The sequence below is a fragment of the Prorops nasuta genome, unplaced genomic scaffold (genome assembly GCF_024137725.1).
Source record: "Prorops nasuta isolate Cenicafe-Biocafe unplaced genomic scaffold, Cenicafe_Pnas_1.2 PNAS00032, whole genome shotgun sequence".
Lineage (NCBI taxonomy): Eukaryota > Metazoa > Arthropoda > Insecta > Hymenoptera > Bethylidae > Prorops > Prorops nasuta.
In genome coordinates, this window is record NW_027116829.1 from 1,881,101 (window position 1) to 2,088,600 (window position 207,500).

At 40.3% G+C, this 207,500-nt stretch overlaps 8 protein-coding genes and 1 long non-coding RNA gene across 10 annotated transcripts; 6 read left to right on the forward strand and 3 right to left on the reverse strand.

Moving 5' to 3' along the window:
• The first annotated feature begins 1,066 nt into the window (after window positions 1–1,066).
• PPP1R15 (Protein phosphatase 1 regulatory subunit 15) lies at window positions 1,067–5,303 on the forward strand. Its single transcript, XM_066743120.1, has 3 exons — window positions 1,067–1,313; window positions 3,425–3,769; window positions 4,426–5,303. Exons 1-3 carry the CDS (start codon window positions 1,305–1,307, stop codon window positions 4,633–4,635), a joined length of 564 nt encoding a protein of 187 aa, XP_066599217.1. The 5' UTR covers window positions 1,067–1,304; the 3' UTR covers window positions 4,636–5,303.
• Window positions 5,304–5,735: 432 nt separating this feature from the next.
• Window positions 5,736–14,894, reverse strand: foi (fear-of-intimacy). Its single transcript, XM_066743119.1, has 12 exons — window positions 14,732–14,894; window positions 13,311–14,029; window positions 11,849–11,916; window positions 11,519–11,759; window positions 10,637–10,806; window positions 10,024–10,209; window positions 9,787–9,916; window positions 8,370–8,639; window positions 7,037–7,213; window positions 6,729–6,916; window positions 6,330–6,517; window positions 5,736–6,252 (listed from the first exon to the last, which is right to left on the reverse strand). Coding segments are annotated over exons 1-11 (2,304 nt in total). The 5' UTR covers window positions 14,734–14,894; the 3' UTR covers window positions 5,736–6,252; window positions 6,330–6,364.
• Window positions 14,895–18,749: 3,855 nt separating this feature from the next.
• On the forward strand, window positions 18,750–21,600 carry LOC136783193 (uncharacterized). 2 transcript variants are annotated; one of them, XM_066743121.1, is made up of 3 exons: window positions 18,750–18,893; window positions 19,952–20,077; window positions 20,270–21,600. In XM_066743121.1, the coding sequence occupies exons 1-3, from the start codon at window positions 18,879–18,881 to the stop codon at window positions 20,450–20,452; spliced, it is 324 nt and encodes a 107-aa protein (XP_066599218.1). In that variant the 5' UTR covers window positions 18,750–18,878; the 3' UTR covers window positions 20,453–21,600. The 2 variants fall into 2 exon arrangements, with proteins under 2 accessions (XP_066599218.1, XP_066599219.1); XM_066743122.1 differs by lacking the exon at window positions 18,750–18,893 and adding an exon at window positions 18,912–19,685.
• Window positions 21,601–22,047: 447 nt separating this feature from the next.
• LOC136783106 (peptidyl-alpha-hydroxyglycine alpha-amidating lyase 2-like) lies at window positions 22,048–31,303 on the forward strand. The gene is made up of 8 exons (XM_066742964.1): window positions 22,048–22,234; window positions 22,339–22,804; window positions 23,382–23,539; window positions 23,775–23,973; window positions 24,247–24,439; window positions 25,132–25,317; window positions 25,467–25,576; window positions 25,660–31,303. Exons 2-8 carry the CDS (start codon window positions 22,709–22,711, stop codon window positions 25,798–25,800), a joined length of 1,083 nt encoding a protein of 360 aa, XP_066599061.1. The 5' UTR covers window positions 22,048–22,234; window positions 22,339–22,708; the 3' UTR covers window positions 25,801–31,303.
• Window positions 31,304–50,692: 19,389 nt separating this feature from the next.
• Window positions 50,693–59,604, forward strand: LOC136783102 (growth arrest-specific protein 1-like). Its single transcript, XM_066742962.1, has 5 exons — window positions 50,693–51,064; window positions 57,141–57,393; window positions 57,504–57,715; window positions 57,806–58,101; window positions 58,685–59,604. The coding sequence occupies exons 2-5, from the start codon at window positions 57,145–57,147 to the stop codon at window positions 58,687–58,689; spliced, it is 762 nt and encodes a 253-aa protein (XP_066599059.1). The 5' UTR covers window positions 50,693–51,064; window positions 57,141–57,144; the 3' UTR covers window positions 58,690–59,604.
• Window positions 59,605–63,007: 3,403 nt separating this feature from the next.
• On the reverse strand, window positions 63,008–65,557 carry morgue (modifier of rpr and grim, ubiquitously expressed). The gene is made up of 5 exons (XM_066742902.1): window positions 65,388–65,557; window positions 65,070–65,195; window positions 63,992–64,998; window positions 63,757–63,928; window positions 63,008–63,682 (listed from the first exon to the last, which is right to left on the reverse strand). Exons 1-5 carry the CDS (start codon window positions 65,532–65,534, stop codon window positions 63,566–63,568), a joined length of 1,569 nt encoding a protein of 522 aa, XP_066598999.1. The 5' UTR covers window positions 65,535–65,557; the 3' UTR covers window positions 63,008–63,565.
• A 642-nt stretch (window positions 65,558–66,199) lies between these two features.
• On the forward strand, window positions 66,200–68,336 carry LOC136783074 (unconventional prefoldin RPB5 interactor-like protein). Its single transcript, XM_066742903.1, has 6 exons — window positions 66,200–66,465; window positions 66,638–66,887; window positions 66,953–67,102; window positions 67,171–67,318; window positions 67,385–68,078; window positions 68,158–68,336. The coding sequence occupies exons 1-6, from the start codon at window positions 66,406–66,408 to the stop codon at window positions 68,272–68,274; spliced, it is 1,419 nt and encodes a 472-aa protein (XP_066599000.1). The 5' UTR covers window positions 66,200–66,405; the 3' UTR covers window positions 68,275–68,336.
• A 1,025-nt stretch (window positions 68,337–69,361) lies between these two features.
• LOC136783190 (metabotropic glycine receptor-like) lies at window positions 69,362–185,562 on the forward strand. The gene is made up of 13 exons (XM_066743117.1): window positions 69,362–71,675; window positions 121,398–121,581; window positions 143,071–143,194; window positions 143,726–143,869; window positions 150,343–150,543; window positions 170,621–170,689; window positions 170,861–170,970; window positions 174,483–174,697; window positions 175,954–176,092; window positions 177,297–177,402; window positions 178,945–179,112; window positions 180,731–180,971; window positions 181,752–185,562. Exons 1-13 carry the CDS (start codon window positions 70,316–70,318, stop codon window positions 182,099–182,101), a joined length of 3,411 nt encoding a protein of 1,136 aa, XP_066599214.1. The 5' UTR covers window positions 69,362–70,315; the 3' UTR covers window positions 182,102–185,562.
• On the reverse strand, window positions 174,731–179,089 carry LOC136783194 (uncharacterized). The gene is made up of 3 exons (XR_010824229.1): window positions 178,951–179,089; window positions 175,024–175,223; window positions 174,731–174,959 (listed from the first exon to the last, which is right to left on the reverse strand). It is a non-coding gene; the product is annotated as an uncharacterized lncRNA (long non-coding RNA).
• Window positions 185,563–207,500: the final 21,938 nt, after the last annotated feature.

Below are 207,500 nucleotides of genomic sequence, written 5' to 3' on the forward strand. Positions count from 1 at the left end.
GGATCCACGAATCGCCACGCGGTTACCTTACCGCCTAGACCACAAAGCTTCTTCGGTGCACCGTAGGCAGAAAGTCTTCTTAAGGACTTGAAATCTTCTTTTGCACCGTATAAATAAACGAGCAACCGACAGCTTTATTCATTATTATTCTGTCATAATGGTACAAAAATTAAAGAATAATTATATATTGAATAGTTTTCAAAAGCTGTTCCAATAACCAAGAACGAAGATAAATATAATCAACGCTCGTAGTTTCCGTCCTTGGCTATTGGAACAGCTTTTGAAAACTATTCAATATTTAATTATTCTTTAATTTTTGTACCATTATGACAGAATAATAATGAATAAAGCTGTCGGTTGCTCGTTTATTTATACGGTGCAAAAGAAGATTTCAAGTCCTTAAGAAGACTTTCTGCCTACGGTGCACCGAAGAAGCTTTGTGGTCTAGGCGGTAAGGTAACCGCGTGGCGATTCGTGGATCCCGGTTCGATTCCTGCCGATTACTTTTTTTTTTTTAAATTAAATTTTTTTTTAATGACCATTGACTTACGAAAATCAATAATAAATTAATGAAATGCAGCTTTTACGGAAATAAGCGAAATATAACGATGAAATTGTAGTTAAAATAATTATTATATATCAAATACGCATTTCCTTAATTTATTATTGATTTAAATAAGTCAATGCTTATATAAAATGCTGAAAAACATGTATAAAGGCATTAGGCTGCAAATGTAAATAACAAAATATTCGTAGATTTTCGGCAAAGCGAAGCGGAAAGATTTTGCCTCGAACTTCTGCTAGACGCTAACAGCGAGAAAGACAGAGAGGTCCGAGAAAGTATCTCCGCTCTCTCTTTAATCCGAGGATAGGCGAGAGCGAGCGAAGCCAGTCGACACATGTACGGACGCTTCTACTTGTGTTCGTGACCATCGAGCAGCGGTAGAAGCGGGGATGGCTCACGCAAGCGAGCCTGCATCTGTGGTGGTAAGTGGAGGGGGAAATTCTGTAGACCGACGGTCTACTTTCTGGCAACACTGCGTTGGACATATACAGAATTACAGAACAAACTTTAAATGGCCGTCTGCTAAAAACCTCTTGTAACGTGAGTGAAAGTGTTTTATTATGATGGCATTTATAAGAATTTTTTCAAAGGCTGTACCAGAATTAACTGTGGTTAAAAATAACACAATAGAATTCGTAAAATCTTGTATAAGGAAAAGTTTTTGTATTTTACCAAAAGATTCAAAGCTATGTTTAGCAAAGGCTACCGTGGTTAATAATTGTTACGCCAGTACAGAGTAATGTATATAGTAAGTAAAATATGCAGTTTTAAACATGGTTTATCTCTACTTTTTCTATTGATTATAAAGAATTTTAATCCAAAAAAGTAAATTCGTGATCTTTAAAATATTGTCTTAAGAGATGGCCTTAATATAGAGATCTAATTTTGGTTATAATAGACATTTTCGTTCAGAGATTAGATTCAGATCAAGTAACGCGGCCTAGTCACAGTAATGCGACTGACGGGTTGATAATGAAAAAAATATATCATGAGTTATCCAAATCTAGTTATTAAGCTTCCGTGAATAAAGAGTCGTATTTTATTAGAAGAGAAAATTTCATATGAGTCAGACGAATCCACAAACGGGTTAGCTACATACGAGTTTTAAATTTGAATAATTTAGTAATAGGCAAGATTTGTAATATATGTTAAGAATATATGTTAAGTCGTGGTTCTATTTCTCTACAATTATATAAAGAATAGGTGAAACATTGAACGACGAATAAATCAAAGCTTTGTAATGGTTGATGAGAAAGGTTCAACTACAGCTATTTAAATCAGTATTTTTCTCTATATGTATATAAAATGCAAGGAAATAAAATTTGTTGTAGTTTACTTTCTACTACAGGTACTAATTTTTAAGGTGTTACAGATGTTCTATATCTAAAAATGTGCATAATGTAAAATATTAAAAATGCTTGGCATTTTCCAAATATTGAACTTTGAACTTTCTATTAAAAACAATTGGATAAAATGTACAGTGTCAAGGTAACAAATCAGTCTCAGATAAGGTGAATAATCTTGTAATTTTCACATCATGTTCGATGATTGAAGATCTCATGATTTAGAAATTCTTGGCAAAAATAATTATAAAGAAAAAAAATACCTTATAGATGTGTGCCACCGAAAGTTCATATTTTTGCTTATTTTTCTATTATTATAATTACATTAATTATAAAATTATTACCTACCAAATCAGTGGTTATCGTCTTCAAAATGGCAATTTTCTCTTCTTTTTAAAATGAATAATCCAATATTCAATGTTCGATAACTGTTAATCTGTCATTTTTCCCTTTTGTTATGGATTTTAAATATAGGAAAAGGACATCTTTAAAACCTTAGAAATTAGTTTCTGTAATTAAATTACCAAGAGTCATGCTTTCTTCCAATTAATAAATGTATTATAAATAATACTAATCTAAATAGCTAAGGTTGAACCTATCTCTTCTCCTAGTATAAGACTCTGATCTATTTATTTTAGCTATAAAGAGACAGAACTTGTATAATTGGTCATTGACTTGCTAAAACTTCCTTTTTAATTTCTATTTAAATTTGGAGATTACATGCAACTGTCACGTTCATCGATTTCTTGTTTGAATCAAATTCAATTTATTTCTCTAACCTTATCCCTTTTTTCACTTGCGAAAGCCACTTCACTAAATCCTGAGTACAGTGATTCTTTTTTGATAAAACTAACAGATTAAGAAGCTCCTCGTCGATTTGTGTTTTTTCTTACAAAATGGCGTATTTCGGGTATCTTAATAACGAGTCCGCAGTGAAAAAATTTGCTTGCAATTAATTTTTAACTTCTTTGAGAAGGAAAGACGGTGGTATACTAGTATGAACCAACGATTCCACTGGTTCACAATGCAAATGATGAATAAAGAGATTAATTTATCTTTCATCTAAACTAAGAAAGTTTTTAATATTTAATTTTACTTTAAGTCAATAAATAAAATCTTCTGCAAGTGAAATGTGCCGAGCAAACTCAGACTTTAAGAAAAAGACTTTAAAGTTTAAAGTAAGGAAAATACCAACATATTTTTTCTTACTTTAGCTGGTAATGTTTTACTAAGAGTTATATGAATATAATATATTTATAAAAAAAAGGCTCTTTATACTCTTGATTTCTAGTTTTCTTGTATTATCAGTAACTGCTCGGCAGTTGCTTCACTGTGATTAAACTGATTCTTGATCTGAATCTAATCTCAGAAGTAAAAGAGAGATCGAAAATCTTACGAGAAATAAAGCTCTTTAGTTAATTTTAAGATAATTATAAATCATGTATATATATTCTGATGTACATTAAAGAAATAAATGAGAGATAATTTAGTAACTCTTTTAAATTGATTAAAATAGGATCAAACAGAGTCGCAATTATTAAAAACTATAATGGATGGGGCTATTCGGCCTTTTGCTAATACATTTACCGCTATACAATGCAAAACGGAAATGTTACGAGCACCCAAAATTCATATACAAACACATAAGATTTTAGATAGTAAAGAGGATATTATTGGCAAAGATAGTCAAAATGAAAGCTTATGTCGTCAACGTCCTCTTTCTGAAAGCTCGATGGATTCTGAAGAAAGTTATTCCATTGTATTTGAGGACGAATCGGACACTGATTATGCCAGCGATACAGATTGTAGTGAAAGTAATAGCGGAGAAGCCGAGAGTGGACTCAAAAATATTGCTTCTAAAGTAAGTAATACGTAAACAATTTACGACAAAAACATAATAGCTTAAAAGTACATAGAATATTATACAGTTCATTTATTTATGTATATAATCAATTAGAATAATCAATAGCAACATTTGCCATTTAATATTTGCAAAAGTAATTAAGTGTTAACTGAGTCTACAATAGATTTGCATAAATTATATTGTTCTTAATATTTTGGTAACAAGACACAAATCTTTTGCTTGATAGAAAGGGAATGATAGAAATATTATTGAAAAGCAAATCATCAAGGTCATTATGTCCATCAATTCAAGTTGATGCTACGTACGTATTTTTGAAAAGATAATAGGATGCTAATCCATGTTTTGCAAATTAGAACATATATTTCGTTTACTATTTGAGTTTTACAATTTCGTTGGGTCATGTGACCTTACGGGTTTTAAGATCTTGAGGCTTGACCTCTCCAATATTATGCTTCTATATCCCTATTCCATTTTCGCAGTGTTTTTTCGCCAGTAAAATTTGTGCTTTATTTATCTTTAGACCAAATAATTACTTTAGGACATGTGGGCGATGGAAGAGCTTGATATGGATGACTTTTTCCATAACAGAACCTTCATGCCCAGGCCACACTTTAATGTTAACATTTACAGAAATAATGTATTATTTTTTACAGGTGAAATTCAATCTGAAACCAGTAGTACACATGATGATTTATTGGGACTATGCTTACCGAGCAGCTCGAAAAGGTCCTTGGGAAGAAGTAGCCAGGGATAGAGTCCGATTTCGGGGTCGCGTCAAACGCATTGAAAATATTCTACAACCAATTTTAACAAATCAACATCGGAGTTACATCTGGAAAGAGAGATTTTCAAAGGATGATTAATCCAGATTTTTATGCAGATGATAGTTTATTATTTTTAAGATTAAAATAATACGCTTAATAAAAATCTTCTGATAGATTTAAAGGCTGTGATTGCATAGTATGCGAAAACTATTATGTGCTACATCTTAAAATTCAGTTCTGTATATCAGTGACAAAAGGTTTTCTTGTTTACAAAAAATCTCATATTATTCAAGTGGATGTAAATACTAGTATTGAGTGTAGTCTTATTTGTATATTTTAAGTTATTACTGATTTGGAAAAAACGTGTATGTGGTAACTACATTGATGTTTTCTCGTTGAATTAATCAACAAAACAAAGTAGCCTTACATTTAAGGTAAATTCATAATAATTGCAGCAAAAATATAGGAGAATGTATAATATGTATTTTAAATAGATTTTATATTGATAGTTATAATTAAAAACCCCTGTGTATACAGGCTACTAGATAACTAAGTGTTCTATTCATGAAAGGTACTTGTGCAATTGTTTTATGAATATCATCGTTTTAACATTTTGCAGCGAAATGCATGATTTTTTACTTATGAAGGATTTTAATTTGCTAAGCGTTTGACGTAAATTGACGTGGCCTACGTCATGTTTAACGGATGACGTAACAATGCATTTGTCGTTGCAATCAAAATATAAGTAACAAGTACTCAAATAATAATTTTATTTGATCAATACCTTTCCAAATACTTCTTCAAAGTTAATCATGTAGATCCTCCTTGATGCCTTGATGCTTTAGACATTAATGTTCTGGGTTACATTTTTATCTCGGGGACTGTATCATTTTCTTAGCTCGCAACTAATTGTACAGCATAATCAATTTTAATTTCACTAGGCTGGTAATATTTCCTTAAATAAGGATATTAACGCACCTGAATTTCGCAAAATTCTTTCCTGAAATCCTAAAGATCACTTAAGTTTGATTACCGTTAAAACAAATCATTACCGTATATTGCATCAATGACAATATATGGCGCTTCAATCATTTCAAGCCCTTCGTCGCCATTTCATGAGTTGGGAAATATTTCATGCACTTACAATCCTATTTACATACTTCCCAGCAATGTATAACACAATAGAATGTTGGAAAATATAATTTCAAAATTAATTTATGGTTTATTATTTTAGCAGTAAAAAATACATTTATTATAAAGATCAATTATTTAGTTGCATTCAAATATATTGTAGCAGAAACAAAATTCATCTAAAAGCAAACAACTACAATGGCTAATAATTGTATTTCATCAAATTCTCTACTATTCCTTTTTGTAAATGCTGACATCAGTTTTTTAATTGTGTATTATTACTGCCAGTGAAGCACAAATCAGTTTTTATTTAAAACTTATGGCAATTTAAATAAGTACAGAGAACAATTATTTAATGAAGGAGCTTAAATTTCTATCAGAAATGAATAGCACTTGACTATTCAATTAATTTCTATATAGCTTATCAGTTTTTATCATTTTTTTATAAAATGTAAAAATAATGATTGTACTGAATACATATTTTTCAATATTTACTTTCACACTTCATAGTACTAAAAGTGATGTACTATTCAGATTCAATCAAATTCCTCAATACTCCTAATTAAGGTATTATTTCAAATTCAACTAGAACACAAAAAGTAACCTATTAAATTATGAGTATAGTATTAGAGCTATACATTAATATGGAAATAAGATAATACCAAATAATCATCAATGTTCGACAAAAGCTGATGATTTAGGTTGTCTCATTAAATATATGCTTGAGATCATGTTCATATAATGCAATAATCAGCATTATTCCAAGGCCAAGAGATATACCTAATCCTTGTAAAATACATGACCATCTAGAGCCCCTCTCTGCTTGGTGACTTGATGATAATTCTGGTATCTTTAACAAAAATTAATGTTGCAGAAATTACTTGGTTTTTGGAAATAATGTTATTTAAATTGGTTCACGGGAATATTTCATTTCTACTTGCTAATCTTACATCATATTTGTCTCTTCATTACTTAACGATCTACAGTCACTATCTTTCTTTAACTTTTCGATTTACTGTTTTTTTTTTCTAGAACTACCTATACTCTTATAAAAAACTCACCATATCCACCAAAGCGATATATATAAACATTCCAGCAGCAGCTGCAAACATCCAGCTGGATGCTGTTGGGGTACTGCCAAGAAGTACTCCAAATATCATACCAAATAAACAAAGCACCGACGACAATACATTGTAAAATACTGCCTGTTTAGCACTCATTCCCGCTTTAAGTAGTACTGCGAAATCACCTAAAATAAAATTGTAAAAATCCATAAGGCTTCATATTATGACAAAATAACTCTTTGATACTGAACAAGAATTTAGAAATTACTTAAGTAATTTAAAATTATGACAAGCTATCTGTTTACCTAATTCATGTGGTAATTCATGACAAAAAACGGCAATAGCTGTTGAAAATCCTCCGGCAATATTAGCCGAAAACGCTGCACCTATGGCCATACCATCTGCAAAATTGTGCAAACCATCTCCCATAACAACCATCCACGCTACACTAGACATAGATTCAGGAGCAGAATGCACATGACCTATAAGAATAAAAAACTAAGCTTTACGGAGTGCTAAAATGTGCCAGAAAAATTGATAGCATCATTTTAGAATGAATGCAAAAATGATATAATATTATAAATTACAAATGAAAAAATCATAATTCATATGTTTACAGTTTAAATATTTTTAACGAATTAATAATTTTCCTAAAAAACATTAAATAGAACAAAAAATAGTGTTATTACTTTTAGAAATAAAAATCAATAAACAGAGGTAAAATAAAAATGAATAATTTCTTCGTTTCTTTTTTTTTTACTCTGCTACACTAACATTATGCAATTACCGTACGCTCACTGGAAAAAAGCCAAACTATTTTCTTGTTAATATTGACAGTTGGCGTAATTTTTTTAATTTATTACAGATCCGAAATACACTTATATTTTATATTTTCTAGCCTCACGTTTAATTCTTTATAAATTTAGCTATAACACCGAAAAGGCCAATTTGTCGACCTAAACATTGTTCTTATAACATTTTATAAGATATTAATCTATTTTGAAATAATGATTTTTTCTTTTGCGTTTAGGCAATTTGTAATGTTAGTATGCATAGCCCAGAAGTAGAATTGAATTGCAAAGAATTCTACTATATTAAGCTACAAATTAAAGGACCCCTCACAAACCTTAAAGAAAATGATTTTCTGTGGATTCAGATAAAATCTTGGGAAAAGGTCCAGTTTACCTTCTTGCGTACGGCTTCTCATGAATCTATCTTCATTTAAAGTAGCTTTTACATTCGGGATAGCCTTAAATTAGAAATAACAAAAAATTCACGGTAAAGTAGATTTTTACTAAATCCGTTAAAGTAATTTGAAATATGTACCTACTAACATAAAATTTTCCCATCTTTCATAACTTATTATTAAATCTTACTGAAATTACGATGCATAAAATATATTTTAATTTATTTACAATAGAAACGAAAACTTTCATTTAGCTATTGTTTTATAACGATATTTACGCATCAATATCAAATAAACATTTTTAGAAAGCAAAAATCTGACGTTATAAACTCTTAGCTATAAAATGCATAGATTATGCATAGCTAATCTATTTGGTGCGTGATAAATTAGACCTTTTCTGAAAATTTCTAAAAGGTTTATACAGGGCTTTTTATACTGTTAAAAATTGATACCATGAGAATGTGTATGTCCATGATGCTTAGTTTCATGCTCGCGTATAATGACTGTATAACTCTCAGCTTCGTCTCCTGGTATATCAGCATTATTAATATTTTTTTGGGTACTAGCATTTATGTTATCTAGCCGCCACTCTTCGGTAGTCTTCTTGTCTGAATCATTTATACCGATTTTTGAAGATGCTTTAAAATTTGCAGTCAATGGTTTTTCTTCTTCTATAACGGAGGGCTTCTCGTGATGATTATGCTGAAGATTGTAGCGATTATCTGAGAAATATAATTTTGTTTTAATGCTGAAACAAATTTTGCTCAGACGTTATTTATCGTTACAAAGTACAACGGGTGCATTATAGTGAAGCTAAATTCGACTCGGTGGAATAGAAATAGTTTTTACTATTTTAGTATAAGCGAAATTCACTTAAAGTAAACTAATCATTGCTCTATCGTGAAAATACGATAGATATATTCTAGCAAACCATATAATATAAATTGTACAATTTAATTATTACCCAAATGGAGCAAATTAATCGACTTTACATTAACTTATTTTATAGAGTATAAATAAAACTATATATTCTATGTAGCCTAAATCGTAATGTATCTGACGTCTCATTTTGAAACTTTCACGCAAATATCTTGAAAACTGATGTGAGTCCCGTAAGAAAATATATTTTCAACAAATATTGTTTGCTTAAGAAGAAGACCATATAATAGATCTGTTGCTTTAATCCTGAAAGTTCGTTTAAAGGCCATCCAAAGGTAATTTTAAATTTCCTAAATGAAGCCTATATATTTTATTGTAGAATTAATATCTGCACACAAAAATATGCAAGTTTTCTGTGCAGATACTCATTCTTCAATACAAAATATGGGTTTCATTTTGAAAACTTAAAATTATCTTTGAGTGACCTCCAGATAATCCTTCAGGATCAAACAATAGCGTTATTATATGCCCTCCTTCAAGCCAAACAATTTGTTTTGGAAATATTTTCTGCTACAGGGCTCAGCAGTTTTCAAGATATTCGTGTAGAAACTATAAAATCGGATACCCGAAATATGGGAATGTTGTTTAAAAGCAATTAGTAAAATAGAAAAAGAGATCTTTTTGTTTCTTAAATATATAAGTCAGTGTGCTCAATAATTATAATACTTTAAAAAAATAAGTATTTTATGTACTCTTTACAATCGATAAATAAAAACCTCTAATATATTTAGTCCTAAAAAGCTTTAGAATCTAATAGAAGAAGTAATATACAAATAAAATGTTTTAACTAGACTTTTTGGAAAATCTAAGTAGAGAATAGATCATTAACAGCTTTTAATTAAATTCAATGTTTTAGTCAGTGCAAAAGTGAAACTTTAAAATTACTCGTATTACTAAGAAAAATTGACTAATCATTTGTTTGAATCTCACCATGTGCATCAGCTGTAATTTCTCCATAACAATACGGAAACGATGAATACTTGTGTTTACAAAGTTTTTCACCTACAACATTACTATTAGGACCATCTGTTTCTCTCATTACTCGTACACGTGGAGGAAGCTGAAAAAGAAAAACAATTATTATCACGCTCGCCTTTGAAATTACAAAAAATCCTAAACTTTAAAGAATTTTAAGATTTTCATAATCGAAAAGCTATAATTTTATACCTTGTTTCGTCTCTGACGACGCTTTCTCCATTCAGCTAGAAACATTAAGGCTTTTTCAGTAAAGAAAAATAAAACCAAGCCAATCATTGCTACAAATCCTTTTAACATATTTAAATTATGCTGTTCTTCATGTGATTCCATTGGTGAAGAAATTTTATGATCATGATTATGCGGGGTCATCATAGCCTACAATATTATTTTATAATAAAACATTACATGAAATATGATTTAAATTCGGTTAAAAATGTTATAATTCGATGTAATTGATTTAAAGAGAACCTACGTTGAAGGGCATGTATAATAGTAAATATTTAAATTTTATTCATATTTTTATAGTAATAAAATTATTATGCTTCTAAATACACATTAATAGAGTGCATCTACACTTGCAACTCGAACACATTCCGAATTTCACCTGAAATAATAGCGACAAGCTGAGAAAGGCTGTTTGAGGGTCGACTATATGTTACGTCATCTCAGGTTTGCCCTAGTGTCCATACTAATATACGATGAAGTTCAGTTGCAAGTATATATACAACGTTAAAAACACACTATTATATTATTTAATTAAATTGAATCAATAATTATCAAATAGAGAAAGCTGTCAACTTACATGGGGTAAGAGATGTATAAGAGCATCTCCGCATAACGTCCCTACAGCAAGAGCGACTAGAAACTGTAAAAGCTGATGGTAGTAGCTTTTGCCCATTACTGGAATTACTGCTACACCAAGTAATCCACAAAGGCTTATTATCACAATACTAATGGTAGAATATAGCCAAACTAGAAATACAGAAATATAAATAATTTATCTATTAAATCATTTATTATATTTTTCAGGTATGATAAATAATTCAGGAGCAATTAAAGTAAACTTGATAATTCGGATTTTTAGATGTTTTGTGCCATGGGGTATAGTTAGACATTGTAAGAAGGAACAACTACTGACGTTATTTGTTTATTCAATGCGGATGAAATGGAGTTATCATTTAAATCAGAAACACTTCTTTGTTGATAAATGAAACAACAGTTTACTTTTCTACCTTTAAGATGCTTAGTAGCACAAAATATCTTACTGTGCACAATTTTCCTTCTTAATAAAGTTAAGAGCACAAATTTTCATGATAAAAAATTTAATTCAACAAAAATTTATTAAATGTTGTTTAATTTAACTTAATCCTCCATTCCTATTTTAGATATTATATTTCATATTTTGTAAGAAATAAGTATCACCGATAAAGTTACATTTATCCAAAATAGGATAACTCGCATTAAACCAATTATTCACTTACAGAAGCAAATTAATTACTTTATTTCTTACTGCAATCTAATTAATGGTGTTAATAAATGCGTAATTTTTAAATCAAAACTCTACTTATATATTTAAATATAGAAATTACCAAAAGCTTTATAAGAATATTTTTTGAAAAAGTGCGCATAGACTTTTTATGGTTTGCCAAAATACTTAGTTACAAATATAAAAACTAATAACTACCTTGAATTGAATTTCTTGAATCTTCTATTGTCAAATAATTATTAGCAGAATTTAATTTATAATTTTCTGGTAGATGTATACATCCATTTCTTTCAGAAATTGATTCTGCACTTAATTGATATAATAAGACTGGACAAATAGTTTCAAAAAGCCAATTAGGTATTACTGTCTTATTTTTGGTCACAGAACTATATGGTATGTCATTTGCCATTACAGTCAATAATTCGTTACCACCTAAGCACTGAGGGAAAAAAATCAATTAAACATTATAGTTTCATGAAGGTACACTAATTTTTTTTGGAATAAAGCAATGTATCCATTTTTAATTACCCGTTCTTCATTATTACTATTATTAATACTATGCACCCCGTCATTAGATTGCTTGCTTTTTGTGCCATCTTCAATATATACATATAAAAAAAAGCATTAATTTTATAATTGTTGAAAAGTTCATTTACATTGCCTACACTTTTTATATTCTATCTTCATGTATCAAGCTTTATTCTTCAAATATGAATAAAAATAATTGATTGAATTTCTTAAATTGAAAATCCTATACAATTTTACATATTATTATCACTGTTTTATAATGATTTTGGAAAGACTTACATTAATGTACAATCTTATCCAAACATATAGCCATAAAAAATTTTAAAACCATATATTTTATAAAAGGCTGGGTTAAGCAATAAATTGATATCAAGAAATACAACAGTATTTCAATGACAAGTATATACATAAAAAAATACACACATAAACATCCTTACACTCATCTGGCATTAAATTAAAAAAATAAAAATAGGCTCTGAAAAAATGTTTCAAATATAAGTTTTTCATGAGTTGAAGAAGAAACACAGCTGTGATGCCACTGATTCAACTTTGATTGGTCAATTCCAGGTCATGGTACTTTCCCTATTTGCTGCATACTCTCATAACTTATCTCAAGAGCTTTCCATTAAACTATATATTTATATATCATTTAGTCCAGGCCTTTATATAATATTTGATTTTTAAATTACAAGTAGGTATATAAATTTGTGTTTATATGTAAAGCGGCCGCGTACACCACTTCAGACAAAACTTATCAGTTAATCTTGTTTTACTAAGATTTAATTTTTTTATAACACGATTAGTAATAATTCAGTATGAATTTTTAGAAATTGTTCCTCTTTTTAAATTGCTTTAATTTCATCTATAAAGTAGCATTTTTTTTAACAGACAAGATAAATTACTGTGATACTTATTAAATTGTAAGTATTTTATCCAAAATTAATCAATTTTAATTTCTTCATTATACGTCATTGATTTCAAAAACCGATAAAACGTTTTATTTTATATTTTCCTTATCGTTTTAAAGCGGAAAAAATAAACTATAGATACTAGCCATAAAAACATGAGGTAAATAGATAACAGGATTCACTACAAAAAAAGTTACTAAATAAAAAAATAGTTACTTTAAATTAAGTAAGAGCAAATTTTGATGAATAAATTGGTATGATAATTCATTATTTTCTCTAGTCTCTTTAGATAAAGCACTACCTTCAGAAGTCATTCACAACAATTAAACTTCATTACTATTTGCTATACCTATGATTAATTTATAAAGATGTCTGGTCTAAGTCTGACAGACCTATAACTATAGAAAGGAAAAGATGAAAACTTTTACAAAATAGCTTTGATTTAACCAATCTGTTTTCTAATTTGAATGGCTTAGATCAGACATCTTGTATACTAGGATATTCTAGCTTCTACAACTGAATTATAAATTAAATTATATAACAATATAAATTACCTTGCGAGTTCTCTTTGTCACTATTATCATAATAATTATCTTTTAATATAGATGTTTCTGCCAAGAGTTTTAATAATCCTAAGTTTTTCAAAAGCTTCTCAAATCCTTCCATTGTTATACTATTGCCATTACCATAAGTATTAAAAATTTTGTTCATAAAGTATTTTTCATTTATTTCTATCTCTCTTTTCCTTCTTCCTATATAAAAGTTATTGTAGTTGTTGTTTACTTTCTTGCTTTCTCTTGTAAATTGTGCTAATTCATTCTGCCCTAATCTTTCCATAATTTTTGAATTATGCATCTTTTCAGATTCCATATTTATAACAAACAATAAATCATTTTTTATATGATCTTCATTTGATGTTACTGAATCTGTAGTCAAATCATTATTTATTCCTACGGATTGTTTATAAACTTGTTTCTTCTTACTTGCTTCACCAGACGAAGTTAAGCTTTTCTCATTAACATGTATGGCAGTGTTTAGTTTCTTATTGCTTAATCTCTCAGAATCCTTCAATAGAGATAAGTTTTGTAACAGTACCAATCTATCAGATGATTGTAATAGGTTCTTTATAGTATATAAATTTTTTAAGTTGTCAGAAACAGAAGACTCTTGTTTCACTGATGAAACTATTGTATGGGCCGAACAAGGCGTATGTGCTGCACACAATACACAGACAACACACACAGTAACAAAATGCTGCGTCATTTTGAACGTCCTAAAAAATTATAATAATATTAACTATAGATTCACAATATTTGTTTGTGTCTGTTAGACGACAATCTGATGCTGTAAAATTAAATTGAAAATTTTAAAAAGAAATTATGGTTTCTGTATTTAACGCTTGGGAGAAAAATATATTTTTAGAGAAAAATAAAGTATTGAGTTTTAACTACAAGCTTCAAATCTATTTCAAATACCAGGGAAGATACCTATCTTTATTTCTATTAAGGTATAAATATTTTGTAATCTTATAAATTGGTATCTATAGTATTTTCTATAAGTTGACATTGACTCGTGAAAAGAAATAGAAAAAGAGTCACACATAGAAGGGCTAGAACCCACGGAACTGTTTTGCTGTCGAAATAAATTAGATTTTAGATGGTAAATAAAATTTGAAACTTTTTTATGGCCAAAAGTATTAAAAGAACATCAAATAACATAGAAAATTTTAAACAGTTTGGAAAAACATATTTTTTATAAAAATATGTGCAATAGTTATTTACACATTCCAAGATTTATATATTTATTCCAAATTTTGTAAAAAAAAAGGCAATTCAATTATCCTACAAACTAAAAAAAAATTGTTCAGCCTAATGTTAGATATTGAAAAGAAAAAGAAAACGGTTGAGTTTTATATTTTAGTAATGTAAACTTTAATATATGCTCAATTTAATCAGTTAATTATAATAAAACTCACATATATAACTTGGGTTTCCTGAAATAATAATTTCTTGAGTAAGTTGTTTACACATTATCTTTTGACATAATAATCTAACCAAAAGACATATTTGTATAAAACCACTGTTACATAGAAAAAAAAAACATTAAAATAACCTTAAAATTAAAACTGGTCGAAATCAAATTCTTAAACCAAAATCTAAAAACACTTTAGGTAAAAACAATAAATTTACCATGTTTGGAAATTTTTTGATTTAAATAAAACACAACTGTTTGTACTAAAATTTGGAATAAATCATAAATATAGGAGTGTTTTCTTTTTCCATCTTAAAAACTATTGAAGGGCTCGTGACAGAATATCGTGGTAAGGTTAGGCTCAACACAACTGCTTCTGTAATTTTGTTCTTAAGCTGACTTAAGCAAACTAAAAACTAAGTAACACAATGAATAGGCAGGTAAGACAAAAAGAAAAAAATGTTTTTTTAAGATTGAATACAAGTTATTTAACTATCTACACTCGGAAGATTCCATAGAAGAAATGCAAGATTAGCGGTCGATGTTCTGTCAATAAATTGAACTACTACTTTGAATAGATTCAAACAACTTACCTCTCAGACTCTAGGTCTAAGACGAAATTCCCGCTTGTGGAAATGGCATATGTTTTGTTACTTGATTGGGACGCACTCTTGAAATTGCGGGAACCTCGTGAGACGTGAAGTACGACGTGCGACTAACTAGACTGTAAGTGAATGAGGCACATATTACTGAATGGATGAGTATTAGCTTTATTAGGTATAACGAATAATGTAACGTCAGCTGTCAAATTGTATCATGGCTAGATAAGCATGTTTTAGAAACGGTATATTAAATCAACACAAATTGATCAAACTAATCTAAGTTAAGTTAAAGAATTAAACGTTCTAGATATTTTAGTAGCATTAGCGACTAGTAAGAACCACTGTAAACTTAAGAGATGCTTAGCCTTAAAAGTTTTAAAATTGATTAAGTGTGTAGGAAGCACTACTAGAAATTACGTCAAATATTAACTGTTAGAGGACGAAAGCACCTAAAAGTTTCGACTTTCTTTTTGCATGAAAATCCTACATAGCATTAGTAAAAGTTACAGTTCTTTGAACGGATTATGCGCGTCTACTACTGCACATACACCCAACACGTGTTACCTACACTTCTGCAGAAACAAGTATTATATAGTCACTACAGTGCATTATATACAAACGTAAGACGCGTAAGTCAAGTAATTACATACTAAAATATTATTTTTCAGTTAAACTTGAGCTGGATAGCAGGACTATAATAGACCTATGTTAGCATCATTAAGAGAGACTTTATGTAGGACACTCAAAGTAATATATATATATATATATATATATCAATTACTTCGAGTGTCCTACATTTGATTCCTAATTTGAATTCGTAATTTTTAATTACTTTGTCAAGGGTAATTTTTACTACAAGCACTTTTTCGATCTTCAAGGTTTTCTTGAACCTCAATATGCTTTATGACCATTTTTATACAGTTTGTGCATGTACATGCTGTTTGGTTAGAAGAAGTAAAAAACTAAGAGTGACAAAAAATTGTTTACTTTAAATAGTTGCAGTTGCACCATTTAAAAGTTTTAATAACATTTAAAGAGGTATATATTTATATAAAACTTTATTCACATACCCACCAGTTTAAGGAAAGTACTTAATAAATTAAACACATTTGGTATGAAGATGCATCAATTTTACCAAATTAGATAAATTTACTTTGGTTCATATGTTATAAATTAATAAGAAATGTGAAGAAGCTTCAATTTTTATCAAAAAAATTGTACAAAATATTGTACAAATATTATGACAAAATCATGTACGCAATGTTTTTGCATACAAAGAAAACTATCTCAAGGCAAATTAAAATGTATTGTGCTTATAAAAAGCTTGAACATATACTGTAAAGAGTAAAATTAAGTATGTTTTAAAAAGTGACATAATTTTTTAAGCAATGACTAACCATGGTCACTGGATTCATAATCATTCCTTGATTCAAGGCTCTATCAAAATCTATGTAAGTATCATATATGAACTGTTTTTACACATTAAAATTTAGTTACTGATTGCCCTACTCCCTTTTTTCCATCTAAGGATTAAAAATTATTAATTGATAGGAAAATAACTTTTATCATTTTCAATAACTTTTACAACAATTATTGTTCCACTTCATTATAAATACAATAATTATTATTTCAACAATAAATTCAGACTCCACTAAGTTCTATTTGGAAAGTTCAGCTATCTTCTCTCTCTCTCTCTCTCTCTCTCTACTATATTCAGTACAGTTGTGAGTATATTAGAGAGTTAAAAATGACTGAAAACAAAAGCATATTATTATCGGGATTCTTTAGCCTTTAGCAGCTATTAGAGACGGTTGTTCCATCTATTTGTAAAAACAGTGTAAAATTAATTTGCTCGATAAAACTGGCAAAGTGCAGTGAATTGTGTTCAATTTCAAGCTTTATTATACAGGTAAATTGAACAAGCCATTTACATCATAAAGACAGCGTGCCGGATTTGGAATGGTTGGGAGGTGATTGTTGATTGGCTATCTGCATTGTTATAACCAATCAGCAGTCAGCATTCCAAATCCAGTAAGCAATCCAGGACAGATTTAAGCATCGTGTGCCGCTGAGTTAAATAGAGAAACCGACCTAAACAAATAAAGATAAAATCGCATCACCAAAGATTCGATATACAACTCATAAAATAACTACAGTGAGAGATTAGTGGTCGTATTTTTAAACGTCCCTCAAAGTTAAGGAAGCCTCGAAATCTATAGTTTACGTGACATATACTATAGATTTCGAGCAAGTTAATTGGAGGGACGTTTTGTTTATAGGATTAAGCTTACCTTGAAACATATAAGATATGTCACACAGAGTGTAGATTTTACTGCTCCTCGGCGCACCAATGCAGGTCTCTGAATCCACGGTAAGCTTGAACTTAAGTTAGTTTCAACTCGAGTGCGTTCACAGAGAAGCTATTTATTACTGCTATTTTAGTGCCATTGCGCATAGAAATTACCTGAAATATGTGCGCACTGCGCAGTAGCGTTGATTGTGCGGTAGGTGGCACTGCAAACTCAAGCCAGTAGCACATGTTGCTGGATTCGTGCTGAATATTTGCTGGATTTGGAATGGTGATTGTTAATTGGCTGTCTGCATTGTTATAGCCAATCAACAGTCGGCATTTCAACCAGCACTTATTTAGCATCGTGTGCCATCGACTCAATCTCTGGCCTATTCTATTAAAGATGAGGACTGTTGAGGGAGGACCACCATTCCGACTTGAAGCTAGCCTAGCCCGAATAAAATTATACAATTCATGTGACGGAAACTATACCATTTTAGCCCGGCTAGTCCTTTAACACAGTCCTCAAGTCAGACACCTTCGTGAAGTTGGCCGACGGATTCTCGATTTTTTAATTTTCAATAACTGATATCGTTTGATTATCTTTTGATAAAGATTGATAGTTCGAATAGAACATTTAATAGTTAATAGTTTTTGCAAATTCTTTCTATTAAATGATTCTCTCTATCGAGTAAAGACTAGAAAAATTAATTTTTAGCAAAAATAAAAAAGTTCCGGCTAGCTGTACTATCAATCTTATCTTTTAGATATTGCAAAAACTATTAACTATCAATTGTTATCAAACGATATCTCAGTTATTGAAAATTAAAAAATGGAGGGTCCTTTGGCCAATTTCACGGAGGAAAGTTGGGCTTCGCAGTCCTCACCCTAGAGCCAGCGCTACTTTTTAGCCAGCTAAAAATGGTATAATTCTTGTCACGTGAACTGTACTACTTTTAACTGGCTAATCCGTAAGCCAGGTTTGATGGCGTTGGCCTTAAGGGTCAATTCGACCAAGTAGGCTAGAGCCCAAGTCTGACTTAAGTTGGTATAGTCCCCGTCACATTAACTATACCAACTTAAGTCTGACTTGGGCTCTAGCCGACTCTAGCCTACTTGGTCGAATTGACCCTAAATGTGGAGCTAAGCTCTACCTTCAGCTGAGCACTTATTTAAGATGAACATCGAGTTAAAGCATTGTAGTGAATGTTAAAGTTAAAGTGAGACAATTTGTTATTAGCGAAAACAGCACTAAGTTTATGTTCCGTTTAATGGTACGGACTTTGTTTAACTAGCTGTGCTCAACGCATGCACAACTGTCGGCGTGTACATACCACCATTACCACCTACAACTATGTAGCTTATCGTAACGCCATTTTCGCACATGCGTCGAACCCAGTCGAACCCTTAATAACACTTGTCGATGCTGGAGCGCGAATTTTAGAAAATTTGTAAAAAATTTACTGCCGTATTTTGTTGTTTTGATGCTTATAAGGTATACGCGTATTCCAATAAACATTTTATCAGCACATTCTTATGTAGGAATAGTGTTAAGAAATAGTTCAAAAACCTATCAATTTAAAAAAAAATAGATTTTATGTTTCTTCCCTATTATAATAAGTTTTCGTAACAGTATAATATTATTAGCAAATATAAGAGATTGGTATAAAAAAAATTAAAAGACTGTATCGCGTTTTCAAATTCCTAAAAATTATTACCTACAATTTGTGCTTTTGATGTCTGTTGCTTACAAAAAGTGGTTCACGGTTGACTTTGCTTAAACTAATGTTTTGGTAGCTGTGACCCAGCTGACCTACCTTTAGAAATGCAATAACAAGGCTTCGCTCTAGCTTGCGCTTGCGCACTATATAATTGCTCAGCAACTACCAGTAAATTTTGTCTATCTTCGTGGAATCAAGCAATGGTGCTTCCTGCATCGTAAAGTAAATTCTGCCTTAATTTTTTCTTTACTCGTTACTACCTTGACAAGAACTCCTCTCAAATGTGAATAGAAGAAGCGAGTCAGAGAACATTTATACTTCTGAACTTTCGAGATGAGCGAAAACGTGAGTCTTCTTCCTGGTTTTCCGTCTATCAATTTCTGACTGCAGTTGAAGATTCTTCCGTAATCGCTACCTCACCTTATCATCGATCGCTTTGAGCTGTTGCTAACAGCTGTTGCGCTTCCCCCAAACCTAAAAATATTTCTCTCTCTCTCTCTCTCTCTCTCTCTCTCTCTCTCTCTCTTATCCCAGTTAACAATTATTGTAACCCTTCCTGTTTACTATCACTCATAAAACTTGTTCTTTTAATTAAAAGTTCTCTATCGTAGATTCGAACGGCTGTCTGCGTACTTGTGATCTTAGCACTGTGCGCCAAAGAATATTCTGCTAATGCTAGACATATTATAATGAAGAGAAATTATAGCGACCAAAGCGTAAGGCATTACGTAGCTGAGGTAATAATTTGCAATACAATAAACCCTAATTAATTAGTACACAGTAGCAATTTTACACAATTTCATGTGAAATTATAGGCTTATAAGCTTATTTTAAACTTTCTGCGTTTGACAAATTTGCTTCCTTCCTACAAAAAAAGAGCAGAGCTACACAGTTTTGATTTGCTTGACGATAAAAATATAATTCCATAGAGAACGTGCTGGTGGAATGAAGTGTGCAAAGAAGAATTTCACAGTAAATTCCGCTGTCGGTGTCCAAGGTGGTCTTACTGCCGAGCTCCAGGAAGATATTACGATGCCCATTGCAGTATGACTCGTACAGGTTACATTTGGACCCAGCCAGAAACCTCTTTAACCCTTGAAATTGCTAAATAAACGTGTACAGTCATCAGCTAGCTCACTTAAACGATCTTTTCCAAAGTTTTCAAATTTTCTCCACGCTTAACAGTATCGATAACGTAAAATTAATTCGATGCGGATTCTGACTCTTTCATTTAGAGAAACAGGGGACAATAATTCCCACCATGTATTTTAGCCCGTAATTTTAATCGTAGCAAAAACAATCTCAAGATAATTATTATCTGATAGATATTTTACCAGTTTTGCGTGTTCATAAATGATTATAATGAACAATAATTATTGCGATGATAAATAATTGACTCGTAGCTATTATTGTTGGATTAGCAAATAAGACTCTCAATTCTCTTTTATGAAAACTAAACTTCTCCAATATTTCAGATGTTACTGAATGAAAGAACGCGAAACACTTATTATCTCTATATACAGTATTTTGAAGTTATCTTTGCAAAGTGGCATTTCACGCACTTTTAATCTTTACTAATAAAATAAATGACAATAGTTTAAGAGATAAAAAAAGAAAATACGACGGGATCTACGAGAAAATTCTTAAATAAGAAATGTTTCAAAGTGACAAATTAATTTACTCTTGTAAATTGATTACTTTTGAGGTTGGAATTTTTTCTGTGAGAGAGATATCATAAGCTCCTTACAAAAGAGTAAAAAAGTGCTGCGAGCACTAAGAATCAAGATTATTTACATAAATGAGAACCACTGCCCCTTTTAAAATTTATTTAAGGTATTAGCCAAAAGATTACGAGAAAAGACCTTTGACTCAACTAATGAAAGTCCATGGAAACAATCTTAATGGAAAACGAAAGATCTCACGGTTAAATGCGTATCATTATAGACAAGAATAATACTAATTTTATTATAAATATTACGTGCACGTTGAGAGGAGCATAAGGCTAATCAAAACGTTGAAAAAATCAAATTTTGTGATACTATTCGATAAAGTTATATAAGTTATTCAATAATCTATCTAAATATATAAGCACACTTTAACTTTTTGATCGTAGTTAAATACTTTACGCATCTATCAAATGTACCTAAATGTAAACCATGTATATATAGCTTACATTTCATATAATTTACCAATCATGTTCGCTTATGGCAAAAAATTATATTTCTGTATGAAACTTTTAACGATCCAATAAAGAAAAGAAATAAAAATGCTTAAAATGTAATACCGATTATGCCTATTTCATTCACATCCAGCTGTATCAAAGTCCGAATGGTCGAATGAGAATAGAACGCAACAGGTATATCGTGCACGTGTTTGTATAGTGAAGAAAGATAGTTTATGTTATTTAAAATATACTTGACAATTTATTTATTATTTTTATAGTTAATTTTTTGATATTAAAATGCGCTGTGTCAAGATTGTTAGTGCGACAAGGACATAAACATTTGGGCGAAATTTCTGGATAAGGGGAAAGATGAAAATTCATAAAATACGCATGTCAGCAAGAGAGAAATAATTGACATTTATACGACCCCGATGCGCGCGTGGAAAACTCCCAGTGTCTATTTTGGGTTTACGCGGACAATCACGCCTGCGTGAATTTATTGATTCGATCCATTTGACTATATCAGCCAAATCCTTGCTGCAGGTCCTAAAACAGGTGCAGTTGGTTTTGAACACTTCATGGCGCAGTACGTTCACCAGCTGTCACCAGTTAGTTTAAAAGTACTTAGGATTTTTATTTTTATCTCTAATACTGTGTTAAACTCTCTCCATATTTTAAACTACGTTGTCCAAATCCACTGCAGTTAATATTTCCGTAACTTGTACCTCACGTATGTTATCGGACTAATTTACTAAAAATCTCGTTCTTACTCGTCACTTTTCGCGATTAAAGATTTTGGTACTCGTTAAAGCTAATGTAACGCATTATTTACAGGCTTTCGATAATTTTTACTTTCGTTCCTAACGTTGGCCACTTCTACGCAGCGATTTCCGGTATTTAGCACCGCTATCGCTCAAGCCAATATCGAAAAGAAGCAACGGATCTAAAAATTCTCATCATCGGAACCCGAATCATTGATCCTGAGAAGACGCGTAAATCGACTTTTCAGGATCAAGGTCTGCGCCAATCAGAATTCGTTTATTCCTGGACTATCTTCATCGAAAGTTATAACACAAGGATTGGCTGATACTTCTTCAGGCTTGCGCATCTTACCCCTAGCTACCACTTTCCTTATTAAACGTGCCACGTCAGCAAGCTCCAATTAAAATTTCATCTATCCAGATTCACCGAGACCTTCTCAAATATGGCAGAATCTGCAATTAACCTATTCAAACTGTTTCTACTGATTTTTATCACTTCTTTTAACAATGTTACACCGACTATCAATCCTGTACAAACGGTAAGTCGATATAAAAAGTAATTGAAATATATATTTAGTGTTCTCTCTCGATAGGGGGGGGGGGGGGGGGCTTTGAAAAAATAACTAATGTATATACCTACATTATTATACATACCGACCATTGATTTAAAAGAATATCAATGAGCTTTAAAACTCGGTAATACTGGCAAAGAATAGTCGAAAATTAAAAAATCGTATTTTCCTGCTACTATTCGAAAGAAATTGTCTGGTAAATAGAGACAGTCTTTCCGGTGTGTAAAATTTCAGTTTTAATCATCCACCGATCAGCCTAGAATAAAGTTTAAAAATCATTATACCATTACTTTATCGACGAATCAATTATCGGACTGCTATTAAAAAAAAAATGAAACCTACTATTTGTTACAAGTTATTATTTGCAGATGAGATTCGTTTAACGAGATCGATAAGAAATAATTGCCAGTTGCAATATACTATATCAGTATATACTCCCGATAATTGAAATTTAATTTCTACTGGAAACTTTACGCGAGGTCTGATAATAAATGTGATTTATTACTGCTCTTAATGACGATCGATTCTCATTGTTTTTTATCAGCTCTGGGAATCTCCCGAAGACCATAAATTATTACCAGTCGTTGATTTCGAGGAGTATTGGAAGGGACCGGAAAATCTTGGTCAGATTGCAGGGGTTGCTGTGGACTTATCGGGGAAGCCCGTAGTTTTTCACCGAGCTAGTCGCATATGGAGTTATAAGTACGTCACTCTTATCTTTTTCTCTTTACCAAACAATTCAACTCACATTCAACATAGTAGTAAACATTTATTACGCAAGCCTCCATAAATTTCAACTCGCAGTATAAATATGAGCTATTATTACCAAAGTATCGCACACCATGTCAATTCAATAGAATAACAGTACAATAAAAAAGCTAATATTCAGCCATATGCGAGATGATGTTATTTGGTGATTTAAATTTTTTATCAACAGCACTTTCGATGATCGCAATGTTTATCAGCAACAATATATGGGACCTATTATGGAGAATACAGTGATAACTTTAGATCCAATATTTGGCAAAGTATTACATGGATGGGGAAATCAAACCTTCTACTTGCCACACGGAATTCACATAGATTTATTTGGAAATGTTTGGCTCACTGACGTGGCTCTTCATCAAGTTTTTAAGGTAAGAAAGCCAACGAATGAAACAATTTCGCTAAAGGAAGATTATTTTCAAGAAGGATGAATTTTTCATCGAAATTCGCGCAGAAGCTGCAAATGTGTGATAGCTTTGAGAGTATTATTGTAATAAATATTTGTGGCATTGGGACGGTTTAATTGTCCGTTTATTTGAAAGCAACGTATAGTTTGCTAAACATGATTCGTGAATGTTTGTCGATATTTGGTAAATGAAGGCGGCGGTCGGATGACGTGTTTTGCTTTTATTGGTTTAAACTAGTACTCCAGCTCTGGAGTTCTTCAGCTGGTGCTCGGCCGGCAGTTCGAGCCAGGGAACGACCTGGATCATTTTTGCCAGCCGACTTCTGTGGCAGTGGCGTCCACGGGACAAATCGTCGTCGCGGACGGATACTGTAACAATAGGATAGTCCTATTCGACTCGCAGGGAAATCCCAAATTCACCGTAGGAGAGCGTACGTGGCCCCTTACGTTTTCGCTGTTTTCTCAATCCTTCATTCCACCATTTAACAATTTCTATTCCACTGATCAGTCAAGAAATATTATTAAACGATCTGTGCTACATGATACGATATCATTTAAACATATGCATTCTTTACATATCACAAGAATCCCATTTTCCCATATTAAAGTTTAATCAGATTTGCAGCTAACTTTTCCAAATGTTGAAGTATGTTGTTTCAAAAAATATTATCACGGTACGCGATATGCAAGGGTATACGTTTTTTTTTAAATCTTTTATGTTTATAATATCAATATTATAAACATAAGACCAGTATTCTGTTCATACGCATATATCTGAACAATTGCTCTTGTAAATTTACGTAGTTTAAATTAATATTTTGCTAAATGAAATATAAATATATCTCTAACTTTTGCCTGAATTTAAATAATGATCAAAATTAGAGGAAAATTTGGCTCTATAATTAGTACACTCGTTTCGTACGATGTTTTGATCCATTGAATAAAAAAAAATTGCAAAATTGCACGCACGTGTAAGAAATAAGGTTGTAACCGAATTGTTGCAGATAACGTTAGGTTGAACTCTTATGTTTTAGGATGTATAATTGAAACATATTCTACACATATGACTATAGATATAAAACCGATTCTATAATAACGTGATTTTTTTTTCTAACACTTGCAGAACTAAATTTAGTGGTCCCGCATGCCGTGACCATTTTGCTCGATCAGGAGGTCTGCGTGGCAGATCGGGAAAATTCTAGGATAGTTTGTATGAACGTGGGCCTGCCGGGCTCAGAATTTAGCTCCGAATATCCTTATGCTATCGAGGACCCGCTCTTTGGACGAATGTTTGGTATCGCCTCTTACGGTGAGTATATGTACACCCACACTCATCCAAACTGGAGTGAGCGAAGGATTTACAATTGCTCGAATGAAAAAAGTTCAAGAAACAATTAACTAATATCTTTCGGCGGATCTTTTAAAACAAACAAACAAACAAGTTTCCATTGATTTTAGGAGACATAATTTACGCTGTAACCGGAAAAACTCCTTACAAAATAAATGCAGGCTTCACCATAAATTCAAAAACACGAAAAATAATCAGTTCCTGGGGACCAGTATTAGACGTAAGTTAAAAGCTCAATACAAAGTAAGAGGAAAGATGTTTAACTCTTATTTTGCTCACGTGATTTATTTGTCAAATTTTTAGACGCCATTCTCAAACCCGCACGCAATTGCCGTGAGCCCGGATGGTAACACAGTCTATGTATCGGAAATAGGCCCTAACAAACTATGGAAGTTCGCCCGGATACAAAAACTGTCCAAGGGCAGCGAGAATAGTATTTATTGAGCATAACAAAGATATGAAAAAATTCTAAAAAAAAAAAAAAAAAAAAAAAAAAAAAAGTAACAATAACCATTTGAAACAGTATTAATTTCTGCCAAAATTATGTTAAATGTTTATCCATGAAAATTCTAATTTACTACAAGCAGTCTATGGACTATTTTAACGATCAATCGAATGGACATCCTAAATTACAAATATTTCTGTAAGGCAAACAGGCAAACTATAAATGGGCTTTTAGTGTATAATTATTATATTTAACCTGGTCAGAGTACGAAACTAATCACCGATATTTGCCCACTTCGATGAGAAAAAAAAATCTTTTCACTGGGATCTCAATATTTTACTCGTATGCATGTTATATTCGTTATCGTTAAGTGGATAATTAAGCGATTAGCAATTAAGGCCTGGCCACGAAGAACGCGATCTGTATTTACTGCCGAAACTTTCTGTCTTGCAGTCAGTTTGGGCAGTTGGGGAATGGCGTTTCGCGTGAACGGACCTTGAGCGATTAACTGTCTCGCGTATAAATCTTTTAAGGACGAGAATGATCTAGTCAGCTGACGGTGTAATGCCAATTGACTTTACTCCGAAAGCACGAAACTCTCTTACAATTAGCTAAGAATAATAATAAATTTTCTATTCCTCGATAAATTGTTTGTCTTAAGCGAATAAAATATTAACTTGTATTATAACAAAGCACAAATGAAAACAGAATCACCTGTGTACGACGAAGGGCATTGTGCAATATAGAGATTTATCAGTATACGAATGAACAAAAAGAAGACAGAATACAGAAGCATAAAAGACACTAAGACAAACGAAAAATAAAGTAACCGTTGTAAAATGGAAAGCTATAGCTTATCTAGGTTTTAGGTTTGACTTCTCCGCTGCTAAAACCAAAGAAAACAAGATAAAATGAAGCAAACAAAAACAGGTATTTAGGTTCCTAAGGGAAAGCCGAACGCTCGAAATACAGGGATATTGGCTCGAGAGACAATTCTAAGCACAAAAACGAAAGCGCAACAAACTTTATGTTACGATGTAAGATGTCTAATCTAATTAAGCTATAACCGTGCTAATATCGACAGCTCACCATTAATATTACCCGAGGCTGTGAATGTCGCTGAAAATACCAATATCGACTCGAATGCCAGTTTTCTCTCAAATTCGCTTAAAACCTATTAAAAATCGATCGAAAGATTGAATTTTCCAGCTAAAAGCAAAATTTCAAGGTTAATGGATCCGTTACATGCACAATAATTCTCTAAGCTGGCATGCACGTCTCTTATTGGATAAATTATCTTTCGTTCGAACAAAAGCCTCATAGTAGACTGGACTGCGGTAGCTTGTCTCTAGAATTCTCAAGGATTCTCCGAGAAGAAGCTACAATGATGCGAAGCACGTCTCTCTGTTACAGACTAGCGACTAGATTTGTGTGTATATGTTTAGTCATAGATCTATTACGTGGAGCTTTCGATTATGCTGAAAGGAGACACCCCCCATTCCATTGTTCTCGCGAACATATTCGGACAATAGAGACGGTCGACTCCTCGACATCCTTATTCGACTAACTGTAAATATCACTGGAACATTTATATATTGACATTTTCCATGCATCCACGTGCATACAGTGTTACGATGCTGATGAATGGAACGCATGTTACCACTCCATGCTGATAACTGATACTACTACTATTACTACAACTACTATAATATACTATAGAGAAAGAGGCATCCGCGTGAAAAGAGTTATACATCCGACTTTCCTTGAGCGCTCGCGCAACGGAGTGGGGGTAAGGCCACTGAGGCCATGCTCCTTCCATTATGATCCCGAGTTCAACGACCCCTAACCTCACTACGATATTTAGGAATTAACAAGGCTATAAAATTAGGTCCATACCGCATTACGCGAAACCGCGATCAGAATATCCCATTTGATTATTCCATCTGATTAAATTCACATTCCTGGAGATATATAATTACGTCTAGATATCGTTATAATAATTGCAAAACGTACAAAAGTATATGATAAAAAGTATATCGCAGTAGTTGCGAATTCTCGAGAAACACGAGTGCATCGCTATAAAATTTCGCGTATTAACTATATAAGTGAAAGGATTAAAAAAGCGCCATTGTTTTTCGTGAATTCTCAGCGGCCTAATATATCGCTATCGCCGAAAATAACTCGTGTGTAGCGTACAAATAGTTGCTTCCATGAAAATGAAGAAACCTTTTGGAGAGCAAAATTGACGAGGTAGGAGCAAGGTTTGATCGTAAAAAGAGAAAAAGATGAAGAAATTGGGTAATGCGGAAGACGAGATGTATAATTTTTTCGTGAAACCAATTAAGTTTATCGTTTTGAAACAGTGCAGCGTTTATTATTGAGAATGTGGCTGTAGATTAAAACTGAGTGTGAATTAGCGCAAAGTTCTGACGTACCTGTTCGAGCTTTGAAATACCCATGCAGCAAAGATAGATGTTGTCCTAAAGAATAACCGGATGTTCTAAATTTAAATATCACAATAAGAAACACGTGGTATATAGATTATAGGAAGAAAGGTGGTAGGAGGAAAAGATTTAAAGTTATAATCGCGTCGCGCGCTCAAACCTCACGTATTAAAATACCTAATTGAAAGTAAGTTTTAAAAATAGCAGCAAATTCAAAGGGATGAAAGACTTCAGCGCAAGATAAGAATAACGAGTAATTCATGTCACTCAAGATTTCAGTCAATAATTCTCGCGATTAACATAATAGTACTACACGCAGTGAACTAATTTTTCTTCGACAAATGTATAGACGGTATAATGCAGAGCATTCGAGGCTAGCAGTGGCTTAGCTGTAATTGTGCCGAAATTCAAGGAAAAAGTAGAAAACGTCCTTTTATGCGTAAGCATACTTAATTAAAGAACACGTAAGGCAAATAAACTATTATATAAAATACCAATGATCACGTTAATGTAATATTGCGAAACTTAACGGCAACCCAATTTACGCGTCGAGAGATCCCATGCGCAGCAGATCGAGTGAACCATAAATAGTATTAATATATATATATATCTAGCAATTGAAATTTCAACGATAAATTATTCATAATAGCCCCCACATTCGGTTAAATTATATTTACAAGGTACGCAAGACAAATTCTAAATAACTCGGACTCTATTAAAAGTTACACTCAAGCAAATTTCATTTTGGATTAAAAGAAGCAGGTGAGATCGTTCGATGAATTACAAAGGGAGCTAATTACCAAGCGTGCGTTCGATAAAATTGTCAAAAAAGGTTATCGAACGTGCGATTTGTAAAAATCGTATTAAGACACACGCACAAGAATGATCGTTGCTTCTGTTAATTCCAAGAGAGAGTTCATCGATAGATAATATGCCAAGTTAAATTAAGTCCACACTGATGAAATAATTGTTTTGTGATCTCGGATAAAAAAATCAATATGGAAACCAAGCACAAGCACTTGCACGATTTTCGATTCATAAATAAATCTAACGTCACTTACCGTTTTTATTGTAAAAGTACGTATGTCGTCTCGTAAATTACAAATTGAAAGTACAAAGATATTTTTAACCGTAGTTATAATTTAAGAGGTATAATTAACTATAGTCACGCTATATTACGTCGCTCTAACACGTCTCTCGGTATTAGTAAACTTTAAGCTAACATTTTCACGGTGATGAAAAGGTCTCGGATCAATAACCTCGATCCACACAAGCAATTCACAAACTACCCAACAAAACTTTGAAAACAACAAAAAAATAATAATAATCTCTTTCATTAATCCTCCGAATGTGATACCGTCGCCAAGTACCGAGTTCTGAAAGTAAAGTGAATTCAATTTGCTAAAGAAAAAGAAACAGAAAAATTTCGTAAACTGAGCTGTCATCTCGTTCCACTCGAAAAAGGAGAAATTTTGCAAGAAACAAAAGTCAATCCCTAAACAGAAAGAATCTTTCCTATAAATAAAAGTATATAGATACTCGAGGTATTCCTGCTCGGTGTGTACGCCGGTCCCAAACAAGTCATATACTACATGTATAGTACATAATTAAGTATTACTACATCGAACGAACACAAGAAAACTAACTAAACAAATAACGAAGACAATATAAATACATATCTTCGGACGAAATAATTGTAAAAAAAATTAACATAAGAAATAACTGAGAAAGGAGTCACTTAAGAGTCACTCTGATAAATACCTAAATGAAAATATGTTGGTCAAACGTTCTCCATTAATTTCGCCATTGTGTATATCTCTTGCAATGCTTCATACAAGACAACAGCTACTTTTGATAATATTATAATAAATAGAAATATAAAATCGACGAGAGACCAATATAGGATAGTTCTAAATTTTTTCTGTGACAGACTATCATATAGTAGATACAAATTATTTTTCTTAAAACAAAATGAGTCATCTTCCATATACGATCCGGAAAAATTAACGTTTGTATAATACTCCCATATGTAACTGTCGGTGCTCAAAAATGTTACATTAACGTGGTAAAACTATATACGAGTGTGCAGCAATTTTGAGAAAAATGTCAGAATTATACCAAGTAACGATCAATTGTATACCTCAGGTAAAACTAAATAGCATGGATGTAAAGGAAAAACCAATAGATAATCTTGACAGGCGAAATTAGGTTCAAATACTTATATAAAGTTGTGTCGGGGCCAACTCTCTAATACATGTTAATTATCATTGGTAGCTATTGTCGATATTATTGAGTTTAATCATTTTCAAGTTTTCGCGAAATTTCTTCTGTCAAAAACAGTATTGGTCACACGATTACAATCGCTTTCGAAAGTTGGGCGCGTTAAATAAGAGACATTGATAAGTTTTTGCTGAAAAAATACTCTTTTAAAGCTGAAAATCTACTGGCCAACGTAAAATTATGTGACTTCTTTTATATAAAATCTGTATCAAATTTATGGTTCTTAACGCTATTCGTCATGCTTCCTGATAGCTTACTTCATAAATAAAAGATACAAATGGTAATAATATTTTTTAATAGACAATAAAGTAATTGACTATATTGATTTTAAGGTGCTGGATCTCAGTGAAAATTCGAATAGGGCAAATATATGTGCGAATAAACAGTAAGGTGCTATGCATTGTTGTATATGTTTCCACTGTTTTAACGTGCAGCTTCGGAACTGCAAAATTTTCGTCAACAAAAAAATCGTAAATGTCTAAAAACCACAAACAAGGTTTAAATACATTATGAATATGCAGTGTTAAATAACTATCTGGATAAAATATTTTATGAGATAAGTTTCTAGGTAATAATATACACATTGTTAATTATCTTGGCTGACACGTAAGGTAAACTCAGTTACAACTACAATATTTCATTGCTATTACAAATATTAAGTTTTAAAGTGAATTTAAGTATTCCAAACTTTTACGAACAAATATTTGTTTGTATATAAAAACTTATGTACCTTGTATATTCTGTTTATCTCGTTAATAAATCCATTTTATTTAACCTTGTCGAAATGTCTAAAAAAACAAAACACGAACCTCCTTGCTGTACTAGATTTATACAGTGAGTGATTATGACGTGGCTGCATGGCCCCTTAGATTATACGTATTTGTCATGCAACACCAGATGAAAGATGATGAACTGTAGTGAAATGTGATCGAATTGTAACCCGATATACAAACGACAACATTCGATTTCTCAGCTAAAGATAAATGCCAAACGCATTTACTAGAGAACAATTATTTTGCTTGCTTATTCTTTTAATCACTCCGACTACAGTCATGATAAAACAATGACTAATTACTTTACAGAAAATTAAGCGAAAGGCACGATGAGACGTTTCTACAATTGGCTAAATAAGCATGTACAACTTAGACAACTCTACAAAACTAATCAAGGAATCTTTTAATGAAACGAGAGGAAAAATACGGATAACGATTGATGTGCAATAAGAAAGGAGTGAAACCAGATTTGCTTCATTCTCCAATGGCGTCAGATCAATCAAACGATGTCGATGATAAAAAATATAATTATCGTAGAATCACAGCTGGGCATATATCGAGGACGGTCGTCAATTAGAGGCTTGTGACAAGCTGGCGATGAAAAAAAGTCACTGTGTTCTCTATAAGAGAGCACACTATAGCTGCCCACGCCATTGACATGTGTGTGTGTGTGTGTGTGTGAGCAGGATGCTGGGCTAATGAAGACGTGCTGAACCGGTTGCATCCCCCCCCCCCCCTCCTCTCTCCACCCTCTCCTTCTCTCTTTCTCCCTTTTTCCCTTCTTTAACACTTTCTCGTTGTTTCTTTATTACACTACACTCCTCCATTTACCTCATTTCTTCTTCACTCAATTTCCTCTTTCCAATAATCTATACGATCCCCTTAATTTTACTTTTTTGCTCAAGAGCCAAATTGTCCACCTCCGCCTCTCTCTTTCTCTTCTTCATTGCTCGTCCACAACTTGCATTATTCTCGCTATATATGTATGGATGGAGTATCTATACGCTCCTATACCTCCTAATCATCCAATCCCTTTTGGTCGCATCAACGCAACTTCAGCTTTTCTCGGATGCATCCATTCGACGTTCGTGGCTCATCCTATCCTCTTTCGTATAATCTCTTTAGCCCTTTCTCAGCTTCTTGCCTACCAGAAAAATACGTATCTCCTCTACAGTCAAACACAGCGCCAGAAACTGGTTTTCTTCCGACTTAAGACAGCGGTGTCTCGAATTGCCCGGGATCTGCCCCCCTCCATTTTACAGGCTGCGGAGGAAACCAGAGAGAGAGAGAGAGGCTCGCAGAGGGATACGCTGGTAAGAAGTGAAAAAGAGCGAGCAACTCGGTGACGAAAAGAACAGAACTGGATCTAATTCGCGGTTAAGCTTTTTTTACACAAGATACTCACCGCAGTTAAACGGTTCATTCATTTTCAGGGATTAAGTCTGATCCTCCAGCGTTACGCGTCCACAAATATTTATAAAAATAGCGAGTCTCGCCGGGCAGGAAAATGTGCAGAAAAGTCTCGTCTCCGAGCGTATAGTTCGTACCGCGAATAAAATATAAATAATACATTCTCGCGTGTCGAGGCGATGAAAATCTCGAAAGACTCTTCATGCGAGATGTAGATTAATTTCTCGGATAATTTGAATTTCTCTAAAGGAAGAGAAGGGGGAGGGGGGGTAGTAGAAAAATAACCAACACGTTGGAAGGGGCTCACTCACGGCTCGACTCATAAACGCCCGGAGATAGCCGAGTCCCTTGTTTTCCTCGCGAAGCCAGATGCTCGAGAATACGGTCGAACTGTGGCATGAGTTTTTTCGTAGTTGGAGGGAGGGGGGGGGGGGGTTCGGGGCGGAGTACACGCGGTGAGTATACATCCTCGTGTAAACCGTGTCGGTGTGGTTGGAGCGTGGAGTGTACGTGCGCGAGCCGGCTATAAGCACGAACACAGGGAAGGAAAGAAGCCAAATATGAACCGACCACGAGCCGCCATTACTTTCACGATCTTCTCTTTGGCCTGGCTACACCCGAGGCAGCATCTTAACAACTTAATTTCTGGCGATAGAGAGAGAGCCGCTCTCGTGCTCGTTTTTTTCCACTCCTTCCCCCTGCGGCTTCTCCCGTCTTTATCCCTTCCCCGCAATCTCCGCTTCCTGTGCAATGCGCTGCACCATCGAGATTCGCAGCTCTTTCTATTCCTCGTGTCCAGTGGCAATTTACTCCGGAGAGCTGCATGAAATCTTGTACGTACCAAAAATACTCGTTGCCAGGAATTATTTCAGACTATTCGACATTCTTGTCTCTGGTACCATCCAGCATTGATCCACTTACATATATATATATATATGTATATGTAAAACAAAAAGAGAAGGATGTTAAACATCCGACGTGCGATATAATTCTTCGCTTGGATTTTTGTGCAGTCGTAGATTGTAGCGAGTGGCGTTGCAAAAATTTATAATGAAAAGAGAAAAGGGAGAATAATAAGGAGAGAGAGAGAGGAAAACGGGGCCTGATGGATGACTGAGAAAAGGCCATGCAGAGAGAAGACCTCCTAGTGTACAGGAAGTGCTCGAGATGAGGTCGTTACAAATCGCTCAGGGCTAACGCAGCGAGCTGCTTGCGGTCCAAGGAACTCTGTCGCGTCCTCGGCAATTTCAGTAAACGCTTCTTCGAAATGGAACGCTTCTCGGAAAGTTTTCGCTACAAATGGATAATTAGCGGGATGGCGACGCGGAGGCTGCGGAGGAAATTTCTCTCGTTTTCCGCGCTTCTTCGCCAGCAATTTTTTACTCTCGCTCGATGCCTTCTCTCCTGGACGACCGAGCAGTAACTTTGATTTGTTATTCCGACTGGTCAGCGGTGACATTCCGGGCGGTACAAATGATTCTCGAGCGTGTTCGCGACGAATAAACAAGTTCCTTGACATGGAGGAACGATCTCGGGGCAAGGACACCGAGGACTGTCCCTTCTCTGATGTACCGACGCGAGTAAACCGAGCTTCGGTAAAATTACTCGTGCCAACTAGAGAAAGCACGCACTGTAGAAGCTCTCTGTACACACACACACATATATATATATAAGAAAATATAATATCCAGGGATCTCGAGAGAAGCGAGTTTTAAAGGCAAAGTAAGCCGGTAGCCGTAGCGTCGTGCTGCTTCAAATTGCTCGCCGTAAATCCTAATTATCGCGGAATTATACTGCGCGGAGAAAAAAAAGCGTATACACGCGTACGGAGGGGGAAAGATGGAAAAAGAGAATCTCGAAAGGATTACGCGCGCACACGGATGTACAAACACAGGGGGAGAAGCCAACGTGCTTGTACGCATCTCGCGTGAGATGCGAGCGGTCCAACAGGTGCATCCCCCCCCCCCCCACCCTCCCCCCTTACTCAATTCTCTTTGCTCTCATCTACCTCACACTACCACACGCATCGGTATATTCGTAAAATCGCAAGACAGAATCATTCGTTACATTAATATAGCCGTATATCGTATCTTTGCGGAGCGTATAAGTGCCTTATAAATTCAGAGTCGGCCGCATTTAAATCTAAATCATAAAGCTGCGTTATTCTCCCCCAACGTTGAAAACGATTCGTGGTAGTTGGGCTTTTTCCACTTTCGCGAGCTGCGCTTCGTGATTAACGGCCCATTGAAAAGAGGGGTGGAGGGGGGGGGGGGGAGTGGAATAGAGAGGAGAGAGATGGAGTGGGTGCGAGAGACGAGAAAAGAAAAGGCTAAAAGCAATATAGTATTTCAATCGTGTTTATCGCCTCAAACGAGCCGCTAATTGAGCATCGTCTCTGAAAAAGACAAAAGCATCTACGAACGAGCGAGCCAAGTGTTTAATGATTCACGATTGAGCGCAAAGGATTTGATACTCGCCGAGCAATCAAGCAGCCTCGTCGTTCGACGCAAATTGCGCGCGTACGATGATCCAACCTATATTGAATAATCGAGGCTGTGATGTGGTAATCGGGATCGGTCGTTCTCGTGCAAAATTGGCGCGTTTCGAGCGTTTAAACATTTTTTCTCTCGTTTTGAGAACCGAGTCATCGAAGGGGGGTGGTTGGTCAGTGTCACTTTTGAAGAAGAGACGCGTCGAAGACGCGCGTATGGGGTTGCGTCTCGCGTCATCGACGGTTGAACGTGAGTTAAGTGAGCCGTTGAGTAGGGCCATCTGGTGATAGGAGGATAACGTTCGCGTGTGGATAGGGAGAGATAGTGGAATGGAGGGGGTGAGCATATGTAAAGGAGCGCGACAGAAAGAGTTCGGTGGGAGTGTGTGCAGAGCTAAAAATGCGCGTGGAAGGGATTGGGTGGCTGCATGGGGATTCGAGGTAACCTTGAGAGAACGTCTGGAAGCGAGAAGAGAGATTATTGCAGATAAGGAAGGGGAAGATGCTGCAGCAACGGGTACCACACTGACAGATACATCTTTATTGTGCCGAGAGTCTGACTTGCGCGACCGAAATCCAGAGCTTCGGATAAGGTTGCTCCGTTAGAAGGAAGATTGCTGCAGGCTGTATTCTTTTCTCAAATGTATTTAAATCTCCTATTTAAATGCGATAAAAGAATCTCACTGCGCTATGCATAAATCGACTAAAATTTGCTCTGTACCTTAATTATATTTACAATATGAAACACAGTCAAGCTTTTCTTTCTACAATTTCGTGACTCTGTTGAAGATTTAAATCTGTGATTTAAATATTAATGCATTTTGCTTGGAGATAAACTGATGCCTTGGCGTTTGTGTATACAAATTACTCGAGAGACCCGACCAATTTATAAGAGCAGTTTTCTGGCTTTGCAACATGTTTTAGGGTGGTTTTTTATGGAAGAGAAAAAGGAAGAAAGAGAGCTGGAAGGGAGAGGAGGAGAAGGGGGGGGGGGGGGAGGGAGGTCTCAATCGTATCGTGTCGAATGTTGCGAGTGGCGAGCAGAAAGAGGAGATTATTCGCGGAGAGGCAATGGTGCAGGAAGGCAAAAGGCGAGCACCTGCAGCGAAACGGCTGGTTAGCCAGGGATTATAAATTATAGGATTTGTCCCTTATCTTCTTTCGACACGTCAAGCACGCCGGCGAGCGAGGTGGTAAAACCTGAATTTTGAGAAGTAGTTGTACAAAAATTTGCAATTGCAACTGTGGCATAAAAACTTCCTTCGGATTTTGCTCCTCGCCTTTCCCTCTCGAATACTGCATAAGTATTATTTGCGATATAATATTATCCTCCTTAAGTTTGCAGACACCGAACATTAATCCCTTCGAGTAAAATCCACCGGGAAAACACTCGACGATTTTTCTCACATCATCGTATATATATATATATATATATAATTGTATTTCAAAATAAAACTCCCTGCAGTGTATCTATAAAAATCGATAGTCGATAAAGCAACTATTTCACCTGGATTAATTTCAATCGCATTTGAAGATCCGGTTCTCCAACGAGATTATTCCTCGCTAAAAATCGAGGAAGATCGACGGATCATACTCGAGTATAATTTCAACTTTTAATCTATATCCATTAAAACTTTTTCATCGCGAGAGGTTTATCGCTGACAAAATAATCCAGCGTTTGTATATATCGCGGAGTGGTTTTATTGAATGAAATGCGAGTTTTATCTGGTGAGTACCAATGAAATCATTTCCTGGTATAACGATCGGAGCATCAAACGGTGAAAAGATTTCATCGATGAGGAGAGGGACGGAGTGTGGGGTAGCTTTGCAAGTGATAAGGCAAATACAAACAAATTTGGTCGTACGTACGTACAAGATTAATCTTAACGATGATATAGAGAGCCATGGCAGCAAGTGGAAAGCGCCATAAATTCATTAAACGCCCGCATGAGAGTATATGGGCGAGGGTTAATTCTGTTTGTCGAACGAGACAAAGCTCGCGGAGAAACTGGCCGAGTGGTCGATTTGCTGACGCGATCGCGTTATAATTTATTGTGTCGCCGGAAGACTCGGTTGGCCTGGATCCTCTCTCGCGCCAAGGAATATCCCTAATTGCACTCGTTATTCCCAATAAGGATTATTCCAAAACTCGCGCGCGTCCTATTCTCTCCTCTCGATCCTAAAAAACTTTGTCCAATCACCAACAATTTTACGTCTACTCCGGAGAGTCGAGAAAATTACACGTGTATATAGCTATATATACCGCAGAAACTGTTGAACCATGTAAAAAGTTAGAGTCCGAGACCTCGAAGCAATATTTTCAAGGGAATATACAAGGCAGTCGTTGAGTCGTTGATAAATAGATTTTTCTTCAATGTGTATAGAGCTTTAAATGGGACGAAACGAGTGTCCAGATATGAGATGGAGAAAAACTCGGCGCAGCTCTCTGCTTTATTCTCGGGATATCCCTTGGAGGAATAGAAAGCCAGTTTACAGGTTATTCGAGCGTGCTAAAGTTCCATTAATTTACCGCGGATTTCCTCGCCATAAATTTGCCAGGCAGCGAGGCTGCAGGAGGACGCGGAGGCATTCCGAGATGCGAGAAAAGAAGGAGGAAGGTGCATCGCGTGCTACGCCGAGCACCGAGCCAATGTAGCTCGATCGGACGATAAAAATGAGAGAATCTTTGCTAGAGTATATACATGGGAATGCGAATGCGTAGGAATATTTGAGGCGAGAGAGAATTAAGCTTGTAACGACAGGAATAAGAAACGTTGGAAGCTCGTCGAATTTGCATTTAAGGTACGCGCGAGAATTTCATCGGAGCGAGGTCGAGGATAGGGGAAGGCACGATTTTCAATCGACGCTTTGAATAAATAAATCAGAAGAAGCAGCTCTCTGCCTCGTGTACGAGTGTTTCGCGCGATGCGCCGAACGGAGGAGGAAAGAAAAGGCGAGGTGCATGGCTCGTAGTGCGAAACTGTGTGTGTGTGTCTCTATCCTTGTTACGCGTGGATATGGAAGTGGAAGTCGCGTCGCGCGCGAGAGTGGAGCCAGAGGAGCCAGCCCCCTCCTATATGTGGCTCTTCTGGCTGTCGACTAAAAAAATGCAGATTCTGCCGATAGACCGGCGAGGGATGGCCAAGTACACGGGTAGCGGCGCCGATATCTCGATTCGAGGATCTCTCTTTGCCGACGATAGGGAAAGAGGGGAGGGGGGAGGGAGGCCGAGCGCGCACCACTGCTAAGGGGAGAAAGCAGGGGGGGGGGGGAGGATGAAGGAGGCAAAGAGAGAAACGCGAAAACTGCCCGTTCTCACCGCATGTGTTAAGCAGCGGTGTCGGCGCGGCCAGATTGGACACACATCCTGTTTAGTCGAGGGCCTCTTCTTCTTGTTTACGATCCTAATTACAAGTTGGCTCGATTGACCACTGCGAAACTCCGACAAAAACTCCAAGTCCGTTACGTTAGCGCACTTTAAAAACGAACAACCGTCTTTTGTTTATATCGTACGAAACGGAACGGAGGATCTTGGCTTCTATTTGGTACAATTAAATGTATATGTTTGAAATGGTGTGGGGATAAACAGAGTAGGATTATATTAATTATAACGCGATAAGACGTAAACTGTGTGGATGCTGGTGGATAATAAAGCAATTTTTGCAGTGGAATCTTCTGAAAATTCGCCAAAGGACAGTTTCTTGGTTTCGATGACAGGGAATAGGCGGTGGAGAAAATATTGCGTTTGGCTTAAGCGGCGGGTTAATAGGCTGGAGAAAAAATGGTGTTTTTCGAATAAACGCGGAGGGCCAATTAAAATTCCCGAAGATGGCCGCGCGTCGATTTTATATTCCTCGGGGCCCGAGCGAGTGGAGAGATAGCAGAGTTGCTCCGGAAGGATCTTTTCGCCCACTCGAGACGCATGCCAGGGCTTTTCAGGGGCCCTCGCTTTGGGACTTGTCACGGAGTTAAGTGAGTTAGCTTTGGGGAGGGAGTAGAAAGCTGGGCCGACAAAGCGACGTGGTGAGAGAGAGAGAGAGAAAGAGAGCGAAATAAACGCGTCCGAATTGGAGATTCAAGATGGCCGACGCGTTGGCCGTGGGTGTTGAAAAATACTGAGTGGTTGGAATCGGCACCAGAGTTAGCGTCGCTATCGTTCTTATACGTTACAGCGCTAAATCTCGCGTGAGTGTTGGCCGTTGGTCCCCGGCCTCCTCTCGGTCCCCGGGCGGCTTGGGCCAGCTAGCCGTGCAGGGGTAGCGGGAGTGGGGGATCTCAGGGCCCAATCCCCACCCGTTCTCCCTCCACATTTCGACTTGCGGGATGCTGGCGGCTGGTAGACCTCCCCCCTTCCTCCTCCTCCTCTTCGGGCCCGATAGAGATGTCAAAATCGCTCGTTTCTTCGCACCGAGGGGTCCGCTGACCTTTTCGGCCGGCGCTAGAAACCTTTGATGCTATCCAAACGCGCCAGCGACAATCGTTGCCATGTGGTAGTAGTTGTGCTGCTGCGGTGGGGGAGGGACCCAAGACGCGCGTATTCCATCGAAAAGAAGCATCCTTCGGATGCTCTCTGTCCCGCTGCTCCTCTCCTACCGCGCTATACTTGCACCGAGAGGAGAAAACAAAACCCTCTTAACCGACGTGAAATATTACGTGCGTGTACGTGTTCTGTGTCACGATTGGCTCTCGCGTGTTTACTCGCTCGTTGCTCGCTGCATTTACAGGGAACAAAGATCATGAGGAAAATCTTCCAACGTATAAGTATATGCGATAACTTATTTTTCGCCGATCGAGATCTACTTTAATTGACGTATTAATGTACGCTGAGATATAGTTTTGTTCGTTCGATACGCAAGATAATTGCGTGTTTGGAAAAAATGTTAAAAATTAGATCCGACTTAATGGGATAGGATGATAAATTGTACACACCATTTCGTCGGAATTTAAAGTTGAATACGGGGCCTGGAAAATTGGAACGAGTGGTGTAGAAAGTAGGTATGGGAGACGAGAGTGAGAGAGAGAGAGAGAGAGAGAGGAGATAAATCATTGTAGAAAAGGGGATATTATTATTATTGGGCCCGTCGAATGGTAGAATATCGAACGCTTTCGTCACGTTACGCACCGGTGGCCACTCGCTGAAATGTTTCTTGTGTTCGTGATCATGCGTGAAGAAACTCTCTAGGGCCAATGGAAGAAGTTTTTCGACGCAGTTTCGGCCTCGAAATGTCTGAAAAGCTTTTTGAGTCGGGTTCCCGCGCGCCGGGCCCATTTAGTCCCGAATTACAAGTTTGCGGGGAAAGGTGCAGCTCTCTCCTCTTCCCGAAAGGAAAAATGGAAAATCCCTGGGTCTATTCGGCATGAGAAAAAACCAGGGAGAATACTGACAAACGTGAATTACGCCTTCGTGGAAGAAGGATATACAACTGCTTTTGGTTTTCGTCCCTTCGGACCCTCGTTGATCTTACATTAGTCCCATTTTCCGTAAATCAAACCGATCCCATACACATGTTCCCGCTTTACAATGGTGAGTCGAATGAAATGTTTCGCACATATCCGTATACACATGTCGTATCCCACGCACAGGATACACTCTGTACGAATATTTGGAAAAACGGCAAGTGCAACGAACCGTATTAAAAAAAAAAAAAAAAAAAAAAAAAAAAAAAGAGGAAAAATCAAATTCTGGGGCCTGTATAAAGAGAAGGTAAATGGAAGAGTTTGAATGGTCATTTCTGCTTAAAAAGTACAAAAGGGGCAAAAAGAGATTGCGTCAACAATGATGACGGAAGCTTTTATGCCATGCTTTATAGTATATTTCTCGTTGGATTCTGCCAATCGTAGGAGGGATGAAAATGGTTCTTGGGAAGAAAACTTGAGTGAACCGTCAAGGCTGATGGGTGAAGAAGAGAGAATTGTGGCAGCTCGAACGTTATGGTACTCGTGGTGGACGGCTGGACGCGCGATTCATCTTTCTTTCGCTCGTTTGAAAGGCGAGGAGGTTCGGTAGTGCGACGCCTATACGTATACTTGATTGTCTTTTGCACGAAGAAATGGCAAAGCTTCAAGGTCCGCTGGCTTTGTGCGCTACAAAGAAGTTTCAGCTTTTGTATATACGAGAGAAATAAATGTGGATAATGAGCGTCGGTCGAATGTGCCACGTGCGAGACAAAAGCCGTTCTCGCGGGGGAACAGTGTAAAACGTGTGAAACGGCATGAAAGGACCGTGTCATTTCTCGCATTGAGACAACCGAACCCTTCTCTGCTCTCTTGGCCCTACCAAAAATACTCCAACCTCATTTTTAATACGAGCCTCCTACTGGCCAAGCGTATATATATATATATATATTTACCCAACACGATTCGTACCAGAGAGAGAGAGAGAGAGAGGAAAAATGAAAGAAAGAGCAAAATAATATTCGTTTGAAATATTGGCCGAAGGCTCGAATCTGAAATATTCGGAAGGAACGAGACCTTTGCTATTTTGCAACGAATAATAAGGATGTTGATGCGAAGCGCTGTGGTTGGCTTTCGTAATGCTGTGTATAGTTGACTGCTTATGCCACGTTCCATTCGACGAATTACAATACAATGGGCGAGGAGTAATTATTCGCACAAATTGGTACACGAGCACTTTGGACGATTGTTCGCTATTAGGGTTTCGCTGCACACGCATGGAATAGAAGGACTCGTTCGAGCGATTGATCGAATATGAGTTAAGCGCGTGACGCGCGAGGCGCCAGTGTTCAATTCTCCAGTCGAAACACGTGGCAAATGCGAGAAGAGCGAGCGATGAGGGAGGAAGAGGAGGAGAATCGCTGGATTCCCTGTAACGCGATAGGCTTAATATTTTTAACGCCTGCACCGGGGCTGCGCGGATGAGGAAAGAACGGAAGCCCGTGACGATTTCCGGCCCTATTGGACACTCGGCCCCTTCCTACGCGAATCTCCAAGGGAAAAAGCGACTATAGCGATAAATTTACAGGGATCCGAGCTTGCCAATGTGCCTTCAGCCTCGCAATTTCGTAAAAGCGGCCGCGCGCCACTCTTTTCGACAAAAAAGCTGCAACGGTAAAAATCTCCAACGGCGGATGTACGAGCAATTTATTAAGAATAACTTGCTGAAAGGATCGCCAAGCTTATTTATTAGAATGACTTGCAGCCTTCGTCAAAGCTGTGCGTTAAAATACTGCCGCTTGCTTCTTCTTCCTCGCTTTTTGAACGAATCCCAAATGGAAAATAATATCGTAAAATTGTCGGCTCGACTCCCTCGCAGACGGATCAATCGGGGCCTATTGGCCGTGAATTTGCATAGGTAGAAATGACGGATTCCAGGAAGAGGCTGAGAGCATATATACACGTATACAGTGATATATAGTCATTAATCGACGTTCCGAAAGGATTTCGGAGCGCTTAAAAGTGTCAGGGTCACCGCGTGATTTCTTTATAAAACTGTCAGCAAGAAATAGCGGTTGGTTCCGTTGGTATAGTATAGAGAGAGAGGGGGTTGCTGGGGGTTCGATAGGAATAAGATGACTCGGCCGTTTTATACGCTCGAAAAGTCACAAGCTGCGCGGAGGATCCTTTTTCTACAGTTCCTCCGCACCTCCTTTCTTCTCCCTTCAGCTCGCACGTCAGAGATTAAGAAGATTATTTTGTCACGTAATACCGCTTGTTTTCTTAAGCCCCGAGCAGCAGCGCCATAGCAAGGATAATATTGTGCCGAGCGCTTACGGAATATAAAAAGTCGCTCTTTAATTTCCTCCAGCAGCGGATCCGCTTTCCGATCGACTCGTACCTTCGTAATAAATTGCTCTTCATTTTCACGTCCCACGCGCAGTGTTAGAAACTCGTATACACTTATCACGCTGGCTAATCATCGGAGTTTATTCGCTCGGAGCAAATTAAGAGGATGCTGGATTGGAGCGACTATAATTGCGAAACGAAGTTTTCCCGAAGAATTATTATTGGAAGGGATAAGAGAAAAATGCGATAAATCGGCGCTAATAAAAGTTGAACGGCGGAAAGTTGCGAGATGCTTCCGGGAAGGAGAGGGACAGGGGTGGGAGGAGGGGTGATTCGGCGTTTCATGTTTGCCGAACAATTTCCCTTGATTGAAGGTGTTATGACTTAACGACTTAATGGACGCCCCCTGTGGGTAATCGACGCATTCTTTTTTGCAAACGGCAAATAAGGAGCCTTCGTGGAAGGCACGGTCGTATTCGGCCTTCGTCTCTCTTTCTCCGCACTTTTCCATCTCTTCCCATAAATTTTCACGGGAATCAACATTACTCCCCGTAAATAATGGAGCGATTGCGCTCGGTCAGGTGTCGGTGTTAAAGATTTCACGAAGCAAAAAGCGTTCTCCAGAACAAATAAAACAGCGAGAAAAGATGTACAGAAAAATACGATAAGTAAAAAAAAAAAAATCGATTTACAATTCTCGGTAGGCAGCAGGAGGAATAGGAAGACTCTTAATTGAGTCATAAAGGAATATAATTGGAATTCACAGTCACGCCGAGTATTGCGGGAAGCCATATTGGAGACGGTGGCCGGATTTATAATTCGCGCGAGTGTACAACGATCGTCGAGCGATCATATCCTACCTTGGGATCCATAATCGCTCGTCCCGATGGCAAAGTCCAGAGGCTCGCAGGTGCACACACATATGTATATATGTCGGCCGTTGGCTGCATTTGCACTTTATTACAAACCGAGCGAATGCTCCAACGTGCCGAAAAGTTTTTGACCTCTCGTTAATTCCTTCGAATCGCAAGGAAGAAAAGCACGGTTCGAGTGTTCCGTATATAAAACATATCTCTGTCCTCAAAGCGAATACACTGTGTGCGAGAGAGAGAGAGAGAGAGAGAGAGAGAGAGAGAGAGAGAGAGAGAGAGAGAGAGAGAGAGAGAATTGGAATGCGCGATTGAGTTTTTGCGTTTGAATTGCGCTGATCGGAGGGAACGACGAGCAAAGGGCAACTGCAGGGAGAAGCCGAGGAAGAGCGAGAGGGAGAGAGTCATTTGGCGTGACGCTGCGGCAATGACGACGAGGCATTAGAGCCGCGTCCGTTGACATCTTAATGAAGCAATTATCGAGGCTCCTCCGAAAGGGTTGCGCCTCGTGCTTCGGCTTAACCATCGGTAAGAACGCTCGGGATTTTCCACGGAAAACTATATGCCATTGGAGACGCGAAGGAAGAATCTAACGTTACTCCACTAAAAATTTCGGCTGTTGCTATATATACGCGCGATGACGAGGAGAAAGATGCACAACGAATCACCCGAAAAATCAGAAATGACCCGAAGAAATTTTGCATCTGTATAATTTGCCAGCGAATCGATTGTATCGAATTTTGTTTGATCGGTGCGCGAACGATGTTACTCGACGGTCAATCGGGCAGGATATTTATTTCGCGTGAAACGCGCGAATAAAGGAACAAAGGAGACGTGAAAGGACGTGAGCTTACAAGGTCCAATTTCAGCTTGGTATCGAGTTATCTCTCTCGCTCTCTCTCTCTCTCCCTGCTCCCTCCACCACCACCGCTAATGATAGCCTGGCAAAATATTGGCGGTTACTGCTGAAAATGTCTGTATTAGCAGCGCCTTCGCTCGGCTCGAAGATGCTGCAGACCGTTCGATGTTATATCAAGCGTTTACACCAGGATGGAAGTTTATAGAGGAGAGTTTGATGTCTCAATCTAGCTGTATCCCGGAGAAACGCGTAAAAGCACTAATCGCGTCGAGAGAAATTAGCATAAAAACTACTAGGATTGTGCCTCGCTTGTAACATAAATCTATCGGACGGTAGCCATCTGGAAATATATTTTAACGCTCGAGACAGCAGTCGGGATCGAGCACATTCCACGTTGGGGAAGGAAGATTAATAAGCGCGCTAATGAGGAGTGGTATAGTGGAGGGGAGGGGGGTAGTTAAGGGACTCCAATGGCAAATTTCTGTCATGGACATTGGGTGCTTGGCTGCACGGGGCAGCTATAGCGTAATTTCGCCGCGTGTTCTTCTTCGGCGAGGAATCGCGAGTGTACAAAGGAGGAGGATAAATATGGCGTCGGTTGTGTGGTGGGAATCGTGAGTCGATCGAGTAAAGTTACCCGAACGAATATAAGGATGGTAAGCAGGGAGCTTGGCAGGCGTGAGTGGACGTCCTAATGAAGCAATCAGAGTAGCTGTGAAAGGAGGAAGAAGAAGAAGGTAGAGGATGAGGCGATGTGCAGGATCCGCCACGTATAAAGCGAGTTTCTTCACGGGATCTGGCCCTAACCGACCGAGGCTGTTCAAGAGAGAGAGAGAGAGAGAGAGAGAGAGAGAGAGGGAAGAAGCGATGAACGCACTAGACATGCCCGAAGATTGGTACCCACTGCGAGGCGTCGATGGGGCGTGTCCCGCTCTCGGGCCTCAATCTTCACCGCGGGATACCTTTTTCGTCTTCGTCTTCGTCTTCCTCTTCCTCTTCGTCCATATACCCTCGCGCGTCCTTTATTGCTCCTCCGACGCGACGCGACGCCTCGACAAAGAGAGTCGAACCTCTGGCCGATCTTTCCTGGCGCCGGCTCGCACACGTCACACATGAAAATTCGAGAAAGCGCGAGCGTCGCTTTCCGGCTGCGGAGGAAAATAATTGGAGGGTGAGCGTCGTTACGCGTCAACGAAAACTCACCGATGCCGAAGAATAAAGCGTTCTCCTCTGATACCGAACCTCGAAGAAATCTCTACGGAACTTTCAGCTTCCTACGCTACCGAGTGACTTTTTACCAATTTCGAGGAGAAGAAAACGCGGGAACTGTGAGGTAATTGGCGCACCGCGTTGAAAATCTGACGGTTCTACGGTGATACTTTGCGAGAGGGACAAGAATGCCGAGATAAAAGAAGAGTCGAGCTACGTGGATGCAAGAAATATACCGGGGGAATCTGTTTATGTATATATATGTATAAAGATTTCGATGGGCCTGGGATATAGCGACGTTGGTTAAAAAAAGCCTCTACCTGTATTTTTCCCCGAAATTATCGATGATAATTAATCATTGGATTTTATTGCCCGCTCGGCGCTCTTTTTCTCCGCAGGGACTTTCGCGAAACTATTTTATAGGCTTTTTCTCTTTGACGATGAAAAACGTCAAACATATATATATATATATATAGCATAAAGAAAGATCGAAACAGGTTTAATTTTATCGCAGCTCGTAATAAATATTTAGCCTCGCTTCGAAGCGACTGCACGAATTACGTCGAACGTACAAAAATGCTATGTGATTTTGGAGATTAAGAGGTACTATACAGTCATGGTATGGCCGCGTTTATTTAAATACCACTTGTTTCGTATATAAGTTAGGTTGATTATTGTGCGCGGCACATGTTGCTTGCCCACACCTGTGCTCTCTCCTCGTGGCTCGGAGACGCGCAATAATGACTATAATGACCTATAATAGCGTGGTATTCGTATAATTCGCACGCTTGCTCCAAACGAATCCAGTCCAAATGAAACTGCGCTTTATTGCCGCGATGCCAAAGCCATTCAGTTTTATTATAGCTCGCCACACGAGAGCTAATTTTTAAACATCATTCTTTGTCCTTAACGGGAAAACTCGAGCTCGCAATGACGCGTAATACACGTTGCTTTTCCATTGGACAAATTAAATTAATACAGTGTACGTGATTGTTCCGGTGTACGGAGGGACCAGGGATAATTTGGACGAGAACCAAGAGTGACCTTGAAGACCGAAAGGAGCAAAGACACTTGTGATTTAATAGGGAATGTAAAATCCTCGTTGCACGAATAAAAACAGTAAGCTAGCTTTTTACGACAGCAAATTACTGGCAATAATTATAATATATATATATATATATATATATAGGAGAGCAGTAACCATTAATTCGATCTTGGCGAACGTTCGTCTAATTAGTGCTAAAAATTGTGTTTCGTACCTTCGTGACTAGCTGGGACATCCGATGCACCGAACGTAATTACGTTGTCACGAGAGTTCTCCAATTATATGTTAATTTCGAGTCTCTCGCGTTTCGGAGCTCGCCACGCATTCGTATAGAGTAGCTACCGAAAGCAAAGATCCTATACACGCACGATATATCGGTTGTTTCTTTCCAAGGTGGAGCATGGAGGAAATGGAAGAACGACGAAGAATTTTCCAAGAGGAGATATTGGATCAATTGGATATAAGAGAGATTTTAGGATGTTGGGAGAATGACTGGACAAGGGCGCTAATTACTTATCACCATGGCGAGACTCGGGTACCAGATTCTTCTTTATAAACCTTCCTGGAATGGTCCTATCGTGATTTCGTAAAGTTCGACTCCCTGCCGGACATTCCATTTAACGGTGGATAGCCAGGGACCCCTGTTGCGTTACGGCGTTCGTTAAAATGTGCCAGAGACATTGGTTACTATCCTCGATCTACCCCCACTCGCCAAAAATCGGCCAACCTTCGTGGAAATGGCGTTATCACCCATGCTCGATCCTTTTAAAAATTCAAGCTGAACAAAAATTAACTCGCGAGTCTTCCGTGGATCACTTTGATCCTCGATCTCGATCAAACGGAAGGAGGAGACTAATTCGTTTTCTCAGTGGAAAAACTCGAAACGTATCGCGCGAATGATTTATTCCAGGTAAATAAAGGTGGAGGGAAAAGGTGGGGTTTTTTTCCCCCGAGGTGAGAGACAATTGGAAAAGGGGATAATACATTTGAAGAAAAAACTTGACGCAGATAGCATCTGAAAAGTGCTGTGGAGTGTTCGGACCGTTCAGAAATCGTGATAGCAAAGGGTTTCGTTTTACGACAGGACCTGTTAAACGATACGCATCTTGAATAAATTCATCGTTCTCTCTTTCCAGCCGGACTCAGCTGTTCTTCCTGTTTTCGAGCACGCGAGAAATTTTAATGTCGTTTCCTTAATAAATGACGCAATCACCAATCTGCAACTTCAATTACCGGAGACATTTGCGACAAGATCTTAACAGACTTGGAACGATAAAGTTGTACTCGATAATACTGGATAAACTTTCCACTGAATTCGATTACACGCTGACGCTCGTCCGCGCGAGTTTACATTCCTGAAATTGGGCAAGATGGCGTCAATTGGTGGTAGGAATAACAACGTCGATATTGAAAGACAGTCTTCAAAGTTTGAAGAGATATAAATAGCTTGCTTGCACGAGAGTGTGTATACAAATAGAAAATGGACAATATTTCAGAAGGATTACTCCGTGAATTATTTTCAAGAAGCATTATATAAGACCTTGAAGAGTAAGAAAATACTATGTCTGACTGAATCCAAAGGGATAAAGACAGCATTCGTTAAAGTTATAATAACAAACAACTGAAATGTGAGAAGCGTAAAGGAAAGGTGCGTAACAGTAGTGCATTCTGATATGCAATGCATTCGAGCAAGTGATAAACACGATTGGAATTCTAATTGAGAAAAAGTTATTTGATGGGATGCTTAATGGAGTCATTATATCCCACTATACTAATATCGTAAATAAATTTTCTCAATGAAGAGATACGGTTCTGTCGACGAAACAACCTACACACACAATGGAATAATCGATAAAATAGCTAGATTACACATTTTGAAATAACAAACGAAAGCACGAGGAAAATGAAGGAGTAAAATATTACGGGTTTGCAATAAATGATTAATTATTAATAACATTAATTAACACGCTCGGAGGTAGATTAGGCCCTGCACTTACACGTAGAGCCAGAGGAACAAAAAGGGTGCGGAAATAAGATTATCGAGATATATCGATGTAGATAGAGACTCGGCTGATTTCCCTGTACGAGATACGTGATAGATAATAAATTGGAAGATTAGATTACAAGTTTGAAGCTGTGCTTGATTCGATTCGATGATAGATCGAGATTACCTACCAGAGCGCATAGATTGCTCCATGATAAATCACGACAGGACTCTCGTTATCGCTTTTAGTTGAACTCGGAATGGATGGAAAAATTTATCAAAGGGAAAAAATGGGAGGCAGGCCCCTAACGAGCGATCCTATGATTATATATTAGCTGTTTAAATCTTTATTACCATCCGTATTTATATCGTACGCTAAATGTATACTCCTGGCGAGACTCGAGAAGGTTCCCAAAAGCAAACAGATTGGTCGAGTTGTGAAAACATTTGAAAAGTCACTCATTTATTGACTGATCAAACTTAGCAGTGATAAGCAAATTTGGTTGACGTTGAGATTATTTGATTTTCGGATTTGGGATACGCGTGCCAGGAGTTTACTTAGGTTTCCTGAACAAACACCTTCTAGTCTTTGGGCCTTCTTCCGCTCGGTTCTTAAGGTTTACTTTGCTTTGCCTCAGCTGGGACCATTGTCCTGCCGAAGGCCCTACATCCTACCAAAAAGAGATAGAAGGACCCCGACGGTTCTCAAACCAGTCACCACGCTCGGCCAAGCGTGAACTGCAAAACAAGACACTAATCCATCACGTTCATCCGTTACCAATCATCTCGACTAATCTCGAGGAACTCCACTTGCTTCCATTTGCTCTTTCCTCCTGAGAACTTTTCATTCGATCGACTATCGATGTTTTTTTCAAGAAAACTTCGTTGATAATAAAGTGAAAAATATACGAATCTATATGTTTTGTTTCTAGTCAGATGGATTCTTAAGAGATTTAGAGGGAGAGGGATGGGTTGGAGGAGAAGGTGCAAAATGTTTCTTGAAAAGGGTTGGAGGCTGAAGAAAGCTGGCGGGATTTCGAATGGAGAATAAGAGGTTGAGAGTCGCATGGGCCTCTCGGGGCCCAGGGTAAAGAGAGGGGGGTGGGGGGAGGTAAGGAAAGTAAAGGTAGAAGCAGAGGAGAGGGGTGAGCGGTGGGGCTGGAGAAAGAGAGAGTTGGCTAGTGGGAAGGCGGAGGAAGCCAGGAGGGGTAGGAGCGTATCTAAAGGCCGGTCTGCCACGTTGGTGAGGGGAGGAGAGGGGAGGAGTGCTGGGACCAAGCTGGTATCTCAATCAGGCAAGAATCGCAGGTTAGGGTACAGTGCTGCGCAAAAACACTCTGCTTTCTTCATGTTCAAGCCAGAAACTATAGAATATTAATTTTAAAAATTGCAAAATCCTGAAAAAAAAACAAACTGTTCAAAATTGAACCTAGCTCGAGGGATAAAGAACGAAGTTTTTTTCGTAGAGTAGATTTAGTGGAATGTTACATATACATATAAGTGTGAATCAAAAAATTTATTTCTCGAGAGTTTGACACGTTTTTATTTATTTAATATTTTTTGTAATTTTTACAAGGATCTGTGCAAGGACGAGGAGTTTTCTGGAATATCTCTGTGTAAGAATATAATTGATGTTGGAGAGTGTACGATGGACCCCTGTGGGTGGAGGACACTGTGGAGGGGACTGGAGAGGGGGCAGAAGAGCGGGTAGGAGAGCGGGTACGAGACCTTCGGCTCCGGAGCCGTCACAACTCAATCTAGTACCACAGAGGCTGCGGCTACGCGCTCATGTCTCCTCGCTGCACAAAATCCCTGATTCTACAGTCGAATCGTTCAAAAGCGTTAAAAATCCTTCGTACGGATCCCTCAAAGTTTCTCCTTTCGGTACCGAGTCCACGCTTTTGGCAATCGTCGCTTTAACTTTCGCGAGTTTCAAGTTTGTGCACCGAAGATTTTAAAACGTTAAGAAATCGCAAAAAAATAGAGTTTAGCGAGAGATTTTTCGAGGAAAAGTGTAGGACACTGGACGAACGAAGTTGGAAACATTCGAAGGACATAGGGAAGAGTGTGAATGGCCGTTTGAAAGACTGAAGAGTTAAATGCATCCTGGAGAACAATGTGAGAACGTGCAGGATTTCCAGAAATAACAACTAAAGGTATATATAAATAAAGCTTACTGCATAATATCCGATCACTGATTATCATTAAGAAAATATCGTCCTACTCGTAATAATTATTCTGCTCCAACAGGGGAATCTCAGTGTTTCCCCGCAGGAAGTTGATCGAAATGTGGCTGGTATATCGCGTACGCCGTCCTCGTATAAACAACTGTTGTATAGTGCCGTTGGCGCGCGATCGTCAGGGACTAAGTGTATAATCGAGCGAAGAAATTCTTTGACCCTCCCTCGCCTCGCGGAATAAAGCAATTTTCACCGCGAGTTAACCAAGGACGAACATAAACTTTGGTATAAAATAACAATTAGAATAATGAAGAATTAAATACACATACATGAATGACCCGAAGAGAATCAGAGATTCAACGAGGCAAAACTTGCAAAGATATAGCAGTGCGGTTAATTGAAGAAACTCGTAATAAAAATATAAAATGTAGACGTTTGCCCCCGGAAGATCGTAAGTGATATGGTCCGCCCACCGAATGCTTCGGAGCGTGCAGGATGTTGCCCCGGTAAATTACTGGATATTGCTACGGGGCAAAATCATCGTGAAAATGCGGGAAAAGGTAAAGGGGATGAATATATATATATATATATATAGGGAAAGAATCGGTCTTGTTTCCTATTCTAACGGCAAGATGCAGCAGTGTTCCGGTTACAGGGTCATAGACATACCTGCCCACGTAAAATGAAAGTTATGTCGTTGGAGGATCAGTGGGGCCGGAAGATAAAATCGAGATTCTGGAGTAAGAGCAGAGCTTGCCTGGCCATAACATAAAAGTATAAATTGCGTCATAACTTTGGAACCCTGTCGTCTCGGTTCTTCTCTTCCACCTACGCGTCCTTATTGCTAGTTCGACTCCCACTTTTCCACTGGCTACAGATGTGTATATATATATATATATATATAAATGTAAAACCGAAGCATTTCCCTCTGCCCCCGTCCCGAAAACCTCTCTGAGGAAAGATTTCCCTCCTGGTACCTGTGCGAGCCTCATACACACACTTTCATGGTTTCTAAGCGAGCAAGGAAGCCTGTAAAACGTCCGAATAATTTGTATCACCGATGCAAAGAGGCTTTTTGCGTTTTATAAAGTTCCTTTTGATCGAATTACACTGCAGGCGTGACTCGCGAGTTTTCCAATGAGCCGAATGAAAGGCGTCGGGCGGTTATATATGCACACGTGTGCATATATACATACGTGCAGTGATTTTGTTGACCGTCAGATCTCCACGGCGAACTGATAAACCGAACCGGATACAGCAATGCACCCAGACTACTTTCAACTCGAATTTATCGCGGCAGCGCGCAATTTAGCCCGTACCTACGCGCCGTGTTGTGTCCTGCCTTTACGAGCTTGCGTTCGATACTTTCGAGAAGTGAACTGAATCGATTACCATCACTGATCACTCGCTTCGCCAATGATCCTTCTTCTCTCCTTATAAACGCGGAAATATTTAACTCTGGCAGAGAGTGTATTTTATTCTATCTCGCATGCAAAAGTTTTCAAGAAATATTTTAATGTTACGCAGGAGAATTAAATAGATTCGAGCTTCGCGAATAAATCGCAAAGTTGCGTTACTCTAGATTCGCGCGTGTAGAAAATAAACTGCAAGGATCACCTGTCGAGGATACTCGCATCGATTCGGTGTTTGACCGCGCGTGTGGAGCGCGCGAAAGCGGCAAGATAAAATTGGCAGCGGACGCTCGTTAGCGCGAAGACAGTTCGTGCCACGGATTTATGTGTCCTCGTGCTAATGAACTCGTGGCGTTCCTTGCTCGTGACTCCTACCCGCCTCGTGACAACCTCGAAGAAAGCCTATCAACTCCGATGTATCGCAAAATTATTCATCCCGCGCTTCTTCGTCATTTTCAGCAATCGTAACTCTGTAAACGAACGATCTAAGAGTTTTCAATAGAAATTCGAGACTCGATTTTGTCAAATATTCCTATATATATATATATATATATATAGAAGTATGTGTTTTCGGTAATTTCGAGCAAACGAAGCTACGAATCGAGTTGATTTAAAAGTTTCCAAGGAGGGGGGATGTAAGATTTGGTTTATCACCGGGTGTATTCTTAGAAGGAATTATTTCGCGACGTTGTAGGAGAGATAAAAAGGTATAGCTGCGAGGAGCCGAAGGAGTGTGCAGTGTGTGTTTATTGAAGCAAAAGACGGGGTGAGTGAGGAGGACGGGGGGGGGGGGGGATATCGGCGGCAAACTCATTAAGGAGAACGGGATGAGGCGTAAAGAGGTCCGGTGATGGCCGACGTATCTCTACGGAGCTCTAAGCAGCTCGTCTCGCGAGGGCAGTCTACTCTTTACGCTTTTACCAGGAGCCCCCGCTTCCAGAGGTATCTTTGCTTGTACGCGTACACACGCATACATATATGCAACATGCAACGCGCTTGGCTGCCCAATGCCACGATAAATCGGATGCCGATCGAAAAACGTCTAGCTATATATGTATGTATACGTAGTTGCAGCAAGGAACTCTTTCTATTTTGTTCTCCAATCAAAATCCGTAACGAAATGCTTGAGGAATAAAATTGTCACGCGTGGCGAGGAAATTTGAGTAAGGGAGGGAGAAGTTTCGATCTGCGAGCTATATACGAGGCAGCCGAGTAAATTGAGCTAGTATTGACGCTTCGTAATTCGTTTGTATGGAACAGGGACATTGGGATACAAAGGAAAAAGTGTGGTAAGAGGCGCGTCGTGACTGTTGAAACCAGTGTTGCATTCGATGCTCACGTTCTCGCCACCCGGAAGCGACACAGCATCACGACTTGCTCTCATTTTGCAAACTAAATCGCCTGATTTTTGTCTATAAAATAATCCCCCCACCTTCTAAAATTCAAAGTCGAACAGTGGTATGCGAAGCTGTGGGTGAAAGATAAAATCTCGAGTTGAACAAAATAGCTACTTTGCGCGTTTATATTAAAAATATTGATAAAGTTGCTTTGGCAATTTGGAGCATGCCCCGATATATGGCACTTGTCCAAAGAGAGCAACGCTTTGTTCGGAGGTTATAGAAAAGAGAGAGAGAGAGAGAGAGAGAGAGAGACTGAAAGGGGAGGAGTGAACGCTCGTAGCACCTGCTCGAATTTCTCATGATTAATGACCCTCTTGGTTCGGATCGGAGGAGGCAAAAAAGATTCGAACGAGACGAAGGCGATCGAAGCAACTAGAAATGCGTAAAATGCCAAATTCGTGTTTACCGACTGCAAAAAGTTGAAATTATACATTCCTCTTCCCGTAAAGTGTATGATTATCAGCGGGACGTGTTTGTTCAGCGGAGGGCAAGGTGATATTACCGTAGCTGAGGATGGATGGATAATTGTCACGTGGCGAGGATCAGTATAATTGAGGGAAATAGCAGCTGAAACGATGATGTTTGTGTCTCGAGGAGAGGAGAGAGCATCATCGGAGAGGCGCGCGCGATTGATTGTTTTTCAGCGGGAGAGAGAGAGAGAGAGACGAGCAGCGGGTTTCTTCTTCGGATTCCTTTCGAGGAAGTCGAGAGAAAGAGGCTGGGATCCCTGTAGGATCCGGAGAGCTGTCTAACGGTCGACACTCATCACGGCCTTCGTTCCGTTTACGTCCCTGCCACGATACTCCTTCTAAGAACGGCAAAATGGCGCTGTTTACTGTTAATTGCCAACTTCTTAGGGAAACCATCTATTCTTGGACAAGTAGCAATTATCCAGGGATGTATGTAAATTACACGCCGGACTAGCTGAAACTCTCGAGAAAGATTGTAAAGCGACTTTCTAATAGGAGCGGATTAAACAAAACTGTGCGGCGTTACAAAAGCTTGGAGCGATTATTTCTGTAGATTTTATATATATAGAAAGAGACAGAGTGTCGAGGGTGCAGAATACGAGGCATCGGGAGTGAAACGGAAAGTTGAGGAATCGTGGAGTAGCGAGAGGAGCACGTGGCTTGTCACTGGGAGAGTTTGGTTGGCGGTTGGCCAAAAGACGATCGCGTCGCGGGAACCAAAAGTGGCGAGTGTCTCGAGTACGAATAACGTGTGGAAGGAAGGGACGAGTGGAGAAAGCGGTAGAATGAGCAGGAGGGGGGGGGGGGGGGGGGAAGGTCGTATTGAGGCGACAGGATTTGTTTGCGATTCAATCAGGTGCATATAACCACTCGACGAGTCAAGCAGATAATTTACTCGGGTGTCGTTTACACAGCAGGCTAATATTTACTATGAAGCACCTTGGCTCAAACTTGTAATATATACACACAAACCAATATGCAAAACTCTGTCTTCGAGCCTATCTTGGTCGCAGCGAAAGCTTCGACGGGTAAAAGGGACGCTTTGGAGAACAATTTTGTAGCGAGGATTTCGTGGTTGAGATTCGTCGTACGAGCGCGCGGGAAATTTCAAATAAAATTTGTGATACGCGCGAGCCAATGGGCAAACTCGGATTGAACGAGGCACTTTGGGTAATAATTCGATTGTTAATTTATTCGTGCATGGAGATGCTTTTACGGTTGCGCGGGAAGTTTGGCTGCGAACGTGAGAAGAGGCACCTTTTCGACTCGGCCAATGTTGGCAATCGCGCTCGCGCTTATACTACGGAACCCCAAAATGGACCACCAAGACGTTACAGACGTGGCAACGATGGACAGATGGCGAAGAAACTACGCCGGCGAGGGTTCTCCGACTTAACTTTGCGTAGGAACGCTTTCCTTCCTCTCGTTCTTTCCACCTTCCCTTTACAGAGGTGCACTTGTGCCCTCCTTATTATCTCAGTGATCGTCAATCGGCGCTTAGATACCTGGCTAAAACGACCCATTGCCAAAACTTTTGCAACAACGAGTTTTAGAGCAAAGGTTCAACGACCCCCGGGAACTCGAGTGATTTTTTCAGAGAAAAGAGAAAAGGTTCTTGTAAAAATTATAGAGAAATGGAATTCCGTAGCCACACACGAAAATCTTGGCAATTTTACCCACTAGCTCATTTTTTGCTTCTTTCGCTGCTCCAAAATTATTGACAAAAATTCATCTCAAATTTAAGCTCTTTATCGCGCAGTGTATACTTGTGGAACGAATTTTTATTCCACCATGAATCTACGCCAATTAGCTTTGGCGGGAGTGGAAAGAAGTCTGAAAGCTTCGGCGTGTTTGCATGGTTTTGATGAACTGTGTAGTTACCGAGGAGTAAATGAAGAGTTTAGGTAAAACCCTTCGAGCCTCGCTGATCTCTATTTTTAGCAGCGATTATTTTAAGAAACTATATAGCGTCGAATGCACTTTGAGAGTATCTTCTTAAAAATCTCGCGGGATAATTTAAAAGCTAAAGAGCCGTACATACACACATATATATATATCCTAAAATTAATTACCCACCACTCGAGGGAAATGAAACGATCAGCGTGGAAGGAGGAGGAAGGGGCTTTTAGCTGCGCGGAGCAAAAGGTACATAAAGCGAAATTTCCGGTAAATGATTCGCGCACTGGCAATAAAGTTTTATGCACTGGGGATGAGCGCTTTTCGAGTGCATCAGTCATAAAGTGGGATGCAGGATGGTTTTGTCGCGAGTCGATGTGGGTATAAATGGGCGTGGGCTCATTGTTAGCCGCGTAAAATTGGCGAAGCGCCGTTTCGACCATCGCGCGAGTCCAACTCCCACGCGCGTGAAAAAGCTGCCCTATCGCTCCGCAACTTTTCCCACTATCGCAAGGTCGTCGCCGAGGGTCCAGCTGCACCTTCGTAAATCAGTTTCATTGCGCCCCATAAAACTGTAAATATCCTCCAAACAACTCCACGTTTCTCGTTACGAGGCTTTTTCCTCCCGTTACTTCGGCTCGAAGCAATTTTTGGATCTGGAATTGGCCGGGCCTCGCGTTTCGCTCGTAATCTGTCGCAAACTGTGTAATTCGTGTGTGGGAAAAATAATAATTTTAAAGCGCAATAAACATCAGGGTATATAATTGAACGATTTAGGGCAATTTATAGCTGGCGAGATGTATAGTACACACACACATATATATCTACATGTTTTATATAGAATATCCTGTGGAATAAAGCATTTGATTTTCAGGAGAATGTTCGGTGGCGCGGGATCGCTGGACGTCCTTCTGTTCTCGATACTCGTGACGATGATGTCGAGCACGTTGTCCAATGCGATACCCTGCGAGGACGCGAGGCTCAAGTGCGCTTACAGGTCCGGCTGCGGCTTGGCGTTGCAGCATTACCTGACCGGCTGCACGTTGCAAGGGGACAACTGCACCGAGACTTGTCAACACGCGCTAATTGCGGTGACCAGCACGGATCAGGGCAAAGAACTCATGACGGTAAGAACCAAAAGAGAGAGGGAGCTTCTACATCCTCTTAAATAACATAAGCATCGACCTCTAAATACACCCCGAAACACGCATGACTGAGAAACTTTTGAACATTACAGTGCGAGTGCGCGCACGACGACGAAATGTGCAAGCGATCCAAGTCGAAGGTGGAGATCTGCAGGGCCAGCGTGACCACGGTGATGAACAAGACCAGGGTGTCCTGCAAGATGGCCACGTGGATCTGTAATTTCGATCCGCTCTGTCAAATGGCACTGGCCTACTACAATGGCTACTGCAAGAGTATGTTCAAGGGCAAAAAATGCACTCATCGGTTAGTAAGGAATTTCCCACTTTGTTCCATTTATCTTGCGAAAGATGTCGATTGATTTTTGTAACGATGATTTTAATGGTGATCCAACAGGTGCAGGAACTCCATAAGCATACTTCAGAAACAAGAGAAGGCCGCGAAATTGAACAATTGCATATGCGACGGTACGGAGGATTACGACTGCAGGGGGATTCACAGGAACATGAACGTGCTGTGTTTCGGAAAATTGCACCACGACTACCACGAAGTGCAGAAGCCCGTGGAGGATGGCAATAACAGACAGAACGAAATTTTACCGGACGGTGTACCTGGGGACGCCGTCAGGCTCAGAGTCGACGATACGACGCTGGCGTCGTTGTTACTGGCGCTTTTCTTTTTAATTAGACGAGGTAATTGATTGGTGCAAATATTCGTGCTCGGTTAAAGTGGAAAGATGGTGGAAACGCGCGAGGAATCGGCCTCGAGTTCGCTGCTTCTCATTATTATTCGTCACGAATTTCTCTCTGCGATTAGTTTTCGAGGGGGAGGGGTACGGTTTATCGTTGGGAATCACGAGAGGTGCAGAACGAGAGACCGGTACTTCGATGTGATGGTGGAAGTCGGTGTGGCCGAGGCAGGTGTTCTACCGGAAGGGACGAATTAAGGGACAAAAACGAGCGGTGACTCGAAATGAAAGCAGACCATCCACCGACGACTGGCTAGATAGAGAGAGAGAGAGAGAGAGAGAGAGAGAGAGAGGGAGAGTCGCGGTACAAATTTTTGCACGGATTATAATTCCCCGCGTCCTCGTGGCCCGGTCTCCTAATTAGCCTCGATCGCTCAATCGTGTATAATATAATTAAAAGTTGGCTTGATCGAGAGGCGCTGCGATTGCGAGGAGAGGCCTGAAAATCAATCCACGCCGAGATGTTCGTTAATTAAGAGTTTATTCTATATATACATATATATAACGATATTGTGTATCTTTTGCAGACTGACGTGGGGACGAAGAGACGAGATGGCCAAAAAAGACAACAGTATTCCGCGAGTGGACGACCAAAGACCCTGTAAATGTTTACCAGTAAACTACGGATAAAAGACTGTTTTGCGAGGACCAAAAAGCGAAATCTGCTCAACTTTATACGCCAGCCTCTAAGCTGATTTTCGAAATCCGATGGGCCGAAAGATCCGAGACGAGAAAAAACGGGAGAGATGAAACACACGTGGGCACCGAATTTTTCCTGGTGCTCCACGCTACCTATTTTGTACATGATTGTATCATACTTAATTCTTATCGTATTATTGTTATATCTCGTACACAAGTATTATTCCGAATTGTAATATTATTAATTTATATAAAGGCGCGCGCAATCGCGAGTGTAAATAAAATTGGACACTGAAAATTTAATGTAGCGAAGAGACGCGTGTCGGCGCTCTCGAGAAGCGAGATTCCTATACAAATTACGAGTTTGTTCGGTGTGGACTAGCGTCGTCAGTTACCGGGTGCAACGAGCCTAATTCTATTGTAAATTTTCTGCGAGCCAGATTCCGACTCTCGCGCGAAGAGTCGATATATTGAAGAAGAAGAAACATTTCGCGCAGCCGTGTGGCTGCGTTAATTTTCTATTTAAATTTCTACGAACCTTGGAGAAACATCAGGACGAAGCAAAGAACCTGCGAAAGATATTAAAGAAGCGCAATACTGTATTTCTATATATGTATATATACAAACCGCAGTTTGCCTAACGAAGATCTCACCGGAGCAAGAATATAGAGAGGACGAGCGTTGGAAAAAGTAAATTATTTTATTAAACGACTAACATATAGTATATACACGTTACTGTACATTTAGTTATCGCTATTTTCTACCAATGGACATCGAGAGTATTTAATTTAATAAAAGTACGTACTACTTGCCGAACAAATGAACGCATTCTCGTTGCATTCTTTAACCCGAAAAAACAATAACGCAATTTAGTGCCTTATAAATGCCGATAACACAGTCGTACTCCAGTATCTCTTTGAATGGAAAGTGCACACAAGGTATAGTTTACGTGCAGTTAGGACGAAGAAAATATGGGAAAAGGATAACGAGATCGGAGCACGCGAAAAGCTGCGTGCTTATCGGAGTTGGAGTAGCAGGAAATTAGCGGAATGTATATATATATAAGAGATTGCTAAAAACGGGGTGAATAAAAGAGCGAGCGTGGTGAGGGAGAGAGAGAGAGAGAGAGAGAGAGAGAGAGAGAGAGAGAGAGAGGAGGGGAGGGGGGGGGAGTGGGGTCGACTGCGTAGAAACTGGCTCTCCGGTGGGCACGAGAGGGTGTGTAGGAAAATAAGAGGCGCACGAGTGTGAAGAGGAGAGTCAGGGCTTAAGGGGGCCCGAGGTGGAGGGCTTCTATTGAGCATCAGCTGTTATTGTGGACCAACTATACGGATCCAGCGTGCTCCGGCCACACACGTCGGTCTTTCGTACCGGAGCTGGATATCGTATAGCTAGTAGCATACCGAAACACGCCGTCCGCAGCTTCCCGAAACGAGCCACGAGCCTATCTAAACACTATTTTTCGCTAATCTGCTCCAGTTCCATTTCGCTAGGCTTGCGGATATCGAGTTACGATGGTGTATTATGGTATATATATATATGTAGCTAATAGTCCTGTGTAGGTTATACCTTGGCGGACAGTCTCCTTCGGGAGATATCGTATATATATATATATATATATATAGGTACTGCGCGCGCTCGAATCACTGTCAGACTCCTAAAACGAGATCCGTATCGTTCAATCATTCCTATAACGACCAGGCTTGGCCAAGCGCACGCGAACGCGCCCGGGATCTCATTAGATCCAGTGTCTCGGAACCGTTACGGTGATTTGTGAATCCAAGAGAGACCTTCGCGAGTTCGAGACACCTTTCCAATCGGTCATTCTTCGGTGGGAAGAAGATTGTTTTTTTCTTGCATCTTACGTATCGCGTAAAAACTGTTGGTTCTCGAATTTTATGTCGACGAGCTATATCGAAACGGTATGATTTGAAATTGGTGCGAGTCTCGTTGACGAAAATCGAGTGCGCGTTTGGGTTAAAATTAAGATCGGGCCAGATATACGTGTGAGATGGAAGAAGTGGGAGCAATGAATATATAGAGTAAAGTGTAGAAGGGAAGAGGGACAGTGACGAAAGAGAGAGAGAGAGAGAGAGAGAGAGAGAGGGTGCAGGGAGTTTGTGGTGGGAGAGAGAAAGCAATGCTGTGGTGTTGGCCACACACGTAGCCCGGCAACGAGAGAGATGCGTGCGAGTGGTTGTGCTTGGTGCGACGAGGAAGCAGGGATCGTGGCTGCGAGGGGAGGGGAGAGAGATGTAGAAGAGAGAAGTGGGATAGAACAGGATGAACATGGAGAAAAGGGGATGCGACGAGCTCGTGTATTTAGAATGATGAAGCTGAAGGGAACGAGAGGAAGATGAGGACTGGCGAAGGAAGGAAGAATGGAAGGGACGGAGATAAAGTCTGAGGAATAAGCTGGTGCGCGAGAGAGAGAGATGGGAGGGGGGAGATGACGAATTGGTTGGAGAAAGTAGGAGAGAAGGAGAGCAGAGGACGGAGAAGGAAAAAGGAGAGAGAAGACGAGGAGGAGGAAAAGGAAAAGTGGAAGAAGGAGGAGAGGAGTGGAAAAGAGAGGATGTCGGAGCCCGCAGGCCCTGCGCCAGGACCACCCAGCTCGAGAGTCGAGCTGGAGCTCCGCCGCGCACGGACCGCACGCCACTGCGTCCAGGCGTCCTCGTCGGGACGAGGATGTCCCTCCTCGGTGCTCCGGACGACTCGGCCTCGCGGACTCCGTTGCGAGCGAGAGACCGACCAGCGAGTTTCAACCTCGGCTGGGAAAAAATACAACGACTAGCCGGCATCGAGTCCCCGAGCAACTGCTGCGCTAATTACTCCGGTGCGATCGAGCAGCCGACATGAAAGATCCTTCCGTGGCGCCCTGTACCCTGTATATCTATACCGGGCCTGCTATACGTCACGATCTATTTAATCCGTTACTCGGTCGCGCTCTTCTGAATTGAAAAATCCCAATAGTTAGGTCCCCCCCCCCCTCCCTCCGACTGAGCGAGCAATTTTCTACCTTACATCGAATCTCGCGGAAGAAACGGAGAGGATCGAATTGGCAGGATTCGCCTCGGCGTGGATAGATTATACGTGGACGAAACGATCTATCCAGGCTCGACTGCAACTTGTGTTACGCGCAGGTAAACAGCGTGTGGAACGCTTCGGCTTCCGTCTTCTTAAAATGTCAGTGGAGAAGGCGTAGAAGCAAGAAAGTGGAAGATTACAGGAAAATGACGTTACCGGCCCCCCATGTCGACCACCACCGGTCAACACCGATGGAGGGATAGTGATTTCAGGCCTCCTTAGTCCTCTGGCCCTTTTGCCCGTACAGAAACGCCTACGAGTCTTGCTACGTTTCGTTCCAATCATTCCGCGCGTATTATTCTGTTTTCCTCCCCTCGTTTTTTTTTTTTTTTTAACTTTTTCTTTCGATCGAGTCGAGGCAGAAACTGTTCGTCGCTAATTAGGAACACTAATTGCTCTGTACTTTCAATTTTTATTTCTCATTTTCCTAACCGCTGTGTATGGAAGCACCGTTATGGTATTCCGCACAAAAGACGATGCTCTGTTATGGTTACAGGTAGTATACGTATGATATATATACCACCACAAAGAGGTTGAAGAACACTCGTATAAGTGATCGATACAACGGATCTTACGTTACATCCTGGCGATGCAGACTACGATATATGATATGCCACTTATTTTATTTTCATTCGTGAACCATTAATTCGATCTAAATTGATTATACTTTTAAGAAAGTATGGGTAATTGTAGCTCGCGATAAGAACGAAAATGCAATTTTGATAAAATTGCATTTTAATTGCAAATTGATAGTTTATTAACTGTCGATCGTGAGATTGAATATATTTTCAACGCATTCGTAAATACATGACGATTGATAAAATCGATTGCCTACAAATGCTTTGGATAAAATAATAAATAAAGGGTTGACAACACTTTAGCTGGCTCGTAAAAGTTATTGTTTTTCATCCGCCAACACTGATCCTCAACGCCGTGAAAACACTGTCATTACAGACAGTAAAAGGATTGGTTGATGATTTTTAATAGGCTGGATTGCAGTAAAGACATAAATAAGCTATAATTGGTGGAATTACACGATGGGATAACAAAAACATAAATATAGGAAAAAAAAAAAGGTATTTTGATAATTGGCTGAGAAATGAAAAATCAATGAGCTCATTGTAATAAAATTTTTTTATTCAAATATGAATTAATATACTCTCATATTAGTATTTGTAACATTTAATAAAAATAGCTTATATATGAGATTGAAGGTACTTAAAAATATTACAGTACTAGCTTCGTTCATAACCTTGTAGCAAACTATACATTCTGTTCCTTGATTAATCTCTACTGTAAATGTCAAATTGAATACAACTCTTTTAATTGGATAAACTTACGGACTAAATAATATACATAGCTATGCATTATCATCACATGGCACCACAATAGATTTCAAAAATATAACATAACTATGAGAAATATAAAAAAATAAATACATTTGAAATATACAAAATGAAACTTTGGCTTTTTTTACAAGCAAATGCTAACTAAAGCCAATTCATTTGCCTGTAAAATGTAGGTTTATTAAAGAATGCAGTAATTTATATTTAGATAAACTTGCATCGAACAAGTTATAAACTTAATCGAATAATCTGATGAACTATTCAATTTACTACTAAACTTATAAAGTCTTGATTGTTATTACAAACTATATGCCAACTGAATATTTTGCAAGAATACTAAGATGGTGTAACAACGTCATGCATAGCATACTTCCAAGTCCAGGCTCTAGCAATTTCCTCAAATTTCTCTCTATTAGTCATATACATCTCCCCTAATTCTGGCTCCATACAGACCTAAAAATTGTACATTATTAGAATCTTCATCCAAGCATTATACACAACTTTTACCAATCCTACAGTACACTTACCTGACAATATGGATCAGTGAGTAAACTTTGTACACTTATAAGTACCTTTGATATTGTAAGTGCTAAAGACCAATTATGATGAATAGAATCTATTCCTACATCCCCGTGCCTGGACACATTAGGATGTAAAATTTTTGTAAGAAATCTTACTACAGGAGGGTACATTGGATAGCTAAAAATATTTTTTTTTTTCATTAATAAACAAAATTTTAATCAAGTTTAATATTTTGCTTACCTGTATGGAACTTGAAGGTACAGATAGAAGAGACCTCCCTCGTACGGACTGCCGACTGGACCAGTTATCGTAGCCTGCCAGTGAAAACACATTTGATCCAATGGTGTCGCTTCGATCCCTTCCGGTGGATCGCTTCTCAGACTCTTCAGCTCTGTCCTAAGCCTATTTCTCCTCCAAGAATTTTCTTCCATTCTTGGAGGCCTGGATTGCAAACACATTTGCGCTAGGCATGTTCTACATGGTGCAGATGAGGCCAATTGATCGTATATATTATACCAATCCTTAACATGTCCTATTGGACGATATAACGGCCAACGTAGTTTTACACGTTGCTTCCATTGCTGGGATGTAATGTGAGTTGACAATAATCCACACCATCTGCGGCAAACATTTGCAGCTGACCAAAGACTGACATCATCAAGATGGGAAAAAACAGCGAGCAAAACTTCTGCTGGAAGTCTTTCGACTAGTTCTGGCTCATTAATAGCTTCATGCTCAATGTGCTTATGATTTATTAAAATTTCTAGCCTTTCTTGTAAATTATTTGATCTTGAAGATTCGCCAACATTCTCGTATAATCTGCAATTCAGTTGTTGCTGCTCGTTGTTTTCACTGTTAACACTATCAGCAGGTTGTAACTCTTCAAGATTTTGCACGTCTTCTCTCACAAATTCATCCAAATTGTAAGGTAAGTTTTGAGCATCGCCATTGTGCTGATTCTCTCTTTGATTATCATCTAAAGCACGTTGTACTTGTACGTCAAATAGATCATTCATATTTACATTGTTTTGTGCACCTGGAATATAGTCTCGTGCTTCAGGAACATTTGGGAGTTGTACACAAGGGGGTTGACATATATATATATTAGGAATTCGTATATTTGGAGGATTTTGGATATTAGGAATATTGTTTTGTGGAGAATTTTGCTGTTGCTGGCTAGTTCGCCTTTCATGATTATAAAAGAGATCATTAGGCTCATCATTTCCAGAATCTTCATCATCAGTTTTCTACAAAGAGTTTAGTTTTAAATATTTTATCGGATAACTTTATAAACAAAGATCATATTTTGTCTACTTACTTCACTAAAAATTGGAACTTGCACTACACCAATATCATCAGGAAATAAAAATGCATGACAGGTTGCACAAACTGGCTCTTCGAAACAGGGACCATAGTATCCATTGCAAAAATAACATGACATTGCCTACAACAGTAATCACCACATAGGTTATTGTCAACTGCCTTATAGTTTTAAAAACTAATTTTAAAACTAAAATATTTCCTTATAAAATTACCTTTGTTTATTAATAAAGTAACATATACACAGAACTAGTGTTTGATTAACATTATTGGTATACTGTCATACAAAGAATAAATAAATAACAAAAGTACTTACCGAAAATTGAAATTCCGGACACTCAACAAATTGAGCCGGATCATCATATTCGTCGTCAAGATTTAAGTTAAAATTACAGTCACTAATGTCATTCATTTTATCAGCATTCTCAAATTGCGTACCACTAACAATTCTATCACCGGCCATTTTGATTCCCGTGGCAGAAAAGCTGTATAGAAGAGCCAATGCGGCTGCGATTGGTTGGAACGAAGATAAAGATAATCTTCCCAGTTACGCGGGCTAAATAAACCTAATAAACCTGTCATAACAGCGTTGCAATTGTTACAAACAGTTTATAATTCGTATTATATTTTTCTTAAAATAAATAACCTTAAAAGTATAAATTTAAGAATCACTTGAATATTATATATACATATATATATATATATATAAGGCAATACATTGATCAAAACATCATTTTTAGTATATAAATACTAATGAAGCTTATCTAGATATATGTAACTTATACCTAAAAGTTAAAAATTCTACAATTAATTTTATTTACCTGTACAAATAAAATTATAACTTCATCAGTTTTTGTTAGGATTGGTAATCTTTTCTTTGCAGCATTACCTCAATTAATTTGATTACGATTATGCTTTTCTTATTATCGAGTTAACACATTACTGAATGAATCTACGATATGTATCATAAATACATTTACTCCTTTAAAAAATAATTAAATCGCGATTAGAACTTTTAAAATTGCGCTATAGGTACTGTACGTTTAACTTCAAATTCGAAAAAAAAGATCGACTACTGTGTTCAAAATACAGTTGTATAAGAAACGTGGTCAATGGAAGAACTGTAATTACTCTAATGTATATGTAAAATTAATAGAAATTAATAATTCTATTGAGAACTGTACAAAATGCTTTATTGGCAAAAAATTATTATGTATTGTTATGAATAAAAAATGATTCGACAAATTAAAAAATCTCTTAACAGTCATATCATCGTACGTGGATTTGTTTCAATTTATAAGTAGCGCTCTAAGTGAGACGTACATATATTAAATATGATAAACCCAGAAGTTTTTAAGTATCAACAAGCAATTTTAGACCAAGCTTTAGCACAGGTAATATAAGCAATTTGAAACAAATATTATATTTACATAATAATAAAATCGAATGCATGTGTATTTACATAAAATAACATAACCTCAAAAACTAGGTATTTAAATATACTGAGCAGCACCTTCTTGAATAATTTTCATAGTTAGGTGATATTTTCACAATATTATTTTATAGGGAATCAAAAAAAATGAGGAGCAAGAAAAAATATGGAGAAACTATAAAAAGCGTCACCAAAAGGTGATCGAAGCCCTAAAAATTCTTCCATTGGATGTTTCTACTAATTGTATGGTTCCTATTGGGAAGCGAGCATTCATGGAAGGGAAATTAACCCATACAAATGAAATCTTGGTTTATCTGGGTGATAACTACTTTGCAAAATATAGTGCACATAAAGCAATAGAACTTTGCAATAGGAGAATAAAAAGTAAGAGTTAGTTACTTTACTATATTTTGACAGTATTTTGATTTTGTATTCTTGTGTATTTTTAGATGTCGATGAGCAACTACAAAATTTAGAAAAAGAAAGAAATTTGTATGAAACAAGACAAATGATTCCTTTTGGATTTGATGCTTTTGGTAACGAAGAGAGAAAAGATTTAACTGAACACTGGGATGATGAAAAATTAGATGACTGGAGAGGTATGGTTATTTCTAATATGTATTTTTTGTATGAAAACTGTGTCTATAATCTGTTATATTTTTTTTAGCTAAACATAGAGAGCGAGAAAAAGCATACCATCAGAAGTTAGCAAAATTAAGGTGTCAAGAAAAACCAGAGATCCGAACAGAAGAAGATGTTTTGAATCGCTTAGATCAGCTAGAATTGGAAGAAGAATTAAAAGACGAATATGACAGGTTTGGTGTTTTTTCAAGCAATGTTACAATAAGTCCTATAACGAGTTGTTTTTTGATCTTTTACAGAATTGAGGATGAGCAAAACAAATTTTACGGAGAAGAGTTAGAAGAAGGTGAAGTTTATTATGAGTCAGATGAAGAAGATAGTATTTCTGAAGATGAAATGAATGAAGCCATTCAAGAAGAGTTGGAGAAATTGAAAGAGCTTCAGTTACAGAAAGAAAATATGGAAAAGTCAAAAGAGATTAGTAGTAATTTAAGAGAGCCATCTGTAAATGTTACAGAGAATGTAAATAAAAATGTTACTACTGAAAAACAAGAACTTTTTGAAGCTAATTTTAATAATTCCTTACATGAAAACATATTACAAACGAAAGAAATCTCTGAAGTTGAAAATCAAAGTAGTACTAAAATTGAAGAGAAGCCTAAAATTGTTAGGAGAGTGTCTTTTGTAGAAAAAACTGTAGAAAAAAATAATTCAAAGTCGCCAAAACGTGTTTCTGATGAGTTAACTGATTCTGAGGACGAGGATACAATTAAGATAGAATTTGAGCACTCTGACAATAATCCTATCGTAGAGGAAGCTCCTGGAGATTCAATAGAAACTCCAAAGGATTTTTATAAAGTATTTTTGAAACCTAAATCTATATTAAAGAGATTTTCCCAGGATATGCTTTATGTTAAAGATACAATCACAACTAGTTATTCTAGTGAGGAAGAGAGTGAGGGTGAACATGTTTCTGTATCAGCATACAGAACAGTAAGTAATGTTTAATTTATAAAAGCAATGTGCATTTTCTTCTCGGTTATTCCTTACAATACAATATATAACTGTTTAGGTGGTAAAGGATATTCAGGAAAGGGTTGTAGCAACATCGGTAAAAGAGGAACAAACAACAGAAGCCAGTGCAAGCCGTCCTGTTAGCCGATTCAAGATGCAACGATCAAAGAAATAAATATTGTTAAGAAAATACTTTGTACATAATCGAATCTACCATTTCAATAAAAAATTATTTTTATATCAAAATAACTGGGATTGCATTTAAGCGTTAAAATTTTATTAAGCGAAATCCATGACACCAAAACCCTGAATCATTAATCACAGTTTCTTGACAATGCGAGCATGAAAGTTGTATTCATATTCTAGTTATACTGATCGTTATGTTAATCTCTCATTCCGCGTACTCTACATACTCCAACGTGGTTCGTACTATACTAATGGAACGTCAGGCACAACGTGCTTGACGACGTTCCGTCGAAGGAGACATGTACATCCGTTATTCTGCCCATTTCACAGTTCAGGAATTGTTCCTATTAGCATTAAGGGCTGCAATCATTTGTCTGTACATGGCAGACAATCGTACGTCACGAGATATATACGTGTGTGCATTTGCAGTGAATTCCGTGAAATACCTAATATTTCTAACAATTCTACTAGTAACAGACAATGCTCTGCTAATTGCGACATAATATCGATCCGTAACTTTTGCATTGCAACTAAAGTTAAGCTTGTTTTTAGTTACATCCGTAAAAGATAAATCTATTCTACGTTACAAAACTGCAAGAATATTCTCAAGTAGTATAAGAGGATGATGACGCTTATATAAATGCTATTTTAAATCGAAATGTTTTCAAAAAGGATCCGAGTAAAAAGTATTGTAATCACAGTAACCAAAACGGAATAAGGATTTGCATTATGGAGCAAATGTAATATTAGGGAGAAATTGAAACATCGGACAGTGCTTTGACACAAGTTCGTCCGACTGTTTGTGGATTTGCGATATTTAACAAATAAGCACTGTTCTACGTTGATGAAATCAGGAACGGATGCTTTTTGCATATGTTTGACAGTTTTAAGTAGGTACAATATGCTTTGTTTTAATGAAATCAACCAGTTAAGCATGCGCCTTGCTGCGTTTACCGCCGAATACTCTAGAGGGAGGCGAATTTCATCCCTCAGTCTGTCGCCGCGTGCGAGCGTGAAACGAGCTCGTGGTGCTGTTAGTCGAGAGCCCGGACGAACGATCACGTTTTCTTCGGTCCTTTCGAATTAGGACACGTGAAATCTAATAAATTTTCAAATGATTCCCTCTGATCTTAGAACAGACCTCGAATCCTTTCTGCGTATGAAACCGCAGAATCAAAAAATATTTCAGTCGTAAAAATATAGTTTTCCTGTAAAGTATCGACAAGCAAAACTCGCATTCTTTTTCCGAGCACCGTTCGAGAGAAGAATTGACAAATAACTGTCCATGTGTTCGTATATATACATATAACAAAAGAAACCAGAAATTGTGAAAATTTACAGGAAGGAAGATCTCTCTCGGTACCGCGTGAAAATGATCTTATTAACAATGTTCTCGTATCGAGAGAGCGAGTGGATCTTGGTGCAGCTTTCGAGCAACTAGCTATTTTTCCATACTACCCGAGCGTCAATTGTTGAACGAGCCTGGTAGATCAGCTGTTCGAAGGCTTTAAAGTTGCACCAATCGTAGGATTTCAGGGTGGCCGGAAAATCGATCAGTTGCAAAGTAATGGAAAACCAACAAGTACATGAAAACAATTTCGCAATATGCAGAAATATTTGAAGAAGCTTTATCGGTGAAGAAGGGAAACATATTAATCCGAACGAGAAGATAAAAAAATAGCCTCTAGCTACAAGAGAGAGAGAAAGAATCCATAACTGAAACTTTCTATACGCGAGCAATATATTAATAGGCAGTGCGGGGGGCATCGAGCAACCGTGTACAGACAATTTCGTTTAATCTCGCGCTCGCAACGAGCGAGAGGAGTCGCGAGGATGACGACGATGATGCGGCGGAAGGATTGAGGAGATAGCGAGGAGTTTTACGAAGAATGGAGGAGCCAGCGCGGTTCTCCATTTGAAGGATCCAGCCATGTGAAATTAAGATGAGAGTGAGGATCATGAGGTGATATCGCTGGTTAGTCATCGGCCAGCAGGCTTGTGATCATTTTAATGGTGTGGACCGTTCGAAGATGAGAGTCTCTGCAGGCTGGTGGTACGCCGTGATTTTGCTGACGGTCAGCATCGGCATGAGCAGCCTCGGCAAGGAAGAGGAGGAAGGGGAAGAAGAGGCGCAGATCGAGAGGCCCAAGGAACTGATGCGCCATCAGCAGAGTCACAGGCCCTCGTTCATCGACCGTCGATTGGACCTGAAGATGGAGCGCCACGCGAGCGTCGACCACGACTTTTCGCATCAGCGGGTCTCGGAGGGCGTAGCGAGTTCGGAATCGAGCGGGAACGACCGGACCCACCGTCGGGACGACCTGCAAAACCAGCAAACCAGTGACGTTGACAACACCAGCCGCACCAAACTAGCCACGCAGATCAGACACAGCCGATCCCGCAACCACTTCTCCAGACAGTTCAAAAACTCCAAGGAGAGAGGCGCCGTGGACGAAATACCGAGAACCGCCGAGAACCTAACCTTCCCCGACAGCTTCGAGCAAGCGGACGCATCGGTGCAGACTAATTGGAGCGACGCTAACGCGAAGGATCGGTGGAACGCGGCGCGGAGCGGAATTTGGAAAAATCCCTCCGCCTACTCGGCTCATCGCTACCGGAACGATTCCTTCGGGAGGTTGAGGGAGGCTCTCGCCAGGGAGAGGGGAGGAGGAATGGAGGATAACGCTTATGATAATTCGACCGATGTCTTTGGTCACGTGGTCGTTGGACCGGTCGATGGGAGCGATCCGTTCAGCGTGGAGACCGCCGTTCTATCGGAATACGACTTTTACGGCGAGAATGGATCCTTGAACATCTCGAGTGGTCAGATGAACGACTACGAGGAGGAGTACGGCTCGGGAGGCCCCGGTAATTCTCGAGGCAGCAGCCGGCGTATCGAGCCGAAGGAACCAGTTCAGGTGGACATTGTCACTCGGTTCCTGAGAATAATAGAGAACCAGCATCTGCTGGGCGACAACTGCACCGCTGGAACCGATCTGAATCTGGGCGAGGGTGTGGTCGACCAGTATGCCCAGGAGAGATTCCGGCTGGAGGCTAATTTAGCCGTGAATCACGCGAATATGTTGACGAGACTCTGGAAGTACGCCCCTGACGTGATGCTGTCTTCCGAGTACCTTTTGCGCGCCTTGCTTCTTTCGATGATGGAGTTCGACGAGGACATATTTGCAGCCGGAAACTGCTACGACAAGTTACAGTACAAGGACCGCTGGCTCTACTGTCCGTTCGCTCATCGACTTCAGGGCCAGGACGGGGTCAAGGTGAAAAATCTAGCCGAGGAGTACAAGTACCTTAGCAATAGCAGCGAGTGGTTCTACATTGCGAGGAAGAACGCCGAGAGAGTGATAGCGAGCAATAGTCAATTTAGCTACGGTGAGTACGCGACACACACACACACACACGCGCGCGCGCGCGAACAGTTAGCATGGAAATCATTCGGCAACGATTAAACTCTTCGTTCATTTCTGCCTTTGAAAGGTGCATTTCGGCGGATCGCTGATATATTGATTATTTCTCCATGCGGCGATAATTAACGGCCGCGTCCCCCCTCGTTGATTCATAATAAATTAAAACTACGCGTACAATCAGATCATATTTTAATCCAGGCTGATTTCATTGGCCGTATAAAGTACAAGGTTTTAATAGAAAATAAATGACGCTGATGAGCGAACTGTTGTTTCGACAATAATTACAATATTCATCAGCGACTCATTAGGAATATTATTATGCAGTGAGAAATATTATAACTCTGGCGTTAATCGAATATATATATATATATATATATATATGTATTACTAGCGTGCGAATGGTGCGTTTGAAAATGTATTTATCACCCCGTGTTCTCTGGTCCGAAAGGAAAAAGGTAAGGAAAGCTCGTTAACCCCTTTGCGGAGGGTCGAGAATCAAAGTGTTATCGGTTTTCTAATATCGCCGCGTATTTAAATGTCAGCTGCTATTCCCGGAGCACGCGCTTGCGGTTTATTTAGGTTGCTCGACGTCTTATCGCGGGCGAGCGCGTCGCGAGAGAGAGAGAGAGAGAGAGAGAAGAAAGAATGGAGGAAATAGGGATAGTTGGCGGAGATTAGCAGGAAATCAAGGTAAAAGGAGAGGGGGGGGGGGGGGAGGACAGAAATCGTGGTTTGGATTGAGATTGCGATTGACTACGGTGGAAGGAAGAATTACGTGAAAATCGGTGAGCACGGCGTGGCGTGGTTTGTTCGCCGCGTCGACTGGAACGATTAGACGAGAGAGGGATCGTTCGAGAGTAAAAGAGGAAGTTAAAAGGCGAGGTAAGAACAGCTGGTGGCGAATTAGCCGAGGGTATTTCCTATCGAGGCGCGCGTACTGCTCTTATTTTTGCGCTTGCAGAATTGTACCCGTTTGCAGGGGAATCGATTTAAACGAGCAAATGCCATTAAAAATAACCCTGTCCTTTTGACCCTCTCTGCTCTCTGACTCGTCTCCCCTTTGTTTCCTCCAATTCCCCCTTTCTCTCTCTCTCTCTCTCTCTCTCTCTCCCTCTCTTGGTCGTCGCGACGAAGAAAGCCAATCCGCGCGCATAAACTTGAGCATAACCACTGTTAGAAACTCGACTGTCCACTATTCTTAACTCGATAATTGACCATGTCAGCTTGAAAAATCAGCGGACCAATTATTTTTACCGAGAGAGCGGGAGAGAGAGGTTTAGGCTGCAGGAATAAACGTGTACAGCGAGTCAGCCAATAATACCAAATTGACAGACGGCTTCTCCAGGAAGATTCTAATAAAATATTTAAGCTCGGCATAACATGGCCAAGCTTTTACTTACGACGTGGCTGCTATATATTTCTCTGCCCTTTGGTGCGCTGCTCATTATAATGAATCTCGGGCTCGGATTAAAAAAGTTACGATTCTTCCTCGGAGTGGGATAGTAGCGCGTTTGACAGCTGCGTAAATCATTTGCGAGAGTCCCGTGTGGTTTTTGAGAGCGCGATCCCTCGGTGGTCGATGCACGCGCGCTCTCGTTCGAGGAATCCGCCGATAATCGCGCAATAGGATGCCGCGAGTGGCCATATAGAGAAACGAGTCGAAGAGACAAATGCTTTATTGTCTTGCAGCGATTTTCACGGACGAGGAAACCTGTGGATCTCTGCTTTATACGTTACGCACGCCCGAGGAGAGCCACGCGCAAAAGTGCAAAAGCGGTGCATGTGATTCGACCAATATTCGCAATTATGGCATCGAAAGAAAAAGGTAAAAGTATATGCGAAAGAGCTGAAGCTGCAGGCGTTTGTTTTCTAAATTACTCAAATATAAACTTTCCTCCGCGGAGAGAGCCTTTATAAGCGTTAAATACCGTGGAAAAAAAATTATTGCCCGGAGAAATGGCAAGAGGCCATAATTTCGCGAAGAGTCAAACTTCTCGTTGAAAAAACAATAAAACGTGTCAAAAGCAGAAAATAAGTTTGACGTTGTTCTTTTATTATTTGTTCGATCGTCCGGTATGGAGCGATTTCGTCGTAATTCCGATGCCGTGGTGTACACATAGTATGTACCTATACACCGCGTAAAGCGATAGTAATTTTGCCTATAAGAGCGATTAATTTGCAAAAGTCAAAGGGTTCGCCTCGCGATAGGTAGGTTTCCTCTTTTTTTTTTTTGTTCTTTTTCACATACGGTGATTCCCCAAGCTCCATTATGTTCCATTTTGGAAATAAGGTATCGAGCACGTATTGACTTTGACAATTATGCGTTAATTCGTAACGAGCAATAAACGATCCTTCGTTTGATCGATATTAATATTCTCGTGTATTCGGGTGACAGTATTAATTTGCATGAAACATTTGCAATCGCGGCGTTAATAATTCAATCTCGACGGGATCAAGTGCGTGTGACGAGTGGCCAATTGACACGTTCCGACGCGATATGTATTTGCTTTGTTATATATATATATATATATAATAATAACACATTTTTCACGTTAGACCGAACTCATTGGAATCGTTAAAAGTTGCACGAGTATCGCGACGTAGTATTCGAGCCCGTGCAGATTCGAGGTATTAGCATTCATAAATCCGTTAATAGAGAGGAAACAGGAAACTGCGCGAAGGGGAGGATACGAGATTTACCGGAAACTCTCCACGGCGATTTCATTCAATTCAGCACGAAGGCGGATATTAAAAACAAGTAATAGCAAATATTCGCCGAGGAGAACTATAGCGATGAATTGCGCGAATCCAACTGTTTTCCGAAGAAACACCGCGAACGACCAAAGAAAACTAAATGTATATATATAGTTGCAGCTTCGTTCCAACACGTGTCGTATTACGACGAGACAGGAATTTCTCAGCTGGTATTTATCGGCTATGACAAAAGAATTAAAGCGAGAAACGACGATAAAGTTATAATTTTCTCACGGTGCAAATGATTTTTTCCTCGAGAGACTGATCGATCGTATTTGTAACTGGTCGCGCTACGCGTGTAATCGAGATGTGGAATATTTGATGAAAAATTTGGAATCAATTATTCGTGCATGTATAATTTAAGAAATTAGCGGTAGTATCCGAGTGACCGTCTAATAATAGAGGGAGGAAGGCGCGAATCATTAGTAAGGGAATTGGATCTAAAATTTGGTTGCCGTGTTTCCGTCAATGGAAATGGAAAAGCTGGTTTCGTCAGGAGTCACAAAGAAATCGACCTAGATTTTAATAGTAGCACACAGTCATGAGATTAACTTCGGTTCCTACTGCACCAGGCTTCTGCATTGTCCCGACAAAATTGAATAGTAGAAAAAAAAAACACGTAATCCAATCAGTTCATCAGGCAAAATTCGTTTGTCCCTGAATGATGCATTCCCATTCGAAGCATACGATATAAAACGTTATTTCGATATTTCAAAAATAGCTATATATATATATATATCAATTTCTCTCTCTCTCTCTCTCTCTTTTTAATTATAAGCGTTTGTAAAAGTTTATTTACCATAATTTATTTATCAGAAAACTATAAAAATGAAACAACGAGCTCGAGGATCAGCGAGATTTCAGTGTAGAGTATACCGGAAGCACGAAGGAAAGAGAGTTTAATCTGGTAGCTTACAATCATAGGAGGAAAAACAATTTAAAACTCTGTGGGTTTTTTTCTTCGACAAATAAAAATTGATCCAATCGTAGGTTAGAGGGTCGAGGCTTGTGGAAATATTTGTCACGTACCGATGAGTAATTGACCCGTCAAAAGCTAACTGGACCACACTTAAGAATCCTCGGCTCTCATACGTGGTCAGATATTTTTCTACGCCGTCGGAAAAGGGGAGAGGTCGCACGGAGAGAAATTTCAGTGTATTAGTCTTGATCCACTAATTCCTCGGCTAAATACGAGGCTTTGGTAAAAATAAGTCTTTGGAAAGAAATTGATTAATTATAACGATATAATGTATATAAGAGAGAGAGAGAGAGAGAGAGAGAGAGAGAGAGAAAAAAGAATAATAATTATGCGGGGCGAGTTGGTTGATAGTTGCGCAGGGAGGTAAATTAGAGGAAGAGCTTGCGATATTCGCAGAGTTGGTAGACAGATGTACGCAGATACTAACCGAACCACAAACTAGAACTGGATACATAGTGTGGCGCACAGAATTGTCGAGAGTCGGGAAGTTCCGGTGGAAAGTTGCGAAGTGGACGTTCCGGCCTGCGATGTCTTAAACTCCGAAATGCAACGCGGACAGTGGTGCGCAATCGGGATTCGTGCGGTGAGTGGCCCGGGATAATGGCGTAGAAACTACTTTCCTTAAAACTTGCTCGAAAATCGTATACACTCGATGAAAGCTCCAGTCAAAGATTAACCAACGGAACCAAAAACACTCGAGTAAATGCTGGATAAACTACCAGCGCCCCCCACTGCATTTATATATTTCTTCTTTTTTTAAATGCATTAACGCCATTACGAATCTATTTCAATCGAATCTCGCAGAGAGAAAGGCTGTAAGTGCATTTACGCTTGCTAATTAAATATAAAGGAAAGAAAAAGTTGTTTTCTCCGAATAAAGTTGAGGAAAATCTGTTAGAGTCGTAGGAAAAAAACCCGTAGTAAATTTCACCAACGTTTTTCGTCGCTGGGGAGGGGAGGGGAGGGGAGGGGAAAAAAGGGAGAGTGAGAAAAGGAGAAAAAATACAAAGCGCGCTGCACGAGAGACGATGGAGACACGAGGCTGTACACAGTCATGAAGGAACTGTACCATGCAAAATATAATACTAATGGATTATTCTATTTTTCCCTCTTGAGTAGAAGCCTCTGGCCTTTAAATTCACCCTCGCTCCGCGGGGGAAAAATAAAATATCCTTATATAGGTAACGCGACAAAACGACGAGGAAACGAGTTAAATGGAAAGAATTGAAAGATCGAACACCGCGAAACGTGTCCTTTTATCAATACACTTTTTATGCTATTTTTTATGACGAGCCAATGACAAAGTACACTCGAAATTGTTTCGGGTTGTTTTGAATTTGATGGAAAACCAATGCAATTTTCCACGGCTAAATCATCCTTTAATTTCCAGTCACGAACTCGAACAAATAGGATTTCCAAAGTGAAGAGTGCTCGTTACCCCGCTAAGAATTATCTTTAATTTTCGAGCGAGGGAAATTCGTCGATTTGCATTCTTCGGGGCTCCGCTCTTTGATTCTTTCGTGCACAGTATTAGGGTTCATTCCGTAGAATTGAAATGAGAATAGTCCAAGCACACTGTTACAGCGGTTACATTGACCTATAATAACGTTCAGCATCGGTGCTATCGAATGGAATGGGTTCTTAGATTATCGATCCCCTGATATTCGATAGTCGCGTCTCACAAGCCCAGCTACGGATGACAAATTTCCCTTCAGACTTTTTATCTTCATCGGGGAGGGCAAAAAATACCATGAAATATGAAGACCCAGTAGTAATATTTGAATAAAGTCAGTCATACGTTGTCCGCTTTGTACCTGGGCTAATCCTTGCATTTTTACAGTGTCTGAAAAATGCAAAAGCTCGTTAAATTTATCGATTAATTATATCAATGGATATATATACCTCTCGTCCAAGAATTATTATGCCCTCTCTCTCTCTCTCTGATGTGAAAATTAAACAAAAAATTAGAAGGTCCATACGTTTTGTCCTCCACGTACCCCAGGTGTACAAACAATTCCTCCGATTTTTAATAATAGGAATAAACCATTGTACCGAAAAGCTATAAATTTATCATAAAGCCATGCACGAATGTGAGGCACAAGTGGCAGCAAATGTGCTAAAACTAGAACTACGAGAGCCTATAGTGATAATAATGGTCAAGCTTGACAGCACCGGTCCAATTATCGATCGAATAGTAATTTGCAGATTGGGGTGCAGCGAGAACCAACCTGCGAATTTAGATTCTGCCTCTGTCATACATTTTTCTTACTCTCTCTCTCTCTCTCTCTCTCTCTTGCACATGGACGATTCTACCACCACCAAGGAATTGCGGGCAAATAAACACAATTTTCTCATTATTAGAGCTGCTCCACCTCTTCCACCAACCCCCTTTCATATCGCATTTGCAGTAACGCAGCTTATTACTTGGAAACTACACTACTAATAACAAGAATACGATTAAAATTATGCCCTTGTGTGTGTGTGTGTGTGTTTAATCGAACTCTACTGCAATTATCGTTTTCATTAGGAATTTCTGTAAATATATCTATATATATGGAAGTACACACACACACATGTGGTATCGCTGGAGGGAAGGAGCAACTGGCGATCGAGTATTTTCGTTAAAACTTCATTTCGATTTCAATCTGCCACGCCAAATCGCTTTCCGTCCATTTCCTTCTCGCGCTGCTTCGAAAATTCGTTCTAGGCTTTGTCTTGGTCTTGTTGCTTCTCGTGGTGAATAGAGAATTAAAGAATCCCTGTATTAATATATATATCAGAGAGAGAGAGAGAGAGAGAGAGAGAGAGAGAGAGAGAGAGAGAGAGAATTAAAGGACTATACTTTCTCGCGAGCTCAATTTTAATTACAAGTGCGCACAGAGGTAAGGAGAGCTAGAAGATACGCATCTCGAACTAGCGAATAAACAAAACGATCTCCCATTGTTTTCGTTATCAGAGAGCGAAGGAGACGCGTACTAATACCAGGGAAAACAATTGTGAAGAAGTTGAAGCTATATATAGGAGCGAGAGGGTTGGATCGAAGCTCTCGGACCACGGCAAATTTACATTGAATGGCTGAATCGCGAGGAGTTAATTGGAAAATTGGCAAAGTTGTGTTTGAAACTGAAAAGTGAAGCACGACGACGACGACGAAGACAAAGAAGATAATGCTGTGGATGGAGGATGAAAAAATTAAATTGCGCGGATCAGATGGGTTTGCGGAGGATTGTCAAGGTATACCGGATTTAAGTGCAGTTGCTTTTAGAGCTCTCCATCATCCCATCAGGCGCGACGCATGTGTTCGAAATTTTATGCGCGCGTTAGAACCAGCATTTATTATGAACAAGAGAGAGAAATAAGCCACGAATCTTGGGACAAGAAAGCAATTTCATTCCCGATTCATAACGATCAAATACATTATGAATTATAGCGGCCACTTTAATCGTTCGATGTGCAATTTAAAAGTTAAATACGTTTTTATCATGCGTCTCGAAAATTTACGATTATATGTAATCTATATACTCTAGGTAAAATAAGCCAATTTAATGTTTCATAAAAGTTGGACAATTATTTATAGCTTTATTATGCTTTAAACGAGCTATAGATGCTTACATTGTGTAACTCAAGTAAAAGAACAGTAAACTTTTTATGTTCGTCGATTGAATCAGCCACGTTGCTCTTTCCGTACGTTAAGAGAGAGAGAGAGAGAGAGAGAGAGAAAAGGCAGAATTACTATTAAGTGGAAAATGAGCCATCGGCAATTTTCTGGTTCTGGTAATTTGCGGAGCTTTAGGCTTTTGTATGGGGAAAGTATTTATAAGAAAAGTGTGTGTGCTCTGTATTATATATACATATAACCGATTCGTTAGATGCAGCCCTTTAACATACGCGATACGTTATAGTGGATTGTGCCAAGTTTATCGAAGCATTCGATTCCTTCGTCGAGCGTGTGCTCTACAAATCTAATCTAGAGAAACGTGCGAATTCCCAGCTGATGCTGCCTCGTCCTTCCTCCTTTCCATATCCTTCTTATTCTCCGAGCTGTCCGGCAAAAACTTATCCACGCCGTTTTCACCTAGAAGCCCTGCGTAATTTCGGTCTATTCCCACGGGACGCCGAGGAGAAGCAGCAAGCAAGTTTCGAGCAGGAAATAGAAACGCGTTTTGCAAGAAAACAGAAAACAAAAAAAAAGAATTCTGCAGAAATATAGAGCTGTACAAACTCTTTAAACGTTAAACTATGCTTTAAACATTAATGTTAAGTCCGACGTTGTTAGCCGGCTAGACTAAACAAAACGTCATTCAACATTTATCACCAAAGTAAACCACCGCACTTTGGTGTCATTTGTCTTTCGGAAATATGGAGCAATAAGTAAGAGGTATACGTATATAGCAGTGAGGCTGTGTGAAATTTGTACCCAAGACTCAAACTGATTGATGTTTGCAAAAAGGCTAAGTAATTAAACAAGTAGGTAAACTGTGTACGGTAAATCATGCGTTTAAGGCAGAATTATTAGAGGAAAATCATCCAGACACGTGTAAGTAAGCGTGAGTTATATTTCGAGAAAGTTTATATAACGCGATTGAATCAATCCGAATATATTTCGCTGCTACTTTGCAAAGAATAAATCTTTTGGGCCGCGGGATGTTTCGGGAGAGGAGATATATATATATATATGTATTCCAGCCTCCACAACTTTTCATTCGGCAACAAAGCAAAGCGTCCCGTGATAAACGTCGTAAACAATGAAAATCGCGCGCGAGTTCTCGCACGATTACGCGGGGATAAAAGAGTTGACGCGGCGGGCTTTGCTTCTCATCCCTCCCCCCCCCCCCCCCCCCCTCCTTCCCATTCCAATACTACACGCTACGCTCAATTTTCTACTTCATACGCGAAAAAATATATCCTCGCTGTACATAGTATATTTACAAGCATCGGGACGCGACAGGTATACGTTTCTTTTACGTCGGCTAACCGCGCTATTGATTGGCACTTTTCGTCCGTCAACATTGTAACTTTAACCTCGTGCGAGTCCATTAAAAAGAAAAGCTTAACACATTAGACTTATAAAAATGACAACTTTTATAGTATTACATGTCGTTAGGATGCAAGTGTTTGCTCGCGACAAAGTACACGCTATATATATAGAGAGAGATAGATATAGGGTTAATTGCTACTACTACATCAGGAGAATGTCATAAATGAAACTGCTCGTAGAATTTACGCGAAACTATATGATATAACCCGAAGAAGAATTTTCTGAAATGTATGCCTTCAATTTAAAATTTCCTCAATTTTGATAAAAAATTAATTAGCAGTAAAACCACGGTGAAAAAACTTTTAATTATTTTAACGAGGTTCAAATCTATTCGTTTTTTGAACGTGTAATTAATAAGTAAAAGGTTGGAAATGAAAAAAGCTTATGTATCGTATTTCTGGCGAAGCGTCCGTGCGAGTACGCGTTAATAACAGGTTTTGCGTTATTTTTCCAATTAAATCGAGTTGTAAAAATAGATTTACAGGTGCGAGCGAAAACAATATTGCGAGAAGTAATCGAGTGATAAAGAGTGCGGAGAAACGAATGGAGGATATTCGGCGAGGAAATTTGTCAATCGCGCGTACGATAATCATTCGGGCAGAGTACCTATACGCTGGAGGAATCTGTGATTTCATCTACAGGTAATGCGATAAGTGGTTCGTGCGAATAGAAACGAAATAAAAGAGATAAAAAGGGAGTGGGGCTTTTGGGTTGGTAGTTGCGGGGAAAATGCAGCTCGAAAGGGGCGCATTCAAACTTTTTGCGCGGAATTTTAGAGGAAGCTCGTAAAAGAGACTGAAAGAGAATGAGAATTGCAGAAAATGAGAAGAAACGTAAGAATACGTATATAAAAAGGGAAGACGTGACTAGTCGCTATAAGATTTCCAAGAGATCGCGCGCAGTTGAGCACTTAGCCCCTGCAGACCTGCAGTATAGTAGTAGTAGCTGCTGCTGCACCGTTCGATGACGAGCAGCTGGCTGAAGCGCTGACAAAATTTGCCACTTTCCGCCTTGCCAGCTTTCACGACAAAATAGCCGAAGGAGGAACGGGCCTTACGAGCCCTTCGAGCAATGATTATGGCTTAATCAAAAAAAAAAAAAAAAAAAGGAAAAAGAGAGAGAGAGAGGGAAAGATGGATATGGCATAGAAAATTCACTCTTGTAAATAAAAAATTTATCATCGCACGGTCCAGAGCTCTGGCGCAAGGATCGCGAATCCAATATAGAGATACTAAAATCCGATAGAGGGACATTCGCGAAATAATATAAATAAAGATAACAGGCCGAAAAGAGTGGAAAATAAAAGAGCCGGTTGAAAAGGGATAAAGATTTATACCGCCCGATATAATACTTCTGAAATTTTACGTTGTACACGCTCCCTGGTAGTAAAAGTGTTGAATTTCAAAGGGAAAAGGGAAAACGAGGGGTTCGACCGTAAAGACCGGAGAGGAGCCCTGACCAAATATATTCGCTTGTCTCGAGAAATAAATAGAGATCTCCCTGGAGAAGTTGCCAAGTGTTTTGAAAGAGCACCGATTCGCCTATACTTTATTCCGAGCGACACGAAGCCCTCCCGACCTACCCTAATAATTTAGATTTCGCGTGTTCGGACAATGTAAAACACGTGTGCTGGGCACACACAATGCACACTTTTCGCTCTTTCAAGCGGCTGAGAGCTGCAGAGAGGCCATGCCTCGTACGATCGAAAATTCGCCTACGAGCCAGGCCTAATGTATATTTAATTACTTTTTACGTATAAGGGTAAATAGACCATTCCATTCTCACCAACGAGCCTTACTTAATCAGCAGCCCTTTTCTTCCAGAACCCTCCTCCTTCTCCTCTTCTTCTGCCTCTTCCTAATTTCTCAACCCTCCTCCAATTAACCCACTGACGATCCACTATATTTGACTTTTATTTAAATATTTAACTCTTGGCCTCTCCAGAGAGAGGGAGAGAGCTCGCGGTGCGAGTCGGAACACGTTTTTTCTCGTATGAAAAGTGAACCAGGAAGAAACGTTGATTCCGCAGAATACGCTTCTCTGTGTGTGGCTAGTCTATACCTATACATGTATAATAGAGAGAGAGAGAGAGAGAGAGAGAGAGAGAGAGATTTCCAGGAGATCGGAGAATCATTCTACTTCTCATTGAGCCTCTGCGGGTAGACACAATGAGGTTAAGGAAGTTTCGAAAATTCTCGCCAGGAATCGTGCAATTTTCCAGAGGGAATGCTCGCTGCGAATGCCTCGAAGAGTGACGATACTTCCAGAATGGAAAATCGGATTTCCTCGCTCGGATGCCTCAATATCCTCGATCACATATCCTAAAATGGAATCGAGTCGCCGCGGCGTACGAAGCAATGTCATTTGTTTATCCGACGACCGGGGCGAGAAAGTCCTCGAATGTCTGGGAAAATCGCGCCAAAAGCCAAGGCCATTTGTTCTCCTCTATGTAGAAACCTGCAGGGGTCGAGGTAAATATCAACCGCGGAACATGCAGGGATCGTCGCAGCTTCGAATCATTAATTTTTATGTCAAGCACGTGGACGTAAAGAAGGAATGATCCGCGCGCGAAATGATTGCACGAAATTAAACACGGTTCTATTAAAGATCTACGAGATTCCAAGTGGTACGTATCGAGGAATGGTCGGACACGAGCGAGGTTTATTCGCACCGCGCTACCGCGAGACTCGCAGTAGTGCGTATCGAGGAATGGTCAGACGTGGGTGAAATTTATTCGTACCGCGCTATCGAGTCGCGTGTCCTTGAAGACGAGGGACGCTCCGGGAGAAATATTGACGGGAGGAGAGAGAGAGAGAGAGAGAGAGAGAGAGCAAACCCGCAGCTCGTAAACACCGTTTACGTCGACAATTTCCCAACGCGTTGTCTTATTAAAAACAATTTCCAGCAGTATCCTGGCGTTTTTCTGCCAGGGCCTCGAGGGTCGGAGGATATCTTCAATTTAAGAAGGTTTGTATATTTAGTACCGACGAAACGCGAAGCACGAGAAGGATCGAGGTTCTTCCATATATATACGAAAGCATTTCGGAAGGACGATATTTCATATATAGAGGAACTCTGACCGAGCGAGGGAATTTACTATACGGATCATTCGGAAATGATATAACGAAGCAATTATATATATTTCGGGAGAAATTACGTTATATATTAACAATGACCGAGTTTGTAACGAGAGACAGATGCAACGATTAATATATGTATATATAATCGCGTCCACTCGACTACTCCGCACCGTTACAATTTATCTCAACGATGCAATAATACTAATTCGCGTGGGAGATAAAAATACCGATTGGAAAACGAAGAGTTAATTGGCGCTGGAAGGATCGATCGTAGGGTGACTAATAAGAATGAACTTTACGAGGATCGGAGAGCTTTCGGTGGTGCGCGCGCGATCGAAAACGCTTTGGAGCTGCTGGAATGGCTGGAGGAGCAATCGTGTTAAGATAAGGGTCGCCTAATAAGACGAGGAACGTCTGCGGAAGGCAGCTTGTAGCCGCTCGAGTTCCCATCGAGCTCCCTGCAACTTTCCCATGCTCCTCCGGCTAAAAGAATGCAGCGCAGGAATTTAGATATCACGAAGAAACCATTGAAATCTCACTTCCTACTTACTCGAGAACTACCCCAAAGTCCGCACCAAGAATTCTTACCGTGAAATCCAGCTTTTCTCCCGATCATTGCTCGTCGCTTAACTCGACTTATTAGGATGATTGCATCGATTTCGCCTAATCGCCTGAAATTTTATTATCCCCACATCGACCATACTCCGCACACGGCGTGTTCGCGTTCAACGTCGTCGTGTTTCTTTAAACCGCTGGCGTGATTTTTACTCTGGAGACACACACACACACACACATATATATATATATATATATAGCTGCTATAGTTTTAAACTGACATTACCGGAGCTATAGTAGGAAATCTGAAATATGTAAAAAGTATGCTAAGTAGAATGAAGCGTGATAAAGGGGTATTCATAACGGGGCATCAAACCAAAAGAAAATAAGCGACGAAAGTTTAGCAAGCTGTTGAGTGCGGAGATGTTGAAGAAACATTCGGTGTTTTACTCGATTGTCGATGTTAAAGAAATTACATTGAAAATTCTCTGCTGCTCTCTGTTCTCTCGTGCTTTTTGTCGTTTTATTAAGCTCCTAAAATTAATTGACTGTTGAGAATTTAACGAGACTGCTCTTCGTGTCTTTGAACCAACGAGCACTCTGCGATAATTCTTCTTTTGCGAGTTACGGTTTGATATTCGAAGGTACAATGGTATATGGCTCGTAATATTTTTGTTTGATTAGGGAGGGGGGGGGGGGAATAGGAGTATTTTTCAAGGAATCTCTCGATTACCCCCCGCGTTAAAGCATCCTTATTGAAAATCTCTCTTTAACTACCTTTCGGGTCTTGCCTGGAATGGTCCAAGTATTCGGTATAGCATCGATGAAAGATAGCTTGATGTTACTTTGTTATTTTGAAGGGTACTCCTGAAGCTTCTTGGATGAAAGTAGGGTAAGTCGACTTATAGCTGCGGTGCACATGGGTAACGACACACTACAGTATAAACGTAGGATGATAACGTTTTACTGTGTGTGTGTGGGGGTGTGTGGGCTAGCTAGCTCGAAATGTGGGAAGCCAGCTAATTACTACTGCTGCGCCAGGACGATGAGATTCGGATGATCATTAAATTTCTTTGCTATATATAGAAGACAGGCATTTTCATCAAGAGGGAAGAGAGAGAGAGAGAGCCCGTCGTTTTTCGTCCAGTCCGAACAAAACTGAATAACTGCTAACAGGGCGATGACGAAGAGCGCCATGTAAATTGGATTTATATCACCGTCAGAATTAATTAGGTGTCCAATTATCGCTCGTTGGAATAAAAGGCGAGGAGAAAGCATAAGATTAAACGCTGTACACACGCGTGATGTGCATACAGCTAACGATGGGCGCGATATTGTAGTGTTTTTCTTTTTCGACCAATGAGACTGTGTGTATATATATATATAGTGATAAAATGGGGAAAAAATGTGCGGGAGAGGCGAGAGAGGATCGCGTGGCCGAGCGACGTTGGTGTATTATTATTATGATTGGTGGATTCCATAGGAGAAAGCGCGTGTGCCAGCATTTCCGCTGGATCAATGGACCGGGCGATATATAATATTTTATTTAGCGATTGATGCCGGCAAAACTGTAGAATTTATCAATGTCAGCAAACACCTAGTTTTCAATTGTGTTTCTCTTCTTTTGTTGCGTATCTCCGGAATTATGCATTTGCGCGATATATTTGTATTTAGGCTTGTCAAACGCTTGATATTTACTGCAATCATTAATTTTGCATTTAAAAGGAAAATAACAATGACCCATTAATCTCAGTTGGGTTTTAGACAATTTCTTCCATTGATTCTCGCGCAGAGGCCACGTACGTACCGCAGCACGAGTCGGGCCGGTACTCGCTTCGCGCAGTTACTCCACTCCACGCGCAAAGCTGCAGCAGCGAGTTGAATGAAAATTCTCATGGCGTATAATTAATAAGGTTACATTTCGTAACTCGCGGAATAATCGCTCGCGCGAGTCTTACTGGCCCATTCGCGAAATATTATCGTTTGAGAATTTCAGCAATAAACTTGTGTTAACGCGGTGCATCGTAATTATGGAGTCTGTCGTTCTTGAGTCTAATTGGATTCAGTTAGAAAATTACAAGCGGATACCACGGCTGCAGCGCTCCGAGTAAAATATTGTCGAGCAAATGGAATTAAACTCGAGTATTTAATGTCTTCAGTCCGATACCAATTAAACCCAGGCACCTTGAATGCTCGAAAATTACGTATAAAGGAGGATCCTAAATTAGAGAATGAAGTTGAGCAATCATAAGCTAATTTCATTATTGGAACGGCGTTTCTTGAAACGGATCTATCAAGAGCCGCTCGTTTAATATTTATTTCCGCCACTTGTTTCGTTCGACATGATTTAAGGGGATCGTTTGTATTCTTGGCCGGTGATCGAGCGTTAACTCGACCGTTCTTCGAGGCAGCGAGACTCGTAAGTTCGCCAGATATGGGCGAGGATGTGTGTATGATAAATATAAGAATCGACCATGTACAAAGAAAATTGAAGCGTGCTCCGATGCATTTTTGCTTTGCCTCGGGGGGGGGGGGGGGGGGGTAAACCTGGGGGAGGGTGGGGGAGTGGATAAGAAAAGTCGAAGAGGCTGGCAAGGAAAAAGCGTCGAAGCATAACGCTAGTTTCTGACTAGTTACAGCGCTCCGCGAAATCCTGGCATTTCTCCAACTTGGCTTCTTCCCTTCTTCTTCTTCTTCTTCATCTTCCCATTTCCTTCCTTTTTCCATCAACTTAACGAAACTATAGTGAGTTTCTTATTCCGATAGGGGTATAGTTCACGCGAATGTTCGAGCGCGTTGTACTTTTCGAATCCGAGCAAATATACTATCGTATCGGAATATAATAAGACGCGGAATCGCGTTCGGTGCAACGGTATACGAGTGCGGCGGAGAACCCAAAGGCACGTGCGCGAGAGCGAATAATGAATGTGAACAAACGTTTATACAGCGGTGGCGAGTAAATGCGGTAGATCCTATACAGCTCCCCCCCCCCCCCTGTTCGAGGGGAATACTTCACGAGATATCCACTTTTTTCCTCTTATTCCTTCGATCCTAAGCTCCTACACGGCTTTCCGCGACACAACCAATCCCAAACGAAATATCTTAAAACCTCGAAATCTAATCTCGAAGGAACTTTGCGATGTACCGCACGTTTGTATCCTCTTATGAAAACTTTTATAAAATTGAGGCGGTAGCTAAAGATTTTCAAAGCTCATCCTCTGCTATACCTATATATATATATATATATGTATGTATAAACAAACTATTTTTCTTTTTGCTTAAATTATCATTATGCAGTTTTGAAGTTGGGTGTATATATATATATATATATATCTGCAGCCAATTTCCTTTGAAATTAATTTCATCACAACAACGACCATACATGTACACTTATTGATACAAGGAGCGTAGCTCGATAGAGAGGTTATCTCACAGAGAGAACGATATTCTATAAAGATAAAGAAGAAACGTTCAATAGACACTTGACGGTATTTCCTAAATACAAATATTTGAAGAACAAACATTTTCCAAGAAAGTTTTGGATCGTGCTACGTGCGACAATTTCCGAATAGAATTCTGCCCGGTAAAATAGATGGTTGTTTATCGATATTGGAGTCTGTGTATTGCTGAAAACTTATCTACTGCACACCGGGTGGCTGCTCAATTATCGCGAACCGTAACGGTTCGAGCAGCGTGCTTCGCGTATTCCGAGGAAAACAAAGGTCCTCGGCGTATATCATTTTGAGATCCACGCTCCCTGCACCCTCCTCCTCCTTTCCCCTAAATTATACAACAGTTATCACAGCTGCATATACTATTTAACACACATTCCACCGGCGAGAATCTCAAAGGAGCACGCGACATCGAAGCGCAGCCACCCGTTACATGGCGACTCGTACATCGAGGTAAAAATGACCAGTCGTTTGAAATCTTGGGGATTTTGAGGCGCGCTCATGCTGGAAAAGTCATTTCATTTCGCGGAAAATACAGTTGGCTCGCGCAAGTTGAGAAGTGGTTCAGCAAGAGCGAACTCTGGTCGGTAGAATAGCGGGTGAAATTAGTCGTGTCGGTGGTTGAGATCGATACTCTATAAAGGGGGGTGCCCGAGACACGGTGCGGAAGACAAAAAGGGCGCAGCTTAAAACTTGTCCCGCGGTTGGTGGATTAATATCTATATAAGAATTGCCAGAGAGAGAGAGAGAGAGAGAGAGAGAGAGAGAGAAATGTTCAAGTTGGACGCTGAAGAATGGAGGGCGAGTTGCACGCAGCGGTTGAGAAAGTTTTTGCCGAGAGCGCAATGACCTTGCGTTGTCATTGATGCCGCGAACAATTAGTAGATGTTTGTCCGATTGGTGCTCTTATATATATACATACATATATATATATAGATATAAGTAGAGGCTCGAGCAATAAGTGCAGGTGGTGGTAGTAGATTAATGCTTGTTAGAAAAAAGCGGGAGCACGGAATGCAAGCTTATACTTGTCACTCCGAATGATATATAGCGAGTAATTCGCTGCGTAGGTCGATGTTAACGCGAGACCGGAAGTACACACTAGCAGCCGTTTATTCACTGGTCGATTTAGCCAGTAACGTGTTTTTTCCCGATGCATCACTCGTAGAAAAGCTCGCGTGACACTCCGGTGGATTATTAACGTGTGCTAACCGGAAATGCGGTGGAATATGAGTTGGAAGCTGGCTCGGATAGGGCCTCGCGTAGGTCGCGTTGCACGGAATCCACGTAGAATTATATAGCGTTTAAAATTCGAGTGCGAGCTTCGTAGGGGATGCATTAAAGTGACCCTAAAATGTTAAAATGGCCCATTCGAGACTGTGTCTCGACATAAGCGGTCTGTATCACTTAACGCGCGTGCGCGCGCGCGCGCAACAACGCGGACGATGGTGTGCGAGGCCCGGTGTCTCGGTGCTGAGTAGACGACGAGCGCTCGCAGCTAGGCCGCTCCGTTTTCACGACTCTTTAAAATTTCTGCGATTAGTCGACTCTGGCCCATTATTTCCCAAGGCTTGTTAGATAATTCAACAGTCAGTGCTCCTAGGCTCATCGTAACCACTTTACGAGCTTCGTGTCCCACATTAGAATTATAAAATTGATTTAACGCGCTCCTATTAAACCGAGCACTAAAATTACACGTCGTACAGATTTTAGTATTCATCGAGCCTCATCCGACGTTCTAATTAATCAATCTAATTAATTACCGCCTCGTCGCGCTCCTAACGCTTCGCACCGCTAATTATCCGGCTACGTATAGGATGCGTGGATGCATGGCTGGAAAAGTCATCGGTGCTTTCTTTCCCGCGGGAATGGAGACATTTTTCATAGGAGCAGCTCGCTGGATGTTTCCCACGAGATTACGCGCAGAGTCTCGATCGTTTGTCCCAATCGATGCATAAATAACAGGATATAGTTTGCAGCAGCTTTACGATGTTATCGCTGCTTTCTCCAGAGCCTAGTTACCGCCACATTTCCATATCTTATCTCAATTATTGCCACAGCAACATTCGGTTATTACCCGCGTGCGAATCTCATCTTTCCCTCTCCGTTCCGTGCATTCTTGCGCCAACGACAAAGATACGGTACATGCCAATAACTCGTCGCATTGTTCGCGTGGTTCTATATATATATATATATATATTTGAAACGATTATCTCGCGTGACGCTAATAAGGATAATATGTCCGGAATTTATTCGGTTGGAAGAGTCACGTCCGCTGGATAATTCCTACGAGTCGTCCGATTCCACAAATTTAGCAATTCGGCAAGAATGCGAACGGGATTGAGAATGGCCGAGGGTTTCGAAAAATCTCCTTTGTATGGATTTCCTAAAAAGCGTGGATTCTCGTGTTGCAGCGTATATACACACGTGTATCGGCTAAAGCCCGAGAAATTACATTAATTTTTTGTATTTTACAGCTCCGTTGGACAAAGGAGAAACGGGAAAAATTGATTCCAGAGAGAAATTCGTGACGGAAGTACGTGAAGTGGTACACGAATTGGAGTATCCTCTTTTACCGGAGGGCACGTATTTTTGTCACAGTTGCACCTTTTCGCTTTATACGTGTAACCCAGCGCGATTGAAACGACTAGTGTGGAGAGTATAGAGAGGGGAACTCTTTTTTTCCCCCCCTTTTACACTCAGAGTTACATACAGTGGTGTTTAGCTACCGGGAACTTCTTCGACGAGTCAATTTACATGTCTGAGAAAAAACAGGCAAATACACGTATCGATCAATTGGAAGAGCAAACTGAGTCTAGTTGAATTGATAATGCAACACCGAAATGGAGCAACTTTATAGATTCCCCAGAGAGTGAAACGTGTGGGACAAGAGCTCTAGTACAAGAGAAGAAGAAGAAGTGGAAGAAAAAGAGAAATTTGTCTCAGAGAGAAAGAGAGTTTAGACACACACCAATTTGTATGTAAACTTTTTAAGCAGAAATCACGTTTGTCAACGCGAACGAAAAAAGGGGGAGTTGGTATCGATGAATCGAAAGCCATAAAGCGAAGACGAATTGATGATGCGTGTATATATATATATATATATATATAGTATGATGGTGTAAGGCAGAGCAGAATGGCTAAATAAATTTTTCAGCAAAAATGGAGGGACGGATGGGCAAAAAATATTCTAGGAAGCAAATACAATTCCTTTTAGCAATGCTATTCTACAGACATTATTTTTTATCAACTCAAACAAAACTCGACAGTTCAATGCCAAGAGGAAATAGATGGCTAGTGAAAATATATACATATATATATAGGTATAGAGAAGCGGTGAAAAACTATTGTTGGCTATATATCTATAGTTTATAAATAGATATATACACCTGTCTACTGTGCACCGAACATTGTCGAATATGTCACGCGTTAAGTACGTAGATATGTTAATATTTGATAAGCACAGAGAATTACTCGATTGTCCAAAAATCTGACGAGTAATGCTGAAGCGGCAAATAATAGCGTAAACAAAGTGTAATTCGCTTCTATCTTTTCTTTGTATGCCATTCTATTGCTCGTACTATCTCACCTTCCTTTCGAGCTTGATTCTCGCTTCGACTTTGTTTTTTCAGCAGTCATTATTCGATCGTTAAAATATACTCTACAAATTCACTAAATTGAATTCTTCGAGCGATGGTTAATGGACTTGAAAATCTTTTTTTTTTTTTTTTATAATAGAATGGTGATTAGTTAAATGGGGGAACAATGTATTTGGTTGATTCGTAGAGTACATTTTAACGACCGAAATGACTGGTGGAAAAATGGCGAGTTTTTGTAGGAAAAATGGAGGAAATAAAACGTCATTGAAAGGCAAGATAGACGTGATATTAATTTTGGCATTGAGTTTACAGGATTATTTGGTGTTTCAGTGTTATATTCGTTGAAACATATACGTCGAACCTTTGTTTATTTTTATATTTAAAGAATATCTGGCTAGTGGAGCAGCAGATACGGGAGGGCGAGGCCACCTTAATGCCCGATAGCAGTGTTTTATCGCAAAAATCGTCCGACTTTCCTCAGTCATTACGCAAAGTTTGCTGGTTGGAAAAAGTTTTTATATTTTTTACCGAAGAATAGCCATGTTCCCTTTTTACGAAACGCATGCTAGCTACTAAGCCGAAAGCAAGTAAATCGGGATGCGTAAAAAGAAATGGCTCCACTGTCTCCCTGGAAGATAAACTTGGTATAAGGCGTGTTTAATTTAAGACGAGAGAGTTCTGAGGAAAATACCATGGTATCTGATATTGCCACTTAAATGTTTATCGCCACATTTTTTTAACGCTAAAGACTTATTAAAATAGTTTACGGGCAAGCTTTAAATAATACTTTGCAATAGTGTCTATGCAAAATAGTAGTCTATTCGTCGTTCTCGCTAATACTCTTTCAATTTGTCCCTTGTTTCCTTCGGCTTAAATTTTATCGCGCAACTTTTAAATTAAGCAGCGGCAATGACGCACAACGTCATTCTTATAATTATTAATTGTGCGCATTAAAAAGGTACAAGAAGTGGTTGAAATTTTCGCGATAAATGCAAATACGGAGCGACGAAAACAATATTTCCATCGGTGAATTTAATATCGCAGCGCGAGCGAGAAAATTAACGAAACAACATTGCAAGGTTAAAACAGATATTGACGCATGAAATAAGGCCATTCGGTCGAGTGTTTGCAATTTATATTAACCGTTTTAATTTAGTGTTTGCGGATTGGGTATAACGACGTTAGAGGAAATAATTGATGAGTAGGGAATTTTCGGAGGGGGGGGGGGGATAAAAAGTGGGGATGTTTTTGCTGGGATTCCAGGGACGGGGGTAGAGGAGAGCGAGGGTGAGGAGGGAGGGAGGAGGGATGGGGGGGGGGGGTAGAAGACAAAGAGCCTAATGGTGAAATCAGCGGTCCATTTGGCGAGGTGGACCGCGCCGCAGAGTTGATCGCTCGGTCGATTAAAATGGCTGAGTTGCTCGGACAAACAATTAAGAGCATCCAGTAGGATTGTTAAATCGCGTAATAATCTTGGACCCGGAACTTTTCTTGTGCCGCGCGAAACTCTGTTGGAAATTCAATTAAAGCAGCCACGGCTCTTCTGCTTTTTCTTACTTTAATTCACCGCGCACGCGCGCGAGAGAGAGAGAGGGTCCATCTAGCTCTTTTAACGTCACGCGTTTCTTCTTCTTCTTTTCCAACTGCAGCGTTACCATATCCCAGCTATATTAATAAGAAAAATCGCGCTAATGTCCTCCCCCCCTCCCATCCTCATTCATTTGCCTCGCGTATATTTGCACGACCGAATGCAAAATGTACGTTTGTCATCTGGCTGAACGGATAAGCCAAACGACTCGAATAAAGCGCGCGCGCGCGCGTTTATACGCCCGATTCCAATTGTCGTCCAATCGGCAACTCGAAAAGCATGCTCTGCTTAACGACTGTTTATTGGATTAATTATTTCACTGGACGAACGTGTGTTGCGAAACTGCTGGAGCGTCGTCAATCGAATCGAGGTATATATATATATATATATATATATATATATATATATATAGTGGCGAATAGGAAAGAAATGGTGCTATATATATATATATATATATGGTGTGAGTGAGATGAATTAGTGGAAAAAGAGGTATGAAAAATTTCACTCCTTGAACGCTAAGAGAAGAATCCCTCTCGGTACGTTTAATTGCCATTTAAGAATGGAAGTGAATACTAGAGTGACGTAGGATCAAGCTGCTCGAGAATGATGAAATTATTCTTTCTTAGAGCAGTGGCTCGAGAGAACGGGTCAAGTTAAATTTCGAGATGTCACGGCCAGCCCTTTTATAATCGTCCTTTATATATATATACATATATAGTGTAGGCTCTAGGGTGCTATGGTTATATATATGTAGAGAGAGATGGTTTTGCAAGATTTTCCTCCTCAGCTTTTCTCCCAACTTTTTCCTCGTCGTCCCTTCCAGCACGGCCCTCCGAAGCAGATAAAATACCTTGATTCGCAGATGGGCCTACGAAATTCGACTAAACGATTTATAAAAAGTAACGAGACTGCTTATCGTTATTCTTCCACGTGGACTATCAAGAGCAAAGGATTCCTTGTGACATTTTATTATTATTTTTCAAAACTCCCTCTCCGACGATAATGGAGTAACTTTGCGAGAATCGTCGACCTTGGCCAGTTTGGATTTAAACAAACCGTGTAAAAGTATATTATTTTGGAAAAACTGCAGTGTACGAACTGGATCATTTGAAATTGTAGAATCGAGGCGAAAAAAGAAAGGGGGGAAAAGAACGAAAAGAGTGAGTTTAAAGAAAAACATGGGTAAATCATTGGAGGTATCGGATGTGCACGCGGTGAAATATCGATAGAACGAGTAGGTAACGCGCGCGCTGCGGAACTTGGCTCGAACGAATCATTTTTTCTCTACACGCGGTCGGTGCAATTATAGAATCGCGCGGGAGGGAACGGCTTAGTTTAGTTGGGAAAAAATAGAATTAAAGAAGGAAGTATTGCTGTCAATTGTTAAGTTTTCCAGAGGGAGAATAAAAAAATGTAGAATCGTGAGAGGAACATGTATTGTTTTACCAGCGGCAATTGAAATTGCTTTAAAAACTCGTTCAAAGTTTTTCCTCGAAGAATTCGAGGTAAAGAAAGCTGGCCGCGAACGGCCAAACTTTTATTTCCGTCGCTATAACTACATTCGCCGCACGTACGACCGGCTGAAACTTGAATTACAGGGGCAGACCTCTAATCTAAATCCGATAAATTTACATTAAACGGTAAAGAACGGTTTGACGAGCTCAACATTTTTCAAAGCTCCAAACGCGATGCCGTTTTTCGAGGGACGCGGACGATTCGAGATGGAGACGCGGCGAGAACGAAGCGATCGTTGCACGCGCCTGTAAGACAAATTTAATTATCATCGCGAGTGTGACAAAAGAACAATGAATTTACCGATCGCACTTTACGGGAGAGAAGCTTTTGTTGCTTCGAAAGAGCGGGAGAAGGTGCATCGTAGGTCCGTGCGTGGTGGAAATCGATTTGAAATGGAAAAACGTGAATGTGCGATTGGAGCGGAGGTATATAACCTTTGAAATTTATAAACTGCAGAGATTTTTGCGAGTAGGATTTTCAGTCTGTAGCACTATACGGCACGGGGAGCATCGAAAATGCATTTATATTAATCTCCTTAACCACGCTGGAACTTGGTGCATTTTGCTAACGGAATTATTACAGGTCTATATAGTGGATCAACGCGAGTTAAGGGTTAAATGTTTGATTGCACCTTCCGGCAGTTCGGTATAAATTCATCCCTCCCGCAATCACATTACGTGTTCACGCGTATAGTTTGGCCAAAACGAAACTTTCACTCTCGAAAATGTACATTCGATTATAAATCCAGCGGGCGCGAAACGAAAACTTGTGCCGAATGTGCATTTTTGCAACCGAGCGTTTTATTTGTCGCGCATGTCGAAATTGATCGAAGCGCCGGAAACATGAATATTTTATTAAATCGCGTCGATTTCAATTCTCCCTTTGCGCATTACACGAGTGCGTTATGCAATTTTAACTAGCGCGGATGAGCATCGCGAGAGAAAAATCGCTATTTTCCATAATACTCGTCTATACGCGAGTGTACATATATATATATATATACATGCATACATAATTTTAAAGCGCCCAACGCGAAATTCTATTATTCTATACGTATAACAGTTTGAGGCTAACTGACAGTAATATCGCGAGAGAAATGTTTGTTTCGGCAGTTGTTTGTGCTGTACGGGCCACAGCTGTCCGGAATCCCTTTCTTTTTTAAACGTTCTCGAATCTCCTTTTTATCCTGTCCCTGTTTCAGCTTACACCACTTTCGCGATTGCAAAAAAAAAAGGAAGATTAACTCGGAAAACTCTGTTTATATTACAACTTATTTTATTCCACGCTGTGCATCGCGCGAAACTCTTTCGATGGGATATACGAATTGGAGGGAAGGAAAATATGGTGTAGAGTCGGCAAATGTGGAGTGTATTATCGATAGAAGAGCGGGATTAAACAGTCTATATATTCTTTGAAAGTTCATTGAGAAAAGAAATTATTGAATAGGCGCGCGATGGTGATGGTGGTGGTGGGTGAAGCTCCGCTACTGCGAGGCTTTACTTTAACGCTTTTTTCCCCCCGATGTTGCTTTTTCAAGGACAGAATGAAAGCAGCGATATCGCATGGGGATCCTTTTCACTCGGGCTGATTGTGAGCGGTGGAATTTACGGGAGAGGCCAACCGCGCGGAAAGGATCGTCAATCACACGAATACCACCAAGGATGGGCAAGATAGCCAAAATATACTCCATTGAAATTCCAGGGACTACAAGCAGTCGGCTGGTCAGCTATTTTTTTACCTCCATTTCCGTCCACCGAAACAACTGTCCGGGATGAAAAATAACTTTATTCATTGGGGAATCCCTCGCTAATACTTTATAATAACCCCATTAATCTTGAACACGTCACGCGGCCGCATCGCGAGCGTGGATGAAACACGATAGTTGCTGAGAAATTAATACGCTTCTATACCGATTCTCACCTGGCTTTCGAATGTTCTCGATCGCGCGCGAGCACGGTAAGATTTATCAAAGACTTTTCTCGCTTTCGTTTCCGACCACCAAAACTGTATACAGCATTGCGGGGAAGATGGAAAGTATCGGAGTCTAAGAGGAACTTGAAAATATGCTCTCATACTCACCCACCCTGATCCGCATCGGTATAATCGTAGCAAGGAGCTAAGACGGATCATTGAAAAATACTTTCGAGTCGATTTAACTCGCGGCCTGTTTTTGCGGCAGCCCCTTTAAATTCGCTCCACTCTCGTTGGCACTGTTCGTAAGTTTGCACGATTGGACGATCGAGGTATAAACGCGAATACTTATGTATATTTTCGTTTTCGTTCGATTAGAACCTCATCATTATTAATTGCCGAGAGTCCAAGTGATAGTAGAAAAGAAAGTTGCTCTACCCCACGAGAAAGAGTAAGCAGAGATAAATAATTGAAAACAGGAAAGAAAAGTTCGCGAAGCAATTGTTTCCATTAGGTTTCTCGAGACTGAGCTGTTCTGCTCTTATCGTTGCTCGTTGAAAATAGCACTTAAATTGTATCTGACTCGACAAAAGCTATGACTGATTCAACGCACTATCGTAAAAGCTCTCGTTGATTGCTGCAAACGAGCTTTCTCCAGAAATGCAGAACCAATGAAAAAAGGTGTACAGTGGGAAGATTAATCGCATTCTCGCCAATTCCACAATGCGTGCCAAGCAAATTGCGCATTTATATATATATATACAGAGAGCACGACTTGTTTCTCGATCCACACAGGGCCTTAGCCTCGACACATTCGTGTCCATAATGCTACCTTTTACGAGTCACATAAAAAGCACCACTTTTTTTTAACTATCCGGAAGCGTTTCTTACGTCTTCGCGTCAAACGTCGTCCATTCGCCATATATATATATATATATATATATATAATCAACAACATGTCCCTCCAAGAGAGATACAGTTCGTTTTTACTGATTATGTCTCACGAGAATGATCGTGTCGAGCGAGGTGACGTCTCTTTGGGGTTGGAAGGGGGTAAACGAAGAGTATATTTATAGCTGTTCTAACAGCCGCCGTTCGCCATATAAAAGGTAAGAAGAGCTTTTCGTCTCGGGGACAGCGGTCGAGTGCAAGAACAAGAGCCAAAAGAAAAAGAAAGAAAGAAAAAAAAAAAAAAGAGTGGAGCGCGTGCGTGTGGTGTACCGCCGCAGCACTTTGTCTCCGATTGGCCGCAATGATTTATTAAATGGAGCCCCGCTCGAGTTTTCCGGGAGATCGTTCTTGTCGGATTCGAGCGACGGGGTCGCGTCGACAAATAGAGTAGAGAGAATTTTAGGGCCAAAGGATATATCGGTTACGCCACAGTGTATCGGCGTGAAATTGCTGCGGAAAGGGTTCAAAGCTTTCCACGGGTAAGAACGAGCCTGACGAATCCCATAACGAACTTTTCAATGGTTCTCCGGTAATTAAACTCATTTAAACTCACGGCCGAATACATTGGAAACTGTACCCTGCTGCTGTTACTTCCGGAAGACGTGGAAGCACAAAATTGATTCAACTACTAGTTCCTTTACATGCCATTGGCATGATAGATACATGGCAATCATTTCAATAATTCAAAAGGAAAGTTAAATTAATGAATTTCATTAAGAGGGTAAACTAATTTAAACGAGAAGAGCCGGATCTATGAGTGGAGCTGTGATATGGTTCCTTATTAGAGAATAACTTTGAGTTGCAGGGAATGTATTTATAGCGAGAAGAGAGGGCTGTCTAAATCGAGAGAGACCTCTCTCTCTCTCTCTCTCTCTCTCTCTCTCTCTCTCTCTCTCTCTCTCTCTCTCTCGGATTGATATTTACACAATGGACTAATAAGCCTGTATCGCCTATATAGGAACGCGTGCTAGTTCACAAGTGTTTATACGCCTAAGCGATTAAGTGAAATTTCTATTCGACTAGGATAAGGGTACCCTTTGATTTAGATCCATTCGGCAAACTCCTATTGATGTACAGTCGAATACACACGTACCGCGTGCGGCGCTATACGACACGTACATCTCTCTCTCTCTCTCGCACGCTCTCGACGGATTCGCTCGTTAAACCAACTGGCAGCCCCACTCGGTTTCCGATGAAAATTGATAAATTACCGAGGTAAGCTCTTCCTATCTCTCGTGGAAATTTCATTATGAATTAATGAGAGCATTAAAGTCAGATTCAATTAAGCTTGACGGGTTCTCTAGAAATTCTGGACACATGCGTGAGATGTTGCAGAGTTGAGTTAATTATAATTGAAACAAATATGCCCACCTCTGTTATCTATACACACACACACATACACGTTGGATATACGATCTTGACGCAGCGAGTAGTTGGAAGGATCAACGTCTAATTTGTTATTCGTCTACTTGTCACTTTGTTTCGATGTACGTGTACCGAGCAATAAAATGGAAAGCGCGAAAATTCAAGGGTATACGCGCATATATACATGTTACGGAGAATATAACGTTGTAAATTGCTATCTAAAAAGATTAACTGCCACGACATGATACTATTTATATACCGGGTGGAACTTATCGAAGAGGATAGAATTTATCGACAATCGTAAATTACCGGTAGAACGGGATCATAAATTAAAGAGGCGCACTCTGGCTATATTCTTGGCGAACAAAAAAAATCTCTCCAAGATTTCCCGCAGTTCGTTTGAAAATCGAAATATCAGATTTCTCCTTGGTTATTTCCAAGTTGAGTGAGAAGGAATATTATGTGTAGGGGCTGAATTGAAATATAGAAAGAGCTGTGGAGGTGGGGGGGGGGGGGGGGGGATTCGGGGTGTCGCAGAATTATGCTTAATGTAGGTTATCGGGAAAAAAGAGGGGAGCGAGGTTGGAAGAAAGCTATGGGAGCTATATAGGCTTCGGGACTGATTTATGAAGGGCATTTTTGCGCAAAGCGTTGATAAGCCGTACGCGTGTCGCTCAAGTCGTCGCTTCGTCGTCGAAAGAATCGCTCGGTATGATAAATCGCGGCTCGTTTGGCAAAACGCGTCCAGCTTTCTTCGCGCGGAAGAAACTTCCAATCCTGGGATACGCGTGACAAATATGAAAATGAGCAGATTTCGGCCAATACGTTATTTCCCTCTCTCTCTCTCTCTCTCTGGTGCATATACGCGCGCGGGGAACACCGTGAGAGAGCAGCTGATAGAATTTATACGGATACAAACAGCAGAGAGACGGGCGAAATATTGCATATGAAAACGAGAGCACGTAGTTTTGATAAAATTTATGTCATATTGACTAGAAGAAGTTTGTCGTCTGGCGAAAATATTTCTTTGCAGGAGAGAACGATGATAAATTGCATATCCTTTCGTCGCCCGAAATATACTCTATATATGCAGATTGTTAATATTTAAATGCAATATTCAAGCTCGATTATTTTCGGAAAAAATCGGCGAGCGTGCGTGCGCGAGCTCCTTGAGAATAAAATATCGACGAAGGTCGTTTGAACGTATACGAGTGGAAGGTGCACGTGTTGCGCAACGAAGAGCGACGCGCGGTTTATCGATACAGCGAAGCATAATCATCGTGACGCGAACAATTACGCGCGGCTGCAATGAGTATAGAAGGACGTTTCGTTGAATTTCGCCAACTACGCTCTGGTACAGTACGGGAGCTGGAACAACACGTACGGGAAGAAGCGAGGATCGTTAGTTTGGGGAAGAAAGTATCGAGGGAAAAGTGGATTTTATCCACGGCGAAGAAAGTTTAACTATAGATTCGTCTTGAGATAAAAATAGGAAAGAGGGATATTTCGCGCGAGTGAAAGGGTGGATATAAAAGGGTATATATGGTGTGTGTGTGTGTGTGTGTGTGTGTGTGTAGGATAGGTCTTCACGGCGGAAGGTCGGGTCCGCTAGGAAATGCAAGCTTTAGGTGGGGGAGTTCTTCGGGTTCGAAGGTGGACTCTTCGTTCTCGGGGCAGAACGCGAGAGTTTGGAGAAACAATTGGGCGGACCAGAGTATTAGCCGACAAAGAGAAATTGGCCGGTGGACGGTTAATCCGTGTGATTCTGAAGGGAAATTTATTAGGTAGCCGGTGCCGAAGTAGTTTTCAGGAGAATCGGGGATTTGGCAGGGGGATTCGAGCTAAGTGGTCCTGCGAACAAACTTTTCGAATCACGCGAGAGTTTCGCTGGCGCAGGCGCGTTGCCACGCGAACGGAGTGTGCGGCGCACGTGACACACGCACACACACACTCTGTGCGGATCGGCTCTGCTATTCTATAATACTAATTACATCGCCAGTGGGTCGTCATCGCTGCTCAAATGATTCCCATTAGCATCCAGCGCAAACGTTGAAACGCGTTATCACGCGTCCCGTACGGCCGTCATTCCCTCGCAAAGTGCCTATCAATTTCAGGATTCCGCGCTGGCTGCTGCCGTCCACTCGCCTCCATGCAGCTCCTCGAATCAACACGCGCGACCGACCGACCGACCACTCTTCGATCGATCTTCGACTTTACAACTTTTCTCCGCTGCTCTCCTCCGCACTTTTACATTTTTACTCATCACACTTTTCACCCCACTTGTCTTGTAATTCTATTACCATAACTACAATCCCAACTTTTAATTAAATTTCTTTCAAAGATCGCGCACCTCTTTATCAATACACAATTTCTACTTTAATCAACCTTTCAACTTTGCTAATTTTCATCTTCATTATTTTTCCCCCACCTTTTTTTTTTTGGAACGGATATAGTCTCGTTTAATTTCAACTCGTATGTACGCGTGGTCGAAAATTTTAAGGATGCGTCTTTGCAGGTATATCGACCGTGGGATCCGCGTTGGGACGAAAATAAGTCTCGAGTTGTGTTTTTTCTTAGGATCTCGACTATAGTTTTATCTCGCGTTAGACAAGGGCGTAGCCTTCGACAGAAGTTTCGGTGTATTTCATAGAGACGCGCGCGGGGCGAGCCGAGTCAAGTTCGAAGGTAAAATTTGTTGGGCTCGTTAGCGCGTCAAGGTAATCGATCGCTCGATTGGATCGACGGTGCTATATTTAAAGCTGGAATTAAGGGAACGACGATGATTCTCCGGAAAAATCCGTTTGCAAAAAGGAAGATGATAATTATGTATATAGTGGAAATTAAGTTGGGGAATTGAGGGAGAGAGGGGGAGGGGGGTGGGGGTGAATAATATAATTGTTTGCCAGTGCTTCCTGCGTCATTCCGAGCTTTCGGCGCAGTTAATTAGTAAGAAGAAGCGGGTAAACAAAGCAAGATTCTGGCAGTCTTAATGTTTGAAAGGGCCTATAGTTTGAAGCGGAGCAATGTGCATAACAAAGCTAATATTATAAGTGGTACGACGTGGAATTGCGTTTGCGTAAAGTAAATACGTTATTATACAGGATAAAATCTTAATTGATTACTATAGTGAAAAGTGGCTAATTTAAAGAGTTTCCAATTACCTTAACGAGTTCCAAAAAACTTTCTTTATGTATAATAATTAAAATGTGTTGCGAATTCTGCCGGCAAACTTTCGCAGGAAGGAAACTTTCGTCTTATCAGGAATAGATAACACGCTTTTTGTCCAAATAAGCAAACTGCCTGTATATATAACAAACTATCTCTCTCTCTCTCTCTCTCTCTCTCTCTCTCTCTCTCTCTCTCGGAATCGTCGGTATAGAATGTGGTAGCCTTCTTCGAGCTTAATTTGCACTATATTTTGCGCCAAGGTCAGTGACGTACGCTTTTGTACCTCGTACAGACGAAAATTTAGAGTCGAGCTGACACGCACGCGGGATGAATTAAAACACGAATTGCGGTCGTCGGGCTGTGATTATTGGATGCTTTAAATTTTTTAACGTCTCGGGAAGCAAGGGGACGCGGATTGATAAATAATTAGAAAGGTAAAAACGAAATTCGCGCGGGATATAAAAAAATGCATAATGTTTAAATTTGCAATGACAGTCGCGCGAGGGATAACTTTGTAACTAACGACTCGCGTTCCAAGTTCGCATTGGCCTATCAAAGCACTATTTCGTACTATAATAACTATGAAATTGTTCCTCGATAGTTTAATCTGGTTTGATAGTTCATTTCGATGTAAACTGCGAAGGACTAATTTCACTGCAGTAATCAACTATCAAGTTGTATATTTTGAATAGCTCAATTAATGTAAACTTTCACAATCGTCATATGGTTATATAGGCGAATAGTTGCAGTTTGCACAATATTTTTGCATCGCGTAAAAGAAAATGATATCTATAAAGGTACCAAGGGGAGATTTCGACGAACTTTGACCTTGGAAACGTTTCGATGGCAGATTCCACGTATCGACGAGCGCCCCGTCTCGATCGGAGCGAGTATAATCGTTGCGGAAAAATGAGCTCTTCGGGGATAGATCCTGCAATCTGTTTCGTAAATCCTCCGAGATCCATGCCAAAGAGCCACGACGAAGTTTGTAAGAAAATTTTCTTCTAAGCTCCCTCGTCGTTGACGCCATTATGTAATTGTAATAACAAAAACTGGAAGAAAAACAGTTTTTCTTGCAAACTACATAAAGTAGGGGAGGCAGGGGATAGTTGTGACATTTTATATTATATTTAAAATAACTAGTTAATTAATCATATATTTTAAATTAAAATCAAATGCTGTTCTTTCTACATCATAACACTATATTATCCGCTATAAGCAATTCTTATATACCTATTAGGCTGTCTTTAATTTAATAATTTTTAAATAATATTGCTTGCAACTTATTGCCCCAGTCTTGGGGTAGGTTGTTACATCATAGGGGGTAAAAAGTGATAAATTTTGTCTCTTTAAAATTGGATGCAAAGGTAAATAAAATAAAACAGAATTATATTTTTCTTTATTAACTTTTAACTAATTTATTTGTTTAACTTGAATGAAGATATGATTATTACAAAGTTTTAAACATATTAGATCAAAAATAATGCACCAATTAATCAGAATCGTCTTCAGATTTACAATTGAAACAAATATAATGCAAAACATCACCTTTCACACATTTAACGTGACACCAATTTCCACACTGCATACACTGAACCCACTGTGTACCAGGCTTACTTGCATTAAACGATTTATAGCAAATTAAACAAAAGCATTCATCATCTTTTTTTTCATTATTATATTTTTCTTTTTTTTAAATATCTTGCCAGAGTCATGTGACATAAACCAAAATCTTTCGCTACTCTGCGAATTTTCATTGTATTGTCTTCCTGTATAATAAGAGCAACTTTTTCAAATAATTCTTTTGGTTGTGTACCACGTTCAGTTTTTCTCTTATATACTCGCATTTTCTATAAAATAAATTAATAATAATAGTTTTATGGTTTTAAATAAAAGTATCTATAATTTAACACGATGACTTAAACATAAACCAATTTTAGCGTAGAAATTTAAGAGTCTAGGTATCTATAACTTGAGGTCAATTGTGACACGTAACATCTAGCCCCGAAAATTTATAACATTTTGCCCCGACTACACAATTACATCTTTAATGCATAAAAAAAGTCGTAAAAGAAGATTTGGCTTTTCTATTATATACTGAGATCATTAAAAAACTTCAAATTTATATAAATATACACAATTGCTATATGATAAAATAATTTATAATATTAAAAAATAAAAAATAAGGTTTACAAGAAAAATTTACAAACCTAGTATTTTCAGCAGCTACTCCTATATCTTCCTTCATCGACAATATTAGTGCGACTAAGATACTTAATCCATTAGCGGACGTTATAAGAAGCATTTACTTGTATTGATGCTCTTCTACAATATGTTTATTTACCTGTTTTTCATCTGTAACTTCTTACCCCCGTAACAACTAGCCCCTGTCTCCCCTACCATTGAATTATTCACGGCATGAATCCGAATACGATGGAGAGTTATATTATGGATATGAGAATTGGATACGTTCTGTAAGTGGATTTTTGTAAACTCCAAAGAGTTTCCAGCGTGATCCTACCATAAAGCGAAGCCCCCGAGCTCAATCTGGCAGAGTCACATCGCAGGAATCAGGCAGCTATCTCAAGATGGACATACCAGAGAGAGAGAGAGAGAGAGAGAGAGAGAGAGAAAGAGAGAGAGAAGTTTTAGTGTCGTTAGCCGGAAGCTCGAAGAGTACAATCTTTTATTCCCCGAGCAAAATTATTTAGAGGATAAAAGGTATAATTCGAGATAAGTATAGTGGTCGAGTAGGATAATAATAAGGACGATAATCGCAAGAGAATCCAAAGAGAGGAGAGCTCGAGGAAACTGTTTTCGGGTGGTGGACATAAAGAAGTTTAAAGGACGAGAGTTGATTAAGTGTTGAGAATCGTTAGCATTATCGCAGCGGTGTCGGGAGACGATCGCGTCTAATATAGGAGGAAGCGACGAGACCATTTTAACGACCCAATGAACTTTCGTCCGAAAGAGCTCGGCACGAGGATTTCCGGGTGATGAGGAAATTTCTACCTATCCCGTGGGACGTATTGCAGGAAACCTCGGTAATAGGAACGACCTACATTTCTCCTCACAAACACGCATGCAGCCAGTTGAAGACGGCGAAATAATGGAGAACGTGCAGGTGCTGCGATAAAAACGCTCGAGATAAGAATACTCCGAGGCGCTTAAAATAAATAATGCACTGCCACTGTTAACTACACGCTGGAGGTTCGTCGCTGATTATGAATCGCCTTCCTAACTAATGTTCATCAGTGATGAATAGTCTCCTGGATACGGTAATTAGATGCTTTACTTTCAGTCACACCAGATTGCCGCCACAGCCAACTATATTCACGCTAAAGCTCTAAATCTCGAGGAAAAGCTCCAAAAGATGATGAATCTTTTCTAATTATGCGCCAACGATGAATCAAGTGCGGAAAAGGGCTCTTTTCCTGCAATTATTCTATATATATATATATATATATATGTATGGACAACGTTAACATTCGATATTTTCCACGCGTGAATTTCATTTAAATGTTCAGCAACGCGTCATACCGGACATTCGGCTTTAACACAGTTATACGTACGTTTCATTCGTGTAACACGATAGTTCTGCGAAGGAAAGAATTATTTTGTAAATTCGTCGCTGCCCAACCGAGACTCGCGCAATTATTTTCAAATTCACCGCGATATTTCTCCATCGGAGCTCATTTTGCAGAGAATCGTTTCTGTCCGAATGGCGTTTCGCGTAACGAGAACCGTTATACATATATATTAGGGATAGAGGAGGGTTCGTAGGGAACGTCAGGATTACGTTAGCCTCGGTCCAACGGCGATTAACAGTGTCTCGCGCCAAGATGTTCCAGCAGTCCCAAAATTGTTCAATTTCGGAGCCTCTATGGAGCTGGCGTTCGATGCCAAAGTGCAGGATCCTTGCGAGATCGCGCGAAGCAATTACTTTCGCAGTTTACCAACTAAACTTTGCGGTTGACACGGAAGGTCTGAAATGCGCTGCTAAAACTGCTCTGGCTTTGCTGGTGGATACCAACTCCGGACACACTGTATATATATATATATATATATATATATAGAGAGAGAGAGAGAGAGAAAGAGAGAGACGGAATAAAACTTTATTCGCGCGCGACTATCACGAAACATAGATTCCCGCCAACGAATCGTCCCGCAATTTATTCGACGAATTTCTTCCGGCCCGACTTGTATACGCACAATGTCTTTTATCTCTCAGAGCGAAACGGACACACACACACACTCATTGCCAGAGCGATTAATTGCAATCTCGCTGGATTTATTCCTCCTAAATCGAATGGAGAGTCTAATGCGCTTTGCGAATCCTTCGAAAGTATGAAAGGACATTGCGCAAGAAATTCGATTACTCCAACTAACTCGCGCAAAGCGAACCACGAGGTAATTTTGATACTTCTAATCCGATTAATCGGCAAGATTGGTAGCGTTGCAGGGATTCCGAGGAGCGAATCGGCGGAAGGCGGGAGACTCTCGAATCGTTGGCAAAAAATAAGTGGCATTCGGTGGCGATTTAACAATAGAATTTTGCTGATAATTACGAGTAGCCGGTTGGGGGGGGGGGGGGGGGGACCATTACGATCGATGAGAGTTCATTCTGCAGTATCGAATTACGCAATTTTGAAACGCGAGCCAACTCTTAAACAACCTGACGCGCGTTCTAATGTATTATGCAACATGTGTTTTCGGAATGGTACTTCATCATACGCGAGAGTTAACGGCAGAAACACACGATAATCGCTGTTAGCGAGTGTCCTTAAACGCCTCTGGGTGTTTATTGCCTCTGCCGTCCTGCAAACTATGCACGCCGGACCTTACTTTGCGAAACAACACTGATCAACGAAACTGCGCCGCTCTAAACGGACGACGATAAAAGTTTCGCAGGTGGAATTTTTGTGGTGAAACTGGGGAAGAATTGGGAAATGGAGGGGGGAGTGTAGGACGATCCGCGTATGGCCAGCGATGTGTGAGAGAAACTTACGTGCAAAGGGCCTGGGGAGGGGGGGGAAGGAAAAACAAGGAAGAGCCGCGCGCGTTCTAACCCGGCCAATCTCCGGTAATTTTGTAGCTGTACCAAAACTCGCGAGTTTCGTTTGCATCGAGCAGCAGCGCGACAGGTTGTTGCCTTAACGGAGAGCGAATTTCATTTCTGCGAGTGAAGCGGCTTAACGCTCTCTGCACTCCACCGCGTTTACAGGGAATCCGTTGGCTAAACGGAGAGAGACCACCAGGAAGCTGGTATAATTGTAATGGTCTATGACAATTCTCCCGTGACCAAAACAGCTTCCAATTTATTAGTGTGCGTGTACGTGCGCGCGAGAACGTGTACAGAGAGGTCAACTACATCCGCACGGGTGAAATTTCAGGGCAAAATGGGACAGCCATAAAATACTCGGCTTTGAAATCAACGCAGCGATTGACCCACGGACGATTTTATCCTGGAAAAGGGCTAAACTCGCGCGTACCCACCTTATGACGTGTCACTCGTTTCGAATAAAATTCACTCGTGGAGGAAGCGGAGCAAAATATCTCGGGAGGGGGGGGAGCAGATGGAAATTGCGAAAGTTTCTCTCCGTGCCTTATTCTCGGGACAAAGCGGTAGTAACAGAGTCTATCGCGTTAGAGTGGCTGGATCTCTAATCAAGACTCTCGAGAAATAATTCAAATAATTTTCTCGTTATCGCGCCGGATATTCGCTCATCTTGCTCGCGAAAAACTTGCGGAATCCCGGGCGACGCGCGCTCGTACCTTAATCCTGTCACGTGGATGAATAACGATATAGGCAACGAGGATGATTTATTTTTTGTATCGCTGAATCGATCGTGCGGTGGTGGTGGTAGTAATTTAAAATAAAGCGTCGCACGAATAGCAATAAGAGTGTAATCATCAATGGGACAACTTTCGAGTGTGTAATTCAAGTGCAGGGCTGCTCCTGTACCCTCATCCAAGACGTACACTGGATTTTCGAGGAGTATTGTACACGGTGGAAGTAAATTGGGCAATTGCCTTAACATAAAGTAAAGGACAAAGTTCTATCCCGAGATCGAGTCTATGGTACTCTATATATATATATAGAGCAGTCAAACTCCTTTTCGTGCGAGTTGATTCCGAGGAGCTGATTGGTCACTCCGAGCAGCTCCGTATCACTAACAACCTAACACGAGCGAGAAGTCTCTAATAAAAATTCTTTGTTGTCTTTGCTAAAACTCTGACACAAAGAACAGCTATGAAATTACCTTTTCCGCTTTATCATCTCGGAATTTCGCCGACGAAATGTCACGAGCTTCGAGAATGAAGCTGATTATATACCACGAGGAACACTGCTCTATTACAGAGTCATAGGAAAGCTTTATTAATAACAAGTACCTATATATATATATATATATATATATATAGAGAGAGAGAGACGTGGAAATTGCAAAGGAGCACGTTTTTCCTCCCGATACTCGACGTACGCGCACGAATGACACGGGAGGAAAAGTGGAAAATGTGCGAAAATAAAGAAAAGAAAAAGTTTGTTTATATATTAAAAACGTTAAAAGATGAAAAAGCAGAGAGTTATGAAATGATTGAAAATGAGAATTTGAGAAGGCAAATAAGCAGGACGAGCCAATCGAGCGACAAGTTTTTCGTGAGATTGCGTATATATCAGCGACTCGAGGCGAAAGGGAATAAAAAATAATGATATTCAACAGGTACAAACACTCGAGGAGATTATCCGACGAATTATCAGGCTATTTTCCGAGTATTAAATCTTCATTTGTAGTTTGAGCGCGGGCGCGAGGTGTCGGAGGGGCAAATGAAAAGAGCTTTTAATCTTAGCGAGGAGGGCGTATCCCAAGTGCGGCTTTATTACGAGCGTATCGAGCGGGGCGAAACGGTTGCACGGCATTTATGTCAGCGCACATTTGCGTCCAAGTGCGTGTAATTTGCGATCGAGCCGGGCAAATCGAAAACGAGCTATAAGCTTGTGCGGCGGTGCGCGGCGCAAGGCACACGGGACTGGCCGAACGATCGCGATGAAGAGACGATAAAATTAATCGAACCTACGAGGCAATTCGTTTATAAATCTTGATAACTGTAGAGAACACTCGATTCCTCTTACATGCACGTATATATATATATATATATAGTGTGGCTGGAATCCCGAGGAAGCCAACAGTCCGCGCGCGGTATAAATTGAAAAGAAATTGCTCCTACACGCTATCGCATCGATCAAAATTTCCGAGCTTTGATTTACTCGTCCTCGCGAAGATTGCACGGCGCGCGAATCGTTGGATTCGATGAGAGAAAAAAAGTCGTAAATTTCCCGGCCTCTTCATCGATGATTATTCATGAGATAAACTCTCGCGGCTCGCGGAGGGAGGAGGAAAGAGATTGGCGAAGAAACATTTGCACCCTCGGATAGTTTTAATTCACCAACTTTGGTTATTAGCTTTGGGTGAAATTGAGCAAGCGAGGGGCATATGAATCTTTAACAACGACGAGAAATGTAGTATATAAATTTAGGAGAAGCGCAAATGAAGTCGGTTTCGGACCACGCATCGCTACACTGCACGGTCAAAGAAAATCTCAGTCCCGTGTGTTCCCAATGGTTTAATCTGGTTAACCGTCAGCTCCGTCTGGCAACGCCCTAAATTTTAAACAGATCTCGACCACCGGCTCGTACCACTCGCTTAAAGCCTTGAATATACTATATTTCTTCCCTCTATATATTTTATCAGTTTCACTCGTCATTCCATATATATATATATATATATATATATTTCGCACACATACTCGCCGAAAGCTCCTCGATTAAATCAAATCTATTTTCGCACGCTTATGCGCGCGAGAGACGAAACTGTACGAGAGAGTCTTATATCGAGTAACGATTTGCGAAAATCCCTAAGTCCGGACACGTTGAGTTTTAACATTTATATACATATATTTCGGACTATTATAGTCGAACATCAGACGAAACGTGGATATATACACAAGTTTTAGCGCTGCGTGGTTTTCCTGCGCTTGTTCGAGACACTCGAGATTAAGGGCATCTCGAACGATTGAACGAATAAAAAATTAATTATTACTTTCCATATAGCGGTAATAAGGAAAAGATTTTAGCATCCAGGCGGTAGACCCAAGCGAGATCGTAAAACTGCGCGCTTTCCACTTTGCAGATGCATGAAAAATTCTATATCGTTGGAAGGAAAATGGCGAAGAGTATCGGTGGGGCTCGTCGAATATTTCACGCAAGAGGAGTCATATAGGCGGTTGGTGCTTTGAAAAAAACACTAAAAGCTAACAATATTCGATGAGGGCTATCGCTCGTATAAAAAGACGTACAGGTATTAGCGTGAAAATCAAATATTTCCTACGCACACGCGACAGAGCGAAACACACGGGTATATACATATACATATATATAAATGGAACTAAAGGTCTCGCTACACAGCGATAATATTTTATTCTCGAAACATAATTCCATGAAGCAGTACGTTACAAACGCCAAGTTGGCTAAACTCGTCATATTTAGATTATACCACGTGGTGGAAGATTAATTTTTAATCGCATCAAGATAAAGCGAGCAGAGCCAACGCTTTAAGCGAGGAATTTAGCGAAACATCGCACTGTGCCACTATTTCGCATTGAAGAAAACAATAAAGTTCGCGCATTCGTAGAAAACTATCATTGCGTTAGGAAGATTCCTGCTGTGTATCAGACACAAAGCAGCAGTTTTCATGTACTTTTTCCAGGGCCCGGAGCTCTTTGAATAAATTTTAATCGGATCAGCCGTATGAATAGGGATTGTTCGAACAAGCAACGGACGTGAAAGAGCGGATAGTTTGACGGATACATGGTAACATAAAACGTTGAAGATTTAACGAGATCCTGGAGACTTTCATGCGAGTGCTTTCATACTTCCGGTGGCTTCTCTACGTATCCTCGTAAAATTTTCTTACAGATTTATGATGCTACCGCAGGTTAGAGAGAGAGAGAGAGAGAGAGAGGGGTACAGTATCCAGTTGAGTCGGCAGATAATATTGACGGGACACCGACAGGAGTCGTTAGATTTCTTTATCGTAAAAAACACTTGCGTTACAATCACCATTACCCTCTAGCGAATCTCCGCGTCAGTTGTTTCCTTTTGAATATATATATATATATATATCGATATAAAAATAAAAATGGCAAGCTCGCGCAGGCTGTATATTAAATATCGATGGAAAAGTTTTGGAGGAAAAACTTGATGTCGCGTAATTCTCGAGCTTTCGAAAGCTCGCTTGGACCGTTCTCGGAGAACGTATTATAATATGACTTTGCGAATCGATATCTCTCGCGGGTCCCATGCTACGTCACGAGCAGCAGGCCTGTCTTCCAGGGTTCAAAGTAAGTTTTTGCTGCTAGTGGTAGTGGAGTAGACTAGAGAGAGAGAGAGAGAGAGAGAGAGAGAGAGTGAGTGAGTGATATTGAGTTCTCTCCGCAGCAAGTTTCACAGTGGCGTTTAACGCTTGCTACTACTGGAAAGCTCTATTCGCTCGCACACACTAACCGGAGTAGGCGAAACATACATAACGCAAACCCGTTGCAGTTCGCAATACATAAGTATACCTGAATCTGTTTTTCCTACATCTGCATTGCAATACTTATAGCCTCGGCTCGCAATTGCGGTGCGACGTCGAGGATAAACTTATGTTGCAAGCTTGTCCCTACATCCGTGCGCCATTATACAGTCTTTTGGCTCGCGTGTCGATCGTTTCCGTAATCTATCACTTTTTTTCAAATATATATATATATATATATATATATATATGCATAGGTGCAGGGTACTTTTCGTTTTTCGCAGCTTTCAATTTTGCCAAGGAAAAATAGAAGCGCAAAAACATGTGGCACGTTTGGTACTAATGCATCCCTCGGTGAACCGTTCCCAATGTATTTCTCCATTGTTGGCTCTTGGCCCGCTGCGATACTCAAATGGACTCGAGTAATCACGCGCGTTTCTACAACTATTACTTGCTACTTTGAATCATCAGTCACGTTCGAGAATATTCGTTTTACCTCCTAAAAACTTTGGTCACGTTCTTCTGGCGCAGTGAAACACCTACAAGATCCATTTAACTAATAACTATTAGTATAATACCTTAACTCTATCCAATTATCCGCTAAGCAATATCCGTAATTCCTGCAAAAGTGCGCACGGTACAAAAAATCTACATCCCCTCCCCCCCCCCTCTTTTTTATATTTGCTAATTCTGGCCAATCGGGAGAACTCTGTACCGTGAATCGGAAAACTGTGTTTCAAAGAAAAACTCTAGGATTCGCCGGAACCTCGATGAATATTTTAAGCGTGTACACGAAACTGATACTCGAGTATCGACACCGAAATGTGGCGTTTATTCGCGATTTTAAATTAAATTATTTTTATTTCATGCGATATAAGGATCGAGCGCGATGAATGATATATATATATATATATATATAGTCTAGTTGGCAAATACTCGAAGCAACTGGAACAGATGCCTCTGCCAACTTGTCTCGTGGAACTAATAGAAATTTCAAATATCAGTGATCGAATTGATGAAGAGTTTTGAAAGACGTACGGGATACGTAAATTATCATTAGAGCGGATATGACAAAGCGATAAGATTCTCAGCAAAGCGTAACTAGATGGAGGCTCTACCTGCGGGGAATATTGCGGAGGTTGTAAAGAGCAGCGCGGGAGGGGAGGGGGGGGGGGGTACGTCAAACTGCAAAATGAGCTGGCACGTAATTAGGAGAATTAAGCAATTTGTAAGACACACAGGATGAATTATAGCGTTCTCAATTTGTGTTATTCTCGTTATTATATACGAACGATGGGTGAACGAAGCTTATGTCTTATTAGTGTGGCTGTACATTAGGCGAAAAGTTGCTCTCCTATGAAATCCAACTTGCCTCGAGTCTCCCGCAGATCGAACAAACGGTAGGTATAATGCCAGACTTGGCTAAGAGAACGCGACAAAGACTATATAAATTTACATTATTAACCTAGCTCTCGCTTGCTCGGTCCATTTGTAAACTTGGTCCCGCGGACGTGTGTGTGTGTGTGTGTGTGTGCAAAGTGGTAGCGGTACATGAATAAAATATAGCCAGGTAAATATTGAAGGTAAATTCATAACTAAATCGATATATGGCTTTACGCACAGGTTGTGCTCGCCCCACGAAATTTAAATAACTTTTTTTTGTTCGAATGCAAAAAACAGCGGGCAAAGCGCGTTGCTTGGTAAAAAAGAAGAGTGTTTTAATAAAAATTGAGCTATATTCACAGGGCAGGTTCTTGACCATTAACCAAAGCTTTAATAAGCGCTTCGAGTAAACGCGGAGAAGACTCTCTCTCTCTCTCTCTCTCCCTCGAGTTATCGAGTTTGTCAGAAATGCAATCTTGGAGTATTTGGTTCAACGATGTAGGAAAGAGGTTTAAAATTTATTTGGGTTAACGTCCCGTGAAAATGTTGGTGTGATAAAAAAAAGGGGAAAAAGAAGCCGAAGGTCAGGCAGACATCGGAGCATTATCGCTGGTTTTTAAAGAGGAGCTTACGAGTCGCGAATGGGCCAAAGCGGGCTTGACATTTTCCTATCTTCCTGTCTAGGCATAACGAGAGAGAGAGAGAGAGAGAGAGAGAGAGGAACCCTCGTCAACTCTTTAGAGGACATTCCCTCGGTACGGCTCGACGACTCTCATTGGCGCTCGCACGCGAGCGAGCCCTCCTCAAAAATCGTAAACCTATTTTCGAGCTATTAGATGCTTTACGCCAGTCATCTCTGCCTATAAATGCTCGCTGGACATTGGCTCAGCATTTTCTTTCCTCTTCAGGAACCTCATCTCTTTCTCTTAACTCGATCATCGCTATCTTTACTCGGACGTAAAACGACCTTAACTACCCAATTCCTACGCCCACCTATCATCCAATTTTTCTCATAACGCGACTAATGGTGTCTCTCTCTCTCTCTCTCTCTCTCTCTCTCTCTCTCTCTCTCTCTCTTGCACCATTGCACGCTTATTCAAACCTCCATACATATATATGCGCCTGTAACCAAAAGTCAATCGTACACGACCTGCTATAAATATTTTAACGCGTCTCTAAAATATTGTAGCCTATATCCCATTGGTTCTGCAAGGATTTTCCGATGGCACGCTGAGATACGTTGATATTTATAACGAGACCAGTTATATGCTGCAATGATTTAAAGATATTCGTTTTATTAGGATGATCGAGCGATTTACGAGTCCTGAAGGAGGGGAAAGTGTAAAGTACAATTGACGAGATATTTGAAATTGCAAAGTTTCGCAGTAAGGATTACTGGATACGCCGATGGCGAGATTTTAGAGCGCAATATAGAGGTGAGATATCTTGAATCTGACTGGAATATGCTAGACTATCTTTTGGAAAAGCGACACGCCGAGTTTAACCAAGCTGCTGTGCAACGTTCTCCCGTGCAAAATTGCGAGATAGAGAGAGAGAGAGAGAGAGAGAGAGAGAGAGAGAGAGAGATAAGCTGTACGGATATAACTCGCAACTGTAAGAAAGAAATAAGAGAGAGATATATATATATATAGGTATACAGCTGTGCTAATCCAATTATTGTTATATAATCTTACGATCCAACGCAGCCCCATGTAAACTCGTCGATGGAATAAAATGTAATTTCATTTATCCCCTTACAAGGATTTAAATCAATCTATTGCTTTTTTACACACTCCCCCGGATATCCCTTATATACGCGAAACCGAATATTACACAGAGGAAAAAAAGACTGTAAGAGGATTTTGTTATTTGACGCAGAGTGAAACGAAAAATGTCAGTTATCGAGATTATTTTTATAATACCGACTGCAGTAATTACACTCCGTAGATTAAGTAAAATTTTACGGAAAGTAATTAGCGAGAACTTTGTTCAAACGGTTGATTAATTAATGTAAAATACTCGGTAGTAATTAACGCGAGTTAAAAATTCAAACCTTCTAAAATCGGTAAGTAGCGCAATCGCAGTTTTCTTTGGTTCTTATCTGGAATGCGCTGCATGGGGAAGCTGAGTGTATTATTCCTCGCATATTCCCTCCACACAATTCGGTGCATGATGATCTATTATGGCACGATAATGGAGTAAACCTATTTGTACTCGAGACGCGCAGCTATTTCGAACAACTCGTATTTAATCTCATTTGAGAGCTCCCTCTTCGAGGTACTTTCGATTACTTGCGCGCAGCTAAACAAATATCGAGCAATCGTTCGCAAAATACACGATATATGTATATATATATATATATATATATGGAGCTACAACTTGGGCATTTCGTTCCAACTTTAATCATTAATATTTGCTAGATGAATTTCCATTTTACCAGCGGGAAATTGATTTAGAATATTGGAAAATTCACACGGCTTGATTATATGCAGATTGAAAATACTTTATTACGAACGGTTTTATCGCTGGTGAAAATAATTAGCCGCGGCTAACGCTTATTTTCCGGCTACGCGGTACGCGCGCGTGCAAATGCTGAAGAATTTCAGCATCACACGGACCGATAAACCTATTATGCAGCCTGGTAAATGCGCTAACAAGTTCTCCTACATTAGTTGCATAATTAATTGCATCCACCATAGGATCCGCAAATTTGCGTTGTCATCGAAAAAAATGTCCTTTTTCTCCGCGCGCACCCTTTTCCCGCTCCTTCTCCCTCCCCCTACTACTCTATATACTATATATATATATATATATATATATGAGCTACTAGTCGCAGCAGCGCCTACTTTTTAATCTCCGGCGTAAATTTAAATGACCCGCGGCAAATTTAAATGGGAGATGAGTGATTTCTATCTATTTTCTACGGCGCGACGCGGTTGGACGTTAATTATTTTTTAATCACCGATTTACGAGGAGCAACGTCGACAATATCAGGCGTATAATTGCTTTAAAATGACGTTATTAATCCAATCCGCCCGGCTAAGGGAGATTTCACATCGGGACGGACCAGAGGATGACTATAATACTGCAGCTTTTTCCTCGTACGGCGAGCCCTACAAAAATGCCGTTCCGGGTATACGTAACAGGCACTCTAGCCATTATATTCCTAACGTCCTGATCAGGTTAGGGTGGTTACTGCCCGATTGCTTTTCCATAACAATATTTCCGGCGTTACTCTCGCGCGCTAGAAGCTTTTTTACCGCGAGCTTTATATATTTATACACGGAACACGTCGTGAATCGGTGCACGGTAGTTTGTAAGCAACGCATTGCGTTAAATGGGATCAGCGGGGACCTACTTGTTGCGACGGATTTCACCAAGGTTACGCGCTCCGCGTTTTACATTTTACGCAGCCGCCAGTTCGTAGCCGAATCGACTCAAAGTATAGGTACTAGAGAATTCCACCCAGGTACCACTACTACCCCTTTGTGCTCGTCAAAGGATTGCAGAATGCACTCCAAAGACCAGCATTCTCTTCAAGAATGTTATTAATAACGCATGCTAACTTGCTTTCTCCCATATATATATATATATATACATATACTGATGCATATATGTGTCTGGCCCGTCGTTTACCTTTTTACATGCGTCAACCAAGCACACACACATAAAAATAAGCTTTATATTGTACTAACCCATTAAATACACTGTGCAGCTCCGTAATTCCTATCCTTTTAAATTTTTAATAAAAAGAAGAGAGTAATAATAAAAGAAGGAGAATTATATAGACAACCATGAATTATCCCAAAATGTGCTATTTATTTTTCCACGCAGCAGCTTTATTGTAATTGTATATGCAACAGCGGAGACATATATACACGTTGATAAATGTGCGTAAACGCTCGTAAACTGTATGCAGGATGCACGTGTGTCCCAAGTCGTGTAGAGCAGTCGCGTGAATGCCTGCGCATGAACGTAGGACGCATACATATATATATATATATATATATATATATATATATATATCTAATCAAAACGGTGCTAAGCTTCGTTCTATTTTTAAACGCAATTAATTGTACCGCTAATCAAGAACACTGATCGCCTATCTCGAAATACCACAAATATTTGCACTCTATCGAATGAAAATAAAATATTAACGAGAACGGAACATTGTCATGCGCGATATATATAAGCCGCTGTGTAAATATTACAAGATCGCACTCTTTAATTAATTGCGGCAAGCTCGTTATTGACTCAACTATGCATATATTGTACAATATAGATTAGAAATTAATTACAATTATCTGCGCGAATCGAGCAAACGCGAGGAGGCTACGTTATATATTCCTCGTTATAAAATTAACGAGTCCCGAGTAAAAATATGTTTCTCGGGGCGAGGGAAAATGCAGAGAGCGGAGTCGGTGAAAAGTGTATAGCATTACGCCAATTGTGTCAGGAGGTGACAGTCGCGGAAAAGCATACAGCTTTCTCAGCACAGCCTCCATCATCCAACTCCTCCTTCTCGTACGTCTCTTCGCGGCTCTTAAATAAGAAGCTTACCGCTCGCGCGTTAAAATTCTAAGGAGCGAATGCGCAGCGTTTCGAGATGGCGAGAATTTTGCAAGAATAATTTAGAAACGACCGGAAGGACTCGTACTCGCGCAAGTGTGTATGTGTGCAATTGTGCAAGACGGTATAGGTATGTGTATATTGATCGATCAGAGAGAGCAGTGCGCGTTCGCGTGTAAGAAATCTCACCACTGGGAAGCATTATCACAGTGCGATAAATTTCACGTGGGAATAAAAATGCTAATTAATGTCTAGGAAAATCGTATGCTTGGAGAACGCAATATATATCCCGTGTTCGGGAGCGAGAGTCGAAAAAGTCGAGCCGTTTTAAACTATAGTCGAGTGGGGGGTTGCACGAGGAAGGTACGAATGGAGGGGGGGGGGGGGGCGGATTACGCACCCTTCGCAAGGCGATCGAGACGCGGAAGGAAGTTGGAGCGTGGAATTGAGCCGCGCGCGTTGTACGTGTGGGTGCTGAGAGGAAAGTTGGCGAAGAATGCGGCAGGAGGGAATCTTCGCGTATTCGCAACTATTGTCAGCCGCAGTTTTGGGGAGAATAAGCGCAGACAGCTGTTGGGGGGCTGGTTTGTGTGGGTTAAAAGCGCGATAAGACAAAGAGAGGAGGTTGCTTTTAAGTCTCTGCTCTATAGGGCAAATAAAAAGGAGTGCAACCGGTATTTTAGCCCTTCTCTTTGCTCGCTCGACCGTTATCCATTGTCCGTCGACTTGGAAGCGCGGAGCTTTTAGACTCGATGCACGCGTCTCTCTCACTTTCTCGCTATCGCGAGCCGCACGCGCGCGAGTGTCCTTAAAAATTAATGCAGGTCCGGCGCAATATCCTGCCTATATTCCTCGTTAGCGATAAAAACGATAATTCGTCGAGGCAGTGGTGCCCTATCCGAGGATAATTCATGGCTGCCTTTTTCATTGGAATTCTCAAAAAACTTGCCTTTCACAAAGAGATTCTGTCATTTGAACTATCTATGATTGAAACTGGCTTCGGCAAAAAGGACCATTGTAAAAAACTTCCAATAAAAGACCTTTGTTCTTGAACGTGAGAGAAATCCAATAAAAAGTAATCAGAAACAATTAATGTTCCATTGTTTTTTATCGTATTCTTTTAAAAGTCTAGAACCTTTTTGTTGTCTCCCTCTCAGAGCGCGCGCGCGCGTGTCTTTTTCTTTATAGAGATGATGCTGTGCTCGGTTGTTCCTTTGGAGTTTAGTAATCGGCAAATTGAAGCTCTGGTCATTTTGCTCGGACGGCGTGAAAGTCTTCTGGCTCTCGTCTTATTGCACCGTGCATTTTACTAGCGGGTATAGCTAGCCTAAGCTATAAAATGAAAATGACTTTTGTACAAATGAAATCTCTTGGGTGCGGAATGTTTTCTCGACTTGTGTGTGTATACATATATATATATATAACAATTGAAAAAGAAAAGCCCTTATGTAATTGATTAAACAAATTGTATCGGTATCGTATAAAACTGCAGTATTACGCTCGAGTAAATACTAAAAAAAAGTGTAATTACAAAGAGCCGGTAATAAACTTGACTGAGATTTATTATATCCGCTCGATATTTTTAATAAACTATCATCGGAAAAATAACGAGCTGTATATATATATATATGAGTTTTTCCAATATATTTAATTAACATCGATCGAGTACCGTTTACAGATATATTTTTTACGAGTCTCCCGACTTATTAACTCTACTCGTTCGGCTGGAAAATTTCTGAGCGAGCGAGCGAGCAGCAGAAATGACGAAGAAGCAAAAATACTCTCCGAGCCGTCGTAATACGCATGGGGCAACTATACAGCTTGGGCAAGCTTGAAAAAAGGTTGATTCGTCGAATCCTCGCTCCCCCCTCTCGAGACTTCTTGCTCCAAGCTGTGTGCACCGACGAGCTTCCAGCGCGGCTCTACCTTTACAGCTTTGTCTTAACATTTTTATTAGAAATATCAAGTTTTATAAGCCAAAGGTTAAGCAGCAACTGCGTGAATATAAAGTAGCAAAATTGCGTCCGCTCCTACCAGTAATTATAACGATATATTTTCAGGATGTGGCAAAATGTTTCGTGCTTTATTCGCAGTAAACTTTGCTTTTTTCTGCATGAAAAGATTACATGGGAAAATTTATCGCAGTTGTGGCCAAAAGGACGAAATTATTCACTTTATTCCGCCAAGTAGCCACTTAAAGCGAGTCTCTCGTAATCTAAATCGTAAAGTGCATTGAAACTGATATAAGAGAATCAAAGCAGATAGTTGTCGAAATAATGCGAGCTAAGTAAAAGAGAAAAGCTGCAATTGCTAAATTTCGGATCGTCCGTTTCTCCGTGCTGCAGCGGCTAGAAATTTGCTCTTCGGTCAAATAACTCAAGTATATATTAGCATTATTGAGAGAAAATTCGCATTATGCGCTGCTTTATACCGGGTGTATCACCGAAGGCGCATCAGGGGTGGAACATGAAAATTCAATCATCTCTCTAAATAGAAGAGATATCAATTTTTTGTACACGACATTTTCGAAGCTCCTTTGTATTTGCGATCAAAAATGTGCTGTATAAAAGATTAATATCTTTTATATTTACGGTGATAAATGAATTTTTATGCATCGTTTCTGACGCGCCTTCGGTGATACACCTTGTATAGCTGAACATTTGTACTCGATATACATTTTACCCTCGATTCTCCGTATATACAACAATCATTATTCCGTATAGATACAGGTGCATGAGTTATCAAAGACCACGTGTCTCTCCTCCACAGTAACTATCACATAAAATTGGTGAAATCGAGTAAAAAGCCTAACGATTAATTTCCTCGGCAATAATAACTACACAAATATATTTATTATCTGGAAGATTTTACGATAAATTCGAACGCAGTCCAGAGATGTTAAAATTGCAAAAGTACCGCTTTAATAGAGGAATAAAATTGCAAACGAATAGAATTAGCGGTACAACGATCACGGAGCAGAGGTATATATAATGCGAAGGATAATAGAATCGAGGATTTATTCGCTGTTAGAGTCGTGGGCAGGATCGTGCAGGCCGACGGAATTTAAAGTCGAGCCGAATGATTATTAAGAAGGAGCTAGACTACTGGTGCGTCGCGCGGTGTGCTCGGTGCTCGGTGCTCGGCGCTCGACGCTCCTGCAAATAACATTTCTCACATTCAACGGATCACGGCCGATAAAGCCAGGCAATTTCTCCGGGGTGGGAAGGCACGGGAAATAAATGTCGTTATCGAAAGAAGGATAGAAGGTGGAAACAGCGGATTTTACCTATATATATATATATATATACATATATATGCTATATAGATTGTATCCCTTATCTCTCCGTCTTAGCCTGGTCGATCCGTTAGAATCGTATTCATATATAGCCGCCTTTCAAGGCACCATTCTCGCTGGCAATAGTGACTCGTGAAAGGCCGCTCTTATTGTTTTTTAAATCTATCGCCGAGCCAACTCTATCCCCCCCCCCCCCTGCGTAAGTCTCCTTCTCCCGTTTCTCAATTTTAACACCGATCGCTCGATAAAAGCACCTGCAAAGTCCAACCAAGCAACGCGAAAGTACAAATTATTAAAAGGATATATTTTCAAACTGCTTCGTCTCTTCTCGCATCATCGACCCTTTCGACAAGATCGTTCGATCGTAACGATTTAATTTTTCTCTCCCGTAACAGCGTACATATATATATATATATATATATATATATATAGAACACGTTTGTTAATGCAGCTTTGTATGGTAAAACCCAGAGACAAATCTCGGTGAAAACGGGCTGCGCGGGACGATATATGTTTGTGGAAGGCTCCATGTACGCCGATATATCAGGGCTAGGATCTCGAGTTTCTCTTCCGAGAGGAAACGTTAGCATGGCGAGGGGGATGGGTGGGGGTAAACGAGAAGCTCGATGAAGGAAAGCAAGAAACGAAGCGTAAAGAATGTGGGGCGCGAGAAACAATAAAGTATAGCCGAGTCTCTGGATTTTCCTCGTGTCTCGATCACCTCTGTGCTTGGCAACTGCTAAAACATCCTTTCTTCTTTTTTCAACAACCTCCTGTCGTCTGTATATATATAGGCAATGTTACGTTGAAAGGAGAATTTTGTAATTTTAAAATATAACAATAAGATATTGTATATGTATCGTTGCATAATTTTATTATACCGATCTTTCTTAGCTACTCCATCAAATTTCAGGCTTCCACATTTACACGCACAACGAAAGCTCGCTCAGCGAACGCGAAGAAGACGAGATTCTGGCTGTCACGTACGAAGATGGCAAATGGTCCAAGCCGTACTACGACTGCGGCGGAGGAAATATTTGGATGCTGACGTATACTGTTCCCTTTTTTGGATACGTCAACGAAACGTATTTTTTCAAGTACGTATATATATATGTGTGTGTGCTTTATTCAAATATATTCTAATATAATTGTAATTATACACTCTCGTTGTGTCTTTCCTCGCGATTATACAAAATTTTAACCGAATTTATTTCGAGTTTACTATGACTGGCTGATTCCTCAACAAGATTCAGCTATCATTTGTTATTCATGACGTTGAATTTGAAATACAATATTCCACTATTTTACATACACAGAAATGTTTACAATAAAATCATTCGAGTTTCAACGATCGACCGAGTTATTTTCCATATAAAAAATATACAAGGGGAAAATATTGGAGTAAATTTTGGCTCGTGGATCAAAGCTGGTCGTAACGTTGTATCCTTTCGTTTTCCGGAGAAATTATGTAATTTCGAATCAAAGTTATCCATCAAAATGCACCTGAGAATTTATCGTTCTTCCCGAGGAATGAAAAGACATACGAGAATGGTGCAACCAAGATCACGCGCACTCTGAACTTTATTTTAATATTATCTCCGTGCACACAAAGATCGTTTCGTACTATCGCAATCCCAATGAGCATCGGTATGTTGGAAGAAAGGCTCTTGAGAAATTTATATCCTTCGATGGGAGGAACGAGCAAGGGCGAGTTAAATGTGGTTAGGAGGACGAGGAGGAACACTATAGGAAGTTTACGATTTAGCGGTCTGCGTACTATCGCAGTTATCGGTGTGAAACTAGGAAGCTTGTATCGGAGAAGGAGGAAGGTTGCGCGCGCTCTTAGCAAATTAATTGAAATAATACACTTTACAACTATAGGGTATACCATTTCACAATGTACTGTATTTCTGCTGTCCGATTATCTATTCGTAAAATAAATTAACGTACATATAAATACAATTGGTAGAAGACTGGCAAGGTTGGATGGTCCAGCGAATGAGACAAATTTGCAGATGGACGCGAAAGAATCGTTTTTGAGTTTCCGTGCAGCGTGGCAATTCCAAGGATCGAGCCGGTGATAAGGCTTGGGGGAGTCGCTATAGGCGCTGTTCTCCGCCTAAGGAGTTATAACGGTGCGACATTTTCCATTGCTATCTTTTCTCTGTCCCTCGGGACATGGCCTCGTCGGGACATCGATGATATTGTAGTAACGGGTCGGTGAATTAGGCACTGCAGTATTGTTCCGCGCGGGGATCCTTGGCTTCTTGCAGGAAGCCGAAGAGGTCAGCGATAAGAGAAAAATGCTGATCGCCAGGAAGAAAAATCCAGCACGAAACAGTTTCATCTTTGAAAAGTTTGCGAGAAGAGCTGAGTTGGGTAATGGGCGAGCCTCGCGCGAGCAAGTTGATCGGAGACGCCCGGCGAAAACAATGTAATCCGTGATTGGAATAACTTTAAAAGTTGCGCACCACGGAGAATCCAGCTGGTGAAAATTGAGCCCCTTTAATAGCTCGATTATGCTGATTTAAACGCAGTCCAGGGAGGAGAGGAGCTTGCTCTCGGAATAAACTCGTCCTTTTTCCTCGCTTGGAAGAGTCCCAATAATCGCGGACAGTGAGAAAGAGAGAGAGAGAGAGGATGACAATTGCGATTGTGGATGTTGCACAACACTTGTAAAAGTTCGCTGCTACCTCGAATCCCCTATCTTAAAATAAACCTCGACTAGCTATCGACTGATACTTATAAGCCTGATGGCAAGCCGTTGGCGTCGCCTTTATCGCGAAACGTGACATTTTCAGATATCGCGATTGGCGAGTGGCTCTACCAACGAATCGTCGGATGTCTCGACGCTCTCGCGCGCACCAAACGCGTTAATTACTATTCGCTATGTGCACACCTACACGTTGGCAGTCAGGTAAGAATGTGTAGCAATATACATAAACAAAAAAAGTCCGGCAAAAATGACCAAATTTACCGACAGTCAGCGCTGATATTATGCATATGCATCACTACACATTCTTACCTGACTACCAATGTGTAGGTGTGCACATAGCGAATACACATATATATCACACATGTGCACGAGACGTTTCTCGGACGATCCTCGTCGCGTAGCATCGATAAAATTCGCGTCTATTCGCTGGAGACCGTGTTATTGACACTCGCGAACTTAATATATATATGGCTATATGCTTGTATTATACAATATATATATATATATGGAAACGGATAGGAATGGCCGTTGGCGGTGGTCCAAGTTATGCTAATTTCCACTGACTAACTAATCCCGACGAAAGCGCTTGAGACGTTTCTGCGCGATATATATAGTTATAGTTGCGCGATTCTACGCCAATAGTCGATATAGCGTATATACATGGCGAAGAATCGTGCAGTCTCATAAAAAGAAACGTGGTCTCAATCGGCCTTGGGAGTCACGCCCGTACGATTTGTCCTCGCCCGAGTCGCAGCTTGGCACAGTGATGATATTCCTCTTCGTACGACGTTTCGCCTCACCCCCGGAATTCTCCGTTACATCCACGTCGATCTTCTCGCAGGAATCGCCGTTGCAGTTCTCCTGCGTCGGACTCGCCCTGTCGGTCTCGTTTACGGACTCGTCCATTTTTTCCATTCTTCCAACTTTGTCGATGACTGGAATCTGTTGATAAAATTTTGTCACTGGGTCACATGTACGGGATACTTTAATTGTAATTTCGACGTGGACCGATTTCTCGAAACAAAACGCTCGAAGAGTTACGTCGCACGGAGTACATGCATGTGTACACTCTCGCTCTCTTCATCTACACGCGAAAATATTGGAGATAATTTTTTATTGTTCCGCAAACTGCCGCCTCGTTTAATTGATGCTAATGTTCAATCGTCAAGTTCAAATTTCACTTTCCGCTTTTACCGCGTTATCTGTGAAATAGTACGCTGCGAAAAAACATTTGGCGTGGATTGTTTTATCACGGTGTGAGCGTGTCCCCGACTATACGACACGGTTCGGATAAAAATGTATAGCGGAAATGTTTGTAATTTTTTTCTACGGTTAACAATTATAACAGAGGGAATAAAAGTGTTAGTGAAACTGATGAGAAATGATAAGGTCACCAAGAAATTCTACAGTGTAATTTGATTCTCAAGATTTTACAAGTCGCGCTGCTATTATCTTTATTTCCCTCTTATCGAAAGAATGTTTTTCTGTGTTAATCACGCTCCATTTATTTTATCAAACGAGTTATAAGACGATCCCGACGTCTCTTTGTATATATATATATATATATGTGTGTTAACGAAAGTTGGAGGTTAGCGAAAGTCGAAGATTCCCCGAAGAGTCGCTCGTTCAACGGTGTGCATTCGAGAAAAAACTCTTTATTAATGCTACGAACGAGAATGTATAATAAACGTTGCCGGAATGTGTCGTCGGTGTTGTTCATGCGACTATTTCTCGAAGATACTCGATTAATCAAGCGAGCATCGCGCGAATAAATTAAAATGTATTATTTCTTGTACTCCGCGCGCGATATTAAAGAACAAGAGAAATGTTTCTTATATGTTGCCAAGTGTTATAAGGAAGTTTGTGTAGGATTCAGTTACCTTATGCCCGATGAGATTGCAAGGCACGCTTTACTCTCCAACGAAGTTCACTTTTCGAATGGTGAGAAGAAAGTGCCCTGGGTCCAAAGTAGGTAAACGGTATTTACGTGCCTGGCGCGTTCCACCATTTGGGGACTAATTGACGCATGAAATACTAGGCAGAAGGTACCGCGCGCCTAACATAACGGTATTGCCGGATTATCTTCCGAGTGTTGCTCCGACAATTACGCTCCATAACCGGCTGCGTGCGATGAAACTTATCGTAAGTTTGCAGCGATGAGCGATCGAGGCACAATTGGACCCTCCGACGCGGCTCGAGACTCGAATTAATTATTATAATAGAATTAATCTGGTCCACCACCCTCCAACCCCCCCCCCCCCCTCCTCCTCCTCCCTATTTTTAATAAACAACACCTTTTTTCCTTCCTATTTAATTATCCCTTTGGACAAAAGCCGCTTTATTCGTGCCTCGGGATAATTTTCTCGAAAGCCACCATTAAGTCCGGTAAAATTAGTTTAAAGTAGGGACCGGGATTACCCAAGCTTTTTCGTACGATCAGTTTTACCGTTAGTCCGGGTTTAACCTTCGGTCATCGGTTTACCAATCAAATACAACTACACCGACTTCTTTCACGTTTTTAAAAATATTCTCGCATATCGTCACTAAAATTTTAGATTGCTCGATGGGTTTTTTTTTTTCAACTTAATTAATTTACATATTTTTCCATATAAACTTGTCTAAAACTATAGCAGCTGTATATAGCCTTTCGAGTCTTGGCCGAGATGGCTATAATCGAGGAATTTGTTTCCGTGTATAATTAATACGAAAAAATGCCAATGTACTTCCTTGATCGTTTACACATATTAACGCGATATCGATAAAAAACTTTTCTTAATCGTTTTGTACGAGAGCCGAGCCACTGTAATACAATATCAGTGTGACATTTTTGGTTCTCGATAACGAGTAAACAATTAATGAAATATTGCGTAATTTTTACAAGTATTCGAGTAAAAAAACTATACGCAGAGCTATATATCTGATTGTTAGGAAAATAGTGGGGGTAACTGTGTGAGAAACATTCTCTTTTCCCCACTGTAACATAGGTGGCAAGTACCACGCTACTCGTTTCCATGAATAAGAGAAACAAGGCACACGTCGCGCGTGTCTTTTCATTTTCAACACGAGCGGGGTTAAAAGCTATCGGTGCTTGGTAAAACCCGTCACCGAAACTGCTATTTTTCACGCTACAATCGTACATCTTTCAGATAACTTCTTACGCGTTAGTATAATAATGAATTAAAATCATAATAGATTTGCAAAAGGAAATTTTTCATGAAAATCGATACCTATATAGTCGATATTATGTTAAAAATAGTAGGTGCGCTATAAAAGAAAATCAAATATAAATATTTACCGAGTGTAACAGTATACATAATACGTATAAGTATGTAAAAGAGCGAGTGTTTTATCGAAAAAGGCGAGAAGATTTTATCTACCATATATTGAGATTAGGATGGATATCAGATGGTTCGGGTCAGTATATGCAATATCATCCAAGTCAAACAAAGGGATTGCATTGTACAGGTCGAGTCTGTGTCTGAGATTAATCCAGCGTAAACAGAGTCTGCTGTGCTAACACAAGAGCATATGCGGTGCCACGTACTAACGATTCAATCATTTGCTTAACGAGAGCTCCCTCAAAGAGCACTGCGAGTCTTCTGATCTACGTATTAAAACTCGGTCATTTTTATCAGCATATTTCTCGAGCATTCGTATAAGGTTAAAAAAGAGTGGGAATAAGGCGAGGTGCGAGGAAAGAAAATTCTTATTACCAATAATGGATGCAGTTGATCAAAGCTACAATAAGAAAAAGTTATATATATATATATATATATCAGAGCTAGAACGTGGCTGGTGGAAGAAATAAAAGGGAAGAAAAGAGGAAAAGTTGGAATCAATAAGGCATCATCGACGATTAACGTAAAAACTTTTCGAGATGGTTTTTGGAAGTAATAGCAGTTGAACGTATATCCCGAAGAGATATAAGGGAGCTAGCAAGCACGTATGAATGGTGGAGAATGGCACTTTTTGAAATTGTCGAGGATCGCAACAGCAGTGTCGGTGTCTGACTCGTTAAAGGTTTCGGTGAGAGCCCGTGATAGCGTGTGCGATGCACTGACCCGTGCCAAAACTCACAGCTACCGGATTATAAATTGGATCCACTAACTCTCCTCGAGCAGATAATTCGTTTAAGCGTTTAAGCTCGAAAATAGAGGAGAACCTGCTTGGGGGGATAAGTAGATTTTTCCGGAGAATGGAATATAAAGTAAGGTGGGTGGGAGAGTAGATGCTCCAACGCATCGATACATACATGCATGTATGTGTATATTGTTGGGGGGAGGGCAGTGATGCGCGTGTGTGCAGGATATATGCTAATGAAAACCAAGCTAACTCGTATATATCTCTCGGTTAAAGACCTTCTTCTGGGTGATGATGCTGCCTCGTAGTACTAATGTTACCAAAGCTGCTGCTGCTGCTGCTGCTACTCGATCGTGCTAGCAATGCCACCTCCTGTTTATATTCTAACGAGTTGCCGTAACTTAACGATCGAGAGAAACTCTGATTGTACCGAGATCGCGTATCACTATCGGAACGCTACTGAATCATGCTAGGAATATTAGCAAACACACCGCTTATGGGATACCCGCTGCTTTACGCTCGCAATATACCCTTCAAACGTATCGTGTAAATTCCCTCTTAGATTCGGCTTTAAGAGTATCGTATATGGTAAATTCCTAACGATTGTACAATTTGACTCCGAGGAATAAATTAGGAAATTAAAGAACGTGCGTATGTAGCGCTGATGTTTTTATATCGAGAGAAACGATGCTGGTTGTTTCGATCCTGGTGTAACTTATGACGAATGTGTACGCTTGTGCAGGGAATAAATTAATTGTGGAAGGGAGTGTACGTAGGGCCAAGGGGCGTGTCCTGCGAAGCTCCGAGGGACATCTCGTATAATCAGTAGCCAGTGTGTGTCGTATAGGGTCTGCAGAAACAGTTATTTCTTTCACGTGTTACGTTCTTGACGGCAATGGGCCAAACGCGCGTATCGCGGTCTATTGGATTCGCAATTACGTGGCCCTTCTTCAAGGGCGCGCCATTTGCGAACGATGTCGACCTCCGAAAAAGACCAGAAACATCATCACGCTCGAGGAGGGACTTGTCCCGAATTCTCGCTCGCCCGTAAAAAAAAGAACCCTCTGGCGTGTATGAAAAAACATTGTATATATATATACTACGCGAACCTATATTTCTGTACTTTATTAAAATATCCAAAATAAATTAAATCAGGTTTCTGTGTTTTTTCCTAAAGCACCATGTGCCGTTGACCTAAATTGAAATTAACGAATCGAAATTAAGGGCTCGCTGTATATGTATATGCACACGCCCTTTAGCTTTCTCGCGTTGGTTCAAAGTTCATTTCGAAGTTTTTTTCAATACAGATCCCTTTTAAATACATCTAGTCGCAAATTATAGAGAGACCAGTGCAGAGACTCGGCAAGCTACCCGGAACATTCTCGACAGATAAGAGAATTGAATAAAATGTTTATTTCGCTGCTGCTTCGCCAAAGCCTTCTTCATCCCGGCATAAAGCATGGGAATCGCGTTCAATTCAACTATATACTCGTAAATTCTACTCCTTTCGCATCATGAAAAACCGCGAGATTGCCAACAGCAAATTTTCAAAGTACGAGCGCGACAGTATTTTGTTTTAATCATTTTTTAAGCTTTGGAGTATCGAAGAGTGCGATTGTACAGTCGCTAGAAATATATATATATATAGATAAAGCACTTGCCGTGTAATCACACCCTCTCTCTCTCTCTCTCTCTCTCTCTCTCTCTCTCTCTCTCTCTCTCTCTCTCTCTCTCTCTCTCTCTCTCTCGATAGGCTTGTCTCGCGCAAGTGGATTGAGCGAAAAGCGTTGTAGCGCCGCTAAAACGAACAAATCTAAACTGTCTAACGAGTTACCTATCGAGCTATGATTCCCGAAAAGGAATGGGCTGGCGGCGAATTTCGAGTTTATTTCACGAAGCAATTCGTTCTCGGAACGTGAAAAGAATTCTTGCCAAAAAACACTAAAACATCTGACGTGTTATAAAAGCTGGAAGCCTCGGAGAGCGTAAATATTCCATGTTCATGCGGCGCACGTATACAAACATATAGAAAGTAAAATGTAACATTAACAAAAGTGAATACCGCAGGAAATCACGACAAATAGTGACCGTTTTCAGGATTCGAGGTCACGCTCGTATTTATAAGATTTTTTAATAAACTATGCTGGAACCAATATATATATAGCCACTACTTTTACGTCTTTCCAATTTTTTCGGAAATTCAACGTTTGATACAGCGGATGGTGCGCGGATACCGCAGAATCAAAAGAGAGCGCACGCTTTTAATATTCCGTAAGATGCGAGTATAAAAATTGTAGAGAGACGCGCGACTGTACGTATACGGGAGGGAGAAACGATGAATGATACACTTTTGTACATAGATATATATATTTTTACGTCGCAGCGTCTTTCGCAAGTCGATGATTCTAATGAAAATACGAGTAAACGGTTCAACATTGTGTATACATATATATATATATATATATATGCAAAAAGCAGATTTAAACGAGTTACATATTTGCCGTTGTAAAAGTGGGTTAACCGATATCGATACTATCAATTGACGTAACAGCTATGTATAGGTAAATTTGCAGGTCTGGTTTAATTAATTTGTATAAAAATTAAAGTGTGTTCCCATGCAGTAATAAAAATTCTATTCGAGTTGTAAAATATTAGATTTCCATTCTCTTTGTGCGTGGGAATGCTTCGCTTTATACACAAGTGCATTTATTCAATAGCACCCCCTTCCCCTAAAATATTTTGAAGATTCCCCAGGTGTACCAGAGGCTTTTAATTAAAAGAATCTTTTCTACCTTGGCGAGGTAGAAAATAAAACTGCTTGATTAATACAAGCTACACTCGAGCTAATAATTTGTCTCTTTTTCCGCTCGAGCTAATTCTACAAGTTTCCACTGCAATACATTGTAAGCCTGGAATAAAGCAGTAATCAGATGAATGTATCCACAACAAACCTTCTAGGTTTCCGCTTCGCGTACTCGTAAGACAAACAGGTATCCTGTACAAAGCAAACTCCCAAGGAGTTGAGCTAATAAAATTACACCGTTAATGGTTAAATGGCACGAGGGGTAGCCTATCCACACACACCAGTCACAAGACGAACAACGGGAATCAACCTTCGATGGAACAGTGAGAATGCATGTTACGTTGACAATAAAGAAACTATATATATATATATATATATATATATATATATATATATATATAGACTCGTCTGTCTGTGGCGACAAAACGAATAAAATTAAAGCAAGTGCAACGATGAGATGGATCTGACGAATTTTCAACGCATTTTCCTAACAATTTTTACGACTCAAATATTTCCGTCGTACGTTCCATCAGCTTGTAATTAGGTCACACACTTATCGATAAAAATAATGATTCGCTGGAAAAACAAATAATTAACGTTAATAACAGCTTTCCAATGTGACGAGAAAAGTTTAATTAATGGAGGAACGTCGAAATCAAAAAGGGAATATTAATCAAGGGCTGTTTTTATAAAGCATTAAAAATTCTCAATGATGCTTTTGAGAAAGCAGAGAAGAAAGTACGGGCACAGTTGGGGGAGGAAACAAAAATCCTAGCATAATTAGCACTCTTTTCTAGGGAAATATCAGATAAAACGAACGTGGAATGAAAAGCTGAAGTGACTCACACTCATGTATATATATATATATATATATACACAGACGTACCGGAGAAACGAACAAAGGGAATTTACACACGAAATTGCAGTATATTCCCATTCGTTGCACGCGAGTCCATCTTTGACTCTTGCTAAAGTATAATTTCGTTAAAATAGTTGGAAAAAGGATCTGATGGAGAATATATATATATATGATATCGAGTATTTTTAAGAAAGATTTATTCGAATAAATCTCCAGTTGAAATTGTTTTTCGAGTCTGAAAATGATATCGATCGAATTCGTTGAATTATATACTTGTGTATTAACAGGATCGGGAAAAGCCATCAAAGAGCTTGGAAGAACGTGCGGTGCTCGTACATACTTGCTCGTCTACACACACACACACACACACACACACATGTATATATACATGCGTGACCAGCAATCTGGAAAATGGTAGTATTTTCGGAGATACATATCAAAGTGGCGCTCATCGTCCATATAATGCCATTCGTTAATGTCCATATGGGTAAGCGTACTACGTACAATCCACGCTAAAAATATCCGTGATACGAAAGTTCCGAACAAGTTTTGATTGCAGGTTCGGGAATAAGGTTTCCCGTTACATTTGATGCTGAACACGTTCGGTGCAGATGCTCGTTTAATGATGCAATTTGGTTTTGCATCCCGTAGCCCCAAAGTGAACTTATTCCAAGCTCGGAATATTCTCTGCATTTTACTACATTCGTGTAAATAACTTGCAAGGAATTTCTGACCTATGTGTAACACGGGAACCATACCGTGACTATATATATACAGCCAAAAATATATTAACGTGCTTCGGTCGAAGCAATAATTATTACAACACGAGTTTCCTCGTGAGAGTTTAACGCAAAGTAGTATATTAGCAAAAAATTACTCCTGTATATATCAAGATAGACACGGTAGTGTCTCGACGGTAAGTACATAGATTCTTTAGCATAATTAATATAGTAAAATAAAATCTTTCAATTAAAACAATTAACGAAATCCAAATTTTAGGCAAGTGTTTACTTTTACTGTGGCAAAAGTTAAAATGTCGAAAAACAAAAATAGCAATACAAATGTTAATTGCCGAGGGCCCGTTGTATACAATCGTATATTAAATAGTTACATTTTGAACTTTATACAATAACAACACGTCACACGCACTACGTACTAACATTTGTGTTATTTTTTTTCGACATTTTAACATTTGCCACAGTAAAAGCAAACAATTGCCCAAATTTTGGATTGCATTAATTATTTTAATTCGAATATTTCATTTAACTATATTAATTATGCTGGACAATCCATGTACTTGTTGCCTCTTTTCACAGGCTGATCTTTCTTTTGTGGGATTATACAAATATATAGAAGAATAATGAATTTAGATTAATAGAAAATGAGGAATTTTGAAAAGCCAATAGGGAGCGATCCGTATAACGATGGGGCGCCAGCACCACCACACCAGTTTTGTCGATATCTAACGGTCCTCAAAGTTGGATGCTTTTGTGCGCAGGCTGTACATACCAGCCGCCGCAAGCTTGCGGAATCCATTTCATCGCGCTAACAAATACACCGAGATAGACACTGTGAAGCGACAGAGAATTCCTTCCTCTCGGCACTTTCAGCTTCTGAGCTCCCGGAGAGATTAGCTGGCGCGCGCGGAGAGCATTCTATGGCTCTGCGCGATATTGAAAGATTCCCAATGCTGCACTTTCTCTCCGAGGAGATTAATCTTTTCTTTTTATTCATCGGTGTGAAGTGACGTGGCTCAAAATGAAAAGAAAAAGGAGTGGCGAGGGAGGGGGGGGGGGGGGTGCAAAAATGACTGTGGGAAAGGTACAAGCTGACTGTAGGGGACGGGAGGGGGGGGGGGGCACGTAGGTTATCGCATCGGCGATAATACCTGCTCTATCGAGGATAGACAGTTATTTAAATATTTTTTATAGGGAGAGAGTAGACAAGAAAATACTCATTTAAAAGTTTCAATCGAAAGACGGGAAAGTTGGGATTAAAGCAATTCCAGATAAAGTTTTATAGGTTTAATTAAATTTCTTATCGGAAGTTAGCGCGAAGAGATCATAGAGAAAGCATTGAATAGTCGGGGCCGATAACTATTGATGATTATTATTATTTCAATTAGAATTCAGAACACGGCGTTAATTTAGCCGGCGCGTCGCGTGGAGCGAAGCAACGTGGAATCACTTGCATTGTTTTCAGTGTAATTCATGAATATGTAAGGCAAACGGGGTTTAATTGTCATTCCACAAGGGCAAATAATCAAGTGTCTTCGAGATGTCAGTTATTGCACAACTCGCAATATAGTTTCTTTGAGATTCTCCCAGCGGGAAATATGTCGATGTATCGCGCGGTGCGAAAGGACGCGCCAGCGATATATAAAGATAATTGGGTAAATGTGACGGTGGCGGCGCCTTTAGCGATCGCGGCGCGCCGAAAGGATTCGTTGGTCGGAGTCCTATTGGCGCACAGGGAATACAAAATAGAGCCTTTTGTTAAAAAGCAGTTGGTTAGCGGGAAACTTTACAAGACAGCGTGTAAGTTTTAATTGATGCTTCAAAGTTGAGAGGAGGGCTTAACGCAAGCGCTATATAGCAATGTAATCCCTTCTTTCAGCCAAAGATACGAGCCATTATTGTTTAACGAAAATCCTCCAAGCATCATTTTATAGCGCGAGTGTGGACCACTGGGAGAATCAAGTGTTCGCCGCTTATCCGAATCGTGTAGCCTCTTTAATGAAAATAATTACAGAGAGGATCTCGATGAAGGGCTTTGCCCTGATTAATGCCGTGTTCGAGGGGACGGAAAGGCCTGTAATAATCAAAGTGGTTGGATCCTTTTTAAAGAGGGGGGGGGGGGGGGGTACACTCGCACCACGGAGCAGTCGATAATCTTCATATTCGACGATTATAAAGTCGGAGAACGACGTACGCTCGGGGAATTGAAAAATAAACGCAGGTTTATTATATCGGTTGGTGAGAAAATTGCACGTCCAGAACTCTGTGGCCGGGGGGGGGGGGGGGGAGGGATAAAGAGCGTTGTGCAATACTGCTAGAGCCATAAAAGTACAAGGAAAAGTAGGAGAAGCGTGTGTATGGCTCGAGCAGATAAAGAGTCGAGAAGGAGAAGCAAGCTGCGCGTGAAAACGTCAATGATCGCTTAGAAGCCCTTGGAACGCGAAGCTGTCGTTTCTTCGTTTGTCAAATCAATAGGACGGAGTCTCTCTCTCTCTCTCTCTCTCTCTCTCTCTCTCTCTCTCTCTCTCTCTCTCTCTCGGGGGGACGCGAAATTCGCTTCGGAGAGAGAGGGAGAGAGTTTCCGAGAAAGCCGATCGAAGCGGGCAAAAATCTAGCCGTTCCGCAACTGGTCCGACTCCTCCCCCGCTGCTGCCTATTCATCGACGACAAATTCATTCTTTCTAAACAATAAAACGAGAAGGAAACAACTCGACACTTTGCGAGCGAAGCATTAAAAAAGCTAGAAACTTTGCAGGCTCACGCGGGTAAAAATGTGTTGTGGTAATTTCGAGAGAGTATCAAAAGAACCTGTATACATGAACTCACCGAGCGCACAGAACTCGGCCATTATTAAAATTTTATAAGCGTTTTCCTAGTCTCGAGACAAAAGAGGCTAGTTCGTTTATCCTCTGCGATATCCACGGAGTTTCCGGTTTTTCATTAGAAGCAACTTTACCACTTGGCTGACATTCCTTATTTTAATCTACTCTCCTGCGTATTGCTATTAGTTATTCATTCTCTCTCTCTCTCTCTCTCTCTCTCTGTAGGAGACAATATGATCTTTGTTTGCATCGCAAATTTGATTTAACTTCGAGTCCTATTGCAGCGGCTAATGTTAACGTCAAACTTTTCCAAGAGTCTCTAGTACATTATGGGCGAACACTATGAGCTTGCTCAACGATTAATAGTCGTTACGCATTCAAAATAAAATCGAGTGATTTATGCTCGGCGCGTCAATTTATGAAATTACTTTCCTGAAAAAATATCCGAGCGTTCTCTTCGTCTCCTAGAAACTAATAAATTCTTATCTTTTTTTTATCTAATTTAAGTAAAAGTCCTTGAAAAGTCTATTCTAAAAAGTGCCATACCGGTTTTCATCTTGGCTAATTGATAGGATCTGGCCGAGACACAGCTGACTTTTCAACACACTATACCCTGCAATTGGAATATCATTCGTTCGGCAGATTGATACCGAAGAATTTCAGCCAAAATATATATATATATATATATATATATATATATATCTAATAACAGGTTGTCTCGACATTAAAATACTTCTAATTTCCAGCTTTAAGCGATCCATGGAGAAAATAAATTTCAACTGGCCATTTCGAATGACGGATACAACAATGCACGTAGCCATAAATTCGGTTAAAATTGCCGAGCGTCAAATGAATTTTCGTGGCTATTATTAAAATATTCCTACTGATTTGTGGAGCGATAACTTTGATAATAATGGCCATTTCGGTATTATCGTGACGATAAAGTGTAAATGTTATGTGTAGGAAAAGCCAAGTTTCTTTTGTTTCTCCTCCTCTCTCACACCGCGCCGCGCGCAACGGAAAATTACAGCTCATTATTAACCATTCAAATGTTTCATCGTCTTTTATTTGAATTGTGCCTCTAATAACGGGATACGAGTGACGAGTCGAAAATAAAATTTCGAGCCATATACACGCGCGAAATGTTATTTGCACCGGCAGATTGGTACTCGGCTTAATTGAATTATTCGCGACGATTCTCAAGAAGAAAACTGAATAGCTTTGTTCGGGCCGATAATCGATAGAGCGGTTCTATAAGTGAACTGGGATATTTTTTATTTTTCTCGTCCTAGTCCCCGATTATTGCACAATAGAATCATAAATTCATCCCTTTCCTATATATTTGTGCTTACCACCATTTAAACGCGGATTGGTACACCTGTATATTTTATATGTATGTGTGTCTACGAGAGGGAAGCAAAGGTGCGAATCGTTCCGAGTGACCGAACGGAAAATGTTCCAAGTGCGAAAAATGATCGGAGGAACAGGGTGAAAAATATTGAAATAATATTGGAGCCACTATTGCGCAATAAGTTTTTATGTGGATACACTCCTACACTGCTTTCCTATTGTCCACTGAGACCCAGATAAGAACGAGCGTCACGAAGAAGGCATTAGAATCGATCGATTTCGCTCGAGTCAGTTATTTTGCGGAGCATACGGGGGGGAATAACGCTCCATGGATGTAACTTGACGGTTTTGCAGTGCTTGGCACAACACTGGCAACTGTATACACACCCATTGGTCAAGCCTTATTAATCCTGCAAGACTTAGCAAGATGCATGCTACGGAAATCAATGATTTACGCGTAATATTCTCCAATAAGCCTGCTGGCTGAATTTCGGATACTGGATCCGCGTTTCTTGCAGGCAAAATGGCCCACGCAATGGGAGCTCCCGAGGAATATTCAAAGGAAAACAAACTAATCAATCTTCCGGCTTAAATTTCTAAACGTTTGCACGTCTGTACCCGGGCAATCCCAGCGTTTCCATTATAAACTTATAATTAATTGATATATATAAAAGGTGAAATTAATTGAATCATAGAAGAAAAGTTTCGTCAAGAGGAATATTGCATCAATTATTGGACTAATCCAAGCAAAACTAATTTAATAATGCCAGAGAGTTAGCGCGCGCGCTCCAAGCGAAATGGCCAATTTTAGAAATTTAAATTATCGCAAGGTCCGAAGTTTAACAAGCTCCGATCTTGCTCGATCATAGTGGACGGGGACAAACTGGGCCGAATCGACCCGAATCCAGCCACTATCTCCAAATAGAATAGAGCCAGGAGTAAGTCGAGACGGACGTAAGACCAAAATCGATAATCCCTTATCATATTCGCCGCGCTTCGCCCAACCAATCCCAGTGACGATAAAACCGACGTCTCTGCACACAGATTTTTTGCCTCGTCGGTCGTGTAAACCATCCGCTCGAGAGAATCGCACAACTGTTTTTTTTTTCTCTCTTTCATTTCTATTCTTACCAAAGCTCGGTAATGCGTGTGGACAGAGAAAAGTCGATATTTTATAATTAGTCTCGCTGGTCAATAAAAGCAATATCAACTGACAGAAGCAATTATCCCCGTAGGAGCAATGCGATCGAGCTGCGCGAGGCGTGGAAGGGCGCCCCCGAGCAGCGCACGACGCGAAATTATTATCAAAAACTCGAACCCTTTGTTATCGCTCTCGCGTACCAAGAACGACTTTCAGCAGAAATTTCACCCGCGGCCCTCGAAAACGCACAAAGAAGCCAATTTTATTTATTAAACTCTGCCAAATATCTTAACGTTCGCTCGCTGCTCCGCCTTTAAAAATAATGCACAAGCTCGATCGATGAATTCGCTATATGCAAAATCTGCTATAATCGAGTAGCATCTAGAATTAAAGACTCTCTATATCAGCTTGACGATAAGAATAACCGTTTCTCCGGATATTCAATAACACGGGAGAAACGAGCAAACTCTAAAAAATTCACGTCTATTTGGCAAGTAAAAATTTATCTGGTCTAAGAAGGGGGGGGGGGGTGAAGGGTTGTTTGCACGAAAGCTACGATCTCTCATTGCGTCGTTGCACACGCATTACGATGGTATTAGTGGGAAGCGTTAAAAAAATGCGACTTCTCCTGCAGCTTCGCCCGGATTAAAGTCAAGGTAGAAAGGTGCGCGCGCTGCGTGCGCGACCAGGAAAGAAAATTATTCGGGCACGTATTATTTCTGGGGCGTGTTTCGACGTGGTATTTCTGTTGAAATTGAATCCAATAAATTTCGATACAAAGCGTCGGAGCGCGCGCTCGCGCACGCACAGTGCGATCGCGAGAAGAAATGAAATAACGGAAGCCATTAAAACGTCCGATGGATCTCGATCGTAGTTGATGACTGGCGCGACACTCTTTAAATATCGCGCGAGGGAAAATGCACGCCAGTCTCGTATCGTCGTTAATATTACATCCACCTACACATGTATACACAGCAGAGAGAGAGAACATATATATATATATATATATATTTGCTTCCGATTTATCGTCCCTTCGCAGGTGCTGCCCCCCCCCTCCCCCGCAGCAGCTCACACACGCAGTCAACGCGGACTAATTTAACGGCTCGGAAGAGGAGGAAATTAAAGCTCCTTTCCCGACGGAATTCTCAAAGCCTGACTCTCGCTTGATTGGCGGTTTTACCGCTTCTCGCAACAACGGCAAAAATAAGGCGATGTGTAAACTGCACAATTGCCACAGCGCGCGCCTCGCCGATTCTCCAACTCAATTTCACCGAGCGGAAACCAATTTGTGATTCTACATCCGCCCGCGCAACTTCTTACCTTCGTTTACGAAAATTACTGCTCCAATATTTTCCATTCTTTAGTTTTATCGCTCTATACCATCGACGTTTTCCAAATTATATTTTTCTTTCGACAAAATACACGCCTTATATATATATGTGTATATAATCGTTTGGAGACGAGCACGTTGGGAGTAAAGTCGCTTGGACCAGAGTCTCGAAAGGATGCAACGTTGGTGTGGAACGTTCGCGGCGAATCAGACGAGCGAAAAAGTTTGGAGATGCATCGAACGAGGAAAAACACTCTGGTCTGAGAGGAAAGCCAGCGGGAGAAAGTCTAATTTCTGAATTTTTGCTTTCGGGGAATATCCCATCGGCCCTGAAGACAGTTCACAGATGCAGAGTTCGCTTCTCGTTCCTTAATATACGTAGAGTAGAGCGTATCGTAAAATCAAATGGCTGATCGCGAAGAGTGAGATGCGCACTTTTATCAGTGGCTCCTGCACGCTGGCTTCTTATCGCCGTGTTACGATGTCCGATATTGCATATAGAACCGCGGCGTGTCTGAGCTATGGATTATAATACCACTGCAGCTCCTTCAGCTTCCTCCAACTTGTATATTCGAGAATTTAACGACTGTAAAATATTTTTGCAAACGAAGCAACGCGCTCGATCCTGCCACCTGCACGAACATCTCTGCTGCTTTATACACTTGTATATATTATAATTTACAAGTTTCCCGAATAATACACGCGCTTAAATTCACGGGGTAATAACAGTCTGCGAATATTTATCCAAAAGAAACGCGCGAGTCTCTCTCTCGCGAGATTTTTCCCCGCGAGAAAATTCAATATAAACTTAAATTAAAATTGAAATTCTATTTCTTTGCGAGAAAAAATAGGAAATGCATGATTGCGCTTTAATCCTCGACATTCTAGTATATAATTTTTCAGCAATCTCCGATCGAAATTACCGAACCAAAGCCGCGAATGGAAAGCATTTTTTATCGAGATGGAGAAAAATGTATCGTACACTATATATATATATATATATATATATATATATATACGGGATTCAGAGTCGATCAAGCGCGAACGTAGTGTTTAAATCCGAGCTATTTGAAATATTGCAATTCTCTTGATTACAGCTGATAATTACCTCCTTTGTTGCACTGCGCGTTGTCATTTTTGGTCGATGTATCAAAATAAACAGGTTCGTTAAAAGTTTTCCATTTAACGCATGCTCACGCTTTTAAACAGCGATTTATTCCACGCACTTGTTGCACCCGTTAACGGGATTGTTGCAAACCTTCACAATGTGCTCTCGACGTTATATTCCGCCCGACTCGCGCAGCGTCTAATTTTATTAACGAAAAGTGTTGGGTGAAAAAATATTTGAGCGGATATTAAGTTAATGTTTTATTCGCGAGGGAACCTTGTAAATTCTATTTTACTTTGGCAAAGAGAAACACCTTCGTTATGGACGACGCAATAATGACGAGGAAAAATGAAGATGCCCGGGCAAAAAGCTTAATAACGAAATTGTGGCATTTCGCGCTGCAGGAAAGGAAAGCCTCGGGCTCTTTCCGTGTATTTGCATATTCCGACAGGAAATAGCCATTATGAGTACACATGGCATCGGGTAGGTCAGCGTACCGTAATCCGTAGCGCGATATTACGTCCTATAAACTTGTTGCGCGACTCGCGCACGAATGATGATGGATCATCCGCCGCGCGCCAACCTACGTACAACCCTGCACTTTTATAATCCGTTCGAGGAACATCATGCAGGTATATCCTCCGGAGGACGAAAAATGCGGTATTCCTGCATCTTCGCAAAACTCCGCGTCACGCGGCGAACAAAGAGGAGCTTGTACGACCTGCAGTCTGTCCCGGAAAAAATATAGATGCGCGTGCAGCGTAGCGTGCAAACGGATTATTCCAATGAATTATTCGATTAAAACTATCCCGACGATATTACGAGGCTCGGTTTTTACCTCCGCGCAAAGTTGGTCCTGTAGCGAGCTGCACTTTAAAACTGAATCCTCCGAGGGTAATAAGGTTTTTTCGTCAAACAACTGCACAAACAACCTTCTCCTTTATATATATATATATATATATGGACGACGCCACTTGTTTTTATCAATTACAGTGTTCGCGACTGAAAGGTCGAATCCTCCGTCGACGCTGATACGCGGGCTCGCGCGCAGTTCAAAGTTTTCCTCGGTTCGCTAAAAATTAGTTTGCTTTGAGGACCAAGTGAATATTTTACGTCACTCGAAACTGCGAATTATATAATTTTCGCTCGAGCGTAAAGTACGGCGTACCTGCTTTATTTCCGCTTCCACGCTTTATGCCGCGACTAAACGAAACAGCGTCGTATCGATGATTTAACGGCGTGGCATTAATTTCGCGATGATAAAATGATTGGACCAGATGAAATTGCACTGATAAACGAGGAGATCCGTGGGATTGCGCGCAACCACCAGGTAATAATGAATATAATTTAGAAAACTCGACGATTGCGTATAAAGCTGTGTGAATGGCGCGCGTTATACGGTATAAAAGAGGATGTGGAATGGGGTGGGAGTGACAGATGGATAAATTACATTTGTCATAATAAAGTCAGTCGGTGACACGCGGTGCCGCGGGCGAATGAGCAGACGGGATGGAACGGAGGGTTGTATCGAAGGGGATTGGGCTGGGGGATGAGGTTTCACCGACTCTCCTCTCTAATGCCATATATATATATATATATATATATATATATAGCAACGTGGTTCGGTGACAGTCGGGGCTAGGAACGCCACAGGGTCCCGCGGCACATCAGGAGCATCGGTCTCTGCCAGAAATTCTCGTGGACGGACACCCACGTGCCATATTCTTCCAATAAATTGCATCGCCAGCCGCGAAAGAGTATCCCGTGGATAGTTTATTGACATAATTTAAGCGGGCGAAATACCGGAGGCCATAACTCAGCCCTCGGTACCATCGAATTCTCTCCTCGTCCCAGATTTAAACTCGCAACTATTGCATAATTGAAGTTTTCTTAATCGACCAAATGTATTCGCTGCTCGAATATGCGTGTCGCGGCTCCAATTAACCTATTACTAATAAATCAATCCGATCCAGTGTCTTATAATGTGCTCCTCTAGGATCTATATATATATATATATATATATAGGTAGCTATGCAAGACGGTCGCGGTAATAATTTATTAAACGCTCCATTACACGTTACTGCTAATAGCTACATTTCTAATTCGTCTCGAGTCTCGGTTTAAATCACTATAAAACGCACTGTACATGTACTTACTCCCGCTCTCTAAAAGACTCTTACGAGACTCGCGTTCGGAACTAAAGTAAAATTCTTTGGGAGTAAAGTCATTTATGACGAGAAACTAACGGTATAGAGTATCCGCGTTAGCCATAATGCACGTATAATTCTCTTCGACTCGGAGCATTAGCTTGACTCTCCGCTGAAAGCGTAATCTTTCCTGTCGTATAGGATAATGCGCCTGTCGTGTCGATAAAATAACTTGCACCGGTGCGTGTGCAACTTTTTCGATATTGCATTGTGCGAATTTTCAAATCGACAAATTTCAGACGTTCGATCGAGAGATGGTGGCATTTTTCACGAGTTTCCCGCATGTTTCTACAGACGAGATGTAAACACTGGTAAAGCGCAAGATACTGCGAGTCTTATCGCGAGAAATCGCGCATATTCGGCGGATCCCGAAGGGAACATTAATTTTCCGGCGTCCATAGAGTTTTCTCGATGAAAGTCGAGACGAGCGCAGTTTCCGCGGGTATGCATGATCGACGGTTTAGGAGAATTCTCGATATAAACGATACTATTGCGAGTATATTATGTGTGTGTATATATATATGTATACGAGGCTGCTGTCTATTCCCAAAGCGCGTAATACTTGTCATTCAATCAACTCTCGACGGAGCGAGCAAACTTTCGATGGCCTGGCTTCGAATTTACTTCCAACTGTCATTAAAGAATTTATAAGATGTTCGGCAAAACATGACATCGACTGGATCGCCACCATTAAAAACTTACGTCCTTTAATACTTTGAGACAAGCCGCAAATGGGCTAAATACCTTATCCTAGAAACTTTCCGCATTAATATTGACGCGTGCAAAATGTTTAAATTCTTATTTATGGTTGAAAGTTTAAATTTAAATTTTCAATCCAAGGATCGTACGTCTCGCGCGAAACTAACCGAGGAGTCCGTAATGAACCAATGGACGCGAGGATAATAATAAAATTACTTTATTTTCTCTTCGCGAACTCGCGACCCGACAAGTTTCCTCTTTTTCCTCCAACGTGTATTCCATTACATTTTGACGTTAAGTCGCATCAAGGGCTTAAAAACCGAAGCGAGCCTCGCGTGTTTAGCAGGGACCAATCGGACATGTCGTATATACGTTTAAAATTCTTGAAATTCGAGTCGCGCGCAGTGTGACAGTTTGAATATTCATATTTCAGGGACTATAATAAACATTGCGGCAGCTCGGTGGATTTCTCTTGATCCCAAACGTAATAAGCTTCGCAAAGGCCAAGGATCGATATTCGTTTATCGGCACGCGATGTTTCACGGTTTCACGGAGTGTGAACTTTGCCAAGACCTCGCATTACCGGATCTATTATTATCCATTTTGCGCAGACACGTGCACGAGGAACAACGCACGGACACGAGACCCCGAGTGCCTCAACGTTCCTATACACACGCACAACAACAACAACAATAGCATTCAATTAACAATAGTAAATTTTTCTATCGTGACAGAGGTACCAGCGGGATCGATATCGACCTGCGTCGAGTGGACATAGACCAGTGCCCCTTGCCACCGGACTCGATGCAGCTGAATATATTCGCAGCCAGCGACAAGTGTAAGAAGCGCACAACCGAGGTGAGTATGTGTGGGTGGAGAGATAAAAATAATGGATATTCCTGTTGGTTCGTGTAATGGACGGCTCAAGAGTCTCAAGGACGTATACACATATACACGCGGGGATTTCGGTCGGTCGGACGGGAAAGTTCGAGGGGATTCCGGAAGTAGCGGTGCTGGCGGATCCTGCACGTGTGGCAGCTGGAACATCGAGCAGCAGCCTGTCCCAAATCGGCACTGACTCGTTAACAAGTTGCACATTGACCAAATGCCGCGGATAGAACCAATGCGAGCTGCATAAACGTTCGCCGCAGTGGTACATACACGCGTGATAGTCGGCGCGTTATTTTACGCTACGCTTTGCAATAGTCCTATATATATATATATATATGTGGACGATGTAACAAACCGTGCAAGGACGAAGAATTAAAAATAACGAGCGGAAGGCTCGTTCTCCTCCGGACCACATTAGGGAGAGAGATAGCTGCATGCAAATTGGCGAAATTTACAGCGAGAAATAAATTGTTGCACACGTGGAATATCTGATTGCAGTGCGTAGCCATACCTGGGCTTGGATTCCGTCGAGGAAGCTATCGGTGCATTTGCAAACGAGGATTTTACTACCCGGACACCAAGTCGAACAAGCGCTACTACAATGGCACCGTAATCGAAGAGGAATACGAGAAGTTGATGATGGTACGTATATATATGGTATTACAGCTTGCTTTGGCAGAGCGATGATATTAGCGAGCTATATATATATATATATATACATATGTATACAAGAGTTGTTTATAACCCAACGCGGACGTACCGAAAGTTATTATTATTATTATTATGCTGCATACGCCACGCACACACGAGGCTTAATGGAAAGAGGATCGAATGACCGGCTTGACATAACTTTTCCACGCGTGTACCTGCTCACCCGTGAATAATAAAACACGTTTTCCAAACTTCCCATTTCGCGCGCGATCTAATTAGAGACAAAGTAGCTCTGGTACATGCATATGCGTGTATAATGCTGCAGTATTAAAAACGTGGCAATAAGGACGTTTCGAATGCTACAAAATCACGAGTGCCGTGAATTTCTATATACACACAGGTCGGTCAATATATATATTTTCCAGCAGATTTGGAATTGATCGAATGTACAGAATGGCCCGACACGCTAGTCCATCACTCACTCCTCGAGGAGAGTTTAGCGCTAAAATGTTATCAGTGAGATATCAGCTTTCCAATAGCAAACCGTCGCATTAACATTGTGCGTCGCGCGACTGCCCGACTGATTATGCAAATGAAACGCGTGAAAATTGTCAGTTAAGCCCCTCCCCCTCCCACCCTGTATAACGTCGCGCTCGACTTCTGGCACACCTGTCACGCAACTTGCAACGCGACGCTCGATGGAACTCTCCGGTATATTAATCTCAATCAAGTCGCCCGGCGCAAATAATAAATTAGAGGAATTGCTTCCCTTTGACAAGGATCTACTCGACATGCATCGAGAGCTCGGAAAATCGATGACTCTAATTTTTCTTGCGCTATACACATCGCCAGCTTCCTTTTGCCTCGTTTACATGGCAACAGGACAGTTTACCCCGCGCGAGGCACCCGCTCGGAATATTAACCGAGCCTCGCTCTCCTCTCTCGAATAAATACCGCGCGTAATTCTTGCCACGAGCCGTACACGTGCTTGCGGACTTTTGCCGTTTCGCCAGCCAAGGCAAAAGCTGATACAGTGTGACAATGGGTATGACGCGGAACCATTTGCACTGTCCGCACTTATTACGCGTCGGAGGGTGAAAAAGCGACGGGTCGCACGGAAGACTGGCGTGAAAATTCCGCCAAACGGACGTTTCTGCGCCGTTGTTGACGTTGAAGCGATTCGACCGAGATTATAGCGAGGCAAACACCGTTTGACAATCAGCTTCCAATTGCCCTTTCGTTAATTAACCTTTATCCTATAGCTCCCCGCGTTGGCCATGCAGTTTTCTCCCCCACCGCGATATTACGCGTTGCGTAAGAACTGCGAGGGGCCGATCTTTCGTTGATTACTCCACTGGCGAAATATCGTTGTTCGGCGAACCTGTTCAATCCATGCGAGTGGGATAATCGCGAGCTTAACATTTTTATTGGGTTTTCGCCGGGAAGAAACGAGGACAGAATCGCGATTCGTATTGGATTGATTTCGAACGAGATTTCTCGTGTGGTTTTTATTCTTTAGATATATATACGTTATTAGATATCGGACATGCTTTTTCTTCGAACGCGAACATCGTAGTCGGCCACATTTGGCGAATATAATTATTATTCGATGAGATATTTCGTGTCAGTGCAAATGAAGAATCGTAAAGAAAAAGGGCGCTCTCGAGAGCGCACGAGTCGAGGTATTCCTGTGTAAAGTTTTCTTTAATTATTAACTTTCCTGAAAGAGTTTCAACTAAATTGAAACAATGTATTATAAGAAATTTTAAATTAAGCACACTCGGGGCAAACTGTGGAGTTGAACCCGGCCAAAAGTAGGAACCAATTTAAAAAAAAAACACGCACACTTTGATAGCTCCATTGTCCCTATTTTAGCGAGCTATACATCGAATTACTGTAAAATTATACGGAAGTCGCTCGGTCGCTCGTAATTATTTTATCACTGAATCGCTAATTTCGTATAATATTATATATAGAATTACATGCATGTATTTAATCGTAATATTGCTGTAAGCGTATATATAAATAATTACTATTTCTACGAATAGAAGAATCTGCAGCGAGCACACTTTGAAATTAAAATGGTTAAAATGTTGATATAACACACGCTGTATTAACAAAACTATTATCTTGTTTAAGGATTTTTCTGTCCAGTAAGCTTGTTAAAATTAAAAGGGGAGTATGAAATATTTTTTAATTGGTTCTTATATTTTACCGGCTGAAATCTGCCATTTACCCCACGCTATGCGCTTGCTCGCTAAAAAATAAAAGAATAATATTAAAAAGTTTGAAGCGTCGTCGCGTGTTCTTTCGGTAGTATATATATATATATATAGAGAGAGAGAGAGAGAGAGAGGGAGAGAGAAAATTTGAAAAGGGAGAATAATTTCGAATATCGCACTTTTGCGAGACTCGTCCTTGTACCTTGGAAAATATTCCTCCTACATTTTATTATATCTATACATAGATATAAGTGCATAGAAAGAGCGCGAGCATCGCCTTAACACAGCAATTTATGGTGTCGTGGATAAAAATGAACACTATGCATTGGCGCGCATAGAAACAGCGTTCGCCCATTTCTGCCATATGTCCGTGCGGTCCTGAATGCCAATAATCCCGAATAGATAACACCCAATCAATTTGGCGCGCGCGCGGGCGCGAGCGAGCGAGTTTACGATGATTTATCGAAAGTGAAAAATCGACCGCGGCTCTCCCGGAAACATACGAAATTGGACTTCGTATATCATCGTGGAATAATCGTTCGATTTGCGGGCTTTGATAAGATTTTGAGTTTTTCGCGCGACAAATCGGACGTACACGCGTTTTATGGAAAAATCCGATGGAGCCTGATTTGGGTTATTGATTTCAAATAGCAAATGATCGAGATACTTTGCCAAAAATTTACACTTTCTTTTGTCCTCGCCACCTATAGATTGAAATAATAATAACCTGGAACTCAAACCGCAATAATCAAGCCGTACATAATAATCCCACGCGTAATTCGTGCAAAAGATTGAATCATCGAGGGCCTCGTAAATTAATTCACCGTTTCACCAGATATATACGTGTACTCGAACGCGAATATTACGCGTCGATCGGGACTGTCGATACAAATCCAGTTTGGATTCGTTCCTGGCGTTGCGTTAATGCTGCATCTCTATATATATATATATATATATATAAACAAGCAATCGCGTATTTTCACGCACAAAACTCGACGCAGAAAAATTACGCTAAATCCATCCACCATGCACGAGTCCTTCGAAATATTCGAGGAGAGTTTAGAACATGATTCCGCCCGTTTGCCTATTAAGTAAACGGATCGTAGAGGAGTGGTGATCGTTACAGTATTTCAAAGTGGCATATATCGACGGAGTGGCTCCATAAAGCTATCCCCGGGAAATCGGGTCATCCGATTGGAAAAGTTTTTCAATCGACGCTTCAAAGTGCCGAAGGTCGGAGAGGGTTTCGTCGTCAGGATCCCTGCGCGCAGGAAAGGGCGTTCTCTCCAAGTTTGGCGATAAGAATTGACAACAAACATTAGCAGCAGTGCGCCATTAAATTGGCGCGCGTGAATCTTCCGAGGTTCGCCGTTGGTGCAGGCGTAGCGCGCGACGCCGATCGAGCCCGCGCTCCCGATGCTTTGGCCCGAAACGGCCCCTAAAACCTGCACCCTACTACCACCATTTCCAAAGTCCTTAGACCTTTGCTCGACAATGCGGGAGACTGACCAGTGGAAAACGACGTTCGTGCCTCCAGTGCTGACTGCACTACTTCCATTCATGCATCGCTGTAAATAAACGCTGGCGCCAAGTTTGTTGAAATTACGTGCTGCTTGAAAGGCTATCACCGGCCAGACGGAACAATGAATTTCTCACCGTTAATCAGCGGAGCTAGCGCAGACTCGTCCAACAATGCTGCGTGTCGTCATAAAAACCTTTCGGCAAATTTATTACATTTATTCTCGCGTAATAGAGAAAAACATGGCTTCGTATATAAGAGTGGTGAAAGTTGGACGAGAAGCTGACGCTCGGAGCGTAAATATGAAATTGTGCCGTGTCGGTATTGAAATTTAAACAATGCGATGGGGGAGGGGGGCAACAGGGGGTGGAAAAGTGTGATTCGTTATCGAGAACTACCGCAGGATCGCACGCGGTTTAGACTCGCACTCTTATCCGAAGTAGTATGCGGAAAAAAAACAAGAGCGAGATTTGTATGCCAGCACGCGATTGAATAACCGTATTTCACTCGAAAGATAAATGCAGACGCTCGTACAGGAAAATATATATATAAGTAGCAGGATTTTCTCTCTCTCTCTCTCTCTCTCTCTCTCTCTTATTTCGATATAATCGCTGACTATATGTATGTGTCAACGCGAGTTTTAAAGCTCGCGACTCGGAGTGCATGTTACAACGTTGTACACGATTTATATATCCGTTGGGGGTTGTATCTGTATACATATATATATATGTATATAGGAGAGAAAGCGAGTGGTGTGCCGTTGATTATTAAATTAATCGGGTGAGAAAAGTTGGGAAAAAGCGAGGAGGGAAATGGACGATCGTTCGTTATATATCCAGGAGCATAAAAATATTTCCCGTGATCTTCGCGGTACTCTCCTCCGATGCATCGGTGTGCGTACTCTCTTCTCCATCGCGCGGGGTTAAATGAATGTCAAATAAAAATGAAACCCGAGTGAAAATGTAGCGCACTTTGGAGAATAATGGTCTCGATCGGGAGGTACCAGTAAAGTAAGAAGCTATCATTACCGGTTTAAAGTGCATTTTTAATGTACAATTTTGCATCCGATATTCGAGAAAAGTATCCGCCAGCAGTCTATATAGGAAACCTCTAAAGATTTCCCAGCTTTTTACCGATAAATTGCGCAACGTCCTACTACGTTACCTTCTTATATTCCCGTGACATTTTACGTGAAAAGAAGATAGCCTTTCACAATGTCAATAAGATTTTGTTAATATTCCTGAGCTTGGAAATAAATTACAAACCGAGGTAATCTTCGGTAATAAGGTGCAGGCTTTTCATTATTTTCTCAACCATGCGATTCATCCCGAAAGATAAAAAAGCTGACGTAGCTCGATTCTTAGGGATAATTAATAAAGAGAGAGAGAGAGAGAGAGAAAAATTACGTAGTTGGCGTCTCGCGCGTCAACGCGATAGCAGGCGCGCACGGTTTTAGGGAAAATCCAGTGGACGTTGTACGGTATTTCTGATGCGAAGAAACTTTCTAATTGCACCCGCAGCTTCGCGTAGCCGAAAACTTGTAGCACGACGAGCTGAAAGACAGAGTTACCTTGTCACTAAACAAAGTTCTCTCGAGATAGACGGTAGGGTTCCGTGTTCAATTTTAACGTCTCGAGCTCGAGTCGACGACTTTTAACAATGAGATTGCACGAAAAGGCAAAATTAATGAAGCGCTTCTTTTGCATTGACCAACTTTTATATAACAGTATCCTATATATATACCGTTCACCGAAATTTCAGCAAAATTACATTATTGAAAATTAATTTTGAACGACTTTATATATATATATAGATCAATTGTTTCGAGTATATCAGCTACACACACACACACACACACATATAGTAACGAAACGAGAGAATATTGGAGAAATTTTTATATTTCCTGCTCCATTCTCTCTCTGTATACATATAATAGCTACATATATGTCCGTTGAAAGTTTGTCGGTTAGACGACGTATGATGCACTTGGATCGAAATTGAACTCGCCTATTCGATTGTGCGCACCGGCCTTCAGAGTCCTACTGTTCAATCGCAACTGAATATCGACTAATTGCTGAATTGTGGGTGGAACACCATGCGGGGGAGTAGCAATTCTCTCGGCGAGATTGTTTGATCGCTTTCTAACAAAGGATCAACTCTCCAGGAACTCGAGATCTTAATTCCATTGACATTCTGAATTGCCGGTCGAGTACTGTAAATTCGCGTAGCACGTTATTTTCTTCGGGAAGCCAGACACACCCGTTACCTCTAAACTCCCGTGGGATCTAAAGTTTCCACTTGCGGCTTACCGAATTAAATTTCCCACGGATCAAGGATACATTGTTTACAGCAGCCGACAGCGATGGAAATTTCACTCGAGCCTTATTTCCAAAAGTACAGCAAGCTCGCCCGATTAACGCGATAAATATATATATATATATATATATGTACAGGGCGTGCCACTTGAAATTACTCGGGCAATGGAATAGAATTCTCATCATCATCGTAATTACGAGAGATGTCGATTTTTCTTTTATTACACATTTTTCCAAAGCGTCTCTTAATTTGCACTAGGAAAAATTGTGGAGAAAAAGTCGACTTTTCTTGTTATTGAAAAATAAAATTTCACGCGACTAATCATTTTTATCTATTTCCCTATCAGTGTGTATATACATGTATAGGTGTAAGGAGGATTAAGGAAAAGCTTTGGTTAATCTTTGCAGGGCGAGGACAGTCAGTACGCCGTTGAAGGGATATTCGAGTGTCTACCATGCGCCGAGGGTTGCGAATCCTGCGAGGACGGCTCACCCTGCGTAGTCTCGCTAAACTGGCTCATGAGGACCGCCATTCTCATCCTGGAATGTTGCGTAATAGCCTGTCTGCCAGCCGTGGCCTTCTTCACGTGGAAATATGGAAGCGTAAAGGTAAATTTAATCGAAATCGTACCTGATAAAATTTCCTACTCTGCTGTACAGTGTAAAATGCAAAAAACTAAGAAAAAAAAAAAACACTTTTTCGCAATCGATCGATCGATTTTTCCTTCATATATATAAGTGTGTAAACAAATAGGATTTTCCAACGTTTTATTTTGATTAAATTTTTTACTTAAACAATCTAGTTTTTCTCATCCAATAACGTCCCTTAAATAAGGTTTTATCGTCTCGCTTCTTATTTTCTCACGGCAATATCTTGCGACACGTATATAGCGCAAGAGCGTATATATAAGACAGGCTGGAATATTTGAATTTACATTTATCCTCTGGGAAGCTGTGTACATTATGCACTATAGCAATATATCCTACTCCTTGATGGTCTGGTGCATTGATCTCGCCAGATGACACGAATCTTCGGAACAGATGGATGAAAGAAGCTTCGGTAATACAGCGCTTTATTTCTAGCGTGTGCCTTCGAGTAATAACGCTAAATCAATGTGGTACATGTACAGGGTGAGCGTAAAATTTTGCTCGTCTTCGTAACCTATGAGAGATACGAATCTTTTCCACGTTATCTTCTTTTCAATCTAAATAAACAAATAAATATTTTCGAAAATGTCTCATAAGAAATTTCACACCTTTTATGTTTTCCAAAATGAACGAATCACGCCTGTGAACTATATCGAACGAATCAAACGACACACCCTGTATATCGCGTGCTTTTAAATGCACATTTTGAATGAAAACCGCGCGAATTTTGTCTCTTATATTTATGACGTATGATTTTCGATATTAGAGTTTTTTCACAAGTTTCGCTATATCACGCGTGAGAGGCGAACGAATCAAGAAGCGAGTAGTATAGCTATAAACGCGCCAGAAGATGGAGCAAATTGAAGTAGCTTAGCTTAGCTAAAGTGGTTTTCGGACAATCACAGTGCCTATCGCTCATAGCGATCTTAAAGCAGCAAGGTTGCTGCAAGGTTAATGAATTAACCTTGAGTTATCTGATCATCTATTAAGATTTGCATCGGCTCGTCGCAGCATCGTCTCCATTCCCAGCATCATCCCTACTAATCCTTTGGCAGCAGCGGATAGCTTCGGGCGTTTAAACTATCTTGTCATTAGTCTACGTCTTGGTTAAACTGAAACTATACGGGACACACGGCCCCTACAGCCCCCGCAAGACCTCCCAAACGCAATCACCCCTCTCCACACGCTCGTATATATATATATATATATATATATATATATACGCGCATGTGTGTGTTTCTACAATCAGACCAAAATGAAAGACGCCCTAAAGCTCGGTTTGTACATATTTGAACTGGACACGCTCCTTCTCGCACGCCCAACAGTTTCAACCCGTACTTGTATATATATATATGTAGGAAAGTGTAGAACTGGGCAAAGAATAGCCTCCTCCATTGTTTCCCGTGTCATCAGCTAATTGATTTTCTACCAAACGCGACCCCCCCCCCGTCCCGTTTCACCGTTTCGTATATACAACAAATTCTAAATTAATCAGCTTCAACACGAGAAATTTTGTATTTTTACAAAACTGATGAAACTATCATGCGATGCTGTTTTAATAACCTAACAAGAACTCACAGTTGTATAAGTTACGATATAACCGAGCAGAATATGGCGCGGGCGCTTTAATATTCCGCAAAAATCCTCTTCGGACGGCGTATAATAGCATTTATCTCTCTTTCTCGGAACATAATTTAGAGAAGCTTATGATCCCCTCGCTGTATAGTTTTATTCCAAGGACTCTCCGGGTGTGCAGCGTGCTATACGCAAACAAATCCGAAGCGAATATTTCTCGTGGTTCGTATATACGTAGCTCTATAGGGCTGTAGTATACTCTCTCTTCAGCCTCTGTGCAATGTAAATGTAAAGTGCATGCCTCCTGTTCGCGATCCCCGCTCATCTCGAATAAATTTCCATACTGGACGCAATTTTCAAAATGAACCCCGAAAAGAGTGAACACGCTCGTTCTACAATTATAATCCAACGGAAATGAACAGTTGAAGGGACGCGCTCCGTCGTTAAGCTTCATATATATATATATGTATATAAGTGCGGTACGCGAGTGAGAACCACCGATGAATAAACAATTGATCGCGAGGAGAGTGCATGGGGTTCTCAACTCTGGATTTTCCTCCCTTTTACACTGGACGTAAGATACCGGGATGCTATATTAAACGCGACGCGAAAATAGAATGTGAAACAAACTCGAGTAAATATTTGCTTGGTTGGGAATGAAAATTTAGCGAGAGAGGACCGACCCGAGGAAAAAGGACAATATCTATCCTAACTTTACTCTTTCCAGTGTCTCTTTCTCTCTCTCTCTCTCTCTCTCTCTCTCGGTACGGTATACACACGGTTTTATCGAACTTGTACTTCCAATCGTATTAATTGTTTACACAGGATACTCCCGAGAAATCAGCTACATAGAATAAGCGTTACCCGAGTATGGGTATCACGTTTCTAAGCTCACGAACGGCAAACCGCCTGCAGCTCTACGATCGGCTGCCTCCTCTCGAGTGACAAGATTACGATGTAAAGAAGGAAATTCTAGCTGAATAAACATGCTCGGATTTGTCCTGCGTACCAAAATCCCTACCAACCGGAAGACGTGACCTATCGCCGCGTTTTCTCCGCGAGATACGATCCTCCTTCGAATCGTATCACCTCGCACACGTATATACATGAAAAAATTATCAAACTCTCGGAGAACCTCTGCTCCACTACTCGGCACTATTCTCTCTATCCCACGAGAACGAAGAGAACAAGGATAAACTGATAAGAGCGTTGGTTTAAATGTCTATTAAGTTTGTCCGACCATGTACCGACTTGTTCCACTTGTACAAAAATCTCACCAGGTTTCTATCATCAAAGAAATATATATCGTTTTTTTATTGGGATGACAAATTATTCTACGTGTTGCATATATATATATATATATATAAAGAGAGAGAAAGAGAGAGAGAGAGAAAGGAAACTAGGAGTAATTTCAGGAAGCACACAGCTATCGTCCCTGTCGTTAGAATGTATTGTTTATGTTGGAGCGAATTAGCAAGCAAACTAATGCAACTGTACAAGATTGCGGTAGGGTGGTGGAAACTATCGTTTAACGCTCGGCGATAGGGTAGTATGTACGGTACGTGTATACCTGTCTGGCCCGGTTGACAAACCGCGTGGTGGCATGTCGGCTGACCCAACTGTAACTTGTCTACAGCTTCGCTATAACGCCCCGCCAAACGAGCGCGCGAATCTGTCTGCTCCCCTTGATTGTTTAATTAACTTGATAGTCACCTTCTCCGCGCGCAAGCACTATACCTCTACCTCTTTTATACGAGCAAACTACTTTTAATCACCACCCGCACGGTCCGTTCGCGCGTTATTACTTTACCCTTCAATTACAACTATGGAGAAAAAAAGAGGCTGGAAAATCTTTCTACGATAAATGCATGTATATATCACTGCACGTGGACTAATATCGCGAAAACTGGAGAAATGCCACACGCACGCAACTACCACTCTATTATGCTCTCGCGAGATTCACCGGAGAATTACCAATGTCCACTCCCTGTCTCTCTGGAGCGCGCTAATTCATTTTCCAACAATTTCAATAGTCGGTAAATTCTTGTGAAAAGTTCCTCTCCGTGCGACGCGCTTTCTTTCTTTCTCCTCTTACTAAGTTACTATACATTATATATATATATATATATATATATATATACGTCAAGTGGATTTTCTCCGAAAACTTGCTACGTCAATTAGGTCTTTAAGGAAATCCCCCAATTTCCCAATTGGACTGGAGCGCGCGCATCAGCTACTTTTACTCCTGGCGAGTTGGCCGAAAGCGTTATTATAGTGCCGACATCGGCGTAACTGAAATTCTTTTCCGAGCAAACCTCGTTTAAACTCTCTTTGGTCTCACGGACAAGCTCCGCGGAAGCTCTCTGGCACATTCCCACGATTAATTATCTCGCTGGATGATCATCGACTGGCGCGCACATTTTCCCTTTTAGAATCGCAACTCTCGATGCCCCTTGCGTGTTATATAATAATGTTCCCTGCGTAGAAACGCCAGTGTTTCCAAACGTGGAAAAATATTATTATCCTGGTATTTCCTATACGGTTCGAACGGTGATTTTTTTAGCTGATAAAAAAGTGGAAATACGCGCAGCAAAATGATAGAAGGATATACGAATCAAAGTTGGGAGAGGAAAAAGAAGCAGGGATTTTTCAGGGAAATCTTGTACGGTTTGACCATAGCGACAGAATATCAAAGCTTTGTGCGTTGTAACGAGGAACACTCGATTTATAGTGCGAACGTATGCAAAAGCTTGAAAGGACTGTGTCACGTAACGTTTAATGTTTCAGTTGACGTGTAGATTACGTGATACTTTCCATGCACACACAGATGTATCGCGGATACCAATCAAAAACCGTGAAAAAATCACGTGCTAAAAATTACGCTATGATTTTTATCCCTCTCTTGACCCGTTATTATTTTACTGTGCTTTGCACGGTCCAATTTAAACGCGAGTTCGCAGGATTGCAAAAATTTCCATAATACGTAAAAAGGGACTGAAGGGGAACGGATTTTTGAAAGGATTCATTAATTAAAAAATGCTGCAGCTGAATATAAAAATTATTCCAGAATTCGTTGGGGGAATAAAAGTGTGCGGGATTAAATGGAAAGAGGATGCGAATAATCATTGGATAAATGAGGTGCTGGGGGGGGGGATTCAGGTGGAGATGCTCGTAGCCAGAAAAATTACAGTTGCCAGAAGGAACGTATTAGGATGACGCGTCAGTGTGTAAACCGAAGTGTGTGCGAGGAGGTAATCTCTGGGGCGAACTCGGTACAAGTTTTGCAAGGCCGCAGCCAAGCGGCCGCGGGAGCAAAAGGAAAGATGTTTTTGGCAACATTTATATGCTAAACTGTTATGTATTGCCAGAACGTGGCGCGCTGCTGCCATGTACGCGTATGCATTCCATTCACGTAAAACACGAGAACAGACTTCTCATGCTTTTCCCCTCTACGATTCTACACGCATCCCAATTTCAATTTCTCTCTCTCCCTTTACATATACATACGTCTATATGCACATGTGTGTATATACCATACTGGTGTATTCGTAATCGCGACTAACCGAATTTTTTGCACCTGCAACCTTTACTCGCTATTTCATCGTTCGACTGATCATTACTGCGCAGTATAAAAGAAGCAACAAAAGCAAATCAGAGCAATTAAGAATAAATCTCCCAGTAATAGTGGGTTTTTCGCTGAGAACCACTGCACGCGAACGATGTGGAAACGGCACGACCAATGATGGGAATTTCTACGAGAATAATCGATGAGTCAATCGCGACTAATCCGATGGGAGAAGAAGGTCTCCTCCCGAAGCACACTAGTTATAAAGCACTTTTAAAGCTCCTTCAATATTTGATCGCGTCTGTTATACACCGCTAGTGGAGGATCGCGTAATTTCAATGAGAACCACTGGAGGCAAACGATGTAGAAATGATACGAATGACCAATGGTAGAAATTTCTACGGGATTAATCGACGAGTTAATTATGATCTATCCGAGCTGGTCAGCGTGCAGGAGAAGAAGAAGAAGGAAATGGAACGGTGCGATGGAGCGATAGGGCTGAGATCAAAAAGGAAAAAGGTTGAAATAATGGCATCGGGGCACCTGGCTCAGCTGGAACGGGAATCCAAAGTGGGAATAAATCTCGTTAACCGTCATTGGCTGGGAGAGGGTGAAATTCAGCGGCTAAACGTTGCATCTATACTCGCGCGGATGCCGTTATTGTTCCGCCGGACTCGCGAATCCGCCCACCGTCTGGCAAGATTTTCTTACTCGAAGAAATAATTACGCAACGCGTTGGATGAACCGGGAGAGAGAAGGCCGGGACGCGCGCGCGGCTTACTCGATACGCCTTTCTAACTCTTTAATCCCCCAGTTCGGAACTTGCAACGAGCTCCTAAATATCGTTACGTAACGAGGCGCAAAACCCATTACTCCTGAACAATGTAATAATAATTACCCAGTCTACTCGTACCAGCAGTGATATATTGTTCGTGGATCTCAGCATTTGTCAATATTCCTTCTCCGAGCGAGTTTCTCCGTTGGTATATAAGAAGCGGAAATAGCTAAAGCGTCTCTCTCTATTTACTTTAATGCAATTTTCTTCGTTTTTCTATTTTTATCCAACAGCTGGGGCTCTCCGTCTACTACATATATATATACGAGTGGTACGGTAGGTATATAAGCGGACAGCGGTACGCAGTGGAGTAGCGCGTGATGTGGCCAGCCACCATCTCCCTCTGATCATACATTATCGGAGAAGAGACGCGATATAGGCGCTTGGAAATTTACCCCTCGCCTCCCCCTTCGATACTTGGCCACTCGAATACATTCTCCACTCCCCCCTCTATCTACCTAAATAAACAAACGATCCTGCCCATAATTGCGGTAGCCGCAGTTTCTACGATTACGTTAGTGGCATTGTCTCGCGCTTAAATCGTGGAACGCGCGCAAATGCGTTATCAGGCAAATCGCACTCAACGTCCAACAATCAGACCGTTACGCGCACCGCTTGACTCAGCTCTCGATTGGATGCTCACGAAGATTGACGTGGCTGGTTTGTTCGAGTGTTGTCGATAAGGTTCTCCTCTGTTATAAGTGCCTTTGCACCCCCCCCCCCCCTCCCCCCACCTCTCTTCTATCTTACTCCACTTTTTACAACACTCTGTCGAAACTCCGAAATACGGAGGATTGAAAAACGCCACCGCGAAACTTTGTGAAAAATTGCCAGCTGCGATTCTCATCATTGTTTTTCCTTAATTTCTTCTCGTCGACAAAATACGCGACAACTATGATAATTCATATCCCGGTAATACACCGAACGTCAGGAGCGAGAGTTGAAAGCTTCAACGACGATAACGTAGCATTTCTTTGTAATCATTTATCTTGGCTTGAAACTTATAAATTATCTTTGCAGGTTCTCGTTAATTACACGCTTGAGCGCGTGTCACCGGTCGCCATTCCGAGCTCGGACGTTACTGAAACCTTGCGTACAGTGCATCCACGGAGAGTGAATTCATCACGGGACACGCAAGAAGCGAATAAACAATTGATCGAATTTTCAAGATGCGTCCTGTCGCTTTATTCCTCGCGCGTCCTTCTCGCACTTTTTCATTTCCTACAATCATATATATATATATATGTATAAAGGAGTTTTAGGATGCAAATGCGTTTGGCCAGGAAATTATTTAGCACGGACCTTGCGTATGATCTCTTCCTCATTTAAATACCAAATTTCCCTGGGAAAGGACGTCCACGATTTTTCTTCCAACGATCTTTCCCCTTTTTCGTGGATTCGCTTTAATCTACGAGTGTCATTCCGGTGATTAAGCGTTGAATGAAAATTGCAATCGCGAGACCTACCCTTATCCATCCATCGTTCATGAATGATGCGATTACGTCGCTGCGGGGAATTAAATAGCCCGCGTTGCCGTTAACGAAACTCCTCCCCCCCCCCTTCTCCCTCTCCCTCTTCTCACTCATTCATCTAGCGTCTTTACTACTAGAATTCCCTCCATCTTCCATTCTCCTCGCGCATGCTTCCATACGCCACCACACGACTCCTAATCATACAGTTATTCCAACAGCTTTAAAATCCTTTTTTGCCAAACAAGACTCCCAATTGTCATTATAGAATTTTCCCAGGCTTATCACACGCGTCGACGCGTGGTTCCTATTGAAAATGAATACCCTTAAAAAAAAATTCGTGCATATTGCAGGGATAAAGGTGCTTTATTCTTGCACATGAATAATTCGTCCGACCAAACTATCAATTAGAGATCGTTGATCAGTGGCAAAGACGAGTGTTCGAAGCGCTTTAAAATCGTTTTTCGTGAAATTGAACTTTCCGGGGTCCTAGTGCAACAAAATTTACGCGAGATATCTTGCTGTAGCTATTCGGTTATAGCATGTATATACGTAACGGTCCAGAACGTACGACGCATATAACTCTTCGGAGAGGAAGCTTATGGCATAAATGCAAATTCAGAAATGCTATAAATATACGCGGTTTCGACGATAAAACCACGGGCAAGATTCAAGCGTAAGCTCTTGTAGAAATAGTTAATATTTGATCTATAACCTTTTAAAATTGACTCCAAGTGTTCTATGGCTTTATAGTATCCAAAATACGCTGTACGTATACGCTGCAATTTTCTCTCTCTCTCTCTCTCTCTCTCTCTCTCTCTCTCTCTCTCTCTCTCTCTCTCTCTCTCTCTACCTATTTTTTCGTTGGACTCGCATAATCGAAGCTTAACTCACTGAAGCTAATTAAATTCCTTTGTAAAAGCATGTGTAATCAGGTTTGATTTAATTGCATTGTGCGTTTACTTTCTACGATCATTAATTCAGTTTAAATTGCAACTCAAAAGAATAAATTTAGTAACTTTTAAGCGTTAATATACATATAACTATAAAATTGCAATGAGATGATACTTTTTCACAAACTGTACCTCGCGATACAACTATTCTAACAGAGAAGATTTTCACTCGCTCAAAATTGAAATTACTCGGAAATCGATTTTCAGTGTTGATTTTCTATCGGAGCTATAAAAAAAGTTGCAAATTATAGGAGCTAGGAAGAATTACGCGTCCGAAGAAGGAACGGGACTTTTTCTCGATAATTACTCGTCAGCCTCGCGCAACTGCCTTGATTTTATTGCCAACTAACCCTTTCTGAAATGTTTATTTTGCCTCGCTATATATATCCCCTGCACAATAAGATCCAATTGAGAAGATCTCGACGAAGCCTTTCAAGTTACGAGAGCATTTTTCATCCTTGGATAATGAAGTTGCCATGAATTTATTATTATCCTTTGCGAAATTTAAAATCTACTGCGTTAATAACGAGAGCTTCTAGAAGGCTATATAATTAAGCATACAAAGTTAATTTGATTTGTAAAGATATTATTTATTTGTAGAGGAGAGAGAGAGAGAGAGAGAGAGAGAGTATAAGAGTAGCAGTAGTTCTGGCGAAGCTGTGCGATAACATCCGTTAATTTGAATAATAATGCAACGTTTCAAGCGAGGAAGCAGCCAGCAATATTTCTCTACCTTAGTTAATTCCAAATAAAAGCTCATTTTCATGTAAAGTTCAAGTGGTCTTATTCTAGGAAAGGATCGAACAGCACACCGGTATTCCAGCCTGCAGTATTGGAAGTACCAGTAGTAGAGCTCGAGCATTCTCGTCGGTTCCCCGCACCGGGCAACGCATCGATCCATTCATAAGGAAAACACCTTTAAGCTTCTCCACCGTATTATACACCACACAGTTAAACTAACAAACTCGTACCATCGACCAAATTATCACTCGGAAACACGAACCGTATCGATAAGGCACTGGGAGAAGAAAAAAAAGTGATACGAGCAGCGATCGTCCTACGCTTATATTCCACAGAAAAATATTCTCCAATGATAAATTTTAATCGCCGATGATTATTTCAGGGTAAAAAGTGCAGTCTTCCACCCTGGAGAATCGCAGGGTTTTCCGAAGCAGTCTGAAAACTGGCAGAGGATTACTGCCGAGTGATATAAATTACACACCTAACGCTAGATCAATTTACGTAAGAACGATAAAGTAAGAGATAATGCCAGGAGTAATATATGCGTTGCTCGGAACCGGAACGCTGCAGCACGTCCGAACGTTTTAGTGTATCGCGGAAAAGAGAATTGTTATACGGCTCTGGAGTGCACTACGCTTCGCAAGTACAGCGAAAATTTGTCAATCTGCCATTTTACGTATACGCTAATCGCGCGACCCTGGGGCTCTCCCATCCTTTCTTCCGGTCGTAGTCCACTCGTTTCCTCGCGTTGCAAACTTTTCGTAAAAACTCTTTCGCTATATTCTCTGCCCACACGTTTCTACAAATTGATTAGAAATATTAATTGCCTAATTACGTCGTACCGTGAATTCAATTTCATTAGTCTTTGACGGTGTAACAACACGCGTATATGAAACAATCACGAGAAAAAACGCTTGTTTCGGCTAATGACCATGCAGTCGCGGAGGGAGGTTACTCGATGCCAAAGAAAGTTTTAATTAAAAATTTCATTCTCCTATGAGATATATACATATACGCACCTAATATATATTTACCGTATACGAGACATTCGGTGAGCGTAACTCGTAAATTTCGTTGGACGACAAATCCGTGATGTTGTAGCTTCCTTTTAAATCGGTGTATTCGGTGAGAGTCGTGTCACAGCTTTATCCCTGAGACGCGAGACGGGTCTTTAAAGTTCGTCGCGCATAAAGTCCGTTTAGCAAACAGAGTTTTCCTTCCGTCTGCACGCGCGCGCGCGCAAAATGAAAAGTTCTTACGGCTTAACTGCGTCGTTCTTGGGCTTTTCAGTGTTGTTCTCTCTTATTATGGATAACCCGGTCGGAGAGGAATTCAACGAGGAGACCATAATTGCGAACAAGGCTCCCCTGCCATTCTAAATCTTTCGGCAAATATCGATGAATGTCCGCATAAGGATGCTGGTATAAAAATAAACGATGCTATGCAACTTCTTTAAATCGAATAAATAAGAAATCGTTAACGAAGACGGATCTTTGTCCTTGGAAACGATGCTTTTCAACAGGGACAAGAATCTATGGCATTGCAAAAATGTTTTTGTATGTAAAAAACTTTAGAGCTTTGCAAGTTATATATATATGTCAATGGTTACTTTTGAAATTTTTATTTACCCAGTGCCATGTATACGCCGAGAGAAATGATACGAATCAAACAGTATAGGGTTGTTAGCGATGCTGAGAGAGATGGGGGAGTGGAGAGAAAAGCCAAGGTTTCTCTCGGGAAAAGTTTTCAGAAGCAAAGGGGCAATAAGGGTAAAAATGATGATACGACATCGGTCCTCGCGCGGTAACCTTGGATCAAGCAATCCGTTTTAAAAATAGAAGGTAAACAATAGCACTCTTTTTCATTGATATTTCGTCAATTGGCTTTATTCGTTCATGCTCTTACACACTCGCGCGAGGGGCTCGTGATTCGAGCGCAATTAGAAAATAATCGGATTATTCGTACGAGCAACGCAGTCTATGCTTTTCTCGTTGACGACGATCGCTCTATGCAGTTCCTATTTTAAAGTCTGTCAGCGACAGTCAAATCGTGATACCTTGTAACAAGACTGGCAAACCCATCAGAGATTAATCCGCGCTGCAGAATTCGAGCTGTCCAATATTTGTTGCGGGGTAACAAAATTGGCAGGTGATATAGCGATTTCACCCTATATACGTTCTACAAAACTTTACGCGTGATTCGGTGCTACTCCATAACTAAAACGATATTTATAGTTTAAATATTTGAAACATACAGCCCGTGTATGGAAAGAAATAAACTAATCGATAGAAATTCGAAACGAAGTTGCATGGAGCCTCGTCGAGAGCGTAATCTCGTAAAAATAGAGTTTGTTAAATTAAACGGGAAAGCGAGCTGCAGAAAACAATTTCTCCTTGAAAAGAAATAATAATGAAGCGTACTACAATGCTTTATCGGTCAATATATACGCGTAGCGAATCGAAACTTGAAAAATGTCTCTCTCCAGCTTCATGAAACTCCGGCAGAAACGCAATTGTTGGCAATTTTCATTAAGAGAACTTGTAATATTACATTCTTCCACTGAACTAATTACGAGGTTCTTGATTGCGTGCCTCTATTCATCCTCTAAGAGGAATGGATGAGGAATCTCTGACTCTGCGCACGATGATAACAATTGACAAATAATTCTCTTCGATAGTATATATATCCACCTCTTTTCTATATATATATATATATATATATAGTTTAAGAAGTTGAACATTTATCGAGTCGTGAGAGAATAAGATTAATTATCGCAGTCGTGTATCAATAACGTACACTCCTACACTGTGCAGATACACGCATGTATAAAATGAAAAAGAAGGATTACAGAAGGTGACGTACGTTGTCGAACAATCGAGACTTTCTTCATAAACGTTAAAAAGAGCAGGCATATCGATTGGGAGGAACACGTCTCTATGACGTGGGATTTTACGTCCTAAATCGCGTTCCTGAACGTGAAAAGTCATGACCCAGTTCCAAGGCAGAAGCCACGAGGAAAAATGTAGTTGTTGATCTTCTTTTGATTTAAACTTTCCTCACGGATATGCTTAAAAATATACTCTGCAATATACACTCCTGCTCTTTTCCTCTGCACTTCGATAGTCCATACATGTATATATATATACTCCCGGAGCTCAGACCTGCAAGGACCACCGAAGAAAAATTGAAAAAATTGCCTTTTAAAGACGAGCAGCTCATCTTTAACTGCGCGAAATACCTTTCTCCTCTCTTTTCCTCCTACATTTTCCCGCTCTTCTTCTCAGTTCCTGAAAAACCAACTGGTGCCTCTTTTTATTCACCCTCTATTCCCCTCCTTTGTATATATATATATATATATATATATATATATCTAATGAAGAATGGTGCAATCGAGAGGATGCTCCGGGCCAATAACAAACCTTTCTCCGATCCCGCAACTTATCGGTCATGCAGCAACGATTTCCGAAACCTCGCGGGATTCGGAAAATTTGGAGGAATAATAACGCGAGTGGGCCGTGTGCCACAGATTTCCGGTTATACCGGTGGAATTTTCGAGGGCCGAGAGAACGACCAAACAGGAAGAAGTGGATGAATAAAAGATGGATAAGAAGGATGCAGGTTGAATCGAAGACGGCGAATAATCCTGGAAAATTGATTCCTCTCCTCTCCATTATGTACACACTTTCCAAGGGTCAGAGGAGTAACAACGCGAGAGACGCGCAGCCTCGGAAAGGTCCAATTTGCACGTCTCTCTCTCTCTCTCTCTCTCTCTCTCTCATTCCATATTAGTCGAGCCGCGCGAAAGAGAGAAAGATTCGTGGCGCAATCTCCGGTGAGGAGCTTCGACGTAGCTCGGAGAGGACGAGCCGAGGAAAGAAAAGATTGGATCGAGTGCGGAGCGGCATGGCGGTGCGTTGCGAGAAAGCGCGATTGGCCGTGCATTTGCACGACGTTGTCATAAATCGTCCAATGGAGCGAACTTTCGGCCCCGGTGCACTCTCCGTTTGGACGAAAGGTGTACAGTCGCGCGTGAACCTTGAAGAGACGTCGATGCGAGTGTCAAAGTTGCGCGCGAAAATTCAGTCGTTTTGCTTTTAAATATATATATATATATATATATATATATATATATATGGGACGTTGAATGGGCTTCATTCGAAGAGAATAATCCGGACTGGATTTATTCTGGCACGTGATAATAATAAATTGGGAAACGATAAATGGTACAGGCACGAGCATCACTGTAGGAGAGAGAGAGAGAGAGAGAGAGAGAGGAGTTTGTTAGAATTTCGGTAGCATCCCACGGAACGCGTTGCATCGGATATACACGTGCATGTCTTTAGCTTTGCTTCACTCTTGACTCGACTGGCACAAAAGCTGAACGAAGAATCACACACACACATACATCTACGAGGACAGAGCTATAGGGATGAGACTAGACGAATAATTCCGGAGCACAGCGCGACATTCTGCTCGGCGTCCATCACAACCGCACGTGCTTCATTTCCGGCAAACGTGCCACCGGCATTTTCCTACAAAAATCATCCCCTTGCAAAAGTCCGAAAAACTTTATCATCCCTGCTACGCTGCTCTTTGACGGCCTTGAAAGAGCCACCGCGTTGGAGAACGTACCAGAGAACAATTTAAATATACGCTAAACCGGAAATCCGTTTTCTCTATGTGTAGTTCTCTCTCTCTCTCTCTCTCTCTCTCTCTCTCTCTCTCTGGGTTACCATTATTATTTCGCAAAGTGTTTCAAGGGAGAGAAATCGCAACTTTAAAATCGGAGGATATTTATATATTGTACGGAAGATCCGAGACGGTGTTTCGAAGCATCTTGAAGAGCTACACAATCGCAAGGTACAGCGTATTTTCTCCGTGACTCTATTTTAGAGCCATGAAAATTTTGACAGGACCTTTCCTTATGCAGATACATAGCAAATCTTTTCGAAAAGATCCTCTGAACAATTTTGATATCTCGCGCGCAGTTAGTAAGACACACGCGTTCTCTCGTATCCGTTTTCCGGAGCGCGCGTTTCGAATGTAGTAGTTGCTTGCATATATATATATATATATACAGCACAGCATAATAAGTCAATCCCATTGTCTAGTTTATCGACTGTTTCTCGCAGCGCGGGCAACTCCCCCCCCCCCCCCCCCTTATGTCTCCCATTTTTCTCTATCGCGGCTGAAGAAAAGTCCGCGTTGATCGATGAGCTCGTCTCCAGAAGAAAACTGACCTGCCAACGGCAAATTTCACTGTCTACGAAGAAAATCAACTGTTCGACGCTTTATTCGAAAGGAAGGTGCATTTTTCCCGAGCGGGATCGACTGGGTGGTTTTTGGCCCGAAATCGCGCGCGAGAAGAAAAATCGCAGGGAATGGCGCGAAGCGAATCGAGGCACGGAAGAGGTTAACGACAGCGATTCGAGCGTTCTCCAACCGCGCGCAGCCTGTCTCCTGAATCATTAAAGCAGCCTCTATCGCATTTAACACCTCGCGCTCTAGTATATCAGTCGTATCGGTTTATCTCGTGCGATATTAACTCGCCCAGTTGCTATATTGCCACCAGCGCGCGATCTCCAGGAAATCGAGTTTCGGTCTCTATTTAATCTGCTCCGAATTAAATTCTAATTCCCGTCCTAATTAATCGAATTCATTATTTCAGACGGCTGTATAATCTGCGATGCGCATACCTGCAGTGCCACGGCAAATATTCATGCCATCGCATCGAGGCGAGCAAACAGAAAGCGAAATGACGCCGAGAGAGCTCGATGATGGGGAGGGGGAAAAAAGTGGCCTATAATTTCCAAGCGAGAATATTAGATTCCGAGTCGATATACAGGCGGCGGAACGGTGCGAATAAACGCGAAAGGAAGAAATTGGCGGGAATGCAACCTCGGCCCGAGTGTTTCTTGAATCGAAATCGAAAATTTAAATGAAAACTACCAGCTGCGGGCCCCGCGCGCGCATCCTCTCGATTCCTCAAATTTTCCCCGGAATCATTCGTTATTCAAGTATTCCAGTCTCGCGCGCTTTTGCCACATTTCTTGTATTTTATTTCTCCAGCTTATTGCTCTCGATAAGTGTCCTCTCTCTCTCTCTTCCTGTAAAAACGTTAAAATTTCTAGAAAAAGCCTCGAGAGACTCCTCCCTCTCTCGCGCGCGTGTGTGTGTTTGTCTCTCTCTCTCCATCTATATATATATATATAAAATATATTTTCTAGAAGACTATCGTCCGGATCGAGTGTTGATTTTTCCTTTGCACGGGGCGAGCGGTAGCGTTAATATTATTACAGGAGCCCTGCAGCCGGCTGCGGGACATTGAAATTTATTGCTTCTGCCATGCAAGAGTCGCGAAATTTGATACTTTGCCTCGTCTACGCGTATATGGATGCTGGTGATTCCAAGAAGAACGAGGGGGGGGGGGAGGATTCCGAGGGCTAGCGCCCTCGTCGATCGAACGTTTGACGGATGAAGTCGCGTAGCACACTTGGCCCTTAGAAGCCAAAACGAAATCGGATAAGTGAGCTCCTGTTATACGAAACAGATCGGCTAACAAACTTACAAGTTGATACCCGAGTCCCACCACTGCTTAATTGATGAGTAAAGTTAGCTCTGGCAAAATAACTGATCATTATCAAGTTATTTCCGTAAATACCTAAATAGCATAATTGAAATTCTTAGCGAATCGTTATTCGAAACGTTGAAGAATGCAAATAGGAGACGCGATTATGACGCGCTCGATGAAAAGGAGGAAAATCTGCAGCTTCGAACGATGCGAGCTCGAGCAAAAGATCAACATTAATTTCGAGTAAAAAGCTTGAACCAATATTGAGGCTCCGAGAGAGAGAGAGAGAGAGAGAGAGAGAGAGAGAGAGAGAGAGAGAAAGGGCCAAAGTCTTGTGCGTGTCGAAAGATGCTCGTTAAAGTTCTCTTACTGCTAACTTTCATCATTTCGATAAATTCAAGCTGCATAAGCAGTTGTACGTTAAATATTGGTACCTGTATGTGTATATATATATAACATAATATACAGGGAGCGTACTTAAATCCGCTCGGGGGGAGCGTGGGCGTATAAACTCATTTATCTCTCCGTAACCGATGTAAGAGATTTCATTGTTCTCCGCAGCATCCTTCCTAATCTCCTTTTGATTTACATCGAGAAAGGTAATATGAGGGGAGAAACATTGATATCTCTTGGAATTACGGAGATAAATATAAATTTTTAGCTTCGCGCAGCGAAGCAAATTAAAGTATACACCCTGTATATATATAGAATTGGAGAAAAGCAAACAGCGATGCGCTCGACGGGCTTGCACTGCGGATCGGACGTTTAATGCGTTGCTCAAAATTACTTACCGTGCATCAAATGACGAAATCCTCTCCTGTAGGGAGGGGGGGGGGGGGGGTTAGGAAGATGATACCGCCGCTCTTCCCCTTTTATCTTAATTCTGCTCGAAGGGACGAAACTACTATGAAAGACTGGGATACGACGCACTCGCAAAATTAAAATCATAAAGCCCTTGATATACATTGGAGAAGAGATAAAACTTATGGTCTTTGTAAATCCTAAACGGCCCTAATATAATTAATGGCAATGTCACCGTACACGCTCTAGCTATTTGCTAAATATTTTTTCTCAAAGTGTGCTCCGAAAAACGTACGGCAACTATACCAACTTTTTGTTTATTGCTGCGATATATATATATATATGGTAAAAAAGGGAGATGCTTGGGGAGGACGCGAGGGTAAAAGTTTCTTGCGAGGAGAGAGAAGAGCTTATCTTGATGCCGGGCCGAAATAAATTGAGGCATAATTATCAAACAAATAAAAGAAGCTGGCTTTAAAAAGAGAAAGTTTGCCACGAGAGTGGCTCGAGGAGAAACGGGGCAATTGTTATAATTGTAATTAACTTTGTGACGACTTGGCGAAAAGTGGAGACTTTAAAAAAGACCAGTGCCAGGGGTGCTCGAAAGTTATGCAAATATTCTATATATAGCTCACTATTTATATATATATCTTAATAGGAGAATATTGTAGTTGGAAAGGAAGAGCGAGGATATCTCTCAAGAACGGTGCTTCATAATCGTGCTACAACCACTTTTCTACCAAACTGCCAGCTGCTTAAATTCCAATAACTTTAAGAGCTACCGCAGTGTCTATACCGTTATTCTATTCTCGTAGATTTTAGCTCGCCCAGTTGCGCGCAGGTCTCTATATATACATACACGCCGAAGAGCGCGCGCGGGATAGAACTATGAATTATATTTATCGGTTAAAAGGTTAAGCGTAAATAGCCGCAAACATATCGCGAAACTTTGATCGCGTACTTTGCACCGAAATATTTCACAAGGGAATAAAATCCTTTACGATATCAGAACAAATATAAATCTTTGCGCGTTACGCGAATCGAACTGTACCTCCTGCTCATCGCGAGAGAACCTTATTCCTCCGCGCCAACGGGTTAACTTCGATTTAAGTCACGTAAAATCTTAGCGTAACAGCCATAACCGGAAATTATCCTCGACTCTGTACTCTTTTACACGATTTTTCAATATTTTATTCTTAAATTTTTCATGGGCAAAAAGCTTATGATATAAAGTGCAAGCTTCTCGCCTACTTCATCCTCCAACATAATTCTCAAAACTTTACAATGTCGAAAGTTGCGCCCTTCCGCGCGGTGATATACGAAAAAATTCTTTGGCAAACAAAAAGCGTTGAAACGATACGTAGAAAAAGTCATAACTTTTGGTGATATACGTATAATATTACTTCGCATAATATATAAAGCTACGTCGCATGATACGCGAAATCCGGAATAACGTTCGCCTATATAAATATTATACCCTAGGTATATATACGTGCTGTGTGTGTGTAGAAAAGAAACTCGAATACTTTTGCAAATTAAATCGCAGCACTGAAGTATGACAAATATTTACGTATTTTCAAAAGCACGAGTTTTAATTAATCGTAAATACGTAAGCTTATTTTGCAAACTGCCAGTTCTCTTCCAACAGATGTCCTTTGAGAATAATTGCTAATTACGTAAAATTATAGAAAGAAATTCATTTATACCTTTGCAGAACAGGATTGACAAAGGTTTAATCGCTTAAAATAAACGTATAGGAGCTGAGGATTTTCGTCCCCTCGAAGTTGGTCCTAGCAAAGTAATTGAAAATTAAGAGAAAAAAAAATTACATTTGGATTATTGTTCTTTGAGGATTAGCCGGCCACTATACCCACAATCACCGCGATTTTACGCAAGGTGTACCTTCAATGTACTATATATATGCCAACAGATATTTCGATTTCAATAGAAAAATCTCCGTTCTCGAAAGGTGAAACTAGCACACGCGTAGTATTTTTTATCAAATAATAAAATGACAGAAAATAAAGGCGTTTACTTTAAAATGAAAAGCTTTTTCGAGAGCTTTAAAAACCGATTATCCACTTGAATAAACCGAACGGTTGAAATTGAATAATCAACGAAAAAAAAAAACGCAACAATCGCGAAAACGTTCCTCCTTTCTTTACTTTTTACATTCATATTACAAAAATTCATGTTTTTTTTTCTATAACTTTATTCTACAAGAACATTACACGTGAATATTTTGCAAATTTTAGGGGAAAACAAGGCAGAACTTTGCTAGTGGATTTTTCTTTTTAGGAAAATTTGCATGTAATCTAATGCAGCGCGCGCTAAAAATTTCTATCGTCATTTAATTACGATGGGTAATTTTTTGTAGACAAAAGAGCGGGGAAGATGTTGCGTAAAAAAGAGCGCGTAAAGTGACGTCAGAACAGTGATGCTGGGGCTTTGAAAGGAAAGCGAACGTATATAGTATGGCCGCCGTATGGAAAAAGTTGTTAATGTTAAAAGCTTCGAGCCGATCTGGACCTTTGGGATCTTGTTGGGAAAATGGCGACTGAGGAAAACACTAATGGGAGTCGCTTTCCAATTTATCTGGGAATTGCATCGACCGTGGTCGAAGCAGCGTAAGGTCCAATAGAAAAGGCATTTTCATGTCGTCCTGACGATCCTTTACTTTCTTTGTTCGCTGCTTGATTACACTTGCACTTCCCTAGACCGAGCGCAATAACAACACGATCCTCGTGCTTACAATCGTTTACAGAGGGAGAGATTCTCTAGAAATTCTTTATTCTTTTCACAATTCAAACTTAAAAAAAATATATATATATATACAAGTGTTGGCAAAAAACATGTGCAATTTTAAGTATCGCGCATGTGCTTCCATCGCAAATTCAATAAAACGGTATATATATCAATCCAGTTATTTCCACTGGTAATATCTTTTCTCTTATTCGATTACCGAACCATAGTCAGGCTACTATTATTGCAACAATTTACATACAATCTCTTATCCATGAAACAGAGCGAAGGATAGACGCTAATTTTAATGAAAGTCAGATTTAACTTTATATAATTACGCTAATCGTTCTGGTATTTAAATAAGTTGGTCGAGTAGAAAAGAAAGTGCACTGTGTGCAGGTGTATATATATGTATACATATTTCGTTTACCATGTCCAAGCATGGAAGAAAAGGAAGCCGAGTATAAGTTAGAGTTTGCCTGGCGAACAAAGCTAATTTCACCTTTGCGTGTACAAGCTGCTTCATTTGCTCTATGCGGCATTAAGCAGCCTTATTTGTTGTTGTTGTTCGCCGCTTCGTTAACTGGAAAAAAGCTTAGCTGGAACGCGCGAAACGAATTTATAAATTTGATAAGCCAGTCTAACGAGCGGTATATCTATCATAAAACTCGGCAAATTTATCGCTCTTCTTAACGTGGCAATCTCCGTAAGCTGGAGTACAATAATAAAATTAAATCCAACTTTTAACTCGATGTTTATCTAATTACAAAGACTTGTGTGTTACAGGTGGTGCGAGCTGCGAGTCCGGTACTTCTACGCGTCATTGTATTGGGCGCATTTTTCATTTATTGCACTGTAAGTATAACAATTTGATCCTTCGATAATAAACTTCATCATCTTTCGAGGGGCTCGAGTCGCGAGCTTCCGATAAGCGAAAGGAACAATCGTGACCTTTCGACCTTGGATGGAGCATTGGAGAACCGGTACAATGTTGCTTTAAAAGAGATACAACCTTGATTGTTGCAGACGATAGTGATGTATCCTCGTCCGAACGTGGTGACTTGCACCATACGTGTTTGGCTTCGCGAAATCGGATTTTCTCTCACTTACGGTGCTCTTATGTTGAAAACATGGCGGTAAGTATCACAATATATAGATGTAGTTGTTTCTACTCGACTATTACAAATAAACGCGTACAAACTTCCAAGCTTTTTCAACTCGACGTTCGAGTATTGGAGACAAAACGTACATGGCGTTACGAGTATACATATATAGAAGATATCGTATAATTCGCTCTTAGCTTTACATTTTCCAGCAATTCAACAAAGATCTATCGATATAAGCGTAACAGAGTCTCGTTAATAAGGCCAAAGGTTTATTAAGCGCGGCGGTGCCTCCTGCTTTATACAGCGTCGTCTTTATTTCGGCGGAGAAGTAGCTTTTAAGTAGGGCTTAGTCGAAGAGAGTAATTAGGTGGTTAAATTGAACGAAACAGCACGTATTTCGGCATGGTCGTTCAAAGCCAGCTGGCCTATGCGTTTGAATTTTCCACGTAGGCCTTGACGCCATTCAAGCGAGTCAATTGAACGCACAAAAAGTAATCTTCTCGTATAACATCTCCGCAAATCCCCTCTTCTTCGACTAATTAACTAATAAACAGTCAGGTGGGATAAATTCTCGGTGGAACTTACTTCCCCTAGTTGTGTACTATATATAAGAAGGGCTAGCAGAACCCCTTTGTACGGATCGTCTCGGGTCTCTACGGTTCGTTAAAAGCGTGCGGCTATTATCCTATAGGCAGGTAACGAAAGGCTCGATTAATGACTCTGCGGCTCGGTAATTGCTCACGCGACACCCCATTGGGACCTGCAGAGCATTCCCCCTAAAAATTATGCGCAATTACACGCTGCTTCTCTATCCCCCCCCCCCCCCCTCCCCTACTTAAATACCATTACCCTCTTCTCATTGAAGTTATCAATTTCGCTCGCAAATAAGCGCGAGCTCCCCTCTTTTTCTCTTCTTCTTCATGTATATTCCACATTTTCCTCTACTTCTGTCTTCAATCTTCTTTTCAGAGTTTCTTATACGCCTACATCCAACAATCCTCATCTTCTCTCCTGTAAATACAAATCTTGCAAAAGTACCTCGAGCGGTTCCTATTGCCACGTAAGTTTGCCATTTCTCTCTCTCTCTCTCTCTCTCTCTCTCTCTTTGGCTCCTCCACCTCCCCCTCTTTTCTCAGGTTTCACCCAAGTTTACAATTTCCTCCACGCCGTTCTTGCCAACTTCATCCCCTTTCTTATAATTCAATTTCTTCACGCCGACCAACAGACTGGAGAGAAACATGATTTCATGGTAAAAAACGTCGAGTTATGCTCCTTGAATGAGAATACCATTTTTATCTTATGGTATGATTACTTTCTTGCTATAGTCACTTACAACACGTACTCCGGCCCTCATAGGTTACAATCTCTCCTTTCCCGAAACTTTCTTCAAGTATCTCCCGAAATCTTGAATGCCTTTGCTATCCGACTTCTTTTCCAACTTTTAACTCTTTCCAACACTTTTCCCCCTCTCCCCTTCGAATTCCTATAAATCTTTGCAAAGTAATTTGTTGAAAAATAAAAAGAAAAAAGTAGAAACAATTGCTTTACAAGTTTCTTAGTCTCTCGTTCTTCCTTTTTCTCATTCTTTTTTTCTCTTTTCCAAAGAAATTAATTTTCCACACTGCTTGAAGCTGTCTCGCTCCTTTCCATAGCTAATTTACATATCCATTCTAAACCGATCAAGCATATAACTTTAGCCCCGCTTAAATCCTCCGTTCTTCGATAAAAAAAAAATAGCCGAGAAGGGATCTTCGAAATCCTCGAATGGTCTTGCAAAATTCCTGCTCCATTTATGATCCAATTGAATTATTTCGCAGCGGGAAACCAACTCGAAGCGATCGAGATTGTCGATTGCGTTGTTTTACACGGTATGTCCGGCTTTAAAACTCAACCTGACATTTGCTTATCAGAAATTTATTGGTAGAAGAGCGTTTGAAAGCAATTGGCGCGAATCCACAGTGAGCAATCATCACGTCGGTCATAACTCTAATACTCCAAAGTGTTTCCGTTTTAGTCCGAATGCTGCAATTTTACAGTTTGCTGGTTAGCTTCGCCTCTGATGGGAGCACGCGCCAATAATATCTTTTGATAAATTCGGACAAATCGTAAAATACAAGCTTATTAAATAAGTAATTGAATAAATAGACGACGATAAAAACAAATAGAGTTCTTACAAGACTGCGGGATGTATTTATTTTCCGGATAGTCGTACTTTCAAGCAGCACGATCAACCATAATATTTTATTACCGAGTTTTTTCCCTACGATCAATATTAGACCCGCCTTTAATATTCGAACGTAAATGAAAGATAATAACGCTAAAAGTAAATAATTGACTTATACAGGAGAATCAACGTAAATCGTGACAGGGTAAATTTTCGAGTAAACCCCATTACACGAGATAAGACCGGCGCTGTGCAAAGATGAATTTGAAATAACTGACGATAAACTTGACATTAATGAATATAAATTGCCATCGATAGTTCAAAGGACCGAAATCCTTTCAAAAATATAATTACAAATTGTTGAATCTCTAACATTTTCCCAAAGCATTCAGCCGCGCGACGAAAGTCATTTAAAACGTTGGAGAATCCCGGGACGAAGGGTTTAATGCGCCATGCTTAACGCGTATAGCTACTGCGCGTACTATTTGCAAACCACGTGCTCGCCTTCCTCCTATAACGTCATTTATGCAAATAAAGCAAAAACCTGGGGGGTGGACATACGAAACATAAGCAAATACGAAGGAATTTAAAAGCTTCGAATAAAAGGCTGGTAAAATTGTTACGCTACATCTCGTCGCATCTCGCTCGGCGACGTACACTGCACACACAGCAGCTTTTCATTTCAATTACACATAACAGTTAATTACGCAGTGAAAACATTCGATGAAAGCTCACGAGTCTCGAAGATACGAGTAATTCAAGCATGAATCGGAATTTTTCAAGCAGAGATCCGCTTTTAAATTTAAAAGGAAATCGTTCGACTGCTTAAATTAAATACTTGAACCGAGTTAATGTCGAGTCCTATTCGATCGGTCGTTAGGGATTCTCGTTCGTTGAACGTACAATAATTCTAATTGGAACAACCAACGTAATTACTCTGCCCCTTGTTTCTTCGTTCAAGGTCATTCTCGAAGCAGAGTCTCCTCTACTGCTATACTGCTACAAACAACTCTCTGCCCCCACCCACGTATTTCTATTTTTTCCTCGTAAACCTCCGCCTCTAACTATACCTGCCGTCTCGATTCTCGAGCATCTTTCCATAGATAAAATTCAATCGCTCACGATTCACAAGGACTCGAATTTCGACGGTAAATTGCTTTTAAACAAAAGTCTACCGAGCAGTTCGGCGTTTCGGAGAGTTACAAAAGTTAACGAGAATGAAACAGCATAGAACTATTTTTAACATCGATATTCATGACTTCAGTCGTATAACTTATATACTACGAGTTAATCCATACATTTCCAACTATCTTAATGTTAATTAATCTAACAAGTTCTTAAATAGTAATCGGCGTGAGCCGCGCAATTTCTGTTGCAGGATATCCGTGATATTCCGAGTGAGGTCAGCCAAAGCCATAAAAATCACCGATGCCAGTCTCCTGAAGCGTCTGGGGATAATCGTCATGATATTCAGCGTCTTCCTGAGTATTCGCACGTTGGTAGCACCGCCAGTGGTCATAGTCGGACGAACGGCCGACGATCTGAAAGCTTATCTTTGTCGCACCGATTGGTGGGATCACAGTTTTACAACTCGTAAGTCTTTCTTCCTTGCTTCCTTTTCTTCTTAGACTTTTAATCCCGCTGTTAAATTCCATGGAGATTTCCGCTTCCAGCACCACGATAACTGACAAGATTAAAGAGGTCAGGTCAATATCGCAGAAATTGCGAGTTTTGGAATAGTAAATTATTGCTCCGGGTGGTACGATGAATCAAAGTGGCTGTATGCCTTCTGTTCATCCATTTAAAATTGTCCAGATTACTGCAGTGTCCTCGATGAATATAGCGGTATTTTAAACTGCAACTTGCAAGAAAATTACCATAAAATAAAAGCGTTCTCTTCTTTCTCAGCAAAGACTTACGTGAATCGAGTTGTTTCTCCTCCAAAGTTATGCAAATTGAAAAAAGCTCCTTTATAGCGTTTCATATGTATGATACTTATCAATCCTATTTTCTCTCCTTGGAAAAAGTAGCGTTGTATAATTCTTCTTTCCTGTCGGTCCCACTATATTACCCGAGATTCCTATGGGCGGTGCATATACATCCTCTGCCGTATATCAGCCTAGATTTAACTTGAAATATTAATAATTGCGGCAAATGTAGTATAACAACAGAGTGATAACAAGTTGGTGAGTGATGGCCCAACTGCGAATCTATATAGGTCAATAATTTTATCGAATGACAAGAAAGCGTAAGGCTGCAGTAATTTGGAGAAAGCAATGTTACGACCGATAAGAGACCTACGTCGTCCTATAAACAGATTCCTGCAAGACTGCCAAGAGTAATAAAACAATATTTACGTGTTCCTTATTCCCAGCCATAAATGCTGACAAGGAAACTACCGTTTTGTTCGCGAGACGGAATGCGAGATTACGCTTATCTCCTGAAAAATAAACATCTTTAATCAGAAATTGAATAAAAAAATGCAAGGCTCTAAAGAGCTTGGATCAACGCAGCAATAACAACAACTACTGCAACGGATAAACGAGCGACAATAGAGCATCGATTAGAAGAGATTTTTTTCCAAAAGTTTCATTGTAAATTAAATGTATTACATATAGGATATGTCTGGCAAAAACATTTTTATCTACATTTTGGTTGTAATCTATCAAATGGAAGCCGATAGAGAGTCAGCCTTTTAGAAGTAGTTTGAAAGGTTTTCGCTGTTAAACGGCAAACAAATTTATATCCACTTTCAATGATAGTAAAGTTGAATGCGTAAAATTGCATATACCAATTTTGATCTTATACTTTCATTTAATAAAATGTATTTGATGTATTTCCTCTTGCAGTCGAAGTGATGTTTCTCATATGGGGCATTCGACTGTGCATCGTAGTGAGAAAAACACCTTCCGAATTTAACGAAAGCCGCTTCATTTCTATGGCCATTTACAACGAATTTCTACTTTCCGTCTTCCTCAACGTATCAATGTAAGTTATTGCCTGCCAATGTGCACAGAATAGTTACATTATATTCATATATATATATATATAAACAGTAGTCGTCAATCAATGCAATATTTAAAGAAAAGAAAACGGAGCGCTCTTTAGCAGCTACCATACTATATATATATATATATATATTCTTTTTTGTTTAAATGAAGCTATCGAAGTTTAGCTGACTTCCTTTATGAACCTACTATACGTTTTTACTCCATGTCTACAAGGCATATACTCGATTTTAGCCCGTTATATCATAAAATTAATCCTACCTCATCGAAGTTTTCTAAAGGCTCCTACTCGACGGCAAAGCGTATCGTTAAAGTAACAGCGTCTTATACCAACCCAGTTCCGGTATTGTTACTTGTTAGGGTAGGTAACGCACGATCTAATCATAAGTTTTATCGCCCTACTACGACTGCTACCGCGAATTGTTAGTAAGAGACTGCTTTAAGCAGCTGAACCTTTCGCCAACTTGTTAATTTACTTCTGAGTACAAGGCTCCACCCCTATTTTAGTACTTTTACCCGGAACTACTACATTGCAAAAGGCCCAAGCTATAGCACGTAAGCTTTCAAATCAGGCTAGAGCTTTATGAAATACACCAAATAGAGTAATCTCTCCCTCCCTCTCTCTCTCTCTCTCTCTCTCTTTGTCTGTACTTTATGCAATGTTTGTCTCAAGCAAGAAACTCCCGTGATTCATTTTCCTTTAATAGTTTGTTTATGCATAGATGTATTGTACAGGTGTATAGTTTTTAATATTATTATTCATATATCTATATACGACTGATAAAAACAAGTTGTATCTTTTCAAAGTACCAGAACGCGATAGAAGGAAACATATCTTGCCCTTTTGAAAAATTTACAGCAATATTACTTCCTCTCCAGAAAATTATTTATGAAGACTCGAATGACGCGAGATTTTCGGGTTTATCTATTTTCCTTTAGAATGCCGGTCACCGAGGTGATCCTCGTGGCATTCAACGTGTCAGCAACTAGACAAAGATTTTTTTTTCCTTTTGCCTAAAGATAACAACATTATACGGGTCAAACGGTGCATAGAGAAACGCATAAAAGCTTTTAAAGCCGAGCAGGAGCCTTATAAATCAAACACTATCCGAGAGCTACGGTTTCTACGTACTTTTTTTTTATGACAATGTTATCGAAGCCAATACGAGACTTTTTTGTCGTAGGTTATTTTTGCAATCGCCAGCAAATCCGGATTTATTGTACATCATATTTTTCTGCCACACTCAACTCACCGTTACATTACTGCTCTGCCTAATTTTCGGCAGTAAGGTATAAAGATGGAAGCACATACACTTTTTTCATTAATAATTAGTCATTGTTATTGCACCTTCCTCTCATTGGTGATCAAACATTCCAGCATTATTTTATAATATATGTAAAAATATTCGCATGCAGGTAAACTCGCAAAAGTAAAGGCGACATTTACGCGCTGGACTTGCACATTATCAAGCATGAAAGTATGGAACTTGCTCAAAGTACCAACAAACTTTAGAATGAAGAAGTATCCAAGACGCTAAACGTCCTCACAAGTTTGTATTTCCTCTTCAGAGTTTCATAATCCATGATTAAGCTATTGAAATTCTTACTTATTTTATTTATTTAACAAATTATTTGACTATTCTAGTACTGCTCTTTCAAATTGATTATTCGTGGTCAAAATATTATAGAGTGCGATACTTTGAACGTTCTTCCAGCAAGTTAACATACATTAAGCTTATTTAACAGAGAAATACATTTAGAACTCTTATGTATATCTTTTATTTTCTTTCAAGTTATTATTGTTTAGCATATTAATTTAAGCTAACAATTTGTCTTCAAGGACAAGAGTAGAAAATATTAATACTATGCTTCTAATTTTAAAATGAGTCTTTAGTGTAGCTATTCGTATATTTTAAACTCTACTTTAAAATCTATTTATCATTCTAAGAGGCATCTGAAAGTTTCCTTGATATTTTTTCTTCATTATATTTATGCATATTTTGCATTGAATCTTTCATACTTTCTTAACACCGTTAGATTTCATTCCCATGCTTTTTTATTATAAACTTTCATGAGTCATTAAAGATAATCTCTATTGATATTTTTGCTTCTATGCTTAATTTTAATACATTTACTTGCTTAAAAGCACACAAATTTCTAACAAACTTTACACTCATTGACAACATAATATTATTCATATTTTTTTAATATTATAATTAAACGATGCATCAAAAATCTTTTAATGTATAGTCGTTAAGTCATAAGCATGGCATAAGAGATGTATTAAACTTTTAAACATGTACAAATTGGAACACTACTAATGAACGAACAGTGATAATTCTATAAAAACCTACTTTGCAACCTATTCTACGAACAATAATTATTCAGCCTTTCAAAGATAATAACTGCTTTCATTCTACGAAAAATTAATTCGAGTACCACTTGTTTTATGTCAATTACATAGCTGGAAATCTTTACATTATAATTGCTCGACTCTTAAATAAATGTAAATTGAAAATAATTGTATTGCTACCATTTTTACTAATAACACATAAAAATTAATTAGTTGTTTTCCATCTAGGAATTGCACTTGAGTAATAATGGAATTAGTTGTATCAATGTCTTATAAGCTTTGTTAGTGGGTGCCACCAGTGTGATTCAACCAAGTTTTTAAAGTATAAAAGAAAAGCTGTGAATGTGTGGCTCAAAGGAGTTTAACTTTTTGAACTTTGCAATATATTTACGGTTGCTTTATTATTTAATATATAGGATAAAAGCCTTTCTTTGCGAGTTTACTAATATATATATATATAAGATATTGTATTTATAAAGGCTTACGTGGTATTCCGCGGTGGAGGAAAGGACGATGCTGCTGGAAAGCTTGGTGGTGCCACTGGCAAATTCCTCGGGAAAAGCACGCGTCAGCAGGGCACCAGTAACCAGACAAACTCGATTTCTCTCCAACAGGGTAACTTTTCTGACGAAAACGACGGAGCTTCGGTAAGAAAGTCACATCAGTCACTTTGTTAAATTTACTTCACTCACGGTTTAAATTTTGAAAATTTCAAAGTACATATTAGTCCCTTAGCTTTTATTATTTAAAAACGCGAGTCTTCTTCCATTAAAGTCGGATTTTTGTTCAATCTTCACCTCCTAATTTCGTAACGCTGCATCCGTATTTTATCGTTAAACTTTTTACGATGCTTCAGATTTGCATTATGCCACAAATTAGTAACAAGTTTTCGAAGAACAAAATCAAATAAGTTCTGACGCTTTAAAACTGACATTTTTCACTTACTTCGAACACTTATGGTGGAGGGAAAGGGGCAGGCAGCTTTCGAGCCCGGTCAGCCTGCACAATATGGTTGTCACTGCTGAAAACCGTTACAACTTAAACCGCCAATTCAAATAACTCTCACCCAGCCCTATATTTTTGATAATGCACAATGTAATTACTCTCAGTTACAACCAAAATGCTGAATAATACGCAAAATTGAGTATATTTGGCTTCTTTGCTCTCTGTAAAAACGCTTGCTCAGAAGTTAAATTTATTAAAGATGAAAAGCTCTCGTAAAATTTTAAGTTTATCGCTATACTTAAACTCGAGTTTATTTCGTAAAAAAGGCTACTTTTTAATGTTTTATATATGTACAAGTACTAGAATGTGCCCGTACTTCACTTTTCGTAACAATGGAAGCTGTTAAGCAGATAAAAATTATAAATTTAGACTCACATTATTCGCAGAGCGAGAGACGCGTCCTAGCTGACCCACTGACCGCCGAAAAAGAACGTCCGTGGAAGAGCAGTGAGCACTGAGCGGCCACGTTAAAAAGTTTCCCGCGTCCCTTACGGCTGGACCAATCAGAACCCCCCCCCCCCCCTCCTTAGTAAACCCTTATGTAATCAGTTAGTCAAATTAGTTACACATTTTATTTATAATATAAAATAATTCAAAAAAACGTTTATCCCTTTGTTATAATTATTTATGAAAAATTGTTAAAAAATTTGCTTATAACTTTTATTACAAAATTATATAACAAGCTATTAATAAGATTAAATTTCACTATTTTTGTTAATAAAAATTCGCGAGAGGAAATGATCAATTAAGCTGTTCTTAAATGCATAAAATTAGAAGCACAGCTCTAATTCCAATTTAATTATTTGCATAGTTATTATTAAAGAATATTGTGGGAAAATGAAGCTTTGGGACAAACAGGGAAGATTAACTGGAGCCTCTAAGCGCTTAAAGAAACGAATTTCCACTTGCCACAATTTTACATGTATGTACCCTACGTATATTCGCTTGGAGAGAGTAATTTTCACGGTTTGCCCGTGTACGTATTCACATACTTATACATTATTTTCGCATGAAGATTTTTAACGAAGGACAGCATTTTTGAGCTCCTCGTGCTTCCGTGGTGCAACTTTAACCAGAGATTTTCCTTTTATTCCTCGAGAAATATCGCAAGAGTCCCACTCGTTCGTAATAACTTAACCTATATACGTTTGATTTAAAAAAGGAAAGGAAGAAAAACAAAAGCAAAAATACCTGAAATACTGTAATTTGTAACGTGGTAAGCGAAGATAAATGTCTAAATTTGTCATGTAAAAATTGCAGGACGAGTTTTACCGGCTTTTTACGCAGCTGGAGCTGTTGAAGGAAAAACATATCCTGCTGGGTAACCACAGTTTGGTTAATAGAATAGCAGCCATGCAAGATGCGGCGCATCGAGCGGAGAGCCAAGTGTCCACCATACAAGTGATCTCTACGAGTATAAGACTGAACGATCTGAACGGATCAATGGGGATCGAGGAAACCGATATAAGCGCATCCTGCAAATTGGAAAAAGCTGCAGGAAGTAAGATTGAAAATTGCAATTTTCTCTTTCATTCACAGCAATTACAGCCACACGAAAGATTTCAACGCAAGTTTAAACTTTAATCGCATAATAAATTACAATTGGAAATCTCATTTAAACCGGTAGATTGCTGGATAATGAACCTTTGAAATGGAAAATCTTGATGAAAATTTTACTTTCATTTTCGTCTCGGACCAAACTTTTATCGAGCGAGTCCGGTAAATAAACGAAAGATAAGATCGATAAGGTAAGATTACAGTCGTCTCGACAGCTTATTCAATTTTCCACGAGTTTCTTCATGGCGATTTTATTCGACTGTTAATTCGCAAATTTTGAATTTATCGTCCCTACGACTCGTAGCAGGAGGAGATTGCTGGATGGGATCGCGAGTCTGCAAAGAGAGAGCCAACGCTCGAGATAAATGGAGAGTCAAAGTGGCTGACCATAAGATTTGCGTCTTTTGCTGCGTAAATGGGGTGCACTCTCGAGAGTATATCCTATAATATATATCTCTCGGCAAATATACGATCCAATCTTGAGTCCTTTCAGCCTGGCATCTCTCCTGCACTTAGTTTATAATTGCTAAACTTGTACTGCGGAAGAAAAGGGACAGCTATGAATGTATATACATATATATATATATATATAAGAGTATTTCAGTAGGAGTTTAAGTAGTCGATCAAATTGATATTATATACTATGTACTATATATTTATACAAGCAGAGCACTAGACGTAGCTTTGTCACCTGATTAATCGAGTTAATGATTTTTAATGCCAGGTAAAGCATCCAGGGAGGAGAAACGATGCCGTGCTTGCATCGAGAAGAATGGTATGAGATCGAAGGAGCGCGAAGATTCATCGACGGAGGACAACAAAGCACACTCGAGGGAGGAGAAAGTTGCAGCAAAGCCCGAGGAGGGCACAATCGATGCTAGTGTTTCTACGTCCTCGAAACTTCCAACTACGGAGGACATTGCTACCGAGACGAATCGAGAGGTAAATGCCAAAGACGAGTCCAAGGAAAAGAGTAGCAGCAAGGGCAAATCTGGCCATGCTCGTACCGCAGCTCACGCCATCATCATTAACCTGGATGACAAGAGCAGATTCTCCGAAGAAGTCACCGTATAGCTTTCACTCGCCACAACAAATCATTTTCCTCCATTATATTATACACTACTACTGCTAAATATCCTCCTGCTCATTCGTTAAATTATCCTAACGTTGTACAAGTTTTAAATTTTAATCGCGCACAGCGCTCTCGAAAGCTCCGTATAATCATTTTTTTAGTACGCATACAAATATACATATAGGTACGGCATTATTAAATATGAATAAATCTATGAATGTTGAAACGGAGCTCCGGAGGACGCAAAGATTGCAATTCTATGTCAACCAGTTTTAGCGCTATATTGTCAACCACCAAACGAGTCAGTATATGTACATAACAAGTATAATGCAGTTTATACTTTAGAGACATTATCTCATTTGTCACAGCTGTTTTCTTTTCATACGCAAGAGTACAGATAAATCATAATCGAAAGACTTCCTACATTGTTGTGTTTGGTTAATGTATCTTTGACTCGATGTAACTTCTAAGTACCGACTGAAATGTTCGACAAAATTTGTTAGCTATTTTTGCAAAGAATTTAAGTAGTGGATTGTGAGAATTTGCTTGATGCTTTAGCTGTACTGCAAAAATATTAATAGTGTTAACGATGAAAAAGGATTATTTTGATAGAGACTTGAGGTAAAATATCATACCAAGTATATTCGCGAATGAGAAATCCGTTACTAATGACTAAAAGAATATCAGTCGTTCTAACGCGAAACCAAAGCTATAGTGTATACTCTCGTTTCATTTCGTAGTTACGTATAACGATCTTGCCAATATAATAATATAATTTAATGTAGATATATCATTAAGCATGTAAGAAAATCAATGCTCAAATCATACTGCGTTTTATAAAAATCACTTTCTTTTATTTAGCCATACTGATAACGCTAGATAAATAACAATTATATAACGAGAACGGTATATGTATACATAAAAGTTGATTTGAAACGATGTTAAATATTTCTGTACTGCGAATCACCGTGGCTCATTGATTCTCGCTGGAAGCATGAAGAAAAAGAGTGATAAATTTTTGTTCGACCTTACTCTCTTGCCGAGCGTGTCCATCGAGATTGGGTTTTACGGTGATACTCGGTAAAACGTGACAGGCGTGTAAGTAAAAGGGATTCGAGGCGCTGTAAAATAATCCTGCGAACGTTTGTTCTCGAAGGGTACAAATAATATTTAGCCGCTCATCGCGGACTCTTGCCGTTTAAAATGTAGACATTAAGCAAAACGAAATTGTACGTGCGTATTTACGAGATTGATCAAACGCAAAGAAAAAACATTGTAACGATAATCTAGCGTGTAATTGTATAAGCGCCAGCTCCGAGCCGATCCATGCGACCCGTTATATCAATCTCTCGCACGTGAGGGAACAGCCGAAGCACGTAAACCTCTGATTAGCGTATACATATCTGAATTGACAGAAAAGAGAAAGAGCAGAAGGATCATACGGAGATGAATAGAAAAGCAATTGTTATTTCCTTCGCAGCTTGGTCGTTTCCGATGCGTCAAAAGAATAATCCGAGCGAATGAATGATCAGAGGAAAGTAAAACTGGCTGGATCCAATGACACGGTTGTACGTTCGTTGCTTCGTTCGTAGTCCGCAGTATCGTCGAGATTTATGCATTCTGGTAAAAAGGATAAGCGTGCACGAACACTGTGTCACTTGTAAATAATAATGTACATATGAATTGAATATGTGATAACGCGAGGATAGACTGGTAAACGGCGGCTGGTGAATGCGTGTGCGAGTGTATCGTTTAAACGCAAAACATGCATATCGATCGTGTATGATTTAATTATAATAGACGAGCGTAATGGGTGCGGATCATTTAGGGATATGCGCGCGAGCTGCTCCGATTCCGATATGATTTTCATCAGATCGAACGTCAAAGCTGCCACTGTACGACGAGCATAGTGACATTTATAATACGAGCATCGAGCTGTCTTACTCATCTTAGTGCAACCGAGCAATCCGATGATGCGCAGAGCAATCCATCGCAAGAGCGTTTACTTGCCAGATAAGTGAAACAGAAATCTCGTAACATCAAAGCGACCACTCGTCATTTTCAATTCCGCATAATCGTCGAAGCATCGCTGGTTACCTTTGGCTTCTCTGATATTCTACTTACCAATCGGCCAATGGATCTCCAAAGCCTCTTACTTGGGGCCCGTGTATATGCGCGAAGCACCTTTGATTTACCGATAGTTTGCCAAACTCCGGATAATCTTGTCAACAACCGAAGAAGCCAATATGTACAGATAGTATAAACCTTGGAATACTCTTTTAAGTGCGTTAGACTGAACAATGCGCTTCTGTTAACTCGGCCAACCGAGTTTGTTGGAAAGAAAAATTACTCGATGCTTCGCGCTTTGATATATGCTATATAATTGAAAATGTCCTTCATCGATAGGAGCCGCTCGTTCTTTCAGATCGATCCGCGTTTAATTAAAATTCTGTAGATCGAGCAAAGTTTTCGCGCGAGACTGTGTATATCCTTGACGAATTTTTACCGCGTGCATCGAAACACTGTCCATCGCGGTTTTCGCAATTAACCCACTTCCTCGAAGCATCAAAGTGATTGCTGAAAGATTTAAAAATTGTGGACAAGCTGCGGTAAATACATTCAGTGTTTTCATCGTTGCTTACTTTGTTAGAGAAAGGAAAAATGAACAAATTTTTGCGAGAGGAAATGGAATTACTTTCCGCAAACGCGCAATCTTCGTTATTGTACATAATTATGAAATTATATATAGAGACAAATGGACAAAGAGACGCGCTTGCGCGTACACGCGTACACACACACACAAACTCATTCTATATATTATATTAATGGATAAGCGAGATTGTGTCATCACACCATCTCTATTCGCAACGGTTGATGAACATGAAAGATTTCGAGGCTCGCGATACATTGCCAGTGCTGAAGATACTTTTACTACTGATTTATCGAAAGGACGATTCTATCGAAAGTACAAAAATAAGAGAAATGTACTATTGCCCGTTTAAGCTAGAACTAGCATAATTATAGCTCTTAAGAGTAAAATCAAGTGTTTTGATCCTATCGATAAGGTTCCCATTGACAAGATTCCTTATTGAAATTTTAATTAATTTCTCAGCATTGACCTCGATTCCTTTTGAATAAACGTACTTGGACACTCGTGCCATTATCTCGCGTAAATTGATGAAGTATCGCATAGCCAGCAGTTTCATAATATTATAATATCATCACCGAGAGACCCTTCCTGAAATTTTGTACAGTCACTCGCTATTCGCGGCCCGATCCATTCTCTCGCAACGTCATCTTCCGCTCCGTGTAAAGCAACTAATAAGTTTGACAAATAATTGTAAAATAATAAACTTGTTAAAAATGAAAAGTTCTACGCACTGATCTTAATCTTAAGTCCCACACCTTTACGATTCATGGTGTAATAATAATAAACACAGTATGTAAGAACGAAATAAAGACAAGATCAATCTGCAATAAAATATCATTTTCCTCTCATAATTTATGCACCGACCAATCCTCGGTCTCTCGGCAAACCTTAAAGCTGATAAGCCGAGACGTGCCAGCAGGATTTAGGTAAGTACAATATATATATATATATATATATATAGTACATACAGGGCAAAAGATTAGAAAAGAAAAATAGGAAAATATATATATTTTCCCAGTGACAACTCGCGAAACCTGTCGATATCGAATCAAAGGAGATATTTCAGTCTCGCAATCGCGCGCATGGACACTGTAATATAATTATTAGGATAGAAATCTTGAAAAAAAAAAAACCGAAGACCAATCGTGTAAAGCCTCGTTGCACGTTTCGTCGAGTCTAGGAAGAATGGAACGGCTCTTTTTAATGGCCAATCAGGACGATATACTAAGCGGATTGACCATGGCAAAAAGCAACGATCAAAAGCCCCGAAGAAAAACTAGCGTCGCAGTTGGTAAATAGGAAGCACGGGGCGATTTTAACAAAGTAGAAACATTGATTATGAAGGAGATGTGATTTTGAATAGAAGTGGGGAGTGCAGTGACTCGAATAATACCTATACTAACCGACCGAGTCTCTCTCTCTCCTCTATTTGACGTTGCCTCGTACACTCACTCGTACATACATGTGTATATATATATATATATATATACGTGTACACGTAACGCGTTCAATCAGCGCTGATTAGAAATTAATTTCGAAAGCCCCCGCCGCTCATATTGCGCACCAGGACGAATATGAAACGCGTACATTTCGGATAATCCAAATCTCTGTGCCTTCATCAGTAAACATTGAAATTAGCCGGTGTAAATAATTATTATTCTGTCACTCGCGCATATGTATACGCGTACGCGAGCGTTAAGCTTCTTTTCCCTGCGTCTATCTCGGCTCCTCGCTTTATCTCGCCATTCTTTTTCGCCGATATTTGCAAATTACGTGGAAAGAACTATACACTGCGCGACGCAACGGGGAAGAAGAAGCGAAAATATAATAAACGGTGGTTGATTGTTCGCGTCAACATGGGCGAAAGATGAATCGACTTTGCTCTCTGTTTTTTTTCTTCTTCTTCTTCTTTTTTATCACCTATCCATACCGTTCACGTTGAATAAAGATACGGCGGCGAGGCAGAAATATACGCGTATACCTATACTGGGGCCGCGCACCGTAAAAGCCTAGCTTTTGAAAATAAACTTTTAGTTTCGGCGTGGTACGTTCGCACTGGCGAAATAATTCTAAAAAGAAGGACGTAAAACTCGCTGACACCTCGCACCGTTAAGTTAAAGGGGAAAAAAAGAAGCAGGGGCTGAATTTTTGGAGGCTGCAGCGTTTCGCGTCCGGCCATCGCCTTTTTCTCTCTCGACCGAATCCCCCAACGTTTTTCGTTCTCCGCAAATTTTCATTTCACGTGAAGCAATAACGATCAATCAAATATTTCATACGCAATCGGATATGAAAATCATAGTGCAGTAGGTTAAAATTTCGCGTCACTGACAGAAATGACGGAATATTATTGATCCGCCTTTTTCAACGGTATATAGTAGAAAAAAAACTGGAAAAATATATATTCCGCATTGTCTATTTTTCTCTCGACATCGAGGTGGAGTGGTCAAAAGTCTTCAATTCGCTCTCTCCCTCTCTCTCTCTCTCTCTCTCTCTCTCTCCCTCCCTCTTTTCCTCGCTCCCTCTTTGCAGGCTTCAAAGTTAACAGGGACTTTAGAAACACAATGCAACAGGGAAAAGGTTTTACGAGTTTACTCATTCGCGTTACTAAAGTACCCTTGGCTAATTTTCTTGCACTTAGGTATATTAAAAAGTATTAAAAAGATGCAATTATTCCATCCTTTTGCACAGGTGAGCTAATGGAAAATTTGTAAGAGTTGCTGAACCTCCTCCACAGTGTGTATATATATATATATATATACCTCAATGGTTCATCGCTTCCCCATATAAAACTCCACTAGCACTGGTATATCGCCAAGCCGGAAAATTGCTCTCTGGATATACTCTTTTATTTTTTAAACTCGCTCCATTCTTCTCCCACCACATTTATTTTCGGCAAAGCCACAATTTAACTTTATTTCTCTCATTTTCAAATTGCTTGTTTTATCCGTTTCTCGTTAACAGTAATTATTCTTTGAAACGCGAGCGATATTATAGAGTACATATGGTGTATTTATTTCTGCAACAAAATTGATATTATAAATCAAACGGGATGGATAAATAAAGAAGCTCATCCGGATTTTTTGCAATTGGTGTGTGCGCGAAGCGTTTTGCTATATATTTACTGCAACTATATGTTTACGTTCATTTGTCATTTTTCTGCCCGACCGTGCAGCGCACAATTTTTACAATTGCTACCTATATAAATAATTCGCACGATGCAATTTGCCAAGATGATTTGCACAGTATCAGTGGTGGGATTTATCGCCGGCGAACAAGCGTGCTTTACGGCATTCGAGCGTGTCGTAGGAAAAAAGTTTTATCGCCAAAAGTCTCCACTTTATTCCCCGAAAAACTTACTTGTCCGACACATTTCCAGCATGTATACTGCGGCTATATCTTTGCTAAAGAGCAACTGTGGAAAGTAAACACTCGCCAAACTATTTTCTTCCTCCATACATGCGCTATATATATGTATACGCTGCGGCTGCGATTTAAGAACAAGGTTACCCGCGCCATTTACCAACCCCTTATAAATTAACGTGTTCGCGAATCTCTGATGAAACTCTCGATTAGCCAAATGCAAAAGTTTCTTCTTCCCGTACGTGCTTTTTGCTCGCTCAACTTTGAAAATCAATAGCGAGCGTTCCATCAAGCGACTAGATCCTAAATCCTGTATAAACCACGATTGAATTATTACGCGAAATATGTTATGGTATAATACCTCAATAGATTTATGTACTCATTTTTAAACGCTTAATCTTATCTGTCCTATACCATTGCTATACTGCAATGGCCGATCATTCAATTCACTGCACAAATCTCTCGTACACACTTTTTATTATACATATATATATACTTTATATACGTCGATAAATTTCAAGCACAAACGCATGTGTTATCGCACGTACGCACTATGATACAAATGTGATAATAATAAACATTAGAGAATTTATTCCATTATCGACATAATTAACGTCTCGAGGCTGTATCTCTCGAATCGATTCAATAAAACAACGATAAGGCTTATCGGTGGAAATTGAGAAAATAAAATTGGTTGATCATCTTTCTGATAAATGACTGGTGCACTGTGCTTGATCAATATGCGATTAATATATATATATATATATATATAGAGAGAGAGAGAGAGAGAGAGAGAGAGGATGCCATCATGCACAGAGAGATTCATGCTCGAACTTGCGTATAGCTGCATCGAAACTCGTGTGGAGGTTGGAACCCCTCGCCTAGCTTCAATAATGTACATGCATCGTGTACATGCGTTTCAAGGTTGCCTCAACACGGTAGCAGGGAATGTAATATGTCGTGACGCAGCTACATCGTAAATAAGGGACTCGCGACAGGCCGTGATTTCCGGTTTGTGCACCATTGCACTTATAAACACCGGAACGCATGGTATTTTCCTGTTAGAAAGTTATTAGCTCTGGAGTAACTCCTGCCTTTACCCGATTAAAAGCTCGTTTAATTACGAGACCAATGCTCGTGTCGTATAATAAAAGTCTATTAACTATTTTAATAAGGACAAAAAGGAGGGGGGGGGGAGCGAAGATTGCGCGATTTATGTCGAAACTCGTCGTGTGTGCGTACGAGTATACACACACATATATATTTATATATATAACTCCTTCTATTAGCGTCGGGGGTAAAACTATTTCTATAAACTCTAGTAATAGACGTATTAGTCGAGGCATTATATACGCTTGGCTTCCATCTGGGACGAAACGTCGCTCAAGTTTCGCGCGTTATATTCGGCATCCCTCCAAAGCAAATTGAGAAATATCACTTTATCGCGTAGGAAAATACGCAGTGATGAACCCCGTCAAAGTCACTCGACTCGACTCCACTATATACACGTATATATATAACGTAAAAGTGTACTCGAGAGGCAAGTTTTCCGTACTTTGCTTTTATAAAGATTCTCGCAAATTCCAATTAGAGTATTTCAAGATAAAGCGACGCGTTTGGTACATCGATCCGCGCACGTTTCTTGATCGCTTTGCCTGAAAATCCACTCGAGGCGTAGAACAATAATGGAGAATCGATGCTCTCCTCTTGGCAATCGGCATAACTCGAAACTTGGAATAATCTCCAGTTACAACCTTTGACTCGACACGGTTTCTCTAAATTAGATCTCGAAAATGGACTCCTTAGTCGATGTCGTCCGCGATAATTTTATTGTTATCCATCGAGACGTTGCGCAATTTATTATATATATTATAGAGAGAGACAGACAGTATATCGGAGAAGCAAACCGAGTGGCACGAATCAGTCGAGTAATTTTCCATGTAATTGATATTATTTTAAAGATAGTTTGCGCGAGGTTAAGCGTGGCGTTTAATCAGAAAGTTTATCCCGTAGCGTCGCTGAATGGATCGGAGAAGCTGCGATCACGCATCATCCAGTTGCGCGACGGATCATCGATATTGCTTGTGTATCACACGAATACATATATATATATATATATATATATATATATGTATGTATATAGCCACCCCCTGGAGAACGAATTTCATGAGAATGCAACGATAAATCATAATCTGTCGCTCGTACCTCCTGTGCATCCTTAGTCAGTCGCATCAATCTCGAGGGAGGATCATGCAAATTATACAATTTCCCTTTGATCGCTCTTATTATTCATTATTGCAAATCGCTCCGCATTTAGTTCTTCAAACAAAACTCTCTCTCTAGCCTCGCCTCTCTTTTCTCTTTTTATTATTATTCCTTTATTTACGACACACGGATTGATTTTTATTATTACCACAGAGATTATCCATGCATATATATATATATATATATATGTATCCATACAGAATATCGTACACGAAGAATATAATTTTATCAATGTTATAGCCATCTCCTTTGACCGCAAACATCCGCGCGTACGCGCAAACTCTTCCAACAGGACGTGGTTTCGGAAGAGCTTTCAGGAGATTTCAAAATATACGTGAGAAAGAAAATCGTAAAAGCGAAAAGCGGGATATAAAGGCAAGACCGACGAGGGATCTTAACAAAGGTGCCTTCTGAAATTCTCAGATGTAAAATATGTCAATCGAGATATACATACTTGCACCGGAGCTTCGCTCTGGCTTTATTAAAACCAGCCATACGCTATAAATTTCAACTTTTTGCGGCAAATATTTCAATATTTTACAGCAATCTTTGCTCTCCTTCCAAAAAAATCTTTCATCTCGCGCAAAAGATTCCTCTCGGTCAGAGACGAATTCCGAGTGAGATAACTCGCGCTAAAGCATACTTACATTTGGTTTAGAAACAAAAAAAAAAAAGAAAAATCCCTGAAGGCTTGCGATGAATCGATCGCAACGACGCAGGATTCGAGATCAAGAGGCCGTTAATGCTGTATCAAATAAATAATGGAACATTTCAGAAAAATAAGGGAAAGCGTTCACCATCGAAGCGTCGTTTATTCTGTTTAAGAGAAATACTATAGGATAATTTAAGACGAGTGTTTTCGTGAAAAGGCCAGGCAGAGGTATATATATACGCGGGGAGGGCAAAGAGGAGAAAGAGAGTGGTAAAGAGCATTGGTTTATTCGCCCTAACCTTTGGCGTTTCTTCCTGACCGAGCAATCTCTGCGCGTTGAAAACGAAGATCAATCAAGCCTCCATTTCTTTCCAGTATCGGCAGGCAAACCGAGGATTTCGAGTGCGTGCAATTGATAGAGAGTCTGGCTGCTCCGTCGGATTCACTATACTCTTTCCCTCCACTATATATATATATATATATATCTCCCTCTCCTCAAACGAAATTGCGCGTACTCACTCTCACACACACACACACACACACACCGGTATTAAGCAAACCGCACCACCATCTCCCATACGTACCCTAAATCCGTTCCCGACCTCGGCCAATAATACTTTATTCACTCCTTTTACTACTCCAACTCTCTCTCTCTCTCTCTCTCTCTCTCTCTCTCTCTCTTGGCCATTCGAATCATTTCAAAGCTATTCCCTTCATTATTCCTCCGCAAAGCGCACGATCGAGTAACCAATTTCTTCCTTTTATATATATGTCATATATATTTGACTAAATATCTCGTCCGCAACGCGAATGGCCTGCAAGTTTTTCCTAGGAGCTTCCTAAGCTCCCATCTTATATCCTCGAGCCGGAGCTTCTTGCCCCCTTAACTCTCTACACCAGGATCGGGATCATCCTCTCATTCGAGGAAATCCACTTTTAACTGTCGCCACTGCTTTGCTTTCGCATTCGCAGCATTTCCCTGTCGCGCGTCTTATATATATTCTTCCTCTCGATCGTCATCCGAACGATCGAGTCACTCATCTCCGTGGACTTTCTTTCCTTATCCTCGCTCGAGTCGTTTCACCACTTACACTCGTTACCATAAGACAAGCTTCTGTCGCGAGCGACAGAAATTTCTCCGACGAATTAATCGAAAGAGTAAAAAGAAAAGGGTTGAGAGTGGTGGAGATGGAGATTCTTTAAAATTATACCATGCTTAATTGGAAGAATCTGCACGGTGTATCCCTATCGGATCACTCGCGCGCAGTCTCAAAGAAGAAAAAGAAACTGCGGGATTAATAGCGAAATGGCATTTGCCGAGCGGCTCGCGCGAGCGCCAATATTGCGAGAAAGGCCGCTGCTCGCGGCTTAATCCAATTAAACAAGCTAAAGTGCTTCCTCGATAATGCTATTATGCAGACTCACGCATCACCGGTAAAGATAGCCGCGACTCGATGAAACTTATATTCCTTCTTAATTTCGCCAATTTTTGTTCGATCGTTTCGTATCAGCTCCCCCCTTCCCCCTTCTATATTCTCTCTCTCTCTCTCTCTCTCTGTCTCTCTCGCTCTGCATTCTCTTCAACATCCTCGGAGACTTGGTTCAGTCGGTATATAATAAAGCACGGGAGGAATTTCTCGGAGAAAAATTATTGTCCAATTAAAATTTCACTTTTCTACCAGCGAATAGTATATGTAGGAGGATAATTAATTCAGAACAATGATCGCCTTATGAGTGTGTGCCTGGTTTTACTCGTACATAATATACAATATCCTTTCAGCCAGCATCGTTCGCGCGTTATTTCGATGCTGAAGTAGCACACGGAAATGTTCTAATTGCGGCAAGGTGGTAAAAGGATTTGGCCTTTGAAACATAGAAAATGGAATTTAATTTAGTTGCTTAGTTCTAGCGGGGAGGGGGGGAGGAGATCCCTGGGATTTGCGTACAGGTACATGGGGGATTTGTATCGAGTCGAGGCACTCGTGCAGAAAAAATTGCTCGTTTCGTTAGTCCCATCGATTGGTTCTCCTTTATTTAATTGATTTCATTAGTCGTATTTAATCCTGCTGCAAGTAGTTTAAATTGCTAGTTAGCCTCATTGCTGGTACTCGCAAAGCTTTAAATCTCCAGCTTCCAGCTCTGTAGAGGAGCTATGTAAAAAAAAGAGACAGCCCCTACCAGCAAGTTGATCCTTCGTCAGAATTTTTCATGGGTTTTAATTATGGAAAAAACGGTCGTGGCTCTGCTTAGCTCCATAATTAAATATGTGTAATACCATGCTGAGAAATCAAAAAATTGCAATGCTCGATAAAGCATTATTAAAGGATGCGGTTGCGGTAATAATCCTGATGCATACTCGTGCCAAATGAGAAAGGATTACATCCTCCGAAGCCTTTTATATTGATCTAAGATAATTGAAAGTCCACCCCTCATCCCCTCCCTCGAGTGTTTACCGAGGATCATGGCTAATCCTGCTTCTTATTTTGACTGGAAATTGCCAAAAGCCGCGAGTATATACTCCGTAGAGTCTATACTAAATTGCCACAATCGTACGAAAGTAATTAATTTTTTGTACCTTTAAAAAATGTCCCTCTTGCTTGGTCAACGCTTCCAATTAACCAGCGGGGATTCGCTAAAATTATTCGCGAACAAACTTTTAAGAATAAAGGAGATGTGTCTGGGTGAAGGATTCCGTGGGAGAGTAAAGCGAAGGAAAAGAATCGTGCGAGACACGCTTAGGAAAAAGTGGAGCACAGTTTAGTAGTAGCTTTTTACGTCGGACAAATGGATGCAGTTTCCTCAGATGCGGTTGCTAAGCGAAACCTCGCCCGTCAGTGTCGATTAGTCGGTCCAAAGAAACATTTCGATTAGCCAAAATAGGTAGAAAACATTTATTTAAGTCGTTAAATCAAACCATTGATTTTATTCAATCCCTGATGCGAAGAGAGAGAGAGAGAGAGAGAGCTACTCTCCTCATCCTTATTTAAATTCGAGAAACTTTTACATTTTCCTCGGAAGAGGTACTCCCAACGTAATGTATGTAGTTATGCACGATGTGCTCGCATTGAAAATCATTGGGCTGTTTCGAGCTCGATATGAGGAAAATACCATAGGTATTTTTCCCTTTCGAAATAATGAGAGCGATGTTTCTGTACTGCTGGAGCAAAGTTAAAGAAGATGGTTAAAGTAAACAGGAGCCAAGGGAGCTAGGCCGAGTCTTTGTTCTTCGTTAAGTAAGAAAACGCAAAGAGCACAGAAGCCATTTCGTTGGAAAGAAAAATGCTACTTTCTCGGCAGACCTTCAACATTTACGTTGCTTTCTTCTCTGTCGCAATACTTCAGTTTTAACCTTTGCCCCCGACTCTCGCTAAAACAAATAACTTATATTTTTATTAGTTGTCAAAATACCCTGCACTATTTACATCAATCTCTCTAGTCTAATACCAAAGCATTTTTATCCTGCAACAGCTGAAAGCTTTTTTCTGCCTCGTCAAGCCGCTCCTCGAAAAGACTTTTGATTTTCATTGCAGAGAAATCCTCCAGTTTGCTTCTCGCTCACCTGCCATATTTTTATTTCTCTCCAACACACACATATATATATATATATATATATCTCGCTCCGCTAACTGTAAAAACAATCCTCTCGACAAATGTTTCATTAGACGAGCGAAGAATAGTTTTATTTGCAGCCTTCGTACCATGTAATTTGCAGGACTCGGTTAATTCTCAAAGTTGCTCGTCGTGAGAGCCGTTGAATTTTAAAATCAGCTGGGAAACGTGGTTTTAAAGAGAGGAGCGTTCCGACCTGAAGAGAATCGAGCAATAAGGAGTATCTTGCCGATGTAAATAAATCAACGTTCTTAAAGTGGTATATATAGTTGTTGCGTTATATCGCGTATATAGATGCATAAACACGAGATGCAAGGTTCTCCAAGGATTTTCAGAAATTCGTGCAGGTTCAATTTTTTCCGACGAATCGTCGTGTCGAAACTTTATAAGAATGCTTGGGCGTGAATCGATCGACCAATAAAAAGGTCGATACGTGCTTTGCGGTATAGGCCGAGGCCAGACTCTGATCCTACTTGGCCCATTGATTTCCAAGTCAACGCGGGCTTAACTCTGTCTTTATTCACCTTTTTCTCGGCTATTTGTCTCCGCACACACACACACACACACACACACACGTGTATCCCTGAAATGGAGCTGATCAAACGATTCGACGTCTATTTACACGATTCGAAATTTCAAGCGAAACATGGAAAATTAAGGTAAAATGCATCTGTGCACTCTGTAATGCACCGTCGAAAGAAAGTATTATCCGAATACAACGATCGGATCAATCGAGTTTTCGCTTGGAACGAAAATCAATACTTAAATGTCGGTTCTAGGCAAACCTAGATGGATTCTGATTAACCGATACGCATATCTTTCTCTATTTCTCCTATACATGTACATACTTGTGCACTCGGAGTACACCTATTTTTCCAGCATGTATATATAGGTATTTCGGCAGATAAAATCGCCAATATTATGCATCAACCTATACTCCCGACCCTATATCTCACGAATTAATCTCGCGCGTTTCAATAGATTCGAGCTGTATGCTACGTAAAATAGTTTATATATACAAGTCGCCCCACGAAAGATGATCTTGCTAATACTATTGGATAGGGGAGAAAAATCTAAGTAAAAAATTTCTAAAAACTTTTTTCCTACCACTTTTGGTTAAAAAGTTATTTGTAATCGAAGATTATCCATTAAAGTAGCCTTTCTTAAAGAGGAAGATTGTTTTGTGTGTGTGTGTGTGTGTGTGTGGTCGCATTATAAGGCCAAAATGCTGAGATTCTGTGAATTAGAATACCAAGAAAAACACAAGGCCAAACATCCACTTGAGCCTATTGAAGTGGTTCAGGGCCGATCAGCTGTTTCGAGTTTGAGCGCCATAAAAACAATCAAAGCATAAACACATCACTTGAATAGACTCAAGTGGATGTTTGGCTTTGTATTTTTCTTGCTATTCTAATTCACGGAATCTGAGTATTTTGGCCCTATAATATGCGCGACTAAAACAATTAATCTTCCTCTTTAAGAAAGGCTACTTTAATCGAGAATCTTTAATTGCAAATAACTTTTTAACCAAAAGTGCTATTAGAAACGTTTTTACAACTTTTTTACTTAGATTTTTGTTCCCTGTCCGATGGTATTAACATGGCCATCGTTCGTGGAACACCCTTCATACATAGGATATAATATTATTACAAAAGTTTTTCTCAAATTTCAATGCTACGTACACACAGGAGTCTCCCAGACGGCAAACATCATTTCCTTTTGCCATTCACCAGTTTGACCTTTCATTGTCAAATTTCACAGCACACTGCCGCGCAATCTGTGAATCTGCAAAACTTTCTTTCATCGTCATTACCAAGTTTTACATATAATTTATAATGAAGCCTCGTGATTTTGGCCCAAACTTTCAGATTCGTCGTATCGATTTATCCAAGTGACGCGTTCTTCCCAGTAGTATATACACACGCGTGCTCTGTATGCTGTACGAGTTTCCAAGAGGCGATCGAAATGTGCGGATTTTTTAGAATCAACATTTGGATACTGATTTTTCGATACTATATAAAAACTCGTGTTTGGCTTACGAAAAACATAAATGGAAACAGTTATTCCACCAGATATTTGACTAATCGAAATTTTAATCATCTTTGTTAGCGAGAGTACACGCGGTAAAATTTTAATTAAACGGTAAAAAGCATCGGGAATGATTTTGCAGTGTGCGCGGAGCTGGAACGTGTGAATTAATGGGATTTGTATGGTAGACGCGTATCAGTTTGTTACGATTTCACTGTATAGGATCGGGGTTAATCGAATCGGAGACGGGGCAGATTCTTAGATGCTGGAAGCATCAGGGCAAAACAAACGGATTAATAAAGTTGGGAGCACGTTCGAGCAGGAAACACGCTGCGCCGCCGTTGGATTTTCCAAGGACCATGCAACCTCTCGCAGTGCGCAGCTCGTGTAATAGAATTAAGGAGCGTGGAACGGGACCAGCGCGGCTTTTAATTACATTAACCAACTAATTATCGGCAAGTTTCGCCCAAGGTGGAACATGTGTTCGAGTGTGGACAAAGGTACAGCGTTCGCGTAGGAACGAAGGATGCTCCGAAAGATTTTACCGCGCTGCGATCCAACTGTGCAAACACTGGCCAAGCACGAGAATTCCTCGTCGTCTCCTCGAAACTCGATATATCGGATCTTTCGCTTCTCCCGCGAGGATTTATTCCTCCTTTTCTTTTTCTTCTTTTTGCCAATGATATTATTTTATAACGCGCAGGGTTTGCAAGGGCCGTTTAAAAGGAATATTGAAACTGTCGAACGCGCGCTCGGACGGATCAATCGAGTGGTTGGCTCGGTGACGCGAAGCGATCTTTATGCGGGATCCATTTTCCCGTGGGGCCCACGCAAATTGCGTCAACCACGCGCCACCACATTCCACCGATGCTTCCCCCGATACACGCCATGCGCTTTCTGCACAATTCATGCCAGAGTCTAATCTAAATTTTAACCCATGGGAGCCATACCAGCCCGCAGGATAACACTCCTCTGGTGAGACGAGGCTTATCGCATAACCCCAGCGAATTCTATTTCGAAAAATGCAACTTTCAACATTTCCTCCTACGCAGTATATATTAATGAAACTTGCTTTCTCTCGCTCGATCAAAACTCTCCCCGCAATGTACAATTTTTCTCCCATAAATTCACCCGAGTTTTCCTCGTTTTTTTCCAACCAGTTGGAAAGTGTGTCGCTCCCGTGCGATCGTGTCCATGTGTGTGTGTGTGTGTGTGTGCAGTATTAAACAAACAGCTGACTCTTTCGTAATTCGTGGACGGATCAAACACGCGAAACATTCATTCCTTTTGTAAACTGTGAAAATTGATATGTATTATTTTCATTTCTTTTATTTGATATTTGCTATTGATATTGATATTTCGTATCCAGATATTACAAAAGGAAATGTTGCTCCACTTTTTCAAACGAGAGATTTTTCCGATTCGCCTAACAGAGTCAAAAGCTTGGGTATGTAGTATATATATATATATATATCCGCAGCTATCGTTATATATGTGCTAGAGTATACTATATGTATTCTGGTCCAAGATCCATTTCTGAAACGCACTGATGGGAGAAACTGGTGTGAATCCGCGGGATAACGCTCTTGAAGACGAGGCTTATCACGGATCATGGAATCCGGAATGGCCTCGCCCTCGGTTGCAGTGCCAACTATACTGCTACAACCCCGTCATATATAGCCAATAATTAATTGCATATATATATATATATATATATATATATGCATGTACTACCGCAATAAGCACTTTAATTACCAATAATAAGCTTTACAGGATTAATGCAATTAAAAATCCTTTACTGTTAAATTTATAAATCGTGCACATTAACGCACTGATTGCTAACTAATGTGGTATAAAATTTAATGCTACCTATATACCACATAGTTTCCAGATTAGCCAACATTCTGGAAGGTGAGTAACTGTTACCCGATACTTGGTGTTTATTGAACTTCCATAAGGACTATTGACATGGTAACTATACAGGATTAGATGGTATCAAGGATGATTAGACAACGGATTATCAAGCAAACAGGATTGGCTCCCTCGCGTAGGACCAAAGTTTTGGCCTCGATCAATTTTCTTATCCCTCGCACATGTGGTGCGATATAAAATAATAATGATACGATGATGAAACAACAATTGAACGTTACGATAGAACGAACATGTTCAGAATTTCAGGTAAACAGAGTATGTATTCAGCAAAATTCGATGACTCCCGTTAATTTTACGCTAATTTCGCAGATTTGAAGAAGCTCCTATTAAAAGTTGAGCAGTTGACGAAAGTTGCTGGTTACACGGTACGTATACTATTACGCAAGAAACAGCCGGTAGTACGTACTGTAGCAGTTATCGTTTGGGACTACGACGAAGCTGCGGAGATGATAAGTTCCAATCTTACTGAATCGGGTTTGTTGTTTTCACAGACCGTGTTCCACTTTAGCTCCAACTTCCATGGAGCACACTACGCTAAACCGCTTAGAATTCTCCGACAGTCAAATCAACGACTACTCGATTGAATATAAGCTGGTATTTTTATAAAAACTTTTCTTTTAAAATGGCTTTAAATGTTTTCAGCCAGTCTCGCGCGTCCGCGTTAAGGATACGCCGCAGTCGAGTTGTTAATAATGAGTCCTGTCAGAGAGATCAAAGCTGCTCGCCGAATTTAATGATTTCGTTGGAACAGCCACCAGCAGGAAGTAATTTAGCGAATGATGAAATATTAGAACGCGGCGCGTACAAATATTCGTGCAGGAGCGATATTGTTCAACGGGATGTGCGAACAATGGCGAGTTTTAGACTCCGGATAAACTATACATATTTAACTGCGGCAAAATAATTAAATTATCCATCTCATTAAGAAAGTACAGTTGTTAAACACGACGAAACAAATGATGTCTGCTTCGTACGTGTATCGACGTTCAATAATCCATCCATTTAATTTCGATACACGAACGTTGAAAATGAATTGGATGCAGAGAGAGAGAGAGAGAGAGAGAGGAGATGGGAGAGAATTTCCAAACTGTTCTTTAAATCGTGCAAACGTTTCAATGGTTGCACATCGCGCGCAACGATAAGATCGAATTTTCCAATGAATTGAATTTTGCCTGCTGTCCATTATATGCACTCGCGCAGTTGCGATCAACGTCTACCAATTCTCCTCGCATCTTTGATAAGCCAGCCGCGCAATGTTTGATCGACATTCGACCATGATTCCATTTACTTGATCCCCGAGGACTAACCGGCTGGCACAGCGGTCCGATATCATTCGAATTGGGATAATTCAGAGGTCTCTCTACGCCTATGCTGTCACTCTTGCCATGGGATATCTCAACGCGTCGGACAACAATCCTATCGCCATTAACGAGACAGAATGATCCTGGAGCAGAAACTCGGCCACACCTCTACACTCGTTTCTTCGCCTCCGATAAAAGCCTCCCAAAATTGCCCACGTTTAATTTCCCTGATCCTTCCGCGGGGCCGGGTCGTTGATAATCCCTGGGAGGACCGCATCGCGTCCTTAATCCTAACGCAAACACTTTGAAAACACTCGACGCTCTACTCGTATCCCTCAGAATTTTATTTCTTTCCATTCAAAACTTTACTCGGGTCTTTGACTCTTGCCAGAAGGACTCGAGTGAACTATCTTGTCCATAATATCGTCGAAGACTGTCTGCAGGCTTGGTCCGATCTGCTTCGCGAACCATTTGGCGGTCGTTGGACAAATGAGAATTATGGCGAGTATACTTATTACAAAGGGAGCCAGCAGAATCCAAATTATCTGCAAATTAATTGTGCGATACAGTGGGTGGCTTCTTTTTTTTTTTTTGTTTCTTTGGTAAAAACAATTTTGGAGAAGCCATCGATGGACGAGGATATTTTACGTACGTGAAAAAGCCAGCATGCGATCAGCCATCCTAATAAAATTGTACCCGCTGTGTTCAAGTATGGCATATATTCTTCTCGAAAAATATGCTGGAGACCGGGAACTTTCACGCTCAAATCATTCAGTATTATTTGAAGCTGAAATTCAAATGGCAAAATAAGAGGGCAAGAATGCACTTGCTCCGCTACCGAACTTTTAACCTTTCGCCAACGATTCTCGTCATTTTTAATCATCGACATTTCATGGCTTTTCAGTCGAGACTGTTTTTATTCGAAATGTATATTATTTATCAAAATTAGTGCTTACGACGTTCATAGCTGCATCCAAAATTTATTTTTCAATTTAAATTTAGTCCAACGAGGCTATGCGTATCTAATCAATAAACGTTTATCATATTAATTGCTTGAAGTTAGGTATTGTCCGAGCTCTATTTTCTCGATCATTCGGAATACGCCGTTGAATCGCCTGCAACCGCACAACTGCGGGGCACACATAACTATATATATCGACAAAATTCCATTATATATCGAAATATTTCACATATAATTAGATTAATACCTCTGTTCACACAAAATAGCAATTTATAATGATTTTTTGGAATCGCTTTTGCACAAAGACGGTCGGATGGCAGATTTATCGCTGGTTGTTGCCGGATATTCCTCTTCTTCCGTCCCGATTGCTTTTTCTCCATTATTCGGTGTTCCTTCTCTCTCTCTCTCTCTCTCTCTCTCTTTTGAAATTCCAACAATAATGCTTCGTACAAACTTCAATCATTCATCGCTGAATTACACGAAATGCATTTCGCTTACAGATTTTCCTGCCACAGAGACAATTTTGGCCGAGGCTAGAAAGCCGGATTAATTCGCAAAAAGGTTTCAATGCTCGCATCTGGCAACGCTTTCGAAAATTCGATCGATGAGATACTGGCAAGAGATGGACCATTCTTTTGCCACAAATCCGCATAGTTCTTTTATTAGCGGGCAACTTTTTTTACGGCAAGGATCCACCAAGCAAACTCCATTCCCCCGACATTTTTTCCATTCATTCACACATTCGTGGAAGCTAAGCAGCGCGTTCAACGCGATAAGTTTTTAAATTACCCTTTTAATTGGCACGCTGAATTTTCCCAAACTCGCATTAATTTTCATGTTGGATTTTTTTTTTTTTTTTACTCTATTCCTCGGAAATGCGATCGACTGTTGATTTTTCACCAAAGCCAGCTAAACCATACTGCATTAATAAAGGCAGGATGTAAATTTAACGATCGTTTCTAGTGGCTTCCATTCGAATAATATTGCTAATACAAATTTGAAATAAACTAATGCAAAACGTGTTTTGCAGGGAGCAGGGCATAAATGAAAATTATGCAGAGAATATCGTGCATTCAAAGGAACTATTATGCATACTTTAGTGCATGGCAATTCGAAGCATCATCAACGGTCCAGAGTGTTTTACTTGCGAGTATTGTGAATGCGAGCAACATAAGCAGAGAGAGAGAGAGAGAGAGGGGCAACTTGAAAATAGTAAACTATAGATGCAACGTCATTGCCATTCACTCTGCTGTAACATGAAATTTAATTAAGCTTAAACAGTGGGATAATTTGCAAAACTACTTATTCCCCTTGCACACACACACATGTATATATACCATATAACACGATGCGTCTATGCAAATTTTCCACATCACTTACTCCCAACAGAGAGTGCACGAGTCTCATCCATAGAAAAATTCCTCTCAAGAAATTCAAAAAGACATTGTTGAGCGCAACGTCAGGCCAATGAAGCTTATCCTCTCAGGTGCAGCAATGCTCCGGACCTACGCAACGCGCACTTTTAGCGAAATATTCATGCAATTTACCGGTTAAAAGCGCGAGAGTGAAATGACGCTGCTTGGACTATATAACTCGCGATAAAAAGTAATGAAAGCAACGATGCTGACGATTAGTGCATCGACAATGCCACTGAAACGGCTGCTTCTCCCATTTGAATTATTATCTTTAATAAAACTAGACCACGCAGAGCCTGTACCTTCCCTTTATCACACTCTATACAAGAAAAAGTATCTCTCCACCAACATTTATTACGCACTTTATCCTAAATGAAAGAAATCCATGCACGCAGTTTCGATTTAAATTCGAGAACATTTTGCAGTTTTATTGAAAGAACAAGGATACACTCTTACAATTTTTCACGAAAGTTGAACCGTATAATGAATTACACGAAGAATGGGGAGAAACGTGGGCGAAGGAGTGTAATTTTAAAAAGTATATATAGGGGAGGAGGGGGTGTAAAAAGGACAATGGGAGAGGAAGGAAGTATATGGGTGATGCTGCAGGGTATTTAAGAAGATTTATCGAAGAGAGGGAGAGTTTGCGCAGAGTCCGCTGCAGGATTTATCCATTGTTGCAATCTTCCAGATTTCGTCTGCACGTCATGTTGGGGTCGTCGAGACAAGCTGGTCCATGCACGCAGTTCAAAGCTGAGGAGGATTGCTGCTCCCTGAGGCGCTTCATCCCCGCTGACGCTTCCGGCTCCACCTGTTCTCCCCCGTTCGACGCTGCACCGCTCGAATCAGCTGGTAAAATTGCACCCAGTCGGACCACCGATGCTCCCCGTATCCAACTCGCACTCTGGACAATTAAGCACTGCGCAGGGCCACGGATACACCATTAACTGGCCAAGGGCTCGTTGGCCCTGCCTTGTTCAACGATTAACCATCTCCGCGAATTAAACTAGTACTCGCTTAAACTAAACAACGACGACGACGAGGAGTTAAAGAAAAAAAGAGCAAAGCTGCGCGCTTCCAACGTCCGCTCCTTGCGTGCGCCATCCGCGAGAACCGATACAAACTTGGACATCTCTCGAGAAGCTCGTACGATTTTACGCGGCAGCCGTGCAACACGCGAAAACACGATTAATCGTCGACTATCACGCTGAGATTAGAATAGAAATTTTATAGCATAATTAATAATGCTCGGATGTTTTAATAATTGCATCGAGTCGGCGGTAACGTACGATGCTCGCTCGTTTCCTGTAATTATGTACCGCGTAAATCCGAGGCAAGAAGGAGGAGGGGGGGAGCAGAACTAACATTTATAAACGAAGCTGCGCGCTTGATATTAATCGCGGGGAATATCGAGCGCGATGCTTCTCGCGTCTGCAGAGCGCGGAGGCCAAAGGTTCGCGAGGCAGCGTTTCGCGACCCGATCGCAATCCTCGTTCCTTTTTTCGCGCGTACGACGTCTAAACGCGCGGCCCGCGCACGCGGATCGATCGATCGACGCCAAAGTCCAAAGGCGCGCGTTCTTCATCGGCCCTTTCGCGAATCGATCCGTCCGTCACGCCGGAGGCCACATTTCGCGCGTCCCGCGTTCCATCACAGTTATATCCCCGGAGCCCGATCATCTATACCTCATTCCCGCCTAATGATTTATCATGCTAACGACAGGCTCGCGCGGGTCGTGGCAAAGCGTGCGTACATATATACGTTCGTTAAAAATACGTTTGTATTAATTTTGTCGCGCGATCGCGGCCACGTTTGTATATTCTGCTCTGCTAATTGGGGCTGGATAAGCCGCGAGGCTCATTCGTTCAGTCGCTGACAAATTGTCGGAAAATTCCAAGGATCGCATTAAACTGATAAGGCCTATTGCATTATCACGAGTTTATGGGAGTGACGCGTGACACGTGGCACGTGTCGGTCCCCGATCGTCTTATCACCCCGCTAATAATTTTGTCACGCCAACTCTCTCCCCTGTAACGTGTACGAGCCAAAGTGCAGTCGCACGTAAGGCGCCTCGTTTGCATTTGTAGCCGTATACTCACAATGATTAAGCTGCTAGTTTGACGTAGAAGGAATAGGCTCAGTGGATGAGCCGCGACTATGACAAGCTCCATCAAACGGGATAGAGCGAGTATGGGTAGGAGGGCCCCGTACAAACTGATCAAGAGGAACAGCTGGGACAGGCACAGCAGAACCTGCAAAGTCCAATTTTTCTCATTTTGCTCGTTCGTCTTCTCGCGAGCGTTCGCTGCTTAAATTATGTCCGCGTTTCTCTTTCTCTGCTATATATATATATATATATATATGTATATATGAATGGTAGAGGAGAAGAGACGCGTTCAAGGTGAAATTGATGAGTCATCTTACTCGAAGGACCGACATCGCCAATATCCTCCCTCGAGCGAAATTCCTCTTGTTGCATATAATTTTGATCCTTTTCCGAAAGATACTTCCTACCAGCCGTGCTTGTCCTCCGACTTCTGGCGCATCGCGCGTTTCTATTTTGCTGGGTCGACGACGGCTTTTCAGAGAGATTCCCCAGTTCTCCCTTACATGTCCTTGCTTCCAAGCTAACGGAGAATTTACGGTCTTCTACTTTCACAAAAGTGCGTGCTAGAAATTTATATTCCGACGTTTCTTGTTTGTACAAGCTGCAGCTCGGCAAGGCGACGGAGCTGTCGACTCAACGTTTGATCACATTTCATACGATACGACATCGTTTTCCATTCCTTATATATTCGATGTTCTCGCAACTCTCGCAACTGGCGAATCTCGACACGCACGCCGAGAATCGATTTCGCTCGATTTTATTTTCCCTTTTTTCTTTTTTTTTTTTTTTGTTTTTGTTTTCAATCGAAAACGAGACTGCGAAGGAAACATATACTATATATACACATATGTATAAACTAGCCGACATATTTTGTTTTCCATTTAACAATGACACTTCCAACACTTGGAAACGAGAGCGAGTTTCGCAATGACGCAACCAATTAGCCTCCCCTCTTCCTATACGCAGTAACGTCAAATTTTGATGTTTTTTTCGGCCTTTGAAATAATTATTCTCGTAAACTGTCAGGATATTATTGCATGGAGCGTTGCAACTATACCGCTATCACATTGCAAAGATTTATCAAAATACCGAATCTGTTCGAGCATGATAAATCCCACAATGAGATAAAACGGCCAACTCGTTACAACAAAACTGAGCCGTAAATCTCTGCAGAAGCTTATGTGCATCGATGAGATTTAGCGAGCAAGTTAAATTTATTTTAATCCATAGACTCGTAACATTGGCGAAACATTCGTTAGTTTTCATCGTAAAATAATTAGGTTTGCTCGCGCGGCATTAGCGAAAATCGTTCATGGAACCGTCACGCGCGTCTCCCCGCACAATTGCAAATCGAACTACTATGCAGAAATTTGACAGTTTCCTCCTAGCTTTTCCCAGCATTTCCCTCGCGTTCCAAGAAACACGTACACTGCCTAAGCTCGCGTTCCTCCCTCGCAAATACTATCGTTCGCCCTCGTTAAACCAATCTCGATACTCCCCTTTCGTCAACGAAAAAATATCACGATGCACGATTCTCGTTCCTCTCAAAATTCTCCTCTGCCCGACGACAGCTAGCATCGCACCTACATTATCCGTACAACGAAGTAAGTGCTCCCAAACGATAATCGATTGAATCATTTCCTTATATATTCTTTTATAATTTAACACCCTCCCGTTTTAACCTCCAAAATATAGTTTGATTTGTTTACATACTTCTTTATTAAAAACTTTTTTCCTCAGTCTTATAGTTTGGACAGTTTTGCCGAAAACACGTGTCTCAGCAGGAAAATTCCAATTTCTTGGAGGAACGCAGGGAGAGAAGCATGGGCAATCAATATTCTAAGAGGTATGCAAAAACTTACGTAACGTGTAATGATCAATCAATCGTTTTTCTCGAGGGTGACTATTAATATACCGACTATCGCGATATCCTGGATAAATGTTGATGCGAGATAAGTAAAATGATACGACTCTGCATGCGTATAGGAAATAATTTAATGCGGCAAGTACAAAAAGAGACTGGCGTATATCTGTACACGATATAAATTAGAGAAGTAAGAAAAATGTGGTACATATATATATACAGTCGATTAGTCTGGCCTATTTTTCATCAGCCGGCTCTCCCTCGCCTCTCTTCCGACGCTCTTTATCCTTGGATTTATCTCGCGCCATTGTTTCTTCCTTGTTACTTCTGCTATTTCGAGGTCCACTGATCAGAAATGGCTGAAAATCTTCGATACTGCCAGATCCCATTTGAACTCCATTGGCGAGGTCCGACGAAGAGTCGCTTTTCATAGCTCGCGAGCGCATCATATCTTCAGCTTCCAAGTTTCTACTTTCCGCAGTGTCGCTCTCGGGCCACCTTGCCTCGCTCGATGCTGCTATTTCGTTTTCGTAAATCATTCCAGGCTCCGACATTACGTATGTGAAATCTGGCTTGGTGGCTGGCTCCTCCGGTCCCAGCAATTCCGACTGCTGGTTATTGCGATACATTCCTGGAAGCGAGTGAATCGAAATGCCTGCTGGGATTACGGGGGATGGATAGGGTGCCGCTGGTACGGATGGATAGCCCATTGCTCCTGGGTAGTCTCCTCCGTAAGTAGCCGGATAGGTTGGACCGCCACCATAACTGCCAGCTTGCAGCGTGAGGAACGTGTTCCTTGATCGACCCTCCTACGCAAATTCAAGTTTCCTCATCAGCGAATATTACAGTGCGCCGGATGAATATCTAAATCACATCCAACACATCGACGATACTGCGGCTTGAAACTAAAAAGTCCAGTGGTACTTGGAGAACAGGATATCGTTAGAATAATCATATGCTTTGAAGAGGAGACGAAGGGTCAATGACGAAGAAACTTTCTTTTCGTTAAAAATTCTGTTTATTCAAGATCATCGGTACACAACGAGATCTCACGTCGTAGGAATTACATCGTTTCCTCGTTATTTCTAAAGGTTTGCGGCCATGTCCGCGATGTTGCGTTTCCATTAGGAAGTCGGCAAGGGGAATGATCGGTTAGACCTGTGTACGTGAAACGGAAAATACTTTGCTTAATAAAATCCCATGCAAGAAATCATCTGGACTTTTTAGCTTTCATCGTCGATAATGCATATAGGGGAA

Coding starts and splice junctions, on each gene's coding strand:
- PPP1R15 (XM_066743120.1), top strand. Junction 3,770..4,425: donor TCAAAAATATTGCTTCTAAA/GTAAGTAATACG, acceptor TATTTTTTACAG/GTGAAATTCAATCTGAAACC.
- foi (XM_066743119.1), bottom strand. Junction 9,917..10,023: donor GTCGTCAGAGACGAAACAAG/GTATAAAATTAT, acceptor TTTCTTTTTCAG/CTTCCTCCACGTGTACGAGT. Junction 6,518..6,728: donor ATATCGCTTTGGTGGATATG/GTGAGTTTTTTA, acceptor TTTTTGTTAAAG/ATACCAGAATTATCATCAAG.
- LOC136783193 (XM_066743121.1), top strand. Junction 20,078..20,269: donor TAAGGCATTACGTAGCTGAG/GTAATAATTTGC, acceptor ATAATTCCATAG/AGAACGTGCTGGTGGAATGA.
- LOC136783106 (XM_066742964.1), top strand. CDS start 22,709: ATGGCAGAATCTGCAATTAACCTATTCAAACTGTTTCTACTGATTTTT. Junction 22,805..23,381: donor CTATCAATCCTGTACAAACG/GTAAGTCGATAT, acceptor GTTTTTTATCAG/CTCTGGGAATCTCCCGAAGA. Junction 24,440..25,131: donor CAAATTCACCGTAGGAGAGC/GTACGTGGCCCC, acceptor TAACACTTGCAG/AACTAAATTTAGTGGTCCCG.
- LOC136783102 (XM_066742962.1), top strand. CDS start 57,145: ATGTTCGGTGGCGCGGGATCGCTGGACGTCCTTCTGTTCTCGATACTC. Junction 57,394..57,503: donor AGGGCAAAGAACTCATGACG/GTAAGAACCAAA, acceptor TGAACATTACAG/TGCGAGTGCGCGCACGACGA. Junction 57,716..57,805: donor GGCAAAAAATGCACTCATCG/GTTAGTAAGGAA, acceptor GTGATCCAACAG/GTGCAGGAACTCCATAAGCA.
- morgue (XM_066742902.1), bottom strand. CDS start 65,534: ATGGCCGGTGATAGAATTGTTAGTGGTACGCAATTTGAGAATGCTGAT. Junction 65,196..65,387: donor GTCCGGAATTTCAATTTTCG/GTAAGTACTTTT, acceptor TTACTGTTGTAG/GCAATGTCATGTTATTTTTG. Junction 63,929..63,991: donor TACCTTCAAGTTCCATACAG/GTAAGCAAAATA, acceptor AAATATTTTTAG/CTATCCAATGTACCCTCCTG.
- LOC136783074 (XM_066742903.1), top strand. CDS start 66,406: ATGATAAACCCAGAAGTTTTTAAGTATCAACAAGCAATTTTAGACCAA. Junction 66,466..66,637: donor TAGACCAAGCTTTAGCACAG/GTAATATAAGCA, acceptor ATTATTTTATAG/GGAATCAAAAAAAATGAGGA. Junction 67,319..67,384: donor TTAAAAGACGAATATGACAG/GTTTGGTGTTTT, acceptor GATCTTTTACAG/AATTGAGGATGAGCAAAACA.
- LOC136783190 (XM_066743117.1), top strand. CDS start 70,316: ATGAGAGTCTCTGCAGGCTGGTGGTACGCCGTGATTTTGCTGACGGTC. Junction 143,195..143,725: donor GTAAGAAGCGCACAACCGAG/GTGAGTATGTGT, acceptor ATCTGATTGCAG/TGCGTAGCCATACCTGGGCT. Junction 180,972..181,751: donor ATTGGAAAAAGCTGCAGGAA/GTAAGATTGAAA, acceptor TTTTAATGCCAG/GTAAAGCATCCAGGGAGGAG.